This window comes from Aptenodytes patagonicus, chromosome 13, assembly GCF_965638725.1.
Source record: "Aptenodytes patagonicus chromosome 13, bAptPat1.pri.cur, whole genome shotgun sequence".
Lineage (NCBI taxonomy): Eukaryota > Metazoa > Chordata > Aves > Sphenisciformes > Spheniscidae > Aptenodytes > Aptenodytes patagonicus.
Window position 1 is genome coordinate 5,077,002 of NC_134961.1, and position 228,126 is coordinate 5,305,127.

At 57.4% G+C, this 228,126-nt stretch overlaps 11 protein-coding genes, 1 long non-coding RNA gene and 1 other non-coding gene across 24 annotated transcripts; 7 read left to right on the forward strand and 6 right to left on the reverse strand.

Moving 5' to 3' along the window:
- Nucleotides 1–3,946: 3,946 nt before the first annotated feature.
- On the reverse strand, nt 3,947–20,800 carry SLC5A11 (solute carrier family 5 member 11). 4 transcript variants are annotated; one of them, XR_012996414.1, is made up of 17 exons: nt 20,629–20,800; nt 17,414–17,590; nt 16,417–16,488; nt 15,536–15,640; nt 15,223–15,282; nt 14,609–14,713; nt 13,085–13,190; nt 12,167–12,247; nt 11,540–11,745; nt 10,583–10,718; nt 9,710–9,817; nt 9,162–9,312; nt 8,756–8,924; nt 7,735–7,950; nt 6,341–6,503; nt 4,744–5,231; nt 3,947–4,608 (listed from the first exon to the last, which is right to left on the reverse strand). XR_012996414.1 is itself a non-coding variant. In XM_076350908.1 (16 exons), exons 2-16 carry the CDS (start codon nt 17,543–17,545, stop codon nt 5,011–5,013), a joined length of 2,031 nt encoding a protein of 676 aa, XP_076207023.1. In that variant the 5' UTR covers nt 17,546–17,590; nt 20,629–20,800; the 3' UTR covers nt 3,947–5,010. The 4 variants fall into 4 exon arrangements, 2 of the variants coding, with proteins under 2 accessions (XP_076207023.1, XP_076207024.1); XR_012996415.1 differs by lacking the exon at nt 3,947–4,608 and adding an exon at nt 5,865–5,979 and having other exon boundaries at nt 5,215–5,231; XM_076350908.1 differs by having other exon boundaries at nt 3,947–5,231.
- Nucleotides 20,801–25,288: 4,488 nt separating this feature from the next.
- On the reverse strand, nt 25,289–58,719 carry GRID2IP (Grid2 interacting protein). Its single transcript, XM_076350846.1, has 22 exons — nt 58,706–58,719; nt 50,432–50,686; nt 48,669–48,754; nt 48,176–48,245; nt 46,762–46,856; nt 45,096–45,279; nt 42,170–42,324; nt 41,811–41,845; nt 40,077–40,173; nt 37,489–37,586; nt 36,890–37,007; nt 36,166–36,491; nt 35,514–35,927; nt 34,140–34,227; nt 32,691–32,768; nt 31,715–31,911; nt 31,016–31,171; nt 28,906–28,992; nt 28,224–28,353; nt 26,666–26,784; nt 26,033–26,197; nt 25,289–25,611 (listed from the first exon to the last, which is right to left on the reverse strand). The coding sequence occupies exons 1-22, from the start codon at nt 58,717–58,719 to the stop codon at nt 25,540–25,542; spliced, it is 3,039 nt and encodes a 1,012-aa protein (XP_076206961.1). The 3' UTR covers nt 25,289–25,539.
- Nucleotides 58,720–71,154: 12,435 nt separating this feature from the next.
- Nucleotides 71,155–80,282, forward strand: ZDHHC4 (zDHHC palmitoyltransferase 4). 2 transcript variants are annotated; one of them, XM_076351047.1, is made up of 7 exons: nt 71,155–71,215; nt 72,888–73,018; nt 75,399–75,472; nt 77,141–77,319; nt 77,399–77,524; nt 78,187–78,431; nt 79,519–80,282. In XM_076351047.1, exons 2-7 carry the CDS (start codon nt 72,896–72,898, stop codon nt 79,801–79,803), a joined length of 1,032 nt encoding a protein of 343 aa, XP_076207162.1. In that variant the 5' UTR covers nt 71,155–71,215; nt 72,888–72,895; the 3' UTR covers nt 79,804–80,282. The 2 variants fall into 2 exon arrangements, with proteins under 2 accessions (XP_076207162.1, XP_076207163.1); XM_076351048.1 differs by lacking the exon at nt 71,155–71,215 and adding an exon at nt 71,903–71,980.
- Nucleotides 80,283–81,470: 1,188 nt separating this feature from the next.
- E4F1 (E4F transcription factor 1) lies at nt 81,471–91,095 on the reverse strand. Of its 2 annotated transcripts, XM_076350757.1 has the most exons (14): nt 90,939–91,095; nt 90,270–90,421; nt 90,033–90,129; nt 89,419–89,624; nt 89,083–89,203; nt 88,645–88,797; nt 88,146–88,312; nt 87,285–87,512; nt 86,852–86,957; nt 86,097–86,314; nt 85,525–85,723; nt 84,107–84,267; nt 83,226–83,288; nt 81,471–82,585 (listed from the first exon to the last, which is right to left on the reverse strand). In XM_076350757.1, exons 1-14 carry the CDS (start codon nt 91,093–91,095, stop codon nt 82,238–82,240), a joined length of 2,376 nt encoding a protein of 791 aa, XP_076206872.1. In that variant the 3' UTR covers nt 81,471–82,237. The 2 variants fall into 2 exon arrangements, with proteins under 2 accessions (XP_076206872.1, XP_076206873.1); XM_076350758.1 differs by lacking the exon at nt 90,939–91,095 and having other exon boundaries at nt 90,033–90,132; nt 90,270–90,581.
- Nucleotides 91,096–91,643: 548 nt separating this feature from the next.
- On the forward strand, nt 91,644–95,054 carry PGP (phosphoglycolate phosphatase). Its single transcript, XM_076350914.1, has 2 exons — nt 91,644–92,268; nt 92,708–95,054. Exons 1-2 carry the CDS (start codon nt 91,644–91,646, stop codon nt 93,031–93,033), a joined length of 951 nt encoding a protein of 316 aa, XP_076207029.1. The 3' UTR covers nt 93,034–95,054.
- Nucleotides 94,854–101,865, forward strand: BRICD5 (BRICHOS domain containing 5). Its single transcript, XM_076351271.1, has 6 exons — nt 94,854–94,944; nt 97,961–98,337; nt 99,025–99,177; nt 99,443–99,550; nt 101,025–101,178; nt 101,678–101,865. The coding sequence occupies exons 1-6, from the start codon at nt 94,854–94,856 to the stop codon at nt 101,770–101,772; spliced, it is 978 nt and encodes a 325-aa protein (XP_076207386.1). The 3' UTR covers nt 101,773–101,865.
- Nucleotides 101,866–101,935: 70 nt separating this feature from the next.
- MLST8 (MTOR associated protein MLST8) lies at nt 101,936–107,309 on the reverse strand. The gene is made up of 8 exons (XM_076350925.1): nt 107,141–107,309; nt 106,912–106,963; nt 106,652–106,814; nt 106,467–106,542; nt 104,184–104,336; nt 103,880–104,004; nt 103,247–103,410; nt 101,936–102,702 (listed from the first exon to the last, which is right to left on the reverse strand). Exons 1-8 carry the CDS (start codon nt 107,267–107,269, stop codon nt 102,584–102,586), a joined length of 981 nt encoding a protein of 326 aa, XP_076207040.1. The 5' UTR covers nt 107,270–107,309; the 3' UTR covers nt 101,936–102,583.
- Nucleotides 107,310–108,098: 789 nt separating this feature from the next.
- On the forward strand, nt 108,099–115,988 carry LOC143166656 (hexosaminidase D-like). Of its 3 annotated transcripts, XM_076351237.1 has the most exons (15): nt 108,099–108,148; nt 111,665–111,918; nt 112,124–112,220; nt 112,380–112,617; nt 112,766–112,875; nt 113,203–113,290; nt 113,374–113,538; nt 113,633–113,816; nt 114,034–114,105; nt 114,221–114,425; nt 114,521–114,603; nt 114,856–114,934; nt 115,163–115,264; nt 115,432–115,521; nt 115,649–115,988. In XM_076351237.1, exons 3-15 carry the CDS (start codon nt 112,126–112,128, stop codon nt 115,830–115,832), a joined length of 1,695 nt encoding a protein of 564 aa, XP_076207352.1. In that variant the 5' UTR covers nt 108,099–108,148; nt 111,665–111,918; nt 112,124–112,125; the 3' UTR covers nt 115,833–115,988. The 3 variants fall into 3 exon arrangements, with proteins under 3 accessions (XP_076207352.1, XP_076207353.1, XP_076207351.1); XM_076351238.1 differs by lacking the exon at nt 108,099–108,148 and having other exon boundaries at nt 110,883–111,918; nt 112,075–112,220; XM_076351236.1 differs by lacking the exon at nt 108,099–108,148 and having other exon boundaries at nt 110,883–111,918.
- A 2,744-nt stretch (nt 115,989–118,732) lies between these two features.
- CASKIN1 (CASK interacting protein 1) lies at nt 118,733–151,291 on the forward strand. Of its 2 annotated transcripts, XM_076351099.1 has the most exons (21): nt 118,733–118,872; nt 134,272–134,323; nt 137,256–137,353; nt 137,461–137,606; nt 137,705–137,800; nt 138,080–138,210; nt 138,281–138,389; nt 138,644–138,752; nt 138,869–138,963; nt 139,040–139,157; nt 140,874–141,089; nt 143,157–143,264; nt 143,420–143,538; nt 144,586–144,673; nt 146,405–146,502; nt 146,974–147,084; nt 147,176–147,277; nt 147,776–147,914; nt 147,993–150,107; nt 150,211–150,607; nt 151,129–151,291. In XM_076351099.1, the coding sequence occupies exons 1-21, from the start codon at nt 118,779–118,781 to the stop codon at nt 151,223–151,225; spliced, it is 4,638 nt and encodes a 1,545-aa protein (XP_076207214.1). In that variant the 5' UTR covers nt 118,733–118,778; the 3' UTR covers nt 151,226–151,291. The 2 variants fall into 2 exon arrangements, with proteins under 2 accessions (XP_076207214.1, XP_076207215.1); XM_076351100.1 differs by lacking the exon at nt 140,874–141,089.
- A 2,492-nt stretch (nt 151,292–153,783) lies between these two features.
- TRAF7 (TNF receptor associated factor 7) lies at nt 153,784–190,791 on the reverse strand. 3 transcript variants are annotated; one of them, XM_076350858.1, is made up of 22 exons: nt 190,710–190,791; nt 183,573–183,611; nt 175,387–175,505; nt 175,083–175,140; nt 173,850–173,941; nt 169,120–169,236; nt 167,694–167,786; nt 165,869–165,902; nt 164,411–164,594; nt 163,554–163,688; nt 162,388–162,605; nt 161,725–161,798; nt 160,622–160,670; nt 159,990–160,117; nt 158,828–158,910; nt 158,378–158,417; nt 157,826–157,942; nt 156,513–156,635; nt 155,576–155,695; nt 155,226–155,357; nt 154,871–154,990; nt 153,784–154,620 (listed from the first exon to the last, which is right to left on the reverse strand). In XM_076350858.1, exons 3-22 carry the CDS (start codon nt 175,465–175,467, stop codon nt 154,606–154,608), a joined length of 2,013 nt encoding a protein of 670 aa, XP_076206973.1. In that variant the 5' UTR covers nt 175,468–175,505; nt 183,573–183,611; nt 190,710–190,791; the 3' UTR covers nt 153,784–154,605. The 3 variants fall into 3 exon arrangements, with proteins under 3 accessions (XP_076206973.1, XP_076206971.1, XP_076206974.1); XM_076350856.1 differs by lacking the exon at nt 183,573–183,611; XM_076350859.1 differs by lacking the exons at nt 183,573–183,611; nt 190,710–190,791 and adding an exon at nt 187,088–187,155.
- A 458-nt stretch (nt 190,792–191,249) lies between these two features.
- On the forward strand, nt 191,250–192,189 carry LOC143166471 (uncharacterized). The gene is made up of 2 exons (XR_012996404.1): nt 191,250–191,485; nt 191,690–192,189. It is a non-coding gene; the product is annotated as an uncharacterized LOC143166471 (long non-coding RNA).
- LOC143166802 (small nucleolar RNA SNORD60) lies at nt 191,266–191,356 on the forward strand. The gene has a single exon (XR_012996452.1). It is a non-coding gene; the product is annotated as a small nucleolar RNA SNORD60 (small nucleolar RNA).
- Nucleotides 192,190–193,734: 1,545 nt separating the features above from the next.
- On the reverse strand, nt 193,735–226,388 carry RAB26 (RAB26, member RAS oncogene family). Of its 2 annotated transcripts, none has more exons than XM_076350996.1 (9): nt 226,179–226,388; nt 223,479–223,589; nt 200,633–200,674; nt 199,696–199,762; nt 199,248–199,300; nt 196,608–196,673; nt 196,374–196,430; nt 195,854–195,930; nt 193,735–195,579 (listed from the first exon to the last, which is right to left on the reverse strand). In XM_076350996.1, exons 1-9 carry the CDS (start codon nt 226,386–226,388, stop codon nt 195,477–195,479), a joined length of 786 nt encoding a protein of 261 aa, XP_076207111.1. In that variant the 3' UTR covers nt 193,735–195,476. The 2 variants fall into 2 exon arrangements, with proteins under 2 accessions (XP_076207111.1, XP_076207112.1); XM_076350997.1 differs by lacking the exon at nt 226,179–226,388 and adding an exon at nt 225,392–225,465.
- Nucleotides 226,389–228,126: the final 1,738 nt, after the last annotated feature.

Below are 228,126 nucleotides of genomic sequence, written 5' to 3' on the forward strand. Positions count from 1 at the left end.
TAATTTACTTAACCTATCAATTCCTTAATACTCCATAATACATTTTATTGAAGTTACTAAACTAGACTTCAGGCTTAACTACAAAATAAAACTGCATTTCATGAAGGTCTTGACAAGACACATTGCACTTGGTGACTATCTCGCTGACGCCCCAGTTTGAAATCCCAGTGGCCGCCCAGTTGTTTCCTGTTCGGACGTCTCTTAACAGGGAAGGTGACCTCTGTCAGTGGGCATAGACCTGCTTTCCTCTGTCACTGCACCAGCACTGTAACAAACTCTTCTAACTCAAAATTCAGCGTTACGAGCCACAAATTCTAGTTCTGATACTAAATTTGATGTTTCTCTCTCAAACAGTATGCAGTGTACCTGAATCCAGGGCAGGCTGTGAAGGACTTAAATAGATTCTCAGAAAATCTTCTGGACTTGCACATTCTTCAGCATTATACAAATAGTTAATTGTCTCTGCCGGGATTAGCAGCTCGGGTGCAAGAGTGTGTACACTCTCATTCGTATCCTCACTGTCATCCTTGATAATAAACAGCATATTTCAATGCAGTTACAATAAGAGCACAGGCTATGACACAGTTAAAGTTGAGGAAATTTGCCCTTCTCTGCCAAACGCAACTGTGTCCTCTGTTCCCAAGAGTGCACAGCAGCGGGCCGGGGTAGGAGGCAACGTAAGGCATCGGCTTCATGCGCGACTTTCACCTGGCTCTAAGCTATGTTGGTGCAGGTGATCAGTTCAATCAAATGGCTGCACAAAATAACCCTACAGAGGTCTAGAAAGAAACTTGGAATAAAATAATGAGGTTTTGTAATGCTTTAACACTGCTTCTAGAGTCCTCTCAGGTGTATACGCTATTAAACTCTGAGAGACAAGCGCGGCTGCTTGCTGGTGTGGTTTGGGGGGATTTATGGGGGTAAACTAGGTAAATTTCTTATAGCCCAGGTATTTGAAGTTTACCTCAGAACTCTGAATACAGGCTGCCAGTTTGAGTAGGAGGGTAAGGCACTCTGCGACCACCTCTGCTGTAGACTGCGATTGCGTCGAGCCTTGCGGACACGTCACGGGAGACGTTGCTATTGCCACGTACCAGTCTGGGAACAGTCTGGTGGGGATGTTATGTGCCACCACTAAAACTTTAATTTCCTGGAGTAAAGCACTGAGTGGAAAGAGAGTGAATTCCATCCTAAAGTACAGCGAGGAGTTTTTATCGGATGGTCCATTACATAACCTGTGCAGTGAGTTGTTGGCATTCCTAGAGCTATGCTAGAGCATTGTACGTGTACAGCGTGGTACACCCCTCCCACCCCAGCCAGCAGAAACCTTTCCTCATTGTACTCCGACATACTGTGCAAGGGTCTTGAGTGGACTGGTCAGACGTGAGGGTAAGAAACGAGCGAAAGAGCAGTAGGGATTTAATAAGCAAATGCAGGAGTGTGATGGTAGCTTGCTTTGATAGGAATTCCATTCACAGCAAAGAAAATGATGCAGTTTTCATGAACCTGGATTTCAGTGAATTAATACGGGGCCCTAGAGAAACACCCAGGTTAAGCTAAAGACAATAATTGACTGAACTCTGTGGGACTGGTTAGGTAGCGTTGAAAGGACAAATAGCAGGCTGGAAAGCAGTGACTAACACTCGATAATTTCTGGAATTCCAGTGCGTACATCTACAAATGCTTACAAAGCAGGGTACAGAAATAATAACGACCGATTCCTAAGGAAGGAATTTTCCTGCTTTCTGAAACCTGTGAAGGCCGTTGACAGTTGAAGTCCTGGTGTCTTGAAGATGGACTGCAGGGGGCTGGGCAAGAGCCTGCTGTCAGCTGCTGACTGCATCCAGAAAAGATGTTAGCTGGAAAATGTCCGCTCCTCGGTGATCAACAGGTATTCAATGGAAGAATAAAAGCTTGATGTAATCGTAGCTAACGTTCAGTTTAACCTTAAGGAAGCATTCCACCACTTCAGCTAAAATTGTGTTTCATCTAAGTGATGCGAAACACTTACCTATGACCTTGATTTTGGAGAGAAGCTAAATCTTGGATGATGAGATGGATTGTGCTACTGCAAGACTGCAGAGGAAAGGGTAGGGTTTTTACAGAATTGTGCATTACAAACTAATTTGTGAATATAAAAATAATTCATCAGCTGCCCTACACGGGCTTTCCCTTTGAGTCACAGGCGCTGAGGACAACGCACGTGGTTCCCATTACGTCTGACAGAACATGTCATCTAATTCTGTCAGATCAATGTGCTGGGGCAGTTATCTGAAGCATTGGGTGGAGCAAATCCCCGGGGGGAAGCTACTGAACCCACCACACCATTATTCAGGTCTTTAAGTCTATGTATGGAGTAAGAGATGGTTATACGTTTGTAGTTAGCTGGATCTTAGAAGCCAAATTTGTACAAAGATGAATCAAGGTTACTTGATCGCACTAGGAATTTCTGTAACTTACCTCTACTACATGAAAAATACAGCCGGAATAGAGAAGTAGCAGACCCGAGACTTGTTCTCTTGAGTGGTCTTCTAAAGCATCTTCAAACAGTCCTCTGTGATAACCTTGTTTCAAAAGAAAAACTGGCAGTTTGTCAGTTTATAGCGATAGCTCCGGCAAGTCAGTGGTGTGTGGTCTGTTCTGTGTTCTCTCTGCTGCCACAGACAACAGATTCACAGATTACGCTTTTATTACTCAGACAAAACATGAAAGGATTGCTACCATGGGAATCTCTTCTTGACATATGCACCGATGCAATTCGCATTAGATCCTAAAACTGCACCAAACCCTGCAATATTTCAGTAGCTGAAGTCTAAAATTCCCAGTAGCATTTCCTTCTTTAAAGATGTAGTTACACCTGTGTTGCTGTAGATAGATCACCTGAAGGTCCCAAATGTAGAGCACTTCACAACTCTTGCATGTGCAGTTGAATCCTTGCCTCTGCTCGACACTGGCGCTAGCTGATACAGGTGTTTAAAAAAAATTAAATTGCCTTAATGTATCTCACTCATCAGACAAAACATTTGGTATACGTTAGTTGCCTGAGTCATACGTAAAGTCGGTCGCAAAAACAATCTCAGACTTTGAAAGTAAATCTCTCTCTCTCTCTCCCTCAGGGTTTCTAATCGTCGTGTTTCATTTGCTTAGGAAGGATTCCCAAGCGACAAAACTGTATGGTTTAACAAAATACCACTTCCTCACTTTATGGGCTACTGCAAGGCTTGTGCGGCCCCCCCTGCTCCGCGCCGTCCGTTACGTTACTCCGTGCACACGCAGCGCCAGAAGCTTTAGTCGGTGGCACCTGCTGCAGCCGCGCGACGCGTGCAGTTTTCATGGGTTCTACGACACGGTACGGCCGGCGAGCGTGAGCCGCGAGCACAGGCGGCGGGGTTCCCCGAGCACCAGCGCTCAGCGAGGGCCCGGCCGCTCCCGGTCGCGCCCGGCGGCGGCTCCCGCCCGCCGGCTCCGCCTCAGCGGGGGAGATCGGCGTGAGCGGCTTTGCGTGAGGCCGCGCGTCCCCTCCCGGCCGCGGCACCCACCTGCCACCTCCGCCGCCGCCGCCCCCTCGCCCAGCCGGGCCACCACCAGCAGCCTGTGCAGCGGGAACCGGCACTGCGGGCGGGAGAGGGGAGGAGAGGGGAGGGGGAGGCCCGCTCGCACCGCCCGGCCCTCGGCGGGGAGCCCCGGCCCCGCCGCCGCCGCCTCCTCCCCACCTCCGCGGCGCGGTCCAGCCGCTCCCGCCGCACGGCCAGCAGGTTCTGCCGCCCCAGCGCCGCGGGCTCCGGCGAGGCCGGCCGCCCCAGCGCCGGGGCCTCCTCCGACATGGCCGGCGCGGCCGCGGGGGCCTGGAGCCCGCGAGGGGCCGGTGGAGCCCGCGAGCGGCCGCGCTGGGCCCGAAGCCTCGGGCAGCCACCCCGCAGCCCCACACACTCCAGGCAGGCAGGGAGCGGCTCTCGCTCTTTAATGAGTTTTATCTGCAGCTACACAAAGCCCCGGGGGAGAGGGGGCAGGCTGAATGACACCTCCAGCACAGCCCAGCCCAGCCCGCCTGCCCTCCCCTGGGGATGGACGTTACGTGGAAGGTGGTTGTTGGTCCCGGCCGAGGGTTTTCACGGTGTGGAAGTGCTCACAGAATGGCTGCGGGGTGCCTGGCCCTCCCCAGGAGGCGAGGGGGTGCTGCCAGGCCCCCGCACTGCCCTCGTCCCCGGCAGCACCCGGTGGGTTTGGGCTGGTTTAGTCCCTTCAGGTGGCCCTGATGACACTTTTGGGGCAGTTTTCACGCTGGGTGCTGGCGTTGGTCGGTGTCCGCTCGCTGCCCGGCCCCGCCATCGCAGCGCTGCAAGCGGTGCTGGCGCTGTGCCGGGAGGCTGTAACACCGGCGGGCCGCAACGCAGGCGGGCCGCGAGAGCTGCGTTAACTCAGCACAAACTCACAGCAATGTCAGCGGGCCCGTCAGCACTAATGGCACACGCGCTTCTGCCCGCTGCGCTGACGGAGGGAGCTAAACCGGCACGGCTGAGCCAGCGAGGCACGGCTTGCTGCTCCGACAGAGCACAGACAGCAGGCGTTGGCCGTCCCGCGGGCGCTCGCCCCTCCAGGGTAGAGGAGCTGAACCAAAGGGGAAACAAGTGCTTGTAGCTGGTTATAGAGGCATAAATAGGAACAGAATCCAGACTTCCTGAATTCCAGGCAGTGCTCTAACCCGAAAGAGCGTAATTAAATATTTAAAATAACCAAACAAACCTCTTCTGCCTAGCTGCCTTCCTTGGCTCTTTACACCCTTCTTGTTGTTGCCAGTTCAGGTCCAACAGTGATGGTGCCGAGCACTCGGCACCTTTCACAGCCAGGCCCCCATTAGAAATAAGGAAAGGATTAGGGAGGAGGGTCTGTCTTCTTAAATAAAGAAATAAAATTTAGAAAGCATTAAGAATTACATTAACCCTCTGCTAATTATTATTATTTACACCAATTAAAATTAGTTGGTGTCATCTGGAATCGAATGGCCAACTGCTATGCGAAGTAGGCCCAGAGAAAGAGCCCGGCACATACACATAATAGCAAGTTGATATTCAGGATGTGTTTCACCAGCGGTTTCTCCTCCAGGGAAGCCACGGGAAGCGGCTCGGGTTTAGTCGGCGCCGCGTTCTCGGCATTTTCCTGTTTGCGCTCCATCCCGCAGAGCCACAGAAAGGCGGTCATCAGCTTCGAGTTCCCTTTGGCGTTAGTCGTACCTAAAAAGACAGGCAATAGTGAGGTATATATCTCACCAACAAAACACATCCCAGGAATGTATCAGTGTGGTGCTGTGCAAAGGGTTTTGATGCAAAAACGCACCAGCGTTCTTTAAGTGAATACACTAGCTACACTGAGGTGTAGGAAGCCCTTCGAGTAGCATCTTTTGGGACTGTAGTACCAATTTCGTTCTTCCCTGGAGCTCTGAGCTCAAGTTCTGCGGTTCCCAACTTTTAATAAACAGTAACAGTAGACCAAACCTAAAAGCTCAGCTGGAGCTGCTTGGTGCCCACCAGCTCCCTCTCGCACGTGCGTGCTCTAGTCCGTTTAGGGTTACTCCACGCCACACACGTGTAAACGGAATTCTCCCAGCTCTGGGTGCGGGTCAGAGCACACACGACTAAATGCTGGGAAGACGGCACTCCTGCACAACGAATGTGAGACTTCCCAGCAGCTGGGAGAGCTGCGCAGTAATTCATTAACTTACTGATCTTTTCAACAGCTTTGTATAGATCACAGGAATACGCAGCAAACGCTGCAAAGTTACATAAACAGCGTCCCAAGCCTGGCAAAAACAAGTGATGACAACCATCGCTGGAAAATGCAGAATGAGTTGCTATGCATGTTTGTACCTAATACCGACAAGTACAAGTTTTAAAAAATGTAAATCCTCCTTCACTGATCTGTCAAGAACTCCGCCCAGGGCTCTGGGTTCTCCCTGCTGCTAGAGTCGATCAGAAAACATCACTGAAAAACAGAAATGGAATTTCATGAAAATAATTGTGTTTTTCCTCCACCCTCCCCTTTTTCAACCAGTTCTCCTTGCAGCAGGTGCAAGCAGCACCACTCTAGTGCAGGATAACGGGCATGGCTTTCTGTATCCCATCCAGCTCCTTCTTGATTTCAAGCATATCTAATGCCATCGAGAGATGGAAAAGAAACTAAACTTCTGCTTAGGTAACACTGTCAGGTAAAAACCTTTTAGCATGCCCTGAAGTTACAGAAATCCAGAGGAAGTAGTTTTAACGTTTCTTGTCTTCAAAGGCTTTACATAACGCCTAGGGTTGTTAAGTGTAGGTATTACTGAATACGATGTTGGAGCACTTACATTTATTATCATTTGAACTATTTTCAGAAGCAATGCTTATATCAATCTGGAGAGCTGGACGCTCAGCTTCACACACTCCTTTTGCAGCATCAGGGGAAGGGCTGACTGCTAGGTCTTTCTTGACTGGTAGATCCCCACGTGTGAACCAGGTAAGCCGACTTATCTGATGGCATGAAGAGTGGTGTTAAAGAAAACTGCTTTCATGGTTGTTTCAAGGACTACCTCAGCAGTAGAGCAGCCTGCAGAGAGAATACTTAGAGGGGCTGAAATCTGTTCTCCCGCTCTGTTGGAGCAGGTGAACAGCAAAGTGCTCAGCTGGTAACTACGGAAGCGATGGCTACCACCGGCATGTTGGGTTTAGCTTTGTCTGGAACACGGTAGCTGTTTGTACAGATACACTCTCTGAAGGATGGCGTTCTTCACTCTCTGTTACTGAGGAGGAGACATTTCTGCACGGGACCATCACTGGATGCAGACTGAGAGCGGGTCAGTGAAGGGAGCAAAAGAATGGAAATTGTGGCCGGGGAGGAATGATTCAAAGAGCTGGGGTTGCTGAGAGAAGAGAAGACAGGTGGGAAATATGGTAGTTTTCTTCAAATACGTAAAAGATTCATTAAAGAGGAATGTTCTCAATATCAACGACAGGGCGGACAGGAAGGGATGAGCACAACATGAAGCTGGAAAGATTCAGGTTGGAGATGAGGAAAAACTGCTAGCGGAAGGGGAGGTGAGCTCTCGATTTGATCACACACCTCCCTGGGCATTCTCCCTCTCGGGGGACTTTTAAGAATAAAAGTTCGCCAGGTCTTTCAGAAATACGTCAGGTTAGTCCTGTCTCGAAGCAAGAGGATGCGTTGGCTGTATGATTTCTGAAGGTCCCTCTGGCCCTTCTTTCTGCTATTAATGTTTTTCTGTAGCCTCGGTATGTCTATTGAAAATAGTCGAACTGGCACAAACCTGTTCCAGAGGAAGTGTGCTCTCTGCCCTTGATTTCTCTTTTCTGCGAGTAAAAATGGTTCCTCACTAAATTAGTAAGAGAGTTGATAAAGATGACCCAGAAGCTGGAATTTCTTGGAAAATAGAGGGAAAAAGCTAATTTGTCATGGATTAAACAGACGTTTGAAACTTAAGAACAGCTCTTGGTAGCATCTACCGTTGACCAGTTTCCAGGGTGGGACTCTGGATTTATGGGACCAAAATCTTACATGGCAGCAGGGTGCTGGAGCAGAGGAGGGATTGCTGTTACAGGTTATTGCAAGTGTGGTCGTAAATAAAGAATGAATGGAAACTTCCATTTCTAGATTATTTATCCCCACGTTATTCCCGTGGATGTAGTGTGGGGCATCCTGGACACCATTTACAAATAACAAAAGAAATCTGAAGGGGTGACGCACCATTTCTTCCGAGGGGGGTTCTGTGAGCATGCTCACGACCAGCACAGTGAGCGTGGAGATCGCGGCCAGGACCATGGAGAAGTAGAGATAGTGCATGTACTTCACCACGCCTGGTCGGAGGTCGGTCTCGCCGCACTGGGGCTCTGGGTAGATGAAGTCCAGCACCAGCCGAATGACGCCCAGCAGCAGCCCGATCACCAGGCCCCAGAACGCGCCCTAGGAAAGGAAGGATATTCTTTTTTGGAGCAAGCGGCGTGCATCCACCCAGGGTCCAGGGCTATACCCATGTTCTCAGGCTATAAGCTGGCCAGGCTTCCTCCTTGCTGTTTTTTTGGTGGGCTTCCCTCTCCTCCCTTTTCTGCTCTTGCTATCTAGGTCTGCCAGTGCTGTTACAGTAGCCTGCTACCTCTCCTCCATGGGGTCAAATGGGTCAATAATTTTGGTATGGAGGGGAAGGATAACATCTTATGCCAGAATACTCTTGAAGAGTGATATTTGTGTCCTAATGGTTGCCTTAACCCTGGGGGGGCTGACAACTGCTCTCCGCCTAACCGAAGCCCGGCTTGGGAAGACTTTACCCTTTACCCAGCACCAGCCTTTGTGGAGAAACTGGAGGTTTCGGACTCCTGATGCCGGTTGGTCTGGCTCCTTCACTCTCTGGGCTCACTGTGCCTTCTGTAGCCCCCCCGATGCAGATGATACAAGTCCATGAAATAAACAAGCTGCTGGCTAATAAGCCCCTAACAGGCTTCAAGATTTCTGAAGGACACCCTGCAAGGGAGCGATGCAGCCATCTCGCTCCTTCTGAAATGCCAGTGGGTCTTTGAAAAACAGCAGGAATTGCTCCCTCCTGTGTGGGTGATGGTTGCTTGGGTTGTGCAGAGGTCTGGGTGCATTCGTTCTCCCGAACACTACAAGAGGCGGCAGAACTGGAGCCTGGGGTGGTGGTTGGAACTGCAGGGCTCTCACGAGGACAGCAAGGCCACAGAGGCGACTGTGCTGAGCACAGCAGAGCCATTACCTTTTCATTCGCTCTTTTCCAGAAGCAACCCAGTATAAACACCATTGCCACGGGGGGCTGCAGGTAGGAGCTGATCGACTGGATGTAAATAAAGAGCTGCCCCCCCTGGCCAGCCTGTACCAGCGGGATCCACAGGATGGAGACCACAGTGAGCAGCAGCACAAAGACCCTGTGCAAGAAAAAGATGCCATTACTGTTAGTTCAGACCATTCTTTCCCGATGGCTCAGCTTGCAAGACTCTGACTGAGATCTCTCGTAACCATAAGGCCCCCACTCTAGTCCTCCACCAAACCTGTGCAATAGGAAGATACTACGTGTGTGCAGGGGCAGCAGGCTGCGAGGTGTGCCGAGATGTGTCTCTAATGCTCAGGCTCTGATAGAACATGCATGTCCTAGTTCTCCCTACCTGCCAACGATCATGAGTTCCCACTCGGAGCAACGAGGACGGAAGTGTTTCCAGAGGTCCATGGTGAAAATGGTGCTGGCACTATTAAAGATGGAAGTCAGGGAGGACATGAGAGCTGCTATCATCACTGACATCATCAGGCCCCTGAGTCCTGGAAACAGAAGGAGAAGTACAGCCGCCCTGAGGAATCCCCAATAACCCCACTGTAGGATGCCCTCAAATTCTTCTTTGAACTAGAGCAGGCTTTCAAAAATGTTTTTAGCCCCGATTTTAAAGTGGCAGTGATAGGGAGGTGTTAACAGTTGATTCTCATGATTAAACATCTGCACTTTATCTCTTATCCAAATTTGGCTGAATTAGACCTCTGGATACGGGATCATCACCCATCTCTCCTGTTGCATGCTGTCCTTTGCCACTGTCTCACCAAGCCCAACATAAAGCCCGCTGAAATTATAGTTGCAGGGTATTTTCCTCTCTGAACTTCTCTCACAGATGCCTTTTGGCTGGTGCATACCCATCAGTGCCAGCGCCGTTACCAGGCTCCTTACCTACAGGCAGAAGTTCTATGACCAGCTTAGGATAAGCAATATCAGAACAGCCAGACGGGTTGCCACAGATTTTTCGGCAAATTTCCGCATCTGCACAAGCCACCAGATCTAAAATAGGCAGGGGGGAGTGAGAGGCAGTATTCCGTAGCCACAATAAGCCAATATATCTAAACAAGTTAGTCTATTGAATGTTTTACACTGCTTTCTAAGTGAAATACTGGATATTGGAAAGCTTCCAGCAAGTAACGCAGGACTATCCCAACACAACGAGGTAAGGGCAGCACTGGGCTTCCCCGTTTTCCCTTTTTTCCCTTCCATGCAAAAGATACTACCAGTATAGATAGCTGACCTGCTTTGCATGTCTGATTCTTCTCTAGGAATGTTGCTCCCATGAGGACTAAGGCTCTCCACCAGCCTCTAGCACACACCCTCACGGCCAGGCACATCCACACGTTCCCACCCGGTGAGCAGTTTACAACATTCAAGGTGGTATGTCAGGATTACTCTGAGTGCCTCAAACTTAAATTGCAGGAGGAGTAACGTGCTGGGTGCAGGAGGGGCCCGAGTGCATGATCAAAACGCAGAGCAGCTGCAGGTAGCAAGGTCAGAATAGATCGGCACAGCTGTTGTGAGTACGGATGACGGCCAACGGCTCTAGCACACGGAGCAGCGCGTTGTGCAATGTGTGTCTGGGGTCTGCTGTAGGAGGATGGGCATTCTCCAGCTTATAACTGGAAGAAAATTTCTTCATACTGTGGGCATTTGATGCATTGCAACCTTTTAACTTATTTGGTAAAGGCTGTTCCAGCTCCATAGAGTAGGCACAACCAGTAATGATAAATAGAGGGAACAGATCTCTCCTTCAGCACTTACCTGGGAAGAGAATCCGGCTGATCATGCCCGGCATTACCATCATAAAGAGGGGCAAAATTTTCAAGTAGGAGGTCATCAAGGAGCCTCCTTTGGCATGGGAGAGGTTTTTAGCAGCAAGGGACCTCTGAACGATGACCTAGAAATTAAGAAATGTGTTTGGTCCGCTGTCAGCAGAGAGGAGCTAGCTGTAGATGATGTGATACCGATTGCATTTGTGTGTATACTTTGTCCTCCTCTAAACTATTGAAATCTTAGAAGGGTGAACACAGACCTTGGCTGTAGCTTTATAACTCTTGCTTCAGATCCTGAGTACCTTACAGAAACGTAGGTTTCTGACAGGCATTGCTTGTGTCATCAAATCTGAGCCTTGCTTCTGCAGTATGCTGTGTTGCATAATCCGCTCCTTAAACTAACCATACTCAGGCTTAGAATTTTATTTTCTTCTTCTGTTGTTGGGGGCTTCCCTGACCCGATGGCTAGATCTGGCCAGTTCAGCAGTCCTCCTGTCAAAGCAGGACAGAGTCTGAGACAAGCAAAATGAGTTAAATAAAAGAGTACTACAGGAACATCAGGAGGTTGCTTAGGGCTTCAGTCTTGCCGGCTCTGATGTTGTCGCTAGGAGGGATGGTAATCAGAGCCCTGGAAAGTAGAAGGAGTGAGTTCACAGGTGATTCACAAGAAGTGAAAGGCTTAAGTTAGAAAAAAAAAATCATCTTTGCAGACTGGGATTAACTCATACATACATTCTCACCCCTTTTTATGTTGAAATGATTCCCAAAACTTAGTAGTGCATATCAAGTTTTGCAGCTTTAGGATTGAAAGCATCAGATTTTACTGAACTCCCATCAGAAATAGTAAGCCAGTCCAGGCGACGTTGCAAACCTTAGGTTTGTAATCAGATTCAAACAACCAGTAACATGTTTTTGAAACCGAACAAAGAAATAAGCAGTAACCCACCTGATCTGTACACCAGTACCACAGGGACGGGATGGTCATTCCCACCAAAACTCCCGGCCAGGGAAGGTCAGAGTTAACAGGGTCTCGGAAAATGTGAAAAGCATCTTCTCTTGGCAAGCCGCAGCTACTGTTTTCCTTGCGGGTGCTGGGAATGGCATCAAAGTATTTTGTCTGCAAACCTTCAAGACCGCCAACTTCAACAAAGCCTGAAATAGGTCATGAGAAGCAGTTATCACATCTTCCTCGGTCAGTACTCTGATTTGCAGTCTCTGTAGTTTGCTGTGGGTGATCCTCCACAAGTATTCTTTAAAATCAGAAGCTATTGACTCTAACACTGTGCTGGGGGATCGCATAACACTAAAACCGCTGGCTAGAGAAGGTGCTTCTTCATCTATAGTGTTGCTTCACAACATATTTCTTTAGAGATTTTTCAGGGAGTACTTACGCATTTTTACCACATAAAGAACTGCTATAAGATTATTTTGCATATATTCCAACAGGAAAATACATAGAAAGCAGTTCCCAGAACATCAGCTGTGTAATCAGTTGTAATGATCCAGCTTGTTTGTAGTATTTGGTAAAGCTTCTATCATAGTTTTAGTAATAAAGCCCCAAGGAAACACTCACTGAAGACCATGAGAGTCACAGCCCCGATCAGCATAATGAGGGTTTGCAGAGCGTCTGTGTATATCACAGCTGCCAGGCCACCTAAGAGAGCAGAGAAGCAGCAAACTGTGGGAAACCGGGTTTGTTCTGTCGTAGCATCTCACGCTTTGCAAAAGTTTTTTGACAAGCAGCGTACGCCGAGCCCCGTGCCTGGCGGGCCGGCGTGTTCTGACCATGTTGGGGGGCAGTTCGGCCAACTCCTGTGCATGATACTTTGGCTGAAATTTCTCATGTTTTGAATCATAATGAGTCACCATTTTATCACTAAAAAGCCAAAGTCCAGTATAAGTACTTCTACGGGAAATACATGGAAAAGCTCCAAAACAAAGCCCAAGCTGAATAAGGAGGAGGAAAAAAAAAAAAAAAAGAGTGGGGGGATCTTTATGAGCAACATCACTCGGGGTGAGCACTGGGAAAGGAGCAACCTTTATTTGTTTGGGATTTGCTGCTTACTCCATGCATGGCTTTTTTCCATTTGGCCACTCATAAGCCCTGAAAGGGCACCCAAGATTGACAAGCTTTCCGCATTACACAGCTCATTGTTATGTTAATCACTCATACCTCCAAAAAGCCCAAAGAAAGAATGTATTGTGCAAATGCCTTGAGCATAGCTTCTTCTTAAAGCAGAACTGACTTGCATCCATACCTGCTATGGCCTTATAAGGGGTATTCATTTACTCTTACCTGGTAATTTTTTCTTAACAGGCAAGTTATCAATTGCTCCCCCCCCCCCCCCCCTTATCCATTCTCATGGCAAAAACAGATTGTATGGGAAACGCAGGACTCCTATCACGAGCACGAGGATGCATGGTGCGTTGCGTGAACGCGCTCAGCTCACTAAGCAGGATCTGTGGTATGATCTGAAACTCAGCCACGTACCTGCAACAGTGTAAACGGCTGTGATTGCCAGCAAGCCTACCACGGCGATATAGAGGTCCCAGTGTAAGGCTTGCTGAATGAAGAGGGCCCCAGCGTACATATCGACCTAGAGAAAAAGGATAGTTATCACCATTGCGATGATGATATTACCGAGCCCCCCCTAAGCTGGTGGTGCCAGGGAGCATGAACATTTAGCTGACCAAGCTGCCTCCTGTAGTGGGACCAGTCTGGTTTGTTACTGCTCGTGACGCCCCGGCTCCCTGCAGCGTCTTCTCCACGTGGCACATCCCTCTGCAGCCCCAGCTCCTGCCTCCTGTGCATTAGGACCAGGCTCAGTTCAGCGTTTAGACAGTTTATTACCGGTCATGGGGGGACAGGGAGGGCGATGATGAAGCTGTCCTGAGAGAGGGGGAACGTGCACAGCTCTCTGTGAAAAAGACATTTAGGTGGGGCGAGCTCATCTCTTCCCCGGAGCACCAGCGAGCTGGGTGGGGAGAGCTGTGCTGGCCAGGGGACCGGAGCACCTGCGGTGCAAACCTCCCCGGGGTGCCTCGGCCTGCCGCCAGCCCCAGCATGGGTTTGCCATAATGTGAATTCCTCCCTGCTGACACGGTGACAGCGAGATAATAAGGAAGAGTGTCCTTGGGGCTGGGACCCAGCCCTGACCAACCAGCTCTGCAGCTACGTGAAAATGCTGCATTTTAGGAGAGCTTTAGGATAGGCAAACTGCAGACCATAGAATGACAGACAGGTATAAAAGCATGGAACGATCCATTCTCTCTCAGGAATTGTATTATCAGACATTTGCATCAAATGGTTAGTTTTTTCTAGAGGAGAACCTGAGCCTAGCTCCTCGGTGCCACCTGAACCCCGTGACTAGCATCCATTTCAGAGGGGACACAGGCAGGCGTGTGTCAGACAGCGTGTCCCACTTTGGCCCCATATGTAGAGGAAAAACACCGGCAGGGACTTGTCTGATTTCACAGATTCATGCACTGCTGCACGGTTAATAAACAGCTAGTGAGGTGTTGCGCAAGGGTTGATTCAGTAATTTATTCAAGGCACTACATCAAACAAGCGTAATAAATCACTAAACTCTTTTCACCTAAACACATACCAACTCCTACGTTCTTATTCATCCTGCACATAACAGCATTTGGTGTCTGCGCAGGCAATAAATATGCAAAGGGAAGAAACTGGGTAAGCTGCCAGACGAACAAGATCTAACAACAAATGCATCCACAGTCACAACTCAACTTTTCAACAAACTATTGCTCAGGACATTGACACCAAGCTTTCCCTCCTACTGTAGCAAACATTCAGATGCTTAATGGGAAAAAAAAGAAGTTACTCTTTTTGTGTAGGTTCTCAAAACAACTATAGTCTGTCTTCCTCGGGTATTTTGACGATACACCCTTTCCTGCTAATACAGGGAAGGGCCAGTAGTTGCATTTCTCAGCCTCGCTGATCAGCACGTTTCCAAAGTGAATTGAATTCAGTCTGTTTCCATTTTTTTCTACTTACTGATATTTTGGTGAAGATATAGATGAACAAGTAGAGAATCGCCAGGAACATCTGAATTCTTTTGCCTCCAAAACGTTTCCGCAAGTACTCAGGCATGGTAGTAACCTATGCAAGAGACATGCCGTCAGAGAAGGTGGTGCGGAGTCGCTCCTGCGAATGGCAGAGGGCTCACCCACAGAGCCGGTGTGGGCGGTTTGCGCTGGTAGAAGACCAGAACGGCCCTGCCAGTTGCACCGTGCTGGTATTTGGTTCTCAGCTGCCTACTTAGGCCAGCACACAGCTTAGCAAGCACTGACTTTGCTATAATGTCTGACATAAGGCTCACTATAAACTGTGATATGAGAGCCTCCATCCGTCTCCTCAGGAGATGGAGCAACTCTACTCCATTGCCAGGGGTAGCGGAGCAGTCTGACCCCCACACCCGAACCCTCAGTGCTGTTCCCGGCTCTCGTCCCCTTTAGCCCAGGCCACCGGAGCAGCCAGGTGCACCACAGCTCACGCCCTCCCTTCCAGAAGAAGCACGGGTGCAGCAGGAGATGGTTAAGCACATGAGCCAAACAGGTGGTTTAAATAACCAGCAAATCATTGATGGACACAACATCCCATCTACTTACTCCTGCTGCTATGTAAATTGGAAGGAATAGCCAGGCCAGCACCAAAACACAAAACATCCCCTGCAAAGCAAACGGAAAGGAAGGTCAGCGATGCTGGTCAAGGCTGTGATCGGGTGGATCAATGGGGACACGGGGACTGGGTTATCCCTCAGAGGCCTCAAACCCCCAGCAGCTGGTGGTGACTTCTAGCTCATGCAGCAGGAGTCTGAGCCTTTGGAGCTGCCAGACCTATACCCTTGTGTGGCGACTCGGTGGTGTTGGAGTTGCCCTGTACAGGACAGAGACGGCTACAGAGCCGCCGCGCCACACTCACGTTCCACTCGTAGGCTGTTGCAGCAATTCCCGAGGCGGCTCCCGACCCAGCCAGGCCGATGAAGTGGCCACTTCCAACGTTGCTGGCAAACAGGGATGCGCCCACCTGGAGAAAGACGGGAAATCGGATCTGGCCTTGGCACAAGGCGTTGTTCCCAGCCTGGTGATGGGCAAAGGGGTAAACAGAGTAGCTTGGTACGCCAGTGCACACCCCCCCCAGTGGATTCCCACCATGGAGGTTACACAGTGATGCTGTTCCCCCACTCACAACTATGGGGGACAGGAAATCTTTGTCACCCTCTGCCACCTTACTCTTTTGCCTGCATGTTCAGGGGCTCCGGCACCTCCCTCCAGCTTCTTTCATCATTTGCTGTCTATCGCTCATTTGTGGGCATGTTTAGGACCATCCTGCTTCCAAAACATTGTCTAGTCTCTCGCGGAGAAGCAGGGCAGAAGGTGGAGGTACCAAGTAGAAATGTTACGTCATCAGGTTCTTACATTAGTACATACTGACTCACCAGACCAGCGCAAATGAAATACCCCACCTAGCAGACTGGCTCAACGTAAAGCTGTGTCCGCGATGGTGACCACCCAGTTAGTTCTGGAAATCTCCAGATCAAAGCACGCAGAACCAGACAGGCTTTGCAAGCGGGCTGGCTCTCGCGGGGGCGCAGGGCTGTGGCAGGTGCCCTCCAGCAGCTCCGCTTCCCCAGTCTCAAATATGGAAAAAAAAGCCAGTATTGTAACTGGGTCTTTGCAAAACATGGAAGTAATTTTTTTTTTTTTTTTCTATTTGGAGAAATAAGTTCTGCTTGGACAAAAGCGCTTTTCAGTCTTGCTGTAGCCTAGGGGCACAAGCAGTGTAACGATAAAGATACTTACAGGCCACCAAACCATCTGTCCTCCAGCTAGAAAGTAGCCTTTTACAGTGCTGCGCTGCGTCTTCCACATGGACTGGGAAAGCAGAAAAGCAGAACACAGGTTTCAGCAATCATTTCAGTTGCCGCTCAGAGCAGCACCAAGCGATTTTCCCAGCGGAAGACTCTGTACTGTCATCAGATGAAAGTGAAGGGTTTCTTGAAGGACCTGCAGCTGCTGCTGGGGAATCCTGGGGGACGAGAGAGCAGCAGACGAGGGAGGGGACTGGCCAATGCTGTAAGCCACGCACAGTTTTCTATTATCTCAGCATCCTGATTAAATGTTTTCTGTGATAAGCAAACTAAACCACTCTAGATCCGTGAGGAAGACAAGCAGTTTTGGACAAGAACTGCAGACATCCCTAGTTATTAGGCGCAGCCAGGGGAAATGCTCAGCGTTGCACGTATTGCTCATTGACTCCTGTTCTTTAGAGATTTCAGATAGTTTCGTGCAACACCATGAGAGTTATGCACCACGTTTGAAGGGAGCGACTATTCATCTCTGCCTTATGACAGCCAGATTGTGCTTTTGCTATTACAAAAGCCATGCCAAAAGGATGTCCTTCTGCCTTAATTATATATGAACAGTATTTTTAATTTACGGAATCTGCTGTCGAGACCACTGCGGACAAGCACAGGTGATTTATAGGACAGCAATTCCTTCCTGGATGAACAAAACTTTATTATTAGCAATACTTTGTACTCAGATGACCTCTTCCTTGCAAGGGTTCTCAAAACCTTGGCAAACACTAGAGCTGAACAGCTCTCCTCTGGAGCAGCGAGGACACTTCCCCAGGCTGAAGTGAGGAAAAGGACCTGTAAACTCTATCTTTCCGCTTGTTCAGTTGAATCCAGTGAGGTGCGGCCGGATTCAAGCCAAAATAAAATAATTTGAGGCCCAAACAGCCATATTTTTCAGTATAACAGGGCACATACGAAAGCTTTTAACGGTATCTGCTTACCCACAGCCCAACCGCAAGGACAAATACGAAGTACAGCACAAGAACAGCAATGTCAATGGAGTCCAGCATCTTCTGGGGAAACACATCCCACGGGGGGGTCACAGAGGATGGAGGGCTGCTGGTGGTCTCCATGGTTTCTTATGCAGGCCGAGTGCTTCTTTGTCTTGATGCATATATCTGTTAAAAAATGGGTTACATGGTTAGGAGAGGATGTGGCAGCACCGTGAAGGTGTTGACTGTTTCTGGAATAATTCAGGGGTTATTGGCTCTGTGGCTCTGGCTGCGGTGCTGCTCGTGCCGGAGCTGTGGAGAAGGCTCTTGCCTCTGTCATTTCCCTTCGTTTGTGACTCCCTGTCTGTGCTGTGAAGATGCTGCCAGCAGGCAGGCCAGCTGCGGGCTGGTCAGATTTCCTTTGCGGTGGATAATTGTCTAACTGGTGGAGAAATGGGCTCATTAGAGAGGAGGTGTAAAGGCTGAAGGACAGCCGGTGATGACAGCCTGTGGGTCCCAGTGCGGCAGCGCTGGCCTTGGTGAGAAGCTGCTGCCAGAAACGTGCCCGTGACGAGCCACCAGGATGTGAAGACACGTGAACTGCTCCAGCGGCGGTGGCATTTTCCTCCTTGGCCACAGTGAGAGCTCGAGCCCGGGTGCAGAGAGTGCTTGGGTCTCCTCCCGAGTATGGCTGACTTCCCTTATCAGGAATGGAGGCTGGCAGCGTGTCGCCGAGCAGAGGGATGGACGTACCCTCTGCCACACCGGCGTGGGCTGGGGCGGTGGGGATGAGCAGCAAGTACCGCCGGTAGACGGTGCAGCCGTGTGGAACCGGCACCAAGCGGCGGAAGAGCTGGTGTCGGAGCTGGGACTCCCTCCTGCACACCAGCCCGCAGAAGCATTTCCTGCGGGTGAGATACTCATGTGCTTCCCACAGGAATAAAAACTCGTTTTCTTGTCCAGAAATGCCTGACGAGGAGATGTGGCACCACTGAGGGACCCCTGCAAGGGCTCTCTGGAGCCCTCCGGAGCGCCCCGTGGTGCCGGGCTGCTGCCCTTTGGAAGAAGGGGCAGGATAAAGTTCACGCAAGAGGGTTGGTCAGGTATTTGAATTAATGCAGTTCCTCCTCATTTCCTCCTCCTCCCCTCACCCAGGCTTGGCCCCGCTTTGACAGCAGGACAGGAGGCGAGTGGCAGCCCCGGTGCAGCCAAAGCAGGGGCAAGGCCCACCTCGGAGAGCCCCTGGCTCGGCGGGGACCGTTGTCGGTCACCAGGGTTCCCCGGGCCCAGCACCTCACTGCCGCGCTCCAGCCACGGAGCAGGTTCGGGATTATTTCTCTCACCCTGCTGAGCCGAGGAGACGGTTCCTCCAAAGAGGGGCAGAGCCGGCACTCCCCGGCCTCGGCGTGGCCTCGCAGCTGGCTCAGCTCTGGGTCCAGCCCCGGCGTCGCCGGGATGGCTGAGCCGGGTGTCTGCTGGTCCTTGTCCTCCTCCTGCCTATGCGGCTGGCCAAGTCCTTTGGCCTCTCTTGCACTTGTAAAGCGACACTTATAAGCTCCCCCCTGCCAAAAAGCTGAAGAAGGTGGGGCGAAGGGTGGCCTGCACCAGCCCGGGGCTCCCGGCTTGGACTGTCGGACAACAAGCGGTCGAACAAGTTCTTCCTCTGAACGCCCGGCGCACAGCAAAGCACAGACCAAAACAGCTGCCCTGGCCCTCGGTCCCGTGTTTCAAAACCTCTGCCAGCTTCACCCCTTTGTTGAACTGCAGCTGGAACCTGCCCTTAACTCATCTGTGGCCTGAAGGCTTGCCTGAAGGGCAACTGGCTGCTCTCGTGCACCGGTGGCACCGCCGGGCACCTAATGCCCAGGTGTGTGAACGAGCAGGGAGGGAACGGAGTCACAAGTGCCGTGGTGACAGAGATGCAGCGATTTCTCCTGCTGGGCGGTATTCAAGAGGACAAGCCCTGCCCTGTGTCCCTGCTACACCCACTCCTGCAGCACAGGTTCTCGTGCCTTTACGAAAAGGTCGGGCAATAAAAAGTTTTCCGGTGGCAGATACCATCCCATCACCCGCTTTCCACAGCTGGGGGATTGCATCCCGAGACATCAGCAGCCTCCAGCACAAGAGCCGAGGATGGTACAGAGCCATGTTCTGGTTGGGTGGCAGCGGTGGCAGCGCCGGGCTGGGACCGGGGACTTGCAGCACCTTGGCAGAGCCTTTTCTGTGCCTTATAAAGCCCCCGGATCCCACTGAATTCCTTGGGAGCTTCTGCCTTGCAAGGATGCAGGGCGCTGATGATCAGAAGATCAGTGCTATCTTACCTCTTTAAGAGGCAACGTGTCTTGGCTGTTGCCGAGTTTTTACTGGCATGCTTAACCTCTAACGAGGAAAAGAAAAACAGGGTTTGGTATGCCAGCCTTGGGAAGTTGCTAACCCTGCTCTAACACCTCCTGCTTTCTCTTTCGCAGCTCTGATATTGCTGTTTCTTTTCATCCCGAGACACTTCCCATCTCGGGGCCCGCAGGCAGGTGGTTAGCACCGGCAGTACAGCCATGGCTATAACCTACATGCGCTCAGTCTCACACGGGATTCAGCCACACATGCAGGAGAGCGTTGGGCCTTTGCCTCCGAAATGCGTGCGGATCTGGGGCAGAGCTCTGCAGGCATTTGTCGTGCCCGTCAGTAAAGAAAGGAAACGTGGGATACACTGCAGGGGAAATTCCCGGAGCTGAGTACAGGTGCCCGGTTAAAGCTCCTCTTGTGGCTCCCCGAGCCCGCAGGGAGGCTGGGCATTAGGAAAAATGCAGTAGACTCGGTTGCTCTGATTTCAGATCCTAACTCTGCCACAGCCCAGTGGAAATTTTGCCCGTTTTGTGAATTCAGCTCACAGCCCAGTCTCCCTCGGTTCCTGGCACAGGCGGCAGGACTTTCCTCGCCAGAGATTGTGAGGAAGGAACATCCGTGGCATTGAAATGAAGCCGCTGAAGCCAGCCCTTTATCAATGGTCCCGGGAGAGACGCAGCCCACGTGGGTCTTGAGTAACCCGTCGGGACTCTATCTCTCTAAATGCCTCCTCAACGAGATTTTTTAAAGCATTCCCAGGTCCATCCACCTTCTAAAGACACCACCGCTCGCCGGGGCTGGAACACAGCCCAGCGGCAGCCCCGAACCCGCGCATCAACCGGAGCTCCCCGACTCGAAGTAGAAGCTGAAAGGGAACTTACTGCGCTCAGCTGGGTCTCATTCTGTTCCCTGCGCCGGGCACCACCAAGCCTCTGCCAACTGACAGGCAGCTTAAATATTGCCAGAGAATCGGGATTTGCCAGCGGAGCTGTTAACGGTGTCACAAGGAATGAGAAGGAATATTTATAGTCAAAGTTAAACTAATTGCCCGAAGTTACTCTTTCGGTCTCCCGTGGCTCTGGTGAGAAGTGTATTATTTTCACTATCAGGGCTCATGGGTCAAACTCCACAGAGTGCCATTCTCTTAAGCAATCTGCGCAGCTAGAGAAGGGAGAAGTAACAATAAAAAAAATCCGTGCTGATGTCCTCTCAAGCTGACAGCCCGCGACACAGGGGGGAGCTGACAGCCAGTCCTGTCTCTAACTTTATGCCTAAGCCTTACCAACAGCAGAGTTCATCCGTGGGGTGGGGTTCATAACTCATTTCTGAGTCTGTAGGTTAATCCCAGAATCGGGTCCCCTTCTGGGACCAGGCTGGAGGTTTTGGCTTCAGCATCACCTGTCTGAAAAACCTGATAAAACACTTATGGCCGAATAACATGCAGGGAATGGTGCTGAAGAGGGACCTTCCAGCACAGCGAGAGACCGTGGCAGGAGGCAGCTCATACATCTCTGAAATCGGGGTGCACAGAGCCCCGGGGCAGCACTACCGAGAAGCCTCGTGCCTCGGCGCCGGGCAGGTAACCTCCTGGCTGGGAGGGCAGACCAAGCATGGGCACTGTCCTTACACAAACCTAATCCATGTCCTGACAGTGGAGTTATCAACCCGAATTTTACTCTGTGTGATCCCCTAAGGGCATGTTTTACTGGCGAGTCCTCAGCTCTTCTGCGACGCCCGGGTGAAAGTCTCAGCCAAAGCAGGGCAGCCCCCGGGGAACGCCGGTCCCGCGTCGCTGGCCGGTCGTGAGCAGCATCTCGGCGCAGGTGCTGCTTTTGTCTCTCTCTCTCACTAGTCATATAATGTTGCAACTAACTGCACTGCTTTTACCAAAGGTTTTGTGAAACCTACCCCTGCTCTGACAATCTCAGCTGCTAGAATCAGAAATTCAGCTCTCACCTTCACTTCTGGGTTTTCCAGATTGATGATGGAGGCAAGTTAAAAAAAAAAAAAAAAAGGGACCCCAAAGTCTAAGAAACCAGAAGGCAAAGTAGGAAAAAACTGGTATCTGTATTTTATCTCATTGTTTCACGCTTGGCTCACAATTCTTATGGGCATAACTAAAGGTCTTTGAATCTTGCGATTGGAGATGCTTTAATTTGGTCCGACAGAATTTGGAAAACCCAGATTTTCCTAAATTGTGTTAGAACAATGCAGATCCTCGAGGGCTTCAAATTCAACACCCAGGTGCCCTGTGCTGCCTCCCAGTCTATGCCACTTTTTTCTGACTTCCAGCCCTTCCAGTGTGAAGCTGAGACTTCTGTTTGTCTCTTCGGCATCTTTCATGGCACTTGGAAAATAACTACGGATCGTGGCCCTTAAAACCATTGTCAAGATACTTAGAGGGAGGGTTCATATGTGGTTGCAGTTTGGCTTGGAGATGCCAGCCTGGTACTGTTGTATCCCAGCCAGTCCACCAACGGGAGCTGTGCTCTTGTCCTCACCATGACTTTACTAAAGCTGCTCATTTTCTTTTTGATTTTTCCCCCCCCCCCATTTCTTGCAGGAAAGAGCGAAAATCCTTAAATAATCCGAAGTTTGGAATGTAACCTGGGATTTTCATGGTCACTGTTTCCCTGTCTCCTGTCAGAGGATGGAAGTGGCACCCCGTGGAGCAGGAGCCACGCCACGGCTGCGTTCCCCGCACTGACCCTGGGCTGCTGCCTGAGTTATTATTTCCTTTCCAAGGACAGGCTTTCCTGTGAAGACGATCCCATGATCGAGGCTGACGCAGGCATTCTGTTAAGGCTGGGCTGTACGAGGCTAAAAGCTGAGCGCCCAGCCAGTGCGCTGATTCTGGGGAAAAATTCCCTAATGTTTGCAGTTATCAAGAAACAGCAAAACAAGTGTGTGCGGTGAATGATGCCGACTGTCGTTATGTACCACGCTGCAAAGGAGGCTCCGGGACATCATTTCTGTGGCGGTTTATGGACTGCAGCCCGGGCTGCGCTGGACCGTGCGGTGGGAGGTTTGACAGCCGCGCTGGGCAGCTCGAAATCCCCGGGGCTGCAGAAGACCCAGGCTTGATCGGCCAGGAGGGCTAAAGAAACATCAGGAGGGGTTCGAGCACTTTAAATTCATGTGCCCAGTGAGGGACTTCTACCCGTAACATTTTTGTTAACTCTGTTCAGAGCCGTTTTACAGTTGCCGGTGCTGTGGCCTCTGGGGAGGACCCGGTGATTGAGCAGGCTGCTGTAAACGAGCTAAACTACAACCAGGAAATCTGATACGAAACCGGTCCCTATCTATCTGCAGTTAGTGTAAAGGGAGATAAATTGCTCCGGGGACGTAAACTCAACCTCAGCCAAGAATTCCTTTTTAGAGGAAAACAATTCACCGGCTCATACACTCACTAAATGTTTTCTTCTGAAGGCTGCAGAAAAAATCCATACTATTTTAAGAATTTATTGCTCATATTCATCACACTGTCCTGAATGCTGGCACGCAAGGAACCCTCTTCACAATTATGCAGTTATTTTCCCCATACCAGCCCAAATCCAGCAAGGTCGGGTCCTGCATCTCTCTCCTGTAGGTGTAAGGGGCCAATATTAAGACGTGCAGTCACAGAAGTGCCAGATGCAGAATTCCTCACACCTTCACCTGCGGCTGTCGTGCGAAGCAATTTTTGACAGAGCACAGAGGTACATGCAGTCAGGAGGCAGAAGGCAGTAGCTTTATTTTAGGAATAGCACATAGGCATTGGGTGGAGACTGAATTGTGAATATACATAGTCCCGTTATCAAATAATATAACCGTATGTCAGAAGTTCTGGCTCTTTGAAAATATTCACATAAAAATACCAAAGGGATTGGAGTTCTAACTATTTTGGAAAGTTACAACACGTAGCAAAATCTATGTACAGCATTTTCACATTTGTAATGACAGTTTCAAAAGAACCTCCAGTGGTTTAAATATTGAATATGTTTTTAGAAAAAAAAATATCAACTGAATGCAGTGTGCAACATCCAAAACGGAAAGAGGAGCTGAGTGAGCATTGCCCTGTCACCGCCGTCGGGGCAGAGGAGAGGCAGAGACAGACGGGGCTGGACCTCTGGGAACACAACGCTAGAAACTACCTGGCACTTAAAGCTGTATAAACTGAGAACACTTGTGAAAATATACTTCACTTTCTACAGCAGGGTTTAAAAAAATACTGAAAACCAAAGATTTGACGGTGATAAGGTCTCCCATAAATAATGCACCAGTTGGTGATTCTGTACTTGAGCAGAGGCTGCAGTAAGAGCTCTCGCTCTGGCAACAGGCGGGAGGAAGGTTACCTACGCTACGGCTTGCTGGCGTGCTTCCACGGGGCAGGATGTTGGAGCGTGTCGGGTTTGAAAGGCAACGGACGCTTTTTGCACAGAGCAATGCCTCACAATATTAACGCACTGTAGGTTTGCTGCCGTAAAGCTCTCGGGGCACTGTGTCGCCCGCAGGCGCATGCACTGACCACGGGATGCTGCTAGCCCTTTCCTCCCACAGGGGACATCTCAGAGGGAATTAAGTCATCTAAATAACAATCAACCGCTGTTGAAAGAGGGACGTGCATGCTTCTAGACTTCCCTGGGTATACTCCGTGTGAACGACTGGTCATACAGTAAAGGACTCTCAGGACTCCAGCTCTCGGAGTGAACAAAGGAGGGCAGGGGATGTATTTCTCGCTGGTCTCTGCCCTGCCACGGGGGCAGTACTTGGGGCTGCAGAGGACTCCCACTCATTTTTAGGCTACCGAGGGTTCTGTGCTTTCCAAGGAGGCACCACAATGCTCAGGGATTTATGTTGGCGAGTTCAAATAAGTTTGCTGCTGATGATGTTAAACTCTTGGGAAGATTTCAAGACCTGTCAGTCTCTGCCACACCTTTAAGCAAAGCTGACGGCCGGGAAGGACTCTGGGCTTTCCTTCCTCTCCAGCGCAGCTGGGTGAAACCAGGCTGGATCTGTATTTGGGACCACACAGACATGCCAGAAGGGTTCTGCAAGGTCATATTGCTTTCCATTGCCACTGGCCGGCAATGGCAGGGGATTAAAACGTCCAGGCCACCTCCAGCAGTCTCCACTCCGCTGTTACAGTCTGTTCAGGTGGAGCCCCAGCCCCACGGTGCAGCTCAAGGGCAGAAGGGCTTGGAGAGGGATTTGAGAGGAGCTCAGCAGCATTGCTACTCGGGGACCCGGGGGAGCAGTCGCTGGTGGCAGCCCTCATCCCCCCACGCTCCCTTCCTCGCCTGACCTGCTCTGGCTCCCCAGGGAGTCTGTGGCTGGGCTCTAACCCCGGCCCCGAGGCTGGCAGGGGCAAGCGGTGCCTGCCTGGGGAAAGCTGTATCCTGCGAGGGCAGACTCCTTGCACAGCCATGCTCGGGCACTGGCCGTGGGGACATGGGGAAGGTCTCCAGCAACTGCTGGTGCCAGTTATGTGTGTTCTGGAAACACGGGAGAGTGGGGTTTTACCCAGATGTGTCTGAAATCCTTGACTCAGTAATACGCTGGAAGTGGAGGGTGCTAAGAAAGCTGTTGTCAAGACCAGCCCGGTGTTTACCTTCTTGTCCCTGTGCCTCACCCTCACATCCATCCACTATCACCTATGGAGCCTTTTCAGTGTCCAAACTGCCCCAACCCCTCGGTCCGTGGTTCTGCTTGGTGGTAGCAGGTGACAGCAGCGTATTTACAACCAAACTCAATGGAAGCAAATTGCACTTTGTTGGCAATAAATTGTTGCACCTCACATTGCTGCAGGCCCGTCACCAGGCAAGGGGGGAGGTCATCCTGGGGCTGCGCTGGCTTTCGCCGAGCTGCACATCGCTGAGTGCCCGCTGCAGGGAGAGAGCAAAGAGCAGGAGCTGAGGATCAGGCAAGGGCAGCTGGTGTGGACAGGGAGGACGTTTCAACAGTACTGGCCACTACAGACTTAATTCTCCCCCAGCTTCCCGCTGGACAAGCCCTGACAGTCAGTGCATCTGTTTTGTGGTGCTCCAACCCAGCCTTCACTAACCAAGAACGTCAGACCATGACAACATCTGCTTTACTCTCCATGGGGCCGGTGCTTGGACCATCAACCCTCACCTCAGCCTCCTGCACCGGCCAGCCAACTTGGACGTTAGAAAAATTGCACTTTACAGGTACACGTGCTCACAAAAAGCTCGTCTCGTTCCCACAGCTCACATGCAAGTAAAACGCTTCACTGACATTTAACAGGAAACCCCTTGCTGGCTGGCTTTGAAAAGTGCAACTCACCTCGAACTTGCTCATGAATTCTGCAAAAATGCCAAAGAAAGCTTCAGAAGTTGTCATTTTCGAGTCTTCCCCGAAGAAGGACAACACCTTGCTGAATTCTTCCATGGCCTTGTGCTGCAGGTCGTCCAAGGATCGCACGGCAGGCTGGGCGCTCTCCAGGAAGGACTGAGAGAAATGGCTTAAGGGAAAACAGCCGCGCTGTGGGTCTGGTACAGATCAGAATCACTTCTGCTTATCAAATGGCTGGGTTTCATCTCAGGTCTAAGAAAGGACCTGCTGCAAATGCAGGCTGCGGCCACACGTGAAGGGAGCCCACTGGCATGCTCAGCTGTCCCTAACAGCACTTCTCCTGGCGGAAAGACGACTCGGCAAGCTTTCTGGCCTTGTGGCACTGGGTTTCTGCCACGCAGAGGCATGTGAACTGGTGGTCACCATGAAAGCTGTTTCCCATGCTGGCTAAGAGTGAGTGGAGGGTGGAGATTTCCACCACGCTCTCACCAAGTGCTGAGATGGTCCTTTCTTACCAGCCAGACACATCCCTGCTGCTTACCAAGGAGGCATAAAGACAACTGAATGTTTTTACTCGAGGGCAGTAAGTCACATTGGTGTTTTGCGCCTTTTACAGAAGGATACAGTCATCACAATTGCAAATCTGTCCTCTGCGGTAGCTGGCATGTTGTGACAGGCCATCTGTATGTCACTGACGGTGGTGTGCAGGTCCTTTAGGTCAGCAGTTAGTGTTCTCTGATTCACTACGTGAGAAGAGAGGAGTCAACAGTGTTAGGAGACTTGGGTCTGGCTTGCTTCCTGCGGCAAAGTGAGGGCAACGAGCGTGGGCCATCGGTCAGGGTGGTTCAGGCTGTCTGTCTACATGGCTCTGCATAACCTGTCTGCATTGTCCAGGGTGTGGTGGACAACCAGACCTTCCTGCTGGCCTCCAGCAGGTTGCCAGCAGCTGCCGCTGGGCACTTGGGCCAAGAGATGCCACGAACCTCAAAAAGAGCTTGAAATGTGCCAAGTGCAAGGAGCACGCAGGACTCAGCAGCACAAGGGCAGTGATGGATACACAGGTATTTGACTTGGGAGGGGGACAGCGGGAGTGTACAGGGCGGTAGGACAAGGGGTAATATCCAGGCTGCCCTCCATGGCATCTCATCATAGCACCAACATTCAGGAGAGCGATGAGCAGTTCAAACTCCTTGCTGTCTTGGGCGGCCAAGCCTTAGCTCTTCTACAGGCAAGGGAGAAGGTGAACTGGAGCATGTCAGGAGGGTTTGGGTTACGTGCTGCAGCTGTGTCGCTCTGTGGCCTGTGTGAGAGCAAAGCTGGGCAGCCCTGGATAGCACATGGTCTGAAATGGGGTATAAGGCAGCAGGAGTTTGGGCAGCAGGGAGCCTTCAGTCACAAAAGTGTTATTTAACAGTTAGGCCAGATACAAAATCCAGCTAGAAAAGCTACAGGTACAGACCTTCATCAAGTGGAAATTTACATCTCCAGGTCTGAATTTCCTCCTTTATTTATCCACTGTAGCACTAATTCCCAAGGGAATTGCTCACAAACAACAGGGGATGATGTGCAAGGAGAACGCAGCCCATCCTTTGCATGCAGCCAGCCTGTTGTGACACCACCAACACAAGTGGATGGATGATGACCCCACCATCTATGTGACTTTTTTTTATTGCAACCAGCGAAGCTGTACGATCCTCAGTCAGCATGACATACCTGCGACTGGACTGTGAACTCATAACATGAAGGGTGCTGTACACTCTGTACCACACGCGATTGCAAGCAGTAATAATGCTGGCACCCACGCTGGGGAGGCTGCACACCAGGGATGGAGGGAGGCAGAGGCTGGGTGGAGCAGACCGGCTCCTGGCACTTCCCTCTTCTGTGCCTCATTTGCACTTACAAAATACCTCTGAACTTGGGAACTACTTTTTCAAGTCAGAAGGAAGGTTCAGGTCAGGGACCTTGTCTAGACACTCCCATGTGCGGCAGCATGGGACGGATGGGACCTCCCCTGTCACTAAGCTTGTCCCTTCCTAGCCCCGTCCTCTCGCTCAGGACCATTCTTCACTTGTTTGGGCTGCCATGCTGCTCGTGCCAACGCTGTGCAGCTCATGACCAATTCTAGACCCGTACAAAACCAAGAGAGGAGACAAGGAGCTTGCAGATGCTTTTGTTCGTTTACCTTTGGCAGCGAGCGGCACTGTAGGAAGATCCTTGGCAAAGCCCAGGAGCTCTGGGAAATGTTGGCTAAGTGATTTGGCAAGAATGTGCAGGAAGGTGGATTTCCCATCAACAGTCTTGGTTGTGTTCAGCTACGGCAAAGCAAAACAAGTAAGGAGATTCCTATGCAGAGGAGAGTGGGTTTTGCCAAGCACCCAAATACACAGAGGCTCCTCTGTTCTGCTCAGCTCACCCTGCATTCACATGTGTAGCAATTCCCAGCCATGCTATGTGGATTAATGTTTAAATAGGACATTTAATGTTTACACAGCATGTTACGCCCAGATTAGTCGTGTCAAGATGCTAAGCGATGCCTCCTTCCCGCAGGCCAGGGCTGTCACCCCGTCCCCCACCCCTCAGGAGTCCCACAGCAACCCACGTGGGATAAAAGAAAGACCTTCATTTTCTCCCACCCCACAGCCAGACGGCCTGGGTCTCAGGTCCCAGCACACTGAAGCACCAGACCACCCTTAGGGCCTCTCTGAAGTCAACCCTGCGCATCGATCCCAGCCTTCCCACCGGTCCCCCCCTCCAGGAGCCGCTGCACCCAGGAGCCTTGTACGAGGACAGGCACGATAAACAGGGCACTTGGAGCACCTGGCATCGGTGCCTCCTGCCACGGGAACAAGCATGCTTCGTCTTACCTCGGTGAGAAAGTTGATTTTAAAGCCTGTTGTTTTGCTGGTCTTGGGCTGCCCGTTGTTCAGATAGTTTCCCATCGCCAGCACAAACTGCAAAGAGAAAGCTCAGTGAATGACCGGCCAGTGACCTCCAGCACTTATATCATCCCATCTCCCATCTCCTTTTGCACCCGCTTTTGGGTCACAGAGACCTACCAACGATGTGGTAGGAGCAGAGGTAAAAAGCCTTCCACTGTCTACAGGACGGTGGGAAAGCACTCTTTTTTGTGTCAGGTCACTTCTGCTAAGGGGCCCCGTACGTGTGTTCATAGAGCATTGTTAATAAAATCTTATCGGTTCATTCAGTGGGGTAGATTAGGGGGATGGAATGCATGTTAAAGGCAGAATTTCCACTGGTTCTGTACGCACTGTTCATCCTATCGCCCATAGAGCACGCTGGGGGGAGGAGGGCTGCTAATGCGCCCATCAGCACAGCAGCCCCAAGGGACGGGGCCGTGGGTCAGTGGTGCAGGCTGTTCTCTCCTCCGTGCTGCTCCCGTACGAGGCCTGCACTGAACCCTCAACAGCAAAGCCCACGTTTCAGCTCCAGGAACTGGTCCTCATCCACCACCTCTCCTGTGTCTTCAGCAAGGGCTAGAAAACACACCCCATTTGTCATCTGCAGACCCAAACTTGCAAAGCCCTTACAAGAGCTCACATTTAGATGCTTCCCCATGTGGTTTATGTGGATGCTGCCCAGGAGTCCCCTTCCCACTCCTGCAGCCGTCCAGAAGGTCTGTGCTGCCAGAGAGCTGCAGGGAGCCCACGGCACCACTAACACCGGCTTGGCTCCTTTGCCACTTCCAGACTGACGATATAGGTGGCCAAGCTCTGTTAACATTTAAGGGGGGATTTTGTCTTGCGTTACAGCCTCAGGCTTTGGGCGTACACAATTTGGTGTTGCCTTTTTATTTCTCAGTCATTTTTCCTTGCAGGACCAGGGCTAAGTCTGGAGGTCTACTCTGAGACCTCCTGACTGCAGGACAAGGACTCTCCTGCTGACTGGCCAGTGCCTAAGCTCTCCTCTTCCCAAAGCCTTTTGTAGCTATTATCTGCAGATCTTTAAGGGGGTATTTTAAAGGGAAAGTAGTGATCCAGCAGAGCCAGCTTTTCCCTCCAGAATGTTCCGATTCCTTGTGCTGCGGCTTTGCAGCCTTGGAGGCACAGCAGGACCCCAGACTGGGCTCACCGGAGCCCTGACATCCCTCCTGGGGCCTGGCGAGGAGTGGGGACCTCAGGACTGTCTGGATTTCAGCCTGGGAGTCTCTGAATTTCTGTTCACCACCCGTTAATGTGCAACCAGCCATTACCTCCACAAGGACTTAATGAGGTGTTGGGGAGTTACTGGCCAGGAGCCACTAAGGAGGTTCATCTCTCATCTGGAAATGCCTTCTGTCACATCATGTCCTCATTTATCCCACCTGCTTTTCTTAAAAGCAAACCCAAATGAATTAACATTAATTTGGGGCAGCTCATCTCAGTAAGGTCAAAGAGCAGCTGCAGCGGGATTCGTTCTCTCCTGCAAGTGCAGTGCCCCTCTGCCAGGCACAGCCCGTCCCCGGGACCCCAAAGGCACCTCCTCGGAGGGACGGGCAGTGTGCAGGACCCCTGCCTGCACCGCGGCAGGGCTGGCACAAGCCCACAGCCGTGCACAGGGACCAGCCTGCAGTGCTACCTGCATGTGGACACACACACAGTGACTGCTTGGCCAAACCCCACATCCTCCAGCCCCATCGCAGCCAAAGGACAACATCGGTGGGCTCTGCTGTGTTACTGGGCGGGTTTCTGGCTCCTGCAGCCCTGCCGCATGCTGCGGGTGGGTGCATAGCCATCAGCGATCTGCCCTCCCGCATCCTCCCAAGGCCAGGATCCCCGCAAGCCAATGCCAGCGGGAGCTGCCAGCGGATGGAGCCTGGCTGAGCTGGACCCGGAGTGGCCCAGGGCACAGCCATGGGGCTGGAGCTGCGCTCTGGCTGCCTGCGAGCTGCCTGCGAGCTGCCCGGCTGCCTGTGGGTGCTCCCGTGGACGCTGGGGGCCCCCGGTGGCTGTTACCAGAAGGAAGGACTGTTCTGACCTCCAAGATCTTAGCCAGCTTCTTGCTGCTTTTCAGCTCTAGAGAGGCCTTGCAGATGCACTCGTAGCTAGCTTTGATCTCCTCTGTCTTCTCCTGCAGAGTGGTCTTAAAATGTAGGCTGCGCAGGCGGATCTTGTATTCTGGTATGGACAACATCTGAGAGCAAAAGAAGGAGAAAATTACTGCTATCACCATTAGCCATAATCCCTCCTATACGGTGTTTTTCCTGGCATATTTCCCTGTACTTGAAAGCAATATGCACTTGCTTAGCGCAGGCGACACCACGGAGCAGCTGGGACGGCTGCTGCAGCTAGCAGAGCACGGCCAGTGTGCTGCCGCAGGAGAGGAAGGTTTCATGCCAATATCCACAAGTGGCTTTGTCAACAGAAAGTAATTCACAGTCGGGCAAAGTCACACTTACCGTGGAGTAAACATCGTGGTATGCTTCGGCTGTAAAACAGCCGCCGTGGGAGCTGCCAGACACCTCAGACATCAGCCTGAGCATCCCTCGCCGGCAGTCCCTGTGACCGCTGCCACCAGCTCTTCCCACCCCACAGCATGCACGAGCAGACCAGCGTCCTGCTGACTGCTTCCTCTCTGCTGCGTGCTTCCCTCCCCTCCAGCTCGCAGCGGGACATCCCGGGGACACTGCACATGCAGACCTCCTCGCTCCCGGAACATGTCCCTGCCCGCAGGTACCTGCAGCACAAACTGGTCGGGCTCGCTCAGCTTGCCGGGGTTCTCCTTGTAGCTCTGGAAGCGCTGGACTTCTTCCCCATCCGGGGCGTACAGCAAGAGCTGCTTGATGTGGGAAGGCTCCAGGCGGTCTGTCTCCATCGTCATGAGGATCTGGCGCAGCTCGATGTGCGAGAGCTTGAGGTGGGCTATCAGGATGGCTGGGGGAAGGGAGGCACGTCACTTGGGAGGGGAGAAGACCCAGACCCCAGGGGTTGGCTGTGCCGGGGACAGGCTGCCTGGCAGGACGGGGCCAGGAGGGGAAGATCAATCTCTCCACGGTGTGAGTGGCATGGACTTCTCCATGTGCCCGCACTGGCACAGGGTCAGCCCTGGGGAGAGGAAGGGCTTTCTGCTCCCCGAGGGCCTGCAGAGGCTGCGCGGGGGCCCCGAGGAGTCCCTCTGGTCCTGCAGTCCCCCCCAGGGCATTGCATCGTCGTGCATGTACATCACCAACACATCAGGCCGGGCTGCGCTGGCAACCACCCCCAGCGCCTCCTCCTCTCCCACGTCCCCCGCGGCCAGGAGACCAGGAGCTCGCATGGTCCCACCAAGCCCTCCCACCCTTCTGCCTACCAGAAGCACGTCCCGGAGAAGCAGCACTGACCCTTCCCCGGTGGGCAGCAGGGCGGCCCCGCACACCCTCGCTGCCCCGCGGGGCCATGCAAGCTCTTCCCCTCGCTCTCCCCAGGCCAATGAGTCACATCCCATCTCCGTCCTTTCTTGTAAAGCCTTATTCTTCCCCCTGCCCGGGGCTGAGCCCAGCCCAGAGGGGCTCTGGGCTGCAGGAACAGCCCAGACCAGCAGAGCTGTGCTGGGATTGTGCTCGTGGGATTGTGCTCATGAAGCCTCCCTCCTTTTACCTTTCCAGTTCTCTACATCCCCGGTCCCATCTCTGGGCCCGTTTTGGGGGGGTACGTTCACCGTGATGTTTACTTACATGTGTTGTAGGCCTTTTTGTGGGACAAAATTTCAACCACGTCTTTCTTTTTAAAGCTTTCAGGCATGAGAGTTGGCTCTGGAAGAGAAACTGAAAGATTTAATCATGGGTAAGGACAGGCTCAGCTGGCTCCAGCAGGAAAAAAATTGTCCTGAAAACAGTGAAACCATGAATGAAAGAGAGGAGAACTGATGCTTTGCACACAGCAATGGCTCTGGGAATCCTTGAATTCTGCGATTCAAAGATCTCCTCAATGGAGGACTCAGTTGGAGCTGAAAAAGGTAAAACGAGAGGTGAAACACACTGAAAATCCCAGACTGCCCAGAAACATCCCAAAAAAGATACTCCCTGAGAAGAATCCCATTTCATCCCACTTCCACTGCCCGTCCCATCTGTAACTGCCCGCTCTCGCTTAGCTCTGCCCATACTGCCATCGCGCATCATGTCCCTTGCAGGAGAGCTCAGACATCCCACTGGCATTTTACTTTTCCCGGTGTAAATGAGGCAGCCGTGCTGCCCCACGCCTCCCTTTGGGCAGGCTGCGGGGTGGCAGGAGCGCACCGCTGTCACCCCACGCCCCGAATGCCTCCCGCTGCACAGGGCGGCCACCCCGGCCACCGCCGCTCGGCACCCCCAGCCTGGACCTGCTCTCTGGGTTTGCAGCGCCCAAAAACCCCGGTGGGTTGGAGAGCCTGGTCAGTGGGTCTGCAGGAGACCCCGATTCAAAAGCAGTGGGAAGGCTGCACTGGCAGGTAGCTACGGACCCCGTATGTCAGTTTTGGGGGGAACTAACTTACTATATATGTAAAAAGAAAAGTGTTGCTTGTAACGCTCTCTACGGACAGAAAAATGTTTTCACGGCTTTTTCAGGACTGAGTTCTCAAAGCAACAGAGCTGCAATCCTAATTTGCAGCCGTTACTGCTACTGCAGCACAACCCGGTGCCCGTGCATGCCGACGGCCCAGCTGACCGTCCATACTGCACAGAGCGTAACAAGCAGAGGCTGTGCACAAATCGTTATAATACGTGGTGCAGGTCTGAGCTTTTGTTGTGTTGCAAACCAGGCCCCTCGTGGCACTGCAGAGCGGTGCTGGCACACCAGTGTTCCCCGCGGTATGGGGATGGCCGGGCAGGCGCTATGAGAGCTGGGAAGCTGCACTGAGCGCAACGGGGAGCGAAACCCTCCAGCTGAGTTTCACTGCCCGGATCGACTGAAATGCGGAGAGAAAACAGATAACAGCAGTGAAGAAAATTAAGGGAGATAGTGAAACAATCTCCACCTTAATGATCTGCTGTGCCACCAGCCACAAAATTCTGAGTATGAATGAATTCTGTGGTGCGGGTGATGCTAGAACCAGGCATTGCCTTGCTGCCCACCGAGCCCCAGTTCCTCCCAGCGCCCCAGCCTCTGGCCCGTACCAGGACCTGCTCTGGGGCTCAGGTACTTACTCGTAGGCTTCTGCGTCCCGAAGTGCAGCTCCAGGTCAAGGTATTTGACCATATCACTCAGCTTGTCGTAATCCGAGTCTTCCCCAAGCTGCAGGAGGAGGAAGAGTCAGGAGCCATGCTGGTGCAGGGGACGGCCCGACACTGCCCGCCTGCACTGGGCCACCTTCCCTCCGCCCCACACTAAACTCTGTGTCCCTAGAAGAAACCAGGACAGATTGATGGCACTGTCCTGTAACTGGAGACTCAGCCATCATAGACCCTGTGCAGAAACCAGAGCCTGGTGAACCGTTCACCTTTGTGGAGGCAGTTTCTACACAAGTCACTAAGCCTGTCTGGTGGGACCCGTTCTCATTTCAGAAGAAAGGAAGAAACCCGGAGATTCACCCCGTCAGCATTTCCTTGCACCCTGCAGCTGGTGGCACTGCCCTGAGGATTCATTTAGCTTCTGACGCAGCGGGAATCCTACAGAGCACTACTGCTCTTCACTTGCTACTTGGGCACGTTGCTTTACTGACGGACAAAGTGGGAATTCCAGAAACTTCAGGAATTTTTTGCATACAAAAAAATCACTGGGAAGAAGCATCTTGTTCTCCAGAGTGCCAGGGAGAGGGACCTGCAGGATTTCAAGTGCTTGCTACGTGGTGGGTGCCTGTGGGACTGGAAGATGATCCCACAGCTCCCCTCTAGCTGCTCAGGGCACGAAGAGTATGGCACATCTGAACACGTTCATCACCATGAGAGACACGGAGGCTGGAAGTTCAACTCCAGGGAGGCCAGCTTCTCCCTACAGGGGCTCGAATCCACCTCTGGACTTCTGCATCTCTTCAAGTCCATGATGCCAAAGGATTATCACATCTAGCCTCACTCCTTGCCTCTGCTCTCCCCCTCTGGTGTCCTCCCCTGCCTCGGTGCTCTCCCCATCACTCTGCTTTCAACCATCCTCACGGTTTCCCACTGATAAAACCTCCTACAGCTGCAGAACATGTCTTGAAGGCAGCTCCTGCCTATGTCAACCCACAGAGAGCAGGAAAGCAAGCGTTCCCCAGGATGCTGCAGGAAAAAAAAACGCATTTCAGGTGCTTTCCAGAGCCTCTTCTCATCCCGGCAGTTTTGGTCCACACAATTAAAAGGATGAAAAGAAATACGAGGCTTTCTGTAACGTGGCATCTTCATTCCCTTGGCCAAGGTATTGAATGTGTGGCCCAACAAGAGGTTAGGACGCAATGCTCCGGGGAGGGGACAGCCCCCCCAGCGCTCTGGGCAGGGAGGAGGGCAACGCCCGTGGATGCTCCCACCGACCTGCACAGGCAACCGCTCCCCAGACCACAGTTTGGACCCTCTCCCCGCTCCCTGCACCCCGCGCCCGGGCTGTACCTGACCCCAGATGGTCCCTTCCGAGTTCTCCACCTGCTCCCACCGCAGCCTCTTGACGCTCATGTGGTTGGACTCGCTCCTGCGGTGCAGCAGCCCCCGGTGCAGGGGGGGCGCGCAGGGCACCGGGGGGGGCGGCGGCGGGGGCGGTGGGGGCGGGATGGGGTGCAGGTGGCTGATGAGGGATTTGGGGGCAGGTGACGTGCTGGCCTTTGTGGCCTCTGCCTTGGTGGGGATGGTCTGGGGGTCGTGGAACTGCAGGGGGGGCGGTGGCGGAGGGGGGCTGAGCGGCGGGGGGGGGATGTGGTCCGAGAGAGTGGAGTAGGTCAGGGAGCTGCCCTCATCGCTGCTGCTGATGTACTCGCTGCTGCTGACATCGTTGGTGACGTAGCTGCCCTGGTCATCGTGGAAACTCATCTGGGTGAGGGAGAGAGGAGAGGCTGAAGGTGGCACCTCATCCTCCACCCACCCAGCCCTCGGGGGTGTCCTGCCCCCCAGCCATGCAGCCCTTGCACCCCTCCGCCACCCGCAGAGCCCCAGGACGTGTCCCCAGGGGCTCTGCACCCGTCCCGGTGCAGTGCAGGCTGCACAAAGGATGCTCCATGACCAGGACAGACAAAGACCGTGCACCGAGCCACCCCTGCGCCACGCTCACCTCCTCGTAGTCGTTCTCGGGGGTGAGGAAATCATCCACGATGGTGACCCGGTGTCCCAGCTGCTCACTGAGGGCATCCAGGAATCGGTCGGTGTCGCGGCTGCGCGGGGGCCTGGAGAAGGTGAAGAGCTTCTTCCGTCGCGACAGAGGGCTGAGCGAGTAGTCCCGGTGCTTGGGGGACGGGGCTGGGCTGCTGTCGAGGCTGACATAGGGATTGGACTCGGTGCTGCTTGGGGAAGCCACGCTGCTGTGCAGGCGGTAGTAGCACTGCTGGGAGGCCAGAGGGTCGCTCGGCCACGAGATCGCCATCCCCGGCTTGCGAGCACCTGCGGGACAGAGCGCTGTCGAGGGGGGTCCTGCACCCGGTATTCCCCGGAGCCCCCCACCCACGGGCTGCAACGAGCCCCAGCACCGTGCTGAATGTGACGCGAGATAACGGTGCAGCCTGCGGGGAGGAGAGATCCCCCGGGCAGTGCCCTGCGCTGCACAGCAGTGCGCCGGGGTCCCGCGGGATTTGCCATCCCACACGCTCCGCTGCCCTCCTGCAGATGCAGCTTTGCAGGAGCCCTCGCTGGGCTCACGCGTGGCACTGTCACTGCTTAGTTATAAAATGGCACCAAGAGAAAGATGTCTTCCCCTCCGCCTGCCTGGCCAGCACCATCCACCATCGCCTGAGACCCCCCCCAAAACTGCCTCTCTCATGCCGTGGGAAGCGGGATGCTACCTGCAGCGTGTGCCAGCTCTGGGGCAGGAGGCGATGCTCTGTGCAGGGCAGCGTTACCCATCTTGCCAGCAAAGCTGCCGATCAGGCGGTTTTCTAATTCTGCGTAGACAGCTGACATCTGAAAAAAAGGGCAAAGAGCTGCTGTCGGTGCCCAAATCGAGAGGGGGCTCGTGGAGCCCCCGAGACCTGTGATGTGCCGGGGACAGGACAGTCACCGCGGACCCGCCAGCCCCCAGTCTCTTACTCTTTAAAGGAGTGCTTCACCCCAACCCAAGGCTACTCTGCCTTTTCTGAAGCTCCCCAAGAACCTCTCACTCAGCACGGCTGCAGGAAGACGCTGACAGACACCAGCCTTATTAAAGCTGACTAATTGCCCAGGGAAGAGATCTCAGAGACGAGCTCTGAGGCAGGGGTGTTGTCAGCCACCAGCAGGTATTTACCTGCAGACACATCCTTCCCCCGTTGCCTTTTTTCTGCTTTCCTACATTAACATGAAAGGAGTCAAGCTGTTGACCCTCCCTGTGAACGCAACGGTCCCGCACATGTGGGCAAAGCACTTCCTAGAGGCGTCCCCCCCCCCCAGCCCGACGAGGTCGCACCATTTTGGGGTTGGGCGTCTCCGGGAGGGACGTGCCGTCGCCAGCCTGTCTCTCTCCAGGGATCAGGCGAACCGGGACCTCCACGGTGTCGCTCTGGCCTGCCAGGGAAGGAAGAGACAAACCGGTCAGGAGCCCCTCCTTCTGCCTGTGCCCCCCGGGGCTCCCCACAGTCCTGACCCATCAAGGTCCCCCCCATCTCCTGCTGGGACCCGGAGCCGTCCTCCCTGCCCAGGCGTGCAGCGAAGCACCGGGAGCTCCCAGGTCTGGGGGTCCCAGGGGACCGCTGCAGGGCGGCTGGCAGCCGCATGCGTGGGCTGCGTGCGAAACTGGGAACGTCTGACTGCGGGCTTCCCCGGGTGGCAGCAGAAGTCACCCGGCAGTGAAGCATGATGCGTGCTAGAAAACAAGCACAGCTGAGACAAAATCCTCCCGTGCCTTGCCCTTTACCTCTCCATTTTCAGTTTCTTTCTCTATAAAATGAGTATAAAATTTATCTCTCAGTCTACCCAACTGGTAGATTTGGAAGCTGCCTATAAATCCTCAGCACCCGAGCAGTGCTGCGGCTGCGGCGTGGTTAGTCTGTTCCTCACGAGTGCTGCACACAGCGGGACAGTGCCGAGCAGGGGGGTTCCATCACAGCATTTCAGGGGAAGGGACATTATCCAGGGCACATGCAGGAGTTTGCACTATGTCGAGAACTCTCCAGGTATCAAGATGCTGCAGTGCCATGGGTGTTTCTTTTTTCTTGGTTTCTTTTCCTTCAGCCTCCCCCAGGACAGTCAGGGTCACCACACGTGGCAGCCGAGGTCACAGTTTCCAAAATCTGGTCCTTTCGGTCGCAGATGCCCGGGCAGCGCTGGCCGCCCCAGCAGCGTCCCCTGAGACGGGGCTCTGCAGGGGACATGAGGAGGGTGGGAGGGAGGGAGGTCTGGACCCCCGCGAAGGCACAAGTGAGCTTGCTTGGAGTGACGTTGATTTGACCAGCTCCAAATGAAACTCTGGTTTTCCAGTTACATCCATGGAGAGCTTCTGTTCAGAGGTTAACGGCTGCAGCAGTATAAGCTCTCAGAGACATGTCCAGACCCCCGATTTATCTCCAAGGGTGTGTGAAGGGCTGCCGGGAGGAAGCAGTCTGCTATCCCTGCCTTTCCTGAGCTGCTGGAGGGCAGGTCGAATGGATTCTCGTTTCCTTCAGCCACAATATTTCCAACCAGCGGTCAGGGCCAGGCTGAGTACCGGGGCGGGCAGGCAGAGCTTCGGAGAGCCCAGCGGAGCAGCTCCACTCACACCAGCACCGAACCAGACCCGTGTGCTCAGAGCCCAGCGTTTAATGGCAACAAAGAAAGAAGAGCCCAGGACAGGCAGAGCTGGCTGTAATGAGAAAGGGCTCTGGAGCGGGGCTTTCATCGGGAACGGGAGGTGCAGCCTCCCCTCCGCCGCACCACCTCCCTCTCCAGGGCTGAGGAACGTTGTCTGCTTTTTATAAATAAATGGTTTGTGCAGGGAGGTGAGCTAAGAGCACCCGGGTCAGGATGCACCCCAGAGCCTGCTCAGGCTTGGGCAAGGTTAGCACGACAGGTCGCGGGCTGCTCTGCTCTTTCTGCAGGGCAGCTGAGGACAAGGCTGCTCCCCCACAGCTGGTGAGCATCTGCCCAGGCGAGCGGCTTCCCTCCGGCGCACGCAGCTGTCAGTCACTCCGCGTGCTGTAATCACAACCAGAAGTGCTCCTTGGAGGCGCGTTAGAGGATATTCCCCAGGGAAATGTCTCGGAGTTGACTGCTCCGGCAGCAGCCCTCCCCGACAGCTGAGGAGCACCACGCTCCTGGTGAGGGGTGCTGGGAGGAAGGCGTGCAGCCGGAGTGCGGCAGAGCGTGGGTGGTCACAGTGGGGAGGTTGTGGTGGGGAGGTCGTAGTCAGAAGCCGTAAGCACAGGTCGAGTGCCCTTCGCAATCAGCTAAGGGTGATGGAGGAATAGGCAGGAATGCCTTGTCCTGCCATCTGGGAGAGGTGGGCAAAGACCCGAAGGACTGAAAACACAACGAGCAGCCTGGGGTGCATCTGGGGGAGAGGGTTAGAGATCCAGGGGCTGTGGAAGGCCCTGCAGCAATACCAGGAGGACAGGATTTTCAGAGGAATGGGGAGATATGGGGCTTCTCCCTGAAAAGAGGGAGGGTTTGTGCCACGAGTGTAGTTCATCAAAAGTCTCAAAGAGGCACTGAACCGTGATCTTCTTCCTCACAGGGATTCCACAAATGCCGTTTTCCCTGTGAATTTAATGGTGTCCAAGAAAAGTTTACAGGGAAGCTAGAAACTGTGCACCCCAGAATGGAGGGCTCAGACCAGCAGCATAAGTTCACATCTGAGCAATGGAAGGGATTGGAAACAATGCTCAGCTTCAGCCCAAGAGGCCTCTTACTGGAATTGCTTATTTGAACTGTTTCTGAAAACATGGATTTCCAGTCAAAGCCTCTGTGCTGGCTCTATGCTGACCTCCATCTTTTCCCACTGTTCATGCTCAGGCACAGCCACCGGGACCCAGGTTCCTCCTCCCTGCAGAGGGAATCCCTGCGCAGCCCCCAATCACTCACCTGCTGCCCCCCCTTCCTCGGGGCGGGGGGTTCGGAGGCTTCCCCGGCACAAGGATGCCCCTCGAATGGAGCTGCGGTAGCGATCCTCTGCTTCTGGCTCAGCTGCAGCAGAAAACACCCTTCGTAAGGCACGGCCAGTGCGTGCCGGACCCCGCAGGTCCCCCATTCCTCCTCGCCATGACATGGGGCTCCCCCAGGCCTGTGGGACTCGCAGCCGCCCTCTGAGCCCTGCACTCGACCGTGGCCCCATGCGCAGCCTTGCTGGCGCTGCAGCTGCCCGTCCCCCAGGTAGCCGCTCACCCCGTCCTCACGCTGGCCCCGGGGAGCGGAGCGGGTTACAAACGCTCCTGCCAGCACAGGGCAGGGGGATGGATGCCCAAAGATGGGACGTGCAATTGCTTTTTCCAGCAGGATTGGCATCCACCAGCTTATGGTGCGCATGAAACTCCAGCCTTGAGCTAGGCTGGTCCAGAGGGACGCGGCTAACTCCTTCCTGCCCTCAAGGGACAAGATGGGAGTGGGGGCCAGCACCGAAATGCTGCCTGGAAGAACCACATTGTCTAATGGATTGGTCCGTGCGCAGTTCAGTGCGACAGCTCGGAGAGGCTCAGACTTACAGCAGGGTGAAGGTACCAGAGCATGAGTCTCTGTGGTATCCGACAGACCAATGCTCGGACAGCCCAATACACACAAACATCAGAAATCACCACTGAGTTTGGAAGCCCGGATGAAGGACTAATCCAAATTCAGAGATCTCTGGCCATCGTGCTTCCATGCGTGGACACACATGTAATGCACCAGAACAACTATAACTTCACATGGTCAGAGATTGCCCCTTTCACCTGAGAAGCTGAAAGGAGCCAGGGACCAGCCTGCAAACCGGGGACAACAGTCTGAAACAGCCTGGTCCTGGGAGATTTACTCCCGTGCTTTCCTCGTCTGCCAGTGGCTGGGGATACCTGCTTTGTATTCCTGAAATATAGCTGCAAACTGCAAATATGTCAGCAAATATGTCAGCTTCCCCTTGACATCTTCTAAAGTTCTTTGGAATATACAACACTTCAGGTAGGTTGGGCCATGATTCTGCACACACAAAAGCAGTGGTAATTGAGAATGCAAATTAGGTGAGCAAATACCCAACAGTTTTCCATGCACAGCAGGGAGTATTTGCACCAGGACTTCGAGCTGTTTCTCCCTGCGAGGGGAAAGGCTGTGCTAAAATAACTGTGTTCCTCCAAAAGTCTCTCTTCAAGCAACACCTCTTTCTACCCACGTTGAGTCTAAGATAAACACATCAACACCATGTAAATAGCTTAGAATAGAAGAATTTGAAAGCAATTAAGAAGCCCAAATCCAAAGATTAAGACATTTCACTCCAAATTTGCCCTCGCTTTTCCGCTGTCTGACTGCAAAGCCCATAATCCTCAGCAAACCAGAGCTGGTTTTTGCGTTGCCACAGAACCGGGTGATGGCAGGGGAGAGGGGGACCGGGGAGGAGGAAGGATAATGGCCGACTGCCTTCCAAGTCTTTTTGGGAGAGCAGCACTGCCGGGGGAGCCGCGGTCCCCACCTCCTCTAACCACAGATGCCTGCGTACATCTGACAGCTGGAGACATCCCGAGGGACACCGCCATCATCGCTTATTTTGCCTCTCTGATCTGAACACTGCCCCTAAACCAGCTATTTCCTTTCGGGACTTCCTAATCTCTAACGACCCAAGCAGCTTCCAAAAGCCTTTGCTTCCAGAGACAACCCCTCAGGTGCCATCTCTCCTCTCAATGCAGAGTTTCCTTCCAAAACTACACGGCTCCGTGGTGCAGAAAAGGTAACCTGCCTGACATTTACAGATCAACCTCATGGGTAACAGGAGCTGGAAACTCCTCTGCGCTGCTCTACATCCCACGCAGCAGCCGCCTCCGGGCGGGCAGCGTGTGGGCAGGAGCCAGGCAGGGCAGAGCCGCAGCCGCTGCCCCCGGGGAGAGCTGGCCGCTCCCTCGCCGCCCCAGCCGGCTCCCAGCACGACGGACCGAGGTCCCCGGAGACCCGGTGGGACACGGCGTGTCCGTGCCGGAGCGCAGGGGCTTTCCTCTCACCTGCCAAGGACTTGTAACCAAGAAACCTGGCAATCTTTTGCTGGCAGTGCTCCTGCTCTTCATACGTCAGCAGCTGGTAGATAAACTGCCAAATGACTTGCTTGGCCGGTGTGTCCAGCAACGGGTACACATCCACAATGAGAGTGTCAATATTCCTGCAAAATCGGAAAGAGAGGGCTGGGCAGGGAGCGCATCCCTACGGCACAGCCCCACCACGCCGCTTCCCTGGGCTCCGGCGCTTCCCAGCCTGCCTCCACCTGGGTCTCAGCTGCCAGGCTTGCCTCTGTCTTTGCCACAAACAGATTATTTCAAAGCAGAGGTGCCAGGCTGCGAGTAAGGGACCGAGCCCTTTGGGAAGTGGAGTTGTGCAGCTGGTGCTAACGGGGAAAGCAAACTCCCGGGGACTGGCAGCACCTGACAGCCAGGTATAAAACCTGGTTCGTGAGTCAGCCAGGGTGTCTGGGGTGGAGGAGCACTGGGAAGCAGAGAGATACCCTGGAAAGACTTGAATTTTGGCCAGCAGCAGGTAAGCAGGCTAAGGTAGAGATGGATTGGAAGGGACAGCTGGGCTGGCAGCCTCGCTGGGCTGAAGGCTCCATCTCAGGTTGGCTCTGCAGTGTGTCGATACAGTGACAGCGCTGTTGAGAATAGCAGGGCTGAGCACCTGATTCAGTGAGGAGCATAAAGCAGCCTGGGGGAGGAGGGCTGTCCTGGGTCAGAGAGCTAAAGTCAGGCTGCTTTTCTACTGAGAAACTGAGGCAGAGATGATGGGTTAAAGCTCATTGCAACTATTGCATCCTTAATGTAGAAGTAATAGTAAGAACTCCTTATAAAGAGCTGGAAGGACATGGCATGTGTAGGAACAAGTCTGTTGTCTTGATGTTAATCAAATGGACCATCGCTGCCTTCCAAGGGGCAGGGACCAGGCACACAGGGGAGAGCTGAAGGGTGAGGGAGGCTCAGATGCTGCAAGGACTTCATTAATGAAGTGTCTCAGAGGCCAGTGGGGATGAGAAGCGGTAGGAGCCATCTAGAGCCTGCCAGAAGTCACCTGCTAAGTTTCCCCCTAGTTTTGGGCTAACTTGCCTTTTCTGTGGAGCCGGACACAGCTCTTGGCTGTCAGAAGCCTATTTCCCATTCAGAAAAGTTAAAGTATTGTGGAGGAGTTGCTGAGGCAGGTGGCTGCTCTGCCCTGCGCAGGCACTGCTCCTCCCGGCTGGTGGCCAGGGCCAGCTGGCTTGTCATGTGCAAACTGGCTGGGGGACCAAAGCCCAGAACAGGGGTGTCCTGACTCCATCTCCTGTGTTTGCTGCTGGGAAATGCTGGTATCCACATGCTGTGGTGGCAAGCAACATAAACTTAATGTTTGGGGACTTCCCTCCTTGTTGGAGCAGTTAGAGGTCACAGCTGGCTTGTCTGGGGCAGGCATGCAATTAGGTCATGATGAATTATTGTTAAATGGAGCAGTGGCCTCTGTGTCGAGCCATCTGGGGCAGCTACAGGCAAAATGAGGTGGCTGGAGGAGAGGATGGGCATGCCGGTGCCCCTGCTGAGCCTTGCTCCCCGCAGTGGGCGGCAGCGACAGCCCCCAGTAAAACACTGCTGGAAGACCAAGCGATGTGGGCAGCCCCAGGCTGGGAGGGGAACCTGGGGACTTGATTCGTGGTACGTGGGTTCCCACCCTTGTGCCACTGAGCAAGAGCAAGTACCCTGCTAGGATCGGGTCTGTGTTTCCCAGTTGCAGACCCCAAGGACTGGATCTGCTCCCACAGCTGCCGCTCCTCGGGCTGAAATGCCCAACTGGGGAATCCCATAGAAGCAGCGCAGTGTCAGGAGAGCGCAAAGCAATGACTTCTGCTTTACCGGGGCGGCCTTAGTGATCACGGGGCCTCAAGAAGGTTCACTCAGCTGGTGCTGGGAGGCTTATACAGCTGTACCTCCCCCGGCACCTGCAGGTAGAGAGGCAGCCCAGCCTCCCTGTGGGCAGGGGGATGCTGCGGGGTGGTGCAGCCCTCAGCCTGAGCCGTGGTGCACGGGGACAGCGCCGTGGCATTGTACTTGGTAGTTTCTATTCTCTCTTACCATCAGTAACCTAAATACTGAGGGCTATACTGCATTTCCTTGTCAAACTGAGGATTCCAGTCCTGATTCTTTGATCTTTACACCAGCAGATTGCTGCACCGTGGCAGTGGGAGCCTGCCTGGCCTTGGCTGGTGCGTCCACAGCCCGTGTGGGACCCGGGCTCCCAAGGAGCAGCCAGGCAGTCTGGCTCGGTTGGCTCAGCAGCTGCGGGAAGAGGCAGCAAGCATCTCCCAGTGTCCAGAGGGATGGCTTATTCAGCATGGTGCGGAAAGGTTAAAGATCAAGGGCAGAAAACAAGGTCACTACTGAAAGCCTCGAGTCTGCCAGGGGATCGGCTTCAGCTCTTGCAGCAGGGCGGGGAGGATGTGCTCCATTGCAGGATGGGGGCTCTGCCAGCCACAGCCGTTCCTGTGCTGCCACCAAGGGAGTGCTAGAGCCAAGATGCTGAGAAGAGTGAGAAGACAAGGATGAAATGTGGCGAGATTTACTGAAAGAGGTGAAACAGGATCTGTGGCCATCGGGGATGGCCAGACAGCAAGAGAGCCCGTGCCACGGGGGACCGAGGTCATTTTATGAGGGATGAAGGGGTGACCGAATTAACCTCAAAAGCTAATGGGTCTGCCCTGTCCTTGGGCAGGACACCTGGTGAGAGATGGGCTTGTGCCCTGCAGATACGCACAGGGACATACACAGCTGGGGAAACCAGAGACCACGATCACAGCGGAGCTCAGTGCTGACAGCCTCGCAGCCGAGGTCTGCCTTCTGCTTGGAGACCGACTCTGACACGGGCATTGCTACCGGGCCAGGTACCAGCATTAGAGGAACAGAGCTGCTAACAAGTTACCGATGTTGGAAGAAGCCTTCCAGTGCTTTGCAGATGGTATAGCGCTCAGGTGGAGTCAGCAGGTGCTCCAGCTGCTGGTTGAAGGTCCTTCCTTGAATCTTGATGCTAGAGGGGAGTATCTCTGCAACCCACTGCAGGGAGGTGAGGGCAGAGGAGGTGCTCGGGGAGTCAGCAGAGTCAGAGTCTGCAAGGCGCAGGTAGAAAGAAAAAAGAAAATTCAACAGACAAAGGGTCTTAACCATGGGTTAAAAGGCTTGTCCCAAAACCAGGGGTCACTCCTGGGGACAGCCGGGGCAGCTGCACCTGCGCGCAAATCCTGATGTGCTGATACAGACATTGTTACTCCAGCAAAAAGAGATTTCAGTCACTGGAAGGCAGCATGGTGACAAGGTGAAATGGCTCATCTGGAGCTGTGACTGCCCCTGCCTTCCTCCCATGCTCTGGACCAGCTGCTCTGGAGCTCGCGGCTGTTCCAGTAGGTCCGTGGACCTGCTGGAGACGAGCAGGGGTGTTTTGATTGGGATGATCTCTGTGATCTATCTCTTCAACCATGCTGCTTCTACATATCTGTAAATGCATGCAGATGATATTCCTTCTCTGGCTTTCTAAAGCCTCTGCTCAAGTTTCAGAGCACTTTATGATAACCATTGACTTCAAAAGCAGCATCAGTCCAGGGTTACCCGTGAGTGAACTGAGGCATGGAAGGTCACTTGCTTTGCCACGCTCATCTGCGCTGCTCCCTGTGCCACAGCCTGGCCACCTCCGCGGTGAGCGCAGGGCAATAAGCATGGCTGGGAGAGGGACCCAACCATGTCTGTGGGATGCACTCATCCACGTAGGAATATGGCCAAGGCAGTGGGAGCAAAAACTTCCATTTTTTCTTGGTTTCTTTTGGGGGGCAATGAAGGAGTTTGAGTGCCACTGGCTCTGTACTGCGAAGTAGTGAGGTGCTCTGTTTTGTTTCTAGGGCACGTGCAAATGAGCTGCTAACACCGGGCTCCTAACGAGATGCTCAGGAGAGTCCACTGCTACCCTAGAGGGAAGAACCAGTCCCTAATTCCTGGGCCTATGCATTGCAGAGCAGCACCCCAATAATGCACTGACTCTCCTGCCTTCACACAGCTTTGGAAACGCAGTGACGGCTGTGCTCTGCCCTGGGCTGTGGTGCTGCCCCTCCGCTGAAATCGTGCTGACAACCACCCGCGTTGCCCCAGATACCCTCATCTCCCGCTGACTCACTCGCCAGCAGCAAGCTAAATTATTCATAACAGCAGCAGTTATTCTGAACAGCACAGTCCATACACAACCGTGGGATTTGCACAGCGACCATGGATGCACAGGGTTGGATTACTTCGGTCAAGTACACAGGCACAGACTGCACGTAAAGGATGTTGGCAAGGGCTGTCAAGGACGATCATACAGTAGGACGAACCCTTCTGGAGAGCAGCCAAGCCTGAGATCAAGCCTGATCCCAGAAAGCGGGCAGCCGCGTGCCCTGGTGAGTGGAGCAGCCCTCCAGGCAGCGCAGAGCAGTGTTAGGCTCCAGGCAGCGTGTTAAACCTGCTGAGCCTACGGGAGGTATTAGGCAATTCCCTCCTGCGCGGGGAATTCAAGAGCTGGCGTGGGGTTTCTGCCGCGCCGGGCCCTCTCCTCCCCGCACTCTTACCGTTGGAGAAGTTGACGATCCCCTCTTCCACCACCAAGGTGGGCATCGCCCCGCTGCCCTGCAGCATCGACACCACCTTGTCATGGGAGCAGTTCCTGCAGGGCACAGGAGAGCCCGGGTCAGAGCTGCCGGGCTGCCTGCCTGTACCGGCAGCACTGCAGGCAGCGGCTCACAGGAGAGCAGCGGTGAAATGGAGTTTGCAGCTGGCTTCATTTATCTTGCAAAAAGCCTCATCTTGCTGCTCGGAGCCAGGCAGTGTTGGGCCCCGCTGCAGTTCCCCTGGACTCTCAATCTGTGCTTGGCTTTATCTGTGCTGCTCAGAAAAGAGCCTCGCCAAGGGGGAGCGTGAGTCACCCCGTGACTGGGCTCTCCACTGTACCTGCAGCAAGGAATAACTGCAGGGCATGCCTGCGAGTGCCCTGCGGAGCTGTTACGGCAAATGAAGCCAGCGTTACTTCAAGCTACGCTCAGACCCAGAAGATGAACTTTCCGTTTAAATGATACAGTGCTGCGGGTCTCTCCTTGCCTGTCCTAATTCTGCGTGGAAAAGAAAATGCAAGGTGGATGTAAAATGCATTTTTTGTGGGGGGGGAATCTTGGAGTGTCCTTGGAGAAGGGTACGGGCTGGCCTGGGACGACGCCTGCCAAAACGCAGGCTCAGAGGACAATCTTCAACTCTGTCTCCTCTACTTTCTGCCGATGCTGCATCAGCCAGCAGTTTGCTGGATCAGCTGAAATGTGAGAACCTGCGCACTGACAGAAGCAGCATCAGATGTTTAACCTTTAAATATTCATCACTCTCTTATCGTGTAGCCTCTTCTAACCCTTTGCTCTTGCTTTTTTGTGCGGAAAGACCAACCCAAGGAAATACGGGCTGCTGCCACTGCACCAGCAAGGTGCACACTCAGCTCTGGTTTGAGTGCTTTTGTTGTGCACAAATAATATACAGAAGGACTAACTTCTGGGTGGAAATGCAATTGCCCATGTGGTTTTAAACTTATGATCCTGTTCTGGGAGTGATTTGTGGGCTGGCTGATGCTCTGCTCCTTTCAAAAGCAGAACCCTGGGTGTTTAACTCATACAACTTAACTCACAGTGGCTCGAATCAGGGTCTGCGGGTGGGCTGCAGTCAGGACACCAGTTATATACAGTGTGTCATGCATTATATATGGTTATTTGCACAGAGAAGTCAGAGGAGCAGGGATGGAGCCAAAATACTACTCTTAGAGCCAGTTTTTGTAAAAGAATATTAAAGGAGATGTCCATATGGGTCAAACCCTCGTGTACCTCAGTGGACAGCTCTCAAGGATGACCAGCTCTCGGGGTTTTTTTGCACAAGAGTGAACACGTGTGTGCTTGACCACCTACCACTCCCCGGGACCCCTTGGCACAGGTCTTCTAAAGAGCCTCTTACCTCATGTCCAGACCGTTGAGGAATAGGATCCGGTCTCCAGCTTTGAGAGCAGCCTTCTCAGCCGGGCTCCCTAAATGCACAGGGAATGAGAGGGGCTTTAGCTGGCGGACCCCTGCTTACAGAGATGGGGTCCCAGCTCTCTGGCCGCTCTGTGCCCAGGGACACCCCCCCAGGGCAGGGTATCTGCTGCAGCTGGATTATTTGGGTGGGCTGGAGCGGTTCACCAGGTACAGTGATGCCAGCGCCCAGCTTGCATTGGAAACGCGGGTGTGATTTCAGGCCATTCACTGAACACCGGCATTTTCCACCCTTCAAAACAGGGAGTGCATAAAGCCAAACTGAACTGTACCAAAGATGCTAGTTATTCAACTCAGGGAAAGTCCATCGCTGAGCCTTGTAAAAGTCCCTTTTGCTATTTTCTAGCCAGCAGGAGGCACTTAAAATTTCGAGTTCAGACCAGAGGTCTGAATCTTGTGGCTGGAGGTTTTCTTACCTGGCAGAACAGACTCGATCCACACCGGGGCATGGCCACGTAGCGTGAAGCCAAAGCTCCTGTTGCCTTTATAAACTCGCACAGTTCTGCAGGTGAAAAAGCAAATGTGACATCAGAGCCCAACATTTGGTTCTTGTTTCCTTTCCCAGCCCCTCCAAAGCCCCCTTAGCCCGGGTGTCTCCTGAGTGCCCAAGCCCTTGACGCTCCCCATGTCCCCACAGGGTCCCCTTTGATACCGAAGTGTCTTTCAAACGGGAGCCCCCGAAACGCGCCCTGCCCACAGGGAGAGGGGATGGAGGGAAGGTGTGCGTGGGTTTGGTGGCCCCGGATGACCACAGTGCAGCTGCCTGTCCTGCCAGCACCGCCAGCCTCTCCTGCCTGCAGCCTGCCCGTGCCGGTGAGCAGAGGGAGCCCACGGTGCTGAGCCAGCGTGGGGTGGTGGGGTGGGGAGTGATCCGGGGGGGTGCTAGAAATGGCCCAGACAACACCACAGGGAGGGCTGGGGGGATCCGGATGCTCTGGAGGCAGGAAGAGATGCCGCTGTTTTAGGGGCAGAGCCCCTGAGCATGGCCTCTTGCTCTGCATTAATTACTGAATTCATAAAACCACCGTCCAGTCCTTCAAATCCAACGTGTTTTTAAAGCGGAACATGGGATATAGCTTATATAGCTTATATATTCTTATATAGAATAAGAGAGACTGTGTTTTAGGGGGGCAAAGATCTCGTAGGCTGATGAGAGAGAAATTAAATTCAGCTAGGAAATTCTGGAAGGAGCGTTAGGAAATCTCCCTGCTGGGAGGCTGACTGGAGCTGGGCGTTGTTCCCCGCAGGGAGCTGGGGGAAGGCAACATCACCGAGATCATTTACAACCAGAAAACCTGTTGTAGGGACCGATCCTACGCTGGCAGGGAGGGAGACTGTGCTGGAACTGGATTTTGGATAAGTCACACCAAAAATTATCCTGGCGGGAAGGTGTGCTGCAGCCGAATGCCCTGGAGATACCAGCTGGAGGCAGGGGAATAGCTCGGGATGTGCCTGTGACAGCGCAGTCTCTCCCAGGAGGATTCCCTGGCTGTGCTGGCAGACCAAATCCTGCGCTCTTGTTCGTGAGACGGGGCTGGGAACAAAGCAGGAGCCACCGCCAGTGCGGCAGGGCTCCTTGGCCCTCCGGGGCTGCTGAGGTCTGGCCATATGGGCAGCGGGAAACGGGTTAATCCCCTGTGCACGAGGGATCGTCCGTCCTTCCTCCCGCGGCCTCGCACCCAGACACCAGCCGGGGCAGGGCAGGACGATACAGCCTGCTCTGTGCCCAGGTACCCTGCATCCCGCTGGCATGGCCGGGTACCCTGCAGCCCGCTGGCACGGCCAGGCACCCTGCAGCCCACCCAGCGCAAGAGCCGACATCCCTTCGCAGCCTGCGAGTGCCGTCTCAGCTCCACACGGGGCTCGTCCCAGCCAGCCCTGCAACAGCGAGGGGGCAGAAAGGGTGGTCCGGAGCTGGGACAAGAGGTGCAAACATGCCCAGCCTTTGAGAGGGAGAGGTCTTTGTTCATCGAATCATAGAAACATTTAAGTTGGAAAAGACCTTTAAGATCATCGAGTCCATCCTCCTCCCAGGAGGATTTCACCCACTCTGCACATCGGAGACACCTCCTTTCCCAGTGCCTTCCCCCCTTTCCCTGGCATCCCTCCCCCATACTGCCATCCATGCCAAATCAGACGCTGCCGCTGGGAACTCGAGGGGGTCCAGGAGAGGTGTTACCTGCGGGCAGCCCCCGAGGCCACATTGCTGGTGATGAGCGAAGTGGTTTTCCGCAGGCTCTTGCTGACCTCCTCGTGGCTGCGGGGCACGGAGCTGGCACGGGTGGAGACGAGGAGCCGCTCCTGGTGGTCCTCGCTCCGGCTGCGCCGCAGCCGATTGCTGTGCTGCTCGCTCTTGGAGCGGCAGAGCTTACTGATCAGGCTCTGCGACACCACCTCGTCAAACCGCTGCCGGTGCTTCTTGGGGATGAAAATCCTCGAAAAATAAGACAAGAGAGGGGAGTGAGGAGTGGGACTGGAGCGGCCATGGCCCAGAGCTCTGGATCCAGCCATACCTGGGAAAGGAAAGGTCAGAGCAGCCCCAGCCCCTCGTGCGCTCTTGGCCTCAGTCCTCCCTGGAGCTGCAAACGCCGGGGATGCCGGGGCCACCAGCTGCATCTCCTGCCCCGTCCCGTGCGTGGCTCCATCGGGGCAAGGAGGTCAGACCCCTCCATAGTGCACTACTCACAGAGACCGATTCAAACAGCTCAGTTCCTCCTCGTGCATCCCATCCCGGACCCCTTCAGCTGCTGGTTCCGCTATGCTGATGACGAGGTTCAGCTCGAGTCCCAGATTAATTGCTTCCCCCCGTGCTGACAGCCGGCGAGCCGGCCGGGCAGGGGAGGACCCTTGCCCCCGCAGTGCCCATCCCATTGCGACCCTGCTCCTTGCTGCGTGGTACCCACGGCCAGGGGTCCCAACGTGCAGGTGCCCCCCGTGTTGCCAGTGCCAAACCGCCTCCTCCAGATCCGCTTCTTCCCCAACACATTCTGGGACCCCCAAAATATTGTTCCCCATCTCCTGCCCCAGCCCCTCTGCTGGGAGCCCTGGACTCCACTCTCCTGGGCTCCATCCTCGGCTTCTGCCACCCCTCCACCTCCCGCCACTGCCAGGCAGGAGCCTCGCGCCCCTTGGGACATGCTGGCGTTGCGGGGACAAGGATGGGCACAGTGACGCTGCAGGCAAGGGGACACCACTGGGAACTTGCTCTGTTTCAGTTCACCTCCCCTCTGTCTGGTAGGAGCTGCTCTGCCAGCAGCCAAGTGGCCTTTGTGCTCCCCGCAAGGACCCCCCGGGACCCTCAGGGGATGCACAGCGAGCGCAAAGCGGGATCCCGGGAGGGAGCGAGGAGGGTGCGTCTGCACCGCTCCCACCCTGGCGGGGGGTTCACTCCTGTAACACGGGGAAACGCTTTTTCTTTTACTTTTCCTTCTGCCATCGCAACAGTGAGACGCTGACACCCCGCTCACCTACTCCTACCCTCCCGTTTGCACATTTAGGGGCTTCTGGAGGAGCTCTGCGTGTTTCTATAGCAACTCCTCCCTGCACCCGTACCGGCCTGCCTGTCGCAGCTGCATTTGCTCGTTAGACAATACCATCTTGTGAGGTTCATTAGTGCTCTTCACCTCGTGGCGCATGAGAACGCGCTCCCTACATTAACACAAACTCCGACACTTGCGGCGGAGGAGGGATGCGAGCATCACTTCCAAACCGCCCGGGGAGCACATCTCCCGGGGCGCACTAACCGGGCCAAACTCGCAGCTGGTGTCAGAGGACACAGAGCAACTTGCTCCGAGGGGCTGCACCTTCCTGCTGCCAGCGTGACATGGCTGTGACAATGGCCGGCTGCTAACGAAGCACGGCTGGAGAGCCTGCGGCTGGTGGGGGGCTCCCGCGGGTCTCCCCCATCCCTCGGGCAACTTTGCCAAAGGAACCCGAAACCCTGGGTGAAGCCAGAGGAGAAGGAGGGGGATGCTTCAAATCCCAAATCTACCGGGACCAGGACATCTCTATTTCCCTCCAACAAAAGGCAGAACTCAAAATTAGAGCTGATGCTCACGCTGAGTAGGAGCAGGCAGATCGCAAGCCATCCCGAGGCTGACATATGCTCATGCAAAGCATTTGGTGATAATTTAAAATAAGTAACACATTGGTACAATTCACAGTCAATTTGTGATTTAGCAGCAACTAGAAAAGAGTGAAATCATGCTAATAAATAGTTCATCCAGCTGTAAGCAGGCTCCTGCGGGAACGCAGGCTGCCGCAGCCCCGTGGCAGGGGAAGACACAGCACGATGGCAGCGAGTCCCGGCAGGACCCCACGCCTCTGCCCTGGGAAAAGTCCTGGTTCCTTGCAGGCAAAACAAGCACGCTCCCATTTAAGTTGGCCAAATTAAATTGGCCCTGCTCGTTCCAGCAGGGCTGTCCCACTTTGCACTGACTGCTACTTCGCCTGCAGGCTGGCAAACATCAGGGTTGAGGAGCAAAGTACGGCTAGCTCAGTAACCAGGCACAAGGACATGCTTTAAGGGTTTCACCACGAATTGACTCAGTGTTAGAAGTAAAACGGTGTCTTAGCAAGGAGAGGAGCTAAGTGACTGGTAAAAATAACCCTATTAAAGCATGCAAAATAGTTTCCTTCTGCAGAACCCTTTGAGAGAATTTGCAGTGCGGCCTCGGGGAGCCCGGGGTGGCCCCGTGCCGCAGCGCTGCTGGGGGCTGGATCCCCCGAGCTCCCCGACGCCCTGCGGTTCAGCGGGTGCTGGCCTCCGAACTGTGCGTGCTCAGGTCTGGTCCTTAATGAAGGGACCCACCAAAGGCAGCACATGGGGTGGCATTAGACAGCGTTGACGCCTTAGCCTGTCGTCTGCTCCAGCACAATGCTGCCCACGCAGCATGCACCAGCACCAGCATTGGCACCGGCACCAGCACAGGGCAGATGGTGCCTGGTGCTTAGTGGGAAACCGCAACTATTTCTGCAGCGCCCTGCTATACCGCGGGATAAAACTGGCCTTGCCCATCGGTGTGGCACCGAGGAGCAGCACCCAGCTGGGTTTTCCCTCTCCCAGCAAGTCCCACTGAGGCGCAAGGAGCACGGATGCCCCCCACCCTGTTTGCAGAGGTCAGCCTGAGACCAGGGGCAGACCCCCTGTCCCAGCAGCCCTGCAAGCTGCACGTGCCCGTGGGAGGGCTTGGGAGCCGTGCAGCGCTGACCTCGTGTCTTCAGCTTCCTCCTCCTCCTCCTTTCATGCTCCAGGTCAGCTCTGGCTCTGTTCCCTGTTGAAGAGGGGATGGGAAAGGCGTCCCCAGCCCTGGGCACTGCAGCCCTGCCTCTGCTCCCCAGCCCCAGTGCACTAACCCTCCTCTGCAGCGGTGTCGGCACACGGCGTTCGGGAGGGCTCAGTCTGCTCTAACAGGACTGTGAATTCAGGGCGTTTTCCAGGCCGGGAGAGGCCCCAAAGGGCTGCAGGCTGCTTCGCCTTCGCTCCCTCTCCAAAGCAGCCCGGCCGAGATGGCGGCACACTGCTGAGGGTGGGAAACCGCCTGGCAGGAGCCCGTCTGCCAGCACGCCCGTCCCCAGCCGCTCGGCTCCCTGCTCTGGGGCTCACTTCAGCAGAGAATGTTTAGCAAATCTTGGTCTCGGTCACACTCACTGTTTTTAGAACTCCCAGGCGGGTCACTTGCAGCTCACCTCTGAGCGGACAGTCCCATTTCTGTAGCCTGCGCTCGCTGAGAGCTGCCTCCCCCACCAGCCCAGCGCCGTGGAAAACCACCTTTCACAAGGGCACAGGTCCTGCGATGGGCGCTGAGCTCACCCGAACAGTCCCACCCCGAGCTGGGTGCTGAGACTCGCCGGTGCAGGATGCATCCCCTCGAGCAGGGCAGCAGCGGCAGCTCCGGCCCCGGCGGGAGCAGGTGAAAGCAGCCCCAAGTTTGCTCAGAGCTCGCGCTCAGCCGGGGCTGGGAGCGAGGGGTCCCCAGCCCTCGCTCCATTGCACCCCCTGCACCACGCAGTACCCCAAACCCCCATCCTCACCGCCCATCCCTTTGGTGGACTACAGTCATGGAGACAAAGCAGACCCAGATGTGCTCTTCCTGCCTCTCCCCAGCCCCCCACCCCCAATTTTTCATCTGAGCTTTGCTCGGCTCCCCCCAACCCTCGTGCCGCCGCTGCGGTGGGCGCGGGTTGGCAGCAGGGCCACACCGGCACCGGGAGGCAGGGTCCCCGCAGCTCAGAGAGGCAGGAGAGACGTCGCGGGGACGTCTGCCGGGGTGCGAGGCATTCCCAACGCATCCAACGCCATGCACGCCGCGCGGAGGAGCGGAGCAGAGAGACGTACCGAAAATGCCGAGAGAAGCTCCGGTCCTTTCCCATTTGTCAGGGTGCGGTGGGAACAAAAGGGAGATGCTTCAGATCCTCATGCAGCTGAGTCTCAGCCTCGGCTCACGCCCACGACGCGGCCGGATCCAACAACCAAACCGCGTGCCAGCCGGTGCCCCCCTGCCACTTGGCACCCCCGCGGTGCGCGGGGACGGCGGCCAGATGGGCCGGCTCGCCGGCAAACTTTACCTGGGCTGAGTCCCTGCCTCCCTTCGCCCTCGCCTCCCCACCGCGCTCTCAGTCCCGGGCGGAGGTTTACCATCTACCGAGTGCCTCCTATTTTTTATCAATTTGGCTTTAGCGCCTGCTCTGCCCTCCCTGCTCCAGCTCTGCCCCGGCTCGCAGCGATGAAGCCTCTCGCTTTCCCTAAAAACTGCAGTCACTGTAATTTCCAGCTGGAACGATCTCGTAACAGAAAGGAGGGCACGGCTCTGCGCCGAACTCCGGGGGGATGCCTCCCTGGTGCTAATTAGTTGACTTCTAAAGTGCTTCTGTTTAAATTACATGCTGTTGTAATGGGTGAGAAACCTTAAAGGCAAACGGCATCAGCGGCGGGTACGCGGCTGCGGGCGCACAGGCAGAGCCACCCAGGCTGGACCGGGACCAGGACCGGGACCAGGACCACAGCCATGGGCCCAAACCTTCCCCCGAGCCGCAGAGCATCGTTTACCACCAGGGTAACACAGCAGCGCTTTGCATTAGGGATAGGAGATTAAAAAAACATCTTTAATTCAAATAACGCCATCTTTAAACACAGCACTGGCGTTTGATGAAGAGGATGTGAAGCTTTCCAGAGCTGCCAACATCAGACACAATCTCCAGGTAGCAAAGGAAGGAAAAATGAAAAATGTATGGTTTAGCCCCAAAACAACTAGCAAAGACCTGACCTAGAGTCTGTCGGTTGTGCAGAAAAACACGTCCCAGGGTAGATTAAAACACTGAGCTACACTTGGATTATGTCTGAACTGTGCTGTGCAAACAGCTACCGGTCTGGAAAAGCACTTCTGCCCCGACAGCGTGCCACAATGCTAAAATTCACACGCTTTGGGGAGAGAAAACTCCTGTACAGCTTTACCCACGTAAAAGGACATCTGCTTATGAACCTGCGCAGATTCTCTCAAGCCTAATCGCCCTGTTACCTCGGCGGGTATGGGTAGGGGTGTCGGCAGCCCTGCACTGGCCTCCAGCCCCGGCAGCACCGACAGCCACGGGGGGACGTGGCACCTCCGAACTCCCGTGCACGAGCGGGACTCACTCCAGCCCGCCAGCGAGCGCGGACCTGCGATTTTCACAGGGGCTGTTATCCCGTTATCCCCAGTAATGGGAGGCTCGGTAATCACTCATCTGGCTGCAGATGTTTTGCAGATGTGACCGTTGTTATCATTAAATAGGAATGAAGGTGCTTTTCCACCCAGGAGCGCAGACGCGGTGGGATGCAATGGCCGTGCACTGGGGCCGGGAGCCCCTCGCAGCCCTTCCCCAGCCACCCCACTCATCCCTGGGGACAGCTCAAAACCCCCAGCCCCACACGGCAGCTTTCGGAGAGGGTCACGCTCTCATGACACATCCTTGCACCGGCTCCAGTAACGATTGATGTGTTATCTGCAGGTAAGAGCCTCCCCGGAGCAGTACCGCAGCCCGTGCCCGGCCAGGCATCACCTTCCCCATCAGCAGCTGAGCGCCGGGGCCCCGGGGTGCTCTTGCCTCTCCCAAAACCAGCGTCAGCTGCCAGGGACACGGAGACCTTCAAAGAAACCCCCCGAAAGGCTTTCTCTGCAGCTTCCATCCTGCCCAGCATCGCCCGGCGGGTATCGGGGATGGTGGCCAGGTGGGTGGGTGCAGCCCCGGCCTCACGGCTGGGCCCCCAGACCCCCTGTGGCACCCGTGGGACCCTGCCAGCCGCTGCGCCGGGGAGACATGGGGCCACCAGCAGCTCCCGCGCACCCTGTGCCCTGCACCAGCACCCCACACCACCCTGGGGCACGGGGAGTTTTGTCACCCCCCCGCTTTTCGGAGCCGCAGAGAGCAGTCACCTCAGCAGAGGCGCTGCCCCCAACCTGCTTTCTGCTGGGAACACCGGGACAAATGCAGCTTTCCATGTTTTCTTTAAGATACTGGAAAACACTCGGACCAAGTAACCACTTCCCAAAATAAAAGTTACAAATCAGCGGTGGTGTGCAAGCGGGCCAGGCTAAAATAATCTGCATTACAGCTGTAGTTCGATTTGTCAAAAGAAATTAATCTCCTAACAGGAGATTTTGCACCGAGGCATTTTGGTCATGACCTATTTGAACTCAGCCAGTACAAAAGGAACTCCACTCCCAATTGTTTTCACCGCTGGCACATTTTTTTCCTGCTGCCCTAATTCCCATTTTTGGGCAGTTGACCATACGTCCAGCTATCAGATTAGGGCTTTTTAAAAAGGAAGCAAACAAGAGCTGCTTTTCCTCTATTACCGTCCTGCCGTCTGCACGGTTTCACAGCGGGTCTGCCCAGACCGCAGGCGGGAGGACAGTGTCCGCTTGCAGTTTGAAGTGCTGCATCAGGCAGCAGCCAGAGCGACGCAGGTTCGGGGGGGGGGACCCAGGCTGCAAGCTGCATCCGCACCCGAGAGAGCCAGAAAGCTCCCCCCAGCCTTGGAGGAGCGGGTATGTGGAGGGGGGGTCAAGGGGGGAAGCAGCACAATCCATAATATATAAATCCTGATGGCTAAAATGAAATTTCTTATCCAGAGACAGTCACAGATGGCTGGAGTATTTTAATACGGGAACATGCCAAGCTATTTTATTGCCATGAAATACAAGCTGAGACAAATAGATTGTGTTTGGGGCATTATTAAAATGAACTTGGTAGAATTTCTCCCGTAATTAGGGAACCCCCGACGGGCAGCGAGTTTATCTTTGTCAGGGATCAGAAGTGACTGCAATCAAAGCGGCGCTCGCCTCGGCCCAGCCACCGCGGGACGGCAGCTCCGGCTGCACGCTTTGGTTTTCCCCCAGGAGCAGAGGCTGGTCGGGAAGCAAACGGACTGTAACCAAAGCAGCGAAGTAGCAAACTACCCCTAACTATTCTCCCTGCAGCAGAGTGAAGCACGACGTGATTTAAAGGAGATCCATGACAACATATAGCAGTCTGAACAGCCCGAGAGTTACCATCTAATGAACTAATACGGCTGGACATGCTCCGGCGCACACACGCATCCTGCTATTTAAATCCAGGTTAATGGGACGATGTCCGTGTAAGCATCAACGCCGGTGTTTTATGCACCAGCTTTTCTAACACTGCAGGTCAGTGGGGAGGAGGGGATCTGCGTTTCCATCGCTCCCCAATTCTGCTGCAAACAGATGTTCCAAAGCTAAACGCCGCTGCCGGGAGCTGGTGCAATGCTGGCACGGGCACCGCCGGTGCTGCCGCCAGCGCGGGGGAAACGCACAGTGCAAAGGGAGACGGCAACCGGCACGCGGTGGTGTGCAAGTGCTAAACCCTGTGCAACGCAGGTGAGGATCCCACCTGTACCGCTCGGCTCGGAGGGCGACTTCGGCCCCCAGAATCCGGGGAAAAGCCGGCGGCCGCTGCGACAGCACTGCAGAGCACTTGGGTGCAGAGCCGGCGCCGTTCCTCTGCTGGAATCGCAGCTCTGCCCTGGTTTGAAAACAGCTCGGAAATAAGAGCAGTGCCAAGAGGTGCATGCCTCTGGGACCCCGACCTGCCCAAAATAACCCGCTCCCCACGCCAGTGCGAGATGCACACAACCCCTGCACACATGCTTGGCACGGCCATGGAGAGCAGGGGAGATAAACCCCGTGGCTCCCCCGGGACTAGACCCGGGCTTTGGCATTTGTAGGTGATGGAATAACACAAAATAAGAGATTTCCCTCTCCCCGGCAGAGCTGCGATGCCCGCGGAGCCCCTGATGAGAGCAGCTCTGATGCAAGACGGATGCTAAGAGTTAATTAACTTTTAGCACATCTCATTTTTGCGGTGCTGGCGTTTGCTAGATTCGAGAATTAAGCTGCTTTAAACCCGTTCCCCTCCCAGCCCCCTCAGCTCCCAGGAAAGGTCCGTTCTTACTCACCCGAGACAGCTCATCTTTCCCCCTCGCTGCCGTATTTCATCATTCTTGAGCAGAACTACAATTGTGCACTTTACTACACATACGAGCCATATGGGCAGGGGATGGGAGCGGGGAGGAACCGGCGCAGCACGTGCATTATCCCTGCTATCCACAACCAAACGGATGAAGAAAATGTCAGCAAATTAAAATCTGCAGGAGCTTAATTCTGGGCAAATGGGATGAAATCCATTTGAGCTAAAAAGAAAAAAAAAAATACCAACACTGGAAAAAGCCCAGCCCGAGGACAGACGGGAGGAGGAGAGGTGTCTGCAGCCCCAGGTCGATCTGTGTGCTGAGTCGGGGGGCCTTGGGTTACGCTGCACTGCAGCACCTTGCAGGGAGCACGTTAAACCCCGGGGGGAGTCCGGGGAGGGGACAGGCAGGGGAGGGAGGGAGGACAGCCAGCAGCAGCAACGGCCCGAAAATAAATACAGCTGGTGCAGAGAGAAGATCCAATCAGGCCAGCGCGAGGGTCAGTGGCAGACGGGGACGTACTGGCCGCCTGGCTCTGCGTGGCAGGGGCCACGCAGTCACCCACGGTGGGCCACCGCCATGCACCCCATGGCAGGGCTCGGCCAGCCTGCCGGGGCCCGGGGCTGCCGGTGAGGCAAGTGTTGGGGACCCTTGCCGGCATCACCCCCAGCATCGCCCCCAGCATCCCTCCCCAGTCCCTGGCCGATGGGCACCACCATCACCAGAGGGAAGGGGCTCGTCCCAGCCCCTCTGGGGGCTCCTCTCGGCAGCTCTCCTCCGGGCTTTGCAGGGCGGGAGGCACAGGTGAGCTCGTGGTGCACGGGTGTGCAGGACTGCCCCCCACATCTTGGGTGGAAACAACCCCCGGGGACACAGGAGCCGGGCATAGCCTCACAGGGACGCCCGGGCTGGCTGATGGGTACCCGCGTAGTCCCGAGCCCATTCTCGCACGGCTCCACGTGCCCGCAAGTGTGGTCCCGCAGGACGAGCCCCAGGATGCTCGCTGGGTCAGCTCAGACGAGGTCCGCTCGCCCAAATTGCACCAACACAGACCGCTGCCCGGGGGTGGCCACCCTGTGCCCCAAGGACAGTGAGACAGCCACACCAGCACCCCATCCCTGGAGCCAGCGCTGGAGCCGGGACCCCTCCTTGCACGAATCCCCTGCACAGCCCTTCCCCAGTCCCGGGGTGCCAGTCGGGGCGCAGACCCCAGACCCCTCCTCAGCCAGCAACGGACCAAACCAGCTCGAGCCGTGCGGAAATCACCCACACGAATTCACAGCACCCCCTCAATCCAGAGCACCCGGGAGCCGCTCACCACCTTTCAGTGAGTTATTAAAAGCATCAAAAGTTCTTGCTCGGCAGCAAACCCGTCGGATGGGAGACCCCGGGATAAGCAGCTCGTATCACGCACGGCAGCGCACACGGAGCTGCCCCTGCCTCCCCGGCACCCCCACAGCTGGGAAACCTGGTCTCCAAAGCACCTTATTTTTTTATTTTCTTGACTTCATTTCATTAAGATTAGACGGTAAATCTTTTCCCTAAGCTAAATATTTCATTTCCACTAAACCGAGATTAGCTGCCTGATTTATGGCGCCTCTTGCCCCAGCCCCGGCATTAACCTTTCACACGGGGGCACGGGGCAGCCGCGGGTTTGGCTCCGTTATCAGAGGGGCCGTAATGCGGCACTGCCCCACGGCATCGCGGGGCTGGGCACGGGGCGAGCTCTGCACCGCATGGGGGGGGGGCACGGCAGCACTGGGTCCAGCCACACTGTCCTCCGCTGGAATGGGGGCCAGTGGGATGGAGACATGCCGGGGGAACCTGCTGTGTCCCCCGCAGAGGGGCTTGGGTCCAGAGGAAAATTTAGACACTTATTCAAATACTCTCTGTGGGGAAAAAAAATCTCGTATAATTCCCCAGGGATGAAGACAGAAGGGCTCGCCAAGGTGTTCGAGGCATTTCCATGGATCTTGTTGAGGAAAAGACTTTTTTCTGAATTGTGGGTGGTGGAGTTTTTTTGACTGGGACTAGTTTGGGGTGACGGCTCAGGCAGGGCTCGGTGCCGTCCATCCCTGCCCCCAGCCCCAATCGTTTGCAGGTCGGGTCCCCCCGGAACGTTCCGGGGGGACAGGACAGCCTGGACGTGGGCACCTGGACAAGGCGGCTGCTGCGGAGGTGACGGTCCCCTCCGCACCCCGGCTCTGCAGGGGTCCACGCCCATCCCCGCTCAGGTGGGGGGGGTCCGGAGGGGCCCCAGGTGGCCCATGCGCAGCCGCTGCCGAGCAGGGGGATGCTGCGAGGCAAGGGCCACCGACCTGCTCTCTCCATCCTCCCCACCGCTGGATCACAGCAGGCGCGGCGGAGACCCCGGCACGGGGACGTTGTTATGGTAACTGTAATATCTTGCAATTCCACTGATTAAAGCAGGAATTGGAAAGCCGGGCCCGGAATGGGGCCAGATGGAGACCTGATTCCCTAATGGCCATCGTCTCAGCCTGGCCGTAATCCCCACCACGTGTCCATGCACCGGCACCCTCCCGCAGTGCCGGCCCGTGCTGCAAGAAGAGCAGCGGACCGGCTGCACCAGCTGCACACCCGCGGCACGACCGCTCCACCGGGGGCTCAAGAGGTGCCGGGGACCCCGAGCCCAAGCAGAGCATTGCCAGAGCATCCCAGAATGTGTGACCACAGCCCCGGCACCCCGAGATGCTGCGGGCAGTGCTGGCCTGGAGGCCGCCCATGGCTCCGACACAGACACCCCCCGCAGCCGCCCCTGCTGCCGGAGCTGCTGGCAGCCCTGGCTGACCCCTCGCCCGCTGCCAGCTCTCGCCTTGCAGAGCTTGGTTTATTTTCTGGCCAGGCTCTTGGAGAACCGCCAGCCGTTCTGCAGCTAATCCCATCTCCCTTCGAAACGATGGCCAGAAACAGGAGCCACATCCCATGCCGCAGGCAGAGGCGGTGGCTCCGTGGGGCCGATGACCACCGCTCCCTGCAGGGATGGGCACGGCCGGTGGTTGGGGCGCTGCCGGCCGCCGGGGAGCCGCGGGTCCCCCCGTACCACCCTGTGGTGAGCGTTCCTGCAGCAATGCCTTGGCCGGAGCTGTGGTCCCTGTGCCGCTGCATCGCGCGCCGGGCAGGACAGCCGCGCAGGCTGGTGGGCACGGGCACGCTGGGCTGAGACCCCACCAAGCTCCGCTCGGCTGCCCCTTGGAAAGGGGGTTGGCATCTTCCCCGCGGGAACCTCCTGACCTGTGCCTGCACCGCTCAGCCCTGCACGCTCGTCACCGACGGGCAGATGGGTGCCCGTGGTTTAAACCATCACGGCAGCATGGAGGTCGCTGGCACCCTGTACCTGATGTTGTCAATCAGATGCTGGTGGGACTCCTGGGTGAGGACCATGCAGAGGGCATAGGCCAAGTACTCCACCTTCCGCTCTGCCGCGTACTGCTTCAGAATGGTGAACACCTTCTCCTTGACCTCTGGCTGGTCACCGAGGATGTCATCCACCTGCAGCACGGGAGCCGGGAAAGAAGAGGGAAGGGGCATTGAGCAGCAGAGCAGTTAACCGTGCGTACGGAGACACTAACGGTGCAGAAAACGTGTCCGTCTCATTGCAGCACCCGGTCAGCCAACAAGGAGGGAACCCACGCAGGGAGGAAAGCGAAACGTCAGCCATCAGCCCATCACACGGCACTGCTGGGGCCTTGCACATGTCCCTGGTATCGCTGTTCTGCGTGTTATAAACAGCGGTGTGACAGCAAACCCCGAAACTCTGCCGGGTCACAAGTGTCCCTGCAGGAGAGGCTCTGTGACACGGCTGGGTGGGGAGCCGGTGCATCGGTCTGGAGTCTACCTGGCAGAGGACACCGCAGTGGGCTTTTGGAGGTGTTTAAGCCTCTAATCACACCGTGATCCTGCCGGGCGGCACCGTCCCGCCATTAATTCCGGGAGGCTGCAGGAAAGTGGGGAGACGGAGTGCGAACGTGAGCACCAGCCCTGGCAACAGCAGCTCCCAGCCACAGTCCATGTGACAGCCATGACAGGCAGAGTAATTAGCTAATTACCATCCAGCCAATTACCCTGCATGGGACCCTCCTTGTTAGCCTCTTCCCAGGCCAGGGGGCTGTCCCTTGCCCTGGGGCTGTGCTGGGCAGCGGGTGCTGCTGCTTTGCCTGCAGCCTGGCTGGGTGCGGCAAATATGTGCGGGATGCAGAAAACTCCTTGTGACCACCCTGCAGCGTTGGGTTTTCCTGCGAGGAGATGGTCTTGTGCTGACAGCAGGTTTAACCGCTTCCCTCCAGCTCTGTGAGCACAGGGGGAAGCAGCAGCGAGGGGAGGGGAGCCCCTCGCCCTTCCCCAGTGCGTGTGTGTGCACCCCTGCGGCAGCACTGCGAGGGAGCCAGCGGGCATCACCCGGCCAAACACCCTGCGCCGACTGGGAGAGGCCCTTGCCTAGGGAAGGGGCAGAGCCGCTTCCTCCAGGCGTTCGTCCCACTTGGCTGCTCCCCGGGGAGGGCCATCGCCGGCGCTGCGGCCCCCAGAGCAACCCTCCAGGTGCTGCTGGGTTTGCGCAGCCGCCACGCGAGTGCTGCGGGGGCTCCCGGCATCAGCAGTGCTTCAAGGTTACCAAATCTGGGCCAGCCAAGGCAGCTGCATCCCCCAGGCGGACTCGCATGCTTTTCAGTCCCAAGGTCCAGCACAGAAATGACAAAGACCGTGGTGTTCCTGGTGAGCTGAATCCCAGGATGCTACTGTTAAATTTTTGCCTGGGCTGAGACCGAAGGGCCTGGCGGGAGGGACTGGGGGGGGTGCTGCCACCCCTCATGTCAGTGCAGTCCCCAGCGTATCCCCAAGTGCGCAGGGGACAAGAGGAGATGTGGACCTGGAACTGAGACCCTGAGCACCTCCAGCGCTTTCGGTGATGCCCCCAGGCTGCCGGGACGCTCGGCTCACGCAGCCCGGCTCCAGCCGCGGCCCCGCCGCCACTAATGCTGCCACCAGTCTGTCTGCCAGGCGAGCAGGATTCAGACGGGGCTCTGCCAAACGAATGAGGGTGGGGAAAAAGCCTCCGTACCTCAGGCTTGCGAGTGGCCTGCAGGCAGTGCAGGCACGAAATGCAAGCCACCGGCACCCTCCGACCTTCCAGCCTTGTGGCGGGTGTGCAGGAGTACCCGGGCGCTCACGGCACCGGCATCAGCAGCACCTACCAGAGGCGAGCTCCCAGGTAAATGAGGGGGTAAAGCACCCCGCTGGGGTTTATTGTTTTTTGCATCATGTAAAAAAATGAAGCCACTTAAAACATCTGTGCCATTAACTCCCTCTAGAGAGGCGTTTGCCAGCCAAGCTGTGCTCCAGCGGCACATGTGGTCCGCAAAGCTGCTTCTGCCCAGGCTGGCCGGGGCCGTCACAGGCGGCTTTGCTGGGCAGGGAAGGGAGAAGGACGAGGTGCTGCTGCGGGTGCTCACAGCATCGCGACCAGCTTGCTGGCTTCAAAAGTGCTCTCCTGTGATCAGCCAGGAAACGTTTACGTGGTTTAATGTGACTTCAGGAGATGGAGGCAGCGTGGAAGAATGTCTCACCCTCTTGTTAATCTCCTGTAATCAGCAGGTATCTGTTTCACATGCGATGCTCTGCCTTATGAATCCAAACCTCAGTGCATATTTGTGAATCTTTAATGTAGAAGCTGACTGAGGGGATTCGGCTGATACCCACGAATCTCTTTATGAATGTCTTGTTCCTTTATTAGCTCAGGATAAAAAAACCCCACAAGCCTGGTTATTTTCATAACAGTATTTTAAAGGGCTACTTTGAAATTGAAATTAGAAAGATTAAAAAAACAACCATGATCAAATTTATAATTAGCATGAGGCGATGTGTTTGATAAACTACCCAGTAGGCAGCCTTCAGGAATACAATGAAGAGGTAATCACATCGATGTTTTCCTTTTGCAACAAAATAAGAGCTAAAATGTCTGCGGAATGACATGCTCAAACTTTGAAGGGACGTCCAGAAGCGCAGGAGGGAGGGATCTGCCCCCGTGGGTTTCCATAAGCACTTGTAGCACAAAGGAATAAGTACTTGGGATCATCCCCCAGAGGATCTCCAAGCTCTTTGCAGCATCCATCTATTCTCCCGGTGATTACTGAAATACAGGTAATTATCAGACCCTTCTCTCGGGCACTGAAGCCCCCAGTCTGCACCCCAGCCCTGTGACCAAGCCAGGAGCACCCCCCGATCCGAGAGCGCTGCCAAGGCTGAATGCGGGAATCTCCAAACCGCCCGGTGCAGGGGCTGCCCCGAGCCCCAGACGCTCGCCCCACGCCCCGGCCTTACCTTTTTGCTGAATTCCTGCGCTTTCTGCTTCCTCTCCTGGTGCACAGCGTCGGCGCTGGGGACGGGGTCCTGCGTGCCGGCCCCGCGCTGCGGCCGCAGCAGCCCCAGCCGCAGGGACTGGCCGTGGCAGGACCTCACCAGGGCGGCCGCCGCCTCCTGCAGCATCACCGGCATCCCATTGACTTCCAGCACGTAATCCCCCGGCTCGATCCCGCAGGCAGCGGCGGGTGAGTCCGGGCTGACGCTGGCCACTCGCGGGGGGCTGCCGCTCGCCAGCTCGAAGCCGAAGCATCCCCGGGGACCGGGGGGGATGTCAGCATGTTGCAGGCGGGAGACCACCCCGATGCTGGGGGGCACATTGCTGCAGCGCCTGGCCAGCCCGAGCAGCGCCTCGCAGCCCAGGGAGGAGACGGGCTGCCCCTCGATCTCCAGGACCTCGTCGCCTGGCCACAGCCCCGCCGCCGCCGCGCTGCTGCCCTCCTGCACCCAGAAGATGTAGCACGGACCGGTCCCGCTTATCTTGAACCCGAAGGCCTCGGGCCAGCCCTGGTTGGTTGCTGGCATGGCTGCAACTGGAAAAGAAGGGGGGGAAAAAAAGGAGTTGTGGTGCGTTTTCCATCCTTTACGTTAGCTCCTGTAGATGCCACGTGGATCCCAGTGGGTGTGGGGGCTCTTCTCTGTGCTGCGCCCCCCCACCGTGGGAAGAAATGCCCCAAGAGGGACACTTTTCCTCTATATTTCCCTAAAAAATAGCTTTTATTCTGCTATTGTCAGGCTGCTGGCAGTGCCGGCGCCATTAGCAGTGAGGAAGCTGTGTTGGCTGAAAGGTTGGGGCTACACCTGGCACCCGGACCGTGGCCTTGCACAGCCCTTGTCCCACCCGTCGGTGGCCCCTACCTAACCCCCCCTCCCAGGGAGGTGCGTTTAGGCACCTGCTTGTATTTATTTGTCTAGCAAAATGATTACATCATTTCCCTGGCATGTCACGTTAATGAACGGATCATCCAATGACTTAAGACAGCCTTACTTTAACTAACTCTTCTCAATACTCAATATTTTAGCAGTTTACAACTGCAAAATTACTGCAAATTCATTAGAATTTGCCAGATCCTCTCAGCTCTCCCGGGAGTATTTCTTTGTGCCCTCCCTGTCCTGTGTATAGTATTAACCTGATCGCAGCATCCTGAAATACAAAGATGAGGATTTTCAAAAGGACTTGTTTGTGGTTCATTTGAAGGGTTAGGACCAGCTCCACGGACGCTCGAGGAGAAATCGGGCACATCAGCCCTAAACATCTGCAGAAGTCGCCTTTGCCCAGAGTAAATCAGACCGGCTGACCTATGCAGCTCACGTGGATGCCCTTTCGCCGCCGCTGATGTGTAAGTGCCTGCATCGTCCGCTGACACTTGCTAAATTAATTCGCATGTAGATTTTCTCTTCATTTGATCTTAGCTGCCTGTGAAGATGCTTTTTACTCCCGTGTTTATTCCACCTGCGCTACTTAACACACATTAAGCATTTACAAAAATGAAACGCAGACTATTTTACCTGGGCAAATTAGCTTACAGAGCCTACAAGGACTCAGAATCGCTCAAGAAAACATCCTCACGAACGCACCTTGAGTTTTGTGCCCTTCAGATCAAAAAGGCTCAAACACAGGCACAGAGGCACAGAGCCCAGCAGCAGCCTAAAGCCGGCTCTCGGTGCGTCCCCCCCTGAGCGGCTGCTCCCCCTCCTGCCTGGGCAGCCCAGAGGGTCCCAGTTCGCTCCAGTCCGTGCTGCTGCCAGCACAACAAAGGCACCCCTTCACACCTCCACCTCACCGCTGTCGGGGCGGCTGGGCTCTCATCTGAATGACCAAAAGACGTTTCTTCTCCTTTGAGACCCAGGAAACCTTGGTCGAAATTCAGTAGCACTGAAAACATTGCTTAACACCCTATTATAGGCGCCAGGGAGATGAAAGGAACTCTTCTCATGTCCATTTTCAGCACAGATAATATGGAGCAGCTTGCTCTGAGAGCAGGATCGTGGGGATGGGCAGGGAAAACCGCATTACCGCAGAAATCTGTATTAATAACCTGAGCCTGCTCTGCTGTTGCAAACAGCTACTCAAGGCTGTATTACAGAGGGCACTAGAAGTGCCGCCTTCGTAAGGAAATATTAAACAGGACCAAGCGATACGCTGTCACTAACATTGTAAATGTAATAATCTTGTCCTCCTTTGTACAGCAGTGCTGATTAAAATACTGCATAAAAATCAGGGATTATTATTATTGTTATTATTTAAAGAGGAAACAAAGCTGTTGCCCGTGTTAACAGGTAGAGATGTCAAGGACCGGAGGGGCAGTATTGAGGGTGAAGCATGGGGCAAGTCTGGCAACAGCGGGATGAAATCCATCGGCGAGTGAATGCCGGGGCATCCCTGGGGCTGCGGAGCACAGGCTTTGAAGGCTCCAGCAAGAGCCCAGTAAGCACTGGGACAGCCCCGGCGCTGCCACTCGGGGCTGAGCTCCACGGCAAAGCCCGGCAGAGCAGCGGCCACCACCTTGCTGCAGGGAGCTGCGTCACCCCCTTCTACCTCTACACCCTACGGCTCAGGCACTTACAGAAGTCTGCAGCCATCCAAGCGAGCCTGGCGGGCTCTCACCGGCGGCGGGTTTGTCCCGCTACGGGGTCAAGGCTTTCTCGGTTCTCCTCCATCGCCCCTGGAAGCACGTCCCACCTACGCGCCAGGCTCCCGGGGGCATCTCCTCTGCTCCCACGTCCTCGCTGCAGCCCCCGGAGCGCTGGGGGCACAGCCCTCGTGCATAACGCCCGTCCAGGGGTGGGCGAAACGGCTGCTGTGCCGTGGCGCTGGGGCAGAGCCGGGGCAGAGCCGGGGCAGCCCCTCAGGCAGGGGGTGGCTGCCCCTTCCCGGGCTTCTTACTTGAGCCCTGCGCCCTTCCAGCCGCTCTGAGTCAGCGCCAGGCACGCAGAAAGGTCTTTCTTGCCTTTTCCTTTCCTAATTAACTTTATTTCCATCGCAAAGAGAAGCGCGGACAGACTAATTGCCGTGCTGGTACTGTCTCAGTCTGCTGCTGACCTGAGCCCACAGATCTGGGGGGAATTAGGAGCTGGAAGGAGGTAAATCAGATTAGTGCCTGCGGAGGGAAATCCCTTACCCACAGGGCAAATCCGAAGTGACAGCGCTTTGCAAAGCAGCAGAGACGCAGCACGCCATCGCCGCTCCCAAACGGCAGCTGGGCATGCTGAGACCTCGCTGGCACTGCCGCTGGCGATTTGGGTGGGAAACCAGAGATTTTGGGAGCACGTGTCTGCCAAACAATGCGCGGTTTGCTGCGGGGATTTGGGGGTCTGGACTGACTTCTGCGGGGCTCGCAGGAGAGCTCTCCCCAGCCAGGCTCCTCTGCACAGGGGAGCGGGGGTCCTCGCAGCAAGGAGCGGCTGAGAGCGTCTCGCAGCAGAGAGCCCCGCGCTGGCACCGACTGTTTGTTAAGCTGCTATTTCTGATTTTCTCCTCTGCTTCCTCAGCACTTAGGGATCCCAGGGCTTAGCACACTAAGAGGTTTTAGGGTATTACACGTCCTGCTGCGGCACCAGCGGGAGGGGCCGTCTGCATCCCATCACGGACCACACAGCAATCCGGTCTTCCCTTGGCACCGGCACGGGCTGAGCTGTCGGCAGCGTTGGGCTGGATGGGAAACAACCTCCCCAGGAAACCTGGGAGACTTGACATGGGATCGGGTAGAGCCTCACGAAGGGGACCTGCAGGGACCTGCTCTGCCCAACCTGAAGGTGAGCACGGTGCGGTGGAAGGTCTTCCTCTCGCTCGTGCCCTTCACGTTCATACGTGTCACTGCTGCAAGGGACGTGAGACCCCCCTCCTCCTCCTGTCCTCACCAGCTCTGGTGTTGGCGATGCTCTGCTAGAGACGGGACATGGCTCCTTTCTCGCAGGTTCTGCACAAACACAAATCTCCTCCTCAGCAGCCGAGATGCGCGGGTGCGCGCTGGGGGGAGCGTGCACTGCCCTCCCGTGTTGACACAGAAATGCACACGCCTTCCTGCAAAACGTCAGGGCATCCTCACTATTCACTGCCCAAACAGGCAGACAAAAACACTGCAATGGATATTCTTTTTTTTTTTTTTTTTTAGCAAGTCAAGTAATTGCTTCTTTTCCCACCACTTTTAAGTGACTTGAGTACTTTAAAACACTGACAGTGAATTTTAATCCCTGCAGGAAATAAGTTATGGGATTCCACGCTAATGAAAAAATTGTTTCCTTGAAGACCTTCTGCCAGACTTTGATCAGACAAGACTTTTCACCCATTTCCACAGCACTTGGACTGAATCAGCTTCATTTCTCTCAGACTCAACCTAAGCACCTTAAGGTACTTGCTGGCTGTTTTGTCCTTGAGCACAGCCTACAAGGCCGCCAAGAGTGGATGGAGCTCCTCGGCAGCGCCGGTGCTGGTGCCCTGCCCGGCGGCACTCGCTGCAGCTCCTGCCGGTAGCTCAGGCAGCTCCGCGCTGTGCGCAGGGACCGCGGCGCACAAACCCTGCCCGCCTGCCCGCCCGCAGACAAATAAACCGCCTCGCGCCCACGCTGCCGCCAGCCCCCCATCCCAGGGCCCCTTCTATGCTGCCAAACTTGCCAGGTTTGGGACAGGTTTTTGTTTGGGACACCCAGCGTCCCGAACAAACCTACAGCTGTACCTAGAGCAGTACAGAAATTTTGCTGTATCAGTAGGAAGGGAAAAAATGGCTTTTTCACAACATCTCTATCAGGAGCAAAGTGCCTCAGGCTGCACTCTAGGATAGCTGTGCCCCAGCAACATTTTGGCTGCATTTCTCTCTCTCGGGTGCCGGTTTGGTGCGCTGGGGGCCAAGAACTTACCAGGGAAAAAAAGATCCCCGTCCTGAAACCCAACCTCATCTCCTGTCGCTGCGTCTCGACCAAGCCAATTAATTTCCTCTCGCTGCCAAAGCAGCCCAAGCGCCCCTCGGAGGGCTTACCTGCCGTGCCCGAAATCCAGCCAGCGGCAGACCGGGACCCAGAGCTGGCAAAATCATCACGGCAGCTTCAAAGCTTTTGGATCAGTTACCCGGCGGCAGCAACCGGCCGAGTTTCTATGGCAAATTCTACCCCGGCACCGTAACCCAATCGGCCGCTCATTAGCGGCGCTCCGGAGAGCACGGACCGCGCCGGCTGCGGGGACGGTTTCAGTTGACAGCCACCGCCTGAGGAACCGGCGCAGGGCTTTTCTCTCCCGCAGCTTTAGTCCCCTTCAGCCCGGTTCCAGCAGAGATCCCTGCGGGTACTAGAGCGAACTCGCCCCCGCTTCTTGCAGCACGCGGGGCACGATGGCGCGAGAGGAGGCTCCGTATTAAAAGGGACTATAACGCTCAGAGCTCCTGCAGAAGACAAAAGGATTTTGCTTTAGAGGGGATTCCACCAAAGGCAACAAATCCGAAGACATCTTTGCAGGTTCCTAGGAAATTACGCAAGACGCGCCATGCCAGCGGGCAGTGTTACACAGGCCCTCTGGAAACGGAAGAAAACAGCACGTCAGCTGCGCTCGACTCATACGGTAACGAGCTGCCCAGGACCGTAAGAACTCTACACACAAGCCTGGGACTTATAAAAATGATTTAACTTTTATTTCTGCTGCCTTAATCTTCGTTTCTGCTGCGGAGGAAGGAAGGCGGCCGGGACGAACGGCTCTCCCCAACAGCCTCAGCGCCTTCGGGAGGCGACGGCCGGTTTCTCGCTCGATTCGGAGAGGCTTCCCGGTGCGTTGCCCAGCGGCGGCCCCGTCCTGACAGCGCCAACCGGCTCCCCTCAGCCCGGGGAAGGGCCCCCTCGCCGGGGCCGCTCGGCCCGGGCGGGCGCTGGCAGCCGGCTGGAGAGGCGCCGTCCTCGGAAACGGACCTTCTGAACCGCTTGGGCAGAGCGGGTCAGCCGGGCTGCGCTCCGGGTCCCCGGGCGCGGCCGCCGCCCCTGCGGCTCTCCCGGGGCCGGGCCCGGCGGGGGGCGCCTCCCGCCGCGGCGCCCGCTTCCGGGTGGCGCCGGGCCCTGCCGCCGCCGCCGCAGATCCCCGAGCGGCCGGGGCGGGGCGGGGGCCTCGGCGATCGATTAGTCGGCCTCGGGAGAGGGGCGGCGGTGAGCGTGCCCCCTGCCGCGGGGAGGGGGGGGGGGCAGCCCCCGGTGCCGGCCGAGGGGAGCGTCGTCCCGTCCCGTCCCCCCCCCCGCCCCCCCGAGCGTCCCCCGGGGCCAGCGGTGCCGGCCGAGGGGAGCGTCGTCCCGTCCTGTCCCGTCCCCCACCCCCCCGGGGCGTCCCCCGGGGCCAGCGCCCTCCCGCCCGCTGCCCCTGGGGGCCGGGGACCTTCGCCCTCGACGCCCCGCGGGCCCCGACTGTGTCCCCGGGGCACCCTCGGGTTCCTGCCGCCCGGGGGCTCGGAAGCCGCAGGCCCCCGGCCCGGCGCCGTCAGCGGCCTCCCCGGGGCCGGCCCTCGGTCCCGCCGTCGGTGCCCGGGGTCGGGCGGGGCGGCGGGACTCGGGTTGTCCGGGCTGCAGGCAGGGCGCGGGCAGGCGAAGGGGCGGCGAGCCCCGAGGCCCGGCAGGCGCCCGGCTTGGCCGTCCCCTGTCAGCAGGTTGCCCCGTGGCGGGGTCCCGGGCCGTGCGGAAATACCGAAAACGGGGAAATAACATCCCGTGGTGTCGGGGGGGGGGGGGGGGTCGGGGGCGCTGGCTGGACACCGGGCGGCTCCGTGCCCGCGTTTTAGTGATTGGCCAAACGGCGGGAAGCACGGCTGGGCCCCGGGGCTGCTGCCGAGGGCTGGCACCGAGGGCTGGCACCGAGGGGTGGCACCGAGGGGTGGCACCGAGGGCTGGCACCGAGGGCTGGCACCGAAGGGTGGCACCGAGGTGTGGCACCGAAGGGTGAAACTGAGGGGTGACACCGAGGCGTGACACCGAGGGGCTGGCACCGAGGGGTGGCACCGAGGGGTGGCACCGAAGGGTGGCACCGAGGGCTGGCACCGAGGGCTGGCACCGAAGGGTGAAACTGAGGGGTGACACCGAGGCGTGACACCGAAGGCTGGCACCGAGGGGTGGCACCGAAGGGTGAAACCGAGGGGCTGGCACAAAGGGCTGACACCGAGGGGTGACACCGAGGGGCTGGCACCGAGGGGTGGCACCGAGGGGTGGCACCGAGGGGCTGGTACCGAGGGGTGACACCGAGGGGTGGCACCGAGGGGTGGCACCGAAGGGTGAAACCGAGGGGTGACACCGAGGCGTGACACCGAGGGCTGGCACCGAGGGGTGGCACCGAAGGGTGAAACCGAGGGGCTGGCACAAAGGGCTGACACCGAGGGGTGACACCGAGGGGCTGGCACCGAGGGGTGGCACCGAGGGGTGGCACCGAGGGGCTGGCACCGAGGGGTGGCACTGAGGGCTGGTACCGAGGGGTGACACCGAGGGGCTGGCACCGAAGGGTGACACGGAGGGGTGGCACCGAGGGGTGACACCGAGGGGCTGGCACAAAGGGCTGGTACCGAGGGGTAACACCGAGGCGTGACACCGAGGGGCTGGCACCGAGGGGTGGCACCCAGGGGTGACACCGAGGCGCTGGCACCGAGGGGTGACACCGAGGGGCTGGCACCGAGGGGTGGCACTGAGGGGCTGGCACCGAGGGGTGACACCGAGGGGCTGGCACCGAGGGGTGGCACTGAGGGGCTGGCAGCGAGGGGTAGCACCGAGGGCTGGCACCGAGGGGCTGGTACCGAGGGGTGGCACCGAGGGGCAGCGATAAGCTGCTGCTGTTGCGTTGCAGGGCCCAGGATGGACTTTCTGACACTCTTGGTGATTTACTTGTGTTTCGTCCTCGCTGCTGTGGCTCTGCTCTGCGCCTGCTCGGGAAGGAAGGAGAGTTTCCTCGCAAGAAGTGTCAACGGTGCGAGCCAGGTAAAGAACTGACCTGTCAGGGCGATGATCAGCTCCCGTCCCGGCGGTCTGTCCTAGTTTGTCGTGCTAAAATTAGTGTATATCTCCTCCATAAAAAATGCTAGTATACGTGGTTAGAGTGACGATACGGTATATTTCATATTCCCTCCTATTTCGACAAGTGCTCTCGGGTAAGTGCTGACTGGGATTGGAAACGGAACTGTGTCTCCTTCTGGCTGATGAGATCCTGCCCGAGCAGGTAGTAAAAACCCGTTTGTGTCGTACAGCTCCCGCTCCTGCGTGCGCCGGTCTGGCCGCCTGCGGTCACCGCAGGGTTGTAGTAAGGATGGAGCTTCTCGCGATACTGAAAGTACATTGTTCAGTGACACCGTAACACGTCGGCTTTGAGAAATTAAATAACAACGAGGCCCCAGCTGTTTGCAATTTTACGGTATTTGCTGCTGTCATTAAGAGGAAAAAGGTGGGGGGAGGTTTGAGAATTAAAATAGGGAGGGAATTATAACTGGTAGCAGATATTTTAGGGGAAGCTCTTTAACGTGGGCCTGCAATAATGCTGCAGGCTGTTGTTTCCTAAGAAAGAAGGAGGAATGAAGAGCTTTAAAAGAGGATTAAGAATTGGCGTTTTATTGTAAAAACAGGGAATGGATTGAAAAGGCACTAGCTTATTTTTCTGTCTATTGGGCTGTGTCTGAATGGAGAAGAAAAAAAAAAGGTGTAGCATTCTTGGAAGGGAAAGGATAAGGCAATCATCATTTAAGTTGTAAATAATATTTAATGCTTTTTACATGAGTCTAAACGGACTTTGAATTTGCTACTAGGGTTACACTTTCTTTTGATTTTGCTTTATAGACACAGAGATCATTGTGCAGATAAATTTAATATTTACCCACATTTCTCAATAGGAGCCTCTATGAAATTTGTGTAACAATCAGCAATTAAAATACTGCTGTGATGTAAAGTCACTGTCTGGAGAAATGTTATCGATACTTGTACGCATGAAATAAATACAGGTAATCCTAAATAGGTTCTCTAGCCACTGTATTTTAAATTCATTTCTGACTGTAGTTAATGAAGCGTATAAGCCTGGAAGTTGTTGAAATTGTTTGACTGCACTCCTGTAAGATCCTTTAAAGTATTCATTGTCAGCGGTATGAAATAATTAACGTGCACAGAGCACAGCTATTTCTAGCTCTGCGACGAGTCAGCTTCCCCCCCGGGGTCTGTTTTCCTTGCTGCCAGCGGTTCGGTTGTGCGAGGTGGTTATACGTGTGGTACAGGTCTTCGCCTTCCCTCCTACTTTCATCGCCACTGCAAGCACAAATCGTGTTTGTAAGAGCCTTTTGCTTTGGTGTAGGGAATGGCTGAAATACAGGGGATCGGGGGGGGAATAATGGATATCGAATGTAATGTTAGACTGTGCTAACACACATACAGTTAATTTAAACTTGAATTTTGCAATCGCATGCAGGTTGCTTTTCTGTCTCGTTGTGTGTTTCCTATTGCAGTACGCAGCCTCTTTTAAAAAAGACTTGTCACTTGAACTGCTGATATGAGGCATGCCAGTTAAAAGAAAAATATTTAACATCTTCTCAACTCTACATATGCTTTTTGCCTTCTGGTCTTTCACATCTGAGACAAGAAGCTCTCGCTGCATGTTTTCTTTCCATGTCAGCTAGAAATAGGCTCAGCTGCTCTACTTCCTCCACCACTGATGGAGCAGCGTGTTGCTACAGAGATCTGTCACCTTCTGAACAGCGGAGTCAAACGATTCTGCAGTCACAGGCTATTGCTGAGGACTTTGCTGAACGAAGACAGGCAGTTTTCTTCTTCATTGTGCCTAGCTGGTTTTGAAACGGCAGTTAGATAGACGTGGAGTTATCAGACTGGATCACAGCTGTAGTTGAAGAAACTGGATTTTTTGGGTTTGGTGGGGTTTGTTTGGTTTTTGGTTGGTTTTTTTTTTCCTTTTTCTGGAGGATAGTGGGCTTTATCCCTTTGCTTATCTCCGCTTGCATCTGTCAGATGTCCTGATGAAGCATATTGTAGTTCAGAAATTGCTCAGTTCTATCCCCTGCTTAACCAGTTGCCCAGTCTATAACCTGATATAAGCTCCTTATAACTTTCACACATTAACCCAGATACATTTGTTTGTGCCTTCTGGGCTTCCAAGAATATGGAACCTCGCCCCCATTTTGAAAACCCCAGCAACGTGCCTGCCTATATTCTTAGGACCTCAGATGCCCCTGAAAATGAGCTTCCTCCCTGGCGATACGGCTACAGTGATATATAACTGAGGGACTAGGTGACGTGTTTTTGTTTGAACGTTCCACAGGGCAGAAGTGATGTGCAATCCAGATAACAGTGTTTTCATTTGCTTCAGGTATTGTCATTTGTAATCCCCGCACAGCTCCAGAGCGCGACACGGAGGGTGCTTCACAGGCTCTTCCACACAAGGTATTGCACTTTTTTTTTATGCTTTTGACCTTATTTTTCACTAGTATTTCTGGCCACTACAGGTGACCTCCTGCCACCATCAGAGCTTTCACTATTATGCTTAGATATTCCCTCCTCATTAGGGGTGCTTGTCGGGGGTTACAGATTCCCTTTAAGGTTTGCCACACTGTTGTCTTTCTGTTCCTTGCTTATTGTTGGGAAATGGTACCCTGAAATATTTGAACATATTGACAAATAAAGATAATGTGGCTCAGTAGCTTCCAGTGTAACAGATGTTGGTCACACTGGTGGGAGACTGCATCCGCAAGAGAATTACAACAGGCTCTCTGGCAGCTGCAGAAAGAGTTTAGACAGAGCTAGCGATCCCCATCCTCTCCCTCAAATCCCATTATTCTTAGTCCAGCAGCTTGGATGTCCAGGTGGCTCAAGGGGAAGCTGCACAGCTGCCAATGCATTAAGGTGAATTTTGTAGCGTCCTGTAAACTTTGGTGCTTTAGGATCTGCTTCAGGAACGATTTAAATACCTTTCCTCTGGGGGCAGCAACTCCAGTATGACAGACACTTCAGGGATGTAACATCTACAGCTGTGGAACATGTGCTGCAGTTGTTTTGTTGCCTGCTGTGCAGATTCTCTGCTGTTAACACAGCCCAAGAGAGAGTGGTTACACTGTCAAATGTGCAGTCAGCAGCAGAGCAATTATCTGATGAGCCTGGTGTAGTTGTCATTGCTAGGTTATGCTGTGCGCTGGAGGCACTTTGATCCTCCACGCACACCCTTCGACTGCCTCCCCTCATTCAAGCGAGAGATTTTTCAGTTCGTGCAGAAGTCCAGTGAGGTGCAGCACTTGCAGGCTGTCTTCTCGTAGCCCTGCAGCTGAGAGGAGACTCCGCAGGATCCTGCTGGATTGCACACAGAAATGGCGTAGGAGAGAGCAGTAGAGGAGAGCTTGTCTGCAACGGACTCCCCGCTGCAGTAAAATACACATCGCTAGTTATTTAAAACTCGTAATAAAAGTCCAGCAAACTGATGTATAATGCAGAGAACTGTAGTAAGTGAACGTTGCTCTCCTAACGCGTGGCTTATCTGAGCGTCTGTTTGCCAGGCTGCTGAAAGTTGTTGCTCAGTATGACGCATCCCAAACAAACCTGCGTGCCAAACGGTTGTGCAACTTGCCTCGCAGAAGCTGTAGGTCTCCCAACAGGTTGGAACTAGCGTTCGCCATTGCAAACCTCCTGCCACGCTATTTCGTAACAGCTGCTTATATTATTACAGGTTTTTTTAAGATTACCTCTTACTGGGGTTTTCTTTACTTTCAGAGCAGCACACAGCAAATGTCTTCTGGCAGAATGTTTTGTGGCCTGTTGCTGTGGCATATTTTGTCAGCCCCAAGGCTGCTTTGTACTTGACTCTGCTGTTGGGGAAAAAAATCCAAAGGGCATGACAATAATGGAAGTGAATTTAGCTGGCATATTTAAAGGAGCGTATGTGGGGAGAAGGAGAAGCCATTGCCTGGAGAAAACACTATTAATATGCAACCCATGCTGGCCTGAAAACCTAAAAGAGGTGTCTCCTTGCATTTGGAAAGTCTTTGCTGATCACCTCCGAGTGTACTTGACCTGTTAAGCAGGACGCTGAGTATTAAATAGACTGTCCCCTTTCTGTTACAGAAGCTGCTTGTTTGTCGTCCTGCACGTAGCCTTGCAAGCTGCAGTGTATGGGGAGTACACATGGGAAGTGTTTGTTTACTGCTGGGAGCTGCAGTTCCACCTCCTCCTCCTGCTGCTGCCCTACCTGCTGCTGGCTGGGAACATGGGCTGCTTCATTCTCTGCTCCCGGGCCGATCCTGGTAAGCTCGTGCTGATTGTGAGCTGTAGCTCTTTGGAAACGGAGCGTTACTTTTACTATTTTTCTTGTTTCCTTCACAGGTATAATAACAAAATCAAATCATGCATCGTTGGTTAAGATTTATGCATATGACAGTGTGTTATTTCAGAAAGGCATCGTGTGTCCTACGTGCAACATGGAGAAGCCAGCCAGATCAAAACATTGCAGTAAGAATCTTAACTTCCTGGATAAGCATAGCAGTAATACTTTCCCAGATTAATTCTCCATCAATAATTGCAGTTCACACTACATCTGTTCTGTTATCCAGCTCGACGCGCACAGGATTATGTTCGTATTACTGGGGTCCCGGATCACAGCTGCCCTTTGCCCATCCGTGGAACTGTTTTGCTGCTGTTTCTTCTCACAGAAATTACCAGTTCCGAGGGTATCATTTGGGGTCAGGAACAGGCAAGCTTTTGAGCATCTGGAAGTTAAATGAAAAATCATCACCGGTCAAGACCCGAGTTCAGGATTTTGTGTTTCTCTTGCAGAATTTGCTGTTATCATCCAAAATAAAGCTGGGAGCTACAATCTCTACCTTTCATATGCTTTGCTAGGCAGTACTGTCAGAGAAACCAAAGTCTTTGAGCTGCAGTCTTGGTGAATAAAAGAGGAGATGAGATACACGTCTTTGTTTTTAGTATTGGGGATTTTTTATGATACGCGGTTGAAATTAGTATATTTGCTTAAAAAGCTATCAGCTAAATCATGTCCATAATTCTCAGATTTTTTTCAGATGAAAAACTATCCTAAACTGTGTAAAAATCAAATTGATTACTTAAAAAAAAAACAAACCAAAAAACTGAACTGTCTTGTCACTCCTCATCAGGTTTCTGCAGTATGTGTGTACATCGTTTTGATCACCACTGTGTGTGGGTCAACAACTGCATTGGTGCCTTCAACGCAAAGTATTTCTTCCTTTACCTCTTCACGCTGACTGCCATGGCTGCAACCGTTGCGATCATCACAGCAGCGTTTCTCGTCCGAGTGGTGCTGCTGTCAAACATGATGCGCGGGAGTTACATTGATGACCAAGGACAAGAGCGTGCTGTCGAGATTCTCTTCCTCATTCAGGTATGTTTATGCTGTCTGGGCTATTAGCCTATAAAAAGGTTTATCTCGGTCTTTGCTTTCAGGAATCTTTCAACTCCACCCGTTCTCACAGGCAGAATGTGGACAGGCTGCAGTTTTTTACCGACTTACAGGGCTAATTAAGTTTAGAAAACTGCCATTGCAGACTACTTTAAAAATATGGGATTTTTCCCATAGCACTTCATTCAGCTCTCCCATTCTTCGTATTTCTGTCTCCAGACTGCTTTCACTTGGCAGATCTGATTCACAAAGAATGACTTTGTGTTCCAGTGACCATCTACTGCAGTAACATTTAGGAAACAGTTAACAGTCCTTGGGATACCTTCATGGAGATGTTAAAGCAGGACCCTACTACCCTGGAATTTAGATACTTGACTATTTTCTCTCACGTACAAGCAAAGGGTGACTTTGAGTCTCTCTAGCACTTGAGTCATTTGCGTTTCAATCCCCTCATCCCTTTCTGTCCTGTGGTGCTGAGGTGCCAAGTAGTAAATGCTTTCTCTCTTCCTCATCCTAGACAACAAGGTGCCTTGTACTCTTATAAAGGGATCTTGGTCAGGGAATGTTTGCTCATGTTTGAGAAGTACCGTTACCACTCCCCGGTATTGGAATTTAACTCAGAAAAGAGCTGCTTCAGCTGTATCATGTCAGCAAAACCTGAAGTTGTACCAGATTGTAGCCTCTTCATTTGGCGGTTTGTTTTCAGATGATCTGCATTAATGATTCTTTTTTAATTAAAAAAGCAACAAGAAAACAAACGAGCAAAATTCCAATATGAAATACAAACATTCAGAGATAGATAGATGGGTGTAGAAAACACTCCCGCATATTAGCAAGGCTTGCGAGGAAATACATTTCTGGAAATCTCTGTGCTTTACGCAGAGATGCAATTAGGAATGGACCGTCGCTGAGCTGGATGGGGGATAGGGCTGTGGCCTTATTTCTGGAGCTGCACAGTTGCGCGTGCGTACGGATGTGCATTGCAGCTGGCGTGTTGCAGCGGTCACATGCTTCCGTGTGATTTAATGCTCCAGCTTTTTAACTAAGTGACTATTTTCTTTCTTTGCAGCACCTTTTCTTGACTTTTCCTAGGATTGTCTTCATGCTTGGTTTTGTTACTCTTCTCGCACTCGTACTGGGTGCATACTGCTGCTTCAATCTATATTTGGCCTTAACCAACCAAACTTCCAACGAATGGTATAAATCCAGAAGATACGGGTGGTCCCACCATCTAACGCTGCAGCCTCATGACAGACGAGCTGTCTACAAAAACACTTATTCTAAAGGAGTCTGGATGAATTTAAAGGAAATCTTTAAGCCTCCTACAGCGTTGGAAAGAAAGAAGAAAACATGAAGACGTTATTCTTTATATGTGCCTTTTTAAACTTTTTGTAAGACTTTATTTCAGCAGCGCGCTTTGATGCCCCAAACAACTTTTGTAAAAAGGTCGCTGTATTTCAATGAAGTAATTGGAAACTATGTTTTCATAAAGCCGACCAGTCTTCAAAAAAACCAGAGTTCTTCCAAGTTTATCTGTAACGCTGCTGGTACCAGTTGTGACAGTGGCCCGTTCGTCTTTTCAGACACAATCGCAGTATTGAAGCAAGCTGTACTAGAGAGAGGTTCAGCTAAGGAACACGTACACAAGGAACGGGGTTTTTTTATGATTACTGTTTGTATGCTGCATTATACCACGGTATAATAGGCAAACTGAGTTCCTAAGTTACTTTGGTACATCTGAAGTGGGTCTTCCTGCAGGAGACTTCACAGGAACATAGCAGTCACACATGTGGAAGTGGTAAACATCTGAATGCGCGTATTTGTCAACTATTCACTTTTCCCCCCCCCCCCCTGCAGGAAAATAGTAACTCCCAGCTGACTGTATTCAGCTGTGAGTTACTATTTTCAGCAGTATTCTGATTAACAATGCCTCAGCAGAGCACTATTTAAGATACGTCACTTGGTGAGATCTCTGAGGTTAAGCTTAGTCCTCTCGGTTCCTCGTTAGAGGGACCAAATTTGCTGGTACGGAGAGGCAAGTTCGGTCCATCTTACTGACGTGAATCTTTTCCTCTGTGTGTGCCCGTGCAAGGGAAGAGCTAACAAAGAGCTGCTGTGAGCTTCGAGGAAGCTTCATCTTTTTGTAAGTACCTTTGGCAAATGATTAACCCGTTACTGTTAACAGTACGTAGAATAGGTTGCATGTATTTAGCTGGAAATTTACTGGCAGAATCTTAACCTGCAGAAACCATGTTCTACTGTGGATTTGTACTAGTATGGAAGACCTTAATTTCAGGAAGGAAACTACCACAAGTGCTGCTTCTCCTTACCTGCTAAGTCTCTTTCTCGATACCTGTTTTCAGCTCTTTCAAAATAAGATGCCATTTCAGCCTTAGAGTCACGAAAATGGTGGACTTCTGGACAAAACTTCAGCCTCCTGACAATGGTATCAGAGATTTGATATCGAGCTCCGGACAGACAGGTCCTGGCAGATTACAAACTCAGTCCGGGCATTTCTCATCTTTATTGCATTGTTTGATATATCTGTTCACAGCAAGAGGCTCAACCATGTCTTAGGCATTTCTTTGTATTTCGGGCATTTTGCAGCAGGGGAAGTTACAGTTGCCGAGGCTGTTTCTAGGGCTGCCCACCTGCAGTCACTGAACAGGCCGCCTCAAAAGCGCGGCAGTAACACGGTCTTCCACTTCTGTAGAGGGTGAACGCTGAAAGGCACTTCATCGGTGTCCCTCAAGAAAACCCTCTGCCTTAATGGTGGAAGACAAAAGTAAACTTACAGCTGTGCAAGTGACCTCCTGAAATCCCTCTAACTAGAGATCACTTGAAAGATCTCCAAAGCGCAGATGTACTGGCTGCTTTTAGAGGCTTGCGTTTGTTTGGGGAAAAACAGCGTGTTTGGCTCGCCCAGCGATGAGGGTTTCTTAAGCACAATGTCAAGTGGCCCTGTTCTCTTTCCAGAAATTCTTCTGTTTGAGGGGTAATAGAGGAGAAATTGGAAAAATATAGTAAGAACTTTAAATAACTTTATTTTTAAAAATGTATTTATTTACATGCCGAATCTGTACAATATGCAATTAAAAATCCATATATGGTTTCTAAAAAAAAAAAAAAAATCATATACAATATGGCTTTACACACCAACAGACCAGCTCTCAGAGTAGCCTGTCTGGCATTGCAAGGGTACAATGATGCATTCTTTCATAGACCAGTACATAAGGCTACTTTCCAGGATATAAAATAAAATACTGCAGTACCATGCCTTAGGAGGACTAAAGTAGTGAGGTTAAAGGCATGAAAGGTTTTGAGTGGTGGTGAACGCACACCAGAACTCCTTAGGTTTGGTTTTCTTGGTTGGTTTTAAATGCATATGGTTAAGTAGTCTCTTATGAGACCCTACGTACTTGCTTCACTTTCTGAATCCTTTTAAATCTGAACACCAGAACACCGCTGCCCTGTGGTCAGAGGGAAATGCTTCACAAAGGATCTTCCTTTCTTTGAGGCAGCTGTACAAAATGCCGAGGCTGTCAAATGTGGCCTGTCAGTCACCTCCACAGTATAACCAGGCAGAGGTTTAACTACTGTTGTTTCCATTTTCAACAGGAAACATCTCAGGGCTGTACCATCCTGTTAAGCCACTTACCTATAGAAACATTCTCTCCCTTGCTCTCTGAACAATTACACTGGCAAACTTAGGACTGATCAAATTCCCCAAAACTGGAGAAAACCAGTAAGTTTTACGTTAACATCTGTCACTAGCTGCATGCTGTTCATTACACAATGACAGTCTGGACTTCCACCTCCCCCTCCTGGGAGGCGATCACAAACTCTCCTGCATGTTCCATTATTTCAATGTCCTCGGATGCCACCATCGTCACCGTTGCTTCTTCTGTCTCGATGCTACCCTCGGTGGTCAGCACTGCTCCTTCTCCGATGGCGGAAGCCAGCGTCATAGCCACCTGCTCCGTGAGGCTTTCGGGGGTCGCGATGGTGATGGTGTCCGCAGCATCTGTGGTTACTTCAGAGTTTTCTGCCACGGTGACGTTCTGTACAATGATCTGGTGACCAGAGTTGGCTTGATTTACTATTTGTTGCACAACCTTCATAATGTGGCTGTCAACCTACATTAAGAGAAAAGAGGCCGCGTTATTTCTCGGCGTATAGTACTCTGTTAGAAGTACAGACAGTTATCACCGCCATAAACAGTGCTTGATGACCAGCAGGGCAGTACAACAAGCAGCATTTAATTCCAATTTCCTCCAGCCGCTCACTCAAGTTCTCATCACCCCGAGAACAGCGGACTCCTAAACACGTCACACCTCACGTCGCTGAGGACGTTTCGCCAGCAGGGTACTTCCTACAGAAAGTCAAACTACTGTTTACAGAGAAATCTTAACAATGCATGCCCAGACTTTTAAACTGGCTGACTGCAAGTCAAGAGCCCGGCCAGCCTCTGACTTTGCAGCCACCATTATTGCTAGCATTCAGGCTGAAGTGTTACTGTACCATTCTACTTAGCCGGCAGCTATGTTCTCGTGTGTGAAGCCACGCAAGTCACTAGCCACCATCACTAAGCGGATCTGGGGTTAACAGAGCTCAGTCAAACCCAGTATGACCAGTATTATGTTTTTACACAGACAGGTCTGCAAAACTAGAGGTTGGTAAATTAATTACTTGAAGTTGGGTTTATTTAGACGCTAAAAGTGATTCACTTCATCTACAGCAAGTCCCCAAAAATGATAGTTTACGTGGCTGCTTTACCTCATGTCTTGTTCCCTCTATTATTTCAGTAGCTTCGCTGGTCTCCATGTCTTCAGTAGCAGTCTTGAAAGACAAAATATGATGATTCCCTTTTTAGATTGTTACAAAAAAATCTTTTATTACCAAGATACAAGACACTAAGATCTTTTGCACGTCTTTGTTCCTCTCCATGATGCAGTAGCTACTCTAAAGACCACTCCTCCTTGAAATTCCCTCCAAATCCCATTATCGAGAGCTACTTAAAGGTAATGCAAAGTGCTCACAAATAACTGAAAGAGAATGTCCTCTCTCAGCAGGACTCGGCCAACTGGCAGATTTCTCTCCTACTGGAGAAAAACTATGGCAGCACTAAAGGGACTCAATAAATGAACTGTGTTATTCTGCACGGATGAGTACTGGCTCTTTGTCACGAAGGGGGAGAAAGCGAAATGCGTAATTCATTGCTTTTGGCAGCCACAGCCAGTTAAAAACAACAGAGATTATTTCAGACAAAATAAGCTAAATAGAAATGGGAGAAAAGAGGAGGTAAAAGTTGAGGGAAAGCTGAAGCAAGTTTGCGAGGACATAAAATCTGGTATGGTCAGAAGTTCTCGGTCTCAGCCTTCTGATGAACTACTGTCAGTCTTCCCTGCGTTCTCATTTTCCTGCCTACGTTACATGCAGGACTTCAAGAAGGGTGGTGAAGTAGGTTCCAGGTGCTCTCCTTCTGAACAAGATTAATCCTACGTATTCCTAGGGTCATGCAGGCAGGGGTGGCATTGGCTACATCCCGTTTTACCTTCTCCCAAAAGCCTAAATGAGGAACATGCACAACTGCAGTTTTTATTGACAAAATACCATGCTAAGTTCAGGATGAGAAGGCTGTTTGCCCCACTTCTTACCTCGATAATGTATTCCTGAGTGTCCGCCACCACTGAAGAAAACTCTACCAAAACAGTGTGAGGATCTTCAGAAATGACTGTTGCAGCTAAGTTGTCAGCTGACTGACTTTCCTCGGACACCATCACTTCTTCCACCTCTTTCAAAGCAAGGAGGCAGCCACCTGCATGGTATTCCAAAAGCGCCAGAAAAACATTATTTTTCATAAGCATCTCAAATACAGGAGTACCTGGAAAATACTGTGTGGCACAAACAAGACCCCTTTAACGGGATGCCACCGACAAGCAACCAGCAGTCGGACGACAGGCTCTCATCCCACCAAGACAGGCCAAATGATGGCCCAGAAGAGGTCTACGTGACACCAGCCAACAGCACTGAGCCTCGAGGAGAGCAACTGTCCAGTGTCATTTAAAAAAATACACAACTAAATTCAGATGCATAAAACCGTACAGGATTTCAAAAGCCGTATGTGAAGAACATACAGTTAAGACTTTTGGTATATTTTAAGTCGTGTATCTTTTCTGCTTATGCGTTACATTTCAGTATCTACTTAGGAAGCTTTTTTTTTTCCTTCAGTAAACTTGTATCGTCCTTTACAATCTCGATACATCATCATCACTACCTGAAGAAGTCTGAAAATCCGTGCTTAGGAGCTAAAGGAGCAGCAGGTCCAGCGCAACTAAGCCGCTCAAACAAGATTATCTGTGAGAACTTTACTTAAAACATTTTCCTCACAGAACATCCACACTTCGTGTTTTCACAGGATTTCATAAAACCCCCAAATTAGTATGAATTTAATGCCAAAAAAACCCCAGTTGGCAAGTTTAACCATAACAATATGTGCCACATAGTAAGTTTTACAGTCCTCTCACCTCTTCCCCAACACAGAAGTCAAGCTCTCTGGCATTGCTTTGCGAAAACGTTTGTTTTCTCCCTCTTTGTGTACAGCCTTGGGCCAGAACCACTTCACAATTCGGGGTAGACTCTTGTACGGTTTAGGGTCTGTCTTCCCCACTTAGGGCAGTGGCAACACTGGAGAGACCACTTAAGCCAGAGTTTGGAGGAGAGAGCCCACAGCACCCCTGCAGTTAGATTCTTAATGCAAATTCTGGTTTGGTTATCTTTCTCTTTATTTAGGTGATCTAGATTTTATATTAGAACTGTTTTATGGCTGGCTGTTCAGCATCATTCTTGGTCAGAAAGATCACAGTAGAAATACTCATTAATGTAGATGAAAAAACCCACAATGCATCTCCTTCTGATGCAACCGAGATGCAGATAAACAAGTGGCCTTGGACGAAGGTCATTAGATCCACTCCGAAAAATCATTGCCATTCAGCCAAAAAGCAGCTTGTCCAAACCCAATCCCAGCACAACACACGCACACACCCCCCGACGCGGACAAGCTCTGCCACCTCACCTTTGGTTTTTAAGTGCCTGTTGAGAGTGCCGTGCTCTGCAAACCCTCGCCCACACTTGTAACACTTAAAAGGCTTTTCCCCCGTGTGATGGCGGATGTGGCGGACCAGAGAGCCCTTCTCCCGAAAGCCCCGACTGCAGTACTGACAGACGTAAGGCTTATCCTCTAAATGTGTACGGAAATGAACTTGCTGGGCATTCTGTACAAAGAGAGAAGCAAGAGAAGGGCAGCTAAAGGGAAGGACAAACTCAAGCAAGCAGTATTTTAGCCTCCAGGGTAAAAGTCAGCATCTTTGAGGACTTCTTCTCATGTAAGACGCAATAAATACTTGGGTTTATTATTATTACGTAATTTTTTCCACACACCAAGGGACAGTTTCTTCACAAACGTGAAGGTTTTATTAAGACTGTCCCCCTTTTCCCCACTAAAACAAAAGCTCCTGGAGCTTCTGCTCTTACAAGAGGCAGGTGAGCTGGCGTTTGTTCTTTCAGGAGCAAAGCCTGCTAACTTCTCCCAAACCCTGGCTCTGGAAAGGGAAATCTGAAGGCAAGCCTGTTGCGAGGGAGGCACACCTTTGTCTTGTACCGCTTGCCACACTTCGGACAGGAATACGGCCGCTCATCAGAATGCACTCTTCGATGCCCCTTCACATGTGCAATGGTCTTGTAGAGCTTCCCACACTCTCCACAGCGGAAACGCCGTTCATTCACGTGCACTTCTTGATGCTTTTTTAGCAGATAGCCCTTCGTGAACTCTTTGCCACACTCCTCACACTTAAAAGGCTTGTAATCTAGAGAGAGAGAGAGAGAGAGAGAGAGAGAGAACGCATGGCTGATACAGGACAACCAGCAGCAGCATCTAGGACATGCCGTAACAAAATTCTTACCAAAAAAATTAACCCAGACAGGGAGGGAAATTATATTTTCAACTGCGTGTACGGGCTTTGTCTCATTCATAAGTGAATTCTGCTCAGATGTTGCTCTTACCGCCTTTGGTGCCTTTCAAGCAGCAGTTCCAGCCCATCAACCTGTTCTGCCTCGCTAACCTTTTTATTGGCCTCGTCACAAAACTCTACTTTCAGGGATGCGGTGCAGGCCCTGAAACAGGGAAACTTTTTTTTTCTTTTTTTAATGTTTCTTTTACCCTGTATTCTAGAGCTCAACCAAAGTCAACCTTTTCATATTTGTGTGTTAAGCATCAATTGATTTTTGCGTGGCTAACGGCCCTGTAAAGGCAAGGAATTTGAAACAAAGCAAGCTGTACTATGCTTAAGATCATAGCAAGACACAGCGCGTTTTGGACAACAGCATAAGCAGTAGAACTTTACCTAAATGACCTTTGATGTGTGTTTCAAGGGAAGCAGCTTCACTGAAGGCTTCGTTACAGTGAGGGCAAACGTAACTTTTGTACCCGTTTGTTCTTTCTGCATCTGTCTATTGGAAAGAAAATGGCACGACATAAATATTTTTTGTAGTAGCGTGTACAGTAAGTATTGCTAACCAAATTCCCAGTTAAATACTCCAGCTCTGACAAGAAAGAGATCTATATTGTTAACAGGAGAGAGCGAGCGCGCGCGCGTAGTAACGCTACACTTCAAGCATACGTGAAAAACTTAACTATAAAAATGGACACAAAGACCCAGGCACAGGGAGATGCGCCGAGGATAACGTGCGGGGCGGTGAGGCGAACAGTGCTGTCCACAACCAAGTGCGGGCAAGGAAGATTAAAAAATTAAATCTATTTATGGAATACAAACATACAGACTCCGCTTGTTCTACTTCAACACACTGTTCCCCACACGGCTCCTCTTCTGCTTCCACCACTTCGTTTTCTAGTTCTTCTCTAGCAGCTACAGCAGGCTCGTCTGGCTTTTGCACTTCCTCCATAGCGACTCTCTCTATCACGATACCCGAATTCCTCATGGCCTGCCTCAGCAGATTCTCGCTGTTCACTTCCCCCTCACACGGCAGCTCCTCAGGATGCGATTCCTGAAGGAATAAACAGTCAGTAATTGGTACAGCAAATAACACAGTTAGCCCCTTTTTTTAAAGCAACATTGCTACGCCAGTTGTTCTTTGTAGGGTGTCTAATGCTGTGACACAGGGTTGAAAGATCAAGAAGGGAACCATCCTGATTCAGTTGAAGATGTCCCTGCCCACGGCAGGGCGGCTGATGACCTTTAGAGGTCCCTTCCAACCCAAACTAGTCTATGATTCTATGATCTTGGACTGGGGAGGAAGATGGGGTGAATCTGTACTCTGAAAACATACGTTCCAAGGGACGATAAGCCTTTGCTCCTACCGCAGAGTCTCGTAGCAGGGAACGGTCAACAAAAACGCCCTCTCACCGTCTGCATCATCCAGTACGTGGTGGCGAACCCTGCCCATCCCCCTGTATGCTATACACGTGCTGCTAAGCTCAGCAGCAGCAGATGGCCAGACAAGGTCAGAGCAGAGCGTGCCCTCTGTGTTCTCAGACGAAAAAGCAGCTAATTAACCATTTACTTCCGCCACACAGATTTATTCTCAGCACCTAAGAAAATTTTGTTTCTGAGGTGAAATAGTTCAAAATACTTCTTTGCATAGGACACACGAAGGGTATTTAAGAGAAACGACACTCACATCTTGGTCCAGGGATTTCGCATCTACAACAGGAAGTTCCTGCATTTGGACGTGGACTTCGTGAAGAACGTTGCCTTTTGCATCTGTCACGAGATGAATCACGGGTGAGGTCTCGATGGATTCACTCGCTATTGATGAAACGGTGTCTGTGTTGGAACTACAGGATCCTTCAAGAAAAGCAGCACAAGGAGTCACTCGGTGTACTGCCACCCCTCGTCAATTTGCTGTGCCCTACACAAAACGTGTCTTAGAATACGAGGCGCCTGTTAAAGCCGTCTTTGTAGCAGCTCCTCAAACATTCTTCACGGTCAACGCCTGGCTACGCGCACTTCAGGTTAATAGCTTAGCTCTGTAAATTACTTTTTCCTGTGTAAAAGATACAAACTGAATACCACGGCTGTATTTTTTTTTTGATAAATGAGAAAGAACTTGTAGTTCAAGTGCCGGGAGCATGCTCGGTTTTATCAGACGCAAGGCAGGTACCGGCAGCATCACTGACCTGTTGGCAAATCATCTTTATTGACTACTATTTCTTTGTTCATGTTGAAGCGAATTTTTTCGGTGCAAGGTGTCAGAGATTTCAGGTGCCGAGTCAAAGCTCCCGATTCCCGGAAGCTTTTCCCACATTTCTTGCATTTGTAAGGTCTTTCATCTGGAAGTGATGAGAATCGAAACAACCGTATTAAACTAACCACGGCCAGTATTAGCTCTGTGCGACAGACTGCAAGGAGAACGCTTTCAGCCTCCTACGGCGAGCAGACTGTGCTTATCCCAGAACCTCGCGTTGCCTCCCAGCACCCCAAACGTCAGGGAGCTCCGCGGCCTCAGCTCAGCGGAGGATGGAAAGCAGCAATAAACGCCGCTGGAAGGTAAGCGGGATAACCGCACGCAGCACGCTCCAGCAATGAGGAACTCTTATTTCGGAGAGCCGTCTTACCAGTGTGACGCCGGTGGTGTCGGATCAGAGAGCCTTTTGTCCTAAAGGAAGTTCCACAGAGTTTACATTCGTAGTCCTTTCTGCTGCTGTGAGTGATCATGTGAGCTTTGAGGATGCTGGCCTACGGAAAGAATTTCGTTTTCAAAGATGTTCGAACGGTTAAGGGTTTTACATTTCAGCCGTGAAGAACAACAACGCTCCTTCCGAAAGCAGAACTTTCCTTTTGGAAGTGTAGCGTGCAGTAGGGAAGCGCGCTGTTACCGAGTCTTGAGATGCCTCGGTTAACAGCTAGCCTGAGTAACTCGCTAACCCGAACACAGTAGAAGCGATACTTACTGTTTTAAATGTCTTCTGGCATAATTCGCATACATATCGCCCTTCTTTGTTAACCAGCAGCTTGACCTTTATCAGTTCTGTGGAAATATCCTGCTCCTGATCATCAGGGTTGCCTTGATCTTCAGGGACTTCCCCATCAACGTGACCATTTGGGTTTTCAAAAACGTGGTCTCCTGCAACAATGACTTCTTTGATGTGCCCGCTGCCTGGGAAGAGGATACGAAGACAGCTAGGTTCTTTACAGAAGAGAGCTTTACACGACTAGAGCAATTCACTGGTTCAGCATTTCACGCAGTAGGAAGGAGAAATGGTTACTTTAAACCTGGAACACGGGTCTTTGCAAAGTTCTCGTTATCGCGGCATAAATATTAAAACGGACGTTTCTGGAACGGAGTTTTCAATCCAATTTGCATTAACGCGGAGAGAATTGCCGAGCTGGCCTAGGGATGCCTCTCTCACACCCCCGAGGCAACGCTCCGTCCCCAGCCCCAGCGCTCGGTAGCCCAGAGGTGGCACGTACCCGACTACAACACAAATCAAGGGGAAGAGGACACCGGACGAGGAAACTGTTCCTGACCCAGCAGGGGCATAAAGGCAAGCGTCGCGAAGCTCACCTACTATGGCAGATGCGTTGCTGATTTCCTCTGCTATTGAAGATGCTTCAACAACTATATGAGCAACAGTTATCGACTCCTCGACAGAAGGAACGACCTGCTGTAACAGATAACGTTTTAGCAGAGAGGTTTTATTGCCTTTAAAAAACATTGTGTTCTGCTCTCTCCCCTCCAACCCAACAGACCGTTGCGTCCTAATTATTTTCAGCCACGGCTTGAGGAGAAGCCTGCTGTCACCTTTTGCGCTTCTTGGTTGAGGAGACCTGCCGGCGCAGCAGCGAGAGCTTCTGGCGCTCGCTGGCAGACCTTCTGCAGTTTGTGTTGCACAAATTCTTCCAAGGAGGTGAACTCCGACTGGCAGCGACCGCACTTGTGCACGTCATCTTCGTCTACGATTGAAAATTCGGTCATGGCTTTAGGAGAACACGGCGCCCCTCCACCAGCGGCCTTTACGCCGAGAACTTTTGTCCTGCTTGTCCCGGCGAGCTCCGGAGAGCCAGGGGAGAAGGCAGCCGGGGGGAGGTGTTGCCGAAGGGTATTTTCGCTCCTGCAGGGAGGCGGTTTCTGGGGCGCGGCGGGGCGATCCCCCCCCCCCCCCCCCCCCCCCCCCCCCCGGCCGGGCTCCGGGGGGCCGCTCTCGCAGCCCGGAGGAGGGACGAGGCGCTGAGGGGCACGGAGACCCCGGCGCCGGCCGCCCCCCCCGCCGACCGCACCGGCACAGCCGGGACCCCCCCCCTCACCCCGCGCCCAGCGCCGCGGAGGCCGGTTCCGCCGCCCCGGGCCCCCCTCCTCGGGGACCTCCGCGGGCGCCGCCGCCGCCGCCGCCCCCCCCCCCCGGGCCCCGCTTCCCCCTCGGCTCCGGCCGGGGCCCTGTCGCGGCGGCACCGCCCGCCCCGCGCCCGGTACCTTCCTCGCTGAAGGGCGCCGGGAGGCTGAGGAAGGCGGCGGGGCCGGCGGGCGGCGCGGCGGGGCCGGAGCCCGCGGCCGCCGCCCCCTCCCGCTCCTCGGCCGCGGCTGCCGTAAGCCCCGCCGGCCCCGCGCTCGTTGCCACCGCGGCCTCCATGTCGCAACGAGCCGCACCGCCAAGATGGCGGCTTTACGGCCGTGTCGTCATAACAACGGGCCGCGTGCCGCGGGACGGGCCGCCGCGGAGGCTCGGCGGGGAACGCGGCCGCCGCGCGGGGGTTCCGGGGCCGCGCGCGGCCCGGGCGCCGTCGGGCGGCGCTGATGTCTGGCCCCCGCGCCCCCCCGGTGACCCCTGACCCCCGCGCCCAGACGGACCGGAGCCTGACGGGTTACCTAACGAGCCCCCGGGGCGGCCGGATGGCCCAATGGGTCGCGGAGCGCCGGGGGTGACCGCGCGCTCCTGGCCAATGGCAGCGCGCGGGGGGCGGGCCGGCGAGGCGGGCGGCCAATGAGAGCGGAGCGAGACGGCCGCGGACGGCGGCGCCGTGCGGAAGGTCGGGAGAGGGCGCCGGGCGCCGGCTCCCGGCGGGGTGGGCGGGGCCGCCGCCGCCCAATGGTGGCGCGGGCCGGGCGCGGCGCGGCCAATGAGGGCGGTCGGGGGGGGGGGGGCGGGCGCCCGGCCGAGGCGCGGCGGGGTCGGCGGCGATGGCGGCCGCGGCGGGCGGCGGGCCGCGGCGGTGCCGGCGGCTGGAGGCCGAGGCGGCCCGCGCCGTGCTGGGCGCCGCCGACACGCTGCTCTTCGACTGCGACGGCGTGCTGTGGCGGGGCGAGGCGGCGGTGGGCGGCGCGGCGGCGGCGCTGGGCCGGCTGGCGGCGGCGGGCAAGCGCCTCTGCTACGTGACCAACAACAGCAGCCGGACGCGCGCGGCCTACACCGAGAAGCTGCGGCGGCTGGGCTTCCCGCCCGCCGAGCCCCGCCACGTCTTCGGCTCGGCCTACTGCGCCGCCCGCTACCTCCGCCAGGCCCTGCCGCCCGGCGCCGCCGCCTACGTGCTGGGCAGCCCCGCGCTCGCCGCCGAGCTGGAGGCCGTCGGCGTCCCGCACCTGGGGCCCGGCCCCGCCGCCCTGCCCGGCCCCGCGCCCGCCGACTGGGCCCAGGCGCCGCTCGACCCCGCCGTGCGCGCCGTCCTCGTCGGTTTCGACGAGCACTTCAGCTACGCCAAGCTGTGCCAGGCCCTGCGCTACCTCCTGCGCGGCGGCCCCGGCTGCCTCCTCGTCGGCACCAACCGCGACCACCGCCTCCCGCTCGAGGGCGGCACCGCCATCCCCGGTGCGCGGGGCCGGGGGGGGGGGGGGGGCGCCGGGAGGGTTGCGGGGAGGTGGCCCCCGGCCCGTTCGGAGCTGCCGGTGGCGAGTCCCCGGGCTCTGGGGGCGTCCGGGCTCCGCCCGGCGTCTCCTTGCCGCCTCGGTGTGGCCGCCCGAGCGCCCCGGAGCCCGGGCTTCGCCGCCTCCTCGCTGCACCACCCTCCCCCCCGAAAGAGGGAGAATCCCCCTTGATCCTTCGCTCGGGGAACAGCGGTTCCGTCTGGGTGGATCTCGGCGCGGGACGGTATTCCAGCCTCCGGGCGGGTTTTGTGCGCCGCCTGCCTTGGGGCTAAGCTGTTCCTCTGCCTGTCCCGTCCGTAAACGCCGTGGGGTTTCGTGCCAGCCCGTGGGGACGCCGAGAGTCTTCCGCGGTCTCTAACCACCGTTGTCCCTTCTCTCCCTAGGGACCGGCTGCCTGGTAAAGGCAGTGGAGACGGCGGCCCAGCGCGAGGCGTTCATCGTAGGAAAGCCCAACCGGTACATGTTTGATTGCGTGGCGAGCGAGTTCGACATCGATCCCGCTCGTACCATCATGGTGGGAGATCGGCTGGACACAGACATCCTCATGGGCAATAGCTGCGGCCTCACCACCCTGCTGACGCTTACCGGGGTGACCACGCTGGACGAAGTGAAGGGCCACCAGGAGAGCGGCTGTCCCGCCAGGCAGAGCCTGGTTCCCGATTACTACGTCGACAGCATAGCCGACCTTCTCCCAGCACTGGGGGATTAACATAGCAAAACGCTTGCAGCCTCCCAGCGGTACCCCAAGGCAGGCCCCTGTTAATCACCTCGTGACAGTGACACACGCGCTAGGATGCCACCCGGAGTTAGCAACCCTTAGCTTTTTAACCGTTCTGTCCTCGCGGTATGGTTTTGTTTACATCTCGGTCTTTAAATGCACTTTGAAACAAAGAGGGCATTACGGTGTCACCCAAGTCTTGTGGGCTTGGGGCTTTTTTGTTTGTTTTTTTTTTTTTTTTAAAAGTTATAAGCGACGCAGCTATCCAAATGTTTGTGATACTCGATGTCACGTTGTCCTCTAGACTGAGTTGAGGAAAGTAGAGCTGGTTGATCTGAGGAAAAGAACCCAACAACTTGCAGCGCGTCCTCGCCCGGACGGGCCGTGGCTCAGTCTGGTTTATTCAGGGAAACGTCTCGTGGAGCGTGTAATAACTTAGCGGCTGTGTTTGGAAACGCTTGCGGTGGCTGGCAGAATTAGCAGCTGGCCTTAGATTGATTTATTCCCCCACCCCCCCGGACGGGGTCCTCTTTGGCAGTGCAGCCCGCTGCAAGCGCGACGTCGGGTCACAGAAACCGAAATCCGTCTCCTTCGTTTGACCGCTGCAAATTGCACGCGCGATGCAGGTCAGGGTGACTCCCCTCGCAGAACACAGGCGGTGTCTTCTGCGTACTGCATTTGTCCAAGCGTTGGACGTACGCGTGAAGTACGTGTACCTACAAGAACTACCCCGACCCTAAATATATATCAGAATATATTTAAAATATAAATTTAAGTATAGTATATGATAATATATCTCGTTTCCCAGAAGGGAGGATAAGAGGAATGTACTTCACCGGTCACAGGAGGTTTAATTCTCCTACGGTTTTGCATTCGGTAATGCAGAAAGTCTGTCGCCGCGTAGGACTGTCCTTCGCTGCTGCCGCTTCCCAGAAATAGCGGGATTAGTACCGAGTTAGTTCTTGTACCTCCCTCAGCATCACAATAGCCGCTTGCCTTGGCTTTAGCTGCAGAGTCTGAATTAGCCCTCAGTCCACGGGGGGTGGACGTAGTGCACAGTACAGCTTTCCACCGAAACAAGCCTGGGAGAGTACTGGCTGTGCCCGACGAGGGCACGTGCTTCCTTTAAACCGCGGAGGTTAATACCTTCCGCGTGTGTCTCGGCGTGGGGGCCTGGCACCAGTTGCTTGTCTGAAGAGGAGTGCTTGCTTGCTCAGGTGATGATTTCATTCTGATCTTTAGGTGCGTTTGGGTGAAGCACGGCTCACGGGGGTAGATTTTTATGCTGGCTGAATCGAAGGCCACAGTTGAAAGCTTTCACATTACAGAATTAAGTGGAAAAATTATATATGCAAATAACATGCTTTTATTCCGTAGATGCCACTGTCGGCAGTTAAATTTAAACGCTGGCCTTCCTTCATCTCCCACTGTTCGGCTGAACAGCTCTAGCGGTGCGTCGATGCCGTTTCCTTCCGCTCGCACACTCGAAACGAGTAGACTTGTCACCTTGTTTGTACAGCAATAACCCTGCGGTTCGTGTCGTCTTTCGGTGTTACCAGAAAATTAGCTGCTCTTGTAGCAGGGTGTTCATCTGTAACTCGGATAATCTCTTCCCTGTTCCCGTCTCCAGCTAGAGGGCTGTGACTGCGTAAAGTCGCAGAGAAATACTTACAGGTAGAACTTTGGCTTTGGGTAACGTGGAAATGGACATTACGGGTTTACTGCAGGTGGGGTCGGAAAACGGCGTGTTCTGTGGTTCAGTTCCTGTATCTGGTGCTTATAATTTCAGAATACGTCAAGTAAAGTCGTAAATGCCGGGAGAGGCGTTCAGCCTCGTTCAAGCAGCGCACTGTCCCTGCCGAGCACTGTTCGCTGTACAAGGGAACCATTACCTCGATTCACGTATGCTGAAATGTGCTGGTGAAGGTGTCAATCGTGCTTCAAAACTCTGTATCAACTTCCAAACGGTTTCTAAGCCTCTACTTGAATTCACATTAAACTTACAAACCTGCTTTCCCCTGGCGTTGTCGTGTTTTGTAGTCGCGTCTCTGTGAGCTTTGGCGCAGCTGTACTGCGTGGAAATTCTGGGCGTTAGGGACGCAGTTTGTGCTTATCACTTATTATTATTTTTTTAATTATTTTATTTGTTTTATTACTTTATTATTATTATTTACTCCTTACATGCGGTATCGGGGAAAGCAACCCAAACCCTGGAGTGTATTCCTTTGGTTCAGGCGCCCAGAGCCGCGCGGGGCTCTTGGCGTGGGCTGGGATTTGCTGCTTTGAGTAAGGGAACAAGCGCAGAGCAGAATGCAGTAATCCTTTCACAAACAACGTTTTACAGAGGGTTTTTGCTTCGTTCCTGCGCCTTAGATTAGGCAGGGCGTAAATTTCTTAAAGAAAGAAAGAGTCTGCTGTGCGGCTGTTGCAGTCTCCGTGGGGAGAACAGCCTGTCTGCGTGTTGCAGCTGGTTTTTCAAATTTCTTGTGCTAAGCTCCGCTGCGGCGGCGGCCGGCTGGCAGGCTGCGCTGCGGGGAGCGTGCCTCATCTCTGTCACGCCCCGGTTGGCAGAAGCAGAACGGGTGGTTCGACTGTTCCAGCACCGTTCCTGTTTTCGTCGGAGCCGCAGGACGGGACGCGGCAGTCTTGCATCCTCAGTTTTGCTGTTTTAAAGGAGTGGCCGTGGTGGGTGGTTGACTCTCGCTGGCCGCAGCGTTCAGGTGTGATTGTGCGTGTACCCCCGGCGTTTTGAGTTCACATCCCACAGAAGCAGCGTCCTAGAATGGTGACCTGCTGCTGAAATAGCTCGTTTTTGACCTACAGAAGGAAAGAGGCTGAGTGGGAGGGGGGTTGCTAGCGCTTTGATGACGAGAAACGCCAGGATGAGCCGCGCTCTTGGCTGGGTTTGATCAGTCCTGGGCCACGCTTGATGGGAAAATGTCTAAAAGCTGTATCTTCCCTTGACAGATTCCACGTGAAGGAATCCTCCCGAGCTTTTCCTTGCCTCCGTTCAGTTGGTTACGTCGGGCTGGCAGGTCTCGGAAACACACGGCTCCCATGGGGGCTCCTGGACTGCTCGGGAAAACCACGGTCTGGTGACCCGGGGACGCTGTTCCCCGCCGGGTGTTTCTCACCACAGGACGCGGGTGTTAGCGGGAGTGCAGCTCAGGTTGTGGCCATGACTTTGTAGCAGAGCTCCTTTCCCCCCGGGGTCTGAACGAAGTGAGGTCCGCAGGTGGAACACGAGCGCGTCAGTGCAGCCGAGGCTTGCCGGGCAGCAGTCTGCAGGATAAACAGTCGGCTTCGGCCCACGGAGCTCTGGCAGCACGAAGCTCATGCTGAAATGTAGAAATAACTGATGACAAGGGCAGGCTGCCACTTTTCTCTATTCATTGTGTCTCTTAACGAGACTTACCCGGTCCCGCTATTAGGGCCTGCCAGCAGGGAGGGCCGACACAAAGCCCCCGATTGTCGTCCACCTGCCCCCCTCCGGCCGGCTCGCAAGGTGAGCAGGAAGAGCAGTTTTATGCACCGACAGCATCGCTCGGCAGCCCTGGCTTTTACACCCCCCCCCCCCCCCCTTCCCTTCTCCTCTCCCCAGGTGGCAGCTCTAAGGTTTCGCCCTCCCCGTCGGCTTGAGCTGAGGATCTCCTGGCTGGGAAGCCCTTTGGCTGCAAGGGACGCGTATTTACGTTTCGCGGACGCGCACTTAGGTTTCCCAGGCGCGCCTGGGGTTGGGGATCATGCACAGTCTGCGTGTCGTCAGGAGGCAGAGCCGCGGGAGCGAGGTCCCCATCTGAAGTGGAGGATGGAGGGTGGGAACGGCACCGGCAGCGCTGCCTCTGCAGTGAGTATCCCTGGTCCCCCAGTTATCACAGACGGAGTCCCCGCTCTGTGCTTGCTTGAATTCCCCTTTTGAAGGGGCTGAGCTCCCGCCGCTCCTGTGGATCCCGGTAAGGTTTTGTTCATCCCCAACCTCAGCACCCCCCGGTTCGGCTCCTTGTAAGGCAGCCGACTCCATCCGCTGGATTCTCCTGTAAGTGCCCGGACTTACACGGCATAAACCCATTGTGTAACAAGGCAGGGCAGGGCGGTCGCGTTAGAGATGCCAAAGAACCCCGGCTCGCACGCTGCAGAGCCGCTCGGGGTGCATGAGCACGTGTGAGCTGCGGCCGGCCGCGGGACAGGAGTCGCTGGATTTCTCCATTTGCGCCTTTCCCACCCGGGGGAATTTCGTTAGCTATTGAAAACCTGCCCGTTACTGCGGGGCTCGGGCTCCGTCGCGTTTGAATTGAGGAGCTTTCAGCTTTGCGCAGTTTTAACTTTGTTAAGACTCGCTGCTCTTCTAGTGGAATATACCTGGAAGTTACATGTTACCGAAAACGATCAGTAACTGACCCGGAGGCTGGCGGAGCCCGTTCCTCGTGCGGCTGTAGCAAATCCAACCATGGGCATTTATTGAATTTCTCTATGTGCTTCGGAAGATTGAGAAACAGATTATTTTTTTAAGTGTGGTTGAAACTCTATTATTGAAAACACATTCTTTCTGCTTTGTAAAAATGATTTTATGTGCCATTAAGTTAAATTTAATTGTTTCAATATAAGAATTAAAGTGGATTTTAATCGAGCCACTAGAAATGCCACGTGACTGCCAAGCTCTTCTGCTTCAAGTAACAGCTTGGTCTGCGTGAAGAACAACTTCTCAAGAGAATAAAATACAACCAAAGGGGCAAGGAAGCGGGATCACTCCGCACGGGGCCTGTTTCAAATGCTGAAGGTTCTCCTGGGGATTTCTGCTACAAACCAAAATAATTTAATTTGCTGCTGAAGTGCAGCAGCAGCCCCTGTTTGTGGAAAGGTTCCTGCTCCGGCCCTTCCTCGGCGGGTCTGCAGCGTTTGCACGCTTCCCCGGCCGCAGGAGGGAAGTGCTCGGCTGTGGGAGTGCTGGCTACCGGGGTGTCGGATCTGAAACTCCAGCACTGGGGGACAAAAGTGACGTTATTCCGGGGCTGCGGTGATGTTCTGGCAGTTCTGCATTCAAACCCCAGCAGTTTGCAGAGTGATTTGTGTCGTGAGCGGGAAGTGCATTTTCACGGTGAAGAAGAACAACCAGCAGCGGGGTTGATTTTTAACTCCCATTCTTTCTTTTGCCTTGGCCCGCAGGACAGGAGGGCCGCAGCGCGCTTCGCGGCTCCATCCAGGACGTTCTGGATCATCTTGTCCGTTGCCTTGTTTTTTGCAGCTGTTGGCATCAGCGTCGTGGGGGTTCTCAGCTTCTCCCCCAGCTCTGCCCAGGTAAGGGATCCCGATCCAGGCAGGGAACCTCCTCCTGCCCGCAGCCCTGATCTGTGTCGGAGGCGCTTGCCGGGAGGGAGGAACGGGCTGAGATCAGGGCTGGCTTTGGCCGGTTCCCGGCACTGGAAGACGCGGGCAGCCTGCGGGCAGGAGGGCGGGAAGGCGCCGGCAGCGCTGCAGGCAGCGAGCTGAGCAGCGGCTGTCTCACCCCTGCAACGCGCCTGCCAGAAACCGTTGCTTAAATTAGAGGAACTTCAATGCATCGTTTGTAAATATAGCCGCAAGCTGGTATTTTGCTCAGCAGGCGCGTTCCAACGTGCGGCTGTGGCCTCTCAGGCGAGGTGGGGGGGCGCGTTTGCTGCCAGCGAGCCGTGCTGGCTGGGGAGGCAGATCCCAGCCTCCCCCCGTGCGCAGCCATGGCAGAGGCTGGCGAGTCCCCCTGGCCCTTTCCTCCAGCACCCTGTTGCCCGGCAGGGTGGGTGCCTTCGGTGTGAGGGGCACCGGCACCTCTCCCCCAGCCCTGCGTGATGGAGAGCGGTCTGCTTCCCAGATCTGCTCCCCTCCCGTGGGTCAGAGCTTGCTGCTGTCGCTAAATAATTCAGACAAGCAGCAGGGACCAGCGAAGGGTCCGAGGGGGGATGTCGGCGGGGAGATGGTTGGTGCTGCCCTCCCTCTCTTTGTGCCCAGGCTGGCTCTCAGCTCGTCCGGCTAACGCTCCAGGGCCAGCAAGACCCACTGAGGAATCAGACAGCCTTGGTGGACAAGTCCAGGAGCACCGTGACCTACTACATAACCTCGCAGAGTAACCACACCGCCGTGGTGCTGTATGACAGCAGGAACGTAAGTGTGTTGGGATAATTACCTGCTTCGCTAGCCTGGAAGCGAGCAGAGGAACCCAGGCTGCTGAGAGAAGAGCTGCTGGGGTGGGGGCAGGAGGCGTAGGCCGGGGAAAACTTCAACCAGCTACTGTTTGGTGCCTTTCTCCGCACCTTTGGTTAGGAAAGGTAACGCAGGACAGAAGGAGGAATGTCCATTTTTTGGGCTCTTGAGAGAGCTGCGGGTGCGTGCCGCTGCCTGCTCTCACAGGGCACAATCCGTCTCGCAGGGCTACGTGTGCTACAAACCTGTGGAGCAGCGAGCGTGCTACCTGAGGAGGATGGACGCCTGGGACCTCCAGACCCTACAGACATCTCTCAACGCGTCTGAGCAGAGGGTGAGCAGCTGCTGCGGCCGCTCCCTGGGGCGGCTGAGCGGACGGGGGTGATGAATTGGGCTTTGCACAGAGTCCTGGCTCGCTGAAGGCACTTTCCTGCGTGGATTTGCGTTCGCAGTGGTGACTCTTTAACACCAGCATCCCAAGCGTGGCTAAATGAGGGCACGGGCTCTCCCAGCCGGGGGTAGCAGCCACAGCCCCCTGTTCTGTGCGATTCACTGCTCGGGGGGGGGGGGCTGGGTTGGTGTCTTGCATAGGAGCAGAGCTCTGCCTTGCAGCGCTGGGCTCAGCGTGCGAGCTCAGAGCAACAGCTCCCGGTTTTATCGATACCCTATCTTCTGTGAGAAACAGGAGAGCTGCAGGCCGGGGAAGGGGGATATGTCCCACAGAGGTGAATAGCAGGGCTCTCGCAGGACCCGCTCCCACTGGATTCTGTTACCTGCTCAAAAATCTGGGGAACAAAAAACAAAGGGGGTTTGTTAGCAATTCGCAGGGAAGAAGGTTGGAGTAAATCACGTATACAGACCCTCTGAACAAAATGTTAATGGATGCGTGGGCGGGGGGGGCAGATTCTGTTTCAAGAAGACAGAAGGCCCCATTTTTTGTGCCCCTGCCATCTGCTCTCCGTTTCCTCGGGGGCTCCTGGGGGCTCCTCGTCCCTTGCCTGCCGCTCCCACCCAGCCGGGAAGCGATGGGCAGCGTTTAACCCAGAGGAGTGTAGGAACACAGCACCCATGAGAGCAGGCTACCAAAGGAGAGGCAAGGAGAAGAAAGCATCTGCCAGGCTCTGAGGCTCCTTAACAGAAGTAAAAAAGAGTTGGTGGTGCGGGGGCCGCCAGCCGCTCGTCGAACAGGACGAACGCGGCCGTCGAACGGGAACCAGCATTGAGGAGCCCCAGCTCAGCCTTGTCCCGTCCCAGCCACCACGGGGCTGAGGGACGCTGATTTGCATCACGCCCGGTGCTGGGGGCTCCGCCGCTGTGCGCAAAGGGGGGGGGGACAGGGCTGCCGTGGGTGACCGTGGCTGTGATGCAGCCGAACCCGGGGGGGTGGCGGCGGCGGCACTGGGCGGGCAGGTGTGGGTCAGACCGATGCTCCTCTGCCGGCGGGCCGTGGTGGTTGTGGCACGGGGTGTTTTAGCTCCGGGCCTGGGGACAAAGCAGCCCAGCGAGGGGCCCGGGAGGAACCGCGTCCCCTGCTTCCCAAGCTGCGGGGTTAGCGAGGGGCCGCGGGCTGTCCCCGCTCCAGCCTCGCCCCCGGCAGCCAGGCTTCTCCTGGGAGGCTGCTCCGGCCAGGGCGAGCGTCCCGGCAGCCTGGTGGGACGGGGCAGCTGTCGGGAGAAACCTGCCCTCGCTGCTGGGGTAGAGACTGCTCTTTGGGTGCCTTGAAAGCGAGAGCAGGTCTGCGGGGCTGGAGGGCAGTGCTGGGAGGAGCAAAGTGCCTTGGGAGGAATTAACAGTGACATTTCTTTCAGGCCGATCAGATGCTACGTCAGAATAACCAGACCAAGTACTACCGGGAGTTCCTGGGCATTCTGGCGGGGGAACAGGTGGACCCCGAAAACCTGGGGGAGGCTGTCCGGACCCTGTGCGAGCAGACATCCATCTTCTGGGTCAGGAGAGGGGAGGGTAAGTTGTACGTGTCCCTTTGCAGAAGAGGGAAGCACGATTGTTTCTAGTACATCTAAGAGGAGCAGGCTCTGCTGCGCAAAAGCTGATGCACGATCCAGGACAGGCTGCCAAGGCCCGGGACAGGGACAGGTGACCTCTAGTTCAAAATCAAACTATTATTCAGCGATCGCCAAGCGCTGGCTCGTACCCACAACCTGCAGCGAACCGTGGTGCTGGCTGGGAGAGGCTCCGAGCCCCCTTCCCCGGGCAGCACAGCCCGCTTGCACGGCACAACCACAGCACAGAGCAGTCCCCTGGGACGCTGTTGGTTTAATACCTGTCACCTTCATCTTCACCAGAAGCAGCCTGCTGAGCTCTCATTCTGTTCTGTCTTACTCCAGCTTTAATGAGAAAGGTCATTCCCGGAGGCTTTCCACTTGTTTGGCTCCCCAGGGACTGGTATCTGCAGGACTGCAGCATTCCTCTCACCCTGGTTCTGCCCTTGCTCATTTGGCAGGTCCAGGGAAGCAGCGGCTGATCTACCTGTGCATTGACATCTGTTTTCCAAGCAACATTTGTGTGTCTATCTGCTTCTATTACCTCCCTGAGTAAGTCCTGTGGCCGCCCTCTCGCTGCTCTACATACTTGAACTGGATTCCTGAAAAGCCTCTGATTTCGACAAGGAAGGTAACATCTACAACATCCCCCAAAAGCTTCCTGCTGATTTCATGCTGCAGTTCAGGAGAGAGTAGAAAAATACCAGGACTCCGCTCAGCACTGTCAGTGCAGACACTTTATTTGCAGCTGTGCTCCAGGGCTGCATCGTGTACGTAGGTATTAGGAGATCCAGGCCTAGAGGAATCACGTGGAGTAGCTAGTGTTTTACAGCTACATGCCCTGCTCAACACAAGGTTATTAAATTTGTTGGGGGTGGTTGGCTTTATAAGAGCGCAGCTCTCCAAGTAAGTCTGTGAAATACACTTTGAATAAAGGGATTGCAAAACAAGGAAGCAGCTGCCTTTCCGCTCTTTGCTCAGCCTCTTCCATCATTTAGAAAAGCTGATTTTTTTTTTTCTTCCACTGTGGGGTACAAGAACATCACAAAGCTGTCAGCAGCTGATGCCACAGGGATTCCTCCAGCTGAACCGTACCCAGCTCCCCTCAGTGGGATCGTGTCTCCCTCGCCCATTCCCTTTCGTCCAAGCGGCCTCCCTTAGAGGCCGCACACGTTTCGGTAATGATCTGCTTGGAGCTGAAGCCTGGTCTCACTCCAGGCAAACGCAGCTGCTTCTGCCAGAGACCGAGCCCTCCCCATCAGTGCAGGGGACGGTTACAAGTGCATGTCTCGGGCTCCAGAGAGGGTGCTTGCCACTGTAAGAGGAAGGAAAACAAGCAGAGGTCCTTTCCTTCCCACACGTGACCATTATCCCAACACGCTGTCGTTGAAAGCAAGGCAGACGACTGCTTTCTGGTGGCCGCTGTATTCCCTCTTGATCTCTCCTGTCTCCACACACCAAAGTCTGGCCAGGTTATCAGAGGAGGCTGGAACAGAAAGTGAAAAGAGGAGTGGGATATATTGCATTACCCTTTAAACTTTTTTTTTTTCAATTATTATAAGAAAGACTTTCCTCTTGCTTCATTCAACACCTTTATTAGGGCTGTTGACAGCTAAGGGAGCCGTGCAGAGCAAGCAGCTTAGTGCATTTCTGTATTACGTGAGGTTTTAATTATTTCGGAGGGAACTTACTGTGGAAATTACAACACGTATGTTTTGAAAGGACTATCCTGCTGCGTACTGCAAGCAGCATTGCTAGCAGGTGAAATAAACTGCACACGTGAAGATCACCTCTCCAGTTTAAACAGACGCCCCGTTGCAGCACAGGCAAAATGCTTAAAGGAATTAGCAGGCTGCGTTGTGGGCGTGGGGCTGGGTGCCCTCTCCTCGCATACTGGTGCAGGAGGGTTTGGCAACGTCCCAGTTAGAGAAACTGCCAAGTCCTGTGCCGGTGCAGGGCCCTGCTGCTGGGGGCCTGGCGTAGCCCAAATCAAGCGGTGGGCCGAGGGCAGGAGCGCGGCAGTGCCTCACCTGTGACGATGTACTGGGAGTCCCCGGAGAACGCGCAGTCCCACATCCAGCCCCGAGACGTTTCCCCTGGGTTATTGCTCTTGATGCTCAGCTCTGTCATCAGAGAGAAGTTTGAAGTCCTCCAGATCTTACACGTCTGATCTGCAGAGCATGTAGCCAAGAGCCTGCAAGGAAGAGACGCGCGAGGGTAACCTTACGAGTCACTCTGTACGCCGAAGGGCCTCTCGTTAACGTGGGCCTGGAACGGTAACAATCTGGAGACCTGCGTTCATTGTAACCAGATTTCTTTACGCCTATATCATCTGCCTTATGAGATTCAAGCCGAACAGACTCGGTGAAGGAGTACATCAGGTTCACCGCTTTGCTCCCAGAGATCAGCAATTCGATCCCAGCTGTAAGAACAGCTCGTGGCTGCAAAGCTTTCTGAGATCACGGAGCACGAGGCTGGGATGCCACTGCCAGCGACCCAGTCCCCGTGTCCCCCGTGCCTCCTGTCCCGCTCCTCCCTGGGGGACCTGCAGGGCGATGCGGAGCCAGCATCAGCCAACAGCTGGAGGCACAGCTGGTCTCTGCCTGCCTGGAAGGGACCGTCTGTTCCCGTCGCAGGTAGGCGAGGGGCTGGCACGCACTCACGTGGAGTCGGGGCTGAACTTGCACTGGAGGGCGTAGCGGTTGTGCGCTGGGATCTTGGTCTTGGGGATCAGCTGGGTCACCTCCTCTCCAATGCCGCCCGTTAGGTTCCACACGTAGCAATTTCCCTGCGGCAAGACAGGGGGATCTGTGGCCGGGCTGGTGGTCACCCACCCAAGAGCAGCCCGGAGTTTCCACACCCCACCGCGGCACAGCAAAGCCGCAGGCAAAGCCGGTAGGTGCAGAGCGGCTGCCCCTGCCCACGGGAGGCACAGCCCATCCCACGTTCGAGGCGGTTGGAGCTCACCGAGCTGTTGACAGCCGCCATGTAACTGGCATCGGGGTCAATGTGAACCGAATTCACGGAAACTTCGGGCTCTGGAATCAGCTGCTCGTTGTGGTCTGTCTTCAGGTCCCAGATGTGAATGGCACCGCTCTGATCCCCCACAATTAGCTCTGCCTGCAAGAAAACAGCAGCCTCGTCTCTCTGAGGGAGAACCCCGCAAGCAGCAGCCCCGAGCCAACGCCCAGATGGTGCCCGTGGAGCACCACGTGGAGCCTTGCTCTGGTTTTAAGCACCAGCGTCCTGTTCTGCCCAGTTATTCCCCAGCACAGGGCTGTTTCAGAGCTCCAGCAGCCTGCTGATCGCCCCTGTGCGCTGAGAGCAGGCAGAGTGCTAATCTCACACGACACTCTGCAAAAAGGCTGTTTACCTTTACAGAAGTGTTCGCTAATTTTATAAACCCCAGAGCAGACAGCGGCTGCCTGATTTCCAGAACCGTTGCGCAGCTACAGCTCCATTTGGCTTCTGTGGATGTTGTTTGATTTTCAGCACGTCTGAGAAGAGGGCATTAAGATGCAAGTTGGCCAGCGAACAACTGAAGCGCTCAAGAGCGTACAGATACCTCAAAAACACAAGCCGAAATGGGTTTTTCTCTCTCTCTCTCTCTCCTTCTCAGGGGAAGGACAAGAGCCAGCTGAAGGGCACGAGTTCTGGCTCCGATCCCGTGCGCAGACCAGAAGACAATGCTGGCGGCGCTCCACTAAAACCAGGGCTTTTATCGACAGTCTTGCGCTGCCCATAATTTTAGCAGAATCCCTAGAGGAGATCAGGTCATCGGGCACAGCTAATCCTGTACCTGTGAGCAACGGCTTGTTTCTGAGGAAGACGGCCATCGCTCGATATATTTAGCTGACTGCACAGTGCAGAACCGTCTTCTGGTCGCCTCAGTCCTTAGCCCCCTCTTAGCAGGTGTAAGCGCGATTGCTAAAGCCGTCATGGCTTTACCCAGGCTGTGAGAAATCTCTCTTGGATAACTGGATCAGCATCGCTGCAGCAGGGGATTGCGGAGCCATGAAGCTATCTGAATAAATACTGCCACCTTTGGACTAATTAACTGCGTTCTGCTCACAAACCAACACTTCTCCTGCAACTCAGCAGCATCTTGGTTAGTGATCATTTCACAAGTAAGATCTACGTACAACAATAATATCTGTTTTAATGTAATACATTCTCACAGCACTGGCACTATAGGAGCAGCGGCAGCATTTGGGTAAAGTCTGGTCCAAATAATTGATCTCAAATCTGGTCCGAAATTCAGGACTTGCAAAATTAAACCTTTGCAAAATCAAATGCAAAGAAACATTTCTATTACTCAGCTTTTTAAAAAGGTTTGCACTGCCCCAACTGCAAACAAACCCTGCAGCGCTGTGAATACAAAATGGACCAGACCGGTTATTAACACTGCAATGATACGTATTGATTTTCACCGCCGTCCCCTCTAATGCACCGCGCTCCCTTTTAGCCTCGTTTCCCGAGCCCCAGCCATCCCGCCATTTATCAACGGCTTCTGGACCGGCTGGTGAATCTTGAGCAAATCTGACCAAAGTCCCGAAAGTCGTCGGGGCCACGGGCCCCGAGACGCTTTTTCTTGGCAGCGGTGCCACCCTCAAGCTCCCCAGCCCGCCCCGCGCCACCAGTTCCACTCCCATCACATCCCCTTGGCTATGTTCTTGGGACAGAGGTGGCCCCAAAGGAGCGTCCCCTCCTACGGGACGAGAGACCCAGCGCAGCCACTACGCTGTCTCTTTGCAACAGCCAGCAGGTAATTAGCACAAACGCACCGGCTGGCAAACGAGCTCAGCGGACAAAGCCCCCGGGCCGCGGCATGGACACCTGCTGCAGGCACAACGTGAGCCTGCGGTACCCGCTCGCTCCCAGCGCCGCTGCTCGGGGAGTTTTGCTCCACCGCACAAAGCAGCGTTGGCTTTCCCGGGGCAGACGGAGGGACTGCACGTCTGCCGTTGCTGGCTCCCGTGCCGCGTGGGCTGTGTTCCCACACCGACCCAAAGCTCCCGGCGGCAGCAGCTCGGCGAGGGAGCAGGCGGACGGACGGCCTGGCTGCGGGAAGCCGGCTGCTGCTTGTCCAGCAATGCCACCGAGAGCTCGTGGGCCTGTGCCACCAGGAGGGCCGCCCTCCGGATTTTTTGCTGCGTCTGCCAGCATAAAACTCTGCAGCCCCCTGGTTTACCCGGAGGAGCCACAGCAAAGCATGATGAGCTGGGGGATCGCGGAGGAGCTGGTGCTCACCTGGTTGGGGTGCAGGCAGACGCAGTTAATAGGAGCGTTCACCTGGAAAATCCGCTGACACTGGAGGTTACGAGACCTGCAACAGAACAGCGAGGAAGGAGCGTGACTAAAAGCGTGCGATCAGCTCCACCGCCTCTGGGGTGCTGCCGGGGTTGGGGGGGGGGGAGCCCGCCGCCTCTGCCCACCTCAGGTCCCAGATCCTGGCCATGCAGTCCTCCCCGCCCGTGTACATCCACCGCCCGTCCTCGTGGAAGCCCACGGAGGTGATGTTCTTGCTCACGCCGTCGTAGTTAATGACGGGGTTGGGGTTGTTGGAGTTGAGGTCGTACATGCGGATGTGCTGGTAGCCTGCAGCAAGGACCGGGCAGGGGATGACCGACGTCCCCCCGCCCGTGCCCGGCGTCGCCCGTGCCCGGGGCGGCGGCGGGGGTCCGGGCGGGCTCACCTGCGGCGGCGATCATGCTGCGGTCCGGCGTGATCTCCAGGGCGTTCACCTGCTGCCGGCGCCCGTTAAGGTCGGTAAGAAGCAGCAGCTGGGACCCGACACGGGGGACCGAGCGCTCCCAAACACGGGGCGCGACACCGAGCTAACGGTGCCCGGGGGGGGGCGGCGGGGGGGGGGGGGGGGGAGAGGGGCCCGCCAGGCCCCGGCCCGGGGCGGCGGCGAAGGATACGGAGTCCTGGTGCTGGACGGTGCGGGTGCAGATGCCGCTGTGCGCCTGCCAGAACCGCACCGTGTGGTCGTAGCCAGCCGTGGCCAGGATGACGGGGTCGCTGCCCACCGTGCCCTGCGCGGCGTTCATGGTCCCGCCGCCGGGGCCCGCTCAGGCCCCGCCGCGACCCGGCCCCGGCCCCGGCCCCGGCTCCGGCCCGCGCAACGCCGCCGCGCCCCGCCCACGCTCGGCTCACGCCTGGGCCCGCGCCCCCGTGCGCTCGCGCCGCGGGGGAGCCCGCAGCCCGCCCCCGGTACCGGCAGCCGCGGCCGGCGCAAGGTGGGGGGGGGGAGACGGCTGGCTCTGCGCATGCGCCACGCCCTCGGGGCCGCTCACTGCGCGTGCGCGCGGCGCCCCGCCTCAGCGCGCGGCCGCTGGGGGGGGGTGGTCCTTCCGAGGGCGCATGCGCAAGAGCGCGGCGGCGGGCGATACTACGTGCAGGAGGGCGGGGGGGGGGGTGTGAGGCGAGACCACGAGGCACGGGGGGGGGCGGAGACCGTTCCCAGCAGCGCCGCCAGAGGGCGCGGCGCCGAGCGCGGCCGTGCAGCGCCGAGCACCGCGGGGCGGGGGCGGGCACGCGCCGGGCACACACCGGGCACACGCCGGGCACGGCCGGGCCCGCCGGGGCACCGCGGAGCGCCCTTTGGGCCGGTGCCGCCCCGGGGGCAGGGCAGGGCAGGGCGGGCGGCGGCTCCGCGCTGTGACGCTGTCCCCCGCCGGGCGGGTGTCGCACCGGGGGGCGCGGGGCACGGTCCCCGCCCTGCCGGTGCGCCCCGCTGCGCACGGCGGGTGGCGGGAGCCAGAGCATCCCTCCTCGCTTGCCGCTCGGCCCCGCACCGCCCCGCACCGCCGCAGCGCCCGCGACACCGGCGCCGCCCGGGCCCTTTAAGAGCGGCGGCGGCGGCGGCGGCTGCGGTCCGTGGCCGCGCTCGCTCCCGGCCGTGCCCGCGGCGGCCCCTGCACCTGCCGGTAAGGGCCGGGGACGCTGGGGGCCGCAGGGGGGATCGGGGATGCAGGGGTGGCCGGGATGCCCGGTGCCGCAGGGATGCCCGGTGCCGCAGGGATGGATGCCCGGTGCCGCGGTAGGGGCCGGGGCCGCAGGGATGCCCAGCGGAGCCCGGAGAGTGCCGTGGGACGCGGGGATGCCCAGGGGGTACCTGGGGGCGTAGGGGGACGTGGGGTGCCCCAGGCTTGCGGGGTGCGGGTGATGTCCCGGCAGCGCAGTGGGCTGGGTGGGGTGCGGAAAGGTCCCCCCCCGTGCCCGGGGGCTGCCCCGTGTGTGCCCCGGCGTCCCGGGGAGGGGGACAGGGGCCGTCTCTGCCCGGGGACCGGGGGAGCAGCCCCCTCCTGCTGCCATGGGGGCTGTAGCCCCGCGGGGGGGGGGGGGGGGTCCGCAGCCTCCCCACGCAGGAGCCCCCGGCCGTGGGGCTGCAGCGCCGTGGCCCCTGGCAAGGGGCAGCTCATCCCGTGGGGGAGACCCAGGCTGGGGACAGGCACGGCCTCAGCTGGACTGACCGAGGAAGGCTCTGGAAGCGTGTGAGCATGCATGGGAGCGTGCACATGAGTGTGCATGGTGCAGCGTCACTCTTCCCGTGGCTGCACCGTCGTCGTGCGCGCTGGCGGGAGCAAGGGTTTGGCACGGTAATGGCTGGGGAACGCCAGAGCGGGGCAGCGGCCAGACGGGGGGCATCCAAACCCTGCAGTGGCACCCGCAACCCTCGCTGCCAGCCCACGGGCTGCGGTGGGCACCCGCCACCCCGGGGGCAGCCGGGGGCGCTTGGCCCTGTCCTCCCCGTGGCCCTGCTCTCTCCAGGCTCAGGTTTGGGTTTGCTTCCATTCTCCGCTCCTCCGGGCTCAGGAAGGTAAGCGGGGAGCTGGGCTGGTTTCGGGGAGCTGGGAGCAAAACCCACGTGGGCTGCGTGGAGGCAGGGGAGGGGGGTGAGGGCCCGGGCCCCTCCTGGCATGGTGGCTGCCATGAGCATTGAGCCAGGCTGGCTGGTTGCGAGGAGCCACAGGCTCTTCCCAGCCTCCCGGGGACCGTGCCAGTGCTGTCCCCAAAGGGTTGGCAGAGGAAGATGTCACGTTAATAAATATAGCTGGTGCTAGCAGCGAGATGCTGGGTTAGAGTGGCGGCATCAATCAGCTGAGCCCTCGCTGCGAAGGGATCTCCTGCCGGCACAGGGGCGCGGAGCCGCAGCTGCCCCCGGTCACCCCTTGGTGCTGCGCCCCACTGCCGGCGTGCGCCCATCCCGCCTGCCCTCGGCTGGGAGGCTCAAATCCTGGAAACCTGTTCTCTATTTAAATAAGCTAACATATATTAAAAACGCCAAATTTTGGCGAGCTGACAGCGTCTGTCTAAATATTTATCCCTGTTCCAATCAGGCGCTGTGTTCCCATGACAGCGCGATTAGCGCTTTGCATATTTATGGCCTTCCTGGGTGCTGGGCTCCCCATGCCCGGGGGCCACTGAGCCCCCCCCTCCCATGTACCCCCTGCGCCTTCCCGTGCACCCAGCGGAGCTGAGCCCTGGGCTGGCAGTTGTCCCTGCTGGGCTGTGCCAGCACTGCCAGGAGCATCCAGGGCAGGGTGGAAACACAGAGGGGACGGGCAGGGCAGGGAGCGGGTGCTGTGTTTGTCCCCTGAAGCACAGGAGGTGCAGCGCCGAGCCCGAGGCATGTTTTTCATGCAGGGACATAAGCACAGGGGACAGCGCGGTCACGACCTGCCCCAAAACCAGGATCCTGTCCTGCCTCCTCGTGAGCACTGGGGGACCAGGTACCCACAGGTACTGGGCGATGGGGACGGAGCAGGGATGCTCCAGCTCCCTCCCGCACGGTGCTGGCCTGCCCCACACCGTGGCCTTGCTGAGGCCTCGTGCTCTGGGGACAGCACGTCCTACGCTGGCTCTGCAGGACGTGCCGGGGGTCCCGGCCGCTGCGCCCACCTTGTGCCCCATGGCAGCGTGCGGGAGGGGCATGTCGGGAGGGATTAGGGCTGTGTCTAGAAAAAGGGCTAATTCAGAGCCGGAGGCGCGGAGTGGCTCAGCGCCGCTCTCCCCGGTGCCACTGCTCTGGCAACACAAACAAACCCCTCGCGATCAGCTGAGCCGCTTGTGTGCCAGCAGCAGCCAAAATCTGCTTTTCAGTTCCCAAATCTGGCAACGCTGAATTTAACCCTAAACTTCAGCGCGTTTGGGTTGCAACTCGCCAAAAGGGCTGGTGGCAGCTGCCCCGGCGCTCGCAGTGGCTGCCGGGCTGGGGAGACGGGGGTGTTGATGCGCTGCCCCATCCCTGCCTCGCCGCACACACCAGAGTTGGTAAAAAAAGGAGAAAAAAGGGCAGAAATGATGCTAGCGCTTCTCGTGTGCAGCTTCTGGGAGGATTCGTGCTGCCTCCTGCCTGTTGTGCCGCGGGGGACACAGGAGGGGTGCTGCCCACAGCAGGGTGGCTCTGGGCTCCTGGGGTGGGAGCAGGCGTCACCGCAGGTCCCTTGTCACCTGGGAGCAGTGCTGCAGGCAAGGAGGGGCCCTGAGGGGGCTGCAGGAGTGGGGAACAAGGGGTGCACTTGGTGTTCCCCCCCGGCAGTGCTTTCCCGGGGAGGCACACTGGGGCTGTGGGGGTCGGTGGCTCCCCTGGGCTCACGGGAGCGGTGCCCCCGCTCGCGGCAGTGCCCCCCGTGCTCTGCCTGCCGGGGTCTGGCCTGGCTGAGCATCTCCTGCTGCAGCCGCGGTACCGGCTGCATGGGACGGTGCTGTGGGTCTTGGTGTTGGGGCTGGTCACGTCCCAGCAGGTACAAATCTCCACACAATCCCTTGAGCTGTGACCATGGGGGGGCTGGGGAAGGGGCGCCTGCCACCTCCTGCCCTGCGGAGACTGCCTTTGGTTTGGGCTCGCTTTCATCTAAATTGGTAGATCCCCGTCTCAGGAGTTCTCAAAATTGGTTTAGGGAAAAAAGACCTCAAATGAATTTTATTGATCTTAATGGTGACAAGTCTTTGACATGAGCTCGTCCCTGCACCCTGCGTGGCCTGTCCTATGTGTCCCGTGAGGGATCAAACATGGGTTTAACCAGACCAGCCTCCCCCTGCACGGCACGGTGGGGCGTCTCGCGGCCCCCGGCAGCGGCAGCACAGGCCATCCCGCCCTCGTCCCTCTCCCCCTCTGTGGGGGAAGTGGCAGCTCCTCTCACCGGGCTCAGATCCCCGGTGGCCGGACCCCACTGGGCTCCTGCCCCGCTCTGATGTTTTCCAGCGGGCAAAGCAGTTTGTGCCCCTTCCCCTCCCTGGTGCTGGATGGGACTCGCCTGCCCGGGCAGATGCTGCGGGCTGCGCGTGGCGAGTGTGTGCCCGTCCCTGCGGGTGCCGGGGGGTCCGGGCTGCCACCTTTGCCCTGACGGTGCCTGTGGCTGTGCCAATGCCCATCCCTGGAGCAGCCTAGTGCCAGCATGTGCCCGGGCAGTCCCCGGTCGCCTCTCCTCTGTCCGCAGGGACGTTGCCTCCTGTGCCTGGTCAGCCCCGGCTGCACCGTGCCTGCCCCGTGATGCCATCCCACCCAGCCGCCCCGTGACACAGCCCTCCTCTCGGAGGTGACGCAGCAGCTCGAGGGGATCCCCCGGCAGGGACCTGCCCTGCAGCCACTGCCTTGTTTGCTCCTGCGCTGGCAGAGCCCAAGGAGGCTGCGCCCTTGCAGGCAGAGGCAAAGGCAGGTCTGGCCACCAGCCCCGGTGCTAGGGCACGTGAGGTAGGAGGAACACAGGGTACCTCTGTGCATGTCCCCTCCTGGGACCAGGGTGGAGGGAGGGGTCTTCCCCACGTCCCCTTTCTCTGGGTCTTGTGCTGCCCTGGTCAGGGGAGCAGGGCACGGTTTGTGGGGCTGTGCAGGGTCACCTGTGCTCAGGGTCCCTCGGGTGCTGCCGTGTGGCCGGACCCCTGTGTGTGCCCTGCAGAGATGGCCTTCCAGCGGAGCCACAGGCTGAACCTGCTGCGCCTTGTCGTGCTGCTCCTCGTGGCCTTGGCTGGCATCAAGTTCCTCTTCCGTGACAGGTGAGGTGACAGCAGGACCCCAGGCGTGGGTGGGTGCCCCAGCAGGGTCGGGGTCTGTGGGGAGCCCCTGGGTTGTGCCCACGTGGGGGCCTGTTGCTGGGGGGCAGCTTGTTGCCCCCGTGCCCTGCGGCACCCCCAGCCCTGCTCCGCTCCCTGCAGCTTCACCCTGGAGCTGCACAAGCATGTCAGCAAGGACAGCAGGTTCTGGGGAGATGCAGGTGATGCTGGCCAGGACGCCGGCCCCCAGAGCCAGGCTCTCGAGCTCCCCGTGGCAAAGATAACGGCCTCAAGGCAAGAGCCTGGGCAGCAGGTCCACAGGGACGTCAGCGCCACCGAGATGAGGCTGGTCCACCTGGACCTCAAGGGAGCTGCACCCAGGGTCTCCTACCTGGAGGAGGTGAGGATGCTGGGGACTGGCGGGAGGTGCCGAGGAGGGACATGCTGAGGGGGCAGAGGCAGAGGAAGGCTTGACCTGCCGGCTGTCCCTGCCGGCCCCCTGGACTGTGCCGTTGCCATCGGCTGAGCCTGCCCTGCCCACGCCGCAGGTGTTCCCCCTCCTGTCCCAGCTGGGAGCCAACGGCATCCTCATCGAGTACGAGGACATGTTCCCCTTCAAGGGGGAGCTGGAAATCCTCAAGTCCCCGTACGCTTACAGGTGAGCCGGGGCTGCGTGCTGAGCTGGCCGGGGGGCTGCCGGCTCCGTGCGGCCCTGGCAGGTCCCGCCGGGGCTGCCAGCGGCTGGGTGTGGCCCACCTGGACCCGTGCCCGCGATAACCGTGGTCAGAGTGCTGGGCTGGAAGCAGACCAGCTTCCTGCTCCGCCGGGTCAATATTTGTGTCCCCATAGTAAAGTCCACACAGGCGTGGGGCGGCCGGGGCTACACGGGCAGGGTCCCGGAGGAGGAGGAGGAGGAGGAGGGAGTGCCTTCATGCTCTGCCCTCTGCCCCGGCATCCCCTGGTGAGCCTGTCCCTGCCCTCCCAGCGAGGAGGACATCGAGCGGATCCAGCAGCTGGCGGAGCTCCACAAGCTGGAGGTGGTTCCCCTGGTGCAGACCTTTGGGCACGTGGAGGTAGGGGGTCCCGGTCCTGCTCCTCATCCCACATCCCTTTGGCCCATGGCCTGGAACCCCCCCCAACGGCTCCTCCCGCGCAGTTCATCCTCAAGCATGAGAAGTACCAGCACCTGCGGGAGGTCGAGCGCTTCCCCAACAGCTTCAACCCCCATGTCCCCGACACCCTGGCCCTGCTCAAGAGCATCTTGTCACAGGTGATTGAGAAGCACAGACGCTCCACCTGGATCCACATCGGCGCAGATGAGGTGAGCAATGGGCCATGCAGGGACCCCAGCCCTGGCCCCGGGCGCCAGGCGTGCTCCCAGGGGTGCTGAGCATCCCCCTTCACCCCAAATCCAGGTCTTCCATCTTGGGGAGGGGATGGACTCCAAGAACTGGATGAGCCGCAACAAGGGTGACACGGGGACCATATACTTGAAACACATCAAGGAGGTGCTGGGCTTCATCGCCACGCAGTACTGGGGGCTGCGGGCACTCATGTGGGACGACATGCTGAGGAAGATCAGCGTGGGAGCCCTGCGGGGTGAGAGCATGGGGACGGTGGCAGTGGTGGCACTCAAGCCGGGGGTCTCGGCAGCGCCCACCTGCATGGCCACCCTGGCAGGCGTCGTGCCCAGTGCTCGGCAGGAGCCCGTGCCTGGCTCTGTGGGGGCACGGGTCTCGGGGGAGCATGAGGAGCCCCAGGCATCCTCCTGTCGCTGGCACCGGTGCCCACGTCCCCATCCCTGCTCCCCCCACAGAATCCGGAATAGCAAAGCACATCTCGCCCGTGGTGTGGTTCTACGCGCCCGACTTTGAGGCTGAGCAGATCGGTAAGGTGGCATGCCAGGCTCCCCGGGGCTGGCAGGGGGGACACCCCTCACTGAGCCCCCCCCCCCAGGCTCCCAGGGACAGTGGCACTGGTGGCTCACGCCTGTGCCACTGCAGGGCCGTTCCTCGCCAAGTACGTGGAGAGCGGCTTCGAGGCGGTGTGGTTCGCCAGCGCCTTCAAGGGTACCACAGGGCCGGCGCAGACCTGGCCCCCCCTGAGCTACCACCTGAAAAACCACCTGAGCTGGCTGAAGGTGATGCAGGCCCTGCCGCGGCTGGCCCCGCTGCGCTTCCAGGGCATCGTCCTTACCGGCTGGCAGAGGTGAGGGGCGGCGGGACCCCCGCCCTCCCTGGCGCCCACGCAGCCCTGCCGGCGGTGGCACAGGAGGCGATGGCGTGGCTGGCTCTGCTCCGCAGGTACGATCACTACTCGGTGCTCTGTGAGCTGCTACCCGTTGGCATCCCCTCCCTGGCCATCTGCCTGCAGACCCTGGTGAACGGTGAGCCGCCCCCCTGCTGCCGGCGCTGGACCAGTCGTCGCGGACGGGCTCGTCCCCCGTCTCCCCACCCCGCGGGCAGCCACTGCCTGCGAGACCCCATCCTGAAGGCAGGGAGGGATACCAGGAGGGGGGTGGGAGGCAGGGGAAGGAGAGCTTCAGCTCCCCCAGTTTCGGGGGCGTGGTGAAGCCAGGGGCGAGTGCTTGACGGTGGGGTGGCCCGGGTCCCTCTGCCCCTCTCCTTGCCCTTCCCAGGGGGCTTCACGGAAGAGACGAAGAGGAAGGTCCTGGACACGCTGGGCTTCCAGAGCATGCAGCTGGAGCAGAGCACATGGTGCGTGGCACGGCACGGCCATGGCGGGGGGCAGCCGTGGCACTGCCACCCTGGTCATGTCAGAAGGGATGCGCTGGAGGGGAGCAGGGGGTTGGTTACCCAAGTCCCAGACCCAGCTGGGGTGAGGGCGGGTGCCCTCCAGCCACACGGGGTGCTGGGGTTCACCCAGCCCAGTGCGGCCGATGCACCCTATGTGTTGGGTTCTCACCTCCTCCTCTCTTTCCCCAGCGAGGGCAGGGGAGCATTCCCCGGCGCGGAGATCTACCACATGGTCGAGCAGGTTAACGGCCACCTGAAGGAGAGCATCCTTAAAGCCCTGGAGGAGGAGAGGTAACGGGCGGCGGGAGGCAGTGGGGTCAGCTGGCTCTGGCCACGGGGCTGGAGCACAAGAGTTTTTGCAGGGGAGGGGACCTGCCCGGCGTGCAGCTCCCCCGTCCCCCAGTGGCCCCCGTCCCCCAGTGGCCCCCATGCCCCCCACTTCCCTCGTGCCTCCCCAGCGCCATCAAGGGCTGGTTCAGCCCCTATCACCGGAAGCGCCAGTTCGGCAACCCCCGCAACATGGAGAGCTTTGGCAGCAAGGTGCTGAAGTACGTGGTGCTGGGGGCTGGGACGCCGCCCCCCCCCGGGTGCCTGTGCAGGACTGGGAGGGGTCCCAGGCTCGGCTCTGGGGTCCCTCGCAGGAGAGAGCTGGACCCCTCGCTCTCCCCCCGCCAGGCTCCACGAGGACTGGGAGAGCTTCGTCCGCGACCTGCGTGCCCACCTGGAGAGGGTCTACTTCCCCGACACGGTGGAGGAGTGGATGGAGGAGAACGTCAACCTCTACCTGGACCAGCTGCGGGGCCTGGTGCAGGACTACCGGGCCATCATCCGCCTCAACGCCAGGCCCAAGGTGACGTAGGGGCCACGGCCCCCCCGGCTCCCGCTGCCCCCCTAGGGTGGGCTTCGGGTGCCGCCGTTGCGTGTCTGTGTGCTGGTGAATGCGTCGCTGCCGTTGGTTTGTACTGTACAGAGAGCTCCTGCGCATCCCACTTCCACAATAAAGTATTTTCGTAGATGTTGCTGGGTGCTGGAGGGGGCTGCGGCTCTGCCCCCTCCTTGCAGGCGATGGGGAGCTGGGGCAGGCGCAGGGAACCGAGGTCTGTCCTGCAGACGGCTCCCGGGCCCCTCGCTCCTGCTCTGCTGGGGCTGGAGGGTTTGGCAGCTGCAGGGCAGAGCTGTGACGGAGGGCAGCCTATGCCCCACGGTGCTGCCAGGCCCACGGGGACACCTGTGTGCCTCGTGCTGGCCTCGAGGGTGGCTGTGCCCTCCCTGCATGACGGGATCCAGCCCGGCGCGGGTGCTGGGTGCTGCGTGCCACCGGGCAAGGGCTGGCACCCAGGATGGGGCGGTGGCCGAGGAGGGGGTGTGGGGGCCCTGCCAGGCTCCCACCAGCACCCCTCCCCAACCCTGTGGCTGCTTTCAGCAGTGGCCACCACCGCGAACCCCTGATCGCTGGGAGGGGGGCAGGCGCGGCGCTCGCTTCCTGCGCTGAGCCGAGCCATCCTCCAAACGCTGCTTTCATCTCTTCCTTCCTCTCCTTTAATCCAGCGCCCGGGGCCCCGCGTGCTCCCAGGCCCGTCCTGCCTCCTGCGCTCGGGCAGGGGCCTCCGCCGCGTTCCTCGCCTGCGGCCGTCGGAAAGGCAGCCGTGGCGGGGGGATGCGGGGGGGACCCCTGTGCAGGGCAAGCCCTCCCACTGCCGGTGATGCCTCCGGCTCCTCCAAGTGAGGGTTTCCACGTGCCTGCTCCTCCACGGTGCCTGTCCCTGCGGTGGGGGGAGGCGAAGCCAAACCTTCCCGTGCCCACGACTCTCCCCGTTCAGGGTGCTTGTTTCAGCTCAGCATGTGCAGGGCAGTGACACGGACATTTCACTGCACATTTTTCTGCTCTGCAAAGAGCAACCCAACTTGGCAAGAGCCTGGAGGGAGCCGCAGAAATGCGAGGCGGTCTGGAGCTCCTTCTGCAAAAGCCTGGCTCAGCCAGGGGAGGAGGGTCGGCAGCTGTGCACCCCACTCAGCCCCACACAGCCCTGCTGCCCTATGTCCTGGCTTGGTCACAAAGGTCCCGGTGCCCGGTGAGGCCATTGGGGCAGGGGCTGCCCCATCCTGTGTCTGTGCTGAGTCCCCGGGTGCTGGCGCTGGGTGCGGGAGCCCAGCAGGAGAGAGCTGTGGGGCACAAAGGAACCTTTGTTGAGGAGCTTCGTTTGTTATCAAGTGATGGCAGATGTGAGGGAAGCCCCCAACCCGCCTGGGCCCCCCGGCACGTGCAGAGCCCCAGCCCCCAGCCCAGGGAGCCCTGCAGCAGCTCAGGCCCCCCATACAGCCGCGCACTGCCAGGCTGCGGGATTAGAGGGCAGATTAGACAGCGTTTCACGCTGGCAACCCAAATGTCCTGGATTGGAAAGTGGGGGTGGGGAGAGAAGATGGACCCCGCCGTCCCTGAGGGGGGGTCAGCCTGGGGCTGGGGGCTGCGGATGGAGTTGGTGCTGCGAAGGGCATCCTTGGGCTTCAGCTCAGGGGGCATGGGCCAGCACGGGGTGGGCAGGGGGCATCAGGGAGGAGGTTGGTTCATGTTTGTCTAGAGTTTGCTTGGTTCCCTCCATCTTTCCCTCTGCCACAGGCACTCACCCGGGTCTGCAGCCGCCTGTCCCCATGCAGCTGCCTGCCTCACTGCCCCGCAGTGACCAGCGCTATGGGGGCCAGCTGGGTACCAGCCTTTCGGACCAACGGGCCCCAACATTATTTTGCCGGAGCCAGGACCTCCACAAAGCTTTTAGACAGTAACTCCTCTGGGAGAGCAGAAATTTGGGTGTGATTTTGTGCGGGTGATGGCTGTGTTCTGCATTGACTGGGCACCACGAGCACATTAACGCCTTGTCCATCGCTGGCCCCATTTCCCATCTGGTTCGTCAGCATCCTCAGCCCTCAGCACTGCCCGGCACCCTCCACGTCTTTAATGTCTCCATCATTTAAGCCATAAAAAGTGGAAGGGGACGAATGTCACTGGCCATTGCATCTACAAAAGTGGAAAATTAGGCAATAATAAGGGCTTTATTTAAAGACACTGAAAAGCTGCTCCAGCCTGGTTCCCATTATCAGCCACCTCAGGCTGACAGTCGGTGACTGCGACGGCCAGGCAGAGCAGTGGGACGGGGACCGGTGAAGGGCACCCCGGAGTGGGGCTGGGGAGCACGGGGTGCCCCGGGGGGGGGGGTGTCTACTTGGCCCGCCAGCCCCCGGCTGCGGCCCCCAGCCAGCCCCTAGCCCCGGCTTCTCTCGCCCGGGGGGCACTGCCGCCCCCGGGGTCCTCCCCGAGGAAGGAGAGGCCCCGGGTGGCCTCGTTCCCCGCTCTCCCCTCCGGCTGCCGGGGCCGCTGAGACCCGCCAGCTCGTTACACCCCACGGCTGCGCGGCAGCGGCGGCTCCCGCCGGGGCGTCCCCCGGACCCCGGCACCTTCCCCCGCGCCGGGGAGGGGGATCCCCGTGCCCCGCCCGCAGACACCGGGGCGGCCCTCACCCCCCCCCCCTCCTCCCCGCGCGGTGCCGGTGCGCCCCCTCCTCCCGGAACTCCCCCCCCCCGCTGTCCCCCGCGCTCCCGGTGCGGCCCCCCCGCCCCGCCGCGCCCCGCCCCGCCCCGGGCGCCCGCCGCCGCCGCCGCCGCCCCCGCCTCCGGAGCGGGCTGGGCGGGGGGGCCCGCGCCGCGCCGAGCCGTGCCGTGCCGTGCCGTGCCGCCCGCCCCTCGCCGCGCCGCGCCGCGGAGGATGCTCGGGCCGTGAGCCCGCAGCCGGCAGCCCCGGCGCCGCGGAGCCATGGGCAAGGACCAGGAGCTGGTGCAGGCGGTGAAGGCGGAGGACGTCGCGGCCGTGCAGAAGCTGCTGCAGAGGCCCAAGCCCGGCAAAGCCAGTGAGTGCCGCGGCGGCGGGGCCGGGCCGGGCCGGGCCGGGCCGGGGGCACCGCGGCGGGGGCGGGGGGGGGGTGACCGGCATCGCAGCAGCGGGCGCGGCGGCTCGGGGCCCACATCCCGCCCGCTGCTCCCGGAGCCCGGCCGGGATGCCGCCCTGCCCGGCCCAGGAGCATCCCCGGCCCTTCCCCGGTGCGGCGCGGCGCGGGCGGGGGCCGTAGACGTGCCAGGGACCCCCGGCGGCGCCCCGGGGGCGGGGAGGGGGGGGGGCAGCCCGGCGAGGGGGCTGGCGGCCGCGGAGCGTTCCTGGGCGCTGCAAGGGTGCTCGGCGCTGCACAGGATCGCCCCGCCGGTCCCGGTGCAACCCCCGGCCCGGCCGGGCACCGGCCCGGCTGCCCTTGCCCTGCGCCCGGGAGCAGCTCCCGAGCGGCCGGGGAGCCGGGCCGGGCCAGTGCACCCGGGGGGCTTGGCCTGGGCATGGGCACCGGCGAGGGCAGGGGGCTGCGGCCGGGCAGGCAGGGCAGAGCTGGGGGCACCTGCGTGTGCGTGGAGCGTGTGTGCACGGACCGTGCGCGTGTGCACCGGAGCTGCCAGTGCCTGCACACATTTGCATGTGTCTGTGTGCGTGTGGCTGTGTCTGTGCGCGTGTACGTGCGTGCTGGGTGTGCATGTGTGTCTGTGTTTGGGTGCGTGTCTGTGTTTGTGTATCGGTGTGTACCCTGGCATATGTGTGTTTGGATGTGGCTGTGTTGGTGTTTCTCCGTGTGGGGGTGTTTGGATGTAGCTCCATGGGTATCTCCCTGTGTGCATCTCTGCGGCTGGGTTTGCACGTCTCCGTGTGTGCACCCGGGTGTGTGTGTGTCCAGGCGTGAGGCTGCGGGGGTGTACGTGTGTCTGTACGTGTCTATCTGTGTGTGTACGTGTGTGTAGCTCCATGAGTATCTGCTCTCTGTACGATATAACTGCTCTGTTGAGGCGTTCCACCCGGGACTGAATTATTCATGGTGCTGATGCAGCCGCAGGTTTCAGGCCTGGCGCGCGGGGCTGACACGGGGGGCCGGGGACCATCCCTGGGCACAGGCAGGGACCACGGGGAGCACTCGCGTGGCATCGGGTCACTGGGCACACAGCCCCTTTGCCACTGCACCCCGCATCCCTCCCTCCTGGGGCCCAGCGCTCCCCGAACGTGGGCACCCCCGTGTCCCTGGAGCCGTGCAGGGCTGGTGCGGCGTCCCCCATCCTTGGTTGTGCAGGGGTGTTCCTGGCCGAGCAGGGCCAGCGTGGTGTCCCCCGTGTCCTGGTGCCGAGCAGGGCTGGCGTGGTATCCCCCATGTCCCCACTGTAGTGCAGGGCTGGCACGGCGTCCACCATGTCCCCGGTGCCGTGCAGGGCCGGCGTGTGGTCCCTTGTGCTGTGTAGGGCTGGTGTGGTGTCCACCATGTCCTGGTGCTGTGCAGGACCAGCGTGGTGTCCCCAGTGCCATCGTTGCTGTCGCTGCCGAGGGCCTGTGTGGGGAGAGAAGAGGCTCCAGCTCAGAGCCCCCTTCATCCCAACCCGCTCCAGGTGCTGCCGCTTCCGTCACCTCTTGGAGCGGCGTGTGGGGACAGGGGTGACACCTGGCCTGTGCCCAGTGCTATCTCCCCCACACCCCTCTCCAATCCCTTCTGGCCCGGGCGCACAGCTGGTGTTGCTGTGGCAACGGCCAGCGGTGCCGGAGTGCCACCACCTCCTCCCGCATCCCTCTCCTTCCCGGCACCGCTCTGCTGCATCTCCCGCCGCGGCCACTCTCCCGCTGCAGAGCCCTCCGGCTGCCGGGCACTGCTGGGCGGGATGGCTGCTGGGGCTGGCGGTGCTCCCCGTGCTGGGCTCGCGGGCGAGGGACAAGGGACCCCCAGCAAGGCCGAGCCCGGCCAGCCTGGCACTGGGGAGATTCCTGCTGTGGGCCTGGAGGCTTGCCCTGTGCCCCGGCTGGGCTGCACGTCTCCAGCTCTGCCGGACCCCCACCCCCGGTGCCGGGCTGCTCTTGTGCAGTTTCCCCGCAGGACCCGACTCTCCTGCCCGGCAGCAGGGCCGTGTGCGCGGCAGTGGGTGCCATGCTCTCGGCCTGGGGTGCATGAGCACCTCTGGCCGCAGCAGCAGGGCTAGAGGAGCAGGGCATGGCATGGGGTGGGAGAGCACCAAGCAGGGGCTGTCCCCATGCCGCGGTGTCCCCACATCCCCCATCCCCTCCACGTGCTGGTCCCACGCATGCCTCCGGTGCTCCCTGCGCTGCGCGGCACCAGGAAGATTTGTAACTTAGCTCTGTTATCTGGATAATATCCTATTCATGTGGGGTTTAATAAATGAGATTTTAAAAATCCCTGCGTGAATTAACACGGGTTGCTATGGTGACGTGGGGCCCGATTTAGCATGTGGAGTACGAGTTTGTGGGGCCCGGGCCGGCCGCAGCGCGCACCGCGCTCGCTTCCCGGGCATCCATAATTGATGAGGTTGTCTGAAAGTTACGCAAATCAGATGCAGGGATTTGGCAGCAAACTGTTTCCCTTCCTGTCCCCTCCTCCCTACTGCTACCTCGAAGAATTGTAGTGACTTGGCGTTTTCCCCTTGGCTCCCTGGCTCGGGCACCGTGGGACGGGACGGGGCCCTGGGGTGTCCCCAGCAGCGTCCGTGCCCGCCATACCATCCCCATCCCAGGCACCCGGGGCTTCAGGCAGTGGGAGATGGGGCTGTGCTGTGCAGGGAAACCACGGTTCCTCGGCCGTGGTGTGTTGGAGCAAGCAGGCTCCTTCCTTCTGAGGCCGGTGCTGCTGGCGGCTCATCTGCTTTGGAAACGGCTTCTGCGTGGCACCTACCGGTGCCGCGGGAGGGACCTTGAGCCGAGGGCCGGGCCCTTCTGCCCTGGCTTCTTCTCCTGCCAGGCTGTGGGGCTTTGCAAAGTGCTTCCATGCACGGCGGCTTCTTGTGGCAAAGGAGATGTCCCAGCATGTGGCCCCACAGTGCCGGGTGAGCACCCGGCGTGGCAGGGGCTGGTTGCAGCCCGGTTGTGCGGGTGGGAGCCGGGGCTGTGTTCCATGGGGCTGCACAGGGCTGCCCACCCTGTGCCTGGCCCTCAGTGCCATCCTGGTCCCCCAGGCTGCCGTCAGGGCTCGCGTCCTCGTGTGCCGCTGAAGCTCTGGGTACCTCGCTCTGGGACGCCTGGGTCTAGGTGAGCCATGCTGCCTGGGTGGGGCTCAGGAGCTGGGCATGCAGCCCTGCACCCCCTGCACCCCAATATGCTGCGGTAACCCAGCCCCACCTGACCCCGTTGCCCGGGGGTGTGGGTGCCAAGGCACGGGTAGCTCTTGGGGTGCCCCTGCCCTGGGTGGGAGACCCCCCCCGTCCCACATTGCTGCCTGCGCAGGGCTCTGTGTCCTGCCCTGCGTGTCGCTGGCAGCAGCCCCAGCATTTTGGGGTTTATCCCAGTCAGCCCTGGCCACGCTGCCACGCGTGGGGAGCAGGTCCTGCCCTGCCCTGCCCGGGGAGGGACCCCAGCCTCGCTGGCACCACCGGTGCTGCGCTGGCTCCACGGCTGCCTCTGGCCATGCTGCTCCTGGGTCTGGGCCGTGGGGGGCAGGCAGAGCCCACTACGGGTGAAAAGACCGGGACAGGAGCCAGGCAGCTCCTCGGAGGGGTGTGGGCAGCCTGCCTGGGGGTGGGCAGCAGGAGAGGGACCCCAAAGCTCAGTGAGCACCCCCAGGCTTGTCACCCTCTGGGGTGCTGCCATTCTGTGGGGACCCATCCTGGGATGCGAGCGGAGCTGCAGCAGCTGGGTGGGATCGCTGCTTCGCCGGTGCTCCGGGATGTGGGGGCAAGTGGGAGGCAGGAGCCAGACCCCGTGGGGACAGGGGCTCCCTGGGCAGGGCCTCACCAGCTGCCTCCTGCTCTCCAGCGCGTCCTCCTGCACGGTGGCCAGTTAATTCTGGGTTTTTTTTTTTCTTGCATTTGATTGCATTAATAATCTCCTCTGATAACAGTATTTAATAAAACCAGGCTAATATGGCGCAGTTAGGAAATGTCTTTGACATTTTACAATTCAATTTCCATGCAGTAAAAGGCAGGGCAGCTGCAAATCCAATTGTGGTGCAGTGCCCAGGGCGCGCGTCGCTGGCAGCCGCCGGAGCTGCCCGGTTCCCCCTGGCCCTCCGGTAACGCAGGAAACTTCCCTGGGCGGCAGCCGCCCCTAATGGCTCCCGCTGCCGCTCCACAGCCACGGGCGCTGGGGCAGCCCCCTCCTCGCTGCAGGGGAAGCCTGGGCAGGGGGGGAGCAGATGGTGCTTGCCGGGATGCCAGAGCCCCCTGGTGCCACCGGCCTCCGGAGCCATCAATGCCGGGCGGGACGTCTGGAGCGGGAGGAAGGGGCTGTGGGGCCGGATCCTGTGGCAGCTTGGCCAAGCTGGGGGGCCTGCAAAGGGGTGCTGAGCCCCCACGCATCCCCCATCCCGTGGCCGGGTGCTGCTCCTGCGGCCCCCCCCCGGTCCCCTCGGTGTGGATTAAGGGGCAAAACGCCAAGGGGGTGGGCTGGGGCGCGCGGGGCAATGCTGGCACGGGGCGATGTCGGTGCATCCTCGCCATGTCCCAGGCACAGGGCCTGAGGGCCATCCGGGATGGCATTTGCCGAGCAGCTCCTGCCACTGCCGTGCTTAACAGTGTGTCAGCGGGTCCCTTATAAACTTTTTCTTGGGGTTTCTCGCCCGCGTGTGAAACCTCGCTCCCAGCAGGACTTGGCAGGCAGGCGCAGGCTGGCGCGTGCCAAGTTTCCTTCCAGAGGGGGATTATTACTGAGCCCGGGGTGACATCTAGTTATTTTACATTTTCTTGCCTCTCTCTTCGGCTGGGCCAGCGTTGTGGGTGCGAACCCCCCTCTGCCCCCCTGCCACCCCAGCACAGCTCCCACTTCGGGGCTGGCCGTGGGGTCCCTGACTGCAGGGGGATGCTACAGAGGATCTGGGGCTGTTGGCCCCCAACACCAAGGAGCGGCGGGGCTGTGGGCCGGCGGCTCCACTCCCAGCTCGAGGCTCCCTCGCTGGCCTGGATTTTCTCGTGGCAGTCCCAAATTCACCTGGCTTGACACCAATTAGCCCTTTGCCGCCGGCGGCTGGCCCCTCGTGCCCGGGGCTCTCCCAGGGCCGCTGGCTCCGGCTGTTTCCCGCACAAGGACCTTGCTGCCGGTGCTGCGGTGCTCCTCGCTGCCCACGTACCGTAGTGGGATGATGCTCCCAGGGAGTGGCCAGAGGATGTGGCGGGGCCAGGCTGCACCCACGGGTGACAGTGCCACAGATGCTTGGGGTGCCGGTGGTGCAGCAGGGCCGGGTGCTGTGAGCACCCCAAGCCACCTTCCGTAGCCGCCCCCTTCCCCACCAGCCCAGCTCGGTTTCCAGTAGCCAGGCTGGCGTCTGGCTCCTCTCCTCTGCTCCGCTGCGCTCCCTTTAACCCTTCCCTCCCCTTCCCAGCCTCTGGGAAAGGCTGCAGTCGGCCCCCTCCCTGGCTTGGCGTGCCTCGGTGCCCCCAGTCCCTCCCTGCTCCCCCTGTGCCCACGGGGCCCTGCTGGCAGCTGCATGGGCCGTGGCGTGGTCGGCCCCACGGCGGCAATGCCCATGGATGGCGGCTGTGCGGCATTGTGCCGGGGCCCGGGCGGGTGCCGAAGCGGTGGTGGGTCCTTGGTGAATGTCAGCCCTGGGCATATGGTGGGTGGGAGCTGCGGTGTCGCTGGCGGGCTGAGCGGTGGAGGGGACTGGCTGGCTCTGGGGCGATGCTCAAGGCTGTGCTTGCACGTGTTTGCCACAGCGCTTTCCCTCCTGGTGCCGGTGCGGGAGTGGCGTGTGCCCGGAGCGGTGTGTGCCGCTGTACCGGGACTGGGCATTGCTGGTGCTGGGCACCGCTGGCCATCCTGAAGAGTCGGGGCTGGTGAGCCTCTGGCTGAATGCTGGCCATGAACCTGCTGCGTGCTGCTCTCACCAGCTGGCGGCTAAAGGTGCCTTTTGCAAGTGTTCAGACACCGTCGGGAGAGCGTTGGAGAACTAATTTGCTGGTATTTAATGGCTGATGCTGTTACTGCCGGGCCAGGATCCTGCGGATGAGGGAAAGGCGCTGGGAAGTAAAACCTGCTCGGGAGCGCCCAGGCTCGTGCCGGCCTGCGCGGATGCTGCTACTCCATCACTACTTTGTCCCCCGGCTGCGGCTGAGCATGCCGTGAGGACGGGCTGTGCCAGGCTGGTCACCGAGCCGGTGTGCAGTGCCAATGTCCACCTCTGCCCCGGGTTTCTGTCCTGTTCTGCAGCTGGGACACGTGGGACTCACCCTCCTGGTCCCCTCTCCCCAGAGGGATGGGGGCCAGCGCAGCCCGCCTGGCGCAGGAACGATCCCGCCGGCGGGCTGGCTCTTCGTGTCGGGCTGAGAGGGATCTTTAAGCCGTAATGAAATGTTAATAGTATTTTCCAACTCAATACGGGAGTAGAAAATGAGGTGTTTAACGCTGGGCTCCGCAGCGACAGGAGCAATCAGCCTGAGAAATGGGAAGCTGGCGATGCAGCGCTGGCCTCGGCACAGCCTGACAGCCCCATGCTGCCAGGCCTGCTCCGGTGATGGATGGGTGCCGGTGCCCGGCACGAGCCACCCGGCCAGGGAAGCACGGTGCTGGAATGGTGTGGGAGAGTGGCTGGCAGGGTAATGCTGAATCTGCCTGGGTCTCCTTGGGTCTTGCCGGCAAGGTCACTACTGGCCGCCTGGTGAGAACCGAGCAGATTGAGGTGGTTGTGGGCCTGGGGTGCCCCGGGGCGCAGCAGGCTGATGGGACCCCAGCTCTGTGCCCTGCCATGGCCCATATCAGCTGGAGACAGAGTAGGTTGGAGCTGTTGCCCAAGCAGCTGCCACGGGCACAGCCCAGGCACTGCTTCTCCGAGCACCATGCCCACCGGCGGCTGGCTGCTCTGCACCAGCGCTGCTCTGCCAGCGTGCATCCGTGTGCGCCTGTGTGCATCCGTGTGCATGCATGTGCCCGTGTGCATGCGTGCATCCATGTGCATGCATCTGCCCCTGTGCATCCATGTGGATGCATGTGCCCATGTGCATCTGCCCCTGTGCATCCGTGTGTGTTATGTGCCCCTGTGGATCCATGTGCATGTGTGTGCCCCTGTGCATCGTGTGCCCATGTGCATCTGCCCAGTGCATCCGTGTGCCTGGGGCCATCTCTGCTGGTCACTTCGGCAGTGCCTTCTCCCTGGCCTGGCATGGGGCTCAGTGCTGGGGACGGCTCTCGGCAGCGGCAGTGGCAGCCGCCGGCTGATCCCTTCCAGATGTGGCTGCTGGGAGCCTGGCTCCGTGCTGCCTCCTTGCCGAGGCCCCCGTAGGTTTTTGGTCCGTGGCTGCTGGAGCCGTTGGAGCAGACAAAGCAGCTGCCTGCCTGGCTCCTGCATTGCAGCTGGGCTGTTTACGGCACGCTCCTCGCGGCTGTGCAGCTCCGCAGCAGCTATTCTCCCGGCTGTCTCCACTCCAGTGTGCGCGGATCCTGGAGGTGTCTGTGACTAAGCCCCGGCTCCCAGCAGGGATGGGGCAGGTGGTCCCGCACTGCCCCTGCCAGCCCCCCCCCAGCGCCCACTGTGCTGGGGACACTGGGGACACTGGGACGGGTCCTGTGAGCCCTGCCCTTCCCCTGCAGCACTGCCAGGCCCTCGGGAGCAGTGTGACGCCTCCGGCCAGGCTTCCAGTGCTCAGGGCAGTTGCATGGCATCGCCTGGCTGCACATCCACATGCTGCCTATCCACCCTGGCAATGACCATGGCATCACTAAACTGCCAGCCCATGCTCCCACAGAGCTGCCCATCACCATGCCCGTCCTGCCTGCAGGCACCGCCGGGAAAGCCGCCACAGTGCGGAGGGTGCATGGGTGGGCACGGTGCACCAGCGCGCGCGGAAGCCAGGCTGTTATGTGGACAAGGACAAATGATGGCACTAAAGGGACCGTTTTTAAAATAGACCCCAGGGCCTGTTTTACCCACGTATGGCGTGGAAGCTCAGAGCCCAGTGCTGCAGCATTGCTTATTGCCCTCTTATTTATCTGGGCTGCCCGCATGCACACGCATGCACACAGGCACATGCTCTATTTATGTCGGGGAGCTCCCCACGACTTCCCAGTGACATCTGGACTGTGGCTGGGTTTGTGGGAGGCCAGATGATAGTGACTATTTGTTATTTAACAATGCTTTAAGATACACAGAGCTACTGGTCCCTCCCTGCAGGGCAGCGTGGCTGGGGTCAGTCCTCCCAGGGCTCCCTGGCCCTGTGGAGGAGATGAGGAGGATGGAGACAGGGCCAGGCAGGATCGCCTCTGCCCCAGGGTGGAGGCGAGTGGTGCCAGCATCTGCCCCTCTCTGCTTCCTTGTCCTGGGCAGCCTCTGCTCGGGCACCAAGGCTGCTCGGTGCCAGCCATGCTGGGATGAGGACTCAGGGATGGACAGGCAGACGCAGGCTGGCGGTGGCCCCACGCAGCCCCGTCCCGTCCCCTGCCGTGGCAGCCTCGCTGTGCCGGCGGTGACTCCTTCCAGCCAGGGTGATTACTGAAAATTACCTGTTTGCCGCCGCCCCGGCGTGGGGAGGGCAGGCTGTCAATTAAGGCTCCGTGGAAGCGGCACCAACACGCATTTCTGCAGAGACGAGGGTGGGCGTACGGCTGGCACCGGGCCAGCGGCGACAGGCGCAACAGGGCTGGTGTGATGCTTGGTGCTCGTCCTGCGGGGCCGAGCGTGGCACCCCGTGTCCCACCTGCAGGGCCAGAGCCAACGCATCACTGCGCTGCCTGCACCCCTGCCCATCCCTGCTGCCGGCTTTCCTGCATCCCCGGTTGCACGGGGCTGAGTCACCGGCAGCCTTTGCATGGCAGAGCCGTGCAGCCCTGTGTGTTATTCAGGGGTCAGTGGGTCTGCAGGCAGCCTGGAGCGGGCAGGAGGCTGCCGGGACTTCACAGGCAGCGACCCCGCACTGGGATGGAGCGTCTGCAGAGCTGGGGGGCTGCACGGCTGAGCCCCAAACCAGGGCTGGGGGAGGCCCTGCGGTGCTGGGGGCTGGGGCTGCCCCGGGGGAATCCAGCTGATGTAGCACCAGTGGGAACAGCTCAGCCGGGCTCCACGGCACCACGCGGCAAAGGTCGGGTGAGGATATGGCTCGGCGATGCAGGGGGAGTGGGGGTGCTCACGGTAGCTGCTGGTGAGCAGTGCTGGCGGGCACCGTGGGGTGCTGGGTCCCCTGGCCAGCTCCAGCCCCAGATTTTCAGCGGGACGGCTCTACCTTGGGTACACCCACATCCCCCGTCCCCGCCTGCCCTGGCAGCCTGCAGGGTCAGCCCCTCGTCCTCCCCTGGGATCAAAAAGTTTCCTTTTTTAAAAAAAAAAAAAAAAAAAAAAAAATCAGAGAGGAGTCCCCACTGCCTCTTGAAAGTTGCATTTAAATTGCTTCATCCTGGCCCCAGGGGACAGCCCTGCGCTGCTGCAGCACCGTGACTCAGGCTGCCACAGCCTATTGATTTTAAAGTGCAGATTTCTCTGCTCCCCGGGGAAGGCTCCGTGCGAGGGCCGGGCATCCGGAGCACCTGCTGGGCGCAGGGCCAGCATTCCCCAAAAGTGCCTTGGGATTTGGGGAATGGCTTCTGATGGGCACCGGGGCACCCAGCTGTGGGTGTCCAGATGTGACGGGCACTGGGGTGTCCAGCTGTGATGGACAGTGAATATCCAGCTGTGGTGGGCAGTGGGTGTCCAGCTGGTGAGTGTCCAGCTGTGATGGGTAGTGGATATCCAGCTGTGATGGGCACTGGAGGATCCAGCTGTGGTGGGCAGTGTGTGTCTAGCTGTGATGGGCAGTTGTTTTCCAGCTGTGATGGGCAGTGAATATCCAGCTGTGGTGGGCAGTGGGTGTCCAGCTGGTGGGTGTCCAACTGTGATGGACACTGGGGTGTGCAGCTGTGGTGGGCATTGGGCTGCAATGGGTCCATCCCATCCCTGCCACCTCTTTGCCCCAGGCAATCCCTTCCCACGCAGCCAGCAGCCCGCGAGCTTCCCGGTGCATTATTTATACAGTCAAAATTGATCAGAAGATGATAACGGCTTCATTAGCATCTGAACATCACGTCGGCCTCGGTGCTTGACACGACCTTGGCTGCAGGAGTACAAGCCTTTCGCTGTCTGACAGCGGCGAGCACCGGCTCCCCGGCGTCCCCATTGTCACCGGACCCAGCCAGGGCTGCTCTGGCCACCTCTGTGGGGTCCCCACGGCGACACATGCTTGGGCAGAGCATGTGGCGATGCCCTCTGCCCACGCACGTGCCCCCATGGGCACCCCACAGCGTGGACCCCATCCCCGCTGCGAGGAATAAGACCACTTGTGCCAGGGCTCCTCGTGCAGCGAGTGCTTGCAGCGCCCGTTGTTTGCGTGGCGCTCGTCAGCAAGGATATAATTAAGAGCAGCTATTTTGGATGCTTCCTTTATCCGGCGGCTCACGGTGATGCCGCTGAAGGGTCCTCCCCTCCTCCTCCGAAATAGGCACTTGGCTTTGCTGAGAATGTCTTCCCCATGGGTACTTGGTGTCATCCTGCTTGTGGGGTCCCGGGGGTCTCCATTGTGCTTGGGGGGGACACACAGGGGTCCTGCTGCAGAGGGGGGAAGCGGCAGGGATGGTAGAACTGGAGGGGAGGGGGACCACTGCAGTGGGGTGATGGAAGAGATGGGGAGGAGGATTTGGGGGAGTTGCCCCAGCTCATTTGCCGCTGTCGCCAAGCTGAGGCGGGGGGGGGCAGCGATGTCTTTCCCCTCATTAAGTAGACGTTGATTTAGCGGAGGCTGGAGCCATCTGCTCGGAGCAGCCGCCTGCTCCCTGCGAGCTGGCGCGGCGCTGCCGGGGTGAGCTGGGCGAGGATGTGCTTTGTCAGCGGGGGCTTGGCCGGGAGCCCCCGTGCCCCAGCCGGGCATCGATCGCTGCTGGCGCTGCGCTGGCGGCAGATGCAGGGGGCTGGCGCATGAGCATGCTAACGGATGCTGCGTGGCCCCGCTGCTGGGAAGGGAGAGGAGCCCCCGGCCAGGGGCCACGGAGGCACTGAGGAGTCCCACTGCGTGGGGCCTCGGACATGGATGCAGGGGAAGGGCTGGAGCAGCCGGGCACGGGGGTCTCCCCATGGTGTGCACCGGGATGCCCAGAGCAGTGGTTGGACACGGGGGTCTCCCCATGGTGTGCACCGGGATGCCCAGAGCAGTGGTTGGACATGGGGGTCTCCCCGTGGCATGCACCAGGATGACCAGACATGGCACAGGGGTGCAGGGGGTCAGGGTGACGCATGGCCGGACCCTGGGGTTGGGCAGAGCAGCTCCCCCATACATGCCCGGCCCTGCACATGCAGCCAGCTCGTGCATCGCCTGCTGTCACGGTGCCCGCCCGGGGCCGTCGCTGCTGCGGGGCAGCCGGTGCAGGCCGGCACGTGGCGGGGAGGTCAGGGCTGGCGAGGAGCTCACTGCCCTCACTGCACACAGAGAGCCGGGCTGAATTCATGCGTGCATTTAGCTACTGTGATCCTTGTGTTTAAGTAAAGGCATTTCTGGGAGTAGTGGCTGGGCTGAGCTCCCCGCGGCGGTGTTTACTCACAGCAGACGCTGTTTATAGTCAGCGTCTATGGCAGACGGCTGTGGCTCCCGGTGCGCACAGGACTCGCGGGTTGGAGCCGGACGCAGCGCTGCTGGGGCTCACTGGATCCGGCAGCGCAGCATGTCCCCCTTTCCTGGGGCCGGCGATGTGGTCCTGCTCAGCACTGTCAAGCCCCTCGGGATGCTCGCGGGGTGCAAGGTGCTCCGAGAGCCATGGGGGGGCCGTGCCGTGGGGCTGGGGTGCAAGGGGAGCCCTGTGCTCCCACGTGGCACGACCATCACCTGCGCAGCCCATGGGGAGCAAAGAGGGGACATTGGGGTGTCCCAAGGACAGTAGTGGGGCTCAGGCGGTCTGAGCAAGGGCCCCAGTGCCGGGGGTGCCACCATCCCTCTGTGCTGCAACGTCTGCCCAATGGCCCCAGCATCTGCCTCTGCGTGGGCAGGGTGGGACGGTGCTTGTGGGTGCTCACGGGTGCTTGGTGCTCTCCGTCACCCCTCCGGTGATCCTGGCAGGGAGGACAGCCAGGGACGCACTCGGTGCCCGCTGGCAGTGTGGCCGTGCAGGAGCCCTGCTCTCCTCCCCGCCATACCCGTCTCCTTTTGTGGCCAGTATTTTTAATTGGCAGTGCTCTCAGCTCCCTTTCCTCTCCCTTGTTAGTGGAGTTTTCCTTGTGCTTCCCAGCCATTAATGAGCTCTCCCATGTCTCGCTGCCCCCAGACAGGCTGCAAATCCCGCATGGCGGCAGGGGGGCTGAGACGGCCCCGGGCTGCGGATCTGGCGGTGTGTCAGGGTGCCCATCCTGCTCCCCCTGCCCCGGGAACCGCGAGCATCCAGCTGTGGCTGGGCTGTGCCGAGGGCCTGGTTGGGGTCCAGGCTCCGGCTGCGGTGCTGTGCCTTCGGCACGGCTCCGTTGTGCCCCATGCCAGGCTGCCGATGCCATGCCGGGCAAGCACGCCGCTTCATTACAGGAGGGGCTTAATTGCTGGGCTGTGGGACCATGGCGTGAAGGTTTTGCTCGCAGCCCCTCAGGAGCTTTGGTGGTGCCGGCTGGTGCGGCAGCCGCTGCCTTCCCTGCCCTGCCTGCTGCTGGTGCAAAGCCGCTGTCCCTCAAGGGCCCCGGTGCTGGTGCAGACATGGGGTTGATTCTTTGCCGGTGCCATGCTGGCTCCCACCGTCTGGGGCCTTGGCCTGCCCCCGTGGGGGTGCCAGCCGCTGTGCTGCCATCCATGCCACCATCCACACCTCGCCAATGCTGCTGGGCAGCTGGCGGCACCCCGGGGTGCTGCACCCCAGGAGGATGTGGGACCACCCGGCTGCTCCCCAGGGAACCTCATCAGACTGGTGCCACACCTAAAGACCTTTTCCCGGCAGCGCTTGAAGCCATGCCGGGGCCTGAGCTCGCCACAGCCCGGCACAGGCACCGGCAGGCTCGTGGCCGCTGCCAGAGCTTTAACGAAAGTCAAACCGCTGCGCAGCTGGAAGTCACTGACTAAGCACTTGGCACGGGCATTGATGGAAGTGCTAAACAGATTTTGGCAGCCGCAGCCTCTTCTGCAGGTGGAGGGAGGAGAGATTCGCCACTACGGTGTGTTTGGCTGATGCCGGTTTGGCCGGTGCCGGGGGCTGCTGGCACGCACCCGGGGATCGGCGTCGCGGGGTGCAACGGTGACGCCGGTTGTGTCACCGCTGCACCCCACGACGCCGATCCCCGGGCATTGCCCCATCCCAGCCCCTCACTGGGAGCAACCCGTGGGAAAGGCCAGGCACCGCAGACCTGCTGACATCCGTCCGTCCGTCCGCGAGGACCGGTTAGCCGGAGCGGGGCCCGTCTCGGGGCCGGAGATTGGAGCCAGTGCCGGGCACAGTGCCGCTCCTGCGCCCGCCGGCTCCTTTTGTCCGCCGGCCATTTGCATCCCTGGGGGGGCGGCTCGGCCCCCTTCTCCTGGGAGCTGCTTCTTGGCGCCGGGCGGCAGCGGAAGCGGCCCTGGGCTCCTCTCCACCGGCACTGAATGGCACCTTTGTTGGTGAGCCTGGCAGCAGCTCGGGGCTGGCGGGGACCCGCTCGGCCCCGTCCCCTGCGGTCGGTCCCGGTGCTGGGGGGCTCTGCCTGCCAGCAATGTCCAGTCCTTCCCGGGGGAGCACGGGGATGCTGCAGCGGGGATGTGGGGGGCTGTTCCCCAGGTCTGGCCGCCCCGATGGGGTTTTGTTGCTGGGGTGTTTGTTAATGTGTTAAGCGAACAGCGTGGGCTGCCAGGGCAAGGGAGGCTGGCCTGTCATGTGGAGCTCGGGCTGGTGGCGTTTTGTTTGCTGGAAGGAGGGCGAGTGGTGCTGGCTGCGGGGACCCTGTGGTGCCCCATCCCTCCCCATGCCCTGGGGGACCCTGTGGTGGCCCTGTCCCTTCCCAGGGACCCTGCGGTGCCCTGTCCTTCCCTGCGCCCAGGGGACCCCGTGGTGCCCCCGTCCCTCCCCGTGCCCTGGGGATCCCCCTGCAGTGCCCTGTCCCTCCCCGCACCCTGGGGACCCCGTAGTGCCCCTGTCCCTCCCCGCACCCTGGGGACCCCATGGTGCCCTGTCTCTCCCCACACCCTGGGGACCCCGTGGTGCCCCTATCCCTCCCCGTGCCCTGGGGACCCTGCTGTGCCCCTTCTCATCCCACAGCTGCCCCGTGGCACCGCGTGCCGGGAGGAGAGGCTGGGGACCTGGTTGTGGCTGTTCAGAAGCTGTCCTCCGTAGCTCTCGCCCCTCGGCACCGGGCTGTGTCATCGTTAGCAAATGTCCTGTGGCTCGGACTGTCGGGAGGCTGACGGAGCGTGGGAGGGAGCCGGTGCTGGGTGCCAGGGCCCCGGAGCCTCCGCGTGGGCAGGGAGAAACCTCTGCCACCGCCCGGTGGCTTGTCCCCGGCACGCTTCCTCCCGGGGTGAGGATGGTCGCCCCTTCTCCCTGCCGGGTTGTGCAGCCTTTGAGTTATTTCCCGTAGGCTCGGGGCCGTGCTGGTGCCGGCTTGCTGTGGCGGGCACAGGGGCTGCTGCATGGGTCCCCAGCCTGGGGCTCTGCTGTGCTGCAGCCACCCTCCTCTTCCTCCTCCTCCTGCTCCAGCTCCCTGCTGGGGCTGTGAGGAAGAGCAGGCTCACTGGAAAGCCTGAGTGGCGTTTTTCGGTTAAATCTTATGTAAATCTGGCTCCATCCTTCCTCGTGGTGCTAATTGGATTGCCCCGAGGTGGTTTGTTTCCCCACACAGGCAGGTGTGGGGTGGGAATGGGGCAGTGCCGGGCGGGGGGCTACAGGGGCAGGAGACATGCTGGGGCACGGGGAAGCATGCCAAGCTCCCCACTCTGCTGAAGCAGCCTGGCCCGGTGGCTCGGTGTGGCACTGGGCTCCACAGGGCCATGCCAGAGCCGCAGCGAGGCGAAGGAGCTGGGGAGAGAACCCTAGGCAAACCCACAGCAGCCCAAGTGGCCGGAGACTCTGGTGCCAGGAGAGGCCCTCGGGCTCTGCCACCATCGGTGGGGACCTCTCCCCCCCACCCCAAGCCCTCCTGCCTGCAGCTGCCCGCAGGCTCGGGCAGCCCCGCACGGCACCATGCTGCGACCCGGCCCGGGCTGCAGAGCTGCAGGGAGCCGAAACCTTGGTGGGGAGGGAAACCTGGAGCTGCAGCCACGTCACCTCCCCGGCGTGCCCCGCGTCCCTGCCCTGGCCGCCTCCCGTGCTGCTCTAACATGCTGTCCCCTTCCCTCCCTCCCAGAGCTCCTCGGATCGGCAAAGAAAGTCAACGTCAACTTCCAAGACACCGACGGGTGAGTGGGAGCCCCGCACCCAGGCATGCATGCAGTGGGGTGCGTGGGCAAGGGTGCGCGTGCCGTGGGGTGCCATGAGCAGGGATGTGCATGCTGTGGGGAGTGGGGGGGGGGGTGCCCGGCGATGTGTGCAGCGCGGGGTGCAGCGAGCAGGAGTCTCGTGTGTCTGTGTGGGCGCGCCGGGCTCTCTGGAGTGATGCAGTCAAGCTGCCGGGGTCTGGATGGGCAAGGGCTCTCGGCCTCGTTAGCTAGCGCAGCTAAGCCCTGCCTGCACCCCTGGGCCGGTGGGCTTGCATGTAGCAGCTGCGGGCATCAGAGGAGGCAGGAGGCAAGGGCTGAAAGGCAGAGGAAGAGCTGTCCCCCACGTCTCGCCGGCCTTTTCCCAGCTCTCGCCGTGGGCTCGGGGCTCTGCGGGTGCTGTGTGGGGAGCAGCCCCGTGGGGCGCCGGGTGGGCAAGCCGTGACCCCGCCGGGCTGTGCCGCCGGTTTGCTGCTTCGCAGCTGGCATCTGACAGGCGGGGAGGAGCGAGGAAGGGGGCCGCAGGCTCACCCCTTGCTAATCACACTAATGAGGCCGCCGGCACAGGAAGGCAGACAGAGCCCCGCGGAGGAGGGGGGCTGTGGTGGGAGCAGGGAGTGCTGCTTGCAGGGCTGGGCAGCAGCCGCCCCCTGTGCCCCCCGGCTCCCCCTGCCCTGTGCCCCCGCATTGAGTGGGGTGGCAGGGCACGGGGCTGGGCGATGCTGCGTGTCCCCGGTGACGGCTCTGCTGTGGCCATGGAAATGGCACGTGAGCGGAGGGGCCGGATGGGGTCAGGAACGGGAGGGCACGCCCTGGGGATGCACAACCGCAGCAGCCTGGGTCCCTCCTCACCCTTGCCCCTGAGCAGGGCCCCAGCACCGGGGCAGTGGCAGTGGGCATCCCCTGGTACCCGCTGGCGCATTGGCTCTGCCAGCCTGCACGTGTGCACATGTGTGCATGCACGGATGCATGCAAGCGTGCGGATGTGCAGCAGAGCAAGTGTGTGCATGCAAGCGTGCCTGTGAGCGGGAGCATGCGTGCACGGCAGCAGGAGCGTGTGGGCACGCCGGCCAGCGGTGGGGTGGGTGCATGGTGCTGCCTGTGCGGGGCAGGGGCTGGAGGGCGCGATGTGGGCAGGGCAAGGGGTTGCATCACCCCACGGACCACCTTGTGCAGCAGCTGCTGGAGCCGGTAGGTCGCTGGAGGGCTGTGCATCATGGCAGGGCTGGGACGGCAGTTGAGAGCTGCAGGCAGGGCCCCTGCTCATGCCCTGCCTGCAACTGCCTGTGGCTACTGGCCGGCTTGGCGGGTGCAGGAACAGCCCTGCAGCAGGGGAGCAACCTCCAGCCTCCAGCCCTGCTCCTGGAAAGGATCATCCCCCAGGAACGCGCAGGGCAGACCCAGGCTGCAGCCCGCGTGCTCTCTGCTCTGCCGCCGGCTTGCTGTGCCAGCTCAGCCAGCCCTGCTGCTGTGCCTCAGTTTCCCCATCTCTGCTGTGCTTGCTGATTCCTGAGCTGGTGGGCGCCATGCGTGAGCACCGTGCTGGTTTCCCCACGCTTGCCCAGGGGATGGTGCCATGCACGGCGCATGGCCTTTGCGGCCAGCTGGGCCGTGCCAGGGGAAGCCCCCGAGGCAGCCCAGGGGAGGGCTGCAATTTGCACCATCTTGAGCGGATTTGAGCAGGGCGCTGGAGCGGAAAATGTTGACATTTCCCAGGCAGACGTTGAGGATCGGCCTCCTGCGTGAACTGTCTGCTCTCATTGCCGCTCCCTCCTGGGGGATTGCAGGCGGCAGCTCCGCGGGGAACGTGGTGGCCGAAGTGTGCTCCCCAGCATGGATCGTGTTCCTCCTCAGCTGGGGGTCCCGGTGATGGGGGGCAGATGGGATCGCTGTCCCACCACCCGCCACTCGGGCACCAGGCAGCCATGGGGGCCGGCAGGTCCCGCTGCAGTTCGCAGTCTGTTCCCGTGCTCCGGTGACACTGGGGTGGCCCCAGGGATGGGACGGGGACGCTGTGCGTGACCGGGGCGCGGAGCAGTGGGGTAGCGGGTGCGAGCACAGCCGCGTGGAGGATGCCGCTGCCGGGAGCAGCAAGTAGGTCAGCTCCTGGCCTGCTTCCCAGCAATAAGCCTCCTGGTTTGGCCAGTCCTGGGGAAAGCAGAGCAGGGTATGGCACGGCAGGGCCGGGGGCTTTCCCCGCCACATGGCAAGGCCTGGCCCTGGGCAGGGGGCACCGCTGCCATCTGGCAGCCTGGGGCCCCCCCCCACTCCAGTGCCTGCGGTTGTGCTGCCGGGGCCAGGCTGGAGGAAGTGGGTCAGCGGGGAGGGCGGCTCCCTGGCACCCCCCACCCTCGGTGGGACCCCCCCTGTGCCCCTGCCCTGCCCATCGCCTCCAGCCCCATGGGGTCTCAACATCCCCAGGGAGCATTTCACCTGCGTCTATCTTGCTGCAGCATCCCCAGATCAGACCCGCTAGCCCCCGCTCCCAGCTCGGCAGCAACCCCAGCCCTGCGTCCCACCGTGCGGGCTGGGGGGGTCCCTCCTGTGGCTGCGGCGCCCCAGGGGAAGCTAAATAAAGTGATGGGCTGGAGAGCAAACCCACGTCTGCCCTGGCACGTCCAACCTTCTGGCACTTGTTGCATGCTGGGACGTGGCCGGCTCCTGGCTCGACTCGTGGCTTGGCCACAGCTGGTCCCTGCGGCGGCTCTTTCTCCGGGTGCCCATGGAGGGATGTAGAGGTGGGGTTGCCCGGGGAGCTCGGGGACCCGTGCACGTGGGGGGCTGCGGGAGGCAGAGCAGGTTCCCTGGGGTGCTGCAGTGGATGCAGGCTCGAGGCCACGCTGCCGGACAGGGGCTGGCAGGGCTGTGGAGGGGACAGGGACGTGGGACCCCTGACACCGCGGACGGTCCCCAGGTTCTCGGCTCTGCACCATGCGGCGCTCAACGGCAACACGGAGCTCATCTCGCTGCTGCTGGAGGCGCAGGCTGCGGTGGACATCAAGGATAACAAAGGTGAGTCCTGGCATCCTGGCCGTGGCCCCCCACCCCTCTGTAGGCTCTGGCCGGGCGTGTCAGCGTGCCGGGGGGGCTGACGGCGTGCCTGTCCTGCCCGCCCGCAGGCATGCGGCCCCTGCACTATGCGGCTTGGCAAGGCAAGAAGGAGCCCATGAAAATGGTGCTGAAAGCGGGTTCCTCAGTGAACATCCCATCGGACGAGGGCCAGATCCCCCTGCACCTGGCAGCACAACACGGGCACTACGACGTGGTACGGTGGGGCCGGTGGCAGGGCACGGAGGTGGCAGGGGGGCCGTGCCGCCCTCCCTGCTCCTGCCCTCGCCGAGCTGGAGTCTCGCTCCTCCGCAGTCAGAGATGCTCCTGCAGCACCAGTCCAACCCCTGCATCATGGACAATTCGGGGAAGACGCCTCTGGACCTGGCATGCGAGTTTGGCCGGGTCGGGGTAAGTCCTTGCAGCGCCGGGACCCCCAGAGAGGAAGATTGGGAGGGGACAGGGGCATGGCGAGGTCCCTGGGGGTGCTGGAGCAGCCTGGGGGGGCACAGGGCAGCCCCCCGGGATGGCTAGCGGTGGGGACCTGCAGTGCCACCGCTGCGGGGGATCTCTGGCTGCTCGAGGAGGGGCAAGAGCAGGGAGGGGAGGTGGCGGCCGGGGGGGTCCGCAGCCCCGGCAGGCGGCTGAGCCGCCCTTGCAGCCCTGCTCCATCTGTGTTTGCTGAGCCAGGTGGTCCAACTGCTCCTGAACAGCAACATGTGCGCGGCGCTGCTGGAGCCCAAGCCGGGGGACGCCACTGACCCCAATGGCACCAGCCCCTTGCACCTCGCCGCCAAGAACGGCCACATCGACATCATCCGGTGGGTGCCGTGGGTAGGGAGGGCAGCGCCGGTCCCCCCCCGCCTCGCTGACCCCACCGTCTGCCCGCAGGCTCCTGCTGCAGGCTGGTATTGACATCAACCGGCAAACCAAGGCGGGCACAGCGCTGCACGAGGCGGCCCTGTGCGGCAAGACGGATGTGGTGCGGCTGCTGCTGGATGTAAGGGCCCCCCCGACACCCCCAGACGCCCCCAGCCCAGGGACGGGCTGCGGGAAGGGAGTGACTCCACGGCTGGGGGCTGCGGAGCAGCGTGTGCACCTCTCCTGGGGGATGGGGGCAAGGGTCCTGGGGGGGGACACACCAAGGCAGTGAGCCGTGTCCTCCGGCTGCTGGTCTCGGTGTGGCCCGGGGGGTCCCGAGGAGTGGCGGGGCGGGGGGCAGCCTCCTCCCAGGTCCTCTCCGTGCTGTTGCAGAGCGGGATCAACGCCCACGTCAGGAACACCTACAACCAGACAGCTTTGGACATCGTCAATCAGTTCACCACCAGCCAGGCCAGCAAGGAGATCAAGCAGATGCTGCGGGGTAGGGGGGCCGGGGGGGGCACGGGGCTGCTGCACCGGCGCTGGGGGGATGCCAGGCTGGGGGTGACAGCCCCCTGGGGCTGGGTGGCTGGCAACGCTCCCGCTCTGTCCCTGTAGACGCCTCCGCCGCTCTGCAGGTCCGGGCCGTCAAGGACTATTGCAACAACTACGACCTGACCAGCCTCAACGTGAAAGCTGGGGACGTCATCACCGTGAGTATGGCCGGGGGGGGGGGGCCGGGGGGACCCCACTGGCGGCACCGGCCCCTGACGCAGCCCCTGCCCGCAGGTGCTGGAGCAGCACGCGGACGGGCGCTGGAAAGGCTGCATTCACGACAACCGGACCGGCAACGACCGCGTGGGCTACTTCCCCTCCAGCCTCGTCGAGGCCATAAGCAAACGAACAGGCAAATAATCCCACCCCCGCCTCCCCTGTGGGGATGCCCCCAAACCCACAGCCCCAGGGAGTCCCCGTTTTGGTCTGGCGGTGCCTGGGGTGTCGGGGGGGGGGGTGGGGATGGGGGTGTGCAGCCAGTGAAGCCAAGCTGGGGCGATGCCCCCGTCATGCATGTGGGGTCGGTGTCCCCGCCGTGTGCATGGGGACACTGCCTTCGAGTGTGTGGGGCTGGTGTCCCCGTTGTGCATGTGGGGTCGGCGCCCCGTGAAGTGCATGGGGATGGTGTCCCCATTGTGCATGTGGGGCTGGTGTCCCCATCAAGTGTGCAGGGTCAGCGTCCCCATTGTGCATGTGGGGCTGGTGCCCCCACCGAGTGTGCGGGGTCACTGCCCCTGTTGTGCCTGTGGGGTCGGTGCCCACCTGGTGCACGTGGGGGTTGGTGCCAGCAGCCCCGGGGTGCTCACGGGGCAGCCCCAAGGCCAAGCTGGCGTTGGGCTGGGGGAGGCATTTGTGGTGCCGGGAGGTTGGTGCATGGGGAGAGCCGGGGTCATCACTGTGGTTTGGGGGGATGTGTGGCGCAGCGGTGAGGCCACAGGACCTGGTGCTCGGGGTCTGAGCAGGGGGGCTGGGCACCGGTGCCAGGGACCCGGCGCTGCCCCATGGGGACCCTCTCCCTGGCCAGGGGCCGTCTCAGGGATTGGACCCTGCTCCCCTGCCCTGCGGCTGCCTGTCCCTGTCCCCATCCCCATCCCTGTAGGCTCCCGGTGGGGTGCGCGGTCCCCCAGGATGGCCTGTGGCTGTGCCCGCTGCCAGAAGCGGTGCAATGGGGCTGGTGCCTCTGCGGGCAGCGTTGAAAGGCCCCGCATCGACTGTCTCGCTCCCCCCCCCCGGCAGCCGTGAGCTGCCTGGCCCCACGCGATCTTGGGGGCAGCCACGTCGCTGGGGCACGGGCAGGGAATGGCGGCACTTGAACAAGGTCCCAGGGGAGTGGCGACACAAGTGCCTGCTGGCTGCCGGGCACTGCCGCACCAGCCACGGAGGCTGCAGAGGTGCCATGTGCCGGACGGGCAGGGGCAGAGCTGCCCTCCGGGTGTGAGTCGTGTGCCAGTACCACGGGGATGAGGTCCGTGGCTCCTGGGATACAGCTGGCTCCGCAGCAGCGTTTGCCAGGGTGTGGGGTTTTGTAGCCATCCCATCAGCTGCAGCCCTTGGCCCCGTGCAGCGGGGTGGCAGCGTGGGGCGCAGGCGGCGGCTGCACCAGGGCTTGGCCAGCTGGGCACGGGGGTGCTGGCGCTGCAGCCCCCAGCGCAGCCGTGCCTGCAGCCCCCCTCCTCCCAGGATGCCTTCGTGGGGAGCAGGACCCCTGGCAGCCCGGCTGTGGGAGCCCCATGGCACCGGGAGCCCCACAGTGATGTTGTACCTCAAGCACGGGGCTCCCCCGGCGTCCGTGCCCTGCCGGGCAGCCGTGGCGGGTCTGCGGGATGTGCCCGCGGGCTGTATGCTGCCACCGGGCTGGGCTGTGCGCTGAGCTCCCGCTGCTGCTCCTTGGTTCGGCTCCGCATCGGTTGGGTCTCGGTTCTGGCTTCTCCATGTTCCTTTGGTTGCTTTTTTGTTTGCTGCTTTTTTTTTTCCTTTCTTTTTTTTTCTTTTTTTTTTTGGTGGCGCTGAGCGTGTCTCTATTATTTTGATTCTTTTCATTTTGTCTCTTGTTATGTTTTATTATCAGGTTCATGGGAGACTGTAACAATCCCCCAACAGTACCAAAAGATCCCGCTCCCGGCTTACGGGGCTGCTGTGCTAAACGGTGACGCCTCGTCCCATCCGTTCCATTCCCTGCCTCCACCTCCACCTCCACCACCACATTCCCATCAGACTCTTTTCAGTTCCTTTGGCTATCACAGGCTCTCCCCTAGCAGTGCCGACGAGCCGCGTTACGGACAAGGTAGTTCACCGCTCGCTTCGTGCTCTCGATGGATTTCTTTCTTTTCCTTTAAAGTGTGTATCGAGTCTTTTCTTTCTGCTCGGCCTCTCTCCCCCTTGCCGTGGTGTGTTTGCACGCGGGTGCGTGCAGGCGTGTGCAAGTGCGTGCATGTGGGTGCGTGTATGTGCATGCAGGCGTGTGCATGTGTGTGTGTGCATGCAGGCAGGCGTGTGCGTGCAGTGCGTGCAGGTGCGTGCACGCGTGCATGCCGTCGGCCCCCTCCCCTGCACGCCGTCTCCAGTGCTGCTGTAGCACTGCGGCCCACGGCTCTGCTGCCGGCACATCCCACCCTCACCACCCCGGTGTCCTTGGCTGCGGGGCAGGGCTGGAGGCAGCACGGTGCTGCCGGCTGTCCGCACTCTGCTCATGGCCCCTGCTCTCCTGCCCCCCCTTGTCTGGGTGTGTGGGGACCCCCAGAAACACTCTCCAGGCTCTGTGCCAGGGGGCAGGGCTGGGCAGCGCGGTGCCCGGCCGGGAGCCACGGGCGCAGGCACCCTCTGCAGCCTCCCCTGCAGGGTGTTCGACACCCAGTGAGCCGCTCTAAGCGGGTCAGGGCTGCGTGCTGAGAGTGGGAAGGGGCTGCGGTGCCGGGCATGCTTTCCTGGGGGATGCTCTCAGGGCTGGCTCAGCGCAGGCAGTGCCCAGCTAAACCCTGGGGACCATCCCCGCGGCGCGGGCAGGTGACGGATGCTGCAGGTCTATGTGTCGGGAGCGCCCGGAGAGCATATATTTGGCAGGGGGGTTTGCAGCAGTGCAGCACACACCATGCTCACAGGGGCTGCCACCAGCTGGCTGGGGGCTGGGGGTCTTTGCATGTGCCCCTGTGGCGGTGGCGCAGCAGGTTGTGTTGGGAGAGCACCGGGCTGGTCATGCTGGTGATGGGGACAAGGGAGCAAAACTTTTCCCTGGGGCTTTCTCTCCCTGCTGGGTCGCACTGAGCCTTACGCCTGCCTGGGCAGCGCGGGCTCCTCTCGGTGTGACCGCAGCACGTGCAGCTCAGGGACGTCCCAGCCTGATTGTGGCGTGGCCGTTTGTTCCCCCTCGCGCTCCTTCGGTGACTTTGTCACCTTGTACCATCCGCCCCCTGCTACGGCCCGGCCGCTAATGGGGCGAGTGGCTTAACGAATGAAAACAGCCTGGGCAGCGGCAGGGTGGCGATGCCCCGTACCTGGTGGCTGGCAGCGGGGCCGGGCTGAGCCGGGCTCCTCGGCAGCTGGCAGCGGGGCTGCGGCAGGACCGGGCCTCGCAGGGCTGTTGTCCATCTCATCTGATGCTGTTTTAAACCCCGGGCTCAGCGCTGGCCGTTCCCGGCCGGCCCTGGTGCGAGCAGGACCTGACAGAGGCGGGCAGCGCGGTGAGCCGGTGAAGGAGCGGTGCTTCGAGGGTGACCCTCGAGCCGTGCCCCACCAGGAGGGCCGGGTCCTCTCGCCCACTGTCGCCAGCTGCCATGGGGCACCCTGGGAAGCGCGGGGGGTTCAGCACCTGGTGCCTGGCCCCACGTGGCCCCTGCGTCCTCCCCCAGACGGGTGCAGGCAGTTGCAGGGGCATGGCCAGCGCCGTCTTGGCCGGGGCACTGTGGAGAGGGGGACCCTGCTCCCCACTGCTCAAGTTTGCGCGGCTCCCTTTGCTCCCCTGCACCAGGTCATGTCCCCATCCTGCTCCGCACAGGGACGACACAGTCCCTGTCCCCTGTCCGGGCTGAGCTGGGGCACTGGGACATCCCACCACAGGTCTGTCCCCGGCTGGTGGCAGGGAGGGGATGCCCTGCAGGACAGGGTCCCAGGGCTGGTCGCTGTCACCCTGTGCCAGCTGCTTGGGGCGGGGGGGGACAGGCCCCCGGGACAGTGCGGACATCCCTGGGCACGGCCACGGCCAGGGACCCCACATCTTCGCTGTGGGGTTTTCCCCGAGTGCGGCAGCGACAGGCCCCGGGGCTGCGGGTCGCCTCGCCCTGTGCCACACCGATGCGAGCCCGAGCGCGCAGAGCCACGCATGCCTGACGGCTGCTCTCTCTGCTCTGCCACCAAGGGTCCCGCGGGGCCGACATGAGCCCGTCCCACCTCTCACCGTCGCAGGGCGGATCGGGCGCTCCAGCTCCCACGGAGGAGATCTGGGTGCTGCGGAAACCCTTCACAGGTACGGTGGGTGCGCTGCTGGGACCCTCCCTGTCCCTGGGGGGGGTCATGTACCAGGACATGGCAGTGGCTCTGGCGGGACATGGCCACACTGCGGCATCCCCCAGCCTGGCCATGGGGCTCAATGCCCTGACGGCATCTCCTCTCTCTGTGCAGGTGGCGACCGCAGCAGCCTGGGCAGCACGGGCAGCGTGGCCTCTGCCCGCAGCTCGGGGAGCGGGCAGAGCGTGGGCAGTGGGGCGCATGCCCTGCACGCTGGCTCTGAAGGCGTCAAGGTAAGGCGAGCCCTGACGCGGCTGTGCCAGCCTGCGGTGGCACTCGGCTCTAGTCCCGGCACTGGCGCTTGCCCTGGGGCAGGCATTTGCTGCCTTGGCAGCTGCCCCTGGTCCCTGCTGGGGTTGATGCTTGGCCAGGTGCTGTGAGGTCCTACCGGCACCCAGCGTGCCACCAGCCGTGGCTGTCACCGATGGTGGCTACCAGCATGTCCCCTCCTGGCTGGCCCCCCGACTGCTGGCTGGGCCTGGGCTCAGCCCCTGGCACGACGTCCTGCCGCGCTGCAGGACCGGGCAGGGGCTGCCTGCAGCGTGTGCAGGGTCCGGCCGAGGCTGCGTGCCGTGCCTCTGCTGCCGCTCGCAGGGTGCCTCCGCACTGCGCACTGCCTGCTGCGCTGCACGCTGCGCTGCATGCTGTGTGCTGCCACCGGCATGCTGCCCGCTGCAGCTCCGCACTGCACAGAGCCGTCTGCCTGCTGCTGCCAGCACACAGCCCACTGCATGCTCCTGCCTGCACGTTGCACGCTGCGCACTGCTGCCTGCACATTGCGCACTGCTGCCTGCACATTACGCACTGCACGTTGCTCACTGCACCCTGCAGCCTGGGGTGTCCCGTCCCCGGGCTGAGGCACCTGCGAGCCCACCTCCCCCGGCATCCTGCCTGCGTTAGGCCAGAGCAGGCTGGGCACCGGGATCCGCGTACCCCTGAGCCGAGCACCGTGCTGACGGCCGTGGGGGCTCTGCTTTGCGGGCGAGGGGGGGGGGTCCCTGCAGCCCGCTCTGGCAGCCTGGGCTGGGCGTGCGTCAGGCTGGATTCGGGGTGCCGCGGCACCGCGGGCTCCCGCGCCTGCGAAGCACCATCTGTGCTGCTCCCGCTCTCCCCGCCGCAGCCCGAATCTGCTGCGCCCCTCCCTGCCCACCCTCACCCGGGCTGGCGGCGGGGCGGCCACCGCAGCACCCGCAGCACCCACAGCACCCGCGGCACGCGCCCCCCGCCGCCTGCCCGCCTCACTCCTGCCTGCTCTCCCCCCTTCCCGGGGTGTTTTTCAGCTGCTGGCAACGGTCCTTTCCCAGAAGGCTTCTGCGCAAGAGACTGCCGTGGGCGATGGGCCGGCCAAGGCGCAGGACATCCCCGCAGGTGCGTGCTGCCAGCCGCCCGGCTGCCGGGAGCAGGAGGAGCCCTGGCCCTGCCGCGGGCGTGCCGTGGATCCAGGGATTTGTCTTTTTTTTTATTGCCACGGCACCCGTCGCCAGAAGAAAAACGTGTGGGTAAAAAATGACTCTCTCGCCTTTCGGCTGCTGCCAGGCCTTCTCCTGCCTCGGTTAGTGGGGGCCCCGTGGGGGGCGGGGGGGGGCGGCGCGGGCGGGCGGGGGGCGGCAGCGCTCCTCCCCAGCCCCTTCCCTTCTCTGGCCCCCCGCCAGCCCCGCCGGAGCCCGAGCTGGGGGTCCCCCCCGCCACTGCCAGCACTGTCCGGGGGGCCACGGGCGGGGGCTGCCCTGGTAGCGGGGAGCATGGCCACACCGCGGGGGTGCCCACGCCGCGGGGAGGCACGTGCTGGGGGTGGGGGGGGGCAGACGGGAGATGCACATGCGGGGAGGATGCACACGTGGGAGATGAACGTGCGGGGGGATGCCCGGGCTGCGGAGATGCACACGCAGGGGGGATGGAAACCCAGGGCGGGGGGATGCGCACACGAAGGTGGGGGGATGCACACATGGAGGGGGGATGCACACGTTGCCGGGGGGGGGGAAGCACATGCTGGAGAGATGCACATGCAAGTGGGATGCAGACGTGAAGGAGATGCACATGGCAGAGGGATGTACATGTGAGGAGGATGCCCACGCAAGTGGGATGCAGATGCCAGAAGGATGCACACACGGAGGATGCACACACACACGGGGGGGGATGCGCACACACACACACACGGGGGGGATGCGCACGCACACACACACATCGGATGCTCATGCGCACACACACACACACACGGGGGGGGAAATGCACACACATGGAGGGTGCAGTTGCCAGCGGGAGGGAAGGGGCTGGTCTTGCTGGTCCTGATCAGAAATTTCTGGGCAGCCCTCGTCACCCCCAGGGCTGGTTAAGGCACCAGTTGGAGGGTGGGCGCCTCAGGGCTGCCTGGGTGCCTGTACCGGCGTCCTGGGGGATGAGGCAGCTCGTGCCAGCCCAGCCGGGCCGCTCGCTGTGGGGCACAGCGGGTGAACAAGCCCTGTCCTGGGTTGGTGGCATGGCCGGAGGAGCAGGGACGGAGGGCTTTGGGCAGTGGGACCCTTCTGACTGCTGCCTTGGGAACCAGGGAAACCCGCTCTGCTCCCGCTGCAGCTGGGTGCCTCCGCTCGGGGCCACGCTGGGTGGAAGGTGTTGCGGCACCCCGGCCCCCGGCTGGGCTGGGGGCTCGCCTGGCTCTGGGGGGGTGGGCAAGGGCAACAGCATGGGCTGCCCCAGCAGTGCCATGGCACCTGGGAGCTGTGTACACCATGGTGCTGGTGGCCGGGCGCCCTGCAGAGCCCCATGCAGATGCAGCCCTCGCTGTGAGCCCCGTGCCAGCGCGGCCAGCCTCACCAGGATTCAGCAATAGGGTTTGCGACCCAACGGCAGTGCCTGGGCATGGTGCCCCGCACCACTCCTGCCCGTCCCGGGGGAGCAGACCCCATGTCCAGGGCACCCCAGGGTGCTCCGGGCTGCTGTGCTGGGGCGGGTGTCGCTCTCCTATGCCTGCCCTGGCCCTGCCAACCCGGGGGCTGTGGCTGTGCCATCCCACCCAGGGCAGGGGCTTGGCTCCCCACCTTGCTTGGCCAGAGCCCGGGGGCTGCGCGGCCCCAGTCCCGCTAACCGCTGCCTCTCCGGCAGGTTCATCGCGGTCGCAGAGCATGGCCAGCTCCCCGTACGCCCCCCAGCCCCCCGCCGAGCCCCAGCTGAAGAAGATGGAGCCGCCGTCGGAGGGGAAGGTGAGCGAGGAACGCTGGGGTGGCGTGGGGACCCCCACCATGGAGTGTGGTGTCGAGGGGGGGCACGGGCACAGCCACGCGGCAGGGCTACCCCCCCACACACACCCATAGCCGCAGGTGCCTTGGCAGCCCTGTGATGCGAGCACCAAGGCTGGCATGGCTCTGGGTGCTGGCCGTGATGGCAGTGCCTGTGGGGTGCTGTGCCGTGCCATGAGCCAGTGGCGTGAGTCATCCCTGCGGCTGCCGGTCCCCCCTGCTCCATGGCACCAGCCCCCTGCACACCCCGGGGGACAGGCGTGTGCCCGGGGTACCCCAAGCCACGGGGCCACGCAGCCTCTCTGCGGTGCCAGCTCCCAGCCAGGGCCTCCTGCCGGCACATGGACGGGTGTGGGGACAGCCCCGGGGGACACGGGCAGGGACAGTGGGTCCCCATTCCCTGGGCTGCCCCGAGCCCTCTGTACCTCTCCCCAGAGCTCGGAGACGGTGTACCAGTGGCTCTGCAAGTTCCAGCTGCAGCTCTACGCGCCCAACTTCATCAACGCTGGCTACGACATCACCACCATTAGTCGGATGACACCGGAGGTTAGGCCACGGGGATGCCGGGGCTGGCCGGTACCGCAGAGAGGGGGGCACAGCCGGTGCAGGGCGGTGCTGACCCCCCTCTCTGCCCCAGGACCTCACAGCCATCGGTGTCACCAAGCCGGGGCACAGGAAGAAGATTGCCTCTGAGATCAACAACCTCAATATCCCCGAGTGGCTGCCAGAGTACAAGCCGGTAAGGGCTGCGCAGGGCTGGGGATGGCAAAGCCACAGCCAGGGCGGCACTGGGGACCCGGCCATGCTGGGAGTTCGGCAGCCGGTCCCCTCCAGGGAGGCGGTGGCACAGAGGGGATGAGAGTGGGAGCTGGCTCGCTGCTCCCAGATGGCACCCACATCCCACGGTCCTGAAGCTGTGCACGTCCCCTCCTGATAGCTCAGGGACCGTCAGGCTGGTGCCAGCTGCCACCACGTGGACGTGACACCGTGTGTCCCCTGACACCCCTCCTGCCCCATCGGCTGAGCATGGCAAGGGGCTTCCCATGGGAACAGGGCTGGGCATGGCCCCAGGTGATTGAGGAGCACAGGGACAGCGTGGGGACAAGGGGAACCCCCTGGGGCTGTCCCCCAGCAAGATGGGATCACCTGCGTGGCATGGGTGCTGCGGTGCTGGGGGGGTGCCAGGGCCAGATCCTGCTGCCAGCCGGCGCTGAGCCATGCCCCGTGCTCCCCCCAGGCCAACCTGGCGCTGTGGCTCTCCATGATCGGCCTGTCCCAGTACTACAAGGTGCTGGTAGAGAACGGCTACGAGAACATCGACTTCATCACCGACATCACCTGGGAGGACCTGCAGGAGATTGGCATCACCAAGCTGGGTAAGGTCCCATGCCGCAGCCCTGGCTGTGGCAGCCCCAGCCCCCGGCGGTGGCACTGATGCCCCGTGGTGTCCCCAGGCCACCAGAAGAAGCTGATGCTGGCGGTGAAGAAGCTGGCGGAGCTGCAGCGCACCGAGCTGGGCAAGTATGAGCCAGGCACGCTGAAGAGGAAGGCGGCGGCGGCGGCGGCATGCCCGGAGGTGCTGGCCATCGAGTCCCCCCCGCCGGAGCCGCCCGAGTGCCAGTCGCCCAAGATGACCACCTTCCAGGACAGCGAGCTCAGCAGCGAGCTGCAGGTGGCCATGACAGGCGAAGCCCCCGAGGAACCCCCTGAGAAGGTGGCGAACCCCGCGGCCCCTGGCTACCGCTCGCCCCCGGGGCTGGGCGGCCGCACCAGGCTGATGAGCAGCTCACAGGAGCTGCTGGGGGATGGCCCACGGGCCCCCCCCGCCGCCGCCATCTCCAAGAGCCAGGAGTACCTGGCAGAGGGGGCTGGTGAGGGCCCCCCTGCACCACCCAAGGAGGGGCGCCCACCCCGACACGGCCACCCCGTCAAGCGCGCCAGCGTGCCACCGGTGCCTGGCAAGCCCCGGCAGCCCTTCCCATCCTCCGCTGGACACCTGACACCACCGCAGACCCCCGGCAAGCCACGGCCCCCCTCCCCGCAGGGCCCGCCGGTGCCCCACGCCACCGCCAAGGTGAAGCCCACCCCGCAGCTGCTGCCGCCGGGCGAGCGCCCTGCGTCACCCCGCTCCCTGCCCCAGTCGCCCACCCACCGTGGCTTCGCCTATGTCTTGCCGCAGCCCGCTGAGGGTGAGGGGGGGCCCCCGGGGGTGCCCGTCCTGCCTGTCTCGGTGCCGGTGCTGTGTCTGCCACCGGCGGGCGAAGGCGAGGAGGAGCCAGGGCGGCCGAAGAAGCGGGCGCACAGCCTGAACCGCTACGCCGCCTCTGACAGCGAGCAGGAGCGGGACGAGCTGCTGGTGCCGGACGCGGGGCCCTACGCCACCGTCCAGCGGCGCGTGGGGCGCAGTCACTCGGTGCGGGCGCCCGCCGGCAGCGACAAGAACGTCAACCGCAGTCAGTCCTTCGCTGTCCGCCCCAAGAAGAAGGGGCCCCCGCCGCCTCCCCCCAAGCGCTCCAGCTCCGCCATCTCCAGTGCCGGCATGGCTGAGGACTTCCCCAAGGAGGGTGAGGGCGAGGCGGCTGCCGGGCCCCTCACCGCCGAGGGGGAGAGCCGCCGGGAGCAGCGGCGGGCCAGTGACCTGGGCGGCAGTGTGGACACGGGCAGCGCTGGCAGCGTGCGCAGCATCGCGGCCATGCTGGAGATGTCCTCCATCGGTGGTGGGGCTCGGGCGCTGGCGCTGCAGAAGCCGCACGGGGCCGGCGGGCCAGGGCCAGCCAAGGCGCCCGAGGGCTACTACCTGCAGCCAGGGGCCCCCCCAGGCAGCCCTGAGCGTGCCCGCGTGGCCACCGTCCTGGCCACCGTCAAGCACAAGGAGGCCATCGGGCTGGACGGGGAGGTGGTGAACCGGCGCCGGACCATCAGCGGCCCCGTCACCGGGCTGGTGGCAGCCGCCCGCCGCGAGCGTGCCGACAGCATGCGGTCGGAGGCGGGCACCGACGGCCCCGGTGAGCGGCTGCGGGTCGAGCGCGGCGGCTCCCCGGACGGCATCCCCTTCGCCGAGGAGGGCAACCTCACCATCAAGCAGCGGCCACGGCCCCTGGGGCCGGCCCGAGGGGAGGTGGGCGAGGGTCTGTCCCCAGCCCACCGCCACGGGGACCTTGCCAAGGTGGAGGCCAGTGCCACGCTCAAGCGGCGGATCCGGGCCAGGCAGAGCCAGCAGGACGGCGTCCGCTTCGTCCTCACCGAGTCCGACACCGTCAAGCGCCGGCCCAAGGCCAAGGACAAGGAGCCGGCGCTGGAGCCGGCCCCGCTTGCCGTCTACCAGAACGGCACCGGCACAGTCAAGCGGCAGCCGGCCTCCGAGCTGAGCGGGGCTGAGCCGCCCCCCACTCCGCCGCCCGCTGCCCGCCCCGACGGCCCTGACTACGCCCCGCCGCCCGCCGAGCCCAAGAAGCCCTTCAAGCCACCAGTGTCCCCCAAGCCTGTGCTGACGCAGCCGCCCCAGAAGGTGCCTGGGCCGCCGGCACCCATCCCCAAAAAGGTGCCCATCCCGAGCCCCGGCAGCCCAGGTAGGTGCCTCTCCAGCCCCCCAGGATGGGAGCTCCCTGGGGCAGATGCCGGGGGTCCCGGCCGGCCCCGCTGCCTTTCTGCCCCTCTCCCTTCTCTCCGCAGAGGTGAAGCGGGTCCACGGCACGCCACCCCCGGTGTCCCCCAAGCCCGTGCCGCCCCCCACGGCGCCGAAGCCCCCCAAGCCCCACACCGCCATCCAGTCGGTGAGCGCCAGCTCCACGCCTGCCCCGTCCCCCGCCCGGCAGCTGGGCGCCACCGCCGCCAAGCCGTCCAGCACGCCGCCCTCGCTCTGCTCCAGCCCCGCCAAGCCCCTCTCGCCCGGCGCGCAGCCCCAGCAGGTGCCGGTGAAGCCGCCGCGCTCCACCATCGCCGGCCCCTCTGTTGACAGCGCCGGCCCCGAGCTGGCGCAGCAGAAGCTGGAGGAGACGAGCGCGTCCCTGGCTGCCGCGCTGCAGGCTGTGGAGGAGAAGATCAAGCAGGAGGACAGTCAGGCGGCAGAGTAAGGGGGCGCGGGGCAGCGGCCGGTGGTCCCTGGGGAGGGCGCGGGGCTGTGCTGTGCCACTGAGCTGCATGGGGATGGGGTGGGTCAGGAGGCCACAAGCATCGCGGGCAGGGGATTGGGCTGTGCCACCATGGCGGGAGTGGGACTGTTGACAGGGGTGACGTTGGGGGAACACTGTGCCGGAGCATCACGGGGCCCTGGCTGGAGCTGTGTTAGGGAGATGGCGCTGGGGGACACTGTACCGGAGCAGCCACGGGCAGGGGGACCTGGGCATGCGGGTGCACTGGGGGCTGTCTTGGAGAGGTGACACTGGGGGACACCGAGCCAGAGCATTGTGGGTCTGGGCTGGCCCCAGCCGTGCAGTGGCACTGGGGTCTGCACTGTGGGGGTGACGCTGGGGACACGGTGCTGAGCACCGCAGGGCAGACGGGGGCAGGAGGGCCCTGCACGGGGCAGAGGCGACCGTGCGGTGCCGCCGTCCTGTGCGCGGCGCTGACCCGTCCCCACCCCTCACTCAGCTCGGCCGTGGAGTCGAAGAGCACCGTGAGCATCCTGGACGACATCGGCAGCATGTTTGACGACCTGGCGGACCAGCTGGACGCCATGCTGGAGTGAGGGGCGCCAGGGCCCCGCGAACCTCAGGGCTTACGTGGGCACAAGGGCACAACGATCCACGACTTCCCCCCCCCCCCCCCCCCGGCCCCGCCGCCCTCCCCTGTCCCCTTTGTACAGCCGTCCCCTCCCGGACACCCCGTCCCTCGGGGTTTGCACAAAGAAGAAGATACCTCAGGATTGTGCTCACGGACTCGGCGCTGGCTCCGGCGGGACTCCCTTTTGCAGAAGCAAAAAAAAAAACCCACAAAAAACAAAAAAACAAACCAACAGAAGAAATGAAGCGACACGCCCTGGACCGAAACGTCCCCCCCCCCCCACTGGCTGCCGGGGCTCTGGGGGGGGGGGGTCTCTCTACCTACCTGTCCGGTGGCCGCCGCCATCGCGCCCGTGCCCTGCCGGCCCTGGCGCCGCGGGTCGCCGCGGCCCGAATGTAGCACAAGCCCTGCCCGGCGCGGCGGCCTCGGCGGCGGCTCCGTCAGCGGCGTGCCATGTGTCGCCGATGGCATTTGCTGGTGGACGCTGCGGCCGCGCCGGTGGCGGGTCCGGGTGGGCAAATGCACTTGGGTTTCTTTTCTCCTTTTTTAGTTTTCCTTTTTTAATTTTCTTTCTTTTTCTGTCGTCGTTCGCTGGGGGCGGGCGGGGCGCGGGGGTCCCGCCGCGGCGTCGCACCGGGCTGGGGGCTGCCCCGTGGAGGGATGCTGCCCGAGGGGCGCGGGGGCCTGGCCGCGGGGCTCCCCTTCGCGGGGGCTTTGCCTCAGGGCTGGGAAGGGGGTTTAGTTTGCGTTGGTTGCAAATCGGGGAGCGAACGCCCCACCTCGGGGCCCTCGGCGGCGCGGGCGGGCGGGCGGGGGGCAGCGGGACGTGCCCCTGCCCGGCCCCTCCCCGCCGGGGGAGAGGACAGTGATAAGCTATAAAGAAGTATTAATTTATTGGAGGGGGGAAAAAAAAAAAAAAAGATATAAACCAGATTTCCCCCACCCCCAAAATAATAAAAAGAATAAACTTTAACAAATATATATTTAAAAGATTTAAAAATATTAGCAATTATATATAAAGCAGTTTAAAAGAAATCAAGAGAAAACTGGATTTTAGCTTGAGAAAAACTATTAGATTATACTAAGCTGTGTGTCTTGTGGCAAACTCATTCTAAGAGTAGCACAATATTTACCTTTTCTCTGGGTGGAAGGTACGTGCAAGCAGTTCTGTTCGGGTCTTTCCGTTGGGATTCAGTGTCACGTCTTTATTTTTACACCATTAAGAACTCAAAGGATGTGCCTTGTTTTACGGAGGTTTTCGTTAATTCTTCTACTGGAGGTGTTTCATTTCTTTTGGAGTGTCTTCAGGTTTTGGGGGTTTTTTTTTTTTGGTTTTGTTTTGGTTTTTTGGCATTCGTTTGGTGTGCGCGTGTGTGTGGGTGTGCGTGGGTGTGCACGCGGGGGTGCGTGTGCTCGCGTGCGTCCTCCGGGACGCACCGCTGTATATTCATGTATAAACTGGAGTTGGAGTCTGGTTCAGTCGCTTGAGTCCTGATGAATGCATTTTTTGCTTGTGGTTTCAAAACGAAGTGTTGCTGTTCCTTTCTTTTCTTGAGACGTACAGAGTGGTCTCTCTCTCCGCCTTCCTCTCCCCCCCTCCCTCTCCCCCCTCCCCGTCTCTCCCGTTGTGGTCGCTGATCCAGATGTGTTTGGCACAACTTTGAAATTTCTTTTAAAAAAAAAAAAAAAACCACAAAAAATACTTTAAAAATAACAAAAAAAAAAAAATCACCCGCCTGAAAATATCTGTTGAAAAGAAAAAAAAATTGTATCTAAAAAAAAAAAAAATCCATAAAGTTCTACATGATGGATATATACATATATATATTTTTTATGATTAAGTTATGGACTCTGTATCGTATCCCATCTGTCAAGCTATGCATCTTGGTGCTTCTCCCTGCTCTTCTGTGCTTAGATTTCACCTCTACTCGTCTTACTCTTCCTGTTCTGAATAGTAGATGGCTCGTGGTGCTGTGAAGAAGTTTGCTCCTATACGAAGTCTGGCAACAAATATTTAAAGAAAAATAAAAAAATAAAACCCCTGCCGGGCTGCCACCACTGTTTGTGTCCAAGAAACCTCAGCCATCGCGTGCAATGGCTCCCGCCGCGCGGCCGGGGCTGGCAGGCGGCCGCGGCGTCCCGGGCCGTGCCGGCACAGCGGGTGCGTGGGTGCCGGATGCTGCGGTGCACGCGGGTCCTTCTGGCGCGGTCGTGTCTTGCTGGGCGTACGCGCTGCACGGTCCGAGGCCACCCTTGGGTGCCTCTGCAGTGGCCGGGCCGGGTGCCGGTGCTGGGGGTGCTGTGTGGCAGCCTGGCTCCCCCCGCCCCCCGAGGTGCCCAGCCCCTGCACCCCATTTTTCACAGCGGCCGTGGCCGTGCCCACCCCTCCGGGGCAGCCAAACGTGGCTCTCGGCAGCAGCCGTGGGGTGGACAGGCGCAGGCTGGAGGCAGGGGCTGCCGCAGGACCGGTGCTGGCCGCCAGCTCCCGCCGAGAGCCTGCAATAACTCACGCTGGCCAGGAGCAACTCTTTCCGCTTTTATTGTCAATGAAGAAATAATCAAATCTATATTACAATCTTAAAAACAGTAGAAAATGTGAGTAAAAATGCAACGGAGGCTTTTTCTCTTTAATGTGGAGACCATTATTACAGGGTGGTGAACAATGGGCTTGTGTTATTTGAGAACTAGCTGTGGCATAAAAATCGTACCTGGCTACTCAAGAAAACACCTCTTCCCAGATGGATCAGCCTGACATCTTGGCAGTAAAATTAAATACTAGAGACACGAAGGGGTCGGGGTCCCAACCCAGGGCAAGGCCTAATGCTCAGTTCTACCATTTACAAAGGGACCAGCCTCCCAGCGTCGCCGCCCTGGCCAGGCTGGCTCCTGCCCGTGACAAGCTGAACCATTGAGTCCCATCACTGGCCAAGGGCTGTGCTGCATCTGCACCGCTGCCCCGCGGGGCTGCCGTGGCCTGGAGGCCCAGCTTCGCCCCAGCGAAGGGGGATGGCCCCAGAGGATGCTCCCCAGCTGGGGGGGACGCAGGCAGAGGAGGGCACCCTGCGGTGCGGAAGGCACTGGCACCGGAACGGCTTCCTCTGCATTTCCAATCGTATACGGCAGATCTGAGGGGACATCTGGGGCATCCGTGGGCCAGACCCGTCCCGAGAGCTGCCAGCCGGGGTCCTTGCGGGTGGGAGAACCGGCCGATGGGCAGCGGCAGGCAGTGGTCGGTGCGGAGAGGAGCTGCAGCAGTTACTTCATAGTGGTGTTAGTCACCCAGCAGGCCGACGGAGGGGAGGTGTTTTTGGTCTTTCAGTGTGCAGGACTAGTGTGGCGCTCTCACTAGCACGTCCAGACCTGTGGAGGAGAGACAACAGGAACCCGTGGCGGTGACTGTTCTGAGCAGCTCTGTGGGCTTCTCTTCATCCTCTCGTGGAGCTTCCCTTTGGGCTTCCAGCGTCCACAACACCCTCCGCCAAGAGTTAAACCTCCCACCCGTTGAGAACCACCCCCTTGTTTGTTTGAAGGCGGCTCCTAACTCAGTTAATGCCCTAGTTCTACTACTGGAAGAGAACGAACCACCAAGGAGAAACCTGAGGAAACCAACCTTTACAGTGCTGTCCACAGCGCCGGAGAATAGGCGGCCCCTGGAGACTGCGAGGGCAGTGACGCTACCCTGGTGTCGCAGCAGCGTCTGAGTACAGATCATGTTGTCCATGCTCCACACCTACGGGCACACAGGAGGCGTGAGCCAAGAGAGCGGCACGGGCTCTGACACATCCCGAGCACCGGGAGGGACAGGGGATGCTGAGGGCCACAGGGTTCAAGCCAGGTGACACAAAATATGAGGCCACGTGGCACGCAGGGATGAGGATCCCCCGTCCTCCCTTCCCCTCAGGGCTGTCCGTTTTTAAAAGCAGTGCCAAATGCACAGACGCAGCTGCACGTCCCTGGACACGTACCCTGAGAGACCGGTCATACGACGCACTGAAGACTTTGGTTTGATCCGGCGTGGAGATGACAGCGAGGGCGTAGACCGTACCCACGTGCCCAGTCAGCGTGCGGACTTGTTCCTTTGTCTCTATATCCCAGACCTACGGGGGAGAGCAGGGCTCGGAGGTTGCACTGGGCTGCAGGCCACCGACTTCTCCTCCGAGAGGTGCGTCCACCTCCACGCACACCTCCAGGGTGGGTGCTGTGCACCCATGCTCTGGGTGTGCCATAAAGGGGACCGGCAGAGCCAGGTCCCCGTCTCCTTGCCCCTCTCCCCCAGCCCCAGGCCAACCAGTGCGTCAAACCCCGCAGCCCTTACATGGATGAGGTTCTCGTAGGTGCCACACACAATGTGGTGGTTTGTCACAGCGATGGAGTAGACGCTGCCTCCTGATGTCTGCAGCACGTGGACACACTCCAAGTTGCGGATGTCCCAGATCTGAAAGAGACGCCGGAGCAAAGGCAGGATGAGAGCCATGCAGGGACCCCTCTCCAGGAGGGAGCTCCCTTGAAGCTCTTCTCCAGCCACGCATGGAGTCAGCCTGGCTCCACGTGTGCCCAAATCACATCTTTAAGGACAAATCTGTCCGGCTGGGAATGTTCAGTACTGATGAGCAAAGTCCTGCTATCTTATTTAGCTGCCCAGCTTTGAACATCCAGGCTGAAAAAGTTGTGGAGGTTGCACACCTTGTGTGTGTGACTATGCACACACATGTGCACACACAACCCAGTCATGATAGCACTAAAAACCGATGCAGACAAATTAACAGGGATTTATTAACACCGAGGAGGGAAACTTCAAATTCTCTTGTGTCACCCAGATGCTGAGAGGTGAACTATTCATCAAAGCCTGAGCCAACACAGATGAGGGCAGTTCGGAAACCACATGCAGATTTATGGTAACTCTGCAGCCAGACAGTGACCTTCTCCTCTTATCAGCAGGACTGTCAGCGCAGATAACGCTGCGGCAGCTGCGGAGGCAGCGTGAGGCGCCATAGCTGTGAGGCCGCATTTTATCTTAGCGAGCATCCCCCAGCAGCTGCTCTCCCAAGGACCAGCCAGAGCCCAGCCTTTTGTGCCTGCAAAGATGCAATCAGCGCAGTAAAATCTAGTGTGTCAGCAACGCTACAGCAGTGCTCTCGCATCCTAGCAGCTACCTTTTGTCCTGCTCCACCAACCCATGCTGCAGAATACAGATACGTAGAGGCACGGGGAGAGCCGATGGCTTACGGTTGCCACGAGTCTCAGGGTCCCACCTTGATTGTTTGGTAAGATCCGCTGTAGAGATAGTTTTGAGAAGCCACCAGCGCTCGCACCCAGTGATTGAGACCTGTCAGCTCCTTCTTCAGTTTGAGCTCGGTACCTACAATATCCCAGACCTGCGGAAAGCACAAACACACACACACGGAGAGTCTCAGTGGGACTGGGCAGTGACGGGGCAGAACAGGTCAGCCTCTAGCTCGGGGGCCAGGCGCTGCCCACCCCTGCCCAGCCAGCCAGCACAAGGCCCTACCAGCCTTGTAGGGGAACCTCGCGCTGGCTCTCCTGCCCCATGGGAATCGCCTGAACCCACTGACTTGCAGATAAAACACACAATAACTATGCTGAATAGGCATGTTCCCTGAGGGCCTGGGAGAGCTCGCTTGGAGCCTGCATTATCACTGGCAGAGACCCTTCCCTAGCAGAGCCGTGGGCTTGAAAAACCTAAACCAAATCTACAGTAAAGAACTGCTCTGGACTTCCACTCCCAGCCTGTCCCCACAAAGCTCCATTCCCACAGCTCCTGGGAAACCCTGGCCGAAGCCCCCAGCACGCAGGGATCGACGGATCTCACCCCGCCGCTCCAAGCAGCACTACTGGCCTGCTCGGCTCATCTGGCAGAAAGTGGCTGGGGACGACAAAAACAAAAGGCCCCAAGTTCTCCTTCTGCTTAGTGCTGTCTCACTGCTCCTCCAGCCCCGAGCGCTCTCTAGATAGCTGAACCACTCCAGGCCCCAGATAAAGAAAAGAGCATGCGCCCTCTTACAGATGGATGGTCCCATAAGCCGTCTCACCAGGAGCTGGAAACAGAACCATGGGAATCCAGCCAAGGCTTTAAAGGGCAACTTGCAAAGCTGTTCCCTGATTTCTGCATGCTTTAGGTAAAGAATGCAGATTCAAGATCCTTTGGAGGGGCTTTCAAAACAGGCAGCCTGAATCCCCAGCCAATTTTGGAACCCAGACACAATTCCCAATGGTCTGAGTAGGTCTGTTGGGGGCCCAAGGACACACACACTCAGGAACTGCCAAGATACTCCTCCCGCAGCCTCAGGTTTACAGAGTTAGAAGAAACAAAAGTTGTTTTTTCAGCCAGGTCCCAGAGCATCTTTGACTTCAGCACAGAGCATGGGCTAAACCTCTGCAGTGCTGGCTGCTCTGTGTAGCTGTGCTTCTCTGTGGCTCAGGAGAGCGTAGTAACAAGGTCACCTACAGACCAAAATGCCACTTTCTTCCTGCTTGGACACTGCTGCCTGACAGTTTGTACCATCAGTCCCCAACCAGACCAAGAGAAGCCACCCCAGAGCTCTACCTTGATGGCTTTGAGAGAGCCGCTGAACAGCATGTTGTGCGAGGAGACCAAAGTGCAAACAGGATTGTCATGTGCTCGGATCGTGTTCACCTTCTGCAGGTTTTGAATATCCCAGACCTGCAAAGGAGAAGAGCAGCGCCCGTCAGGGGCAGGGGCAGGCCCCTTGTGCTGAAGCCCTTCCTCTTTGCCTCTGAAGGAAGGCAATCGCACGCAGGCAAAACCACAGGCAGGACCGGGCACTTGTACGAGCCGCTGTCCTGGCTTGATCAGGACTGACCACGCAGCCCCAGCTCAAGAGCACCAGCCTCCTGCTCCCCACGCAGGAGCCGGGAGTGGGAAATCCAGCCTGCAGGAAACACCCCAAATCCAACCCACGAGTAACTTGGCTGAAGGCAGTGGATAAAGCACACACGGGTTATCAGTCTTACACCACTGGCAGCTGAAGAGCCTTATAGAAAAAAGGATGCAGGTCCCTGCTCTACAATAGCCTGGGGCTGGCCTGTAGATCTCCCATCCCAACCGCAAAGCGGAGCAGGGGTCCTGGGTACTCACAATAATGGTGCAGTCAGCAGAGCCGCTGTACAGCTTGTTCCTGTAATGTCACCAGAAAACAAAAGGAGGTCAGCGAGGGAGAGCAACGAGTGCAGGGTCCCAGCTCATTCCCAGGCACCGTGCTGGGCGAGGAGCTGCAGTCCCACAGCCTCACTGGGCCAAGACTAAACACACCAACCCCGGGAGCGGAGCCCAGGTCTCGTGAGGAGGCCAGCCTGGATTGGCCCTTTGAGCAGGAGGCCAGGCACCCCACTGGTGACCAGGGAAGGAAGCCAGGACAGCAGGGGAGGCCAAAGAGATACATGCTTTGTCGATTTTTAAAGAGCAAAGAGGCAAGATGTGCCTCTCATACACGATCTTGGCACGTGCAGGACTGAGGACGGGAATGGTAAGGGCATGCTCAGGAGCCCCAGTGCTCTCCTGCAGGGGCAGGTGTCCCTCTCCACTCACCCCTGGATGCAGAGAGCCAGTACAATTCCATCGTGACCCTCCAAGGTCTTTTGGCACTTGTATGTGGTACAGGTATCCCACACCTAACAGGAAACACAAGTCAGCAGCAGGTCACACGCCGGCAGACAGAGCAGCTGGGGACCCGGGCAGGATGTGAGCAAAGCCACAAAAGCACCGAAACGAGGAAACAGACTGTCACCTGGACACCTGCCTTCCGGGCTCCCAGGCAGAGATAAGCCTGTCTAGGAAAGGAAATTTACTGCAAAGGGTCAGGTTGAAGTTAATGAGACACTGGACAGCAGCACGCATCAGCCCTCTCCAGCGCTGCCTTTCACAGCCTGGGCCAACACAACACACTGAACCAGAGAAGCAGCTCTCGGGCTCCTGCTTTAGCAATTCACACCCCATCCTAGGGCTCCAATGGCACAGCACAGGCTCCTCTGCCACTGCAAAGGTTTTCCCCACTGAGCACACACCGCTCTCTCAAGAGAGGGAACACGGGAATGTGGTGCCCAGAGCAGCCAGGACAGGGGAGAAAGCTGTTTTCTTTCAATAAAGTACAGCAATGTCCATTTTCTTCCATGCGGCTCTTGCTATCACTCAAAGAAACTAAACCAAAGCTCTGCTCCTGGCAGGGCTAGTCGCGGCAGCCCGCGTGGCTCCCCAGCCCAGCAGCCACCAGCAGCCACCACGGTGACATTGGGAACTGTTGTTTAGGTTGCACTGGAGCAGTGCTGTCAGTTTGAGTTACTGAAAACAGGACAAAGAAAAACAAACATGCCATAAAATGGAAAAAGGACACATTTGATCAGGGGAAAATGTTTTTTTCTAAGATGATTTTTTATAACAAGGGAAAATAAAATCAGAAGCCAAAATAGGCTTGGATGCCCTAAACACCATATAAAGCACAACCAGGAGCAGCAGGAATGAGATTCTAATCAGGGCTTTGCAAAAAACACTAATTGTCTCTCCATTTCACTATCACGTAACATTTCCTCGCAGAGAATTTTGCCCAACTGTAACTGCAAAGAATCATTTAAGATTCTTTGGGAGAAACTTTGGGAAGTGATATCCCCCCACCCCACAAACTGCAACCCAGCTTCTGTCCCACCTGAAGCACATTTACAAATGCAGAAGATACACAGAAGAAGCAAGCTCTTACCTTAATGGTTTTGTCTGAAGAGCCACTGAAGAGCAGGTCTCCTATGGAGTAAACGCACAAACACCAGACAGGGCCCTGGTGTCCCACAAAGGTCCCCTTGCACTTGAAGATCTGTTGAGGATCATAGGCTACAGAAACAAGAGGGCAGGTGAGAGGTGGGAGAATGGTGCTGCGCCATGTCACAGTGAGTTTGGAGGAGACAGAGCTCCCTGCACTGGCCCGGCAGGTCCTCCTTGCACTTCACGTTGTTCCAGGCCAGAAGGAACCGTGAGACCCTCCCAGTCTGGCTGGAGGGTCTCATGTCCCACCCTTACAGCTCATTGACTTATCATTGCTTTGAGCCCCAGGACTCGTTTCCCTAATGCAACTCCCGGGCTGGACCTAGGGAGGCCAGAGATGCAGAGTCCACTTGACATCTCCCCCAGCAGCTAATTACCCTGCAGCACTGTGAGTTCCCCTTCAGCCAGTGCTTCTGGCAAACTCTCCCACCAGTATTTTCTTCCTGCAGCAGTGGTGATCCTGTGAACAAATCACTGCTGCACCCAGAGACAACTGTGACCATGCCTAAAAGGGCTCACTGGGCCATCAACCCAAACCCAGCCCGAGAGGATGAAAACCACATGCATACTCACATCCAAGGATGCCCATGTTGAGCCGAGCATTAATGTGGGAGAGTTCATCCTGAAAAACAGAACAAGCTGCATAAGCTGCACAGCCATCAAGACCAGCCTGCCCTTCTGGGCATGGCTCCAAGACTGTCCCCCTCCACTGCTAAAACCACTCTTGCCTTTGGACAGGTCTTGACTCCCTGTGAAGGCCCTCCCTCAGCAGCTGACTCATTCTCTGATCGGGGGTCTCCTGCTCTAGGACTGCACACGTCCCTCCCTCTGTCACCTCCCTCCAGAGACCACGGGGCTCTGACAGCATCTCAGAACTCACTAAACTCCTCAGTATTCAGGCAGGCACAGAAATACCTTTCAGAATATACTGTCCTTGCTCTGCCATTCACCAGATTGCTAAAAATAACCAAATCGCTTATGGGGACTGCTTGCTCAGCTGGGATCTTGAAGCCCACCTTGCTGGAGAAGAATGGGAAGGTCTCTTTGCAGTCTTCTCCACGGCCCGGTCCCTACTGCATCCAGGGGGACCCTCTTCATCAGTATGCTTAGGTAAACCAGGGTGAGCTCCTCCTAATCAGTACATCCAGTGGGATGCAGTCTGCCTGAACTAGGGAGGAATGTCTACCTAACATCAGTGCTTGAATAATGTCCAAAATCATGAGACAGCTCTCACTCCCAGCTTGTTAGCAGGGATCTGCTTATCTTCCTGCTTTCTCTGCAGGCAGGGAGAAGGGCATACTGTCCCTGGCTAGTATAAAAGGTACAGGAGTGCCCAGGCTTTGGAGCAGAGGGCTCTCTCCTTGCTGCAGGGGTCCCTTCCTCTGGTAACACATTTCAAGAGCAGCAACAGGCTGAGAAAAGACAGCAGGAACAGGTAAAACAGCAGCTCAGAGGCAGTGACCAGAATGTGCTCACTGAGTTGCCCTTAACTCAGCCTAGAGGAAACCTTCACCCAGACCCCAGCTGCAGTAAAAGCAAACCGAACCTGGGGTAAGCAGAGTCAGCAAGCAGGAGGGAACCTGAAAGACTCCCCCCACTGCAGGAGAAGCCTAACTAGTAGCAGAGCTAACTGCATGCAATCCCTTTTCAGCCCCAGGGCCCGGCCCCCTCCTCACGTTCAGCATGGAGGCGTCCCTGCGGAACTCCATCAAGTCCTCGCTCAGCTTGCTCTGGTTCTCGTCCAGCACATCTACGAGAGATGGACAGGCCCATAGTCACTGCAGAGTCAGTAACGGCATCCAGGGGAACAGGCAGAGGACACCCGCTGCCACCTAACCTCTGAACACGGAGGGAGGAGAACCCACTGCTGTTATCAGCAGGGAAAAGCAGGAGGGTGTCTGCTACTCAAATGCAAATTGTACTTGGATGCTGAAGACCCAACAAATTTCAGAGGCAAGACAGGGCTGGGCACAGCAAAGGTGTCCGGGAACCATGCTCGCTCCAGGATGGCTGCATTGTTGGCTATTTGACTCACTGATTTTTATGGGGGCCTGTGCCCATGGACTGCACAGGAAAAAGTCACAGGAGAAAGGGGGTAGCTGCCTGCAGACATTTCTAGGACTTGCCATGTGATCGGTGACTGCAGGATTAGGTCCCATGATGGCAGCAGAGGAGTTGATGGGACCCCTATTTGTTCCTCTGCAAGGAATACCTGAACCTCCTGAAACCTGCTCAGCACCAGTTTTAAACATGGAATGAATCCTGTAATGCACCATCCTAACAAAGAGCTGCCCTGTCCCTACAGCTCTGACCACAGAGCTTGTCCGGTGCAGACTCACCAAACTTGAGCTCCAGGTTCTTCTCCAGCTGGTCGATTTTCTCTGAGAGCTTCCCCAGCATGGAGCGCAGGAAGGCAATTTCCTGGTCCTTCTGGGCCATTGCCACCTGCATCTCATGGAAGCGATCATCTGTCTGCTGCAGGAACTCCTTCAGACCCTCGAACTTGCACGTCTCCAAGTGGGTCTCATAAGTGTCTTGATTTCCTATGAATGTACACCTACAAGGGGAAGGCAGATGCTGGCTGGAGCAGGGGTCACACTGGAGACCTCCTTGCTCAGCTGGTTCCTGAGAGGGAGGTCTGAGGCCTGTGTGGGTCCCCAGCTGTTCTGCTCCTCCTACCAGGAGCAATGGTACTGTGGTTCACCATCCTGCTGGGTGCAGGCAACTGCAGGGCAACATAGAGGCCAAGCAGCTGCCATTCTTCTGGCCAGGGCATTGGCCCCAAACTGAACTGTCTGTCTGTCTGTCTGTCTAGGTAGTTGCAAGGAAAAGCACATCTTGGGCAAGAGACAGAATGTGGTGTCAGTTCATGTGCTCACCAGGAGCCCGATCTAAGAGCCATCAAAACCAATGGAAAAAAGTGCAGCTGACCTCAGCAGGTGCTGACTTGGGCCTGCAGCGTGGCAAGGAGTCAGGGCTGCTCTGTCAGGACTTGCCTTGCTCTGCTTCTGCCAAGACATCTCTTCCTGCAACAGTAACCTTAGCTGTGCATCCTGCAGGGAACCCCCAGCCCAGGCTGCACTCCTGTTCAGGTGACAATCAACCCTCCGAGGCTCATCAGCACTTCCCTTGCCCTGGGACTGGTTTGAAAGACACTGCTACGGTGCTTGCATTACTCTTGTACTCATCCTCCTCCCTGCGTGGCTCTGGCCACATCCACTGCTCTGACTCTCCTCCAGCTGGTTCTTCTGCCTACGCACCTCAGCCTCCTCCTCGGCTGCAAGCAGGGCTTACAGCTGTGCAGCGTGACCCGCCCGTTCTCAACAGGAGGCTCGGGGGCTGCCTTCTGCAAGCCCTGCAAGCCTGATCTCAGTCTCAGGCCAGTGCACAGCACCAGGTAGAGCTGCTCAGAGCCCATGGGGCTATCCCAAGGCTGCAGTAGCCAAAAAGCAGCTCAGAAATGAGCTCAGTGCATCCTTCCCACTAAAAAGCACCAGCTCCTTACCCGTATTTGGAGTGGGGACATTTTATGTGCTCGCACTCTTTCAGATGTGCCTCCAGGTTCATTTTCAGGAGAGGTGGGCAGCTGGGGTTATTGGGGCAGCGAACCGGCCTGTAATCACAGCTGCTTTCATGATCTCTGCCCATGGAGAGAAGCAAAAGGAGGGAAAATCAGCGATAAGCAAAAATTAATGGAAACAACACAGATCGTCAGGAAAGGAGCAAACCAGCCCTGTGAGACTGTCAGGTGATCGAAAGCCACCTGCTCTAAGACTGCAATTACAGCTTTAAATTCTCATTTGGCCAGTAAGTTGAGCGTAATAGTAGGCCACGTTTATGCAGGGAACATCTCCTTCTGCAGCTGATCGGCTGAGCCTTCAGGCAGCTATCAACAACAGCCAATGGCCAGGTGATAGGGAAGACAGTGAATGCATTTAGGATGGAGAGGGAGACAGATTTCAGATTCCTAGGATATAACTAGGATAACTCCTTTTACAAAAAGAATCCCGAGGTCTCTGCTTGACCATAGCCACAGTGTTTCACCCCAGATGTGAGGTGGCTGTTTTCACAGTGTATCCCCTGTCCCGATGCTGAGACACTCAGGTAAGCTGGGAGCAGAGAACAGCATCCTTTCCCCGAGATCAGCCCATCTGCCATCATCCTAAGACTGAGACATAGTGGAAAGAACTGTCCCCTCAAGTCACCCTGCCCATTCCCACACCCCTGCACGCCCCAGCAGGGCACTGCTGGTGGGAGCTGCGCTGTCCCCAGGAGCCGCAGGGCAGCTCAGATACGACAGCAGATTGCTGGTGGTGGAGCCCTTTCCCTGGAGAGGCTGCACGCTGGTAACAAGCCACTTACTTCCTGGCACTCAGTTTAATTGTAAACGGACATCCACGGGGGTCCACCTCGAAGGCAGCGGGCTTGCTGCTGGCTGCAGGCCGGCAGCCATACTTGCAGTGAATGAAGAGCTCCCCGATCTGCTCAGCCACCGCAATGTTGTTAACCACTACAGTCAGTTTGGCATTGTCCACGGGGCACTTCTCTGCCAGGTGGGGAAGCAAAAGAGAGAGACAGTCAGCAAGGGCTGAGACACTGCAGGAGATTTTAATTTTTTGCCTTCTCTGGCCAAGATGGCCAACTCCCAGACGGGTGGCAATGGAACGAGCCATGAATATTCACACAAGGTCTGCAAGCCACTATCTCTGGTTTGTCTTGGGGCTTGGTAAAAAGTTACAGTTTATATTAATCCATGCTAATTTGAGCTAGCTGCCAATGAAAGAAGGCCACACTAATTCAGACTACCTTGTGCTTGCCGAAGTGTGAGAGTATTCACAGGCAGTGACCACAAATCGGCAGATGCCCCATACATAACCCATTCCCCCACCCAGGCCTGGGGCTCAGCTCCTCTGCTGCCAGTGGGGCACTGCAGGCCAGGGATGCTGCAGTGAAGCAAAGACACGAGCTTTGAGGGCAGGAGCAAAACCGAGCAACTCGAGATTGCACCTGCAAAGCCTTTTGCTACAAATCTGTTGGTTGGGATAGATATAGCACAACATGGTGACAGAGGGTTAGCATGCAAAGCAGAGGGACCCCTCACATGTGGAAGATGAACATCTTAAGGCAGAAAGAGCTGCTGTTTTGCTGGACTCCCCAGGGAGCCTCCTCAGGGCTTGCTGTTCTGGTAATACGAATGGCTTGGCTTTGTGCGAACAACGGCTTTCCAAGAGGGGCACAGGCTCGTGCCAAATAAAGTCCATTTTGTAGCGCAGAGTCCAAACCAAGCGGGAGCTGGTTAGGCCAGGCCAGCAGCCAGACACTTGGGCTCCACCGGGTTTCTGGAAGAGCTGGGTGAGCTAAAGCAGCTCTGTGTGCCGCTGTGCACGGGCTCAGTCAGCGGCCAGAGAGCTGGCACTAACGGGATGGGGGAGGAGAGGTTTGGTGGGTCTCTGCCAAACGCGGCCCCCCTGTTCCTTAGACAGGCAGCCACAGAAAGCTTTCTGTCTGAAATCAATGGGTCAGCTCTAGGCGAGACATGTATTATCCTGGGATTATCCATTGCATATTCCAGGATTTGAGAACATCCTGTGCCCAAGAGCTGGGCCTAGCCCTCTAGTGCCCATGCTACAGCGCGTACCATCAGAGCTCCGAGCTGCACAGCCACCCGTGCCCCAGCCCCTCACTGCTGCAGTGGCAGCCTGTGACTGACAGCTTGTTTTAAGCCCTTCAGACATCTTTCTGTGGGTTTCTTTTTAAGTGAAAGCAAACAAACCAGAAAATAACAGCGTTTTGGCTGCATCACAGAAGAACTGTACTCACCAGATGTTAAGGCACATCTTCTACAAAATGTGTGCTGTGGAGACAAAGAGGAACAGCAGTGTCAGCGTAAACAATATCGGACAAATTATTCCCTGTGGCTAACGATGGGAAAGGTGGGAGATACCAAAGCCTGTGGCACAGGGGCCTCAGCAGCTGTTCTGCCTGCTTTATAGCTCAGCACGCTCTTGAGTCTGCACCACAGGGCAAAAACCAGCTGCTTGCTCAGGCAGCTAAGAGTGCAACACAGGTCCTGTTCTTGAGAAATATTAAGCGCATGGTTTGAAGCTTTGAGGGTTCTGCCCTGTTCAAGATTAGGCCATGATCACTGTGCAAGCCAAAGCCACAGACGTGTTCTGCCACACTCTCATACTCCTACCCTCCAAGTCTGCATGCGGTTTTCTCTTCTTCACCCTCCACTTAGTCCATGTCATTCCTCTCATTTCCCTGAGAAGTCCTCAAGGGGAACACTAAGGGGAATTCTGGCCTCTCCCTGTCCTTGGCCAGTCAGCCCATCACATATAACCCTCTGTAGCTCTTCTAACGTAGCTGAAGCTGTCCTGCTGTCCGGTGGATGGGACAGCTGGTTTGTAAGCCCATTAAATGCACTGTAAATTTTGCCACTTTAAATAGCTCTCTATCTCTCTGTTCTCACAGCAGAAATGTACGGTAACAATTTAACTTGATAAAGTAGCAAATTCAATCTAACATGCTAATGAATATAAAGAGAAGAACAAAGGCTGCAGCATTTTACTGGTCCTGAACTTGCCCCGTGGGTTCCCTGGAGCCTCCTCAGCCGCATTCCCCCGCCACAGGGCCAGCGCTTGGCAGCAGCGCTGGAGAGGCTGCAAGTCACTCTTCAGAGCTGTTATCTGCTGCCCTGCTCACGCGGCCTTTTCCTGCCCTGCACAGCTGCATGATGCTCTCTCCAGAGCTGCCAAACCAGGACTGCAAATGAAGCCAGTCCGCTTCCTGCAGCAGATTTTTTTCTTTCTATATTAACCAGTAAATCTCAGTGTCTCCATGAAGAGCTGCTTACTGAAATGGTGCAGCGAAACTGCACCAACTTCCAACACCTTTGGGGATAGCACCTTCACTGCAATAAACAATCCTGCTCTCTGCTTTTGTTGCTACAGCTCCATCCTAGCAATCAGAAGCATATCAGAAGCATTAGAGAGCCTGTCACAAAGCCATCTTTCTTCACAATGTAGCACAGAAGCAGTAATAATATACAGTTTCTATTAAATCCCGGTAAAATGGAATACAGAAGAATATTCATAATACTCTGTGCCTTTCATTAGAGGACATCAAATCCCTTTGCAAGCATTAACTAAATGAAGCTTCAAGCCATTCTTGTTTTATAAGAAACACTTTCTTCACAACTGAAGAGCAGCCGTTCCTGGGGTGCCCAGGAGGCAGCAGCACTCTGCAGAGCCCTTCAGGACAGGGAACGATGAGTTTTAGACCTCACTGAAGCCACACCAAGCAGACTGAATGTGGCCAGGGTAGGGAGGTTGACAGTACAGCTCTCCTGGGAAAAGCAGCCCAATTTTAAGCAACCCCCAGGCTTCTCCGGCTAACTGCAGAGTGCCCTGCACACCCCACTGCAGACTGGTTCAGAGCTGCCTTGTGGGGAAATCTAACACATGTCCATCAGCATCTCTGCTCCTATACTGGCCTGGCTTTCCCAGTCAGGGGCTGCCTCATCTTTGCTCACTCAGGCTGACAGTCACTGGGGACAGTCACTGGGGACAGTCAGGGCTTCGCTATAGGTCACATAGGACATCTGTGGAGCCCATGCTCATGATTTGGAAGAGTACTGCCTTACCCCACAGGTTGTGATGACTGGATCCTTAAACACACTACAGCACAGCTGGCAGCACAGCTTCACGGACGGTTGTTCAGCAAACACCAGTGGCTCCTGAACAGGAGAGAAAGGGACAGAGAGAGCACAAGGATTAGTCCAAAGGCAAGAGCCTCCAGCTCTGCAGAAGGAACAAAACAACTCTTCAGCTGTAAGCCTTGGGGAGCCTGGGGCACAGGGCATGCTAAGGGTTTCATTATCTCGAAATAAATTTTTGTCTGGATCTGCTGACCTCCAGTATGTAAGAGGTAGGGGAAGAATGAAGTTGGGAATGCCTGGAGACCCTCAGCTCATCACAGACTGGGGGCCACCAGCACGTGGCAGGATCAGGACCCAACAGCAAACTGCACAGACCAACTTCTTTGCCAGAGTGACTCAAGTCACCAGAACTGCATGAGCTGCACTGTCTGGTACTTTTTGCTTGGTTGGACTGAACAGTGCGTTGTCAAAAATGTCCCCCATACTAAGCCTGAAGTTTAAAAGCAATTTTAAAACAGCTTGCCCGTTTGTATTTTTGAAACATCCTGAAGGAAGGGCTCTTTCATTCCCTTGTGAAGCAGAAACAATATTGTTTCTGCTGCAATGGGCCCATCTCTCCAGTTTTGTTTACCAACTAGGGCTGCCGGAGCGCGGGCTCTGAGCACGTCCTCCTGGAGCAGCACAGCTCTCCACTCCACGCCAGAGCAGGGCTTCACATTTCAGAGCGTTTCAAATCAATCACTGCAGTTCGGTCTGTCTTTTCATCCTGCGCTGCTCTCAGAACTGCAAACACAACCCCCTGGGTTCCTAAATATGAAACACACACTTTTATCCCAGATCTGTGGCAAAATGCCGCCTGACCTTTTATGCACCCAGTGTGGGGTTAGTTACTGGGTCACAAGCTAAGCTCAGCTTAAAAGTGTCCTCCCCCAACAAAAGTCACATGTGGACAATTTCTTGCACCCTCCTGGGGCTTACAATCAAGTCAGTGGGGTGCCACGCAGCCCTAAATGCAGGATGGGGCTCCGAATCGGTGGGGAATTGTATTAGTCTTGCTGCCTGGGGCTAGACCACCAGCCTAAAGACTTGCAACCTCCTACTGCTCTGCAGCAGAGCCAGGGAATCACACACGACTTTGCAAAGACTTACACTTTTCCTGAGAAGCAGAAAAGCCTCACTATCGTCCCCTCTTTACATATGGGGAAATGGTACACAAGGAAGCAAAGTAACTTGCAGAAGTCAGTGGTGGAAACAAAATTAAAACCAGGAGTCCTGACAGCCAGGCTTTTAGTTGCCAGACATCACGAAAATCTGCCCATGACAGCTCTATGTACTCACAAGAGTCCACTAAGTTACTCTTTTGACACTGAACTTCCTAATACTGCTCCTTCAGACAATCCCAAATACCTACTGGCTCCTCCTCTTCCTCATGGAGTGAGAACGTTGAGCGCAAGGACATGTTGGACTCAGAGTGCAATGAACGGACGGAGATAGCAGAGTCGGAGCGGCGTGGGGTGCTGATTGGAGGCTTCAAAGAGATAAAAACCAGTTCTTGTTATTGCAAATAATTCCTCCCGCTCCAAAACCCTAGGCACAGACTTCAAGTGCAGTCCCCCCCCCTCCACAAAACTCAGCTGCTCCATTTGTTCATCCACTCTGCCAAGCTGCATTGAGCGGCCCCCAGAAGTAGCACGTCTCGCTGCTGTGTGCCCTTCCCAGCAGCCGGGAACACTGCACCATGCTCAGAGACAGGACAGGCATCATTCAGGTTTAACTTACTAAACCAAGCTGACATCTAAATTCCAAGCACGTTAACTTTCTCAAAGGTGCATTCGTTTGTATACTTACCGTGCGCACCCGCAAAGCAATGGTTTGGAAGAATTAATCCTTCACAGAAAGCTTTGTAAATCTCCCCCAGAGACAGCTACCAGCTTCTGCAATTTCTATAATCTCTGCAGCAGCACTTGTTGTTTCACTCGCTATCTAACTTCTGCCAAATTTCTTTGCGTAAGTGTGGAGACTTCCTTCTATTCAATTCAGTAACAGACTGGCTTTGTCGCTTCCTGCTCGGGAGGGGAGAGCCAAGTGGACATCGCATGCACCAATCAAGAAAAATCCCACTGGTTACGGCGGCCTTGGGATTGGCTTTGAGGGAATGCTGCTGCTGGAATATTAACCAGCAGCGCATCTCTAAGGGTGGAATATCAACCAGCAGCGTGTAGCCAAGATGCAATTCGGAGTCAAAGCGAAACCGGAGACTCTTCAGACCACGAGGTGATTGGATTTGGGGGTTTAGAACAGCCGGTAGCGCCGCTGCTGCTGCTGGGTTACTCTGGAAGAGATGCTGCTGGCAGACTGGAAAGAGTGCAGAGAAGCAATAGAAGTCTTCAAGGAGCAGAACGGATGGGCTGACGAAGAAATGGCAGAATGAAGCCATAAGCTTCAGATGCTTAGCATCAAGAGGTGACCAACGCCCAGGCTGCCTGCACCTGCACCTATCACACCTACGCGTGGCTTGACTGTAGCCTACATCAGTCACAAACTCTGAGAAGTGCTGGCTGGAAGGAGCTCTGGAGATCGCTGGCCCTGCTGCCCACTTGAAGAGGGACTCTCCCTGGATCAGGTCAGCCCTGGCGCTGCCCAGCTGGAATGGGGAGAGCTGCACAGATGAGGCTCTGCCGCCCCGGGTTCCTGTCCTGCACTACCTCGTGAGCAAAACAGTTTTTCCTCATGTTCAATCTGAACCTCCTGAGCTGCATTTTGTGTGCTCGCCCTGGGTGAAAGTGTGTGACATCAGACCCAAGGACAGACAAAAGCAATGTAAGAGGCCAGTGGGGCAGTCAGGAAATTCAGCAACGAAAGATGTAAGATGAGCTTCAGAGACTGCCGTCTTCCCCGGAGACAGACTATACTGCAGCCTGAGTGCAGTCCTTGCTGGGCTGCAGAAGAGGAGCAGACCAGGATCCTGCTGGTTCTTCACACTGCTCTGCTTCTTAATTTTTATGATACTGGGATCCTAGGAGCTCAGAAATGCTGCATCTGCTTAGAAGCCAAAGCATAAAGCTCTTTTTCTTAAAGAAGGCATATTTTATTGGCTAAATATGTAAACCTTGAGGAGGAATGGTTATAACGAGGTAAATAAATTTTATGTGTATCCATTAATTTTATTATTTTCCTCCACTAGTAACAGAAGTTATTTTAATAACAAGGATGACTGTGCATAGTTCCCGTTCTGGAGGTGACACAGAGATCAGGGCAGCAAAGGCAGGCTCTGCAGGGAGGCAGTTTTATCAAGAGCAACATCCTGTGTGGATCACAGATGGAGAGGAGGGGGACTGCAGCCCAGGAGCACTTCCAGGAGGCAGGGGTGAGAGACACAGCCTGGCTAGGCTTGTGCAACACCGCGGGCCCAGCTCCCTGTGTCCTGGCTGGGCTAATGCTGGCGTAAACTATGCTAGAGGGAAGGTGATATGCTGAGAAAGGTCACTCCACTTGGGCTGTAGTGACAATGCTGAATGGCAGAGGTGTGCGCTGGCATTTACTGCCCCTCTAGGTATCTGCAGCCTTTGTTTTTGCCAAGCAAACAAGGTTAAGATGCGAGTGACCTCAGCTCTATAGGGTTAGTCACTGCACTGCTTCCCACTCCTAGCCTGGCTATTTAGACTGAGCTTTGCAGCACTAGTCATGCGTAGAGCAGCCAGCATAAGGGGACTGACTGCAGGGTGCTCTTACGCTGCAAACAGAATAACAGAGCGCGAGGACCACAGGACCCCCACTTTATGGGCATTGGCCCAGGTTGGGGGGACCCATATGCACCAAAGCCAAGGATTGCCAGGCCCTGCTGCAGGGGCAAGGTGGCACAAGTGGCACTGCTTTGGCCAGGCTTGGATTTGGGAGGATCTGTTAGAAGGGTCCCACCTCCCCACAGCTGTGCCAGGGCTATTTCTGCACTAAACATCAAGTCCATCTTCAAACAGCCCAAGGATGGGGTGCTCAAACATCTTTTGATGGAAGACGGATAGCTTGTGGCTGGCTGGCAACTCAGTCCAGCCTCTGGTTCAGGGGTGAAGCTCCCTCTAAACAACCGAGACTTTGGAGAGCCAGTCAGCTCTTCATCCATTAGTATACATTTGCCCCGATACTCAGCTGTAATCTTTAGGTGCGGTTCCCATCATGTCAGCTACAAAAGCAGCCTCCACATGAAGGCTCTAGTACAGTCCTCGTTCCTGCTCCCTGTAGACATAGCGAGGCTGGGAAGCTGTGGCACTGTTTTCAGGAAAGATGACAGCAGCCACCCAATAATCCCTACCTTGCATGCAGGACATGCTGCTCTGCTTTTGGTTTCATTAGCAGAAGCTTTAAAAAGAAAGAAAAAGGGGTGGTGGAGGTCACGGGAGGGCTCTGACTCGTCTCCAGCTGTCTCTCTGATGGCTGACAACTTAGCCAAGACTTAGCGATGAGGAAGGGAAATCCCAGATTATTTCTTGACAAAGCTTCCTAAAAGGGTTAGTGAGAATTTGTCTGGACCAACAGGCAGAGCAGGGCTGTGGCTCTTCTGGTTTGGTAGCACCTAGGACTGCAGGCTGCTTCCTGAACCACTCATTAATCCTCTTGCTATTTTTGCTTAAGAATATTTAGCACTCCAGGGAAGGTGGGCTGAGGCTGCCCAAGAGGACTGAGGCTAGGTCCTAGGAGAGATCTCTCCTGTTCTTGGCTGCACACCTCAGTTTGCCACACCGTAGTTTTCAAAGGAGTCAGGGAGCTTCTCCATCAGACACGGCTAAATGTAATGTCCCCAGCTCCTCTGGAAAAATCCTCACCTGTGCTCTGTGAGAACTGCACAGCTCGTGAAAAGGGTGCAGTGAGCACAGCACTCAGCCCACGGGACCAGTGCTGACAGCCAACGGCTTCCTGGAACAGTGGCCCAGCACCATGGGGTCAGTGATGTGATGGAGAGTTGCATTTGCCAAGGACACGAGGCAAATGTTCAAAGGACTTTTTGAAAAAACAAACACACGCTCACATAAAACACAGCAAGATCTTTGAGCAACAGAAGGAATTTTATAGGATGCTGACAATAAAGCTCTTTGCAATCTGGTGTCAAATTTATTTTAAGAAGTATTGTAGCTTCATACTGTTGCTGACCCCAGTCTCTGCCAGTGCCTAACTTCAGCAGCAGCAGCGATCCATTTATCCCTGGCTTGGAAGCTGGGTCTCGTAACCTGACAAAGTCTACAATGACTTACTTAATTTGAAGAGTTTGATACTCACGTGCTTAAATCTAAATAGGAGCTTGTGGTTATGAGATGTGGCTGGAGCACTAGTGATAGGAGAAGATCAAGGCCTCAGAGCTATCTGTCCATTCACTGAGGTTTGCTTTGCTGTTGCTGTTCTTGATTGATTTATCTGATTTAATTTCTCTTTAAGCAGCTAGCCCCGAGGCCTGCTGGATCACTAAATTCCCCAAAAAGAAGTTACTCAGAAGTGAGCGTGATGAATGAGAAAGCTGGGTACAAAATTGGGAAGTGCTTTTCTGCAAAAATATTGCAAGACATGGGAATGGTTTGTGTGAGAAGACCCTGATGATGTAATCCCCAGGAGCCAAGCATAGTCTGTGGTGTCTGACATCCCACTCTGCAGGTTTCAAACGTGCTCCCTGCGGTCAGAGGCCCCATCTGGAGGTGGAAAGAGGAATGGATTTTCTAGTCATAACTGCAGGGCCAACTGTGCTGCTGGATGGTCCATCCAACACACCCTGATCGAGACTGACTAGCCTCAGCCACAGACATCGCTGACAGTAGCTCTGTTTTCTCCCGAGCTCAGGAGACCCAGAGCACACTGCTCACATCAGGAGGCAGGTACACCCTCACAAGTAGACCTGTGGGATTTGTAACTCCTGCGCTTTGTAACCACACACCATTTCGAAGCAGTTTGAAAATGAGCACCAGCAGTGCCAGCCTAATGCCCCAGGTCAGAATCAGCCTCTGCTTCCTGCCTCTGGTGCAGACATCTGCCTCTGATATAACGCAGTGCATGGGAATGATGAGGGAGGCAGAGAAGTCCAGAGGAGCACCAGACGTCCCTCACCTGACATATAATCAGCTAAGCCAGTCAGCAGAGGGGCTCCTGGCCAACACCTACCATGCCATCGTCCTCATCTCGTGGGGAGTAGGTGAGTGTGCTGGAGGAGGATGGGGTCCGACGATGCTGTTTAAAAGTATTGGTCCCGTCAGCTTTAAAGCAAATACAAAAAAAAAGCAAGCATTTAGGCTCCTCAGTAACATTTCCGAGCTACAGGTCAGTCTCTGTAGCTGTAAGTGTTCCTTGAAAAAGGAAAAGACTAGGGATTCCACAACTTCAGTTCTTGACCTGGACATATCAGTGCAGGCAGAACAATCCTGATCTCCGATAGCTTGCTGAAATGCATGCGGCCCTTTGAAGGTAGCTTGCCCAGAAAAGAGCACAGATAATATTCTACCAGGTCCATAGGTCAAAAATACTACTAAATACTACTATACTCCCACATATTTCTGTCACTCACAAAAATTGCTTCCATCAAGGGAGGTTTGGATATTCTTGTAGCACAAGGGAAGCATGCTAAATTAAATTGCAGGTATTTGTACAAAGATCATATTACTGACTTATATAAAATTTTGAATTTAAATATTCAGGAGTCCAAAAACATCTAGAGTCCAGAGTCCTGTACAAATCTAATCCAAACATTTCCCTTGGGCAGATGTTAATTTCCTTATCTAAATCAGTGTCAAGTGCCACAGTTTATCTTTACTAAAGTAAGGATATTTTTATTCCAAAATGAAACCAGACCTCTTCCTACATTCACACCACGTGTCAGGACTCAGACTCCTCACCTGCTGGGCTTTGAGGAACAAAGCACAAGAATTTTACATGAGCGGGTACACTTGCACCCCCTCCTGTCCGAGTTAAAAATGGCCACGGGGGTTTTACCAAAGTGTCCAGAGTGACTCACAGGCAGGCAGAGAGCGAAGATGGGAATTTTCAGTGCTGGTAATGAACGTGTGAGAAGTCACAGAGATAAATAAGATTTGGGACTGAGCTCTGTATCAAACCCTGTTGTACTATCCTAATTTCAGCAAGGGCTTCCCAGTGGTACTGTCAAGTCTGCCTAATGGGAGAAAATTTCTGTGCATGCTCATTTCCATCACGCCTGGTGATCAGATGCCATGATTAAATATCATTTGGGCTGCATAATACTAAAAACAGCACCTCAGCACCTGTCTGTAACAAACACAGTGATTCTCCCAACAGCTGTATGATCTGTAAAACAACAACAAAAAGTGGTAGGAATCACACATAGTGCTTTGGGGAAGAGCTCTGTGCATGAAATACACTCACCCTTTGTGATGGTTGTCACAGCAGAGTAGGCTGGCCCAAAAGTTGTTTCCATTCTTGTCTGAAACATTGACAAAATGAAGGTCAGCGCGTATCACTGCAGCACAGCCCAAAGGCTCGCTACCCTTCCTGAACTGGTGAAAAAATGTACATATATATTCCCAACTTTTATCTGTGGATATTGTGACTTTTAAGAGGCAAGAAAGTACCATATTTTCAAAAGCCATCTTTGTTTTCTCAAAAGAAAGGGTGAGAACATAAGCAGCAGCCCTGGCCCCTATCCTCTGCCAACAACACCGAGCCTTACCCCGTTAGTGTTTTCGGAAGTAGTGATGTTTGTTGTGCCACTGGAGAAACGATTGTAGCGAGCGTTCTTGTTTGAGCTCATAATCTAGGCCAGCATTTGTTAGTCATGGGAAGTTTGCTCTGTGGAAGGAGACAGAGAGAGAGAGAGTTAGGTTCATTGTACATATTTTCCTGGGCTCAGAGAACAATCTCCTGTAGCATTAAGTCCAAGTATTTACCTAAGCTCACATAAACCTGGATTTTCAGAAGCAAGTGGCAAAAAGTCAGGTTCCTTCAAACCATGCCTGGATGAGTGTTCAGCACATCCTAAAGATATGGTATCTTTTAAAATGACTGCTTAATCACCCAAACACTGGAATACCCATAATCATTAGCTGCTTTTACAAGTATACAACTGTCTTAATAGCAGATGAGTCTTCTCAGGAGACTACTCTAAGACAGACAGCATTCCACTGGTCACAATACACATCAATCTTTTAAAAATGAGAGTGTGTACCAGTTGTGACTGACAGTCCCAGCAGAGAAGAGTCCTATGCAGGCTCTGTATCTGGTCCTCTCTCCCTCCCCAGTTTGAGCGTAGTTCAGAAAGCAGGTTACCTGCTGCTTCCCAAAACACTTTGCACAGAGCAGTGATTAGTAAGCAGGGTCCTAAAAGGGAGCCGCTTCCACAAGACACAGCAATGGTGAGCGCAAAGCAGACTGTACCATGGCAGGCAGAGGGATTTCAGCAGAGGCCACAGACACAAGCCTGATCTTTCAGCGTGCTGGGGAACTGTGAGTGCACGGAGGGCAAAAATGGTCTCTGGATGTAAAGCTATGCCAGTAAAACCCTTATCCCATTGACTGTGAGGCTCAAGCTGAGCTGGCCTGGACTCCAGAGCCCAGGGAGCTTGTTCACTCGCGGCTTTGCACCTCAGGCCACCTTCCGAGCACACGATAGAAACAACCCATTCAGTCACCCAGGGCTTTGCTTTAGCACAAGGGGTTGTGACTGCCTTCCTCCCTCCAGGACCACCCACCCCCAGATGAAGGTGCCCTGGAAGCTCAGCAGCCCCACATCCTCATCAACTGGGGTGGCAGGAAGGGATCCCTCCAAGGGAGCCCCTTTCCCGGGCTGTGCCGCATTTTCTGGCACTTCCAGCCAAGGAAACCAAAGCCTAAACTTCCCTGCACCCCCAGAACTTAAGGCTACCTCATTCAAAAGTGTGATTAGCACAGGCCTCGTCCTGTTCTTGCGATGAACTCAGTGGGAGTTCTGCTATTTAATTCAAAAGCCCTGCGCTGTACTGCTGAACACAAAAGCCAGGGTTAGATCTTAGCAGAAAGCAAAAATCCCATGTTTGATTTAGTTATATTTGCATTAAAGGAGTTCTTTCCAGCACAGTCTGAGCTATGAGGTCAAGGAAACCATGAAAGAAACCTTACTTCAATTAACATGTTTGTGATTCTGGATCTCACTCCCAGTTTCTGCTCAGAAACAACCAGCAAAGTCTGGATCATCACCCAGAAAGAGAAACCCTCTCCCCCCAGAAGACAGCAGAGGGGCTCATTTCTCTTCCTCCGTTGTTTACGCAGGTTTTTTTACTAGGTTCAAGTTTGCAAAGTCAAGTATTACATAGTAATAATCTGCAGAAACACATGAAGTTTGCTTTCTTTAACCTCTGTTGAAACATGATGATGGCTTCAGGGCACAAAATTATGCTGTTGTCCCAGCGAATCTGACAAGATGATCTCAAAGAGTCTCCTTCGGAGCCAGGGTACCGATAGGAAGGAGCTGCACCTCCTCTCTGCCATCATACAGAGATGCTTCTGGCTTGAGCAGAAGTTTCCGTCAGAGAAGACAAGGGTTCAGCAGGGCACTGAGCTCTCCTCCCAACCTGCCCCTTCATCCTTGCAGCTGAAAGGTACTGCTTGCCCTCGCAGGCTGTCCCAGCTTGCCCAAGGAGACAGTGCCCCTGCGCTCCAGGAATAAGCTGCTCAGGAAGGATCCTGATTAAGAGAGCCCTTTCTGTCCAAGATATAGTTAACTCTTGGTACTCTCACTGCCAGCAGCAGAGTCCAAGGGCTAAACAGACAGACCAGACAGACATCTGCAGTGAGGACAGACAGGCCAAAAATGGTTTACTAAGACACAACCAAAATCCTTTTTTGCAGGACGAGAGCCAACCACCAGCAAAGGGCGCTTCGGAAGAAACACCCTGCAGATGCCTGCAATCGGCTGGTGCAGAGCTCCCGGTCCCTTTCAGACGCGCCTGCTTCTGGCCCCGGCTGAGACAGCACCACTCTGACCAGGCTTTCGTGCTCCCGCTGCTCACATTTCCAACTTTTGGGGAGGTGAAGTGTCTCGGGTGTTTCTAGCAATTGGTTTTCTCTTATCTGAGGGTGGCAAGTCCTAAATCTCCAAGCTCTTTATAAAGGACACCACTGTGATTTCTGCTTTACAGAAAGGGAAACTGAGGCTCACAGAGAGACACGATCACACAACACAGCTGTGACCTGGGACTTGCCCAGGGCCTCCTCAGTCCCAGCCCAAGAGCATACCCACCTCCCCCGTGAGCCCCAGCGTGAGGCTGCCTGCACACAGGGCCGGTCACGTCCCACACTCGCATTTTAAACATTGCAAAGGTGACGCTCAGGATGTCCTCGGCCAATGCTCTGCTAACGGCCGACAGCTCAGCCACGCCTGACACAGCACTTCGTGTTGCTCGCTGCAGTTCTTTACCGGACAACTGTCAGGCAGCCAGATTACAGCAGCAGCACCGCCCAGGGAATCACTACTCAGGTCTAAACTCTTGAAAAAAGTTAGTCTAAAACAAAAAAAAACCCCAAAACTCCAACCAAAAACCAACCAAACAAAAACCTCAAAACCAAACCCAAGACCATCTTAAAAATAGGGATCTGGATAATGTTTTCCACACATTTGAAAGCACTGTCCTGGCCGTTTGCAAATGCCAGATCCCTTAGGAGATGCTAAGCAGAGTTGCTGGAGCTGTCTCAAGAACAGCAGGAATGAAGTAGTGTTGTGCTGCTGCATCAGGGAGACCTGCCGAGTCTAAAGCTGGGTTCCAGCAAGCGAGAAGTTTGGCATTGGCCATCAGGATCCTTTTATTCCTTTCAGTGGTTCCTTAGAGCACAGATAGCAGAAGGCACAGGGTGGTGGGGAAGAGGGCAGGCAAAGCTTTTTTGGTTAACACGCTGGCTGTGGCCCCACGAGATCTGAACCCCACTCAGCCCCTCACTCCCTCACAACCTTGGGCAAGCCACTGGAGCTCTCTGCTTCCTCCCTGCACAAGTCTCTTTAGTTTACCTCTTCTGCACAGCGTATCTGGACTACAAAGCCCGAAGATGAAAGAATCTTTGGATATTTGTGCAGCGTATAGCACAAAAAGGTCTCCACCTTAGCCAGGGCCTCCAGATGATGCAGTGCTCATAAATAATGCAAAGCAAGTACTTCCATGAGTGATGACACAAACTGCCACGTTTCCTGTGATTTCATGTCTCAAGGTTGCATTATCTCATGTCTAATAACATGCATGTATCCCTGCAGCTCCCCTCCTATATAGGTTCCCTATGTCTAACGATACAGCTAAGCTCACCAGTCTCCTCTGGAAAAGGGATTCAGCACCCTCCTCCTCCCACGTTAGGGTGGAAATAGAGGGACTTGCTTTTCAGAAGGGCTATGACTTCCCGATTCCTTCTTCGGAGAACCTCAGCAGCATCTACCCGAACACCCTCTATCCTGCACTACTCACAAGGGAAGAGCAGGGGTACGGTCCCACCTCAGCCACGACAGCATTAAGGGAACCTGGCACATCAAGTATTCCTACTGGGTTTTTAAGGCAAACAATCACTCCCAGATGGAAAGAGAGGAAGCCCATCCTTATGGAGGATTGTGGGCTGTCTGGAGACTCAGGCAAAAGCTTCATCCCCTTCTCATTTTCAGGATACGTACTGCCTTCAAACATAACAGATAGAAACTCAAAAAAGCAATGGGAAAGCACTCACTGTGGAGCACAAAGGGACAGGAAAAACCAAGAATGAGGACAACTAACAGTTTGAGCAGTTTTGTAATACCATTAAACGTAGGATCAGACACGCAACAAACAGTGACATACAGGCACTTGAGCTACTGCAATCAGTGAGTTATGGCCTGTCAGCCAAGGATGAGTATGACCCTTTAAATAACTGCCTTTGAAACGTCTGTGCAGGCTAGGTGGTGTCCGCCGTGGTACGGCTCACGGGGTAACCCAGCAGGCCACAAAACTGCTTACTGCTGAGAGGCATTAAGGAGGCACATCTCCAGTTTCACCCTGTCCCAAAGCCCCAGTGAAATGGATGCAAAATGCCTTCCAACTTCAATAGATCTTGGCTAAATCCAGAGCGAGGAAGGGAACACGGGCTGGAATACAGGGATTTTCCACTCATTGTTTATAAGCATGTCCTGCGCTCTGCAGCTTGGCTGAGCAACCTACCTGCAAGCAGCAGCAGGGAGCCTGCTTCGTGTCTTCTCTGAACAGAAACCAGAGGAATGCGAGCAATGGAAAAAATGTCGAGTGGAATATCAGCCAGGCTGCAGAACACCAGCCGCCACATGAATATCTGATTTCAGCCCAAATCTCTGCAACCACCATATATAGGAAGCATTTCAACAGAGCAGACATCTCTCCAGAGCACTGTCTGACAGCTCCTTCACATCTCAAGCTCTCTCCTTCCTGAGAAAGGCCTTTTCCAACTGTTATCAAAGAAGTTAAAAGGAGGCAGAAAAGAGCTGGTGTTGTCGACATTAATACCAGCTTCCTACAGCACTTGCAAAAATCTCCACTAGATCTCCGAACCTTGGCTTGGCATCTGAACCCTGTCAGCTACGCCGTCCTGTGCTCCCAGGCCCGGAGGACGAGCACCCCTCCTGGGTGGCTGGTGTCCCTCCCTGGGGCACCCTGCACCGGCCATGGGCAGCTCCTGCCCCTGCTCTGACTGCAGGCAGAGCTCCTCAGCCTGCGGGGTCTGAGCAGAACCACGTCCTGAGGAGATACAGACTATGACACAGTGAAAGTATCAAATATTTTGTTTTACAAAACACGTGCACTCCATGACCTAGAAGGGAAAACTAAGATTTACTGGAAATGGCAGAATCCTTTGGGCTGCTAAGTCCTTCTCAGAGGACCAAATACAAAGGGGCTCCAGAAATCCCCAGAGCATCTTCAGCAGCTCCGCAGAGCAGCAGGTCAGAAGCCCTCATGCTGGAAACATTCTCCCAATTTTCCAGCCCAGGACTCTACAGGGTCAGGTTATGATTTACAGCAAAATGCGTTGTAGAGGTACCCTGACACCTGCAGTGAGAGGACAGGCTCTGTTCGCTCTGAAAAGACAAGAACTGTTGAAAGAACTTGTGTGTCCCGGCAGCACAACAGCACAGAGCTGCCTTCTAAACCGGAGAGGCATGCGTGGACCCATGCGTCTGGAGACCAGCTTGGGAACCCAGCCTGTGATCCAGACTCTCCTTGCCTGGAGTTAAAAAAAGAAAATTAACATGCAACTTTAGTGTTTTTGACAGTAAAAAAAGAGGGGGAAAAAATCTACCCTGGAAAAACGAAGCTGTGGGGACCCGCTATTCACTAAATCACACGGCTGATAGTAACCAGATGCGAGGGAGGGGAAGGGCTAGGTTTCAGCATTCGCACACCACAGGAATCAACTCAGGCTTTTGAGACTCGGCGAGAAGAAAAGCCTTAAAATTCCTACTTTAGTACTCCAGGCAAGGAAAAACCAACCACCAGTAGTTGCACAGACAGCTGTGGAAAGCAGTGCTCTTTCTCCCCACTGCAGAGGCCAACGAGATCAGCAACAGAGCAGTTTTCTGCTGGCTGCTTCATGCTCCTGCCAACCCCCATCACTGCACCTCAAAGCAGGGAGGGGAAATCACCTCCGGGACCAGTGGCCTGGCTAATCCTCTGGCCCGTGCTGAAGACTTTGCCCACAAGAGGGGTCTGGCGGGACCGGTGAGGGTACCTCAAGGGTCTCCCCTCCTCTCAGCCCCCAGAGCGTGCACACACACACACGGCTATTCCCAATGTTCAGCAACAGATCCTTACAACCAACCTCATGACCACGGCCAAGGCTTTGAGGGGGAACATGGCATGAGGAGAAGGGATGGCAGAGTATCCCTTCCTTCACAAATATCACATAACCTGCCTGGTCCCGATTAGGAGCCAGTTCCTAACGCAGGAACCACACCACTGCAGGCACAGTGGCACTGCCGGGCTTTGTGCTCTGGCTGCTCTCCGGAGCAATACACGGGCATGGCACCGCATCCCGCGGGTGAAATGTGGCACTGCCGGGGAGCGGCCAGCAGACGCAATGCCCCACACTGCACAGTGTCTCTTTGCCAAGAAACCCGCAAGCGTCTCCACCTTACGCAATCAACAGCCCACAAAGCTCCGTGACACGTCCTACATCTGCTTTGTTCTTCTTTTTTTCCTTCCTCAGCTCATTGAAGCTGTCTCTAAGGTTATTCACCCCTGCGGAAACTGCTGGGCTGGCAAAGTCATACACAGCAGGAGTGTTTGCTGGAGAGCAAGGCCAATGCGTGCAGCTGGCCTCGTAAGAAAGGCAGGCATGGGGTTATCCTGCTGTGGTGACGTGAATTTCCTTATTTCACAGCCTGGGTATTTATGGCATAAGACACAAGCTTCTGTTCCTCTTACAACACCGCAGCCAGAACGGGAAGGGTTACACATCCTTGAGAGTGTTGGCACATTACTGGGGAAATACTCTTACAAAAGCTAAAATGCACCGTCCAACAGCCCAGCTCAACAGGACAAGGGAAAGGCAAGGCAAGGAGGTGCCGAGAGCAGGGGGTGTGCGTTTGTGGACTACACCCCCTTCCTCAGCCGCATCACAAGCTCTCACACAGCCAGGGCTCCTCCGGGGGAGGTAACAGGGCTAGGAAATCCAGTCCAGCTTGGGCAGGCTCTGTCCACTTTGTTCTTCTGCAGTACCAAGGTGTTGCCCACACTTTCTATCTGTGAACTGATTCTCAGTGGCCCACAGCAACCTGCAAGGGAATGTCTCAGACCAAAGCACAAACGAGACAAGATTCATGAGCTCAAATGCTAACTCTTCTACAGAGACAACCATGGGACAGTCACTCTGGCTTTCTTGGTCAGTGTCTCTGGTGGAAATAGCACTCATTTCATAAGTGCTTGCAAACTCCATTAACAGGGCTTAAAGAACATGGTGACGAGGACTATCAGCATCTAGTCTGACTTGTAAAACACGGGCCACAAGAATGTGCGTGAGCTACAGCAGATCACGGAGATAGATCTCTCTCAGTGCGGTCACAGGACAGGAAGCAGAGGGTGGAGCTCAATGGTCACTCCTCAGGTTAGAGGAGACTACGCAAGGGTTCCTCCAAGAACCATTGCTGAATAAGCTTTTTCAAGGTCATAGGTGAAGATGTTGAGTAAAGAGCGAGCAGTGAAATTGCCAAGTTTGCAGATGACACTAAGATCTTTTGAGTAGTCAAATACCATGTTGATGGGTAAGGAACTCAAAAACCTCACAAAACTGAGGAGGCAAAAAGGTTGCAGATGAGCTTTTATGGAGATAAATGTCAAGCAAGGCATCTAGGGAAAAATAACGAAAGCAGGCCTATGCAATGCTCAGCTCTGACCTGTCAGCTACAACTCAGGAAAGAGACGCTGGAGTCTCCATGGACAGTTAGCTGCAATTCTCAGCCCAGAGGACAGCAGCAGACAAACAAGCCAACAAAATGCTGAACAGCATCAAAAAAAGCTGTGGAGAACAACCGCAAGAATGTCATTTGGGTGCTACATAAAACCTTGACGTACTTGTCTCCCGAGTACTGTAGCAGTTCTGGTTTTTGCTTCGGAAGCACAAACTACATTGACTACATCAATGGGATGTAGTCCCTGATCCAACTACTCTGAGTGGTGGGAAAATATGAGGCAAATGGATGGTAGAAAGTGGTCAGGTTCATGTGCTCTCCATTAATAGCATCCATTTTCAGAACTGCTGAAGACAGAACTGGGGCTAGGCAGACCAATGCTCTGACGCGGTTGGGCATTTCTTACACTCTAGGGTGACCTCTCTAAGACCAGGCTCAGATGCTGAGAGGTGCAGTCAGTGCTAGAGGAACATAAAACGTGAACAGAAGTTCAGCCTTACCAACAGAGCATGGCACTTCCATCTGGTGGGTCTTTGCTTCTGTGGAACAGAAAGAATCTTTTTATTGTTTACAAGTTATTGCATTGCTCTTAAAAGTCACACAAACTTTTCCGAGCTCCTTAAACTGAGACCATAGTTGTACTGAGCTGTCATCAATAAAAATAAAAGTGAATATTTTTAATTGCTGCTACTTTTACCAGCGCTTCAATTGACTGCAGAGCTGAGAGAGCACATCCAACAGCTGTTTGAACGCTGTCATTCCTTTGTGCAAATGCAGTTCAGAAAAGGAAATAATTTTGTATTAGGTGCTTTTCCTAAAGGGTAATGAGTCCTTGGGATAGAAAAAGTTTTTGCAATACTTCATGTTAGAACCTGAAGCAGTAACTTTCAAATGTGCCTGTAACTGGATCAAAAGTGATTGCCCTGGTGGAACAAAGCATCTCATTTTTCCCCAAAACCTAAAATCAAGTTAGAAGTTAGAACAAAGGCCAATGTTCAATGCTGTTTCCATGACACAAAAGCTACACTTGACGCTTTACTTCTATTTCAGGAAACCTGGAAGCATCCACCTACTACACCATTTTTCTTATGCATGAGGCCGCAGACCAGGTTTCGGTAGTGCCTGACCCCTGCAACCGAGATTGGCTTGTCTTGGCTCAGTACCTACGCGGTCACTGCTGGGTGGCCAGGCTGGCAGAAACGGGCACGCTCAGAGCTCTTCCACACAAGGCCCTTAATCAAAAGGTGCTTTAAAAGTTGGCCCTAACATTACAGTGCTGCATGCTGTTCCTTTCACAGCTTGTGATCTTTCCCACATCCTCACTCAAAGAGCAGACCCATTCAGGGACCTTCACGTTATTAAATTGTGGATTTGTTAAAAAAAAAAAAAGAAAGAAAGAAAAAACCAACCAAGCCCCCAAACCAACAACCTCCTACCCCTCCGAGACAAAAATCTCGGTCCTGCTGCCGTGTCTCGAGAGCGAATGGCCATCTCCTCCGAGCAAGGCAGGTCATGATATAAGATATCATTGAAACAAGGTAACTCTGAAGATATCATGCCGACCCTGTCCCAGGCTGCATCCAAAGCAGCGTGGCCAGCAGGTCGAGGGAAGCGATTCTGCCCCTCTGCTCTGGTGAGACCCCACCTGGAGCACTGCGTCCAGCTCTGGAGCCCTCAGCATAAGAGAGACACGGACCTGTTGGAGTGCGTCCAGAGGAGGGCCACAAAAATGATCAGGGGGATGGAACACCTCTGCTATGAAGAAAGGCTGAGAGAGTTGGGGTTGTTCAGCCTAAAGAGAAGGCTTCGGGGAGACCTTATTGTGGCCTTTCAATACTTAAAGGGGGCCTGTAAGAAAGATGGGGACAGACTTTTTAGCAGGGCCTGTAGCAATAGGACAAGGGGTAATGGTTTTAAACTAAAAGAGGGGTAGACTTAGACTAGATATAAGGAAGAAATTTTTTACACTGAGGGTGGTGAGACACTGGCACAGGTTGCCCAGAGAGGTGGTGGATGCCCCATCCCTGGAAACATTCAAGGTCAGGTTGGACGGGGCTCTGAGCAACCTGCTCTAGTTGAAGATGTCCCTGCTCATTGCAGGGGGGGTTGGACTGGGTGACCTTTAGAGGTCCCTTCCAACCCAAACTATTCTATGATATCATGCTTCAAAAGCTAAGAATAGTCACCTACACAAATCACACCAGAACTGGTGCTAAGCGGTCCTCCTCAGCCTTGCTTGACAGAGAGCAAGCGGCTGCCGAGACCCCACAGGGTCCTGCAGACTAGCTGAGGCTCTGCTGCCGCTTTCCCTGCTGTAAACTGGCCTGCAGGAAGCTGGTAGATAGATGGGCTTGCAACTCGTTTAAAAAAGACTCTGAAGTCATGCCAGGTCAGCAGCAAAGCCTGGTTCCGGAGAGGTTCAGCCTCTGTCCTGGCAGGACAGTACATGAGGAAGCAAAGCCTCTGTCTGGAGGGCTTCAATCTCGGTTGATCAGAAGCAGCACGAGCTCACACAGAAAACCCCTGTATAAACAGATCCTGAACTCCCTTGCGCACCTCTCACCGCCGCCCTGCGCAGTGCCAACAGGAGCACTTCAGCAAGGCTGTGACCGAGAGACTGACCCATGAAAAACAGAAACTAATCCATCCTCAGCCATTCTAGTCCCACCCTCGGCTGGTAGTTTACCAAAGTTCAAAAGCCTGCTCTCAGCTGGCCTGGGAAAGGAGTTAAACACCGTACTAAGTTTTTAGCAGATGCTGCACCCCATGTCCTCCAAGGAAGCCAGAGGAACGCTTGTCTCACCTGCTGCATTCTCCTTTCCTGGAGCCACCCTGCTAGACCCAAGGCGATCAAAGTTTCTTCTCTACTTTGCACAGCAATTGAGGAACAATCACTGAGGGCTTTTCAAACTGCTTTGCCTTACCGGTGGCTGCACTTCTCTGAAAAGGTTTAACCACTCCTATCACATCATGGGATTTTTCCAGATTAAAGTCATAGGAAACCTGAGCCCATAATCATTACCGAAAATGCACAAAGTATCACTTCCATCCCCTGCTCCCCCCCAACATCCTCCAAAGCTTTGAAACTTCATGACACATTCTTGCTTGCCCTCTGGGTGCAATTAGACCATTTTAAAGATCCATCTGAAATGCATCAGCTCCTTCACAAAAAAAAAAAATCCAGTAAATTTCGGTCACCTGCTCTTTTTTCCATACAGTTTCCTTAGACTTTGCCACTGAGAACAAGCAGGAGAGCACAACGCAAGACAGCTACGCTCACTGCCAGGGAGTGTTAACCAGCAACTGAGAAAGGGAGAAAACTGTAGTGCTTTACAGGTAGCATGTCAGCTGGGCAAAATACAATCAAACTAGCAATGTCCTGCCCCTCGATAAACAAGCATTGAATCCTTGATTTCTGAAGAAATCAGTGGATGTGGACACTTCCACCGTGGCAAATCTACTGACAACTTTCAGAGAGAAGCGCCGTTCAGTGTCCCACAACCACCCAACGCCACGCTAGGAAAGCTGGATTTAAATTACTCCCCCAGCGCACCATTAGCAGGTGTACTGTAGCCGCAGTGACTTAGGATGCAAGGGAGAGGCAGTGAGAGATACTGCCTCTTCTCACAAACTTGGCTTCTTTGCTGACAACTTCAGCTGGAGAATATCGAGGATTTCCCATTTCTGAAACCACCAGAAGCAACCTCAGAAAACACTTGCTGGGTAGCTGCACAGTCAAGCGTTACACGCCCTTGCAAAGGTCACTCTGAAGGATCAAAAATCAGCATAATACAGCTCCGGCTAGTTGGACAGGCGACAGGTACCCACTTCTAAACTGACGTTGGATTTCAGATACCTCCTGCTTCTTCACTAAGATCTAGACATGGGCATGAAAACAGTTCCTCCCTCACTACTGGCCGTGACTGCTAAAGCACAGCAGCCTCCGGAGAACACTGCCGACACAGCCCTGACACCCAGCACCCAGGGCAAACACTTTACCTTGGAGGAAACTCACCGTCGGCCGTCCAAGCTGTCATGGAGCAGCAAAGCCCGGCAAGACGCCACCATGACCAAGTTCCTAAGCTGTGGGCAGGCTTTTCCTCTGTCTAAATGTCTCTTCCGCTATCTGTGTGCGTGTATGTGTGTATCGCTCTCAAGTGATGTAAACAGAAAGGCATGCAGAGCAGTGGGCGATATGTAAATTCAGCTGGAAAATCCCACAGCTCAGCCAATCTCCACGCTGCCTCGCAGCTTTGCCCTGGCTGCTCTGAGACTGAAGAGGTTTAGTCTAGTGCAGAAAAAATAACCACTCTCTTAGCACACACAGATTTGTGCCTCTGATCAGAGAAGTCTCCAGGGACAGGACTGTCCCTCGCTCACTTTAAAGGGAGTTTTAGTTTCTCACCCTCGTTAGATAGTTCCTAAACTGCCCATAACATTGAATATCAAGCAGCCTAACAAACAGCAACACAGTCTTTGCTTGTAGAGACAATCCAGGGAAGTCCAGTTAACTAAGAATTGCCACAAAAAGGCAGAGCTTTCCTGGGCCAGTGAGCAGGGCTCGCCTGAAAGATAGGTACTGACAGCGGGGGACTTCTGCTGGGACACTCACCCCACGCAGGAGAACAACGTGCTCCCACGGCTGAGGCTCTCCCAGGAGCAAGCGCTGCACAGAGAGCTCTCACCCCACTCCAGCACCTGATACACCTCCTGCAGTTTTTACACCTCATTAAAAGCAGCAAGGTAACCCTGATGAAGCTCCGAACTCAGGCTGCGCTAAAGGCAGAGCAGGAGCAGTCTGTAAATGGGTATGTTGGGGTGCCCTGGACTCCCGGGGGAGTTGCTGAGCTTGAAAGAAGGGCAACATGTACCCCTGTAAGCAACCACCTGCCTCCTCCCTTGCCCCAGGCAGCCGCTACCTCCCCCAACCCAACCCATGGGCAAGGGGACGTGCCAGTATGTGCCTCATCATCCCCACAGCAAAGGAGTACAGCCAGGGAAGGGAAGACAAGGGGCATAAAAATCGGGAGGGAAGAGTTCTGACAGACGGAACTTGTCCACGTAATCTGAGTATTTAGTTAGTGAAACCAGGAAGGATTTTCTCACAAATGCCTTTCTCCTGGCACAGCTGGGCTTGGCTGAGACAACCTGAGAGGCAGGTACGATCACGCTTCAGAAAGTGCCGCAGTCATGGCTAACGGGGGCTAGGAAGGTCCCGCGAAACAGCCAAACACTCAGCCCGTGAGGTGCCTAACTGCTGAATGCCAGCTGAAGTCAACTGAAGCTGCAAAACGCTCGGCACTGCTCAGGACCAACCCTGGCTGACATGCAGCCACTTCATGGCAGGGTGGAGCAGGCACCAGCGCCATCACACGGTGCTCAGCAACATCCCAGAGCCCGCGGGCCACCCTGCAGCTCCAGCAGCAGGGTTGTGTTTGCGGAGCCCCAGGAAGGGAACGGTTGACCGCAGAAGGGTTTCAGTCAGGGGACACAAACTCACCTGTGGTGCTTCACAAGTGGCTTAAGGTCACTTAAGGCTGCGCTGCCACAGGAACGGGCAGCTGTGGGCCCAGTCCCACCGCTCTCACGCTGCAGAGTGGCTGGTATCACCATGTGATCCCTCGGGTCAGGGAACCCAACTGCCTGAAAACTATGGATTTGGGTTTTTTTCCTCGGGTTCAATCAACATCGTGAAAATTCATGTTTGGGTGTTATCAGAGAAGCTACCTGCATTCCCTGACTGAATGTTCTGGTCACTCCAGTTTGGCTTAGGTTTCCCACTGCCACCTGGTAAAATTTAACCTCCCTCATCGGGAAACATTCCTTTCTGCAGGGCAGTTTCACCCACAAGCAATCTGCTGCTGCACGCTGCAGCAAACCAAACCGCAAAGCTGGAGCTTTCTGTATTGTCGTGGCTGGATTTACCCTGGCCTTTCTTAGCCTCACTTCAGACCAGCAGTGCCCAGGGTTGTGGACCCCAGGACTTGGAGGGGGACCCAGCAGACCACGGACAATTCCCTGCTCCTACGGTTTCCTGCATGACGGCTTAGGAAATCCCAAAGCTCTTCGATCTCCTGCTCCCTAGGTGTGCAGTGAGGGCAGCACTGTCTGTTCTCTCGCCCCTCGTCAATGGTGATGGCCGGCTCTTTGGACTTGCGGTTACTAGACATCTGCACAGTACTTGACACAATGCAGCTCCAGCTTTTGGTGGTGCACCGGCTTATCTTCACCGTCACGCACTTTCTGCGAACCACCTCCCCTCCTCGCACAGCTCCCAGGGAGCCGCGTAAAGGCTGTCACGGAAGCAGTTGACTTTCTCGCGCCACCTTCCCTCAGCAAGGGCTTTCTGGAACCGTCCTTCACTCACACAGACCACTCCCTGCAAACCCAACAAATGTCGTTGTGGCTGTAAGCAAGAGTCACTGACAAACGCTCAAAGCCAAAATGCAACAGCTATTTAATGGCAACACCGACTGCTTAAGACAGACTGAAAAGAATACAGCACTGGGGTAAAAAAGGAGGCAAAATTATAAAGTGCTGGGATTGAAACAAAGCGTTTGGCAACATTGTCAAGATTGAACAAATAACTGCTAGGCCAGAGTTCTTCACAACACACCTACCCCCCAGGGGGTACCATAGTCTGCACCTGGCTCGCTACGTACATACCAAACCTGACTAAATTAAGTACCAGCCTTCCCCTCACACTCATTGGCCCCCAGCAGAGCCTGTCTGAGCCGTTGTCTTTGATACCAACGGAGCTCAAAAGCAAGCTGAACTGAAAGAAAGTCCTCGCTTCTGGCTTTCACGCAACACAACAGGATCGTCAGGTCACAGTCACGGATCAAACTGGAGAAAAGCGTTTGACAGCAAGTCTGTCAGAGGAACAGCAGCCGTGAGCTGGCAGTAGAATAAGTCAGAACTAAACAGCGTGCTTGAAACGAAAGGACGATAGCGCAATTTCGCTGCCCGCTCTGAGAAGAGATGTGTAATTGTCTTGGGGCAGTTACGGTGATCTACCACCAAATATCCTACATTGCGTAAGTTGTGAAACCAAAGCACAAGGAAACGAGGTTACTGGGAAATGAAGAGAGAACCATCAGCAACACGTGCCACAAGCCGGACAAGTAATGGAGCAGAGAAAGACAAAGCTAAGCATGCCCCGCGATGAGATACGTCGAACAGCAAAGGGACGGCAGCCGGGGTGAAGAACGCAAGGGATGGACAGGGTTCACCGAGGACCCGACACCACGGGAGGTGATACACGAGCTCCTCTGTGCACCTGAAAAATCACGCTGGCACCTGCACGGAGTTTAAGGAGCAACAAACAACCTCCCCCAGGGGAAGGGAACGGGGTGGCCGGAGCCGCGGCAGCGCTGCCCGGCGGGCGGCGGCCCCCGGAGCTGCCCCGAGCGGCCCCGCAGCGCCCGGGGGAGCTGCCGCAGGCACCTCCCCCGAGCGGGGCCGCCCGCCCGGGCCGCCGCGCAGCCCCTTCCGCGGGGAGCCCACAGCCCAGCGCCCCCGGCCCGCACCACCCTCAGCGCCCGGCCCGGCCCTTCCCCTCACAGGGCTCCCTCAGCCCCGGGCCCGGCAGGTTCCCCCTCAGCCGGGGACTCCCCTCGGCCCAGCCCCAGTCGTACCTGGCAGCGGCGGCGGCCGGAGCGCCAGTGCCCGGCCCCGGCACATCGCGACCCCGGGCCTGCTCCCCGCTCGTCTAGCGGCTCAGCTGCCGCCCGGGCCGGAAGCCCCGCGCCCCGCGCTCCTCGGGACTTGTAGTCCGGCACGCCGCCTTCCGCCCGCCCCTCGCCGCGCCTCCGTGACGTTGGGACTACGATTCCCAGCAGCCCTCGCGGCCCAGCGCTGATTGGCGCCTTCCCGGTCACTCGATACTACAACCACTGTTGCTACTGGCTTGGCTCGGCCTCCTCCGGGGGCCAATCAGGCGGCGGCAGACCACCGCCTCGGGCCACGCTGCGCCGCGCGGCGCCATTGGAGAGGGGAAGGGCGGCGACCAATGAGGGCTGGGGGAGGCGGGAGGGCGATCACGCCAGCCGCTCGCGATTGGCCGCGTGCGCAGGCACCCTGACCAATAGCGACGCGGGGGGCAGTTATAAAGCCTGCGGCGGGGGCCGCGGCCCGTCCTTTCCCGCCGGGAGGTGAGGGGGCGCGCGCGGCGGCGGGGCCGTTAACGGGGCGGGCCGGTGATGATCTCGATCTGCCTTTCTGACACCTCGTCTGAGGGCGGCGGGCGGCCGCGGCCCCTGCTGACCATCCACGGCTGAGGCCCGAGGGAAGTCCGCGGCGGGGCCGGGCCGGGCGGTGCGGCCCGCTCTCACCGCCCTGCCTTCTCTCCTCAGGGGCCGGCGGGAAACCGGATCGCACCGGCGAGAACGGGATCGCGGCGGCCTGAGGGACGGTGAGGCGGGGGCGATGAACGGCGGCGTGGGAGCCCGGCGGCGGGCGGCCTTGCCGGGGCCTGGGCGGTGCGGCCCGGGCACCGGCACCCTCCGCGCCCGAACGGCGGGTGCCGGCCCGGTAGGCCTGCCTGCCGGGGAGGCCGCCGGAGGGGCGGTGCGGGCCTGGTTTCGGGGAGGTGAAATGCGGTATCGCTTGTTTCTAGCGTACCGTGCGTCCCCGTAAGGTGCTGCTGGGATCTGCGGCCGCGGGGGAGAGCACGGGCGGGTGTCGGGCGGGTGAAGCGGGGGCCGGAGCGGCCCCTTGGCGGCCTCGGCGTAGCTGCTCTTCGAGGCGTAGCGTGGGCCGCAGGCTCTGGAGCAGAGCGAGCGGCGCAGCCAAAAAACGAACTCTTCTGGGGTTGCTGCATCGCACGGGGGAGCTGCCGTTTCTCGTGCTGTACAGCCTGGGAGCCGGGGCAGTTTTTAAAGCAAAAGAAGCAGCTGCAGAACTGCCCGAAGTACAAGACACGGACAGCCATCGACTTTTCCTCTACCGCGTGCGGCAGCTCACAGTAAACGGGATGGCAGGCGGTGGGGTGCAGCGGTGTGAAAGGCTTCACAGCCGTTCTCACAGTATGCGTGAACTCCAGTGCTAGACCGTGTAGACAATTTACATCTTGGAGTCCTTGAGGCTAACTAGCGTTCTAATAAAGTTTTCAAAAGACTTGGTTTGCTTTTGCTTCTGTTCTTCACAGATCCCATGGGGGGGGGGCATGTAAAACCACAAACCAACTTTAAAGTTTGCACCTGGGCACCCAGCAGACCATTTCTGCTATTACCAGTCACTTTAAGGGAACCAGAGCATCTTAAACTGTGTGCTGCAGCTGAGCTTAGCCCTGCTCCCCTCAATTCTTGCTGGGTGTGTTGGAGCACCTGAACCCATGCTGGTAACAGAAGGATCTAGGCAGGTTCAAGAGCGAGCTGAGCTCTTTGAATGATTAAACAGTGCAGGTGTGTATGTTAGACAATCAAAATACCATTGTAGCCACAGAGATTGTTAAAAAAATTTATTAACGGGAATGAAACAAAAGCTGTAAACGAGAGCCAGCAGAAATGAGAAGTTGCGTGTAATGCCGAGTCCTCTGGCTTGTTTGAATGCACTGAACAATTAATTCTTCATCGCTTGGTGGCAGTAAAGGCCCACGAAAGAAGATGCCAAATAACAGTCTGAGGAGGAGCTTTAGGGCGAGGTCAGCGTGCAGGCACTGGGAGACCCGTGTACGGAGGGAACTTGGACTGGGAGAGATGGGGGCTGAGTCTGGCCTAAGGTTTAGGTCTAATACCCCAAATGCAGTTGTGATGTCTCTGCTGCAGTAGAGTTGGCTCCCAACAGGCATGTTTAAAGTACTCCACAGGGTAGCGTTTACATCTTATTTCAGTTTTTAAATTGGTTTTGGTCCCACACTGAAGAAGTTAAGAGTTGGAAGCTTTTTCTTCAAGGCGGCAAGGTGCAAGGCTCCCCTGCCCTGCGAGGAAGGGAGAAGGCGGCAACCTGATGAGAGCGTTAATACTGCTGGTTATTTTTGCATTCGGGGAGACTCCCTGCAGCTTCTGGGGTAGCACATCTGGGCGGCGACGGGCAGCTCGGGACGGGGGCTGCTGCTGCACTGCTAAGGGCAGGCTGAGAAAACGCGGTGCCAAAGGCAGACTTGGGGGCACAGATCAGGTATTGGGGCTGTTTGAGCTGCTCTGTGCCTCTCTGCCGGGCTGGCCCTTCCCTGCACGGCTGGGGTGCAAAAACACTGCTACTGAGCAGGCTCAGGACTAGGGAAAATCCCGCTCCCTTTTATTCTCAACCTCAGCCGGCAAGCGTGTGCTACACAGCCCAGAACGAGAATGGAGGCGGCTGTAAGATAAGCAGCTTCACGTAGGAGACACCAGTCAAGTAGCAGCCACGGGAACACAGCGAAGCTCACCAAAGCAGCGTGAAACAGCGAGGTTTACAGATTCCTGCGCGCTTCTTGGCGGTGCGTGAATAACTTGCAGAGCTTTCCCTGTGTTCTGTTGCTACTTGCAAACAAATCCTAAGAGAGCGCTTGGAGCAGGCATTGCCGCCTTTTAGAGCGGGCAAAGGTGACGAGAGGTCTTCCAGTTATTTCAGAGAAAGATTCGGCTGAGGAATGGATGGCTGCTGCTCCGGCGGGAGCAGCTGGCCGTCCCCTTGGGTCTGTGGGGAGCGCTGCTGCTGAGGTGGGACACGGGGGGGGGGGGGGGGGGGGCACCCTGACTGCCATTCCCCCACAGCCCCTGCTTGGTGCCGCCAGCGGAGCTCGCCTGCCTGCTCCTGGGGTGCTGGCACTGGCAGCAGGGGGGTCTGCTCCAGGCTGTGCGCTGCAGATACTCCTGCAGGAACGGTCTTTCAATAAATAATTTAAATAAAATTTAAGCCAGACAGCTGAAAGACTTATTTCTCCCTAAAAAGCTATTTAGGAAGAAATGCTCTGTTTGCAGTAGGTTTATTTTAGGATCCTTTTCCGTGCTGTTACTGTGCAGGACCCACTTCAAGCAGCAGCTGCTCATTTTACTGTAGGTCCCTGAGGAGTGTGGCTCTGAGGGGTCCCTGCCCACCTGAATCACGCGCAGTAGCTGCGGAGGGTCTTTGTGCACCTCAGGAACGCAGGGCTGGAGCAAAACAAGGGGCAGGGGTGTCTGAACCAGCTGCCGAGAGAGCTGGTGCTTGGCTGGAGGGCGAAGGACGGGCTATTTCATTTTAAGTAAGTGGCCCATTTAGAGCAGTGCGGGGAGGTTCAGTGTGGTGGGCACCTGGTGTCCTGCGTGTGGAATTTTCAAAGAAGAAAATTGCCAAAGGCCAAACGCTTCATCCAAATTCAAATTTGTACTTAGAAGTGCAGCTTTAAAAAGAAAAAAAAAAAAAAAAGCAGCCAAATGCCTGACACAGACCACGAGGGGCGAGGAGTCCGTTGAAGAGAGCTGGCAGGAGTCCGAAACCTGTGAAATCAATGCCTACAGCATTCCCCCCAGCTTCCTCCAGTTAACAGAAAGAGCTGTCCCGAGAGAACTTTGAAGGTATCAAAGCATCGTTGCAGTCTAAAACCGCTATCACACTTACATGAAGGTATGTAGAATAAGCTGCAATACATTAGATTTCTTCTCAATTAAAGTACTAGAAACAGCAGTAGTAAGAGAACCAAAGCCTTTACCAAACAGATAAACATTCAGGAGATCTCTGTACAACAGACAGGTTAGCAGGAGCTTACTCAAACAGACGGCTAAGCTCTTGTCTTCTGCAGGGAAGAGGAGAAACCTTCGTCAAGGAGGTGTGTTACACCACGTGAAAGATGGACAGACATAAGTAAGCAACTGCAAAAATGGTTGCCTCAAAAACAAGTCCCTCCTGCGTGCCCCAGGCCAGGGATCTGAACAGCTGAATTCCAGGTACGCGGGGAAAGAAAAGGGAATTCAGGACTTTTTCCTAGCCAGATGTTTGGTGTGGCGAAGGCGTTCCTTCCCCTTAGTCACACCGTAATTCCTACTAACATTAAAGGAGCCTCGTAACACTCCTGGCTGCTGCTGAACGGGTGGAGACAGACGGGACTACCCACTGCCCCGGCCCTGGAAGGAGCGACGGCGATGGTGAGACCCCAGCCCACACCAGTCCCTTCCTGAACGCCCGCCTCCCACCTGCACGGGGACGAGCGGCTGCGAGCCAGGCGGGAGCGACCGGCGAGGGAAGCCGGAGGGCTCGCAGTGCGGATGGATGCAACGGGGGCTCGGGGAGCAGCACCTGGCACGTGGCTGCAGCACGGCCAGCGTCCGCCCCGGCCGAGAGAGCTTTTTTTTTTTTTGCTGCTGCTTCCATTCCCCATGTCTCGGCTCACCTTTCAGGCAGACACAGACACGACAGACAGACATGCACACACTGTCCACGAGGAGAGAGAGCGCGGCGCACGAACACTGGGCACGAGTCTCTGTACAAATGCACCGAGCGCATTAGGACCTGCAGCAGCCCGAGCCTCTCACTTCCTTCTTCACGTAGTCGTGGAGCTTGAATTTGGGCTCGTTGGGCAGCTTCACGGACCTGTGCTTCAGTTCCCTGCGGGAAGGGGAAAAACACGTTACTTGTCTGCCTACGCTGCCTGCTTCTAAGCTGCCTGGCCCAGCTCAGTTAAACTCGGCTTCGTCTAGATGGTTTGTTAAAGCTCCCCCTGATGAGACACTTCATAGCTCATGTGAGATGGCAGCACAAGAGCTGGAGGTGGGAGCCCGGGGAATGAAAAGGTGGGTGACAGTGCCAGCCTTTATCTTGAAGACTGCTGTCCCCCCCCGCGGGAGAGGTGCCCAGCACGGCTGCCGCACCAGTCACTTACTTTGCAATGGCTGTGAACGCTAATTCAACATTGAGGCCACTTTTTGCGCTGGTCTCCATAAAGGGCACGCCGTACTCCTGCGGGACAAGACACACCGGCGTCAGAAACCTCACCTGGGGTGTCCCCGGGGGCTCGGGAGCTCCCGGCTCGCACCGAGCCCTGGCAGCCCCGGCCGACATCGGCGCCTGCTGCGTGAGCTCATACCCCGCCCTGGGAGAGGGGCTCTGCCGCGTGGGCAGGAAAAGCTGAGCGAGGGTTCACAGCTCGGGCGTTTCTTACACAACTTCAGAAATCATTTTTGAGAACAAAGCAGCAAAAAACGTTAGCGGAAACTTAGAGGAAGAAGAGCAGACGAGGAAGAGGAGAGCAGGACAAGTGCTCCCAGACATATTCTGGGTCAGACTGGTGTCCAGTTGACCATTTCACTGGTGTACATCAAGTACGCGTTGTTGTACTTGCACATCCCCTGTCAGAGCACGTAACAACCGACTCCGCTGCAGCAGACGGACACCTCGCGTACCTTGGCTAATTTTTCTCCATCTTCCCTTTTCACCACTCTGTCCTGGGCTGAATCCACCTGCCGACAGTAATGGCAAAGAGCAATTTGGGATCATTTGGAAGGTCAGCAGGAGGCAACCCCCATGTCCCCTTACACCCTCCCAGGCTCCCTTGCCCACAGCTGCAGCACGGCTCTGTCGTGGGACCGTCGGGGGAGGAAGAGGAGGCTCTGGCGAAGCCGTGGGGCCGGGCTCACCTTGTTTCCCAGTAACATGAGGACCACGTCCTGCTGCGCGTATTCATGAATCTCTGTCAGCCAAGCCTGGAGGGAGACAGCCAGAGAGAGGGGTTATAGCAACAGCTCCGGGAGGAGGAGGAGGAGGATGGGGGGCTGCCCCGGTCCTGGGCACCGGGCACCCTCTGTGGGAAACGCTGCCGTCCCCGAGCAATGCCGGGGGGCGTTAACGTGGACACAGGGAGGAGGTGGCTGAGGGTTAGATGCAAAATGAAAAGCCCAGCTCAGAAACAGCGGTGCAGGGCAGGAGCCGCAGGCAGGGAGCAGCTGGTCCCGCAGATCCCCTGCGATTCAGCAGCACCCCGGGAGAGGAGCTGCCTCCTTCCCCACGGTTTGGCAGGAGAAGCCAGCCAGCAGCCAGCGACTTGGCCCTGGGGACACCCTTTCCCAGGGAGCCCTGCGGATGAGCGGGTGCCCTGGGGTGCCACAGAGCCCCAGGGGACCTGCTTTGGCTGCTGACCAGGCTCCTATTTTCAAGGATAATGGCAGCCTTTCAACCCTGCTGCCTGCTCCGTCTGACCACAGGCGCTTGTAGAACTTTAACCCAAATTCCCCCTCGGTTGGGACGTTAAGATTAAACCTTTTGGAGGATAAGGCTGAGGGTTTGCTCCAGGACGTGCCCCATGCCCGTGACCTGCACGCGCTGCCCCCGTGCCGAGCACACTCATCCCAGCATGTGGCTGAACCTGCCTCCCCAAACCATGGGGTGGCTTCCCTGCCCTCTAATCCAGCCTAATCTAATCAAACCTGCCCTAATTCCCTGTAATCCCTGACCCTGCAGCACGAGCGGCCGCTTGCTGCTTCCCGGGCAGGCAGTGCTGCTGCAGCCCGTGCCCCGACGCTGCGCTTATGGCAAGTGCCGGGTGATCCCCGCTCCACCACCGCTCCTCCACAGCAGCATCCGGAATCAACACCCGGCCGGCCAGGGAAGCGACGGATGATTCTGGTTTAGAGCCTGTCACTGACGATACGTGGGAGCCCAACACACACGGACGCAGCCCCGGGACTCCATCACACCCCGGCTGGTCTCGGGGTGCTCAGCTCCACGGGTGGGTTGGTCCAACGGACACTCAGTCACTCCTGACAACCCCCCTCCGCTCCCTTCTGGCACCGCTCCCCCTCCGTCCCTTTTTCCAGCACCTCGCACTCGCCCTGGGCGCTCATTCCTCCCCGCCAGGGTCACACGTGCCCCACGGCCGTCCCTCCCGCACCCCACAGCCGTCCTTCCCGCAGCCGTCCCTCCCACGTCCCTGCAGGGCTGGGAGAGCCGATGGTGCAGATGGGGCCGCGTTACCCAGCAGCGTGAAACCTCCAAGTGATTTTCCATCTTGTTGCAGGATCGCCACCTCAGTGCAGACCCGCAGCCTGGTTAACGACCAGCACTCACTCTTCATTACGCCCGGCAGCAGACACTCTCCTCGAGCCATCCAGCTCGTCAGGCTGGAAAATGCCACCGCTGGCCAGTCCAAGCTTGGAGGAAGCATTCCCAGTGCCGGGGACGTGGGAGCGGGGTGGCAGGACGTGCCCTGTTCCCCGCCGCAGGGCTGTGGGCGCAGGTGGGTGGCAGGCGTGGGGCTGCCGACAGATGCTCCAGAGCAGGGACAGCTCCAGGCACCCCGGGCCAGGGGGTCAGGGCGGTGCAGGACCCCCCAGGAGCTGGCACAGCAGATCACCGCTCCCCGCCCCGGGGTGTTAATGCCGGCACGGCACCTCCCGTGCTATTGAACAGGGTGTTTTTGCAGGCACAGAGCCTGCTCGCCACAGACGCACATGGTGTACTCTGCGTCCGGCACATGAGCAATTACATCCTATTCATTCAGGGCTAATTGCCCCCCCGGGTCGCGGTATGCTCTGCCGGCACTGGCGTAGGTGGCCCCCAGCAGCCGCACGGGTCTGGTGGGGTGAGAGGAGGGGACACCGACACCGGGTCCTCCTGCCCCCCCCCACAGCGACGTGCCCACAGGCAGCATTTGCTCTCCCCCCCCTCTGGCAGATTTAACGGAGCCTTCTGCTCCGACACCGCTCCCCAGCACCCCTGAAGCACCCGCGTGGGGGTTCAGGGTCAGCCGGGGGGGGGGCTGGGTCTGCGGGGAAGGGGCAGACGCGGGCAGCACAAGGGATCCCCACAAAAGCCGGCAGGAAGGGCAGGTCTGCCGGGGGCGAGGAGTGTGCAGCCCTGCCCGGGTTTGGCACTAAGGTGGGTGGGGGCAACGCGCCCCCCAAGCCCGACCCATCGGGACCAGAAGGTGTAGAGGAAGACGAGGGAGCACCTTGCTCAGTAAAGCTGCCTGCGCTCATTTACAGGAGCAAGTTCTCCAGCCGGTGCTGTAATTACACACAGCATTAATTTGCCGGTGAAGTGAATCCATCACCCCTTTTCTTTGCCATGAAAAGGAAAACCTTCTCTGCCTGCCCTCTGGTGTCCTCGTAGGCAGATGGGCGCTCGGCATTAGCCACAGCCCTTCTGGAAACGATCACGGTTCACACCTCCAACACGCATCTCCTGCAGCACGTACCCCCTCCCCGGGGCCGACCCGCAACTGCCACCCAGCCCATCACACAGGAGGGACGGGCAGGAGGGGCCAGGGGGTGCTGCCGTACCTGGATGTTGTCAAACGACGCTTTGTTGGTGACATCGTAGAGCAGGAGCAGGGCTGCGGAGAGAGGGAGGGTGCATTAGTGCTGGTGCCGTGGTGCCAGGCAGGAGCACGGCCGAGCAGAGCCAGTGTCTCAGAGCTTGCTCTGCACCGTTCCCCGAGCCAGCGCACGCCCCGCTGCGGGTCACACCTGGGGACGCGGCGTTAACGCACCGCTGAGGTCCCTGCTGAAAAATATAAAGCAACATGCTTAAATCCACCACGGGCAATGCCTTAAGACACCTGGCGTTTGCACTTCGACACGCAGAGGCTCCTCCATCCTTGGCGGCTGCTTCCCACGGGGAAACCACTCCGGTGATTCCTGATTCACCTGGCCTGGAGTCGCGGCTTGGGGCCCTGAAAAGCCGGCGGGAGGGGGCTCCCCCCTGGGAAGCAGTGGTGGCCGTGCTTACCGTGGGCGTCCCGGTAGTAGGCGTGGGTGACGCTGCGGAAGCGCTCCTGCCCGGCCGTGTCCCAGATCTGGAAGGCAGACAGCGGGGGGTCAGCCACGACCTGCCGCCGCGTGGGCCGAGGGACCCACCCAGCACCAAAACCAACACCAAACCAAACGGCACGGTGCAACCCCAGGAAGCTTCTTCAGCCTTTTGCTTCTAGGGACAGTAATAGGAAAAGTGACAAGTGCAATAAATATTGAAGCAGCATCTCCCTGCTCCTCAGCATGTGGAGATAATGGTGCGTGGCAAAGGGCTCCCAACATGTCCCTTAATCGGAAAATCCATCCAGCAGATGGATGCATGGGGATCCGCTAATTTAATTTATCAGTTTTTAATGCAGCGATATGTTTGCAGAGTGCCACGCTGCTGTCAGGGGAAGATCAGCGCTAACGTCGTTACTGAGCTCCGGGCAAAGGGGTCGGAGAAACGGTCAGGTCTCGGGGGGCTGTGGGGGAACATGAAATTCCCCGCGTGTCCCACGGGCTGGACGCAGACTGAGCCAGGGGATGCGGATCCCTTCGGAGGATCTCCGTCCCTCTCACCATCCTCTGACTCTCCCAAAGCGGGAGCCGCCTGGAAATGCCAGGCGAACCCCGCAGGCGCTGCTCCGGTCTCACCGGCTCCAGCTGCAGTCACCGAGCAGCAAGAAGGCAGGTGGGCTGGGACAGGGATCACCATGGCCAGAACGGCCCCCAGCCTCAAGTGGGCTCCCGCCGAGGGGGCAGAGAAGCCGAAAGGCCTTGTAAGGCTGACCCGGGGCGGGAGACGCGACGGCAAAGGATGGAGACGGGGGACCCGTTTCTGGGGTGCTCCTCTGCCAAAGGGCTTTGCCGAGCCCCAAACACCCGGGGGGGGGGGGGGCGAGGGAGCTGCTACCAGGCCCAAGGGGACATACCTGCAGCTTCACCTTCACCCCATCCACCGTCAGCACCTTATTCTAAAAGAGAAGAGAAAGGGTGGTGAGGGGCGAGCATGGCTGCGGGACGCCGAGGACCCTGGGGAGACACGCGCACCCTGGCCCCCCCATCCCGGGCTGCGTTTCCCCCCGAGCCCTCAGGCTGATCTCCGCTCCCTGTTTTTTAAACTTGCACGCATCGGTCCCAGCGCCTGTTGGAGCCATTTGCACCGTGGCCCAGCCAGAAGATCATTCCCTGCGTCTGCTGCAAGTTGTATCTATTTGGATAGTTAAATCCTCGTGTCTGCAAGGCTGACCTAGTGCGGAGCACGGCTCAGGCTAGAAGACCTCTAGCAATAAATTAACGAGCACCAGCAACCCATCTTAATGACCTTCAAACGACACAGCCAACTACTCCATATTCAGTTAACAACTTAAAAATAACTCCTCTTCCTGCCGTTTGTACCCATTTTTCTCCCAGTGAGCACTGGTTTCTCTCTCAGGGTTTGCCCCCCCCCGGTTTTGCTTGTTTTTAGCAGGAAAGGTGGGAAGGAGGAGACGGGGGCAGTGCCCCTCTGCGCTGCCCCACGGGGTTTTCCCCAAAGCCAACGGGAGACTTTTTGTGACGGCCTGGAGCACGCCCTGGCAGAGCCGGGAGCAGTGCGGGGCCTCGGGGGGAGCCCATCGGTGCCCCTCCGGGCGGCTGTGCCAGCCAGCGAGGGCAGGGGACGGATCTTGACCGCGTCCCAGAGCGACCGCCGGCCCGGCGAGCTGCACCAGGCTCTCCAAGCTTTAATGAAACCCAATCCTAACGACCCAGCAGTCCCAGGGGAAGGAGCAGAGAAGAGATTAATTCGCCTGCTCAATCCACAGAAATTACCACAGTAATCAGTAGGACGCGATGAAGACACCGCCAGGGAACGATGCACCGGCGGGACGGGGCAGCCGTTCGCTGCTCCGGCGATGACCGATTTCAATCCCATTTCTCCAGAGCAGGCACGGGGTGCTCTCTCCTCCCCAGGCACGCAGGCGTGGGACGGCCAGGGCTGCCCCAACCCCGGCCGGGCTCGGCCCCACTTCCCGCCTTCCCCAGCACCAACCGGCAGGAGCACGGGCTCTGCCCCAGCTCAGCCCCTGGCACCAGACACGCCACCAGCTCCGGTGCCACCAAAACCCTCCCAGGCAAACGGTGGCACACGCGTGCCGAGGGCCATCCCCGCACATCCCACGCCGCTCGGCACCAAGTACCAGGCACCTTGGGATGCCGGCACCCAGCATCACCCTGCCAGGACAGCGCCGGTGGGGCTCTTCATTTCTGTTTTGATGTTTTTAATTAGGGCAGAGAGAGCATCTCGGCTCCTGCACATCTACGCTCGCCGAACAGTGAGGATACGGACGAGGAGGAGAGGGCAGGAGTGAGCCAGAGCGCTAAATTTACACAGTCTGCTAAAGCAGGCGCAGGGGAGACGATCGCGGTTTATAAATACCTTCAAAGGCAGCGACCGAGACGAGGGAGTGGAGTGATTCACAGCCGGGGAACGGTAAAAACAGGCAGCCAGGCTGCGGGGTGGGGGAGCCGAAAAGGGCTCAGGGAGCCGGACAGGAGCTCAGGACCAGCTCACTGTGCCCCACGCACGGAGCCAAGGTTTTCCCCAGGACACGAAGCCGGAGCCGCTGAAGGCTTGAAGTGCTTAAAACCGAAGGTCCCCACTGGCGCGAGGTGCTCCCCAGCCCCCGACACCTCCGCACGCCGGCTCCCCGGCGAGCGCAGCCATGCCAGGCGAGCTGTTCCCGGGGTGGAAACATGCGCCACGGCAAACGGCGCTGAGAAAACCAAGCGGAGGAGCTGCGCCTTCGCCGTCATCCCAGCGGATGGAGAACTGCGCTGCCGGGCACCCGTTTCGTGGGTGAGAGAGAGCAGATTTACTTTCTGCAGAAGACCCAGCTTCTACGCTCAGTTTGGCCTCCAAAACCCCGGGTCCTACCGCAGGTCCCGGTGCCACACCGGAGGTGCCGGCACATCCTGCAAGGCGGAGGGGGCTGGGAGCCCCGGGCTCCGCACCAGCACGGTGCTCATCCAAACACCGTCCCCAGTCGGTGGCAACCAGCTGCCAATGCCACCTGCCGGGGACCGCGCCAGGGACGCCGGTGCCAGGAGCTGCAGAGGCAGGAAAACACTCTTGTGTTTCCCCGTTGGCGCCGGAGCACCCAGCTGCTCCAGATCTCAGCACAAGCGCCAGCAGCCCTCGCAGGGGACAAGGATGCTCGGTGTGATGGATGATGACAAGGGACGATGACACCAGGAGCTTCACATTAAAATAGGCACCAAACAAGCGCCCTTCCCCGCACAGCCCCACGGCCGCACCAGCACCTCCAGCTCGGAGGAGAGCATGTGCCGAGGGGCGGCTGCGCCCGGGGACGCAGCCATGTCCCCAGCATGGCCGTGCTCCAAGGGTGACCAGCCACCGCGAGCAGGAGGGAGGGAGGTAGAACATGGCCCTGACCATGGACCAGCCGAGCCGAAGCGACCACGAAGCATCTGGTGAGCAGCCAAAAAAAACTGAAGCTACAGTGCTGCACCTCATGCACTGACTTCCACTTCAGGAGCTTAATTAAAAGCAAAGCTGGCAGCAGCAGGATTCACACTAATTATGACTGACCTACATTTTAGGGGGGGGAATTGCTTAAACCTAATTAAAGCCTGCACATGGATCCAGGTGCTGCTGGACTGGGCTGGGGAAAAAATGGATTCCCCGGGGTTTTGGTGTGGAACAGAGCTGCTTTTCAGGGTGAGTATTTGCAGAGACGCTCCTGCAGGCAGGAGACACAGCCGGAGCCATCTGGAGCAGCGGCTCCTGCCCGCATCCCTGCCTGCCCCCCAAGCACAGGGCGGCTGCAAAATGAGGGTGAAGAAGCCAAGCAGAAGGTGGGAGGAGCGGGGTGGGGAAAGGCAGGGGCTGCCTCCAGCAGCACACAACAGCTCCGGTCGGTGCCACGTGAACCAGTTGCCCAAGTCTTCCCCCATACCACGGCTAACAGACTTTCCAGCTTCCAATTATTATTATTTTTTCAGGGAGCTGCAGTTCAATTCCATACTCGCAGCCCTTCAAAGGCACAGCTGGGGGGTTTAACGACTAATAAGCATCCAAAGACAAAAGACGACGCCTGTCAATGCACTGAAACATGAAATACACTGCCAACGCTGCCAGGCCTGGTCACAATGGGAGGGGTTGTGTTGTTCAGGGCTTGTTCTTAATCTTGCACAGTTTAATATAATAGAGGTAATACTCACAGCAGGCCACCCGCGATGCAAAAGCAGGCAGGAAAGCCGTCCCCGCAACTCAGCTCTGTTGTCACCCTTTGCAATTTCAGTTTTTGTGCGTCCTTTTTCCTGGGGCTTTGACAATGTTATTAAAATACCTTTTAGCAGGGGCTGCAGTGGAATGCCTGGAGTGCCTTTGTTGGAGGAACGTGATGCTCGTAAGTTAAATAATCCTCAGAACGTCAGATAATAAAGTTGGAACCTTGCAGATGCAGGAAAAATTAAATTACCAAGTGCAGATGGTCCTCAATTAAGAGCAGCGTTATCAACACACCAACGGCCCCTCTGGCTGCAGCCCCAGCGCGATCCTGCCCCAGCGACCGCAGCACAAGAGCAGCCATTCGGAGGCAGAGAGGAGAGAGGAAAAAAGTGCCCGTGACAGGGTGAAACTGCGCTGCTCCCCAAAATGTGCACCCCCTGACAGACGATGCTCCCACCCAAACCAAGGTGCTCCCACGCTGCTCTCGGGTCAGCTCGTCAGTGGCTGCGGTTTGGGTAATGCCGCTCCCCCGGTCCACAAAGTCCCCGCGGTGCTGGTGAACCACACCGGGAGTGACCGGCACATCCCAGCCCATCCGCAGACACCTGAGCCCACGCCGGCTGCAGTGTAACCCGGGATCAGCAATCGCATGACAACCCGGCCGCTCCCCAGCTTTTCCACGCATTAGCTCATTAATTAAAGCTTTAAAAATTAAATTGGATACATGGATTAACTCGCTTCACAATTAATCTGGCAACTGGAAAGCTGCTTGCTGACACCATCCAGGCTCCAACAAGGGGAACCCCTCACCCTGGCTTCCCAGCGCCTCTGATGGGTGCTGGCTCAAATGATACTGCCCAGGAGCACCCACCAACACCCACGCACCAGAGCATCCCCCTGGGCGGGCGGGCACTGCACAGCATGGCACGTCCCGGGCACGGCTGTAGCCGGGGTGTGCACGGCCCCAAAGAGGAGAGAGGGGACGGGCAGCGTTTGGGGACCGACTGAGGGACCCTGCTGTGCCTGGCCCACAGCCCTGCTCCTCCCCAAACCGTTGGGGTTGTCGCCTGGAGAGGGGGAGAGGAGAGAAACCCGGGGGCTGTGGGGTCCCGGCGGGGACCGAGGGCACCCGTCCCCGTCGCCGCTGCTGGGGGCCACGGCTGCGCCAGTGCCTCTGCTGCGGTGGGCTTGTCCCTAGAGCCAGTGGGGGTCTGACCCCCAGCCATCCCCCTCTCCACTTTTAGGGTGGAAAACAAAAAACCCCCCAAATGTCCATTAGTGTGCTTTGGAGGCAGCCCCCGCGGCCGACTGGGGGCGAGCTCCTGCGGAAAGTGGAAAAAATGTCATTAGCGAATATACATCAAACCCGACCGAAGGCGGCTGGGGCACGGGCTGAGTTAATTAGCGGCAGTAACGGCTCCGCTGCGGGCTGCAGGACTGACAGCGCAGCCACCCGGCAAACTTCACGAGGGCTGTGGTGTCACGCGCCGGCCGGGGCCGGGTGGGCTGCCAGGTCCCCATCGCCGCTCGGGAGCGCACGGGGAGCGGGTGATAGATTGGGGCATCCTTTCTTTTTAGGAAGCCAGAAGGAAAACAGCAGCATGGCAGGGGCAAGCTGGCTGAAGGGATGCTGGGGGACCCCAGCGCCGTGCCAAGGCAGGACCCGGATTCAAATTCCCACTCGGCAAAGCCCGGGGAGCCCCCGCCTCCGCGAGCACAAACGCTCCCGTGCCGGGAGGAGCTGGGATGCAGTTGTGATGGAGCCGTAGCAGACAGACACAAACACCACCTTCAAAAGCGGCTGTAAAAATAGGTTAAGGATCGATACGGAAATCTGCCCAAAACAGCAGGACACTGCATTAAATTTGCTCATTAAAACCCTGAAGTTTTCCTACACGTGTTGCTGCCAGCAAGCTGGTCCTGGTGGCTCAGCATCTTCTCCAGCCGCAGCAGCCTGACTCAGGGACAGCCCGGCCCTTTGCCAAGGTCAGGGCTCGAAGAGCAGCCCCCCCCTTTGCTCCCTCAGTACAAGCAGTTCTCTAAAAACTTGGTCCCTCAAAATTAAAGCAGCTAAACTGGGTGATTTTTGAGACTGAAAATGAGAAAATTTCATTTTCATTTGAGAAAATGAAAAACAAACCAAAAAAAACCCCCCACCAAACAAATTGGCCAACACAGGGTGCCCAAACAGGGGGTGCCGGGGGGCTGGGACACGGCAGCTGGGTCTGGCTCTGAGTACAGACCATCCGAGCAGGCTCTGGGTGAGGAGCTGGAGCTTTTCCGACTCTCCAGCTCTGCATTATTTACAGCCTGTGCACAACCCTGGCACGGCACAGGGAGTGCGACAGCAGCTCAGCGCGAGCCCAGGGCCCCCGGAGTGAGCAGCCGGCAGGTTTTGGCTCTGCCCGCGGGGTTCAGCAGCCGGGAGAGCGGCTGCGCCCAGCAGCCCGGCACAACGCCGCAGGGGAGCCACGGGCAGGAGCCCCAAGCGCGGCTGTGCCTGAGGCTGCTGCTGCAGCGGACCTAACCTCCAGGAAAAAGCTGCCCAGAGCTTTTGTTGGAGAAACTGCCCTAGCAGCAGCTGGTTTTAAAACCTCCTGTTATTTCTGCTGGGGGTAACAAAAGGGAAGAGAGCAGGCGGCTGACATTGCACAAGGATCTCGCTCTTTATCAGCGAGATAAATATTTGTTCCCGGTTACTGTTTAAGTTTCAGCAACAGCGACACCAGAGCAGTAAGAGCAGCGCTGAGCTCTTATCTCGACTTCGTGCAAGCTTTCAAGGCACGTTATGGCAGGGCTGCTCTGCCCATCACCGGTTCACGGGGCGGTGCAGGCGTTCCTCCCGGCCACGCCACCAGCGTGTCCGGCACAGCCCAGCCACGCGGCGCCTCGATGGAGAACACAGCCAGCCAGCCCACCAGCCCCAGCTTCGGAAAAAAACATTTCAGAAGCACATTCCCTGCAAGAGAAGGGAGGGAACAGCCCAATGCTGTGCTGGAGCCTGCGGAAAGCTGCCGGGGACGGGGAGAGCGGGACAGGGACATGGGCTGGATGCATCCCCTGCCACAGCGCAGGTGGACACAGTCCCTCTCCAGCCGTGCCAAGTCCTGCCGGAGGACAGCCCGGCCGCTGGGAAACATCTTTGCTGAACCTCCTCCTCCTCAGCTGCGGAGCAGCAACAAATGCAGCTCTGCTGTGCCACCGCTGGCAATGTGCCCGAGCAGCCCGGCCCCGGCACGCGTCCTGGGGTAGACCTGGGGAGACCAGGGCAGCCAGCACACCCCGCCACGGTTCCCTCCACCTCATCCCATAAATCTGCTCAGAGAGCAAACCCGACCAATTCATCTTCCAGGGCAAGTGATTAATTTCCTTGGCAGCACTGTGCGTTTGCACTCTGCAGCTAAAAATTGAAACTTCTGCCTTGTTTTTTTTTTTCCCCCAGGACTTGCACACTCCTGCCTGCAGCAGAGACGCTCCAGAGCCAGCCGCGATCCCTAGTGCCAAGATCCTTTCCGAAAAGGTAATGTGTCAGCGCTCGCTGCTCAGTTCAACAGCAGATCCCGCGAAAAGCAGATTAAGATGGCACTTTGCAGCATACAGCGCTTCTGATCCGCTCTGCTGTTGGAGCCGGCCCTGTGCCCCCTCGCCTCTCGCTGCCTCCTTCAAGGGGTCACCCCGCCGTGTTCCCTCTCCCCCTGCACGCCAGGTCCTGGCCAGGGCACAACCTGCCCCGCAGGCTGCAGGAGGGAGCGGAGAAGCCACAAGCCCTGCCCTATATAAATCACCCCAACCCATAGCCTCCAGGTGGGCGCAGACCCTCTGCGTGCCCTGCAGAGCCCCTCGCCTCCACGGGCAGCGCAGCCCCTTCCCCGCACCCTGCAGCACCCGGCAAATGCCCCAGGGATGTCTGCAGCACTAGTCTTTGTCAAGAGCCATGTACGCTACATTAAAGCACAATTAACATCTCCCTGGCTGCCAGCCCTACAGGAGATAAGAGTCAAGGCTCTTGTTAGAGCAGACACACTGAAGAATTAGTGACTTATCTTCTATTCACATCAGTCTGCACGTAAAAGGTTTTTCTGGCAAGAAGTAGAGAATCCTGTCTTAGGGACAGATTAGAGGTAAGAGGATCTGGTCAGCATCATATATTTTAAAATAAAGTCATGCTCTGCTTCTCAGCATCGCCCGCGGCAGCTGTGTCCTGCAGCCACCCGGCTCGCAGCACCGGGTCGGTGACGCTTTCCCTCCCCAGCCTGGCTGCTCCATCTAACCAGCAAGTCAGTGCCCCGGGGATGATCAAGGGGACGGTTCCTTGAAGGAGGCGCAGGCAGACGAGACTCAGACTCTCGATGCTTTTAAGCCCGATGGGGCTGCTCAGGCTCATCCCAACAGGGGGGAGACGTGGCCGTGCAAGGCTTTCAGATGTCCCCGCCACATCAGAGCGAGCCTGCACCCCAGCCCCGTGGGCAGCCAAGGAAACTGGGTTTTCCACCCTTAAAAATCCATGGGATAGGATCTGCTACAGCCACCCCAGAGACCAGAGCCACCAAAAAGCCAAAGTCAGCAGGAAGGCTGTGGCCCATCCCTGCAGCTCCCAGCATGCGGTCAGGTCCCGGGAGTGGATGGAGCCCACGGCCGCATCCCTCCTCCCCACCTGGGGATGGTCTGCGGCAGCTTCCCCACCACCCTGGGCTGCATTACTCACCCCTTCAGTCTCTTTTTTTTCTACTTTATAATAGAAGAGATATTTTTAAAAATACCCATGCTTACTTCTAAACCAGGCAGCCTTGGAAACAAAGGGGGCAGAGATAGCTCACACAGATCTGTGCCAATACCGAGAATAAGTAACGTGGCGCTCAACATATTTATCTTCATTTTCTTCATCAAGGACATACCATGCTGCAAAGCAGAACAAGAATCTCTACAGAGCATTTATTGCAATATCATTTCTCATTTACAGCAAACAGAATGGCTGTCAATGCCATTGTGAGATGCCATTCTCACAATGCCAATGTGAGAATGAAAAATGGGTCATCAATTGCTGTTACACAGGGAACTCTTTACTCTACTCCGGGGGGGGAAATAAAGCCTTGCATCAGTTTTTATGTCAAAGAAGTCAGTCCCTGTGTCCGAAGTGCTGCTGTACCAAGCGCTCCCATCACAGCAGCCTGTGGGGCACTGGAGCAGCAGGAGCCATGGGACGAGCCGGGCAGCCCCGCTGCAACAGCCGCGCTGCTCACCGGCCTCCTGGGTTTGCACTCTGTTTCACCCTCATCAAAGCCCCGGCGACGGCAGCCAGCCCCGGGCTGTGTGCCCAGGACCCACACGCTCTGTCCTCCGCTGCATCCAAGGACGGTAAATGAGATGATCCCTCCAGGGGAGCCACCCCAGGGGGGGGGACGTGATTTGGACCAGCCCAGCTGTGTCCAGGACCAGGGTCCCAGGAACCACATTTAAGTCCTACAGCAGCCGTCTCATTTCCAGCACAAAACCCGTCCCACCTCAGGAGGAGTTTAACTGGTTTGGCCCCAGAGCAGCCAGGCAGTGGTGGGGTTCATGGAAGAGAAAGCCACCGGAAAATACCCAGCAAGGGGACCCTCAGCCCGGCAGGATGAGCCCTGGGGGGCTGCAAGCCCGTCCCTCCTCTGGCTCACCCCTGCACACCCGAGCAGCCCTCGGGCACGGCAGGCAAATTCAGAATGATTAATTTTTCCTGCTGTTATGCTTAGTCCAAACGTTTTCCTTTTGGCCTATCCCAGTCTGAAGATTATTATAATTTGGTTTCGGAGCTACAAAACCAGCCTTCTGGGCAGCCTCATCTGCCCTCAGTACGATCCCTGCTATAAAACATGGCTTTCCTGAAGGCAGTGGGCTCACTTTTCCTGGAGGAAGATGCTGCTGAGAAAGGCTCCGGCCACCAAGACTCTCCTGCGCAGCACAGTGCATGCAATTAGCTGTACCTGCAACTGCAGCCAGAGGTGCAGCCGGGCTTCTTTGTATCAGAGGGCTGGCACCTAAATGTATGGAAACTTGCCCAAAGTTTCAGAGAAGACTTTACAATCCAATTAAAAAAAAAAAAAAAAAAATCAGGTCTGAATATCCAGCAGCAAACATCCCGGCAGCATCTGGCAGTAACAGCATCTTCCGCAGATGCCATTGCAAACAGCATTATTAAATAGCACTTCTCATCCCTAAAAAAAAACAACCCAAAAAAAACCCCACCAAAGACCTGACAAATGAATCTCTAGCTTTTTATCACATACACAAACACACACATCCTTCACCTCCGGCTAAGGCAGACAGCTCTCAAAAGCCACGTTCTTGCTGAGCAGCAAGCCCGAGTCCAGCTGAATCCTTCAAAGGATTCAAGGAAAAGAGAGTGACTGAACAACCATAATGAGATTTCCTGAAGTCCGTACAAGTCCATTAAGACCCTGGGAATGGCACATACCAGGTCTCGGTGCTCACCGACACCCCAGCCCGTTTCTGCGGTGGTGCGGCAGCTCCCATGCACGGGACGGTGCGGTGGCAGCAGTGGCGGTGGGGGCTGAAGCGTGATGAGCCCCAGCCCCCTCCCCGCAGGGCGGGACCCCTCCTCGGCCCTGTGTTTGTGTTCCAAACTCCGGGTGAGAATTTTCTGAGGTTTCAACCTCCTCCTCGCTAACCAGAGCGGCTCCGCTTCGCCACAGGCAGCAACACTGCTGCGATCCTGCCCGGCCACTGGCGGGCACCGGGAGGTCCGGGCGGCACAGCCGGGCTGGGAACGCAGGGCAGACCGTGCTCCCGGGCAGCCGGGCGCTACTGCGGGACACAGGCACTTGCAAACCTTTTTGCAAATAAAACTGAACCAAAACCCACACGCGGTTGCCTTGATTTTTTTGTTGCACCAGGAACATCCCTTGGAAAGCCCGACCGCAGCCATTAACTCAGGCTGGAGCGGCCGGGTCCGCGGCAGAGGATTTCCACCTCTGCGCCGAGCTGCGGGGCTGATCCCCTGGGGAATCGATCGCCCCCTGAAGCTGCACCACTCCCCGCTGCTCTCCCTCAGCAACACCCCGGCAATGCCAGGCCCCGTGGGACTGCCAGCGCACCGAGCTTTTGGGAGCCAATTGATCTCATGTGTATTATTCAGGAGGAAAAAAACACATCTGCCATGCATTAACGCTTGCTCGGGAACAAAGTTATTTTAGGCATTGTCAAGCACTTCTCACATTAATTCATGCACATTTATAAGTGCAGCACGTTACTGTATTTAAGGAAGCTCGGGCTGAACTGCAATCCCACTTGCCGAGCCCCAGCGCTGCAGGGAGCCACCTCGCCAAGCTGCGACTCACCCCAATGCAAAGGGGTACGGCGCACACCCCCATCGCAGCGAGACCCGGCTCTCCAAGTTCAGCTCCTCATCACTAACAAAATTAAGTGCTCTCGGCGCCGCTCTCCGAGGTCTGCCACCACCACAGTACACAAGGCCACGGCTGGTACCACTCTTTGATTTTTGTGCGTGTCCTGCATCCCGGAGCGGGGCGATACTGCAGGAGCTGGTTCCTTCCCAGCAAAGCCCTTGGGAAAGCCACTGCAGCAGAGCGGCCGGCACAACACTCAGGCCTGGGAGCGCTCGTCCCCCACGGCAGATCATGCTCCAGCACTGTCGTGCTGGCACGTTTTGGGTGTTTCCATCCCTGGCAGCTCTCTTGGGTCAGCAAAGCCCCAGGAGAGACAGCAGCAATGAGCACCCCGGTGTGCGCCGCTGTTCAGCCGAGCGCCACTTACCTGCTGCAGTGACAGTGGGCACAGGGAAGGAGGACAGTCTCCTCCTTTTATTCCCCCCCCTCACAACACAAACCTCTGGTCTCGGGCAGAGGCAGGTGGGGTCACCCCTTTTAGGGCTCCGGCTCCCCCAGTTCTGCCACTGCTGTTTGCTGCAGGGCTGCTGTGCCTGCACCACAGGGATGTGCCGCAGGGATGCTCCACGGCAACACGCTGCAGGGATGGGCTGCAGGGATGCCCCATGGCAGTGCACCACAGGGATGCCCCACAGCCAGCCCTTCTCCCAAACACAGTGCAGCAGGATTCACCAGGAAGCAATTCTGGCTCTGGTCCCGTCACATCAGCCACGCGTCCCCAGGCCACATCAGCAAACTGTGGCAGGTCTAGGGAAGAAGCTGGGGAAGGAGCTGACCTTCCCTGTGGCCAGGCTCCCTGGGGGGGGGGCAAAGCATTCCCGCGGGGCTCAGAACCCAGCACCATTCGAGCTGCTTGGGGTTAGCTTCAGGCCGCGCGCGTGCCTTGGCACTTAGAGGAAGAAGAAAAGCCCACTCATCTGAAACCTGTGATGCACGATCTCCTGGGAACGCTTTTCCTTCAGAGAGCACTGACTCACGGGAGCCCGAGGAAGCGGTGTAATGGCTTGAGATGCTTCGCAGCCCTGACCCCGCTCCCTCCACGCGCCGACCCTCACCGTGACCACAGAACACCCCGCGGCCCCTCAGCCCCTACAGAAATGCCCAAGAGCGTATGGTTACAACAGAAAATAAATGTAACCGGTGACAGCTGCCCCGGGGCAGCGCGGCACGGCCGCCACAGCATCAGGGTCTCTTCCCAGCCCTGCCCCGCTGCTCTGCCCAACCGTGCTGGTGCCCTGGGGAGGCACACGGCACGGCGGGCTCACCCCCCGAAAGCTGCGTCCCTGCCAGCCCGGCAGAGCTGCCAGTCCTTCCCCGAGGCTGGCGCTGCTTGGGGCTGCGTGGGCTAGCTGGCGCCGCTGCCAAAACCCGCGCCGCGCTCTAGAAATTGACACTGAGAGTAGCAACAATCCCCCAGTGTTTCCGCCGAGGCATGTGGCAAACGGGGCAACGCCGAAAGCATTGAGCCCACGGGGGCTTTGAAGCTGGTGGGGTGGGAGGGCGAGTGCCCGGCCACATAGGGGAAAGATGCCATCCTCCCGCAGCCGTGACCCCAGAGAAACGGCGGCTTCCCTGCAGCTCCCAAGAGCTGAGTGTGCTTAACAGTGGGGGGGGGGAACCCCAAACCCAAGCAACAAATCAAAGCCCAGCCATCTGGCTGCACAAGCATCGGGAAGGGCCCCCTGTGCACCCAGGAAAGGGACTGGACTGACCCTGCGCCGCCCGGGGCACCAAATCCCTGTTGCGAGACGGATGCTCATCCAGGGACCAGCCCCCTCCGACAAGGAGGTCCCCGGACAGGGTCTTTGCTACGAACTCCCCAGTAACGAGGCTGGGCTGAATCATTCATCCAGCCACGCAGTTGCATTTTTTTTTTTCGTCATCGGCTCAGAGGAAGCAGCGAGGCACGGAGGCGCTGGTGGAGACCTGCTGCCGTCGAGCAGCACGGGGGAAGCAAACCCCGTCAATTTGGACCAAATTCAGCATCGCTGACCAAGCGGACGGGCAAGGTCCTGGCCAGCGGGGTCTGCGCTCCCCGGAGGGGCTGGGGCTCCGCGGGCACCTCCAGCAGCCTCCTTGCGCTTAGCTTTGGGGGGGGGAATCATTAACGGGGTTGTTTCAAGGTTGAAAGCAACGGGCACAGGAGTGCTGACACCAACAGCTCTCACCGGCGCAAACGGTACTGAGAGCTGAGGTTGGTTCAGCTTCATTATCGGTAATGAGCAGCAGCATCGGCGCTGGGACAGGACCCCCCGCGCCTCCTCTGCCACCCCCCCACCCCCCCCCCGCCCCATGCCCGGCACACATCACACCGCAGGTGCGTATCGCAAACGGCAGCAGCTTGGCAGCGCTCCGCTAATAACCACGTTAACGCCATAAAACGGCGCGCATCGGATGAGGCGCTCGCCGGCGGGGGGGTGCGGGGGTGGGCGGCCGCACCGTTGCTGTGGCGACGCCCGCGCAAGCTAAGCTGGAAAAGCCAAAGCCTCCATTTCCCCAGCGTGTCACTTGGGCCCAGGAACACCGCGGCTTGGCAGGAAGGAGGAAAACGTCCTCAGACACGGGCAGACTGGACGAGGCTGACGAGGTCCGGGCTCGCCGCAGCTGGACGGCTTCGCGGCGTCTGACCCGGGCAGGTTCGGCTGCATTGATGCAGCTAGGCACGGCTTCCCGCCACTCCACTCCTTTCAATAAATTAAATACTAAAAAAAAACCACCACAGAAAATGAAATAAAACCTGTCCAGATGTTCACAACAGGACCAGCTGCATCCTCTTACGACCTCTAGAAGACAACCTTTCCTGCCTGTGGGCAGCACTGACCCCAGACCCAACACATCTGCAACACAACCATCTCCCCAGCCCGAAGCATCACCAAGACCCCTGAACCCCCATTGGGCTTCTCCTCACCCTGGGATGGCCACAGACCAGGGCAACGGGCATCACCCTCTAAAGCTGAAGGAGCACGAGCTCCCAACACATATTAGTTATGAACGGGAAGAAATATTTTTTTCCGATGCAGGCATAAAGATGAAATATTTGCTATTGTTTCCAAGGGGTTCTGCAATCCTTCAAGGCAATGACTCGGTGCTTAGCCAGGATTAAAAATGCTGTATGCCCCTGTTAAACAAAACCATATGAGTTACACTGCTCCGCCAGAGATCCCTTTGCAGGGGAGCAGGGGCAGCTCCATCACTCTTGGATGGAGCCAGCAGTGCGTACAGCAGCACCGCGGCTTCATTCCCCTTCTTGCCGGGCTGCGAGCAGGTCCAGGGGCTGTGCAGGCAAGCGCGCTGCAGCCAAGCAAGGCGAGCATCGCCCCGGCTCTGCCCGGCCGTGGGCATATGATGGCATGGCACAGCGCTCAGCCAGTCCCATGCTCCGGGGCAGGGATGTCCCCACGGTGCTACCAGCGCTGCCCCGTGCAGGAATCCCACAGCTCCCCGTGCTTCCCCAGCTGCCCTCCTCCTCCTCGGGGCTCCCTGTCAGCGGCCGCACCAGGTCCCCCTCCTCGCTGCATCCCTCACCCACCCCCAGGACAACACCACTGACAGAATATTTTTGCTTCCGAAGGCTCTGCAGGTGAACAAGCCCTCGATCCCTAAATTCCCCATTGGCATAGGAGCCAGCGTGCGTCCCCGGCGTGGCCAGCTAAGGACGAGTGGACGACTGCTCAGACACGCACCGCACTGCGGCTCCTTCCCCCATAAACACGGCTCCGATCCACTTGGAAAGAACTGTTTTTCCCTTCCCCCCCCCCCCCCCCCCCCCCAAAAGGGGGACGATCTTCTGCCGGCACCCACTGTTCCAGGCTTCAGAACAGCCGATCGCTGCCCTTCCGATTTGCCGCGCCGATGCTCAGCGTTACCATTGCAGGGCCCAGCAAAAACCCCATCAATGGGACCGACCCGACCCCTACCTCCACGGCTCAGGTCTCTCCACCCTTTGCAGATGCGAGGAGGAAAGCGGCTCTTTGGGAAGAGGATGAAGGAGCAGGTGGTTTTTGGAGAAGGATAATGCGCAGTCAGTGCCCGGCAACCTCGACCAGAGACGGCTCCCCCGGCACCAGCTTTTTGGGAAAGGCGGCGATGTCCCGCTGCAGCCCTCCCCAGCACTGCCGAACCCGGGACCTGCACCTTGCCCTTCCCCGCATGCACACAGAGATCACCAGCATCCACACCAGGAATAAAACGAAGCTTGCTGTGGGCAAGTAATTAATCAGCGGTAACAAAATGAGCCAGCGGATCGGCGGAGAGGCAGCGAGGGCTCAGGGGGGACCATGGGAGCTGAGCAAGGCGAGAGCCATGGGGCAGGGATGCCCCTAAATGCCCATCACGGGGGCGGCAGTGCAGGGCAGAGGCACCCCAAAGCCCACCCATCCCCACCGGCTCAGCCACCTCCCCTCTGCTTTCAAAGGAAAACCCAGTTCTGCACAGCTGAATTCAATATTTTATCACAAATAGAAGATGAAAGTGAAATTAAGCCAAATGTATTCCATTAAATATTCAAACCATTTAGACTTACTCTAGACCCATTTAAATGTTTTATCAGCTATAAAACGCGCCCTTGCAGGCCCCGGCACCACAGGCAGACCCAGCGTAACGCCTGGCTCTGCACCAGGACAGCTGATGCTCCAGCACCCGAATTGGCCTCCCCGGGGCCAGTTTCTCGCCTGGCACCATCCAGAGAGGTGCAGACACGCTGCATCTGTATGCCCACAGCCTTCCTCCAGCACCGACCTCCTCCTCACCCCTCTCCTTCGCAGGGAGCCTGCTAAGCTGGAGCGAAGCACTGACCCACACCCCCGGAGATGCAGGGAAATGCCTCTGGCTGCTGCTCGCGGGCAGCAGCTCCACTGCACCCACCATCCCCGCAGGAGATGGGTGCTGCAGCGAGGACGCTCGCATGAGCGGGTCCATCACCCCACACCGAAACCCAACTCCCCGCAGGGACCTCGCAGAGCACTTCGAAGCGCGGCCACCAAGCTACCGCCAAAAACTCGTACAATTTTACGATGCACAAAGCAACGCTTCCCTTCCCATGCTGCTGCAGGAAAAACAGAAATAAGATAAAGGCATGGGAGGGCTCCAGGAGCGCAGGCAGCCGTCCCCACGGCACGGTGCCATTCCCCACGCCGAGGACAGAGGACACAGATGTATCACCAGCCCTGTGCACCCACAGAGCCAGGACTGCGCCTGCTGATGGCCCGGCCACGGTGGATGCTGGCGGCTCAGGGAGGGGACACTGCAATGACAACACACACGCCCGGGTGCCGCTTCCCAACCCGCCTCTGCACCACAGCACAACTTGCCTGGAAAAGAAATTAAAGGATTAAGAAATTAAGCTGTTCTGGTCAGACGCTACAGGGCCCGGGAAGCGACTCAACTCGCGCTTTCCACGTAGGCTCGCAACAGGCTGCAGAAGTGCAGGAATTGCATTTTTCACTTGAGTTTCCACCGTGTTGGTTCCCATCCCCTAACGGGGTTTTGAGCTCCCGTACAGCTCTAACGAGGAGGATACAGAAGCAGATGACAGTGAACGGCTTTACAGCCTCCCTCCTTCCACCAGCAGCTCCCGAGTGTACTTTTTTCCGTGCCTGTGCCCTGGCTCTGCAGCTCCTGAGCAGCCCAGGCCTCCTGCCCTCCACCTGAGCTAATTACACCTTTTATTTCAACTCTCCTGCACTGGGACAGACCCACGGGGATGCCGGCTGCCGGCACGCACTGGGAAGCCACCACGCAGCAGCAGGGCTGCGGGAGCCTGGGAGACACCGGTGCCCTTCCAGGAGCATCTCCCACGAAACCCCACGTCCCCAGCGCTCTTGCTGTCAGCTGAAATGGATGCTAAGTGTCACACCCCGATTAAACACACAACCTGTTCTGGGTGGTATTTCCCAGACGCCGAGGGGGCAGGAGAGCCCCCGGCGTGCCGAGAGCAGGGCAGACACCTTCACACCATCCTGCAAACTGGTTAAGAGTTTTCTTAACCAGGCTCTGGGTCTCGAGGCTGCTCCAGCCGCTCATTTAAAGAGCGACTCAAGCACTTACCTGCTTTGAAGACATTCATCTTATTTCTTTTTGCCTTCCCCAGGGCAGGAATAGAGTCTGCTGTCCACCAGCACTGGATTACCACCAGCACACGGGTGTTTGCAGTTTACTGGTGTGCTGCAGAACTGGAGCACACCAAGGAGGTTCATTATTTTTCAAATGCAAGAGCCAAAGAAACATGAATAAAATACTAGCAGATGTGAGAAAGCGGGTGCAGCCCGCCACGGGCGCTGCTCGCAGCATCTCTTGGCAACTGAGCCCCTGCATGCAAATGACAGGCTTCGCCGACTGCAAAGCTGTGTCCCTCTGCAAGGGAGGAGAGCAGTAGCTGAAAGCAAAGCAGGGCTCGGTTTCCCAGGAAAAATGGCTATTTAGTCCCCTGAGAGCCCATCCTGGGAGCAGGGAACAGGAACCAGCAGCAGCTGCGGAGAAGCTGTCATCCTAAGAGTAAGACACAACATAAATCGATAAAATCAAGGCGTGTTCCGGCTAACAGCACCTGCCCTCCCTGCACAAGCTCTCCGGCACCTGCCTCACCTGCAGCCGGATTTGGGCAGCACCTGGTCCTTACGGCACCCAGTCCTTATGGCACCGGTGCCAGCATCTTGTCTGCCCCCGAAACCAGGCAGAGCGGGTGGAAAGCATCACAGGAAAGCTCCTCTGGGCAAATTTAGCCCAGCTTTCCTTACAGCGAGAAATGCAGAAGTATGAAATCAGCTACTGGCTTCTATTAAAATTCATATAGCAATAGGAGATGTAGAACAAGCCAATTTCAGACAAAGAGCTGCTGGAAACACAGACCCAAGGCAGGCACACAGGCATCCCCTGCCCGTCCTGCCACACCAGCGCCCGCACAGGGCTCCTGCCCTGGCCCCGAGCGGTCGCACACGCGTTGCCGCTGGCATGGCAGCCCCACGGAGGGACAGGCAGGCCCTCGGCCCAGGCGACGCAGGCAGCACCGAGATGCCCTTCCCAGGGGAAGGCTGCCGCTCTTGCAGGGGCACGGAGCCAGGGCTGTCCCCTGGGGTGCTCCAGCTCACGGCCCCGGGGACCAACCTAAACCCACCCGACCGCCGCCCGCAGCAGCCCCCCCACCCGACCCCATACACATCACCACACTACACGGCAAAGCGTGCGAACAGAAGAGAATAAACACTCTGCTCAACGCCCAGAGTCCCTTCCCTCGAATGTTCAGGACTAATTTTGTATAGAAAGACATGCTGGAATTAATTTATTTCCGTTTCTTTCTTCTGGCCTAAGCAGATGCCCTCCCACTTTTTCCAGATTGATCCATCAGAAGATTAGCCCTGCTAACGCTTCGTGCCAGCCACTGAGCTAAAAGCCAGCCCTTGGCTTTCAGATGGCTCCAGGTTGCACCAACCCGTCCAAGGGAGGCACCATGGCGAACGCTGCGCTGGGGCACTGCCCCAAGGGCAGGGATGTGGGCACCCGCTGGGGACCCGCGGGCGCTCGGGGCATCCGCACCTCCCTCCCCTGAGCGCGTGGAGACCCAGGACCAGACCTGCCGAATCCAGACGGCGGCCGGTGTTAGTTTGCACACCCTGCATGGCTGGAACGAAGCGCTCCATCTCTCCTGCAAAGTTAAGCTCACTGAGGGAGTCAGCAGGCGGCCAGCAGCTGCTGTTTTGCCGACGGAAGGTGCACACACACACACTACAAAAAATAAACAGAGATGCAACAAATCTCTTATGCAAGAAACCATATTATATACCGCTGATTCCACACCCAGAGCAGCGCAGGGCTGAATGTAATCGAAAGTCCTTAAAGCTCAGGGTCGAAAGTGACAGCTTTTATTTACAGCGCGCAGCAGCCGTCCCAGCGGGCAGATTAACTGCGGCACGGCCAAGGCTGGAGCAGAGAGCGCGGCCGCTGCCGGCTCGCCGGCACCTGAGGAGGCAGCGGCTGGCGGGGAGCTGCGGGTCCCCGCAGGGTAACAACCAGCAGAAACCCCTCCTGGGCCCGTTGGTGCAAACCGGCGGACGTCAAAGCCCAGCCTTCAGAGGAAATATTCCCTGCGCCCAGATGCCTGGCTCGGGAAGCCCAAAGCTGTGCCGAAGCACCGGGGCTGGCTCCCTCCTCCTCCTCCCACAGCACCTAAGCATGCTTTGCACCAGGAGGCTGTGGGTTTGCTCCCTCTCCGTGGGGCAGCAAGAGAGGAGCGATATTGCTACACACCTCGGAGAAAATGAAGACGAGCCGCCCTGCTCTGAACTCCACCAGCAAAGCGCTTCCTAACGGTTCCATCCCACTGATTAACGCAGAAACCATCTCCCCTGCTAACGCGAAGAAACTCATTAGCACCTCTTCCCAGGGAGAAAAGGCTCATCTTTAAATTTTTTTCTTTTATGTTCTTCTCCTTTCAGGTCCAATTAGTACAAAAATCTTAACTCGCCCGACGCTGCAAAGCTCGGGACAGAGCGCGGCGCTGCAAGCACCAGCCGTCATCGGGGAGGGGGCACGCGCTGGGCTCACGTGGCCCTTTGGTTTCTCAGCTTTGGCAAGACATTCCTCCTGTTAGTTAGCTGTTACAACAAGACAGAAGTACTGTTGGCTGCGCAGCTTTAATTTCTGTTGAGGTTTCTGCTGCATTCCCAAAATTACAGCGAAAGGCAGCTCCTGCAGCAGCACCGAGAAAAACGGGATTCACACCTCCAAGTTATAAACGTGCTCTTTTCCAGGAGCCCTTCTCCCTGAAACTCCTAACATCCGAAGTTAGAAAAGCATGCACGACCTGCCCCAGACAGCCGCTCTGCCTGCACAGGTGGGACCCATCCTGCCCTCACCGGCGGGGATCTGCAGGGAGAGACTCGGCCCCACGACTGCCCCCAAGCAGAGGGATCTGCTGAGACCCGCCAGGCCCGGGGAAGATGAGGAGGAAGACCTTGTGCCACGGTGCCCCAGACGTGCCAGCACTGCCCCGGCTGAACGGGGAGGGCTGGCGCGTTTCCGAGGAGCTAAAGATGCTCCCCCAGTAAACTGAATTTTCAAAGGAAGGAAAGCCGAAGGACTCGGCATCTCCAAAGCTAGAAGCCGACAGGTACCACTTAATGCATTTTTTTAACACTACGATCATCTTTATTTCCCGAGTATCAGCGGTTTATTTTCCAAATATATTTAGATCAACATCCTTCTTTGTTTAAGAGACGATGATAAACAAACACAACGCGAGAGGTTCTCCCTAACATAGAACAGTAGGAGGGAAAAAACATAGGGGGCCGTTAGGAATTGTAATGCCAGATTAATTTTAAATGGATTTCTATTCATTTACATTCGCTCAGGCCTACATAATCCATTAGCCACAGCTTTGTGTGTATCTAATGGTTTGACATCCTCAAAAACGAGCGGCTGATCCTAGAGCCCACTGGGACCAGTGGGCGGACTGGGAGAGGAGGTGGAGAGCGGCTGGGCGGGCGCGGGGGCTGCCCTCCAACACAGCTCCGTCCCATCCCAGGGTGCTTCACAGAGACCAGCCGGCATCAAGAGGAGCAGAGACAGTCCCAAAAATAATGGCAAGAGCTGGGCAGCTCCCTCCCCACAAAGTCCCCAGCCTTTACCCAGGCTCCCAGCAGCTCCCCCCCGTGTCAGCTCCCCGAGCAGAGCAAGGTCGTGTGTGCACAGGAGCGCAGCTGCCGCGCACCCTGGCCTTGGGGAGGTCCCCGCGGTCTCCGCCACCAGCGAGGCTCAGCAACCGCCGCAAACCCCGCCGAGAAAGCCCGGTGCACTGAAATAACATCCTGCGCTTTCTCAGCACCTCTTGCACCGGTCCAAGGCGAACGCAGCAAAAACCCAGCGACCGCCTTCCCCAACCACAACCGCCCGTGGTCACAAACAGCCTCGCTTGCTTCAGCCAGAAAACCCGATGCCAAATTCTGGGATTACAGACAAAAGGAGCTGTGATGTGACAGTTTTGTTGTTAGATAGACACAAATTAAAACCCAAACACGCTCCCACAGCAGAAGCCTCCACCATTACCACCCCGGAGCTTCATCTGCATCGTGATGCAAACAGCGAGAGGGGCACAATTACACAGCGCCTGCAAACAGGATTATCTTAATGGAAATGGAGATGTACAATCAAAAAACTATTTCCATGTCCCCCAAAAAATTATGAGTGCCTTACAAAGATGATAATAATGAGTTTTAGGGCATACACATGATCTTCCCTGCTGTATAATCTGCCCATTTCAAACCTATGTAGCTCTCGCAGCTCTATTACAGAAGTAAATTAACCCTAATTTGATTGCTTCTCAGTAGCAGTCATTTCAGCGGTCTAATCAATAAGTCACAGGATTTTATGACTGCCCTTGGTATCAATCATTGAAATCAGTAATAAAACGCTTTTCATTTTAAGAACACCTGAAATACCGTGTAATTACCTTTGTATAAAATTATGGACTCCAATTTACCAACTTCACCAAGCCGCTGCGGCAGCCCGCAGCGTTGCTCTGCACCGAAAGCCTATTTGCAGGAAAGAACATCGCTTGCTTTCTAAAGGCTTCCTGAGCCGTCCCTCATCTCATCCACTTGTCACCGTACCAGCAAGTTATTCTTCAAACCCCAGCGAAACAGCAGGTTACAAGAGACACCCATCTCCCAGAAATCCTCCAAGAAAGGGGGAGATCCGAGATCCTGCTGCGAACAGGCGGTCAGGAAGATGCAACGCTGGTGCGTGGCATCGCCACCAGCTCTTGACCGCACCCACCCATCACCACCACAGCGCCAAAACGGAGCCAAAAGCCATCGCACAGAGAGACGATGCAGCCAGTGCCCCAGCAGCAGGGCAGGGAGAGCACAGCCACTGCGCACGTCCCCGGTCCCGAGGGCTGAGCCTCCCCCAGGAGCCTGCGGCACCGGCCAGACGTCTCGGGGGGCGGCGAGCTCGTGGTTTGGGGGAAGCAGATGGTTGGGGAACTGGTGAGGGACAGCGAGCGCCTGATCCTCGGGCCAGAGACCTAAGCCAGGTGGGCTGCCGAATGCTGCTTTGGTAGCGATAGCTCAGAGAAGCGACCGCAGCCTTGGCAGCATCTGCAGGGCTCCCTCGCTGGCCCCTCACAGCCTGCTGTAAGGTTTCTTTCATGCCATCTCTGTAAAGTCACCGTCCCCGTTGTTGCTTTACTGTCCCACCCCAGGGGTGCCCACTCCTCAGTCCAGGGTGACCGTGGCGGCACCGCAGCCCCCCCTTCACCAGGGGCTGCCTGGACCATGGCATCCCTGGGCAGCCGCCCCGCCACCAGCCCCAGCACCCCAGCAAGGTACCGCCGGGGAAATGCAGCCAAGAAAAGCCTTCAAGGGCCCTGGCCGGCACTAAGACGTTCCTGCCTTGCAAAGGATGCTCTGCCCACACCAGGGCACTGCAGGACATGAGCCGTCTCCCCTTCTGCCCCCAATTCCCCACATTATCCCCTTTGTCGAGCAGGTTCCCGCTGTCCTCGCTGGTGCCGCACAGCCCCGACACGCTGCCCTCGGGGCTCCCCCGGCACCGGGATGCTCTGGTCACTGCCAACAAAACGCTTATTCTCCGAGAGCTCAGAGACCCCCTGGCACGACACCTCCCCTCCATGCCAGAGGGAGCAGGGCCACCCCGGCACCGCACCCCCACGTCAGCACCCCAAAGCTGTGCTCACGAGATGTTTCCAGGGGATTTTGTTTTGTGTCAGTTCTGGTTTGTTTGTTTTTAAAAAAAAAAACACAAACACACAAACCCCTCAACTCTTAAAAACACTGAAACCAACTTAGGGAAGTATTTTCACTGGGCAGATGCTCAGGCCTCAGCAGTTGTTCTTACACGAATCATCCCCAGGACCCAGAACAGAGGACATGCTCCCCCATCCTCACGCAAAGCGGTAACGAAGAGGCCACTGCGCTGCTGCCGCCGCCATCAGACGGTTGCTCAGCCCCGAGGTGCTCTGGCTGGAGCTGACAAGGGTCGGGATGACGAGGTTTAAGTCATGGGAGCAATATTTGGTTACTCCTCTGCAAAAGCCATCACTCACCTGCCAGACCCTGTGGGCAGGGACCGAGCAGACAGGGGCCGAGGAGCCCCCGCTGGGGACGGAGGAGCCTCCCAGGCACTTACCCTGAAGTCGATTCCAACGGTGGAAATGAAGCTGCCGGCAAGGAAAGCGCCGTCTTTGAACCGCACCAGCAAGCAGGTTTTGCCGACCCCCGAGTCGCCCACCAGCATCACCTGCGAGGGAGGGAGAGAGGGGGGCGTTAGACACCGGGTTTCGGGAAGGAAGCCCCACCGCAGCCGTTACCCGTCTCCATCCCAAAAGCCCCATCCTGGGAGCAGGCAGCAGATCCCGTATTCTCGAGGGGAAAAAAAAAAAACACGTCCAAGAGCGACATCCTCGGACCCAGGGGAGGGTGGGAGAAAGAAGAGGGGGACCCACAGGGGGATTATTCTGCACCCTGCACGTCCCTGAGCACTGGCCAAACTCGAGACACCTTCCCCTGAGCAGTACTTAACAGATCCCCCGTGGGGGCACAAACACCCCTTGAAAACCAAGAGGTGCTGTCTAGGTGAGGCAGGCTGCGACCCAACAGCTGCGGGGCCACTGCTGGCCCCAGCGCACCCACGAAACACCCCACACCCCACCACACGCGGGGCTTTCTGGGAGGGCGCTGCTGCCCATGGGGAGACTTCACGGGGGCCCCCAACCATGAGCGCCAACTCCGGGGATGCACTCTGCCCTCTGCGAGCAAACTCCTCCGGCAGGACCTGTGCAGCCTCACGGCCGCCCTCCCAGTCCTCAGCAGGCGCTGAGGGAGCGGCTCCCGGTGCCGCCTGCCTCAGTTTCCCCACCCAGCAGCAGCCCCAGGTGCAGACGGGGCAGGCACCCACCCCGCCACAAAGAAACCACGGCAAAGCTGAAACTGCTCCCAAACGCAGCTCCCCGAAGCCTGTGCTCAAACCACAAGCCCCCCAGAGCCCTCCTGCCCCCCCATCCCACTCCCCTCAGCAGGACAACAGCTTCCCGCCATCAAGAAATCCCAGACCATGCAGCCGAGCCGCGTTAGCGGCTTCCACGCCCGCGCCAAAAGCGCTGCCATCAGCCATCCGCAAGCCATTAGCCCGTGACCAAATTTAAATGGATTTAAGAAGGCACTGCCCTGGGTCACACCGAACCCACGCAGGAGCTATCAGAAGCAACAAACGCCACCACCACTCTGCGGCTCAGCCTCCCGAGAGGAGGCAGCGGCCCTGGCCACAGCTGTAACTTGTTTTGGGGCAGGGGAGCAGGCAGCCAGGATCCAGCCATGGTGCTCCATCGCCCACGCTGCAGAGCCCCATACTGGCTCTCCCGTGGGAGCACCATGCACAGCCGCACACCGAGCTCTGGCACAACAGGGTTAGGGAAGCCAGGGGGCCCACAGATGTATCTGTGCAAAGCCAAGGGAAGAGGGGAACAGAAGTCATTTTTAGTACAAAATAGTAGTATTGATTTTTTAAACCTTTCCAGACCTCTGTTCTAGAGCAGGGCGACCCTTAAAGGCAGCTTCTCCCCACCCAGCACCACTGAAGCCTCAGCCAGGGCACGCAGCAGCACCCAGGGCCAGGCTCACGCCAAGGGCTCGGTGATCAGGATCCGGCCCCGTGCCCGGGAGTCATGTTTGGCCACTGCCTCTGGCAGAGCTCAGGAGCCTCAGGAGAGGGGTAAGGCAAAGAGAAAGTTTAATAAACCAGGTGTTTACTGAATACGAAGCAATTTCTTTCTGCCACTGTTTCAAAACCAGCCAGACCGCTAGCAGAGGTTTTGGCTACCTGGCACGTTTGGGCTTATCTGAGACCTCCTTTGGCTCATCCCTGTGCCATGGGGGTAATCCCCAGGGAAAGCCCCAGCCCGGGCAAGGAGGGGCAAGGAGCCGAGGACCAGCATGAATGCAGAGGTGGCTCCATTTTAGGGAAACTGTTGAACCGTTACTGCAGCTGTATCAGGACCAACTGCCTACCAACGCAAACAAATTCACTTCTTGAACACCCCTCACCTCCTACTGCGTGTCCCAAATCTTAACAACACGATGACCACGCCGATTGCCACAGGCACCGAGCTCTCCGACACAGCGTGCCACGGTTGGACTTGCCATAGCAAACACCGTCTTCTCAAGGCTTAATCCCCCGCGCTCGGTTACGAAGATCTGTGTTAGAAATGCAGTCAGATGGGTCGCGCTGAATTGCAGCCTCAGCCAAAATCGCTAAGCGAGCTCCAAGCTGGGCTTGCATCAGGTCGCATGATGGAGGGGGGGGGGGGGGGGGGGGGTGCAAATACGTTCTGCGATTCGCTCGCCAGAATCTAAAGCGGCGAGAAGAAGCCATCTGAGCCCTTAAGAGAAAGCGCAAGCTGGAGACATTTCAAGAGCAGCCAGAGCAGATTCGATGCGACTCAAGGAATACTGTCACCCCTCTTTACAACCGCATTTTTTCCGTTGTTAAAGAGGAACCAGAAGGTTACAAGAACTCATCTGAGCAGAAAGCCTTTTGTCATCACTTGCAAAAGTTCCGCAGAAGCAGCCCTGCTGCCGAGGGCTCTGCAGGCGCAGCTCCCCGCCGAGCCCGGCCCCAGCCGCCCCGGGAGCCCGGCCGGGGCGGACCCGTCGCCAGAGACCCGAACCAGGCGGCGGCAGCGGAGGAGCCGTCCCGGCCCCCGGGAACTTCTCCGGCTGCTGCGGGGAGGCTGCACCCGGACCCGCGCCCAACGGACCCGGCACCGACACCCCAGCACCGTGCACCGGGCTCCCGCCTCCGCGCCCCTCCCCGCAGCCCCCGGCCCCGCACCTTGAAGGCGAGGTCGTAGAACTCGCCGCTGCTGCTCAGCGAGGGCCGCCCGGCCGCCGCGCCGCCGTTGCGGGGCAGCTCGGGGGCGGGCGCGGAGCCCCGCGGAGGAGCGGCGGCGGCACGGCCGGGCCCCTGGGCGGCGGGGGGCAGCGCGGCGGAGGGCGCGGCGCCGCCGCCGCCCTTGCTGCGAGCCGCCTTCTTCCGCGACATGCCGGGGCCGCGGCGCCGCGCCGGGCGCTGGGGGGGCGCGGGCTGTGCCGGCCGCCGCCGCCGCCGCCGCCGCCTCCCCTGGCCCGGCCCGGCCCGGCCCCGCCGCCAATGGCAGCGCCGCGGGGGCGGTGGCGGGGGCCGGACCGCTCCGCTCCGCGCCCGCTCGCTCCGCCCCGGCCCGCGCACCGCACCGCGCCCGCGGTAACGGGGGGCACCTGCGCACGCAGGGGAGCGGCGCGCGGGGCTGCGGCACGTGCGGGGGGGGGGGGGGGGGGGCGCGGCGCGGGGAGGGGGGGGGGGAGATGTTGCAGACGCGAAGGGAGCGGCGCGGGGGGTGCTCACACGCACCCGCGGGGGCATTTGCACCCCGGGAAGCAGCGTGGGGTGCCCCCACGCCGTGCCCGCTGCCCCCTGAGCCACTGGCGCGCCCCAGCCCCGCAGCGAGCGGTGGTGGGAGGGTGGTGGGTGCAGCTCCCCAGCCGGGTTTGGGGTCCGTCCCCCAGCAGCTGGGCCCCAGACCCCCCCGCTCTGGGATTGCCACGGTCCGGGCACGGGGCTGGGGGGTTCACTCGAGGCAGACACGGAGCACCTGCCGCTGGCAGCGTCCCTGCGAGAAGTTGGGTCTGAGGGCAGACGCGGAGCAGGGCAGAGCCCGTGGGGTGGACGGAGCGTGGGCTGCCGGGGCGGCAGGCTCAAGTTTTTCTAAGACGGGAGCCCGCGTTGTTTCCAGTCTGTCTCAGCAACTGGTTTCAGCGAGCAACACTTGGCATCTTTCTTCCTGACTGCAAATGAAGCGTCACCCGAGGCGCTTGCGACTCTCTCCGCTGAAATAAATGTCTTTAGCTGTGTGACATATTTCCAGTGGCGCGGCCTCATCCTGACTGGAAAAGGAGGCTTGAACAGTCACATCGAAGCAGGAGTGGAAAATAAATTGCTCTGGTGAGAAGCCAGGCAGGCACACAATGAAGACGTAAATAAGTAACAGCGCTTGCACAAGAGGGAGGGGAGGTGATGGCCAACACGGCGGGGCTCAGGCAGCCTGGCAAACCCAGGGCCAGCGCCGGAGCTCGGGTGCCTGCCGCGGTGACGCTGAGGTGCCAATGCCGGAGCTCGGGCGCCTGCCGTGGGGACGCCGAAGGGTTGCTCTCACCGTGGACATGGATGAGCTTTTCCCTTTGCTGCCCTGGGAGCATTTAAATCTACAGTTAATGCCTGTTCAACGGCCCTAAAGCACTCTGGTGCGAGGAGGAGGAGTGGGCAGCAGAGCTCTGATGGCTTTTGCCACGGACAAGGGAGATGAGCCGGGTCAGGAGCTCCCGTGCGTGGTTCCTGGGCGAGATCCCCCTTCTCCCACCCAAGTCTTGGGCACGGCCACGGCCATCGCGGGCCCCAGGGAACACCGAGGAGGTCTGGGTTTGCAGCACTCCTCTGACACAGCTGAGGCCAGAGGAAAAGCTCTCGCAGTGGAGGCTTATCCCCCTGCTCCCCTTCGTGTGCTCTTCATCCTGACGATCTAGCCAGGAGATGGAAGACCTGACTTGTCAGAGCAGACTCGATGCCAGGGTTTTGCACTATAATCTGATTTTCCGGGACAGCTGCAGTCAATAGCGGCCGAGGCCTCGGAGCAAAGTGCGATGCTGGAGCCATCTGTGGGTCTGTAGGGTTTTTAACTGGTCCCTGTGCAGTGACAAGGCTGTGGTGGAGCTTTTCCCCGGCGCTACCTGCCCGGAGGAAGGGG

Coding starts and splice junctions, on each gene's coding strand:
- SLC5A11 (XM_076350908.1), bottom strand. CDS start 17,545: ATGGAGACCACCAGCAGCCCTCCATCCTCTGTGACCCCCCCGTGGGAT. Junction 15,283..15,535: donor CAACAGCCTACGAGTGGAAC/GTGAGTGTGGCG, acceptor TTTGCTTTGCAG/GGGATGTTTTGTGTTTTGGT. Junction 6,504..7,734: donor AACCCCCCTCGGAAGAAATG/GTGCGTCACCCC, acceptor TCATGCCATCAG/ATAAGTCGGCTTACCTGGTT.
- GRID2IP (XM_076350846.1), bottom strand. Junction 37,587..40,076: donor CGAGGAAGGGGGGGCAGCAG/GTGAGTGATTGG, acceptor CTTCCCTGGCAG/GCCAGAGCGACACCGTGGAG. Junction 28,354..28,905: donor AAATCAACTTTCTCACCGAG/GTAAGACGAAGC, acceptor GCTTTGCCGTAG/CTGAACACAACCAAGACTGT.
- ZDHHC4 (XM_076351047.1), top strand. CDS start 72,896: ATGGACTTTCTGACACTCTTGGTGATTTACTTGTGTTTCGTCCTCGCT. Junction 77,525..78,186: donor AGCCAGATCAAAACATTGCA/GTAAGAATCTTA, acceptor ACTCCTCATCAG/GTTTCTGCAGTATGTGTGTA. Junction 78,432..79,518: donor AGATTCTCTTCCTCATTCAG/GTATGTTTATGC, acceptor CTTTCTTTGCAG/CACCTTTTCTTGACTTTTCC.
- E4F1 (XM_076350757.1), bottom strand. CDS start 91,095: ATGGAGGCCGCGGTGGCAACGAGCGCGGGGCCGGCGGGGCTTACGGCA. Junction 87,513..88,145: donor CGAAATCCCTGGACCAAGAT/GTGAGTGTCGTT, acceptor TTATTCCTTCAG/GAATCGCATCCTGAGGAGCT. Junction 85,724..86,096: donor GCAAGCGGTACAAGACAAAG/GTGTGCCTCCCT, acceptor CTCTTTGTACAG/AATGCCCAGCAAGTTCATTT.
- PGP (XM_076350914.1), top strand. CDS start 91,644: ATGGCGGCCGCGGCGGGCGGCGGGCCGCGGCGGTGCCGGCGGCTGGAG. Junction 92,269..92,707: donor GGGCGGCACCGCCATCCCCG/GTGCGCGGGGCC, acceptor TTCTCTCCCTAG/GGACCGGCTGCCTGGTAAAG.
- BRICD5 (XM_076351271.1), top strand. CDS start 94,854: ATGCCGGGAGAGGCGTTCAGCCTCGTTCAAGCAGCGCACTGTCCCTGC. Junction 99,178..99,442: donor TGCTGTATGACAGCAGGAAC/GTAAGTGTGTTG, acceptor TCCGTCTCGCAG/GGCTACGTGTGCTACAAACC. Junction 101,179..101,677: donor CTGGGTCAGGAGAGGGGAGG/GTAAGTTGTACG, acceptor CTCATTTGGCAG/GTCCAGGGAAGCAGCGGCTG.
- MLST8 (XM_076350925.1), bottom strand. CDS start 107,269: ATGAACGCCGCGCAGGGCACGGTGGGCAGCGACCCCGTCATCCTGGCC. Junction 106,815..106,911: donor CAGCATGATCGCCGCCGCAG/GTGAGCCCGCCC, acceptor TCCTTGCTGCAG/GCTACCAGCACATCCGCATG. Junction 104,337..106,466: donor TCTGCCTGCACCCCAACCAG/GTGAGCACCAGC, acceptor GTTTTCTTGCAG/GCAGAGCTAATTGTGGGGGA.
- LOC143166656 (XM_076351237.1), top strand. CDS start 112,126: ATGGCCTTCCAGCGGAGCCACAGGCTGAACCTGCTGCGCCTTGTCGTG. Junction 114,426..114,520: donor GTCCTTACCGGCTGGCAGAG/GTGAGGGGCGGC, acceptor TCTGCTCCGCAG/GTACGATCACTACTCGGTGC. Junction 114,604..114,855: donor CCTGCAGACCCTGGTGAACG/GTGAGCCGCCCC, acceptor TGCCCTTCCCAG/GGGGCTTCACGGAAGAGACG.
- CASKIN1 (XM_076351099.1), top strand. CDS start 118,779: ATGGGCAAGGACCAGGAGCTGGTGCAGGCGGTGAAGGCGGAGGACGTC. Junction 138,753..138,868: donor GATCAAGCAGATGCTGCGGG/GTAGGGGGGCCG, acceptor CTGTCCCTGTAG/ACGCCTCCGCCGCTCTGCAG. Junction 146,503..146,973: donor AGCCGCCGTCGGAGGGGAAG/GTGAGCGAGGAA, acceptor ACCTCTCCCCAG/AGCTCGGAGACGGTGTACCA.
- TRAF7 (XM_076350856.1), bottom strand. CDS start 175,467: ATGAGCTCAAACAAGAACGCTCGCTACAATCGTTTCTCCAGTGGCACA. Junction 162,606..163,553: donor TGTCCCCACTCCAAATACGG/GTAAGGAGCTGG, acceptor TTCCCCTTGTAG/GTGTACATTCATAGGAAATC. Junction 160,671..161,724: donor GGGACGCCTCCATGCTGAAC/GTGAGGAGGGGG, acceptor TCTGTTTTTCAG/GATGAACTCTCCCACATTAA.
- RAB26 (XM_076350996.1), bottom strand. CDS start 226,388: ATGTCGCGGAAGAAGGCGGCTCGCAGCAAGGGCGGCGGCGGCGCCGCG. Junction 199,301..199,695: donor CTACTACCGGGACGCCCACG/GTAAGCACGGCC, acceptor CTCTCTCCGCAG/CCCTGCTCCTGCTCTACGAT. Junction 196,431..196,607: donor TCATGTTACTGGGAAACAAG/GTGAGCCCGGCC, acceptor TACTGTCGGCAG/GTGGATTCAGCCCAGGACAG.